The sequence below is a fragment of the Clinocottus analis genome, unplaced genomic scaffold, assembly GCF_023055335.1.
Source record: "Clinocottus analis isolate CAN_PGR_092001 unplaced genomic scaffold, fCliAna1.0.p SCAF_6, whole genome shotgun sequence".
Taxonomy (NCBI): domain Eukaryota; kingdom Metazoa; phylum Chordata; class Actinopteri; order Perciformes; family Cottidae; genus Clinocottus; species Clinocottus analis.
In genome coordinates, this window is record NW_027176218.1 from 15,353,595 (window position 1) to 15,637,859 (window position 284,265).

The 284,265-nt window shown below is 42.5% G+C and overlaps 20 protein-coding genes and 1 long non-coding RNA gene across 32 annotated transcripts; 9 read left to right on the forward strand and 12 right to left on the reverse strand.

Annotated features, from left to right (window-relative positions):
• Positions 1-12,993: 12,993 nt before the first annotated feature.
• On the forward strand, positions 12,994-67,020 carry mob2a (MOB kinase activator 2a). Of its 4 annotated transcripts, none has more exons than XM_068603193.1 (5): positions 12,994-13,511; positions 58,631-58,791; positions 60,541-60,634; positions 64,271-64,395; positions 65,110-67,020. In XM_068603193.1, the coding sequence occupies exons 1-5, from the start codon at positions 13,495-13,497 to the stop codon at positions 65,427-65,429; spliced, it is 717 nt and encodes a 238-aa protein (XP_068459294.1). In that variant the 5' UTR covers positions 12,994-13,494; the 3' UTR covers positions 65,430-67,020. The 4 variants fall into 4 exon arrangements, with proteins under 4 accessions (XP_068459294.1, XP_068459292.1, XP_068459293.1 ...); XM_068603191.1 differs by lacking the exon at positions 12,994-13,511 and adding an exon at positions 32,843-33,301; XM_068603192.1 differs by lacking the exon at positions 12,994-13,511 and adding an exon at positions 35,978-36,339.
• Positions 67,021-68,817: 1,797 nt separating this feature from the next.
• On the reverse strand, positions 68,818-70,775 carry kcnj11 (potassium inwardly rectifying channel subfamily J member 11). Its single transcript, XM_068603188.1, has one exon. It carries the CDS (start codon positions 70,274-70,276, stop codon positions 69,098-69,100), a length of 1,179 nt encoding a protein of 392 aa, XP_068459289.1. The 5' UTR covers positions 70,277-70,775; the 3' UTR covers positions 68,818-69,097.
• Positions 70,776-71,337: 562 nt separating this feature from the next.
• On the reverse strand, positions 71,338-115,559 carry abcc8 (ATP-binding cassette, sub-family C (CFTR/MRP), member 8). 2 transcript variants are annotated; one of them, XM_068603187.1, is made up of 38 exons: positions 115,330-115,559; positions 112,901-113,042; positions 111,470-111,591; positions 108,621-108,787; positions 107,272-107,514; positions 104,092-104,280; positions 102,548-102,712; positions 102,291-102,446; positions 100,111-100,245; positions 98,805-98,967; positions 97,824-97,864; positions 97,210-97,355; positions 94,981-95,092; positions 94,616-94,735; positions 93,679-93,751; positions 93,454-93,559; positions 89,629-89,661; positions 88,220-88,258; positions 87,791-87,889; positions 84,940-85,024; positions 84,497-84,577; positions 83,795-83,932; positions 83,354-83,479; positions 83,063-83,159; positions 81,372-81,619; positions 79,653-79,810; positions 78,910-79,137; positions 78,347-78,439; positions 77,342-77,444; positions 76,852-76,965; positions 76,137-76,257; positions 75,207-75,337; positions 75,046-75,124; positions 74,816-74,924; positions 74,121-74,224; positions 72,692-72,825; positions 72,132-72,194; positions 71,338-71,631 (listed from the first exon to the last, which is right to left on the reverse strand). In XM_068603187.1, exons 1-38 carry the CDS (start codon positions 115,475-115,477, stop codon positions 71,494-71,496), a joined length of 4,749 nt encoding a protein of 1,582 aa, XP_068459288.1. In that variant the 5' UTR covers positions 115,478-115,559; the 3' UTR covers positions 71,338-71,493. The 2 variants fall into 2 exon arrangements, with proteins under 2 accessions (XP_068459288.1, XP_068459287.1); XM_068603186.1 differs by having other exon boundaries at positions 94,616-94,792.
• A 3,872-nt stretch (positions 115,560-119,431) lies between these two features.
• Positions 119,432-136,739, reverse strand: ush1c (Usher syndrome 1C). Its single transcript, XM_068603017.1, has 20 exons — positions 136,643-136,739; positions 134,506-134,573; positions 132,869-133,012; positions 132,510-132,648; positions 131,602-131,710; positions 131,475-131,499; positions 131,299-131,356; positions 131,023-131,211; positions 130,875-130,934; positions 130,415-130,471; positions 129,361-129,503; positions 128,515-128,580; positions 128,264-128,412; positions 128,004-128,056; positions 122,545-122,586; positions 121,917-121,970; positions 121,683-121,782; positions 121,298-121,407; positions 120,995-121,050; positions 119,432-119,761 (listed from the first exon to the last, which is right to left on the reverse strand). The coding sequence occupies exons 1-20, from the start codon at positions 136,676-136,678 to the stop codon at positions 119,749-119,751; spliced, it is 1,671 nt and encodes a 556-aa protein (XP_068459118.1). The 5' UTR covers positions 136,679-136,739; the 3' UTR covers positions 119,432-119,748.
• Positions 136,740-137,194: 455 nt separating this feature from the next.
• ccdc77 (coiled-coil domain containing 77) lies at positions 137,195-141,906 on the forward strand. Its single transcript, XM_068603401.1, has 12 exons — positions 137,195-137,257; positions 137,864-137,919; positions 138,194-138,380; positions 138,477-138,619; positions 139,329-139,425; positions 139,870-139,960; positions 140,249-140,337; positions 140,426-140,574; positions 140,671-140,917; positions 141,038-141,163; positions 141,270-141,422; positions 141,627-141,906. The coding sequence occupies exons 2-12, from the start codon at positions 137,885-137,887 to the stop codon at positions 141,771-141,773; spliced, it is 1,464 nt and encodes a 487-aa protein (XP_068459502.1). The 5' UTR covers positions 137,195-137,257; positions 137,864-137,884; the 3' UTR covers positions 141,774-141,906.
• Positions 141,907-143,504: 1,598 nt separating this feature from the next.
• On the forward strand, positions 143,505-147,267 carry hdhd5 (haloacid dehalogenase like hydrolase domain containing 5). Its single transcript, XM_068603419.1, has 8 exons — positions 143,505-143,767; positions 144,203-144,418; positions 144,509-144,621; positions 144,919-145,012; positions 145,096-145,129; positions 145,247-145,421; positions 145,502-145,690; positions 145,828-147,267. Exons 1-8 carry the CDS (start codon positions 143,657-143,659, stop codon positions 146,234-146,236), a joined length of 1,341 nt encoding a protein of 446 aa, XP_068459520.1. The 5' UTR covers positions 143,505-143,656; the 3' UTR covers positions 146,237-147,267.
• rab19 (RAB19, member RAS oncogene family) lies at positions 146,980-150,157 on the reverse strand. The gene is given in 6 exon segments (XM_068603420.1): positions 146,980-147,848; positions 148,239-148,422; positions 148,828-149,016; positions 149,486-149,556; positions 149,559-149,583; positions 150,146-150,157. Coding segments are annotated over 6 exon segments (756 nt in total). The 3' UTR covers positions 146,980-147,573.
• A 307-nt stretch (positions 150,158-150,464) lies between these two features.
• ccdc34 (coiled-coil domain containing 34) lies at positions 150,465-153,020 on the reverse strand. Its single transcript, XM_068603416.1, has 7 exons — positions 152,918-153,020; positions 152,329-152,580; positions 152,055-152,196; positions 151,785-151,892; positions 151,521-151,679; positions 151,287-151,416; positions 150,465-151,090 (listed from the first exon to the last, which is right to left on the reverse strand). Exons 2-7 carry the CDS (start codon positions 152,565-152,567, stop codon positions 150,897-150,899), a joined length of 972 nt encoding a protein of 323 aa, XP_068459517.1. The 5' UTR covers positions 152,568-152,580; positions 152,918-153,020; the 3' UTR covers positions 150,465-150,896.
• Positions 153,021-154,711: 1,691 nt separating this feature from the next.
• On the forward strand, positions 154,712-157,948 carry slc15a5 (solute carrier family 15 member 5). Its single transcript, XM_068603813.1, has 9 exons — positions 154,712-155,063; positions 155,369-155,591; positions 156,086-156,255; positions 156,362-156,582; positions 156,684-156,870; positions 157,026-157,214; positions 157,355-157,486; positions 157,603-157,711; positions 157,807-157,948. The coding sequence occupies exons 1-9, from the start codon at positions 154,712-154,714 to the stop codon at positions 157,946-157,948; spliced, it is 1,725 nt and encodes a 574-aa protein (XP_068459914.1).
• Positions 157,949-158,894: 946 nt separating this feature from the next.
• LOC137804359 (E3 ubiquitin/ISG15 ligase TRIM25-like) lies at positions 158,895-161,698 on the reverse strand. Its single transcript, XM_068603545.1, has 6 exons — positions 161,120-161,698; positions 160,947-161,042; positions 159,944-160,189; positions 159,692-159,845; positions 159,537-159,602; positions 158,895-159,450 (listed from the first exon to the last, which is right to left on the reverse strand). Exons 1-6 carry the CDS (start codon positions 161,696-161,698, stop codon positions 158,921-158,923), a joined length of 1,671 nt encoding a protein of 556 aa, XP_068459646.1. The 3' UTR covers positions 158,895-158,920.
• A 1,275-nt stretch (positions 161,699-162,973) lies between these two features.
• Positions 162,974-164,379, forward strand: tmem17 (transmembrane protein 17). The gene is made up of 5 exons (XM_068603819.1): positions 162,974-163,217; positions 163,324-163,427; positions 163,626-163,739; positions 163,846-163,989; positions 164,118-164,379. Exons 1-5 carry the CDS (start codon positions 163,103-163,105, stop codon positions 164,193-164,195), a joined length of 555 nt encoding a protein of 184 aa, XP_068459920.1. The 5' UTR covers positions 162,974-163,102; the 3' UTR covers positions 164,196-164,379.
• agbl2 (AGBL carboxypeptidase 2) lies at positions 164,313-173,365 on the reverse strand. Of its 3 annotated transcripts, none has more exons than XM_068603816.1 (23): positions 173,241-173,365; positions 172,973-173,132; positions 172,301-172,430; positions 171,674-171,847; positions 171,329-171,436; positions 170,229-170,376; positions 169,842-170,094; positions 169,251-169,655; positions 168,920-169,062; positions 168,075-168,234; positions 167,754-167,880; positions 167,579-167,679; positions 167,303-167,415; positions 167,074-167,152; positions 166,794-166,940; positions 166,636-166,725; positions 166,428-166,526; positions 166,293-166,353; positions 165,921-166,070; positions 165,759-165,789; positions 165,439-165,659; positions 165,180-165,294; positions 164,313-164,984 (listed from the first exon to the last, which is right to left on the reverse strand). In XM_068603816.1, exons 2-23 carry the CDS (start codon positions 173,009-173,011, stop codon positions 164,777-164,779), a joined length of 3,102 nt encoding a protein of 1,033 aa, XP_068459917.1. In that variant the 5' UTR covers positions 173,012-173,132; positions 173,241-173,365; the 3' UTR covers positions 164,313-164,776. The 3 variants fall into 3 exon arrangements, with proteins under 3 accessions (XP_068459917.1, XP_068459919.1, XP_068459916.1); XM_068603818.1 differs by having other exon boundaries at positions 166,636-166,716; positions 172,301-172,433; XM_068603815.1 differs by having other exon boundaries at positions 172,301-172,433.
• A 211-nt stretch (positions 173,366-173,576) lies between these two features.
• fnbp4 (formin binding protein 4) lies at positions 173,577-181,356 on the reverse strand. Of its 2 annotated transcripts, none has more exons than XM_068603120.1 (17): positions 181,115-181,356; positions 180,581-180,658; positions 180,370-180,488; positions 179,903-180,074; positions 179,405-179,552; positions 179,143-179,245; positions 178,701-179,045; positions 178,259-178,451; positions 178,029-178,168; positions 177,839-177,943; positions 177,397-177,530; positions 176,254-176,423; positions 175,825-176,114; positions 175,572-175,689; positions 175,262-175,455; positions 174,249-174,406; positions 173,577-174,101 (listed from the first exon to the last, which is right to left on the reverse strand). In XM_068603120.1, the coding sequence occupies exons 1-17, from the start codon at positions 181,236-181,238 to the stop codon at positions 174,011-174,013; spliced, it is 2,682 nt and encodes an 893-aa protein (XP_068459221.1). In that variant the 5' UTR covers positions 181,239-181,356; the 3' UTR covers positions 173,577-174,010. The 2 variants fall into 2 exon arrangements, with proteins under 2 accessions (XP_068459221.1, XP_068459222.1); XM_068603121.1 differs by having other exon boundaries at positions 173,578-174,101; positions 181,235-181,354.
• An 880-nt stretch (positions 181,357-182,236) lies between these two features.
• On the forward strand, positions 182,237-185,152 carry LOC137804656 (seipin-like). Its single transcript, XM_068604018.1, has one exon. The coding sequence runs from the start codon at positions 182,612-182,614 to the stop codon at positions 183,875-183,877; it is 1,266 nt and encodes a 421-aa protein (XP_068460119.1). The 5' UTR covers positions 182,237-182,611; the 3' UTR covers positions 183,878-185,152.
• A 1,728-nt stretch (positions 185,153-186,880) lies between these two features.
• Positions 186,881-187,743, reverse strand: lrrc10 (leucine rich repeat containing 10). The gene has a single exon (XM_068603948.1). It carries the CDS (start codon positions 187,703-187,705, stop codon positions 186,881-186,883), a length of 825 nt encoding a protein of 274 aa, XP_068460049.1. The 5' UTR covers positions 187,706-187,743.
• A 2,087-nt stretch (positions 187,744-189,830) lies between these two features.
• cnot2 (CCR4-NOT transcription complex, subunit 2) lies at positions 189,831-197,898 on the forward strand. Of its 3 annotated transcripts, none has more exons than XM_068603595.1 (15): positions 189,831-189,893; positions 190,965-191,093; positions 191,182-191,278; positions 191,523-191,670; positions 191,806-191,988; positions 192,134-192,213; positions 192,844-192,969; positions 193,214-193,338; positions 193,475-193,592; positions 193,950-194,106; positions 194,855-194,916; positions 195,295-195,344; positions 195,446-195,546; positions 195,809-195,953; positions 196,078-197,898. In XM_068603595.1, the coding sequence occupies exons 2-15, from the start codon at positions 190,977-190,979 to the stop codon at positions 196,162-196,164; spliced, it is 1,596 nt and encodes a 531-aa protein (XP_068459696.1). In that variant the 5' UTR covers positions 189,831-189,893; positions 190,965-190,976; the 3' UTR covers positions 196,165-197,898. The 3 variants fall into 3 exon arrangements, with proteins under 3 accessions (XP_068459696.1, XP_068459697.1, XP_068459698.1); XM_068603596.1 differs by having other exon boundaries at positions 191,203-191,278; positions 196,078-197,897; XM_068603597.1 differs by lacking the exon at positions 192,844-192,969.
• washc4 (WASH complex subunit 4) lies at positions 197,737-209,934 on the reverse strand. Its single transcript, XM_068603600.1, has 33 exons — positions 209,814-209,934; positions 209,060-209,199; positions 208,896-208,949; positions 208,734-208,799; positions 208,222-208,267; positions 208,040-208,107; positions 207,883-207,965; positions 207,658-207,700; positions 207,448-207,551; positions 206,780-206,900; positions 206,490-206,613; positions 206,288-206,415; positions 205,998-206,158; positions 205,777-205,903; positions 205,372-205,497; positions 205,171-205,278; positions 204,896-205,042; positions 204,733-204,812; positions 204,116-204,221; positions 203,744-203,860; positions 203,411-203,579; positions 202,888-203,042; positions 202,702-202,776; positions 202,510-202,614; positions 202,250-202,384; positions 201,815-201,923; positions 201,641-201,707; positions 201,338-201,424; positions 200,381-200,528; positions 200,132-200,228; positions 199,838-200,034; positions 199,197-199,293; positions 197,737-198,788 (listed from the first exon to the last, which is right to left on the reverse strand). Exons 1-33 carry the CDS (start codon positions 209,872-209,874, stop codon positions 198,712-198,714), a joined length of 3,528 nt encoding a protein of 1,175 aa, XP_068459701.1. The 5' UTR covers positions 209,875-209,934; the 3' UTR covers positions 197,737-198,711.
• A 1,708-nt stretch (positions 209,935-211,642) lies between these two features.
• On the forward strand, positions 211,643-218,216 carry slc41a2a (solute carrier family 41 member 2a). Its single transcript, XM_068603599.1, has 10 exons — positions 211,643-212,011; positions 212,295-212,402; positions 214,565-214,636; positions 214,792-214,936; positions 215,739-215,885; positions 216,029-216,176; positions 216,407-216,486; positions 216,991-217,122; positions 217,809-217,957; positions 218,040-218,216. Exons 1-10 carry the CDS (start codon positions 211,643-211,645, stop codon positions 218,214-218,216), a joined length of 1,527 nt encoding a protein of 508 aa, XP_068459700.1.
• Positions 218,217-225,521: 7,305 nt separating this feature from the next.
• LOC137804393 (uncharacterized) lies at positions 225,522-235,228 on the forward strand. The gene is made up of 4 exons (XR_011080128.1): positions 225,522-225,723; positions 228,542-232,613; positions 234,350-234,409; positions 234,492-235,228. It is a non-coding gene; the product is annotated as an uncharacterized lncRNA (long non-coding RNA).
• A 1,391-nt stretch (positions 235,229-236,619) lies between these two features.
• etfbkmt (electron transfer flavoprotein subunit beta lysine methyltransferase) lies at positions 236,620-241,375 on the reverse strand. 2 transcript variants are annotated; one of them, XM_068603153.1, is made up of 4 exons: positions 241,081-241,375; positions 240,895-240,978; positions 240,688-240,818; positions 236,620-237,278 (listed from the first exon to the last, which is right to left on the reverse strand). In XM_068603153.1, the coding sequence occupies exons 1-4, from the start codon at positions 241,176-241,178 to the stop codon at positions 236,929-236,931; spliced, it is 663 nt and encodes a 220-aa protein (XP_068459254.1). In that variant the 5' UTR covers positions 241,179-241,375; the 3' UTR covers positions 236,620-236,928. The 2 variants fall into 2 exon arrangements, with proteins under 2 accessions (XP_068459254.1, XP_068459253.1); XM_068603152.1 differs by having other exon boundaries at positions 240,895-241,375.
• A 28,524-nt stretch (positions 241,376-269,899) lies between these two features.
• On the reverse strand, positions 269,900-277,836 carry si:ch73-62b13.1 (Carbohydrate sulfotransferase 1-like). Of its 2 annotated transcripts, XM_068602941.1 has the most exons (4): positions 277,232-277,836; positions 274,131-274,316; positions 272,249-272,420; positions 269,900-271,408 (listed from the first exon to the last, which is right to left on the reverse strand). In XM_068602941.1, the coding sequence occupies exons 1-4, from the start codon at positions 277,232-277,234 to the stop codon at positions 270,279-270,281; spliced, it is 1,491 nt and encodes a 496-aa protein (XP_068459042.1). In that variant the 5' UTR covers positions 277,235-277,836; the 3' UTR covers positions 269,900-270,278. The 2 variants fall into 2 exon arrangements, with proteins under 2 accessions (XP_068459042.1, XP_068459043.1); XM_068602942.1 differs by lacking the exon at positions 274,131-274,316 and having other exon boundaries at positions 277,232-277,833.
• Between the last annotated feature and the right edge of the window lie 6,429 nt (positions 277,837-284,265).

Here is a 284,265-nt window from a genome sequence, read left to right on the forward strand (position 1 = left end):
CAATGAAGGAACCTCAGCACGTTGCTGCGGAAAAGACTTTTGAAGACTCGTAGTGATGGGCAGTGTTCCCCCCTTAAAGCACAGTGTGTCCTTCCTGACTTTGGGTCCCTTGTTTCCAGTGTTAACAGCGTGATGGGACTGAGGTTTCGGGAGGGTGGCAAGGGTTCGCTTTAATGGCCCATCAGCTCCTTTATAGACCCCCCCTCCAACCCCGTCTCACTGCTCCCAGTCACCATCTACGGTCACCACTGAGCATGCACCAGAAAGGCTGACTACAGACAGAAAAATACTATATATACAATATGAATATATATAGCCATTTTAATGGACTTCTTATGGACTTTTTTTGTTCAGTTATAGTTTTAATTTATTGTATTGGTTCATTCTGGTAATGAGAAATAATATAATGTTTTGTGGATTTTATTTCTTTTTTCTTGTTGAATTATTATTATTTGCTGTATGGTATTTATGAACACAGACTAAAACAAATACATACATTCAACAAAATCAAGCAAGCAATATGTGCTGTTCCTTCTTTGGGGAGAGTGATGTTTGACTTTGAAATGCACTTTTATGCTTTCTGATCACCACGTTCAGTTACTCCCACAGCGACAAGACACAGTACTTCAAAAGCAAAGGCTCGACTGTTGAAGGTACAAATATAGAGCTTCTGTTTTATATTTGGAGGATGGTACAGACATCCCACTCGAACAGGACCATTGTCGTGTGTATTCACCAATTTATCACAACCGAGGGCAAAAACACAGTTTTGTTGCGCAGAGGAACAAAGTAGCTGCACACTCTCCGATCGCTCACACACAGCGAAACGTGTCCAGCCTTGCATAGCAACTATATGCAAACAAATGTGCGCTCTTTCACAAGTTTGATTAAGTGACAGAGCGAGCTTCCTCCCTGAGCCAGCAGCAATTCTTCATCATCATCACACGCCAAAGCCCTAACAACACACAGTTACACACATATTTTCACACATGTAAAAGCATAGGAGGTCCTACACACCCTTTTGTTCATTCTCAGGGGATCTTTCAGTGAGCCAAGCCCAGCACCGGGTACACACATCAGCACAATGCATGTTCGTGAACCTCCTTCGCTTTCTCCCTCTCCTTCTGTCTTTTTTTTTTGCTCTTATTTCTTACTTTCCAAAGCTTTGATAAAGACAACGTTACAAAACAGAAAAGAAAGAAACAAGCGGATCTTCACATCTTGAGATGACAGAAATTCAAATGTGGCTCTCCTGGTGCCAGATAGGTATTTATTTATAATGTAAAATGTGTTCATTCTTTATCCTTGATTAGCTTCTCTCTCTGGTGATCTCTGACCTTTGACCTTGGGCTGCTGCGCTACAGTAAGGTCAGATTGATTCCTCTGTTCCCCCGAAGCTCAAGCATCTTCTCCTCACCCTCCTCCCTATATTTTTAAGAAATGTTATTATAATTATTTATGACATGTAACAAAGATGATGCAGGCTGTCCCATTTGCTAAAATTCTTGTTATCGAAATATTATTATTATTATTATTATTATTGTTATTATGTTGTGTAAATAGCAACTCATCTAAGAACACTGTTGAATATGGATGAGTTTTTAAAAGAAAATCCTGATACCTTAGGCTGCTTGACGCAAAAATACCTCAGGTTCTATTGAAAGGCTTTTCCTTCCCCTGTACATGTTTTGTGAAAATGAGACAAAAATACAGACATGATAAAATACAAACTTCTCTCTGCTTCTTCTTCATCTTGTGTGCTTGCATGGGGCCGATCGGGGCAGGGAGGGAATCCCACCGAACAGACAAACAACTCATTACAACATCCCATACGGGTCTTGGAGCCTTCCTATTGATTTTGTGTTTAACCAGCTCCACTCTGACCACACTGAACACGGCTTCATTGATTATTTTTTCTTTTCCGACTGTGACGCACGCTTCTAAATGCTGATGGGATGATGAATTATTTAATATAGTGGATGTGTTCAAAATAACTTTATAGAGGCACGTCAGTCGTATTATGAAGTTTAGACCAAACAATTGCTGATAAGTATACTAAGTGATAGTGTATTAAGATTGGAAGATGGTTTAACACAAATGTTAACATTACAAGTATTGATACGACACAAATATTCTTACTTACAAGTAAAGCCCTGAAAATCAAACTGAAGTATCATCATGAATGTACTTAAACATGCAGCTACAACCAGGACAAGGTTAGCTAAAAAAAATTTAAAAAAAATAGGGAAACAGCTAGCCTAATTCAAAAGTAACACAATCTGCCTCCCACCATCTCTGAGGCTCAGTAACACATATGTTGTATGTTTATTATGTACAACACTTGGTAGTTGGATTTTATGAGGTATTCGACAAAGCCAGGCTAACTCTTTAAGCTAAGCTAACCTGCTGCTTGCTATAGCTTCATTTTCACCAAACAGATATACAAGTGATGCAAGTCTTCTCATCAGCATATTTCTCCAAAAGACCAATAATTCCCTCTGAAAGGTAATGAAGTACTACATGTCCAAAGTCAAAGTTGAAAAACAATTATCTACTCACTAAAAGAGGAGTTATTTAGGTACCCCGCAGGTTGGCGACTAGTCTGTGCCTCCATCAGTGAAACGCTCCCACTGGAGACAGAGAGGCCCGGCGGCACTTTCACATGTGTAAGAATAAAGATCTGTGTGTGTGTGTGTGTGTGTCTGAGAGAGGCGACCATCAAACACAACATCACGCTGCTGTTCCCCGTCTTCTCTCAGATTGACTCAACGTCTGGTGTTATCCCTCCGCTTCCTCTTCTCATGCCAATCACACTCACACACGTCTGGTACGCAAGTCTTCACCTCCCTCCCCCCAGCTCCACCTCCTCCTTATTCTGTCTGCGGGCAGAGGAGTGGGAGGGCGGCTGGTGAGGGGCCACTGTTTGCCAACGATGTGATGTGTTTGAACAGCGCTTACCTTCGGGGGACGAGCACATGAGATGAGCTAGGAGTGTGTGTGTTTACCCCCAGAGGGCACAGTGGACACCAATGTTATATAAAAAAAAAAAACAGTGTCCAAATCCAGTGGGAAGCCAATTTATCAAGTCCTCCTCGATGGGAAATTGACTCCAAAGGCCGTTTTGGTTTCATGATGTCATGGTGAAATTTCCCCTCCTGCAATCAAACCACATCTCTCCGCCTCTCCCAAAGCCAAAACTATTTGTTTTACTCTCGCCAGAACAACCAGCGCGCTGTTGTGGGGCGAACAAGTAAGTTAATAAGACGCACCGAAGAAGATGGAGCAAATCCTTTCAACACACACACACACACACACACACACACACACACACAGACACACAGCCAGATGGCCCTTGCCCCTTTTTCAGTGAGCACAATACGGCCTTAATGAGCATTTGACTGAATCCAATATGAGACAAGCAGAGGTAATGGCATTACCAGCATCTCCAGCTGAGTCCCTCTGCTCGTCCTTGCGCGCGCGCGCTTGTCTTTATTTTATTGCCATCATGGGAATTCCCCATCGGTAATGGAATACATAATAAATCACACTTTCAGTCTCTCTGACATGAGCGGTCTGCCCGGTATGTTGGTGTCAGTACTTATCACCTGGATCATAATGGATGATCCTGTGTGTGTGTGCGTGTGTGTGTGTGTGTGTGTGTGTGTGTGTGTGTGTGTGTGTGTGTGTGTGTGTGTGTGTGTGTGTGTGTGTGTGTGTGTGTGTGTGTGTGTGTGTGTGTGTGTGTCAAGGTGCCCTGAGCTCGTATCATATAGATCTGCATCTCGGGTGTCCTGCCCGCCAACACGCTCCCCTCTGCTGTGCTGAAGCTGCACTTCCGTGCAGGTTTCTTGTTGCCAGTGTACTGTAAACTACTTCAGTGGGCTGAAATAGATTTCTGATGCAATTTTCCAAAGTGATGACTTTTGTTTAGTTTTCATTCATGTCTTACTTTCCTCTTTACTTCTTGTGTTGTTTAAGCACTAAAACAAACGCATAGGAGTGTTAACGTCAGACAGTCAGCACAAACAAATACACATGTATGTGTGTGTGCACGTGTGTGTGTGGATAGATATGGGATGCATGTCTGTGTGCATTTATTGACAGCATATATTTGCATGTGTATTTCTCATGCATGCATACGAGATGTTCACATGGAAGTGTCAAATGCATTTGTGTGTACATGAATGTTTGATGCATTGATATAATGATGAACGTGCAGATTATTTACTCAACCGATATGTTCTGTGTCTTGCATTCCAAAACCCAAACATGATTTAATATACAATGACAAAAAAACAGAGAAACACATCAAATCATCACACTGGACAGTGTTTTGTCTCTTAACGTTTCACTTCAGCAATTCTTGTTTCAGTTACATTCTTTGTTTTTATTCCATTAATTTGTGACTTATCTTTATGTGCATGTTTGCACAAATGTATTGTTTGCTTCTTGACCTCATGTTAAGTGTGTATAGATTGGGTATGCATGCATTTATAACCGTATTATACATGAAAAATGTGTGTGTATGTGTGTGTGTGTGTTTAGGAATGTGTGTGTATGTAAATTAATGTCCATGTTTTGCGGCAGTGGAATTCATGTAAATTTCACTTAAAGTGTGACGCATTGGAGTGTGCACGGGTGTGTGCAGCCAGTGTGTGAGTGTGCTTGTGTGAGTGTCTGAGTGTGTGTACTCCCTCTCACATGCGCTGATGGGTACCAGACGTATCCACTCTGAGGGGCTGCCTGGCGCCTGGTCCCAGGCCTTCTATATGGAAACAGTTAGGAACTGTTACGTCACTCTCTCTCTCTCTCTCTCTCTCTCTCTCTCTCTCTCTCTCTCTCTCTCTCTCTCTCTCCACTTTTCCACTCGCACACATGTGCACACACAAAGTGTACTTACGCACGCGCACACATTTTCACCGAACATGCCCAGTTTCTCCGGCTTCTCTTTCTTCTCTGCTCCTTCTCGTACACTTTCATCTCAAACACACTCATTGCACACGATCGCTGCTCGAACATTGCGTCAGCACAGCATTCCACACTTTTCCACGCATCACTAAGGATGACTGACTCCAAACAGCATTTCTTGCCCTTTTTTTTCCATGGAAAACTCCTGTCCTTATATAACCCTGTGTTTTGGCAGCCTGCTTGTCCTAGTATTTCTCTGTGTCTGTCTCCCTCTCTCTAACCTCTCTCTCGTCCCGTCCATCTCTCACGCAAGCGGGCAAAAGACTTGAGCTCTGTGGGCCGTGGAGGCCGGGCAGCCCGTGGTAGTTCCTCTCTCCTCTGTGCCAGGACGTCAACAAGCCTCCGTACAAACATATGTGTCCAATATTCTTCTCCTGCTTCTGCCCGCGTGCCGTCATGAGGACAATTCATGTGTCTGTCTACATTTCAACATGACTTCCAACTCACCGCAGTGAAATGAGCTGAATAGATGAAGGCAGGCAGATCATTAGTGCATTTTCTGCAGCGGCGTGTGTGAGGCCTGTGGTGAGGAGGAAACCCCGACTGGCTCTGAGGCTCAGAGGGCCTCAGGTAATCCAATTTAATGCAGTTAGTGCTGTCATGGCCACCTGCTCATTACACACTGCAGCGTTACAGCAAGATGAGAGGGGGGTGTCTAGACTGGCAAATCACTGGAAGACAAAGAACGGCTGCAAGGAAGTCATTGTGCTGTTTGGAGCCTTCATATGAACAACAACTAAAGTGCTCACAGAAATTGGGTACAGTCATAATCAGGGATCCATCTTGTTGATTTGACGGTCACTATCATTTCTCTTGATGGAGGTGATGGAGTAGAAAGGGACTTGATTTGTGCACAGACACCAGAAAGTAGACAGACAGTCATTGTAATGACTCAGGCAGCTGTTGTGTAACTGACTGCTGCCACCTACTGCTGGCTCCCAGTCAAACTGAGCAGCTTCCGGTGCCCTGACAGGACGGTAAGAGGCAATCAATACTTTTGTTCTATCAGTCAAACCAGCAGCAGGATGAATGTGCATCAGTCTGCCAGTGCTCGGGTTTCGCCGAGCTTCTGTTTTCAGCAACGAAACAAAATGAATGGACAAAGATAAAGAGAGAAAGAAGAGAGACAGCAGCCACATTTCCTAGCTGTGTTCTGTATGTAACAGTGAGGCACTCCCTCTGCACTGCCAGTGTGTGTGTGTGTGTGTGTGTGTGTGTGTGTGTGTGTGTGTGTGTGTGTGTGTGTGTGTGTGTGTGTGTGTGTTTTCAAAGTGCTGACTAAAGCAGCTGGTGGTGCTGACATCTGTCTCTGTCTTTCTAATGGTGGAACAAACTGCAACTCTCTTCCAACATCAGCCCCATCAGCACTCTCTGCTCAGGTCCGAACCCCATCAATGCATCGGCTCACGCACACACGCACGCACACGCACACGCGCACACACTGCTTCTGCTATTGTAGTCGGCAAAACACAGCATATCCCATATCTCAGTGTCTGCACTTCCAACACCACATCCCGGACAACACCGAAGAAAACGGTACTTCAGGTAGATGTGGCACAGCGGGCACAAGGTCAGACGCTGCCTCATCTCTCTGAGGGATCAAGGCCAGTATGAAAACTATAATCACCGGATAGACTTCAACCATTGGAGTTAATATTTTTCCCCAACGTAGCAAAAGGGACTTACTACTCAAAGACAAAGCTAGTTAAGTACTGTAACTGCCAAGTTTCAGTGCATTAACATACAAGTGTTTTCTTTGTAAAGACAGACTGGAGTAATGTCTACTCTAGCAGAGAATGAAGTCCCGATCCTTCTGTGAGTGTTTTATTTTTAGCTTCTCTTTGCTTTGTTGACATAGGAAGTCTTACACATATTTGTATACAGCTATTGGAACACTTTATTAAATCTCTTTTATCTTTCAATCTTATTCATTATAGTACAATGTAATGATATAACATTAATACATGAGATCAGATTGGATGCACCATGCCCATCGTTTGGTCATAAGGTAAAAATATAAGTTTATCCCCCACTAATATCAAACATTATGTTGATTTGTGAAAATTGGTTTGATGTTTCTGTTGATTGGAATATCGCATGAATCTTTAGAAATTACAGACACAAAATACTTTAAATTGGCCCTATTTGTAAAGAAAATCAATCTGTAAAGACACGTCCATAATTAGATCTGGTGTTAGAGGAGGACTGGTTTAACCAGCACAAAGACACGCTGACTTTTATGTTGCTAAAACAAAGACTGAACCTCACTCACAGCCCTGCTGACACTCGAGTCTGCGGCTGCCGCTCTGTTATCATGTCTCCTCTCTCTGCCCATGACCTCAGAGCCACACGCAAGCTATTTCTGTTGAGTTGCTTCTGGCAAAAAGTGACTTCATGTCTGATTAGCTTGAAACAAAGAGAGGGCGGAGGGGTGGGGTGTATCACTCTGTGCATGGGAAATGCAATGCATTAAAACAGGAAGCTTTGACTGACTACTCTACTCTACTACTACTAGTTGGTTTAGGTTTGATGCACAGGAAACACAACTGTGCATGCGTCCCTTCTCTTACTTCCTTTTTTTGTCGACTTCTCTGCATTTCTTAAAAATGTTCTCCTCAGTTAAAAATCTGTCCTCTTCTTTCCTCCATTTCCCGCCTCCTTTCTAGGACGGGAGCTCTGGAGCCAGGTAGGTCTGCAGACATGAGTAATGTGGCTGAGACTGACTCATACACCAAGACATCAGCCGTCAGCGTGGAGCCAGCAATGACACAAGCTCAAGAACAAACACTCACACATTACATAGTGAATCGACACAGACTTGGCGGTGCCGACAATACGAAACCCAGTCATGCAAGTGGCCATTATCATCACCTTATATTATGTGATCATCGTTGAGAAACTGAAAAATGAATCCATCAGTGATGAGATCAGACTGCTGACAGTAAACATGTCTGAGACACAACACACACACACCAATCTGCCTGTGTCCATGAAGCCACTTAGGTTAATGCCCGTTTTACTTCTGAAAGACATAATATCACATCATAATCACACACTTATTCAGGTAACATGCAGATCTAGAGCGCCTTTTTCTTACATTCAAATCATAGTTTTTGCGGAGGACAGACATGTCTTTGGAAACTAGTTGCTGTGTAATTTATGTAAACACACAAACACACATGCGCACATACTCCTCATTGCATCTATTAAACATTCATTATTCATGCAAGAGTAATGTGAGGTGTCTCCGTTTTAATGCCTCCTAATGGCTTTTTGAGTTACCACTGGCAACCATGGATAAATCATATCAGTCACGGGGCGGCCAGTTCCTCACTCACCCTGATCTATAGGTATGTGGTGTGTTTGGTTTTCACAGATTGTTTCAGATTTTATAAAAGGTCAGGGTTGTTCTTATGTTGACAAGAAATGTTTAATGTGTGTGTGTATTAGGAGCGTGTGTGCTACAGGGAGCACCACGCTGCAAACACACAGCAGCACGTTGTAAACTTGCACTATAGAAACACAGAAGCTCATGTGAGAAATAGTGCAGATAACATCTCCACTGTTCTACAGACTTGTCATAAAAGCACTAATGTGAAGGGGCAGGTACGCATAATACTGGGAGAGCAAGTAAAGATGGAAGAGAAAAGGAAATAATGATTTTATTCACCCAAAGCATTTACAAAAATGAAGATGGGGTACACGATCAAGCAAGTGACAAATTAGAATGATCATATGACCTTCACATAACTGCTCTGGAGCATACACACAACTTAGACAGAACTTAGTTTAGACCAACTTGATGCGCGCTCTTCTGAACAAGAGCCGCTGCTTCCCCATGACCTGATGGCATGATTGTATACTATTTTGGCCAGTCCATAGTTGACTGCAGGGGATTCAGTGGCGCGTACCTCCTGAGGACACCCCTCTGTAGGAGAATGGAACAGTCCATTTGTCCAGGCTACTCTACTTAGGCAGGTGTGACACAGCAAAGCAGTCTTTTGACAGATGGATGAGGCCACTGACAGGAAAGTTGTTCCCACTTTTATTAACCGTAACTTAATTTTACTTGGTAGCGTGCACTCAATCTAAAAACTAAAGTGGGCCAAATGAGTGTCGTTATGTATCGTAACATAATGATGTACAAAAGAACCGTGAGACAGCACCCTCACTGTGTTTGGTTGATGGATAGTTGCAGCTGTTTCATTAGCAACAGGTGCACAGGTTTAATTAACGATCTAACAATAGCTCACATGGACACTTGACTGGACCGCAGGTGTTAATGTCATTAACACCTGTTTTTCTACAGTGATGGGTCAAACAAACCTTTCATAGATGCTTGCATGTCTTTTTTTTTTTTTTAACAACCTTGTTGTGAGAATACAATACATTGATAATTACAATTTAATAATAAATATTACAATTAATTTAGTTTCAGTTAAATGGGGCTGTTACCCAATTAAGCTACTGTTAAGGTAATTGGTTACACCTGTGTTTTGAGAAGGGCAGATTATCGTATTTAATGCAGCGTTGTTGGGTTGCATTGTAAAGTTTATATATTTAAGGGGCGGCTGTAGCTCGGGGGGGATGAGTGGTCGTCCCGTCACCACAAGGTAGCCGGTTTGATCCCCAGTCCCTTCACAGTTCACACGTCAAAGTGTCTCTGAGCATGACACTTAACCCCTCGCTGCTCCCCGGGCAGCCCACTGCTCCTTAAACAAGGATGGGTCAAATGCAGAGAAGAATTTCCCCAAGGGGATTAATAAGTGTATGTTTCTTTATATTGAACATATCTTCAGATTAGGCGGAGTATTGGACGAGCTGACGTCGATTTCTCTCTCTCTCTCATGCACTGTACCGACTGTGATGTGGAATGGGAGCATATCGACCCCTGGATGGCTCAGTATTGACGAGTGGATGGATTTCAGGAAGTGACCTTGGCTAGCTCAGACGAGCCCCTAAAAGAACCCGGCTCATTTTCCCACAGAGTAGATGTCTGGCACCAGCCAGCCCAATGAAAACATCCTGGTGAGAGGTAAACAGTTTGCTGGACTCGTCTCAGGTCATTGCAGACTGAGCTTAGGTCAGTGAAGTCCCACTGCTATGCTGTTGTGAATTAGTGAATTGTTAATGGAGAGAGTTTTGGAGACTGTAACTGCTCAGAGCAATAGGCTGTTACAAAGGCTCTGCTCTATCCCCAGTAAACCATTATGTTGTGCCAGTGAATCAGCATGCACAATGCCAGGACCCTGCAACTGAAGCAGTTGAATAGGAGTCAGCCATCATTATTAAATTCCTTGCACGTGTACTGTTCCTGATGCGATCTGTTCTGGGGGGAAAGGGCTACAAGAGAGAACATATAGGCTCGAATTTGCTTTTGGTAAATGGCTATGAAGGTACGATTAGCTGTTCGTGAGTGAGGCACAGACTATAGTGATGCACAGATACAAGATAACAGGATTATTAGTGCCACAACGGATTATGATCATTAATCAGATATGTGCAATATATTAATTTACATAAAGTGTTAAATTATTTTTAATTTATTATTACATTATTTATTATCAGGTTTTAAGATATCAGTGCGATTTCTGCATCCAGCCTCTAATTTTTAATATTTAGGCCTAATTGTGTAAATGTTTTTAATAGTTTCCATATGAATTTTGAAATACACTGTCTCTTTCTGTATGTAGTTCTGATGACAACCATTCACAGGAGCTCTGCTACTTAACAAAGATTAAAAAAAAATATGACTACTGATTTGATATTTTTCATAAATGTTCTTTGTTCTGCAGGTCGAGTGTCAATAAACATCCCACACCGCCCCCGTGTGGCTTTACATCTGTTTAAGCTTTCCACCACTTCCTGTCAATCTTCGCTGTAACGCCGCCTCTCGTTGACTCGATTGGACGCAGCTGGAGTGTCAAAGAGCCAATCATGTGGCTCTGCCTCCTGTTAACAGGGCTCTTCCACAATGCCCTCTATGTCACCTGTGTCCTCCTGTTATTTTTAGAAGCCTGAGGATGCTGAGGAGAAATGGAGAGGGTAAGACCGAAAAAGAAGAAAGGAAGGAGTGTTAGGACTATGATGACAATCAAATGTCTCGCTCTAATGGCCTCTCGGAGAGGGAGGCTGACAGGAAGAGATGAGACAAGTCTCTTTTTTTTTAGGGCAATGTACATATTGTCTTTTTTTTTAGGGCAATGTACATATTGACCCCATCTATGCAAACGGCATCTGGTTTTCTTACGGGGCAGAATGGAAGGACGGGAATGGAAAACTGTAAAAATCTCTCTCTCTCTCTCGCTCTCGCTCTCTCTATTCCTGTACCAGAATATTAATTGAAAAAAGGCAAATAAAGACCACAATGTCACTAATTTCCATTTATCATGTAAAAAGAACATGCTTCTCTCTAACAATTACTTTCATAACTGAGTATTCTGTGAATAATTATTGTGACTCCTCGCTTAATAAATAAGTTGTCATAAAATGGTGGCCCCAATTATTCAGGGCTTTGACATTTTCAATTCAATTATAAACAACTCGGAAAAGCAGCAAACCCTCACTTTTGATAAGAACAGGCACGGTTTTGTCTTTTTTTGGGAGGGTACATTTTTTGAAAAAGATTAATCAATTATCAAAGTAGTTGGACATTTTTTTATCTTGCTTAATCAAGGTTTTCAGCAGTGTGAATACAGAGTAGCTAATAAAACATCAGAAACCAGTTGGCCCTTTAGACTTTGGGAATATGAATATACCGCCTCAATCTCATGTTATAATAATGTTATCTTGCCTGACTAAATGAAGAACTACCGTAAGACTCGGTCAACTTAAACCGTCTGTGTCGGAGAGGACATAAATAAGAGTCCCCTCTGGACAGTCGGTGTAACTGATGGTATAAAACAATTCAGCCAGTGATACTTGTAACTGCCATACCTGCGCAGGTTCACAGTGAGGGCTCGGTGTACATGAAGTCTGCCTTGTTGAGATTTAAAAGCCCCCAATGACATTTCACTGGCCTTTGTTTGGAGAGTCCATCTGTTCTATATGTTATAATGATGGACCTGGAGGCTCACAAAAGGACATAACTAGTGGGTCGTGGTGCAAAACTTTGCTGACTCTAACCGACAGTACCTCCCTTTGTGCACTGTCATCTCAGATTCCTATCCAGTACAGTGGCACTCAGCAGAATGCACATGGCAGCTTCATGATATGTTCACGTAGTCTGAGACCTACCAGTAGTTTAGTGTGTCATTTAGTTTAATAAAGAGACTGGTGACAACTTTATTTAGAGATGTGCAGTAATACAAACAATTTTTATATGTGTTATTGTAGCACACCTGCCCTCGCTGATATTGTACTTGTGTGGTGTAAATAACAAATTCACAGTAAATCAAATTACCAAAACATATTGACATTTGTGGCCCCTATGGATCTGTGGCTCCATACAGAATTAGTTACACCAGTGTTTGTCATATCAGCTTTAACCACATGTGCACCTCCACATATCAGCTATAACCAGATGGAAAAGGATAATAGTAGATTTTCATAAAAAATAAAAAAAGGTGGTTTCCGAATCACTGAAATAAAGCAATGTCTTTTTTGTAAACCCTCATCACACGTTGGTTTTGTGAGCAGAGATTTTTTTCCTTCTTGGATTTGTCTCATTTTACTTTTTTTCCCATTAATTTTTTTAAATCCCTGCAATCATCTGGATTGAACCTTTCTATTTTGGGACCATTTGCGGTTTCCGACCCCGAGGTTGTGCACCACTGCCCTAGAATAAGATGACAACTAATGTGTTATACCAATTAAACTCAATGACAGCAGACGTGAGTGTCCTCCCATCAAAGTGATAAAGCCTAGATATCTACATTTGCTTAACATTTCCTTTTATTTGACTCGCTCACTACGCATCCTACTGCGTCCATGTTCATACAGCACTGCGTGACACGCATTTTACGCACAGGAGAGACGGAGTGGGTCGGCACTGTGTTTACTTCCGGACTCCGATTTAGACTTCGCTCAGAAAGCAGCAGCGGCTCCAGTGGAGGTTCAGGCTGTCAGCTAGCACGGTGGCCATACAAGGCTTTCATGACAGAGGTTACCGAGTTGACCGGCGGCATCCCAACAGGCAAGCTCTCGGCGCCACCGCGACTCCAGGCGGACCCCAAACCCGCGGTCCTGCTCTCCTCCGCTTCCTGCTCAAAGTCACTCAATGCTGCGCTCCCGCTACCAGCTAACAGACTGATCCGACCGTGTCACCGCCGCTTCATGATCCGAGCCAGCTGAGGGATCAAAACAAGGACAATCGCTCAAAGTTTACGCGGCGTTTTTGTGCTCGACCGACCAGGACCCGGCAGCTGGGAGAGACACGAGCACACCGGGGGGAGAGCGACGGGACTCGCGGGCCAGGCAGCCAGGGCAGCGAGGGTGGTGGCCGGATAAACTCGGGGGTCGCCTCCAGCTCCTGGTGGATTCATCCCCTGCTCGCTAACGTTAGCTGAGCTAGCTCCAAGCAGCGCCATGGATTGGTTAATGGGGTGAGTGCCGACCGCTAACGTGCCTAGCCAGCTTACCCTCCTCTTGTCAGGGCAACTGCGCAGTCTTTCTAACGCCGGCTACAAATGCACCGCCCGGTGGCTGACACCACCGGAGCGAACAGCAGACAGGTGCACTGTCGTCCCTGACGCTGTTACATGTCCATTTGAACGCATTGGTGAAGCCGCAAGCGGGTAGCATGTCGCCTAGCTTAGGTTAGCTCCGCGATGCTAGCTTTGGTAGCAACGCTGGTAACGGTCTCATCACCCAGCCGAGCGTCACCCAGCCGAGCGTCACCCGAGGGCAGGCGGTGGTCCGGGGTCGGCTCGGTGGCCTTTAGACATCCAGCCGCCCGTGACAGTGCCCACATTAGGTCGTGAGAATATTTGTGTGGCGGCCAGTTTGGTGCACAGGGAGTCTATTTATAGGAATGATTAACACAGAAAGGGGCTAACGTTAGCACCGTGCAAGGTGCGGGACCCACTCACAAGTCAACGGTGCCTTATGGGCTACTTTTGGGGACTCAACAGAAGGTTTTGGGGTGACGAGCTCATTGATGGAGGATGTAGTTCTCCGACACTTGTGAAGTGGTTAGCTTGGAGAAAGATAAATACACATGGGGAGGTCTGTTGATGGCAGTGAGTATATTCACTGAAACACAATATGTAGATAGTTGTCATTCAGGCGAGGTGCACATTACAGTAACTTAAGGTGGTGTGTTTATTTTTACATTGATGGTGCAGGTGGCACCTGACACAAGTTGATAGTGCTTTTTTGTCATCGGTTTAATACTGAGCGAGATGCACCTGCCTCAGTCTTACACTGTACAGCCAACGTCGAGGCCAAGGTCACTGTATTCAGGATCACCGTGCGGCATCAGCGTATGAGGACCAGTGTTGCATTTACTTATGCATTTGCTATGCAAACTTACAAGTCACCAGATTGTCTGGTCAGAACCTAGCCCATGTTCACCTGTATGTAAAGAAGGGAATCAATTAAACTCGCATGCCAAAGTGGGTTACTTTTCTACATTAGCACATTTTCATGCTCATGGATTTGGTTTATACCTATAATGTTTAATTCGGGAACACAGTCCACTGCAAGATCGGATATCTTTCTAAAAAAGGATAACATCCGGACTTGCACAACGAGGTGTGTCGCTGTGAGATTTTCCTTTTCGCTGACTGGTTATCAGTATGGCTGGTTGACTGTCTGACTGCAGCACTTCACGAGTAGATTGGGGCCGATGAAGGGTGGAGGCATGTTATCATGGGTGTTTCTTCACATAACATTTTGGCTGAGGGATAACGGTGCTTCCCGTCTGTATCCCTAACCAGAGTACCGTGTTAACTATTACCTCTGGTTCAACGGCTGGTCTGTCTGCTAGTTAGCAGGATATCTGAGTAAAGCAAGACACCAACTCATTTAATAACCTGTAACATTCTCAGTTATAACTCCTGAACTGAGAGGCATGAGCTAAAATACTTTCCCTGGAACTGCTCGGTTCTCATGTATCCATCTATCTATCTTTGACCTGCTCATATTTGCCCAACACAAAATCTCCACCATTTTTTTCTCTCTCCAAAATGTTCTCTCTTTTTAGGGCGGATACACATTTTACCCAATCTTGGGAGACGGCCTGTGTGAAATTTGCCATGCACAAAAATAACCAAAACACATGATAACTTTTCTGAGGGTTATTCAAAGTACTGACATAATATTGCATTGTGCAGTTACAACCCAAAATAATTGGTTCTCTATAAAAGCGTTTTTCTTTCAAATTTATCTCCAGTTATGTCTTCCTCCTGACACTGGTTTTCCTGGTTTTGATAACTGGTTCTTGCATGGACTTGTTGCAACAATTCTCTCAGTTGTAGATGTGGTTTATTGGTCTTAACCTTCTCTTCCTCCCCCCCCCAGTCACACCCATGAAATAATTATATTTTTGCCCAAACGCTTGGTGCTGCCAGACCAAACTGGTTTGCTGAGTGATCTTTTAGGAATTCAAAAGCAACACCCAGTTTTGTCTTTTTGAAAGAGGTGAGGAAAGAGAACCACATACAGTATGTAAACGAGAGGGCCAATGTCTTCTGGTGTTTGCTAACAATTAAGTATTTTAATTTGAATGTCACCAAATGTAGTATTCATTCACACTGACTCTCAATCTAAGATGAATCTTTAAAAAAAAATGTAATTGTCGTCACTCCGAAAATTTAAACTACAATGTATTTATTCATGACAAATTAAGTATGGTGTCTACAATATGGTATCGGTGTCAGCTGCCTATGTATTACCTTTCCCCCCACTGACTGACTGGCATTTCTGCAGGCTGAGAATGTGTTTACTTTCATTCTAAACCTGCTCCTTGTCTACTGTATTGATGCGAGTAAGACGACTATCTGAGCTGAATGCATCAGAAGCGAGCGAGCGGGCGTGCGTCCAGCGTGCGTCACTGACGGAGTGGAGTCCATGAATGAGTTAACCAAGCGTGTAATCATTCTGAATTTCAAACCCAGGGTGAAGGACGCCACAGCAAGTACCGATGGATGGAGGAAGGAAGAGAGGAAGGAGGGAGGGGGAGGATGATGGAAGAAAGAGAGATGGTTGTAAAAGCAGCTGATTTGGGGAGAAATGTGAAGGAGAGAAAAGAAAAGGGGGAAAAAGCGTGATGAATGAAATGGGAGAGACTGATGAGGGGAAAGGCAGGAGTGATAAAGGGATAGAGGAGTGGGAGACGGCAGGTTTGTGACCGATGGAGGAAGGGGATATGAATGCTTTTGATGGAGTGGTTGATTAGCGAGGAAAATAGACAAAATTAGCAGGTGGGGGAAGGGGTGGAGTAGTTGATGGGAAGGATAAAGCTCCACAGGGAATCAAATGGAGGTCTCCAGCAGATGACGGCCTACTAATGACATTATTTCTCCGTGGCCTCTGTGGAAGGCTCTACATAACACCTTAACAATGGTGTGTATCATTCATGTGCATGCATTAATATGTTAGCGACGATGCGTCTGCAAACTAAATTCAGGGTGTACCCATGTATTTATTTTGAACAGACACATTATTTCAGAGCCGAATGACCTCATCCGTCCTGAATCAGTCAGACGGGACGTTAAATCACTGGAGAGATGCACGATGCCTCGATGTGTCTTTTACTGCTGGGTAGGAGGGGCTGGCTTTGACAGATGTTTAATCCCCTCGCTCTTGAGTGATGGATTGGTAATGCTCAACGAAGAGCGAGAGAATGGAAACTACAGCAGCTAAGCGCAGCGCCACTTCAGACTGCCTGACCTGCGCAAGAGTCAGATTTAATGTAGGCGGACACACTTACTGTCGCTCTCTCGGCGTCACCTGTGACTTAATGGTGCATCGGCATCATTATCCTGTATCGGCATCATTATCCTGCATCGTTGGAGTAATGCGAGTCGTAGTATGAAAGAGTCGCGTAATAATGATAATAACGGCCCGCTTGCTGTGTCCTCTCATTCTGTGTGTCATTCGAGGTAGGATGTCTATCGTTTGGTTGGGCTCTTGTATTTGAGAAGCCAGTGTTTGTTTTGATCACGTTCCTCTGCAAGAACAAAAATTCAATATTATGATTCATGTCAGATGAATAGTTTTGTGCATTTCCGTTTTTAATCTGTTATGGCGAGACAATATTAAACACTGATATGTTTTAGAAAGTGTATCTTCCCCCAAAATAAGGAATATAAATAAAAACATTTGAGTCATCGTATATATCGACACCAGTATCAAAACATCTAAAACATCACCAAGTGTAACTTCAGTCAGATGACATTTTGTCTCAAGAACTATGAGGTCTGTTCTGGAAAATGTCTAAACGTCTTTGAACCAGGCGCTGCTGCAGTTGATGCTGAGGTAGTGAGAGAGAAAGAGAAGTGGAATTCACGAGACCCACTTATAGACTGAACTTCCTCTTCAGCTGACGATGTCGGTCTAGTTCACTGTGGCTCATGCCTAAGAAAGATCTGTGACTAGTACAGGATGCGGTTCCTGATCACAGCAACAAACTCTTTTGAATTCATACGTGTTTGTCAGGTTGGTGCCAATGAGGTTCCAGGCTATTGTCGTATTTAGTGGCACTCAACATACCAAACCATTGAGCCTGTCGTAACCCATTAAATGTCAATTTGCAGTGAAGAAAAACACTTTGCTCCTCAATATCTGTTGGAAAGTACGGTGACTCTGCAATGTATCTCCATATACGCACGGTGCTGGACTCAAGCATGAGAAACTCTGTGATAGTGTTTAGGGTGGTGGTGGTTGTAGTTTACTTCTGGCCTGCATGTTAGAGAAATATTGTCATACTTGCTCTGTGTGTATATGTAGAAGTTCCTAATGTGGATTTTGCACATTGCAACCCTGTCCTCGAGCGACCCCACTGCCTTCTTTCCATCTCCAACACACACCGCGGAAACGTACACACACGTACGTCTGACTCTGCACGTACACTGTTTGCTCTCAGCCCAGGTGGCTGTTTCCGCTGGTTAATGATGTGCTGCGAAAGATGAGCAGACATCTCAAAGCAGTCGCCTGCCCGAGGATAGCAGCTATCCAACGTTGTCACAGGGTCGCGTGCGTCTCGACGGGGATGGAGTCAGACTTTGCTGTATTTATTTCTGAAGTGTTTCTCTGGTACGCTGTTCTGTGGTTAGGGCTGACCTGAGGGCAGCGTAGAGCTCAGCAGCGTCCCCCTGGGTCGCAGCCTTTGACTTGTCACAGTGAAGACCTCTTCACTCGGCTCTCCGGGCGTCAGATCCCGCAGTCGGCATCGCTTTCTATTAAGAATCGATTCATTGCGTCTGGCTATGAAGTTGCTTTACGACTTCACACCCAAGGGAGCCCAGGCCAAGACTTTTTAAGACCACGTAAGCCAGCCAATCCTTTAGTGACATTGTTGTTTTACAAAGTGGACTCGTGTTGCAGGTGGCAGTTAGCCCAGTATCTCGACACACATCGGCTGCTCACAGCACCGAACCCTGATGGAAAAATTACACCCATGTTTCACGTCGGTTGTTTTGTAAAAGTGACTTTGACTGATGGTGTTGTGGCATGACTTATTCAGACACAGTTTTAAGTTTCACCTGTCAATACTGAAGTCGAGCGGTCGTTTCGGGCGGAGCTGTTATCCTTCATTAGAGCCCAAGTTTCCCAAAAAAGGTTATATTACTCAGTGATAAGTAAAATATAAAAACAAATTGAAGGACGTTCGACCGGTGTTGACTCCATTTCCACCTCTATTTACTTACAAGGGGGAGAAAATATTAGAAATTAGCACTAAATATTGCGCCTTAAACATTTCTATACGGTTGGTTCAACAGCAAAAAAAAAAAAGTTTCAATCCATATTTGACATTTCTCTCCACATTGGTTTATGTGCCTCCATTTCCAATCAAAGTTGCTCACCATTCCCCCGCTGTGAGGGAGGCGGACCCGGGGCCTAGCCGCATGCTTCGGGCTCGTCCACCACAACATGCTGCCCTGCTGAGGGATTGGCTGCATGACAAGAGCACTAGATGGTTTGTTTACTCCCCAGAAAGGGCATCTTAGTCACTTTCAACCCACCAACTCACTCTGCCGTTCACTCCCTGACTCTCTCTCTCCTTCCCTCCCCCCCTTTTTCCCTCGCGGGACGCTGATGTGCAGAGACGCTTGCGTGCTTGACTGCTGCCCAAGCTGGAGAGAGCAAGGCAGCGCTGGCAAGCAGGCCCAGGGCAGCCGCAGCCCTCCCCGAGAAATGTTTAACAACGAAAGCCAGCCGGGGGTGTTATCTGTATTGGGAGCTGAGCATGTAGGTGGAGGATAGTCTATATGCAGGGTAATATTGTACACGCTGTAGCGTGTGGTTTTGGGAAGGAAGAAAAACGATGGGAAGCAGACCTGGAGGAGGCAGAGTCTAAACAAACACGCCCGCAGCTCCCATCTCTGACATCAGCCCCCCTTTTTTTTGACATGTGTTATTTTGGGGCAACGGTAGCAGATTCCTCTTCTTCCCCAGTAGCACATCAGAGTAACCCCCCCCCCCCCCCTCACACACACATACACACACACACACAAGTGCACTGCGGGGTCGTCACCACGCCGTTAAAGCTCAGCTGTCATAGTGCAGAGGTGTCGATGACTTCAGGTTTCACAGGAAGGTGACACCGAGAGCAAATGGTTGAACCACCACGACTAGCAGCTCCAGCTCAGCAGAGAGGAGTGCAGCAACACGGAAGGAACTGCTGTTTGCTTCCCTTCACTGACGTGCAGCTGTTTGAGTCCGTTAGTTGGTTATAATGTATCAAACATTGCACAATCATGTTGCAGAGCGCTTTTTCAACTAGCAGGCGTCTGCAGAAAAGTTCTGAATACCTTTTTTTTTTTTTTTTTTTTTTTTATATAAAAGTGAGGCATCTCCAGGCAAGAATACACAGGGCTGTATCATGGAGTGCAGATATAAAGGCCCTATTGGAGGCCTTTTTGAGGAGGCAAATAGCCTCGGTACAAGAACACACACATGCTTCCAAATGCACTCCTGTGTAAATACTGCCGCTGCGCTGTCTCTGGTTTGTCTCTCGAGATGCCGCTCTACTTCTTTGTGTTCCCCTTCGCTTTCCCAGAGGCAGCGACACGGAGAGGCCCAGAAATGAATGCGAAACCAGAATGACTCGGCAGTTTGCTTTGCCCTGAATATTCATAAGTGGATAGTTTGAAGAATCCAAACGCAAGCACGGCTGCATTGAGCACTTTTGCGAGCTCTTGAGGTGTAAACTCTGCTGCGTTTTTCCCCCCGTTTTTTTTTCACCTTTTATGTCTGGTATGTTTTGAGCAACGTGTGAGGACGGTGCAGCTTCCTGATGGATGAAGAAGCTGCAAATGCAAACCAACTTCATACCTGACGGCTGGCTGTGCTTGTGAAGCTTCTCCGCCCACGCCAATGGGCCCTGACCTGTTCAAAAGCTTCAACAGGCTGTATTTCACAATGTTCCTTGATCTGCAGATTTTGTTTATGATTTTCTTTCACTTTGCTCATTTCGGCCACACTGCTGTGTTGCTCCTTGAATGGCCTGGGTCATCCATCCCTCTCTGTCTCTGTCTGTCTGTCTGTCTGTCCGTGTGCTTCAGTTGGCAGGAGAGAGACACCATGCTGTGTTTACTGCTGTGTCATAACGCTCTGGGCAAACAACTGGCACTGCCATCAAATGGACAGACGGGTGGGGGGGGAAGACAGAGGGCAGGAACAGTCGTGACCAATCGGCTGCTCTCACTCCTCCATGTAGCTCTTGTTGTGGGTGAGAACTGGACTCTCGGTAGCAGTACCGGCCGCCACAGGCCTGGGTGCAGCTACTGTTCTGTCAGAGAGTATCATAGTCATGGAGCGCTGCCAGCTAGAGCTGTCTTAAGATCAGCTATAAAAAGTGAACCCCCTGCAGCAGCAGGAGGGTGGTTGTGTCCTCCCACGAGGGACACGCTGCAGAAAAGTCGGTTGCATTTATTTCAGCCCTGGTTGCAATCTTTCAGAACCAGTTCTGGCTATAAATTATTTTTAATCCTGCCTTTTTAAAAAAAAAAATATATATATTTTTTCGGTAGATAATCAATTAATTTACACTCCTTTTTTTCGAGTTATCAAAGTGTGAGATTTCTGTGCCCTTATATTTCACCATGAGATGGCAATGAATCAGAATTGTTTGTTGGCCAAGTACTCTGCACACAAAATTAATTTGACTAGGAAAAAAAAGTGAAGAACAATAGAACAAAACGTAGACATGGGATTAAAACAATGTAAGATAATAAAAACAATAAACATAGCCACATTGGTAGATAATGCCCTAATAAAGTGGCACGGTATCAGCAGGTACACATATAATTCTTGTCCGTAAACTGGCTTCATCCCACAAAGACACAATGTGGCCTACACACTTTTGATCGTCCCACAGTTTTGTGAATCGACAAATCTGCTTGTTAATCTATCTCCATAAAAGCACAATTATTTCTCCTGAGAGTCTTCTGAATCTAATCGCTTCATGTGTCATTCCACCAGATTTCATTGAAATCCGAGCAGAGGTTTTTCAGTCTTCTGCCAAAGGAGCAGACAAACATAACCTCTCTGTCCGAGGCAGGATGGGATGTTTCGAGAGAAAAAAAGGGAAGATGGGGTAATGGAGAAGTGCAAATTTCGGAGAGAAAGAGCACCGGAGAGAGAGAGAACGGAGAAAGCGAGGAGGAGGCAGCTGATAAGGATGAGAGCAGCAGGAGGATATAGAGAGTGCGGGTATAAGAGCGATGGAAGGAGGGAAACGATAGTGGCGCGAGGCGATAGGTGAGATATGGAGATAAATGCGAAGAGGCGATGTGGGTCAGAGAGCTCGATTAGAAACGGCGGAGAGGCCGCAATAGAGGACATAGAGTGAGATTTACCAGCCGGGCGACAGAGAGAGAAATGGAGTTTGGAGGGAAGGCCAACAGAAGGAGAGACATATAACATGCATCAGAGTCCTTCTATTCATTGGTCCGGTTCCCAGCTGGCCAGTATTTCCCTGTTCAACCAGTGAGATAAGAGACCTAATCAGTGAGATAAGAGGCCCAATTTGTCTTGGAGGAGAAAGCATTTAATTCTGGTTTTATTTATTTTCCACTAGGATGTGGTCAGCGCCCTTGGCCGAGGCTCCGGCTGAGCAGTGAGCCGCTAAATCTGTGCAGAAGCCGGTGGGCTGCCAGCGTCGGTGTAAGCTAGCTTGGTTTGTCCTTGGTGGCTGAGGCTAGGCCGCCAGGCTGGTCTGGACCGTAATTGGATTAGAGATCTCTGCGTTGCATCAGGCGAGGCAAGCAGAGTACACACATACTTTAAAAGCACTCGCGCCTCGAGGAGCCGAGTTCATCTCGGTACTCTGGGCTGTGCTCCTCCTCATTTTATTTCCTCTCAAACTTTCTTTTTTTTTCTGCGTCCCGCTATTTTCTTTATCCCCTTTTTAATCAACAACCCTCCCCTTTCCCCCCTGGCTGTTACCCATGTGTGTACATGTGTGCACTCTTTGCATTTTTGTGTATAAGCACGTGGGTGTTTGTGTGCATGTCTGTGAATCAGCCCCGTGCTGTGGATACCCTTGCTCTAAATGAGATTACAGGAGTTGCAACGGAGCCCATGCTGAGAACATCCGGGGGGGGAAAAGGACAGGAGGAGGAGAAAACAAGTGTAGATAAAGACGTGAACCCTCATACTGAACGCGATAGATGTGATAATGAAGACATCCTACTGTATTCAATGAGAGGGCGCTGCTCTTGACCTTTTTCCATTGTGAACTTCCTGTGTAGCAGCTCTGGACAGGAAGTAAAAATTATGTCATGCATGGTGTACATCCTGATTGCCTCATTTACCCTTTTTCACATGCTGGTGTGCAAAGGCCTAATCTGTGAAGAGTGGGAGTGGAGGGGGGACTGGAATGAAGCTCATGAGTTGTACTAATTTATTTAAACTGGGTTATAGACCTTTACTGGGCACAGTGTGTCTCCATTTCTAACCGTTTATTTTCTTCTGTCTTCTGTCTCATTCATGTGATTTAAGTTTCCTTGACAGATCGTTTTGTAGTGAAGCTAATGCTCCTGCTTTTGAGAGATTAGCAATGAATGCATGTGTGTTGTCTTTAAGGTTTGTAGGACGGGTTTAAACAAGAGATTAGTGAAGAGAAGGCATGCAAATAAGAGACGGAGTTTGAGCCACCCACTCAACACAAAAATGCTGTCTGTCTGTCTGTCTGTCTGTCTGTCTGTCTGTACATGCATATGTTTGCTAATAGTCACGTAGCACATTTGGTTGAGGTGAGAAATTAAACCATGTCAATGCAGGCAGTAAAATTAGATGGAGAAGGCTGGATACAGGAGGCTTAATAGCTGACAGGCTGGGACCAGCAGACATATGCTTCATATGTGTCGGCCGTATGTCTCGGATCGGCCCATGTGACCTGTACATCTCCCCAACTTCCCGCCACCATGACAGACAGGCGAGAGAGGAAGGGGGAGGACAGCATGTGAACAGAGATGCAGGGAGCGGAGCAGGCTGTAGGACGGTGTGATGTGGGAGGATCTTAAAAGGAAGGGGACACACACTGTGATTGATGCAAATCCCCCAGAGCCACACCCAGCTGACATCACTTGGTATGAGGCTTCAAACCTGCGCCGCCTATCAGCAGGGAAAAAAAACCACAGAAGTTTAGAACGACAGATCTAGTAGACGGGGTGAATTCAGTCACACGATTTTCCTTTTGTGTTTTAATGCAGCCAATAATTCAAGTCAAAGTTTTGTTAAGAGGTTATCTATTCCCACTGAACAAATGATCACTTCCACCGCTGCATCAAATAGGAATTTAATTTCATCATTCACGAATCAGCCATTATTTGTTCATATTTCCTCAATAAATTTCAATTAATACCCATGTGTTTTTTTTAGAGCTCACATATGTGGCTTCAAATGTCTTGTTTTGTCCGATCAACAGTCTGACGGTTAACACTGCACCAGCTGATGCCTCACATAAAAAAAAGGAAGTGGGTGAGGAGAGAGATGCTTTTAACGGAAAAGGAAAGAGTCATCTGATTTCTGCTTGAGGTCATTGTATGGGACCTGCTTGACTGGGGAATACGTTCAGTACAGTCCTCTACACGCACACGTACGCACCGTACTTCATTAAAACGCAGTCAAGGCCTTGCGCACACAGCTGTCTGGCCTGGTGTCACAACACTGGCCTTTTCTCGAAGAACTGCTAAATGTGACCTTTCTAAAAAAGCCTTTGAAATCGCCGGTGGTCTCTGGGCCGGCTGGCTGGCTTGTGGTAAACACGAAGACCGAGCCAAACAGCCTGGTAAGCATTAGGAGTTTCGTTAAAAAGCCAGCAGCTCGTAAGAGTAGCCGTACACACGTAGTATTATGAGGAGTGAAGGCGTGGGAGCAAGGCAGCAGTTTAATCCAGGAAGCCTGAGGAAGGGAGGAGGGCCTTCTTCTCACCACCATGCGATCAGAGCTTCATTGAAACATAATTCCAAGTAATAATGTGAGAGGCATACTGTATCGCTCTGTTTAGTGTCAGCAGATATCATTCGTATCTCCAAAATGTTATGTATTCCCCTTCCTGTCTTCTGCTTGCTGTCTGACCCCGTACTCCCAACTGAGTAGCTGCATTGCACTGGAAGCTCGAGTGGACTGAGTCGTATATCAGGGGCGCAGAGCAGGCTACTACGGATTAGAGGTGAGCAGAGTGTGCTGCTGATTTATTACCAGCCGTTCGCTGGTTAAATGAGGCTAAGTGAGCCGGCCAAGCTTGGGGAGGTGAGATGGAAGAGATTAGCCTCCATGAAGAGCGATGGAGGGAGAAGATCTGCGAAGCCAACGGTGACTCCTGACCTCCTGTTTTTTGCAAACTGTTTCTCTTTATCGTCTCCCTGGCCCCTCCTCTCCCTCCTCTGCCACTCTGACCTTCTCTACATCCTTGGGTCCATCTCATGCCGCCTCTGCAGAGCAGTGCTGGTTATGTCTGCCTTTTTGACAAGCGGCCCACTACATTGTCCAATTTGAAATGCAGTAAGTCAGTGCTCGTCATTGTCTCTGATAGTGTTGTGTGTTCTTTGTGCAGCATTGCAGCCCTGAGCTTGACTTGGTCAGTGCAGTTGAAATGGCTTTAATATTCCCCTCTGGATTTTGAAGTGACTGTGGGTAGGCACTACATGCTGAGAGGGAATACTGGTTCGGAGGCATATTTTGAGCCTCCACAAAGATTCACAAGAGACCTTCAACAATTCGTTGATTAATCGGCAACTGTTGAGTTCTCCTGATTTCACTCCCCAGTCAGCATCGAGCCGTAAACATGCTGGCTCCTACATTTCCTGTAATGCAATTCATTGCATCTTTCATTGCACTTGTCTTGTCTTTCAAAAAAACACACCCCAGGTATATGAACGCAGGCTGTGTGGTCTGAAAGCCACTTTAATCATCCCGTTTCCTCTAACCCACTCTACACAAAGTCATTTTGACCTCCCTGACTCCACTTCAAAAGCCAGGGTTTGTCATGGGGTGCAGATAGAAATAGCAAAGGTCTACGTATGGCTCTGGATGAGGCTATATGTGCCCAAACGGGTGTGCTGGATATCCGCTCTGTAAGCTATTCTGTCCTCGACCCTTTTAGATGTGTCTGTTTGCTTCGTGCGCAGAGTGAGAAACAATGAGAACCGAGACACATTCCCCACATCCGTTTCCTCTCATAGAGGAACAGTAGGTCAGGGGTTTTGGTCCGCTCTGTTGAGTTCATGTGTCGCTCAGGGCCGGAGCAGGGGGGGGGGGGGGGGGTGCAGGAATACAGTGCATGCAGATGGCTCGCCTCTCATAATCCCTGGGGTTTGCATGTAACCACTGTGAGGTAGTAGGGGCTCTTTCATGTTAAGAAATGTTTAGCCTTGCTGCACTGTTTTGTTGTTTTTGAGCGAGGTTTGGGGCAATCTGTTGCTGCTTGAGTGAAGTAAGCTGACATCCTGGTGATCACAAGGGCTCTTTATTTGGCTCTGTGCTTCCTCGTTTCCTCATGTTGTGCCTGCTGTTGTTGCAGTCATCTGTGCTTGCTTGTTTGGCCTGGGTGTGTGTGTCCTCACGTACACTTGTATCCGTGTGTGTGTGTGTGTGTGTGTGTGTGTGTGTGTGTGTGTGTGTGTGTGTGTGTGTGTGTGTGTGTGTGTGTGTGTGTGTGTGTGTGTGTGTCACCTTGGGTGTAACGTGCCCTCCTTTTTTTATTTATTTTTAATTGTTCTGCCTCTACCAGGCCATGAGCTCGTAGGAAGTCTGCGTCACTCAATGCTCTGAAAAGCAAACGGTGAGATGCACAAACACAGGAAGTGCTGCCTTCCTCGTGCGGGCTCCAGACGGCCGTCTGTCACTCTGCTCGCTATTTCGGAGAGCTCCGTCTCTAACCGCACGTGTTTCGTCTCTGACTTTTGGTCTCCTGTGTCTCGCTGTTGACGTGTCCCGCCCGCTGCCTGTGACAACCGCTCTGGCTGTGTGCAGCTGCACTGCCTGCCTGAATACGGGTAGTTAGCATGTGTGCCATATTCCATATTTGTTAATTCGACAGTTTTTTCAAGTGGCCTCTGGGAAATGTATGCAGTGCTCAAAATAATGGTCAAACTAGGAGAATGTATAAAACATATCAGTACATTTCCAGTTTCCTTATTCTATCCATCCCAGAAACTTAAAACAAACGCATACATTATTTATTGTTGTTTTTCTCTACTTTACTCCTCACAGCTGACAATGCCAGATGACTTCCTCTCGCACCGTATTACAGCTCGACTTTAAGTGGAGCTGGTTATCTATCTGAAGTGCATCCCTAGCTGAAAGATGAGCAGCTGTGGTCAAAGGTCATTAGAGGTCACTGGTTGCTTCAGAGAGACTGAAAGTCTACGTTATCCACCCTCTGCACAAACGCACACCACTGCACATACCAGCTGGAGTAACCGCTGGCAGCTGCGAGGCGCACACTCATGAGCGTATGCATGGGATTAAAAAAACCTTTCCAGAATGGGCATTAGCTACCTGGCAAGACCTTTTTCTAGCATCGGAGCAGTTTGGAGATAACTGTTCATTACAGTTTAAAATGACCAAAAGGGTGTGTTTCATCATTTAATTTAGGGGTTGTGACTGCAGAGTGTAAAACTCACTTTCTTTTAGGATGTTTTAGTCACAGTAAAGCTGTTGATTTTTTTTAAAATATAAATCTGCACATTGTTGTAGTCTGAGTCTTTTTCTTTAGTTTAGGTGCTTTAAAGGGGTTAAATACTACCACCTGGGGAAATGATGTTGCGTTTTGTTAAGATAAGAGAAAATCTATACAAAATCGATTACTGTCTCAATCTGATGCAATCGGTCTCCGTACATTCCAGCTTTATTCGCTGATTTTCACTGTACTGATATTTGTGTTCCCACAGGCTTCAGAAAGACTGATTGTCATAAAAAAACTTTTCTTAAAAACGAATAAACTATCCAGGAAACTAATTCAGGAAGATTATCAAACTACTTTAATCTCATTAAATGTGTTAATATGCCTTCACCAAACAACCTCTGACAGAGCTCTGCATTGATTCAGCCATAATTGTAACAATGAGTAAAACAATCAGGCCTCTGCGGTTGCTTCACATCTCCAAATAAGACTTTAGAAGTTGTGATGTGAGATTGGACCCCAGTAACGATGGCCTCGATTTAGAGGAAGCCAATAGTCACTAATAGATAAAATGACCTTGACAATTATTTAAATGTCCTTAAGCTTATTATCCTGATGTGCTTTTGCACCTTGTGAACACAAAAGAGGACCAGGTTCCTGGTTGTTGTTTTTTCTCTAAATGTTCACTCCAGTGGTTAGTTACATGAGCTGGTCTGGTTTGACCGGCTTGGCAGTTTCTATTGTTCACTCTTTCATCTATTTTTGAGGATGTCTTTTTTTTATCACCGCAATAGTAGGTGAGTCTTGTTTGTCTGCAGTTAGCTGTGGGTTGCACTTGTAGCTTGTTTTTTAGGAGAACTGGTCATTTGCTTTAACTGGATTTGGCTGTAGTGTCTTTTCTTTACCACAAGATGGCAGCACATGTAAAGTTTCCATAGTCTGTATGTCTGAAAAGAAAATGATAAGCAAAAATAATCACAAAGGAAAATATGTATTTGCCACCACCAAATAACAGTTGGTGGTGGCATGAAGAGAAAACATGTAGATACAAGTGAAAATAATATGGAAGAAGAGAAAGAGGACGAATGAGAGAGAGCGAGAAAGATCAAATGAGCATGAAATCAGATCTCGTTGTTGCATAATCATGGCTTACAGGCCTTCCCTGTGTGCACCGGGCTCTGCTGGCTCTTTCCAGTCCACTATCACATGACTGTATCAAGCGGCTGCAGCAATACGAGTCCACCACCAGCTAGAGGCAGACACGGAGATCAATAGTTCCGTTCTTCTCTGTGCTGAGGCACAGTCCCTTTTTTATTTTATTTCCTTGAATACTTTTTATTTAAGGGGGACATTTGGATATCTATCAGTGGTTGCACACTGCAGTCATTCAATGCTAAAGAATCACTGGTGGCGTATGTCTCCAATGTTAAACCTCTCCAAGGTTTAGGTGCTCAACAACTCACCCTCTTTGTTTTGTTACCGGCCTTGCTTCTCCTCGTCTTCCTCCATTTATTAAACGCTCTGAATGTCTTTCACATACCGGCAATACCAGACGTCACTGAGGCATCAGCGTCGCTTTCATCATCCTTTCTTCCCATGTCTTTTTATCTTCCATTCTCACCTCCTCCCTCCCATCTCAGGTGCAAAGCCTTTATTCACATGCCAGCAATACCAGGCTGCATACCAGTCGACAGGACATCAGTGAATGCCTGCTGCCTCTCTCTCATCGCTGCTCCTCGCGCCCAGCGCGACTCACACAGCACATCAGCCCAGAGAGAGAATGAGACAGTGGGGATGCTTATTTTTTGGCTGGCAGTAGGTGGCGTCATTGTCTCGCCGTTCGAGCCGTTTCCGATATTAGCGCTTCACTAAGCAGGGCAGGATGCTCTGCAGACCTGTGAACCCACAATACATACATTTACCATGTTTAGGTGATTCATATTTGATTCTTTATGCAAATTTCTTCATATGTTTTAACTGTCTAATCCACACTATCAGGAATTATATAATAGTCGGGAAATACTGAACAATTTAATTCATTCAATTATTTTGCTGACCAGTAGTAGCCTAACTTAAGTATATTAAGGTTAAAAAAATACTCTAATCAGCCAAGAAAATAGCCACTTTATTTTAGTTTTTCAAGGTATACTGTCCTCAGAAGAGTGTGAATTGTCTTCTTTTTTTTTTTTTTTTACTTTTTCAGCTTTTTTTCAATGCTACTGCTGAGCTTTACATTCTCAAAATGACAACGTAATGTTCAGTGCAGGGTTACGGTTGCATTTAATTTCCCGGAATTTGAATAGAAACCAAAGCTGTCTGGATGTGGAAAGATAAAACCGATTGGGTGCATGGCCCGGACACTCCCAAACTTAAGATACACATTCGCCTTTGGAGCCGTCCAGGAGACGCTTTGAGAAAATGTCAACATCACTGTCATTTGGCCCGGTCTTTTACACGCAACGCTCATGATTGTCAATTTGAAAGACCGGTGAGAGACCAGTATCGGACTATATTATTGGAGTTTTCCTCAGCTTTGTGGTGATGGATGGTCAGATAGAGATGAGTGAACTGTTGGGCAGACAGACAGACCCACAGGGGAAACTATAAAAGGTGAATTACTAGTGGTCTACCCTCATTACGGGCCAGACAGACTGACCAACTCCTGGCGTCGCCCAGCTGTGTGTGGCTGTGTGTGTCTGTGTGTGTGTGTGTGCTTGTGCGTGCGTGCGTGTCCTTTCATACTGCGGCCCCAGCTCGCATACCTCTAACTGCTCAGTGTTTGTTTGTGGGGGCTAAAACATATTTAGGGTGTCTTGGTGAGAGAAACAGTATATTCTTGGTACTCGGCAGCAAGACCCTACTTGCATTAAGTTGTGTAATACACACATGTTTACCGTTTCATAAGATTCATCTTTTTTTTTTGTTGCCATTACAGCAGGGAGGTGTGTGTGTGTGTGTGTGTGTGTGTGTGTGTGTGTGTGTGTGTGTGTGTGTGTGTGTGTGTGTGTAGGCTCTCGGTCAGTACTCCTCTGTGCTGGGGAACTTGCAGTGACATGGGGTTTCTCTGAAGCTCTCCTCTCATACATGCACTCAAGTTGCTGGAGCCACAGTTGCGTGTGCACTGCGGTCCAGTGTGTAGTTGTGCAATGTATTCCTGGAAAGCCTGTGGAGGGGATCAGGGCTGTACCAGAGCTGCACAACAGCCAGCGACGACTGCTTTCTGGAAGCTTCTCTCTGTCACTTCGTATGTGGCCGACGAAAGAGACGAGTTGATGAACATTTGAGTTTTTCCTTAATATAAACACCTTCAGAGAAAATCTGGGAAAAACGTGTAGCCATTGTGCTCCGACTGGCATCTTTAACAGCATTTGTATGCATAGACACAAACTTAAGGGTCTCATCATTCTTACGCAACCCGGGAGATGAATGTGGGGAGGGATTGAGTTCCATGGACATAAAGGAGGGAGGGAGGAAGGAAAGAGGGAAGAAAGAAACAAAGGAAGAAAGGAAAAAAAGAGAGAGGGGTGTGGAAAAGAGGCCTGGATGAGGATCGCAAAAGAAGAAAGCTCAAATTAGCTTAATGAAGGGAGCAAAAGGAGCAGTAAAATCTATGGAAGTTGAGGTGCAGCTGATGAATGAGTGCAGAAAGGAGGAAAGGATTGAGCCTGAATAGGAGGAAGGAGAGAGAGAGGGGAGGGGGGGGGGGGATTGTTTTGAACTGCATCAATTAATCTCAAGCTAATTGTGCCTTTTGTATTCGACAGTGTTCGCCCGCTTTTCCTTCCACCATCCTCCTTTTTTTATTTTGGACTCCAAACCTTCTCTGTCCTCTCATTCTCTTGTTAATCATCTTCCTCCCAGAGTCATCTTCCTCCTCCAGCCTCCTCCTCCGCCTCTCCTCCCTCCAGTGGCTGTTGTGTAACTCTGCAGTGACTGCCTGAGCAGCAGTGATGCGATTGATCAGCAGTTCTGGTGCCAGGCTGCTCTTATTGTAATAAACGAGCTTGGAGCAGCTGAAACCGACCCTGAGTGCTTTTGCAGAAGACAACCACACACACACCTCCTATGACGCAATGCCGAATAGACCAGAATGCTCTTAAACTCACCGCATGTCTATATTCACCGTGTTGGACTGTAATCCTTCCAGACCTATGCAAAAGTTGGACACCATTTGTTTTAGTTGGCACGGTGCTCAGGGTTCTTTGAACCGAATGTTTGCTCTTAGATTATTTGTCTTTTTTGTTCATATCTGTTGTTTTTATCATGGCGATGATTTACAGTTTTGAGGTTTTCAGCTGAAAATAGCTCCTGTCTTTACGTCACTTTCAGAAAGCTTCATAAAAGTTATGATAACACAATTTTCTGGGCTTTGTGCAAGTACTAAAGCACATTACATTTGAATCCAGTTCGAGACCCTTGTTTGCACGTCTCTGCCCCCCTTCTTAATGCTTCCTCAACTGGCTGCAAGAACAACACATCTGGTCTTTCCATTTGTCAGTCTTTGTGGTCTGGCCCTCTGCTCAACATATTCCCTCTCTCCAGTTTTCCCCACCCATCCATCTTTTCTATTTTCCAACTTCTCTGTACCAACTTTTTTTTTCCAATGTATTACCATATACATCTGAACTTGACAAAACAAGAGCGCTCACCCGAGCTGTGTCCAGTGTACACACACTCTCAGAGGCGTAAAGAGCAGGCAGCTAGCTTCCCTGAGGGCACACTTGAGGCGTCAGACATCTGGGCGCAGCACTAAAGACCAGACCGAAGTGACACTGGAGCTTTTCTGCCTGTCATTTTGTAAAAGTCCTGCAGCTCATTTTATTTGAGCCAGTCGATGATTATGGCATCATTGTTATGGGTCATTTGTTCATTGTCCTCGCTGCAGGCCCTAGTGTGAGGTCAAGAGTTTGTCGCTGGGGTCGTGGGCAGATTAAGTAGGTTAACTCATCATTACAGGCAAATTACCACCTGCACACTACATTCTAGTACATGTATAATTTCCAGGAATCCACCGTTTTTTCTTTATTAAACCACAATCTCTTATCTACTCTACTTTAAATCCAGTAGAATGTGTTGTACTTTATAAAATAAAAGCCCTGGTATCCTTCATGTTTACCAGCATCCTGGATCACAGACGGTCCATTAGAAAGAGACACACGCTTGCACTTGGAAGGGTTTAAATGGCATTAATGGATCCTCAGGCCTATTCTTAGCCTTAAATCTTTCTCACTCTTCAGGCGTCGACGGGAGCTGCGTTGGGGTGGTGGAGTCTGGTTTGTGTTCATCATATGGAGGAATATATATGTGTGTTTGTGCATGTGTGTGCATGTGCATCTCCTCCGATAGCACTCGCTGTTAACGCTGCTTCCCCAGGATTGTGAGAGAAGAGAAGAATGAAGCTGGCTCGAATCGATGACCATTTTTCATAAACATCTCGTTTGCTTGTCAATGTCAATTTAGTGTATTTTTTTTACGTATGCTTAGTTCGGTTGTATGCGGCCGAATGAAGCGGTAGGAGTGGCTCAATATGTGGACTTTATGAAAGAAAGGTTTCAAGTTTTTATCTGGTGTTTTTCGGGAGTAAAAGCGCGGTGGCTTGCGTCAGCGGAGGCTGTGCACACAAAGCCGACCCAGCCTCCACCAGACTCCGTGTTAAAATCACGGGATTTCTCCTCTCTCTGAACTTGCATCGCTCTGGACCGCACGCGCGCTACCGACACTCACGAGCTCTTATTGTTTTAATCGAAACTCCTGCAGTCTGAGGAGTCGTTAACCCTGCCCCACGGAAACTACACCGAGGAAGAGGGAGGAGGAAGAGGGAGGTCTGGGAAGAAACGATAGAGAGAAAAAGGTGCTGGAGGAGGGAGAGAGGACCGCAAAGAGCAACTCTGTATTGTTCCGCGTTTTGTTTGTTCCGTGGCAGTCCAGAGAAAACAGGGAGAGAAGGATAGAGAGAGAGAGAGAAAGACGCGGCGGGGTCTTTTTTTCTTTCGGGGTGCGACAAAAAGCTGCAACACCGTCAACTCTGGATTTCATAATCCGCTTCCTGTCGTCCAGGATGAGGTTCAAGAGGAACGGGTCCTATACGCTGAATAGGTAAGAGACTGATGTCATGTTCGCGCCGGTAACTCGCTAACGCGTTATCCATATGGAGAGGAGGAAGAGGAGGAGGAAGAGGAGGAGGAGGGAGGGGGACAGCACGTTTTGTTATGTGCTTGAGCTCATACATCAGTTTACTCCCCCCTGTGATATTTCCATGGAGGCTACAGTGGTGTCCATTGTGTCTTTATTGCACTTTCTGTAGCTTCTTCAATATCCGACCACAACTCTTCAATAGTGCTATGCAGCATTATGCACTTCAGCGTTCTTCCTTATTGGGATCTACATTGAGGTCTTTTGAGGCTACACCTGAAGGAAAATCACTCTGCAGCTTATACTTACTGTATATGTATAGTTGTAAAATGCGTTGCCCCCAGTTTTGTTTTGATAACAGGCTGCAAACAAAATGACAATCATCCGATCGTGCCAGTTCCTCTTAAGGGTCCCTTGATTTTCCTTCAATGTGGCACCCACATGTGTTTCAGTATGTGAGGATCAGGAGGAACCTGTCTGTCTTGGTGTGTGTGTGTGTGTGTGTGTGTGTGTGTGTTTGTGTGTGTCTGAGGGAGGGGGGGGGGTCCCTTTGTTTCCTCAATTTCACAATGGAAAAGAGCAAAATTATCTGTTCTCCCTCCCTCTTTCTCTCTTTCTCCTTCCCTTTCACCCCCCTCTTGCTGTCTCATCACCTAGCAACTTTGCATGTGTTTGTTTAAAAGTGTGAATGTTGTGAGTCTGCCTCTTTCCCACTAACCCACTTTCCTTCTACATGATTGCAACGGCCTGTATTCATATCCTGGCGTTTCTAAACCCAGTCACGAGTCGGGTCTTTCCCCTGCCCAGTGGTTCGGTCTCTCTCTCCCTCCCTCCTCATTGTGTTATCTCTCCAAGTCACAAGTTTATAAGAAAGTCTCTTTGTCTGTCTGCCATCCGGACGGATGTCTTGCTTTTATAGTTTGTCTGGATTTTATGATAAGGCCCAGATGTTTGAGGACGTACACACACAAGGCGACCCACGAGAACTTGCTCATATTGTTAAAAGTGACAGTTAATTTAATGGCAGTTTCACTTCTTTCACTTCCCGTCTGGCACTCCTTTTCCCCTTGGCCTTGTCACAGGGCGTACGGCCTTCCGCTTGACACACACTAACCCACATCCCGCCTTTCAGGTACTGAAACACAATGAGTGTTGAAAACCCACTTTATCAAACAATCCAAAAAGCGAGTAGGATCTTATTGCTGTATACCCCTCCGCCATTCATTATGCAAGACCCCACTCTCTCTCTCTCTCTCTCTCTCTCTCTCTCTCTCTCTCTCTCTCTCTCTCTCTCTCTCTCTCTCTCTCTCTCTTTCTTTCTGCATAATTGTATAAGCAATGGTCTCACGTATGTTGCAAGTGTGTGTTCCCATGCGTGTGTGTGCAGGTGAGAGGGATGAGGTAATTAAACGGTGAAAGAGGAGGCCTGTCGGCTCCTGGTGACAGGCCTCCAGGGAGGAGGGGGAGCTGCTGGAGGAGGGATGACGTCATGGGATGTAAAAGTGCTTTGCAGAGCTTCTGCGGCCCTTCATCTTTTTTTTTCTTTTTCTTCTCGTCTCAAAGAGAACCATAGCAGAGAGCATCAGCAGAGGGAGGACAAACGATGTTGTCCTGCGGTGTTGGTTGAAAATATTTACAAGCACTGGCTACTGTTAAATCCGTCTCACTGTCACTTATCAAAGAACTCCTGAACGGACTCGAAGCAGAAGCGCCCCCCTCTGGTCGCTACATAACTGTGGAGGGGAGCTGTCGTCTCTGCCTGTCGTCTTTCGGTCGTTTTCTCGGCGGGCTGTTTGACATTGAGCGTCAGGGTGCCGCTGTGTCGGCTGCCTTCGTCGTGGTTTGGCTAATCCTGTGCCGTGTCCGACTGCAGCCTTTGGTTACAGCATCACGCACCTGACCGGCTGTTGAAGTGTTTGTGTGTGTTTCAGATGTGTAAAGAAGCAAGTGAACAGCAGAGGGCAAAAGAAAGTGATTACTCTCATTAAATGATGTGAGAGGAAAGGGATGTAACGAGGCCCGCGATTCACCCTCGTGTCCTTCACCCTGTTTGACCGCAGCACAAGTTCTCCGCAGTGATTGGCTCGCTTCCTGGGGGCTTGTCTGCGCACTAGCCCCTCCCATCCCGTACCGCTGCATCATTTGTGTGAATGAAGAGTCACGGTTATACGTGTGCATCCCGTGCTGCATGTTTATTCATTCACGTGGGCCGTCGCGCCTCAGTGTTGACTCAGTGGTTGACAATTAACCATTAACACAAACGCATGAAGTGGTTGTCAACATGCTGCATGTATTAACTGTTCAGAGAGGTTTGACAGGATTTTGAACCTTACGCAGATTCAGCAAAAGACGTATGTGTGTTCGGTCTGTGTGAGCGATGGGTGGAGATAGGATGTATACAGATGGTTGAGATTGCTCTCTCTCTCACTCTCGTTGTGTCTCTCTCCCCTGCAGTCCACCCTGTGCTGTCCGGCAGTCAGCATTTTGTTTATGGGACGCTGTTTGCCAAGCTAATCTTCCCGCCTTCCAAGTGGGAGCCAGCAAGTGAATGAGAGAGGGAGGTAGAGAGGGAGAGGGATGTAGAGAGAGAGGGGGAGTAGAGGGAGAGAGAGAGAGAGAGAGAGGGAGGCAGTGTGAAAGGGAGGTAGGCAGTTGCAGTAGTTGGAAAGAAGCAAGAGAAAGAGGAACATGCTCGGAGAAGTCTGTCTGGTTTTGTGAATGTTTTTTGTTTGTTTTGAAAGCGTATCGGCCTGCGTGCATCCGTCCGTCCGTCCAGCCGTTCGTCCTGCGTTGAAGCCAGAGCCCGCCACGATAGCTGTTTGCTTACAAAAGTGGGCAACGCTGGAGCTGCTGCACCTGTAGACGAGTTTGCAAGAGAGGAGCGGAGACGGGGAAGGTGACGGGAAGGAAGGGTGCTGTGGGTCGGAGCCTCGTCACCCACGGCTCTGCTTCACCGCTGACTCGATGGGGGTTCTGGTGTGCTGCGACTGCTTCTTCTACCGGTAGTTGACAAAGACAGTCTTTTTCCCTTCTTGACCTTACATTCCCCTCTACTGTTGTTGTTGATTGTTATTGTTGTTAGGTCTGTCATGCGTGCCTTTTCAGCATTCTTTAACTTACGTTGTCAGAGCCGCCTCCCCCCTCCCTTTATGCTTTGTTATGCTGCTGCGGTTTTAGTAGGAGACGTTTGAGGACAGTGCTGCTGTAGCAGGCAGAGATTCTGCTGTAGTCGGACACAAGAGGTATCTCGACTTGTGAGAGGAGGAGGAGGAGGAGGAGGGAGTTGAGGTACAGAGATGGCACATAGCCATCCTCTTATAGCTGATTGAAGGGGAGGTGTGTTCAATGCTGGTTACAGGGTTTGTTAGGAGGCTAGTTTATGACTAGTCGGGAATGAAATGGCATGAAGTCAGAAGCCGGCTAGTTATTCAGACTTGCAACTTTTCCTCTCATCCTTCTGTGTGCCCTTTTGGCTATGCAGCACTGTTTGTTTGGACACAGTGTTCCCTTACAAGGGGGCAGGGAGGTGCTTTTCTTTCTTTTTTTTTCAGTTTCTTTTTGTTTGCAGAACATTGACCTAACGGGCAGTGCTCTTTTTCTTTTCTGGTCATTACCAGCAGAATTGACCTTCTCTTTGGTTCCCTACCTGAAAAGGCTATCATGTGTTTGAGCCTGTGCCGTGCACTCGTTTAGCTTGGTTGTTGTGCTTGAGAAATGATTTAAGTTGGACTCTCTGGCAGTCGGAGCAGAAATATACTAGTTCCCCTCTCTTGCGGTTGTGGGGCTAGCTGGCCAGAGCCTGCCTTGACTGCTGTATAAAGTCTAAATATAACTTTCCAGTACTCTGAGGAGCGTTTTGATGGTGAGGGTAAAATTGTAGCTTTAAAACACACACACACACACACACACACACACACACACACACACACACACACACACACACACACACACAGCTGGATCCGATTAGGCCTCGCCGTGATTCAGAACTTTGTTTACACTTCACTGCTACTCTTAGTTTGAATAACAGCCGGCCGTTTATGTGTGTATCTGTGAGGCTACATGCGTGTTACACAAACAGTAGGCTCCGGTGAAATACACACAGAAGCCTTGTGAAGGCAGGGGCTTGTGCCAGGAATAGACCTACTTATGTTCTTTTCTCCCTCAGTCATGATCAAGACAGGGTTGGAAACCTGGACAGTGCACTGATGTCTCGTGGGCTCATTAAGACAAAATGGGCCATCATGTCTATTTTTGGCATTTCCTCTCCCTTCTCCGTCAGCCAATCGAGCGACTTGGCGGTGATGTCATATGGCTTGATTGATGTGGGCATTTGGAGGCACACCCATCGAAACAGGTCCTCGTTGACCTCGGCGCTGGCGAGCCCTCCGTCCCCCGGCCTCCAGTGTTCACCTTTCAACAGGAGCATTGTGTGGAGTAGAAACCGCCTGCCAGCACTCAACTCTAATGTTGATCATCCTGTTTTAAAATGGAGCAATTCAACAGTCTGTCATCGTGTGACATGAAGTAAAAACTATAGAATTTGCTTAGAATTTTAAAATATATTCCAGGAACAAAGGCTTAATTTACTGTATTATACTCTGCAAATTTAACAACAACTTCACTCTAAAATATCATTAATATAATAGGATGATATCTTATTTTAATTTAGATTTTTAATTGAATTAACCTATTTTTTTGGAATATGCTATTTTGCTTTCTCGCCAAGATTTAGATAAAAAAAATAAAAATACTCATACCTTCAATTAGTGGCACTGTAAAGTCTGTGTATTTACAGCCAGTTAGCTTAGCACAAAGACTGGATGATGGAGGAATGGCTAACACATAATTTACATTTTATAGCTCAACACCTTGAGATGTTACTGGGTTTTACATTTTAATCTCATACGCCCCATGCGTTTGCTGTCTGTTGACATTTAAGTGTCAGTGGCCCAATATTAAGACTGGAGAGAAAAACTGTGTTGTTACAGTTACTATTTAATGATTTATAGCACTATATGTATTGTTTTTTATCTGAACCCTCGGCACCAATGTGTGAGCGAGCAGAAAAACAATTCATTGAAGTGTATCTGTAGCCAAGTTTTTCAATTTTGAGCTTTGATTTGTGCTGTCGGCCTTGTGAAATTACCATTTATAGCCGCTCCTACAATGAAGTCAAAAGTTTATGTGGTGGCCACCATTGTACACAATTGCAGCGTTAAAAACAAAATCCCACTTTCCTCTCCACTCTGGGGTTTAATGTTTCTGTACCCGTATTAAGTGTTGCTGCTGACGTGTCACTGGAAAGCAGGAACGTGCAGACATCGAGGCTCCGTCACAAGAGCTTGTGTGTGTTTGTTCTCTCTGGATCGGTTGCTAAATGTTATAGTGTGCGGTGCAGTACAATAGTTCTGACTGTATCATCATACTGTGTGTGTTGTATTAGCAGAGCAGGCCGTACTGTTTTCCATGTGTCTCTCATTAGGCTATCTTTGGCAAGCCTGGCTGCCTCCACAGAGCTGGGGCGTGCAGCTTAACAAGGGCGCCATTCTCCACCCTCAAACCCCACACTTGTTCCCCTCAGCCCAGCAGACTCCCTCCTCGCATTGCTGCCCGTCTCTCAGATGGGGCTGAATTGAATCGAGCTGAAATGCTTTAGCTTTTGAGGAAAGTTGGGCCGCTTAGCTGGCTAAGTAATTATCTATTAAAAGCTTTGCCTCGAGGACATGAATGGCATTATTCCCTGTGGCTGTTGCAGTGTATAATCAAGCTGTTTTGTCATTCTGCCACACCAAAATAAATGGGGCATGCAGTCATCATTAAGCCAATCAAATGAGCACAGGTCAGAAAAACGTGCATCAGTAAGGTTTAGTTTCGTACTTAACGTGTAGGGTTTTGATTTTTGGCTTTGGAATAAAGCTTGAATGCCGTCTGTACTCTAATCCTCAACAAATAAACCTTTCCCAAGGTCTCTTTAGCGGATTGATCCTGTCAGGACAGTGTGTTACATTAGACTCCTATGAGGGGACACTGACTGGCATAGGGAGAGGCAGTATAGAAGTCTTGACCCGACTGACTGTCCTTCTCTACTTTCACCTGCCCTCCAGTCACTGCGGAGTGCAGGCCTCACACACGGTTGCATAACAAAGTGTGTGCGTGTTCATTCAGGGGCAGCCTCGTCCTGCTGGCTCAGGAGATGGAGAAAGAGATGGCCTTGCACTAACCTCACCTCTGCATTTAGATTTACACAGTCAGCCCACACGCACACGCAGTCATGCACTTGCTCAGGTAAAAAAGCGCTGGACGTCTTAATTCAGATTAACATATTAAAAAACAACAATTTAAATGGGAACGCATTACATGTAGAGTGGAAGTTGTCTGTGTGAGGCAGCAGGTGCCCCGTATAAGGCAGGGGGAAACTTCACAGCTGTTTGGTGTCCCAATTGGCAAGTGGAGAAGGGCTTCATTGTGTTTGGCTCACTTTGGAGTTTGGTCAAGTGGAAGGAAAAGGGTTAGACACAATTCAGTATCAGAACAAAGGCCTGAAAGGTTTGTATGTGCTGTAAAGGTGGCAGGGAATTTGTTTGTAGCAGTTGTTTCAGCAGCAGCAGGCCATGGCTTCTCTGTGCTGCCTCTTGGGAACAAGAGGCCCATTTTAAAGGGAGACAGGAAGTGCCTTGGCGCCTCACTTCCTGTTTGTTGAGTTTGTCCTAGGCGGGAGTGTAAGGGAGGGGGGGTGTGGTGAAGCCCAATTGAATGAAGAAGGTGGCAGACACACACTCCCTCGCCTGCTGCATAGCTGTGTAATTGCCTCAGTGCTGCAGTGGCTTTTGCAGCCGTGCCCCCTCGTTTGTTTCAATTATCTACCACCTGACATGGCACTGTTACCAAGGATAGACGCGAGAGGAAGAAAGAAAAAAGCAGACGACGAAAGTTTTAAGTTGCCTCAAGAAATGCATCTTTATCATTATTATATTTCATACCTAAAAAAAAAAAATTCCAGCTGGATCCCACCTACGTCATGTTCATGAGACTCGTGACAAACGCGTTCACCTCCCTCCTTGCGAAACTATATTTAATCAGGGAGTATCTGTGGCGAAGAGGCCGCTCTGCAGAGTGCTGACTCCAGCATGTTCTGATGTGACGTCCGTAACATTTATTACTTTCACTTACAGGACTCGGAGGCTGCTGGCCAAACAAGAAATGACCTTAATTACCCTTTTGTACCGCTGGAGATCTGATTTCTACCAGTGTGTTATGGAATTTGTTATTTATTTAGTCTTTTGTGTTGCAGACAGATGTGCACAATGCACGAGCAACCCTCCCATCCCCCTCTAGGATAGATGATGTCACTGCATAAGCTCATCTTCCCAGGTGGGAGCCAGTTATACCTCTAAGCCAATCAGAGGCTTGTTTACACCTGAATCTCCTGGCAAGGAGACACACACACACACACACACACACACACACACACTCTCAACCTAATAGTGGTCAGGGCCGCTGAGCTCTTGCAAAAGGGTCATATTAGATTTTTCTCGTCACAGCTCATGGTTTACCGTAGGAAGTGATCCATCAGTGGAGGGCAGAGGAAAATGTGAACGTCATTGCTCGTCAATGAGCTGAGATTGTGCGGCAGTCCCTGTTCTCGCCGCTGCCAAGGACATCTATTGATTTGACCTCTCTCGTGTCTCCTTTCAGTCCTTCTCTCTTTAATTTTTTGCCGATAGCAGCTGCCTACACCCACTTCCCTCCCTCGCTCATTGATGCACCATCTGGAGACGACAGTGGTATCGTTTTCCTCGTACATATGTCTTTTTTTTTTTCCTCTCAGCAGACCGACAGAGGACATGCTCTTGATATTTCCTCCTGACAAAGGGTAGAGCCTGCCCTTTATCTTTAATAAATATATATAATATTTGAAGCTGCTTCCTTTTGTCTCCGAGCTTCCTTACTCCCAGGTACACCCTTTCCTCTCCTCTGTTGTGGCCTAGACACACAAATGCATGACGTCAAACACGTACACAGTTTTTTCTTCCTCTCTTGATTAGCCCTCAGGGATTGATATTTACTGACATTCAAACATGATATTCTTTCGTGGCTAATGACTGAAAAAAATAGTCTTTGGGTGGAGCACATCTTCCATTAAAAAGATTTTTTTTAAAAATCTCAGCCCACAACTCGTGTGTTGTCTGAGGGGCACTTGCTTTGGGCTATGCAACACAACCTCCTTGTTTTTGTGCTGCAGTTGTTTGGTGGCAGTGTTGTTGTTATGAGTGGATCACGCCCGTCTGCCTTCCAAGTATCTTAATTGGTGCTGACGTATTAGACGGCATACATAACAATACACACACACACACAATAACACACAGCAATTATTCATCTTAAAGTGACCGAGTGATAAAAGTCCTGAGTGGATTGTTCTTCCACTGGCATGTAGTCCATTAAAACATCACAACAGAGCACGATACGTAACAATCTATACCTACATGTGCATTAAGATAAGTGATTGTGTTGATTGCAGAAGGTCGGACGAAGAAGCCTTGATTCTTGGCAGAGGGTTAGGGTCAGGGCACTGGCTCGCTCATATTTTCCACCAGCTTGGTTTTTGGGTTGTTAATCTGTTGGCCTCCTTCAGTCACATGCTTCTCTTCACTTCTATGCCAAATCCTGGGTGTTACCACTTCCTACGCTTTCATCCACTCACTGTTAATCAAATTCACACAATGGACCAGAGTTTCCTGTGTTATCAGATTGTGGCGAGATCTCGTCTAGTCCTCGGGGTAGAGGGGGTTAGTTTTCCTTTTTTTTTCTTCGGATTTTTGGGGGCGAAACTAACAGATGTTTTTGTTTTCTTCACATCAAAAACTGTGTTTTTGCTTGTTCTATGCCTACGAATGTGCCTGAGTCATCACTAAGTTAAGAACAGGGAGCAGAATGCACCATGGACATGTCTTTTAAAATTGGTTTAAAGGCAAAATATGAGCGCGTTGGACTTGAATTGAGCACCTTGTAAGCTGCGGTTCTCAGAGAAAATGTGTAAGCTGCGCTAATGAATTGTGCGTGCTTGCGTGGGGAGGCTCTGGCTGTGCTCTTCTTTTGAAAAACGTCCTTGTTTTCTCTGCCTGTGTGGTTGTTGTGATGAGCGCAGCAGCAGATGTGAGTCGGCTGTTCTGAAATCCTCTGCTGCCGTGACGACTCGAGCGACGCTCTCCCGAGATGACGGCTACTGTACGTGATGTACTCGCTGATGGACGCGTCGTGTTCGCGCACTCACATCTGTGGCGAGCGGTGTTAATGAAACGGGACTCGGACGTGTGCGTTTTTCTCAGAAGCCCACGTCATTCACTGAGATGAGAGATTGTAAGGAAATGTTGACAATGGAGGAAGGCCAACACAGGAGATGAGAAATAAATTAGATTTCATCGTTGAGGAAATGACAAGGGTTGAACGTATTGACTCATAAAAATGCTTCGAGTGTCTCTACAGCAGTACAATATGGCAAGCTGACCTAAATCATATATGCAATAAATTATAGTGATCCACTTTTGTTTGTGGAAAATGTTAAACTGTTTCGTCATTTTAGAGGATGTAGTTTGGTACTGTTGAACTGTATTGTGTATACAGAGAGGTTTCAGTGTTATTTAGCCGGCCTCGTTGATATTTTTCTCATATTTTCCTCCTGTGAAAAAGTGTTCCACTATATCTCACAAAGAAAACTTACTTAAGGAATGATTGTTATTTGTATGTAACCAAAACCTTTCAACTTTGTAGAATCCACCAGACCAGTTTCCTACAATTAAAATGTCAACAAAATATTTAAATTATTGTAATAATCTACTTCACAAAAGAAATAATGAAGATGTGAACTCTCCGTTTATTTTAATTCAAAGATATAGATTTGTACAACTTGTTTACTGTTTGTTCATCAGTCGCTCCAGCTCGGCTCTTGTCCGTTGGTTCAGTGATCTCGGGGTTAAAGAGCAAACGGCGCATTGGAGGGGGCGAAATAACAACTCCAACGCCGCTGATCGCTCCCATGCCAGACAGTCTGCTGCAGCTGTATTGTCTGCTGATGAAGGAAATGGAGACCTTGCTTCTGGGAAAGGGGTCCCATAAACCTCTCATCTCATCTCCCTCTTTTTCTTTGTAATTGTTTGCGTCTCGTGGGCCGAGAGTCACAGTCACTGCACACGTTATGTAATGTACCTATTGCTGGTGCTAAGAAGCACACTAATGGGATTTGACTTGTGCTCTTTAGGCGCATGTTGATCTTATCAGCTGTTTTTTAAAATCATTAGTGTTTCTGCTGACGTGATGGTTTCTTTGAATTTAGATTTGGGGCCCTACAGCAGTGCTGTGCCATACCAGTCTTTTATGTAATGTAGATTTTAAACGTTGTTCACATAGTTGCCTCGCTTCATTTTTCACGCCCCGTTTGAGCCAGAGAGTGATTCGTAGAATATCTCGACACGGTCTGTCGAGCAGAGACGAACTTTGTCTGCTCGACATCAATCAGTCACTCATTCCCCACTGTAGTGAAGTTTGGTTTCTCAGGCCGTCAGCAGCAATTACTCAACCGGACATTAAAGGAACATTCTGTACATTTCAGTCTGTGTGTGACTGTGAGCATGACTTTGTTCTGGGAAGCACTATAAGTTACATCCACATTCCCCTCGGTAGGAAATCTGTGACTAAATGCCCTCATTTGGGAGTTAATGAGCTGGATCAGGGCGGGCATACACAGCCTTTGCACAAAAGACAGAAAGCCACCCGAACTGTGCATGAAGCCCACACCCTCCTCCTTACGTCTGCACCATTTGCTTTTAGGACTCACTAACAGTCCCGACGGTGCTGACTTTGCGGCCTCTGGTTCCTCCAGAGCTCCTCGTAGACTTTGCAGCTTGGATCTTTTGTCGTAATGTAAAGGCTGACGCACCAGACCAACGAACAGACCATCGAAGTAATTGTACGTTGCTGATTCTTGTTGTTCTGAGTTTGTACTCACGGTTGAAAGCACTTATTGTAAGTCGCTTTGGATAAAAGCGTCGGCTAAATAAAATGTAATGTGATCAACCATCAGTGAGTCTCTCTTCACCTGACCTCAATCCTCAGGATGAATGTTGTATACATGTTGGTTAGATGGACAGATAGCAGACCCTGCTATCAGGGTGGGAATAGGTGATTGATGACGAGTACTGTTAAAGAGCTTTCAGTGGTCGGAAGACGAGAAAAGCGCTCCGCACGTACAGTCCATTTACCATTCCCCTCAAGACAGATGTGTAAATCCACGCTAGCATTGCTTTCTGGATGTTGTTGTTTTTTGGGAGGGGGTGGCATGAAAAGAAAGCTCTGTTCACCTCGTACACACATAAGCCGCCCACACACACATCCTGTGCAAACATGGGTGCTACCCCAATCCTTTTCCCGCCACCTCCTCTTGGCTTCCGCCATCTTTCCTTGTATTCCATGACGATCGTTCTCCTCCACCTTATTCACCACACACACACACACACACACACACACACACACACACACACACACACACACACACACACACACACACACACACACACAGACTACCTCTTGTGCTCCTGAGCATACAGTAGCATTTGACCATGGCTCCCTTCACACCCCTTTTTACATCAATTGCTTCAGTATTGCATCATGCATATTTTGATGTTTGTCACTTTGCTTTCTCTCGTGTTGTTTGTATTACTCAGCCACACCAGTAGTGGAAAGTAACTCATTAAGTTTTACAGCCTTCAAAGGATGATGGCGTCTAGCGTCATCGTAGTGTTGGTTTGGTTTCAAGTGTCAAAAAAAACACGCACACACTCACGGGGCATCGACGTCCTTATTATACAACCTGGAAAGGAAAAGTGGAATGGTCAGTCTAGCTGAGGTTGTGTACATTTTAGACAATGTCTGCAGTGAGAGGCCTTTTCCAAAGTGGTTACTGTCCTCAGCACTCTTATTTCTTTAATGCAAAAATATTATAATCGTTTTTAACGTCTCAGGAGTCAGGTTGCTGCACGTTAGGTATAAAAATATGTTTTACTTTCCTTACTGGTCACGTAAACTGTGCACACCTACATGTTTTACCAGCAGGTGGCACCGTTGTTGTTGGTGTGTGTGTGTGTGTGTGTGTGTATGTGTGTGTGTGTGAGTGTGAGTGAGTGTGAGTGTGAGTTTCTCTCTCAGCGTTACACTGGACCCATAATCTGTTAATGTTGTGGTTTGGTTCAGTGTGTGTGTCCTAACCTCAGTGCCAAGGTTATCATATTCTTCCCAGGAAAAACCACATTCTTTTCCTTTTTTTGAGGTCTGTTTGAGTTCTGGGAAGACGTGTGGCCTTCAGTAACCTTTTCTGTTTCCTCCATCAGTGCACGAGGCATAACACATGCAGTACCTACAGTTGTGTAATAACTCAAATGTCACGAGAGCCATCAGTTTGAACACAACACTGACCTTAAAGTGCACTGAAAAAAGGAAATATGAACACCTACAATTCCATGACAACCAAGCAAAACTCCTCCACGGATAACGATGATTTGGTTTGATCAAAAGCTCCAGTGCAGCTAGTAAATGGACCATGTGGAAGGATTGTTTTCTCTAATCCTGTTTCCAAAGTCAAGAATGAACTTGGATGAAAAGAACCTCAACAGTAAGCACGGCTGAAGTGGCACGTGCATCATGTGCAGTCAGTGCTCCTCCGTTTACAAGCTATACGTCGTTATATAAGTGCACGGTACACCATCCAGCAGTCTCCCCTCTGTCATGTGATTCATCTCATGACTTTGGAGTGACCCTAGTAGGGAAAGGGAGCCTCATTAGCATTCCCTTCGCCTGCAGGCAGTCACATTCTGGCCATGAACACCTGTGTGGTGCGGGCTCTTAAACTTGACACAGGCAGGTGTTTGGCTGGCAAGGTGGCAAATTATGGGATGGACTCTCTCCTGCTCAGGAATGTCGGGAGGAGGAGTACAGTGATCCGCCAGGACATGCTGTGACAACCTCCCACATTGAACCAAACTCTTTCACTCCTCTCGTCCTGACTTCTGTTACTCTCTTTATTTCCTTTTACTCTTCCGTTCCTGCCTTCCTTTCACCCCTCTCACTTAATTAATCTCAACTGCTCCCCCTTTCTCACTTCCTTCCTCTTCATCTGTTGCTTTCTCCCATTCTCCTCCTCCATTTTCTCCCCTTCATATTCCATTCTGGCCCATTCCCACTGATAAGATACCGGTTTATCTCAGCGGTATCCATGGAAATGGTCATTTATTAAAAGTCTGGACACAAGTCTGGTATTTCTCATCTCCTGTCTTCCATCTTGCTAAAGCCCTCTTTTCCTTTCGTCTTAAACCAGTCATAACATGGCCTCCTGTCTTTCGAACATACTGGGCTGCTCCTCTTTTTTTTTTTTTAAATTGGCTCCAGAAAATATGCAGAAATAGTTTTGACTTAATTGGATTATAAGTGCAGGGACAATTAGGCAGTAGAGTAATCAGCCTTTGTGCCATTGCTACTGTTAAAATGGAGCATGGTTGACCCAAAGATATATTTGCTCATGCATGCATCCCGAAACAAGAAAAGCCAAGTCAAACCAAACTTCTTGGATCTTCCGCAGCTCTCGACCTCCTTTCGTTCCCTCTTTGTGTTGCTCTTCTTCCTCGGCTCTCCTCTTCGCTCCTTTTGTTTCTGCAGGCTGCGTGTGCAGAGAGAGCGGCGACATGTCTTAGCATGCAGCCCTTCCCCTCCAGGAATGCAGAGCACAGGAGAGATGAAGCCACTGAAGCAAGGGGCACACATCCAAAGAGAGAAAGTGGACTTCAGTTCCTGAAGGGTAGAAGGGAAGAACATAGGTCAAATACAAAGTGATTGAGAAAGGCACTCCTAAGCGATTAAGTACAGAGGTAGACTCCTGCATTAAACTTCATGCCAACTTTAAGGCAGCATATTTTTTTTGTCTTCACTTTCTGCATTCTTCCTCAGTATTTCATGCAGTGTGCACGGTCAAGCACTTAAATGAAAGGTTAAGGCAAAAAAAAAAAACTTTTGTTTTTGTCTGATGGCGCAATCTGATTTACTTGCAATTTTCTTTATTCTATTTGACAAAGCACGGATGGAGGAGTCACAAAAAGTTGCACCATTGTGTTACAATTTTGTTGGGCGGTGAGGCCCGAACATTGTTCTTCCTCCAAAGTGGGGGGGCGACAGAAGAAGTTTAAGAAACCACTGGCTTAAGGGCTAAAGTTGATTTAGCCCTTGGATTTGGCTGATTTGCCTTTTCTAGGATCGGTTCCTTAATTTTTTTGGAGGAGATAGTGGCCGACCGTTTTTGTACTTTTGCTAAAATATCTTTTTTTATAGCTGTGGCAGCAGAAACGTCTCTTTTGTCTCATTGCAGTGGTTGGTATTGCTCGTTGGGTCGCTGGGTTCAGTCTGCCCAGTGTCTCCTGGCCCTGCTGACCTTGTTATCTGGGCCTATAGAAACCCCCTCGGCACTGAAGGCCTTCAGCCTGCAGTGTTTTCAGTGGTTAAGACCTTACCTAAACACACTGCACCACTCCCACACACCCAGGACGCAACGCCAACTGAAGGTCTTACACAGCAACTTGGAACGGCTCAGATTTTTTTTGTATTTATTCATTTCGGTGTCAACGCAGTTGGCTGCCTGAAACGTCTGTCATTTGGATCCCGGCTATGATTGGCTGGAGATGTGCTCTGGAGGGGCAGGGACGGAGCTGTTGCCAGGCCCCAAGGCGCATCTGCTGCGGTTGTGACTCACCTCCTGTTGGCCAGGAATCAGTGTTTTCTTTGTCTCAAATAGGTGGAATGTCCGCTGACTTTCAAACCCAACCTGTTGAGCCATCCATCTCTCTCGGTTGTAAGGGAGCGCTGCAGGCAAAAATGTCTTTTTAATGCTTTTAAGTTTTTTATGTGGGTGGTGTTGTAGTTTTAACAGTCCCATGTCTCTTTCCTGCATCAGCAAATTGCTAAAAGTGGCAGTTTAGCCCTGTTTTTTTTAACATGCCTCTTAACTGGTGCACTGTAACGTCAACACAGTAATGACTTGCCTTTTTCTCCACCCCAGTGTTTATTTTCCTGGTGTTATCTGTTGATCTGATTGGTTACTGCTGTAGTTATCGTACGTATAGTTATTTTTTCCCTCATCAGATTGAGGCATAACACATCCATCAGTCAGCCAGTGACGTCGCAGTGTTTCCACAAACTGCTTTTATTTCTTTTATCTTTCTAATGAGTGACATGTAATTAAATCTTGGCTCCTCTGTGTCTCCCGGGTGGTTGTCGTTTAAGGGCAACACTCTTGAAACAGCTTGTTATTACTGATAAAAGTAATTTAGTTATGTAACCCCTTAAGTGTTTAACATAACCCCGAGTATGCCATAAAGAAAGAAGTAATCAGAAGTTGGCATTTTAAACTTTTATCTGTGCCGCTAGTGCTCCCCGTGAAGGCTTTAGGCATACGTACAGGCGGTAAACATCTGGTTTGGTGAGCGCAGGTGGCACATGAGTGATGCCATGTCTTGTCTGCATAGGGGAAGGGAATGTGTCTGTGACGTTAGCGGAGAAGAAAGAGTAGACCTCTGTCCTCCAGACGTTGGTATGTGGCTCGTTGGTTTCCATTCACGTCAGACGTTGCTTAAGAAGGTCCACCATGTGCAGCTCAATGGCACCGTCTCTGTCTCCATCTGCTCCGTTCGCCTGCAGATCACATAACGCAACGAACTACAGGTACGACCACATATTACCTGTTCAGCCAAAGAAAAGAGGCCTAGAGGCAGAGCCCCCGTGGTCTTGAATGGATGTCTTTTATTTTCAGTAACGACACAGATCCGATACTTCAAAGCAAATTGATGGAAAGTTCCCTCTGTACGGGATTTCCAACACACAACTTTTCTCTTGGGTGGTCACAAGTTGCACTTCATGTATCAACTGTAACAACAATTTTACACTGTAATATATCACATGACTCTTTATAAACAGTACGCTATAGTATATGTACTGTATTTATAGTAGCTGTACAAGAACTTTCCTGAGATACATCGTTTGACTTTTGGTAAAGTTTTGATTGAATAGAGGACCAGTTTTCAATACTCGGTGCTGCGGACACATTTTAGTTGCGATAAAAGAAAGAACTGACCATTTATACTCGTACTAAACTAATTTAACACAACAACCCAGGTCCCGACCACAAACCACTGCCATGTCCCGTATCACCAGCTCGGTCTCTCACCTGCTTGCACAGTCACTGATTTGTGAACACACACACATATGGCATGACCCCCCCTCCCCCCTCCTTCACACTCTTTGCACTGTTCTCTGTATTCTTTACGGGTCAGGCCAGGCAGGCCAATGCTATTTTTAGCTGCGGGGGAAAAGTCAGTGCCCCGTTCTGGTCTCCCTCCCCTTAGCTCCTGCTCCTCACTGGGACCCCATGATCACTCAACTCTGATGCAGAGAGGTGCCTGTCAGAGACATCAATCATTTAAATTATTTCAGATAAATTCTTTGGATCATATTCAAACAAGCATGTCTATACACACACACACACACACACACACACACACACACACACACACACACACACACAGTTTCATACTCCCATATATACACGCACAGTCCGCACAAACGACACCCTCGTCCTCACACTTTTGTCTTCCTCACTCAGCGACTTGCATCCACCCTCAGAGGAGTGCACATGGCTCCACAGATCCCATAGATTAGTGTGTCTTTGTGTGTGTCCATGCTACAGCAGCCAGCTGGTCCAGTATTTCTCACATCTGGACAAGTCTTGTCTTAGGAGACGGAGAGGCGGAACAGACTTGTTGAAGAAGAAAGGGAGACAATGAGAGAGAGGGGAGTTAAACAAACCAAGAAAGGGAGGAGAAATGTGTGAAGAGAGCAATAGAGGGGAAAATAAGAGAGGACGATTGAGAGGCAATAATTACAGGGAAGAAGGATTGATGGCTCCGTAACACTAGTTATGATCTTCTTGTGCGTCACTCGACTTCCATTGTTCATTTCCTCATATTCATATTGTACTTGAGGGCTATTGGCTCAGGTCGCTGTTGACTATTCAATTTTATTTCACATTGCACACTTGAAACTTTAAAGAAAATCATCGCAAACTATCACCTCCCCACGGACACATTCCTGTAGAGCTCTCTTTGGCTCTCAAACAGGCCGAGTTTGATTCCCTCACAGGTTCCTCAGCTTTGACATGTTTGAACACAACATGACCGCTGGCGGCCTGACATGCGTAGTTGGACTCGAGTGAAGTTCAGAATCATCGCGAGGAACGTCGCCCCACAGTCCCTGTGTGCACTTTTTTTAAAAAAAAAGGTTGTGCATTCGCTGCATTGTAGAGAAAACAACTGTCATTTTTGATTAGTTGAGCCTGCTTTTTTTTTCTTTTCTTTTTATATATATATATATATTTGTTTGTAGTTTAAATGGCTGCTCTGATGCCAGAATTTTCTCAAAAATAATTTTAGCAATATCCACTTACTCGCTTTTTCAGGAGCTTTCAACCACACTTCACTTTTCATAATGTGCATTTATAGTGACAAAACAATTGCGTTAGCCAATGAGTTATTTAAGAAACCCACTTTGGGGCAAAGCTGTATTATGGGGCATTAGGTTCTTTGGAGGAGATACAAGCTCTTCTGTGGATTTTTATAAATATTCACATTTTTTCGTCCTGTAAAAGTCCTGCTTTTGTGAACGTGAACGAAGCAAATGCAATGGAGTAACCCCTTTTTATTCCATTGTGGTCGCTGTTACTGGCGGATCACCTGTTGCTACACTTTAAACTTTAACTACATCTAGAGGAGAGGCACCGACCACGTCCACATGGGCAGACTGTAACGTCACGATGCCCCGCCCACCGAGCGCTCTCCTGTTCGCTGATTGGACGACAGCGGGCAGAGGGGGAGGCCCTTCTGTAAACTTGACAAAGTTTTCTCTCTCTGCCGTGCAGTATGTCAAGTTGGAGCAGACTGACGTTACACCTGAATACTCTGCGGAGATCGTCTGATTCTGTGTTGTCGTGTTTTAAACTATGGTCGGAGATTATTGCTCATTTTCCGGAGACAAAGCTGACATGCACTCTCAGAGAAACTCCAAAAACGGACTAAGTTGCAAGATGGTGCTTCAGGCTGTCGGAAAAGTACTAAGGTAAAAAGTCCGTGCTTATTTTCTCTTGGCAAAGTGGTGTCTGCTAATAACCGGAGTCGAGCCGGAACTGTGAATGTGACATTATACAAATATGTTTTTATGAATGCTTTGAGGGACCGAGAGAGCCGTACTGTCAAAAACGATCCCGAGTTTCCTTTGGGATGTCGTGTAATGCTGCTTTATCCTCATATGACGGAAACATTGTAGACTGTTCGTGTCAAGTGTTTTATTCCTTCTTTTTTTTTCCTGTGTAATTACAATGTTACAGCGGTCCTATGCCTCTGTTACTCAGCCTGAATGATAAAACAAGCAGTCTCCTCTTTAATCACTGAATTATTAGGATGCTCTGGTTTCCGGGGTCACGGCGATCTGCCCGTCGGGGTGTTGGGGGACGTGTACCCTGAACGCCTCATTCCTCTTCCTGCAGCTCTCGCTCCTAACAAGACTCGACAAGAGAAACGCGAGCCTGTCTCCTCATCGAGTCTCCTGCATTATTTAAGTAACCTAACTAACGTTTTAGCTTAAACAATGTCAACAGGACGTTATTTTTATACCAGGGCTTTAAACGTTTTGGTTTTAAATTGGAAATGAAAAAGGAGCCCACTGTGTGTCGAGTTGAGCGAGCCTATAAATACAAATTGAATGCTATTTACACTGTTGGCTACATCAGAATCTAAAAACTGGAGTTGAACACATACTGTAGGTACACATACTTTGTTTTCTCTTGATGGAAATATATTTTTTTCAACCTATATTTTAACGTATACATAAATGCCATGTACATTCATTATTTGTCTATTCTAAACGCCACATGGTGACAGCTGACACAGGACTTAAAAATGCATGACCCAAATAGGAGCGTTAACATCGTGTTTGTGTGTTAAACAAAGTAACACAAACAATAACCACAGTCAGAATGTAATCCCCATGGAGACCCAATGCAATTCAAGAGGTTACATCCACGTCACAGCAGTTATGAACGAGGCAAATATTTAACCCAGTTTGTGTGTGTATTCACCCTCTGGGTGTCATGTGAAGAAGACATGAAGTCATTATGAACGTGTTCCTCCAGGGGCCGACCGTTAACGCTTTAGTGAAGCTTCCTCTTACCTTGCAGGTATGGGGACAGGTGTGTTTTCAAGCTGCCGCCCAAAGGGCACATACCTCAAAACCCATTGACGTATGTGGAGATGTGGAGAGTGATAGCGAGGAGAAAATCCACCATCTTAGGATCTCTTCAGAGATTGTAAGCGGGATGTAATGGACGCGCAGCAGAGAGGGTTATTGTACAGTTTGTTATGTCTGTTGCAAGACCTGCAACAAGTTAAGACAAGTTCTGCCCCTTTTATTTTACTGGGAACTCAACCGCCTTAAGACATCTGCTGGTTAACCAGGAAATTCACATTTGAGCTATTTGCCGGGAAGGCACAAAAGTTTTTTTCCCCACAAATTTGACGTCTTGAGGAAAAAACGAACAAAAATACGTCATCGAAGTGAACAAGGTTGCATAGTTTGGGTTTTTTTATGAGAGGGTGGGGGTGCTGGCAACCTGTTTATAGCTCCACTTTAACCAGTTTCCTCCTCCACTGAATGGTTGAATACTGTTGGCTTGGATGCAGGTATGAATACTACACTGGAAAAAAATAGCATATGATAGCTTTTAACAGTCCAGTCAGTCCCTTGAGAGCTAATATGTAGTTTGGTATACTCTAAACACTTTTCCAGAATTGTCTGGTTATTGCTCATCTTGAATGTGGGGAACAAATCCACGCACTCCCTCTTCGTTGTGATGCAGCAACCACTCTGATGGACTGATTGGATCGAACAGTGTCGAGAAATGTCCTTCGGCCCACGTCATCTCTGTAAATCGCTTCCTATTGTACCAAATCAATGTCTCCGCTAACCTCCTTATACCAAGTGCTTAACCAGAGGCTCGGCCTTATCTCCTTTCCCGAACCCTATTTCCTGTCACACATGTGCGTTGTGATGTTGATGAGGCGCCATTATAGAGCAGGCAGGGGGTCATCACATACTCTGCAGGCCTGAGGGCCACTGAAGGGGATTTAGCAGAAGATGGCGTGTGTGTGTGTGTGTGTGCGTGTGCGTGTGCGTGTGTGTGTGCGCGCGCATAGGTGCATGTTTAGACCTCCACCTTGGCTTCAATTCTCATTTACTGATTTACAGTGCTGCTGACGCCCCCGGTGATGCTACTGATTAAGTGGTGGCAGCTGTGCATTCTTTAGTTTTTAATCTCCTTCCTCACTTCAGAACTAAAACAGACTGTTACTGACTTAATTACTGACTGTATTTGGGAGTCAGTACACTTTTTACAAATACAAAATTACTTCAGGAGCAACTTTGACAGAGCAGTCGCTCTGAAGGCTTTAGCACGGCAGGGCACAACCTCTTGGTTAGTCCGTCCTGAACTCGGTCTCTTTTTAGCCCCGTAATGGCTGCTGTGGTTTAGCTTTGGTGGGCTCAGACTGCCTGCGCTCCTCTGGCTGTGGTTTTTCGAGGAAAAGAGCCATTGACTCTATTCAATTTGAATCCTGAAATAGATTAGGAGGCCAGGCTTGGAGAAAACTGATCCTCCTCACTGAAGCGGCTCTTTTTGCAAAAATGGCAGAGTTCATTCACTCGGCTCTGGTGTTATCGGCTGAGATTGGAGCGATATCTTGTTGGTATTGATGTTTTATTGGAGTTTTTGGAAACCCTGAATACTGTGAATCCCACAATCAGTTGACGAAGGAAGGAGCAACTTCCTGACATGTTATCGATTCTGTCTCTGACCCATCAGGCATTTGCTTAAAGGTCAGTCAGAAGTGTTTTCTGTGGTGCTCCTGGGAAGAAGACTTCTGATTGTTTGTGGTGCTTTGTTATCGCTCATATCCTTGGTACACACATAGGCTGTTGTATAGTTGCAAAATAGTAGTTCAGTATTTGGGCTATGTTCTTGTTGCTTGTTTCAAAAGCTGAAAAGGAAATTCTTCTCTGAAGTGAAGAGTTTAGATATCGGACAAGTCAAAAGCCAATCCCTCAGGTCACGAGCTGTCTTAGAGAAGATGGTAGACGACTTTGTTGTCAGTGCTGGGTGGTTGTACTTGAATGAGCTGCATCCATATGCCAATAGATTCAAAAGGCCAATTCAAGCAACAGTTGTGCAATATCAGGTTTGGCTTTTGAATGAGTGGCAGACTTTAGGGGAAAGTCATTCCAAGGGTTTCGTTAAACAGGTTTCATAGTCAAGCTGTTTTCAATCACAAAGTGCACCAATCAAAACACAAAACCCAACGCTTCTGGTATTAAAGTCGTAGCATGAGTACACATGTTTTTATGGATGCATGTTTTTGTGTTTAATTTATAACCATGTATGAAAATATTTAAGCGTTGGTGCGTGTGCGTAGAGAGAATAGGGAGCTCTATAGTTGTGACTTGTAGTATTTTAGAGGAAGCGCTTAAACTAATTCTTCAGCATAGCTGTGTAATGTGGCCTCGAGTAATTCCAGGGTTAATTGCAACCAGGTTGTGGTAATGAAACGGGTTTTGTGTACCTGCCAGAGGGCTGCTCCTCTTTACACAAAGTCTATTTTGGAACCAAGTTTATTCCTTGTTCTGCAGGCACACATCCGGCAGCAGATGTATGCACCAGTGTGAAGCCAAAGAGATATAGATTTGACACATTGAACCAAGACTGCAAGAACACACTGGCCGGACACACGTGCTCGCACAAACGCACTCTCCCAGACCAGACAGGACTCGCTTCTTCTGGACTTTCTCGAGGTCTCTGGTGACGCAGCTGTTGTGACCAGCTGGGTCGGCTCGTGAAAAAGGAGTGGGGGCTACAGCCAGACACGTGTGTTGATGTGTCTGTTCAAGAAGTCGTAGTTGGGAACTGGTGCCGTGTGGTGGAAGGGAGTGAAGACGGCAGAGGGGTGGGGAGGTGGATTTGCTGGGAAAAGTGAAAGGGATAGGAGAGTGCTGCTAACGGACAGAGTTGAACAGCTGTCAGGTCAGTCACTCCTCAGCACTGACCTCCGGGTCACGATACTATACAACCCCGTTTCCTTATTGTTCCTTCTCTGGAAGATAAACACCAACATGTCCGTCTTCCCCCACCTCTACTTGAAAACTTTAAAACGCATCTCTTTTTGCGTCTTTTCTCATATCCCTTTGTAGACTTGTGTTATTTCACCAAGCCTAACCCGGTTTTCTGGATTGTGAGTCCCTATCAGAGACTGGTCCCTGTTGGTGCCAGGCTGGCTGTGGCCGTACCCCCGGCTCGGAGACATGTGCCTGCAGGCCCGTGTCTCACTTCCCCTCCACTCCTGCCTTGATCTGGCGAGGGAGAGAGAGAGGCATCTGCTGCCTTTTATGGCAAAGACTAGCCTGAAAGAACTTCACCAGAACAGAAAAAGCTGTGTGTGTATTTGTGCTGCTAAAACAGACTATGTACGTATGAGGGGAGGAGTGCTGGCAGAGAGGAAGTTTTCTTTATCCTAAAATAAACTAATGGCTCCAGAATTTCACCTCCCCTTACCACGCAAATGTTCGTAAGAGGTGGAGGAGGCGTTTGATGGAAAATTATGAAATTGCTGAGGGAAAGAGACGGGAAATAGCTTGGTGAAACAAAATGTTTTTGAAAGGAAAGAAAAGGGAGGGGGGGGGATCTTTTTTCAGAAGTCGAACATTTTTTTCTTCTGAAGGGTTTAGCAGAGCTGACGTATCTGTAGATGAAGCTCCATCCTTGAGTAAAGCTCTTTCACATGATGGAACATGTAGCTCACGGTGCAAAACCACACACACCACATGAATCTGTCTGTACCCTCATGAGCAGGAAGACGGGCTTTGTCTGTTTTGAGGGGGAGAAGGAAGCAGGCAGAGATGAGGAGAAATGAAACCAGTGGTAACGACAAGCATGGAAAGGAACCTTTAGTATAAAAACAAAACTTTAATTAAAATGTGAGTTAGAGGAGAGGTCAAGGACTGAGGAAATGGGAAACTGATGGTACAGGATAATAGTTGGTAGCAGAAAGGAAAAGGGAGGGAGGACGAGGTTAGCGCTGCGAGGTCTGAAGGATTTTAACAATGAACAAATAGCTGGTTGGACCTAAAGGAAGATAGTATATTGTAAAAAAAAAAGGAAATAAAGAAGAGGGGCAGAACTGAACTAAAGAGCACGGTAAGAGGAGGAGAAGAGAGGTGAAACAGAAAGTGTCCACTCATTAATAATTAGCTAGCAGTCTAATCTGCAGTGTCCTTGGTTTTTAAATGAGGCCAAAACGTGCTCAGGAGCTGCATGTTAGGAAGATCCAAATACCTTGATGAATCATTAGCCAGCAAATGAGAACCCGAGCGCTGTCGTGTGTCTGTGAGCGTGATGGTGCAAGCGTTGGTCCTTCAGATCTCAGCGATTTCACAGGAGGCCCGAAGGCAGCTCACAGCTAAGAATATCGCCTGACAGCTAAATTAGACAACATTGAAACACATAAAGGGGGAAACTTAAACATTTACAAAGTAAACGCTTGCCGGCTCCTAAAGCATCCACATGTTGACATGCCTTCCCTTGTTTGCTGAGCTGGAAAACAGGGCGACGCTTCCTGGAGAGGGGAATTAAATGGAGGTTTGAACACTGTGCTTTGGCAAAGAGGCCTTGTTCTCCACCGTTCTGTCATGTTTTGTAAGTGTTTGCTAGTTCCCATGGATATCAGCTGGGCCTCTGTCGATCTACCTCCTCTCCTCATTCCTTCCTCCCTCTCGTCTGTTCTCCGTCCTGTCTATCTGAATCTATTTCTAATGTCTCTGGCTGAATGTTGACCGGTCGTTGCTTCTTTCTAGGAAAGTCCGGTGGTGGTCGCAGCAGAGCGTGATTGAACGTGAGAAGGGTTTTGACTGCAGTCTGTTTTGACTGAAAACAGTGTTCATGATGCCTCTTCATTAGTGCTGTTGGAACAGCTCTCCTCAGTCCAGGAGCCGGAGTCTTCTGGGAGTGTGACTGGGAAGGAAATGGGGAAAAGCGAGAGCCAAGAACACATCACTCGACCATTGTGTTTGGACAGAGGGTGTGCAGAGAGGAGGGATGAGAACTGGAGATTGGGAGGGGGGGGTGATCGCAAGACCAACGGAAATGAGGTTCAACAAAAACACAATAAATTCAGGGAGCGAACTGAAATTCCCTCGTCCTTAGGCAAACCCAAACAGGAGTAGCAGAGCCAAGATGGAGCAAGATCTTGGGGACGGAAATAGTCATCAGAGTATGAGAAAAGCCTTGAAGAGAGGGACTTGATTACATTAGTCTCAGATTGTCCCAGACCACTGAGCCTCTGTTTATTTGTCTCACTTATGTATCAAGGCTTCTCAACCTTTAACCCCAGATTGCACTGATGCAGACGGGGAGCAGGGGCCGGGGGAGAAGAGGTTACAGCCCAGGAAGTGCAGGAAGAGTGTGATGTGACATCCCTGTGCTAAAACTAGCAATGGAAGTACAAGGCGCTGGGGACGGACGTCTGTGCGGAAGCTATAGACCTGACTTTAGGTCAGAGATCAGATTTAGGGTCAGGCACAGCAACTGAGAGCCTGTTGTCTGGTCTCTTCAGCTTGCTGCAAGGCAGTTTTGGGAATGTCACAGAAAGTTTGTTTTGATACGTATTTTCTGTCATTTTTGTTGGAAGTTAAATGATTCGGTTGTCGATGCTTTGCTCTGTGCCCGAGCTTATGGTATTGTCTTTATGCAACGTTCTGTCTGTCAGTAGTTTATTTTTCCATTTACTGTGCATTTAATGCAAAACGATTAACCTTCACTAACGTCACAGTTCACAAGTGGAGTTTTACTGCAGAACCAACGTGCTGATTTTTCCTCCCCACTTACTGTTAGCTCAGCAGTTACTTACCTGAATTTCATCTGACTTATTGTAGACCTTTCTGGAAAAAGTCCAATAAAGACCTCGCATGTTTTTCCCATTCTATACATTATGTATTTTAACAGAAAAAGTACCATTTGCATCACTGCGGAGCACGTTTTAATGTCCCTTTTTGTAATTTCCTTCATCTTTTAGTCCTTTGCAGCTCCTTAACCTGTCCCTGTTTTTTCTTCTGCAGGAAGTCAAAGACGAAGCCAAATGGAAAGAAGCCTCCCCCAGAAGAGAAGAAGCAGTACCTGGAGCTTGAGTACACAAAAATCCGTGTGGTGGATTTTGACCTCAAAGAGCTTGTGGTGCTGCCCAGAGAGATAGACCTCAACGAATGGCTCGCCAGCAACAGTGAGTAACCAGAGTGGTGGTCAATGATGGAATGAATATGTGTGCGACACAGAGTAGCTCAAACATTGTGTCCTGTAGAAACCACTGCTGTAGTTACTGAGCCTGGATTCAACACGAACATTATTCAAATATGAATATTTTTTCTTAATATGAAATATTTACTTTGACAGACCCTGAACATGATCCAGGCCTGGCATAGCACCGAGCCGGTTCCCAGTAACGCCTCATGCCGCTTCTCTAAACACCGTTCTTTACTGCCAGCCTCAGTGCCGTGTTTTAACTCTTGAAATTTATAGTTGTCATTATTATATTGTAAACTCCCTGTGGCCTGGCTGCTTGATCGATCTTTAAGAGATCCTTTCTGTGACACTATGTTCTGTCTCCCTGATTTTGTTTTGGTTACGTATCCAAACAGAAAAGGAGAAACTAGCATTCTTTCCTTTTTTATTTAAGACCGATAAAGCGTAGTTATAGAAAACAGATGGGGAAGTTATGCAAGTTTCAACACAAACAAAAGGGTCTGAGCAGTGTTTTGATTAAATAGTTTGTTTAACCAAATCAATAATCACTGGAATCCTTTAACACGTATAAACCAACAGAACTTTTAATGGATATTTTCTGACTTCTGGTTACTTTGTTTAGCCACAGCGGAGGGGGGGTGTCCTGTGGGCTTTCCTCCAGACGGTGCAACTTTTTAAATTGTGTCCTTTGGCTCCTTTTGTTCCATATGGAAGGAGAAATCAGCATAATATAAGCTTATCTGCTCAACATGACAGAAAATCATAGAGCCGTTTTCACAAAGTGGAGCCAGATCAATGGAGCCTGAGCTTCAGTGCAGAAGCACAAATGATTTCTGAAATGATTATTTAGGGGTTGCCTACTTTGTTCTTGCCCTCCAGCTTTCTGCTGAATATGCTGTGTAGCAGCTACTGAACATGAGAAATTACCTTTGGGACAAAATTAACAGTAAATCAAGTCACTAAAACAAGTGAACATGTAGAGGAACACAAAGTCGGCCATTGCTTCTTCAGTTTTAAGATTTGTTTAAAACATGTTTTAGCCTCATAAGCTGAGAATGCGTCTCTCACCAGTGTATGACGCTCATCATTATGCTCATCATTCATGTAATTGTAATATAATCATCAAACTGTTTTATTGAATGGCTTATTAATGAATTAAATCATTTCAATTAGTTATGGACGATTATGTTGACAAGAAAACACAATGTTTTCTGCCCAAATTAAACAGATAACTATTTTCTCTTTGTTGATTTTTAATTACATGAACTGCCTTCAAAGAAAGATATTCAGTTCTGAGAGTCACCACCCAGGAAAGATCTCACAAGTCTGCACACGTCTAACATACGGAACAAATATTTTTGACTGGGAGATGCATAACTTCTCACTGATTACACCCCATTTCTTCCTGATGCCTTGCTTTTGCGGCACAACGGGTTGTGTAGGACGTTCCCTTGTGGCAGAAATACCTCTTTCGGTTTTCAGTGACGTCTTAAATACTTGCAAACGGTTCAGCCACCTCCCATTATTTCCATTTTTCTGAAGTTCACACGCTGTTGAGGGAAGTGACGGAGTGGCATGTGACTGTGCCACTGATCACATGACACACACGGCCCTCTTTTATCTTCTGGAAGCATTTTAGTTATTCACATCATCTCGTTTATTTGCTCCTGTGCAGCACATGTCAGACATCGATCAACTGAATTAAATCCCTCTGTTTTCTTTGCCACAGCGACAACTTTCTTCAATCTTATCAACCTGCAGTACAGCACCATCTCAGAGTTCTGCACTGGGGAAACCTGTCAATCCATGACAGCCTGCAACACGTAAGTTATCTCCGCCGCTTTTGGTTTATTCATCGTTCGCCGTCCGCGGCCCATTGGTTTATTTATCAGAAATTGGTTAATTCATCAAGTGATGCGTCCCCGTTGCAGGTCTTTTAACTACCCGCGTCCTCCGTCTTGGAATGTGCAGAATGCAACTTCGACGTACTGCAGCAAGCGGCTTATTTACATTGAGTTTGGCACCTTTGTGTCTCCATGCTTGCTGTGTCTGAGCTGAAGCACTGCTTAGTCAAAGCATTGGTTCACTGGTTTTCCACGTCTTAAAACTGTACTCCACTATAAGGCTTCAGCAGTCTGAGTTAGATCAATCCAGTGGGTCTTTTTTAAAAGTCTAATCCTCTCCTCTTTTTTTTTTTTACAATCTCTTGCCACACACAGATTTTAGTAAAACTCACTTCATTATTTGTTGAATTTTGTGCCACAAAACCTTTTAAAAAAGTTTACTGGTCAGGAAATTGCTGATGCCACTGTACCTTCTCAGTGACAACATTAGTATCGACTAAGATCCACAGATTTTCAGTCGGACCAAAAAGCAAACTTTTGGTTGATTTTCATCTACAGAAATGGGCTGGTTTCTTTGGCTCGTCGCCTCCAAATAGTTTCAGACGCATCCAGTGCAGCTGCTTTCGGCTTAGTCTGAGTTCTGGTAGCAGAGCCGTGAGAGACTGGAGACGTACTGGATGAAGACCCGGTGCCGCTTCACCTTTCATCCCCTGCAGTCCAGCCTGTGTTTCTTGCTGCATAGATGCAGTGATGTGATCTAACACTTGACAAAGGAGTCTGCCTGCAACTCGTTCTCTCTGAAGTCATCAGACAGAAAAAAACAATGCCTGTGATGATGCTGGAGGGTTAATTGAATAATAATTAACGGTGGTTTTATTGCTACTGTGTGCAGTAAAGTAGGGCATACCTCTGGAGTAGTTCATGTAAAAGCATATTTATGCCATGTTAACAGAAGGGGTGGTGAAAGACTGTAAGCATTTATCTAACTAGTTTGTCCTGTCAGGGCGGGGTGTTGTCTTTGTGTGTGAGTCCTTGTCTTCGGAGAGCGGCCCCTGTGTATACTGAAGTCTGGAAAAACCAGATTATCAACACTTTGAGAAACAGCGACACTCACTCCACTGCTCCTGACTAATTACAATGCAACTCCAAGTGCCCGCGCTCACCCACTTATTCACCCTGGTTTAAAAATATGCCGGTGACAAACAACACAACCATTGAGAAATAGACACACGTGACAGTTGCTTTGAAAGACATCTTGTCACGAGTTAACCTCCCGGTCAACGGTGGATTTTTCCACCTGAAGCTCATCCACAGCCTGAGAACTGCAGCAAGAAGCAAACGTGCTCCGCCTGCGGTGTTTGAATAGAGTAGTGCAGATTGACATGTTTTTGTTTGTACTGTCTATTGACCGGTGGAACAACAGAGCCAATTACTTAAAAACACACTACGCAGTTTTAGTTTCTCACGGCTCAAACCCGGATTCAGCGAAAATGTTCAATGCATTTTTTTGTTTGACTTCAACTCGTACTGTTAAAACTGTGTTTCTAAAGAAGAAGCCCACCATTTATGATGGGGCCTCCCCCCCCCCGCTGCCCGGCACCCCACCCTTTCCTGCCCGGGCAGGACCTGGCACCCGCACCCCTCTGTGGTGAAAACTGACTGAGCCGCAGTCACAGCAGCGTCAGTACCCCTGCCCGAAGGCACAGCTCAGCACTATTTTTGGAAGAAAATGTTTCCATAAGCTATGAGGGAACGGAACCATTTGGTAGCTATTTAGACACACGTGTGTGTGTGTGTGTGTGTGTGTGTGTGCGTGCGTGTGCGTGTCTTTTCTTTCGCGATGGGTTCTTTCATTTTGGATTTGGTTTAATTTCCTATTTTTAAGTGTGCAAAACATTCAAGTATTAATTTAGCTCGATAGCGAACATTGAATCTGTCACCGTGAATTCTCGTCTTTGGTGAGTCGGTCAGTCTTGAAGTTAGAGTTGTTGTTGTGTTGCTTTTATTCCACCATTTAAACATACATTCTCTGCTTGTGCGACCAGATATCAAACAGCCACATATCAACGTGCCTAAAGTACAACAAAAATATTGGAGTTTAAATAAAATGTAGAATGAATTAATAAAAACAATACATGAAAAGGGGAGAAAGAGAACCAAGTTATTGCATCGCAAATCAATTGTGACAAACAGGATTTTATTTTTATAGATTTTGTTTTCTATCAAGCCCCAACGTGTGAGTTGGTCGTCCCTCCTGTGTAGCTTTTCCCTGCTAATGGCAGTAGCTTCATGTGTGGGTGTGTTCAGTCGGTGTCTCGCCCACACACACACACACACACACACACACACACACACACCGTCTAACCCAGAGTGAGTAGGTTTATTGGGAGTTTTGTCCTGGTGGTCAGTGGGTCCTCCGCAGGGTCAGTTATGTGGACGCTTTACATTCCTTAGGATTTGTACTCTCTGCCCCACTGCCTCCCAGACCCGCACTGCTAACAGCAACACCTACATGCACCCTTTTTTTAAACGGACCTTTCCAGCTTGCTGATCCGTCAGCTTGTCTTTCGTCTTTGCGGTTAACAGTTCTGGTTTACTTCCTCCTCCTCGGTTAGCTCAATTATCTGCTCCGACGTTGCTCATCTGCTGATCTACTGTTAGCGAGAACTCCAATCCGCCTCAATTCAGCTATCTGGGTCACCCCCTCCGGAAACCTTTGATGAGCAGCGGGACTGGGAGACGAGGGCCGGGGGGTCAGAGTGCTGTTAACTCCGGTAACAGCGGGGAATTTGGCCCAATCAAGAAATTAAAGCTCTGGGGAGTTCATGAAGACAACTGGAATGAACGCGTGGTTTGAGACAGTTCAGCTTTTTACACGATGTCGTCTTAGCTCAAGGCGAAGGACAGACCTGAGTGACCTTGGGATAACTTGACCCCTTTCCCAACACACCTTGTGAACTCTGTGTTAACATGGACCCACAGCTATACGAGTCACTGTGCACCTCTACTAGCCCTGGGTTAGACGTCTGTTGGAACTCGTGACTAATATTGACAGAGAGCACAACAAACACATGACACAGTTTGCTTTGTTTACTTTAGCCTTGTTTCTCACTGGGACCTTTTACGTGGATAAACGTTTCAGGTGATGAAACCTCACATTCAAACTTGACTCGAGGTTTGGCCCCTTAAGAATGAGCAGGATTGACCCTCAGCTCCACGCACCAGGGCTGTCCGCCTGGGGAAAAGTACTATTTTGTCGTGTAACAGGACCGAATCTTCTTTGTGAACAGCGTCAATCAGAAAGCGAGACGTCACATTGGAGTATGGGTTTTCCCCAAATGAGGAAATGGGGCCAGGTGATGCTTCGAAGGCCAATTATGTCTCACAACTCTTGTTGATGTTGTTTTTCTTCATGCTTGAATGAATCATTCGTGCACCAGGAAATACTTCTTTGTGTCTCAACCGCAACCACCAGCACGCTTTGGAAAGCATTCGTTATGATGAACTCAAACTCAGTTACGCAATAGTATCCTGTTGCTCCTTGATATTTCTGAAATGCTATTTTGTAAGATGTGCGTGACGACTGCAATGTTTTCTTTGTCTCTCTCTTTCTAGAATATACTACTGGTATGACGAGAGGGGGAAGAAGACAAAGTGCACTGCTCCACAATACGTCGACTTTGTAATGAGTCTTTGTCAGAAACTGGTCACAGATGAGGAAATCTTCCCTACGAAATATGGTGAGTTTCCCTGTGAAGGTTTCCTAGAAGGAGCTGATGTTGTACTGCTGCCCCCTGCTGCTTCACATGCACGAATGAGTAAATGGTTGTGTTATTATTTAGGGCTGCATCTTACAGTCGTTTTCACAATCAATCTGCTGATTGACTTCTTAATTCACGTATTAATCATTGTTTTTTATTAACATTTATATATTTATACTTTTTTCAATAAGGAAACAAACTATTTCTCAGAGCACAAGTTGACATATTGTTATTGTTTGAGTAACTTATCAATTAACTCAGCTTTTGAATTCAAACTTTTAGTTATTATATATATAAATTAATATTAACAAATCCCCATGAAAAGACAAGCGATGAAATGTTTTATTATACTGTGTCATGGATCTCCATTGATGTAAATTATTTTAAAATATGAAAATATTACAGTCAATATGACTACTTTTGAATTTGTGGCTGGAAATAGTCCCAAATTGAGTAATGTTTTCATAACACTTCAGAGTGTTTCAAGTGTACGTCTTTATTAGTAACACACCTGCATGTGGGTAAGTGTAGTATTGTACACAAAGTCTTCAGAGACTAACTGACGCATCACTGATTTTTGTTGCTAATGTAAAAAAAATGAAAGAACTAAACATGCCTTTGTCCCCTCGTGGTGATTCCTGTGCCTAACCCAGTCTCTCCTGTCTGGTTTTGTTTCCTTCTCTCTCCCTCCAGGCAAAGAGTTCCCCAACTCCTTCGAGTCCTTGGTAAAGAAGATCTGCCGGTACCTGTTCCACGTGCTGGCTCACCTCTACTGGGCGCACTTTAAAGAGACAGTGGCTCTGGAGCTGCAGGGCCACTTGAACACTCTGTATGCACATTTCATCGTTTTCGTAAGGGAGTTTAACCTGGTTGACCCCAAGGAGACCTGTATCATGGACGACCTGTCCGAAGTTCTCTGCACCCCCGCCCCGCCGCCCGCACCCACCCCGGCCCCTTCCTCCCCAGCCTCAGCGCCCTCCCCTTCTTCACAAAACCACGTGACGGAGAGATGAGCGGGGGCGGCCGTGAGACAGCAGCCCCGGGGGTGATTGAAGATAAGATAGAGGAGAGAAGGAAAGACAGCCTGGCCCCCTTCCTTGGTGCCAGCAGGACTTAAAGACCTTCCACTACCCTTATATTTCGCTATGACACCAACCGACCAGCCGGAAGGAAGGGGGGGAGGGTTTTTGAGGGGTTTGGGGTAGCGGGGAGGGGTTTGTCACGCCAGCAGGAATTGGCGTGAGCATTCCTCCCAGGGGCAAATCCCTCCCATCTTCTCTGCAATTTAAACTAGGAACAAAAAAGTATGTTTATGTTTTATTTTTATTTTTTGGTTTAATTTCACTTTTATTTTTTGTTGGAAGTTTGATTCAGTTTTTTTTTTTGTTTTTTTTTTTGCTGTGGGGAGCGGTGCAGCGTGGCCCTCCACCTCCCTCTGTCCTCTGCCTAACATCCAGTACAGGAAGGGGTTTCTGCTTCGCTTGGACCTTCTATCGTACAGTGTTGTTCACGTGAGGAGAAGAGGCGACTCTCCTCGCCTGCAGGCTTGTCCTCACCTCCTCCTGCAGCAGCGCGAGGCAGCCTGCAGGGGCGCGGCCGCCACGCTGGCCGGTCGGGAGCCTCGTCACTGCCTGACGGGGCGATACTAGCCAATCACTGTTTGGGTTGTTTATGTGGGGGATGATTGAAGCGCTTCCGACTCAGGACCTAAGAGAATATGTCACTGCTGCCAGAGAGAAGTTAGTCTCTTTTTTTAATTCTTTTCCTTTTCATTCTCTGTTCCTTGTTCACCAGACTGCTCACTCCGTTTATACGGCAGATATTGATCGTGTTTAGCTACGGTATAGTCACATAATCACCTGGTGTACCCCTAACAGGCATGCCCCAGAGCCCACCTGTAGAGGGCAGCAAACATAATGAGACGGCAACAGAAACGGGGAGATGGAAAATATAAAGATTGTATGATAGATATTTAATCTGATCAGAGAGTCGAGACAGCCTGGTGCCAATACGAGGCTGAATCAGAGTTGTGTACCGTTGCTGAGCACAGCAGCGGCCACATGAACCACCACCGACACCCACTTCAGCTGCACAGAAGGACAAAGACATGATGTAATGTCTGCAGGCCCAGAGAGGCACTGACGGAGACGGAGGGAAGGGTGGGAGTAGATGATGTGGAGCTGCTCTGCTGTTTAACAGTCAGCAGTCCTCCCAGTGCAAAACTAAAAAGTCTCCACTCCTGGTTTATTATTTCTACCTGTCCTGTTTAAAATTTGCTTTTTTAAAAAGATTATCAGAGGAAAATTAGTTCAGAAATAATAACAATAATGGTATCATTACACATGTATAGAAAATGCACAGTCTGCTTGGACTTTACTGTACAAAGAATCGCAAGCGGGTTCTCTCAGACATAGCCTTTGTATGGAGGAGAATTGGGTTTATAGTTCTCCTTTTTTATTTATTTAATTTTTTTTTTTTTTTTTTTTTTGCAGGGTTCTTCAGTTCTGGCTCTCGTTTTTATGTATTTTAATTATTAACTAAGTTAAAAGCAATTTAATATTTTAAGCTCTGCGGATTATAATCTAATAAAAGAGAGAAATGCCCCTTTGCCTCAGTCTTTTGTTTTAATGTGTTTGTGACAATTATGGAAAACATGTTGTGGTTAACTAAAATAGATACTGTTACAATTTAAGATGTTACACATATTTCTTCCCTTCAGTTTTTATGTTATTCTCATTTCCACACTTGTTTCCGTTCGCGACAATTTATGAGCGGAAGATTAAATATGATGCAAACCACATTCCCACTTTCACATCTTCATACTCAGACGCTTCATGTTGGTTTCAGAATCACTGGTCCCCGTTTTTAATAATACATGTATGACCTCAACACCTTATTGCATCATCAAAGTGAATGTGTAGTGTTCGATAAGTGGTTAAAAAGCTAATACAAATATTGTACTAGATTATTCCAAAGAAATGTAATACATATTCTAGTATAGTATGACATAAAAGAGTTATTGGAAATGTCATAAAATAGCTGTCAGTTATATTCATAATATCAAGTATACCATAATAATGGCAGTATGATATTAAAGCATAATATGTTTTAGAAATGTCATAAAATAAAACCTTTCGTAGTATAGTAAGCCATAATAGTCCTCAAATAGTATTTTATTAAAAAAGTCACAGTATAGTTGGACCAAAATGCCGTAACAAATTAATCATGTTGTATGGGATGAAAAGAAAATAATTTTATAACCATGTCTGAAAAATATCTTGATTATAGCTTGCCATAAGCTTTAATAAAAGTATGCCGTAATGCATAACACAATGTAATAAAAAATGTCGTCAGAGAAACTTGAAAAATGTCCTAGTATATTTATAGTATGACAAGAAAGATCATCACAAGTTTTAGCATAATATGCATTTTAAAAAGTCAGCAAATATCGTAGTATAATAGAAATATCATCGTAGTTTTCCTCAAAGTTTAGAGATCACCTTTCAGCGTCGACGTGAAAGTGGGAGAGAAGAGGGAGGCGTCCTCTGACGTCTTCTTGCTTCTCTTCTCGAGGAAATCATGATATAATCTATTCAAATGTAAATATTTAATATTGTATGCCTCAAGAGTCATAACGTAGTTTGCAATAAAAAGCTATGTTATTAATATAAAATATAGTCTAATTAAAAAAGTCCTGGTCATGACATAAACTCTGTTAGTTGGTGCAGAAATATGATTATATAATATAACAAAATTGTATAGTAAACAAATGTAGAGAATGAGAAAGTATAGTAAGCCATTAACAAAATATTAATGTTAAAGCCATCGTACATTGTGCCAATAAAAAGCCATACTAAAAGTTAGTGTACCACAAACATATAATTGTGATAACATTACATTAATATATTCGATATGCAGGTGAATTCCTATTTGAAAGCAATACAGACAGAGCCTGACTGCACTTATATTGCATTATTCATTTCATATTTTGAATCAGTACCTGCCGCCTGAATTTATTTTTTCTCTACATGAATACAGACTCTTCATATCATATGTTTGCTCATGAAAATTTCCCAGGAAATTATGTTTGAACCTCAAACTTGTTGAGTATTGTTGGACACAATGTCACAGCATATTATGACAGCAAAAAAAAGTAATTAACGCACTCATATTATCTGAAAGATTTCTTGCACATCTTGTTCTCAATTCTTAAATAACTTATCAAAATGCTTGCTGGATCAATACTTAAGTTTTCCAAACTCGCAAACATCAATATTGACCTCAAAGCTCCAGCATTGACCCGGCTCTGCTTGTGAAACCACAACTTCATGGAAGTGCAACACTAAATCACTGTGTCCCTTCTAAAGGATAGCATTTGGTTTCTCCACCCACAGAAACACGTTTCATGAAGGATTCTCCTTTATTGCTTTCAGATACATGACCACACGAATAATTGTTTGTTTGTTTTTAAACACCGCAAACTGCACTGTTCCTTTCTGTGACCCTGAGTGAAAAGCGTGATGACGTGCGCGCAGACATCTGACTGCATACAGACGTCTGACGTGAATTATTGACTAGAGTTACTCCATAACATACATACATTCATTATACAATACATATTAACTTAACTATCCTCAAACCTAAATGATCACCCCTAAAATGAAATGCTGGCAGACATAGTTTATGGATTATCACTTTGCTCGGGCTCCATCCGGGACTTCCGGACCACCGCGGAGCGCCGCCGCTTCTTCACAGTCGCCCGCAAGGTGACGCCCTCGTTCACTTTGAACCGCGCGATGCCGCCGATCTCGTCCAGTTTCATGGCGCTGCAGTACGGCGTCGGGACCTTCATCGTGTTCCCGAACTTGGAGTAGTCCACCGCGTACATGCCGTCCTCCTCGGACACCGTGGGCACGAAGCGCTGACCCCACAGGATCTCCTCCGACACGTAGGACGTCCTGGCTTGGGTGGTGATGCCCGTGGTCTCCACCACCCCCTCCAGGACCGCGATCACCTCCACGTCATCGTGCTGCAGGTCAAACGCGGACAGCTCATACAGGGGGCTGTCCTTGTCGATCACGTGACAGATGATGAGCGGGGACACCAGGAAGACGCCGTTGGTGCCCACCGGGTTATCCATGTGGATGTCGATCTGGTCCAGAGGCACCACCTCGCCCTCCTTGGTGGTGCTTCTCCTGACCACCTGCAGCCGCACGGTGGCGCTGATGATCATGCTTTTCCTCAGATCCCCGATGCGGATCATGAAGCACAGCTTGTTGTTTCGGACGGAGATGACGGCGTGCTTGCTGAAAATGAGCGTCTCTGCGCGCCGATTGGCCTGCGCTGTTTTCATGAAGATGCAGCCGAGCATGATGGCGTTGATGAGCAGTCCGACTATGTTCTGCACGATCAGGACGATGATGGCGGACACGCACTCCTCCGTGACCATCCGGCCCCCGAAGCCGATGGTCACCTGCACCTCTATGGAGAAGAGGAACGCGGAGGAGAAGGAGTGAATGTCCGTTACGCACGGGACAAAGCCGTCTTCTCCCTGGTCCAAGTCGCCATGCGCGAATGCAATGAGCCACCAGATCATCCCGAACAGGAGCCAGCTGCACAGAAAGGACATGGTGAAAATGATGAGCGTGTGGAGCCATTTTAAATCCACAAGGGTGGTGAAGACGTCCTGCAGGAATCGACCCTGTTCTCGGATGTTGGTGTGCGCTACATTGCAGGTGCCGTTTTTGGCCACGAACCGTGCTTTCCTCGGTTTGGCCTTATAGAACTTTGGCTGCAGGACACCCTCAGCCAGACGCGTGAGCAGGTAATCATCAGGAATGAGTCCTTTCCTGGACAACATAGCGCTCCCATGCTATGAACCCACAGCCGTTTGGCTTTGAGGGATTCGCCTCTGCCCGGCTGAAGATGAATTATTCCCCCTGTTCTCCGGTGTCCTTTCTTCCAGCTCCTCGGCTGTCGAGCGCAGTAGATTCTTGTTGTCCGTTTTCTGGAGGTATGCGCGCTCCTCACGTTGCCTCCAGATCAGGCGCTCCACAACCGCGGAGTCCCGAGGGGAAATTCTTCTTCCAGCTCCTCAGCTGCCGCCGTCACTCCCGCCACCCACAGACAGGGCAGAGATGCGCCACACCTCCCAGTCCCAGTTCAGCATCGACCCAGCGTGCACTCCGCCGTTGAAATTCAATCAGACGTCAAAAGGTTGATGCTGGAGCAGAATGGGCCTCCGGGTTGAGTTTTATCATCCTTGGAATGATCAGAAGGTTGGCTTTAGCACTGACTCCGCCACCTGACTGTAGCTTGGTAACGCGAGATGGCTGTGAGGTAAAGTAGGCCTCTACCGTCCCTCCGCCATCTCTGAGCTGCCCTTTCTTTGATTTTCAATGAGAATGCAGGAGTGGGCCCATCAAGTTAAAGGCCACAGGCAGCTCTGGATATATAATGGGTTAAATATAGAGCACTCTCGTGAATCATCTTCAGGCTGTTTGCTATTAACTTTGCTTTTCGTGAATAGAAAGTTGTCTGTTCACCGACAGGACGTTTTTCATACATCCAGGGTTATAAATCCTCTGGGCTCTCGCTCCTTTCCATCCCACCTATGGGCCCTTTAAATTACAGGCGGCTGTGCTCCTTTCTAACTTTCTAATGTCCGTCCTGCAGCAGAGGCAGCTGCTGTGACGCCCCCGAGTGTATGAGGATGATCAACACCTTCCTGTGTTCCTGGCTGGACAGCGCAGTGTATTCCTCGGCTCATGTTAAACCTGCGAGCTGCTGACTCATTTACTTCGTACGTGGCATCAAGTTTCTCTCACACAAGCACAAAAAAACGTTTGAAATCAGCCAAGTCCTTTTCCTGACACCCTCCCACCACCCTCCCCACACACGTATACACACGCACAAACACACACACAAAACACACATGAGTGATAATTTATGTTTTATTAAGAAAGAATTAACTTTTTATGTACAAATATTATACAACATGATTATAAAAGGAATATATCTTCCATGGGACAATTGCACTTTGAATGTCTTCTACTTAATGCTTCCTCTCTTCTTGTGCTACTTGTCTGCTCGCACGAAGGAGGTGAAGACGCTGTCCTCCCGGTCCAGCAGCGCCTGAGGCCTGTCGTACTCCAGGATGATGCCCCGCTTCATCACAATCACCAGGTCGGCGTTAAGGATGGTGTGGACGCGATGCTGCGCGGCGCAGGGGGAAGAAAACCAGTCACTATTGACACTAAATGAATCTTTTGAAACACAAATCAATGCTTTGTCACACAATTTCATTTCTACAGATAAGTGCAACTCCAATGAAACTGTCTGTTAAAGTTAAAGTATGAGATAAAATAAGAGGTTCTGGTTCAGAAAAATGTTCCTCCACAGTAACTTAAATATGCTCTTTAAGGTGAAGAGTTATGACGGTTTAATATTCATGGGTGATTTTTTTAAGTTTTACTTTATCATAAAATAACCTTCAGAGGTAAAAATTGCCCCGAAAGTCTAGCATCTGCTCTGATTTCCCCTTGTCCTTTTACAGCAAATCCCCCATAATTAGTTCAGAATATCTATTTTTTGTCCACTGTGCATCTGTTCGCTTTGTATCGCTTCACAGGAGCTGCATCGGCAGTGCAGGACGAAGGTCAGCGCTCTCAGGGCGAAAGAGAGGAGCTGCATGCTCGTGTGGAGGAGATACTCACTGCTATAGTAACTACTGTTCGGTCAGCAAAAGCAGTCATCACCACTTTCTGCAGGATGCTCTCCTGTGAGGACAGAGGCAGAGAGAGAAGGCTGATTTACTTTCATGTTGACGGAGAGTCAAGGACAAAAACACAGAAAAATAAAGAGCAATTGCTCCTTCCTGTTTCTTTGTAGTGTTCAACCCTGTTAAAGCTTATTTTTCAAACTGTCACTTCTCTTCTTCCTTGTCTTAGTGTCCTCGATGAAACGCTCGACCGCGTTTCCTCGAGGGCAGTGCAGCTGCGTTATAGTAAGCTTGAAATGTCGCTCTTTGTGGCCGATCGTTCTGGAACAAGTCTGAAGTATAAAAACACTGATCCCCCCCACTATTTTCCCTTCGTTTATTTCGTTCCACTCCGGCTTAAACCCTTCACCCGACACTGATAAGAACGTCTGTCACTTCCATAATGAGACATCTTTAAATAAAGGGACTGAGCGCTAACAACAACTGAACCTCAATCGTGATGTCATATGTTTAACATATGATCACAGTGCGCTCTTGTACCCAAAACACACTGACCGTTGCCATGTCTATGGACGCCGTGGCCTCGTCCATGATGAGGATGCTGCTCTTCCTCACGAAGGCTCGGGCCAGACAGAACAGCTGTCTCTGACCCTGGCTGAAATTTTCTCCTCCCTCTGTCACCATGGCATCTGAATAAAAGGAATACATAAATCCATGTATGTCCATTCACATTGAGTTTACAGATACACATATTTTAAATCAGAGACTGCTTTAAACGTAACATCGGCACTGCGCTATTATTTCAGCGAAAAGAGAGGAAAAAGTCAATGAGCCATCAAACTCTTACAGATCAGTAATTTATTGATTTCCCATTCAGTTCCTTGTGCTACGAATGAGGATGAGTCTTAAAATAATGCTTAAAATGAATTGCTCTACAGTGATCCATCAGTTTGTAGTTGTTCTTATTTATCTTTAATATGCAGTTAAATATTAAAGAGATAGACAAGAACTAAGAGAGAGAGAGAGAGAGAGAGAGAGAGAGAGAGAGAGAGAGAGAGAGAGAGAGAGAGAGAGAAAGAGAGAGAGAGAGAGAGAGAGAGAGAGAGAGTGGTGAATATTTCAAAATATATCAAACTAAATTCTGTAAAAGAAAACACCAATCGATATTTGGTGTTTTAAAGTTAACTGTATAGTGAAACAAAACATAAACATCTTTTGTGAAACACAAACCTAATCTCTGCAGTGATGAAGACTTCACTTCAAAACTGCTGTGTGCTTTTCATGCAACACGAGACTCAACATGAACACTAAACTGTTACTTTAACTGAATTAATCCTTAACCCCTGGGTACAGATCAATATCGTAGAAAACATTTGACTCCAGTTCACTAAAGCAGCGTCGTTTCAACATGCCGCACACCGACACACACACATTTGTTAGTGTCACATCGATTGCAGCGAGCGACTCGAGCAGCAGCAGTCTATTATTCCACCAGAGCAGTGAGTGCGTGCTCTGCTGTTTTACTGTGGAAAGGGCGATAAACTTCAAACCAACAGCAGCTAAAGTAAGACACCTCGCAGAGCCGAGGCCCCATGCGCCAGCATGCCAAGCATGTATCACGTATGCAGACCAAGAGGAGCAGCGCTCATCTGATCTGATGGGGAGACTGCTGCAGCCTGAAACCGTCAGCACCAGGACCTGAAGTCAGCTCAGAATAATGTGCCTTTGAAACTTCACAAATAATACAGAGCAGACTGGTGTTTAGAAGATGAATGCTCATGTGTTATCTGATAGAGCAGCCTGCGCTTTGTGGAGAGCAACTGGGGAAGTCACAAGCTCACCTCAGAGCCACGGTCTTCACCCTCAGACCTTGGCTTGGATTGAAAAGGAAGAAACCCCAAGGAGATGAACAAATTAGCTTACACAAACACAAACACACACACACACACACACACACACACTCAAACAGCCACACACTTCTCACCCAGGCCTCCAGGGAGGGATTTGACAACAGGCTTCAGCTGAGCGATCTCTAGAGCTTCCCAAAGCATCTCATCGGTCGCCTTCATCTCTGGGTCCAGGTTGAACCTACACACACACACACACACACAAACACACATGCACACATATTAATAGACTTGTGGAGTCTTAATTAGCGACATAATGCATCCTTAACTAAACCCCGTCCCTTCATTCAACACTCACATTAACATCCGAGAGGCGACAATGCCATCGATCTAATTGAAGTAGCTCATCACTCCCTAATCTCTCTCTAAAGTGTGCACAACAACGGGCTTTTACGTTAATCGACTTACTAAACTATCAAAAACTACAGTCTGACAGCACCACACGGCTTCCTTCAATGTCGGCTCATCTGTTCTCCTCCAACATGACAAAGCTTTTATGGGCCCTGTCCATATTGTCTCTCTCTCTCTCGCTCTATCCGGCTTTTATCACACAGTCTAAAAATAACCGGTGAAGTTTTCAGAGGAATGTCCTCTTATCTCCAAGCTCAGCTCTACCCGTGCTTCAGAAGTGTGCGTGTCTTTATAGTGTGTCACAGTTCGCCAGCTGGCTCTAGTTGCTGGCGCTTCTCAAAACTCGATTATCACCAAAAATAAACCTCTGTGGCGAGTCGCCCCGCCCGTAAAATTAGGTGTGAAGTGAAGTTCATCGTACCGGATGGCGCCGCTGAACAGGAAGGGGTCTTGAAGGATGATGGACAAGCGAGACCTAAGCATCTGCAGAGGCAGCTTGGCAATGTCAATGCCATCGATAATAATCTTCCCTGTGAAGAGAAAGAGAAAAAAAAACACACTAAACACAGGCAAATACATCACACATGTTTTTGACCAGGTCATTCAATGCATCACAAGGAGTTCAGCGGAAGCGTTGATGTTTCGCTGTACCCTCAAACATGTCCACCATGCGGAAGAAGGCCAAGGAGAACGAAGATTTGCCGCTGCCGGTTCTGCCACAGATTCCCACCTGAAAACAAACAAGTCCAAACCGTCGTCATCAACACTCAATCCTGGATATTTTGGTCCACAGGTTTCCTCAGATTGGATACCTTCTGCCCAGGGTTGATGTTTGCGTTGACGTTTTTGAGCACTGGCTTCAGCGTGGCGTCGTATCGGACACTCAAATTCTGGATCTTGATCTCTCCCTCTCTGGGCCAGCCGTCAGGGACCTGAGACACAGCTGAGACAGACGCAGAAATATCCGTGGATTTCAGCTTTCCACCTTTTTATGCATTGTTCAAAACTAAACTATATAAAATAGACAAAATAAATAAAAGTCACAAACTATACGTTTACTCTGAGGAAAACGCTTTAGGATTCCCAAACTGCGCCATGCGGCGACTCATCAAAGGCGTTGAAAAAAGAGGATGTGATTGAAAAAAGCCTCCTAGAGCCAACCCATAATTATGCAGTTTTACTGATCCCATCTTGTGCCAAAGTGCTCCACAGGTGCATCAAGTAAGCCTGGCATTAAAATTACAAAAAGTGTGTTTACGTCCCGATGCACTTGGCATCTGACTGCAATCTGCCCTTTGAAGCTGAGCTCAAACATAAAGCCTGTGAGGAGAAACTAACTACGTGGAGGTAAAATACTAAAAACAAGGAGCGCCGAGAATGTAACACTGCTGAAGACAGACTGGATGAACATCTGCAACACGAGGCCTTGATCACCACACAGGAAGCACGATGAGCTCATCAGTTTCAGATTTGTGAATATCCTCGGTCACGTAAAATGTTCATGGTTCAGGTTAAAAAAGTGATGAAAAGCAACAACAACTACATTGAGGTTGATTGATCACGGCGGTATAAATAAAACACTTCATTTTGATCGTGGCTAACGTTGTAATTCCATCACTCAGTCAGTGATTGACTTTGGCTTTGTACTACTGGCCTCGCCCTGCTGCAGCCAAACACCTCAGGCATGAAACCCCGAATGTGCACCGGTTGAATTGTTTTAAGGGGTGTGTTGCTGCACTCACTGAGCAGTCCCTCGTAATTCTCCGGTTCAGTTCTGAGCAGGCCGTTAATTCTCTTGACTGAGCCAAGCTGTACTTCCATGTCTGCCAGGTTACGCACCATCCAGTTCATGTAGTTGGATACCTGATACATGGAAGAGGAGGAAGAGGAGGGGGAGGAGGAGTTGTTGGTTAAATGTCACTGTCGGCACACACTTCATTGCATTTGTCAAGGAGTCCAGTGGTTTATGAAACGTTTCATTATTCAGTTCGTCTAAAAAAGTGAAAAATTACCAAATTTGGAAACACGTGGACAGAAACAATATATAGAGAAAGAACTCAATTTTATCCTCAACTATCTGTTTCAACAGATTTTACATTATGACACTTTTTAAAGTTACATTTTTTGCTGCAAAAAAATGCAATTAGTCCCTGACTATGCATCTGAAGTTGTTTTCTTTATAAATCTCTCCACACGTATCACACCAAGTAGAGAAAAACAAGAAATAATTAAAAGAATAAAGAAAATACTGTTGTTTTGTCCATATTCAATAAAATCTTCCTCATAATCAAAACCCAAAGTAATGAGTGAGGAAAACAAAAATGTAATAAAAAAAAAATAAGAGCAAAAATGTATTAGCAAAGTAATATAAAAAGTTTGGTAATAATGTTGCATAATGCACCTGTAATGTCACACACACACAGACACACACACGCACACACACACACACAGCCTCACCAGCAGTGCGTATGTCAGTCCCAGCCCCACCAGACCAGGAGACAGCTGGTTGTAGAGAGAGTTAGAGATGGAGGTGACGGCTGCCACCAACACAACACAGGCTCCAATATACTCCTGCAAAGAGAGACAATGCCAACTTCACAGAAGGAAGATAATGCATCGCTGCATAATTCAAAAAAAACATATCCACATCGATCAGTTTATTGTCTACACACACAAAAAAAAAGCCCTGTTTGTTTTCTTTTTGCATCTCCGCACATGAATCCATTAACACCTGACGGCTATCTCCTCTTTCAAACTGTGAAACACAAGAAGCCAAACGAGCGGCAAGCCGCCTGCAGCCGATACATAAAACATCACATGGAGAGCACAGAATGATGAACAATTCAGTTTCAACACAGGGAGCCAGCAACGTCAACAGCTGCTGTCGGACAAACCGCGAACAGGTTGAGCTGAATGTGGTGGCACTGAGGAGAGGACAGGTCATTACCATGCGGACCTCCAGCCAGCGGTTGGCTGCCGTGAGGAAGAGAGAGGCGATGTTGTTGGCGTCCGTGAACTGCAGTAACCTCTGTCTGAACCTGGGCTCATACCTGCCGATGACAAACACACATTTCTGTTTGTTTCCGAGTCTATCTGCCTGACGGCAACAAGCAATTAACTAATGTAGTGAATGATCTGAATTACTAATAGATATCATCCTCATCACAGGAAGTTCAACAGGAAAAATGACACGGTTACAACATTTAAGAAGAACGTTTGTAAATTGCAGTGAACATATAATGTTCTGAATGTAGAGACAACATATTAAACATATCAAACTTTTGTTGGAAGGCAAAAACAAAAGTAATAATAACTTATGCATTTATATTTCCCCCTTTCACAAAAAAGTTAACTTCTATGCCTTCTACATTATTGAAACAATTTGTGAATTTGCAAAAACAACTTTTAACTGCTGGACACATTGGGTGATCCCAAGTCCCTTAACGGCTTAAATTATCGTATAATGTATTCAGTTGAATTAACATACTACTTATACTCATAAAGACACGGTTATCATCACCGTCAGAGTGGATACGTTTTCTCTGTAGTCTGTCACCTGTTAAACAAACTGCATTGAGTATTTATATACGTGTGTGGTATTTATGTGTGTGGTATTTATATACGTGTGTGGTATTTATATACGTGTGTGGTATTTATACTCGTGTGTGGTATTTATATACGTGTGTGGTATTTATACTCGTGTGTGGTATTTATATACGTGTGTGGTATGTATAGTGTGTTCTGTGTCCTGCTTATACACACAAATCTACCGGCAGAATGCGTTTGTCTTATTTATTTTTTTTATTTCGAAAGAGAAACGTTTCCCGTTCAAGAGAGGAATGTGAGAACAAATGTGCTTCTTACCGTTACAAGAAGCACATGTTTAAGTTTGTATCCCTCTTCAACAATGTTGGACAATGACATCATTGCTCATTCAGCCGATGATAATCACCTGAGGGCCCTGATTGTAGTGAGACCTTCCACTGTCTCAGAGAAGTGGCAGAGGAGAGGGAGTTGGGTGCTGTCCTCCAGCTGCTGCAGGTCTCTGACCAGAAGACAGAGGACACATTGAAGGGGGAAATATCAACTGACGAAGAGTTCAAATAATACCGAAGGTTGTAAGGTTGGAGTGGAAAGAACAGCATAAGTGCATGGTTAAGTAGAGGAATCAAATAAAACGTTATTTTACTGGCTTCACTGTGACATACAGTACAGCCACTCGCATTAGATGTCTATTATAGGAAATCTCAGCGCCAATCTCACATCCTGTTTTGACTAAATAATCGAATTAATTTGCCCCAAAAGTCTGTGCCTTGTAGGAAATCTATTTTCAAGCAGAAAAAGTCCATTTTAAACAAGTAAAGTAAAAAACAAAAACAAAAAAAAAACAGAACGAGCATTTAAAACCGTATCTCGTGCTATTTGCGTGTAATTGTAGAGATTACACACGTTAAATGAAAACACGCGGCGAACGACACGTCAGTGATCTCTGTCCCTCCGTCCCATACGACTCACCTGGAGGCCACGCGGAAGTATTTCTGGATGAAGTAGCAGGTGATGGCCAGCGGCAGGAGTGCAAAGAGAAAGACGGGGGTCACGTAGCAGATGACGCCCAGAGCGGACACACACAGCAGGGTGGAGCGGGAGAGGCACTCCAGGGTGGTGGGGATGTGCTGGTCGATTGTGTTTGTGTCTGTGGAAAACCTGTTGAGGATGCTGCCGAGCGGGGTCGTCTCAAACAGCCTGGATGGGCGGAAACATTGAAATAACCCTTTATCCATTTAATAATGTAATCTCACAACAGTTGTTTTTTCTCCAGATTGCATTCTTCCTATAAACCGAGGGACCATAATCATATTTCCACATATCTACAATAAGACAAACATGCATCAACGAGCTGTGCAGACAGCTTGTTGAATTAGTTATTGTATGTGAAATGCATCTGTTTATTCAGCTGTGTCTGTGATTGTACATACAGTACACGCGAGTGTGTTGTGTGCATGTCAGCGTCTAATGTAAGTAGTGTCTTCAAGGTTGTGTGTGAGGAAAGCAGATGGCGCTTTGTAGCTTTGATTAATGGAGGGAAAGAAAATACGCTTTTAAACATTGTTTTTCTGTTGAAATGATCTGTTTCAGCAAACACACAGTATCCGTATCAGTGAGCTCACATGGCTTTCAAACATGGGGAGGCCGAGCTGCAGCCCACACGCACGCACGCACGCACACACACACACACACACACACACTGAGCGCCGAACCTCATTGGGGCCAGGATGATCTTGTTGAGCAGGTCGTGGTGCAGCTCTTTGGCCACTTTGAGGCCGGTCCACTCCACGGCCACGGAGGTGACCAGGCACAGGACGATGCCCAGGCAGCACAGCACGCTGAACACTGACAGATACCACGAGTGAAAGCCCTACACACACACACACAGAGAGAGAGAGAGAGAGAGAGAGAGAGAGTGAAAGTGACAGAGTTACGGGGTTGGCTTTAAAAGCTGATATGGCTTTAAAAGCTGATCTGGCAACATTTCAGCTTTTTGTTTAGAGATGTTGTTCTCACTTGAGCTTCTTCATTTTCTCCTAAACTGTACCACCTATATGTCGTTTTTTTGTGATTTCATTGAGTTTTAATCTAACCTGTCTATCTGCATTTAGTATTCACACGCCCCGTGCTGAGTGCATTTTACTCTTTGTACAATACACTCTTTGTTAGATCGCAACCTGGCAGTTACACGCAGTGTCAGTAATGTGCCAGAAGTTGTATTTGATAGCAGAACAGGACTTCAGAGGGTCCCCTTGTGGATTTGTCTCCAGCACGTCACCGCAGATTAGATAAACCTGGCAACTACTGCTTTGTTTGTATATGACAGGAGGACACAGTGCACTTCATACTCCCCAAATCCCAGACTGTCTATACCCTCTGCATGACTGTGAGATGTGACTTAGCATTGCAATTCACACACACACACACACACACACACACACACACACACACACACACACACACACACACACACACACACACACACACACACACACACTGTTAATAATAGAGCTGCTTCACCAGTCCTGGAACATGATAAGCTGCCAACAGCTGGTGTGACCCCGACGTGTGAACGAAGCAGGTTAACCTTTGCCAGGACTCTATGTGTTGTGTGTGTGTCTGTGTGTGTCTGTGTGTGTGTGCGTGTGTGTGTCTTTCACTCACATGCACACTTCATTCTGTTGTTTCTAAATTAAGAAAAGGATTTATTCAAGGTCGTATCTGTTGTGACTAAAAGATTTGCAGGTATTTCGACCACTTCACTTAATGTTTACATTTCCCAGCAGATCTTTCTCTGAGTTTATGTATTATTCTTGTCTTCCAATGAAAAAAAGAGACTCTCTGAGTCTCCATCAATGCATTATTGCTTCTCTAACATGCAGCTGAGTCTGCGCTGCAGTTGCTTGAGGGTGCATTAGCGACGCTCCGTCTGAAGCTGGCAGAGTCTGTGTTCGTGTTTTAGGCCAGCGCAGCTCAACTGAGATTCACGGGGGAATTAGTGTGAGAATTGTGATGTAATTTCACTCCAGCGTGGTCTAAATATAGGTCTGCAACCATTATGTTCATTGTTGAATAAAGTGCAAAAAAGCCTAAAGATATCCAGTGTACTATCACATAAGACAATGTTACAGTGTCAGAAGTCTATATATCACAAGTTTAGACTTTTTCAAATCATCTAATTTTGATATATTTTGAAGGCTCAAATGTCCCAAACTACAATGTTTGACAGGAAATGGAAAGATTGGTGCTACGATTGTATTAGCAGTTGAGAATCTACAACAGGAGCATACAGGCCTTTTTGAGGAAAATAATAATAAAACGATTGAAACACATCCCCTTAAAGAGAGACAAGTAGGAAAAGACTTCTCGACTCCAGACTGCTGAACAACACAAACGCAAAGAGCATTTTTTTCAACAAGAAATAATCTCACCTGAACAGCGGTGCTGTTGCGAGCGGTCGCTGCGGTCTTGGCCGTGATGACGTTTGACGTCCAGTGTGCCAGCCAGTAGTCGATGGCGACCATGAGGGTGTGTTTGAGGAGCTGAGACAGGAGGAGCAGGGTGAGCAGGAGCACCCCGGCGGAGGACAGGTAGGTGCCACAGGAGCGCCAGGGGATGGTGGCCCGCTGGCGCATGGCCTGCGACAGGTCGTCGTCATCGTCACTCTCAAGTGATTCCTCTGGGATCGAGACGGGGACAAGTTCAAATGTTCAAGAGTCGGTTTTAGTTATTTTGAAAGTGAGTTACGGATAGATTTGAGTCGGAAATGATTGTAATTTATATAACATGAATGTGAAATACGTGTTCTTTACATAAAATACTGGTTTTAACTGTAGTCTCCTCTGCTTTGACTCACTGCTCATATGCTCCCTGACCTTTCTGACGTTCCTCCCCTCTTTAATTGTCTTGGTTTTCTCCATCTATCTTTTCTGACACATTTCTCTGATTTCTCTGAAGAACATCGACTGACACAGGACAGGAAGAGGAGAAGAAAAGGGAAAGCGGGTCAAATGAGAGGAGCAACCACAGAGAAACCAAGTTAATGGCTTAAGCATCTATTGTCATGTTCTTGAACACCAAACAAATGCTTATTCACATGAACGCCATGTTTTTCAAGGGCAACGGAGCAGTCACGACTGACTGGGGTTGAGGAGCTGGTTAATGACCTCCAGCCTCCTCCCCACCCTGGAAGTAAATATCATATCAATTCATGCAGCAAGCTGAGGAGCATGAGGCTGCACGTGGGAGTCTACGCAGGAGAGTGGAGGAGAAAAGAAAGAGGGAGGATGACTAGCGGGCTAAAGAGTCTTTAGCTACCATCCTCTACTGTGCAATCATGCCAACATTAAGTAGGTCTTGCAGAGCAGGAGTGACAAATGTTTGGCGGAAAAAGAAAATGATGCGTGATGAGAGTCTAAGATGGTGCAAGAAGCTGACACAGCTGTGGGTTGCTTGCAGCGTCACAATGCCACAGACTTGGTTTTCAGTCCATGCTTTCTGGCCACACCTGCTCGATCGAACATGAGCGCAGCACTTGGTGCCGGAGCCATCGCACAAGTCCACTCAGGGGTGCCACCAGCACACGGGAGACAACACAGAATACAGATAAAGAGTACAGCCACTGCACCTTAGCACCTTCCACTACAGCTGCACATTCAACAGCAGAGACACACACAGATAAAGGATCAGACTCAGTGTTCAGCCACAGCAGGAGGCTGCAACAGAGAAGGTGGCGTCATATCTGGTTGCTGCTGAAAGTCTAAAGAGAAGCCAAGTCATGACACACCAGACCCAGAAGACAGTCTGGAGCATTTGGCACCCGTGTCATGTTTTCTTTTACATAGACAGGATATAATAAATAGAGAACAAGAGATGGGAATGGTAGTCAGGGGATTTGGAATCATTCAAATTATTGCAGCAGTTGTTACATAAAAGATAAGCTGTTCAGCTTAAACTTTAATGTAATATAAGAGGTGCTGCTCCTCAGCAAATACACACAGCAGGAGAAGGGAAATGATACTCCACGTTAACTATTATCATCAGTACACACACACGTATAATAATCAAATGACTGCAGTCATACAAACATGAAATCAAGCCGTTGTGTCCTGTGACCTCTCACCTTCCTCGTCCTCTTCCGTCCTGGCAGCATCTCTGGAGTACATGGCCCTCCGAAGGTTTTTCCTCTCCAGATCTGTCATACTCGCTGCCTCTGTCTCCTAGAGGAGATGTAAAGAAAAGACGACAATCTGGTGAGACATTAAGCAAACATCCAGGTAATCAAACTGTCATTACAAGCAGCTCTGGATCGTATGCAACTCTTATGAATCTAAGAACTATCAAATCAACAAAAAGCAAAGATTCAGAGTCATCAAGGATTCATCAGCACTTTGAATGTCTGGTAATGAATTACCGTCTCAAACTCCTGGTCCTGTCTGTGCATCAGGGTTTTCCACTGCTCAAAGAGTTCAGGCTCAGACTTCTGGATGTTTTTCAGAGTCCCTTCAGTCTGGATAGTGCCATCTTTCATTGCAATGATCTATTAAAAACATATACAGGAAATGCAATATTTAGTATGAGCTGACATTGGGAATCGATCGTTACGTCCTCTGCAGTCTTTCAGAGATAAACTGTCTGCATCACCAATGTAATATTTAAATCCTGAATAAAACAACAGCATCCAGAATGCACAATCGTATCATTTTGTGTGACTATTACAAAGTAAAAGAGTCTGTAAATATACCGTGTATTCAGTTAGGTAAGATAATAGCTGCAAATCTGTTCTCACAGACACACACACACACACACACACACACACACACACACGCACACACACACACACACACACGCTCACCCAGTCTGCTTGTGGTAGGTACTGAAGTTTGTGTGTGACCAACACCACCGTCCTCTTCTCCTCCTTCAGCAGCTTGAGGATGCCGTCCTGCATCAGATGGTCACTCAGGTGGATGTCTAAGGCAGAGAATGGATCATCCTAAAGAAATGCATGAAGACAACATCGATTAAACAGATACCGGGTCCGACTGACTAATTACTTTGCTTGATCAGTTTAGTCATCTTTCAAGCAAAGATGACAGTAAATTGAGACTCTTATGACTTTTGACTGAAATCAGAAAAAAACAAGCAAATTGACGACATCATTGTGACCTCTGAGAAATGTTTAATGCCATTTAGTTTTTCATTTCATAGACGAAAAAATGTATCGAGAAATTAATCTGCGGATCAATCAACTATGAAGCCATGGTTACAAACATGTCACACAAAGTGAATATTAATAACTGAGAGGCAATACAATCCACCAGGAAGTGACATTTTCCAGCTGTCAGTTGAAAGTTGCATTGAGCTTCTCAGCCCTGTAGCTGAGCTTAAGAGAGCGTGTTGCTATTTTGGTCACGTAGGAAAGGCTTCAGAAATAGTTTCACAGACTTTAGGTAAAGCTCCACAATGTTTCACTGTGAATACCAAATAGACTGTCTGTCTACTAACAAGGTTAGTTAAGTGCAATCCCACAACTGTGTGTGTAAGGACAAAGACTCACCAGAAATACCACGTGGGTTTGTTGGTACAAGGCTCGGGCGACGCTGATGCGCTGTTTCTGTCCCCCTGACAGGATGATACCCTGCACACGAAGAAAGAAAACTATATTACAAGATTTCACAACAAAGAGGATTTAGCAGCAATCTGTAAATCTGTGTGTCAGTTGCCCCCAGAGTAAGAAAGGAGTCCACAGCTTATTTCCCGCATTACTGGTGCATGACGAAATCAAACACGACAGTGCTTTGGTTGAACAAGGTCAGTCCAGCTCCCTGCACGCATTCATCACATCCTGGTTGCACAGTAATGATGACAAATAGATTCTGCAATACAGGGAGCCACAGTGGGAGCTATATGTCCAGATCAAGAGTTGTCTGTTTGTTTGTTGAGATCTGTGACATAATAAGACCACAGAGGAATTCAAAGAAAAGCATTAACTTTACTGACCCGCTCACCGATCTCTGTCAGGTCCCCCTGTGGTAGGATGTCGATGTCAGGCTGGAGAGAGCAGGCCTCTATGACGGCTTTGTACCTGACAGGCCGGAACAAAGACAGAATACAAATGAGGACAAAGAGCAGCTGCTAATACCAGCCAGAAGGGAACCATGGGCCTGCTCATTATCAACCTCTAGAAGTATTTTGAATGATACCAATCTTGTATATAATTTGTTGACATCCATGCATACAAAAAGTTAAACTGAGCCACAACCACTGAAAACAAAACAAGAAACCAGATTCAGCAGCCAACGGGGTTGAACTTTAAAGATTTTGATCTGAGCATTCAATCAGACAGGATGAACAGACACAGAAAGAGAAGAGAGACAGATTCAGAGAGCACACAATGGGAACAAAATGCATTGCCACATCAGTCATTCTTTCAGGTTCATCGCCATCTCTGTATCATTCATTTGGATCTCCCCCCCATGGTCTTAAAAATGCAGCAGACACAAAGCCACCCTCAGTTGAATCCATTCTCATTACAGCTTGACAGTTCTGTAATTGCCAAAGCTTTGACAACATTGTGACCTAAAATATGGGGTCACAGGCGTGACTAGGTTGATTTATATTCATTAATGAGATGTGTCTTCATCAGCTGGATGATCGTAGTCTGAATCTCACAAAACACAACGATCCCGGCACCAGACAGATCTCTTGCAGCGCAGTGCTTGAGCAAATACTCCTCCAGGTGCATGGCTACAGTAATGCATGGACGTTGCAAGGCACACCTCAAGTCAAAACTCTGCACTGTAAAAGGACAAGTTCTTTGTACCATGTTCAGACTAAGAGCCATGCTGGCAGCACTTAGCCACAGCGGTGCTTTAATCTATACATAAGCATAGAAGCATGCTCACAGTGACAATGCTAACATGTTGATGTTTAGCAGCATCTTAGTTAAACGTGTTTGCAAGTGGACTGGATCTAGCTAATTGGCTGAGAAATAAAGAAAAACAAAGAACAGCTAAGTTATGAACATGGTCACACAGATAGGCAGCGTTTTTCCTCCTGAGCCAGAAATGATGCATCACGGCAGGTGCAGACAAAATATTAATGATCAACTTCTACATTTTTGAAATAATTGTATGGAACAGAACCTCAGTGTCATTGGGAACAACTGTGTCTAGTATTTAATGTCACAGTTGCTGTGACAAAAGTCTCTTACGACAGCCTTGAACCTGCAGCATCTTTGTTTTAAAATAAGAGATGCCGCTGCCCTTAGCTTCTCTAAAGTCTACCATTAAATACACCGACAGCAGGAAGGGAAAGGGGAGAACAGAGAGAAAGAGAGAAAGAGATGTGTGAAAAGAAAGACAAAGGAGACAGCGCTGAGAGGCAGCGCAGGTTGAGCAAACATCTCCACAGTAACAAAGCAAAGCGGTCCATTAGATGTATTTTATGAAAACAGTCCATTAGGCCGGCCATAACCATAAATCCAAGCAACTAACCTTTCAAAAAGACCATTTGTTGTGAGGATGAACATTGTGAACGTGAGTAATTGCGTTTGAGTGTAAGTCATTAAAAGAAAAATGTGTGTGTTTTTGATTGTGCTCACGCAGGCGAAAACAGCATGTTATTGAGGCCAGGAGAGAGTAAGCTAGAGGAACTGCTTAAGGAAAAGACGTCAGCCAACACAAATCCTGGCTCGGGTTGTCTCAGTGTCAAAACAGGTTGTTTGGGAAGGCACACTTTGTTCACTGGACACAACGTGTCGACTTAATCAGGCATCAACAAGTCCAATTTACCACAATGGCCTGAGGGAGCGAGACGATTATTGACTCTCGTTTGGCTTAACAGATTAAACTGACAACTCATTAATTACTGTCTTATAACTAGCAACTCTAAAGGTCAAAGTAGTTCAAAAGGTGAAAATTAAACACCAAAGTATGGTTTACATTTTGTACTACCGTGTCATTTGCAAGTGCCTGCATCATTTGTTGTGCGTTGTTCTGGTAAAAAAAAAAAAAAAAAAGTTTTTTCTGCACATTCACAAATGTAGAATTCAAGAGAAACTAAAACGATGAAAATCAGGACGTTGGAATGAAATCTTGACAAATCAACAAACTGCGACACTCAAGTTGCCAGTTTATCAGGTACATGGAGCTAAAAGTAATGTGCTCTAATACATCAGTCGGAAAATAAATCTGTCCTTCTATTTGTTTCCCTTATTGCACTCCATCACACTCATTTGTGTGAGGTGAAATACATGTATTTCTGGTTGTTGTGCCCTGGTGGCGTCTGTGTTTACAGAGATCCTATTGGATCTGCCAGATGAATATTGTTCTAACTCACACCGGCTCCGCCCTGTAAATAGACTCTATGTGGAGGAGACCATCCCACTGTGCATGTGCACACTCTACGCGCTGCTAGGCATTCATGGCAGCTTTGTTCAATGGGGGGAGAGTCGAGGAGACATGTATGGCCACGTCGTGGTCGACCCTCGGGGTGTGTGTCGATTGTGCTGCACTTGACCGCCCTTTGGGCGTGCACGTTCCCATTCTCCTCAACCCGAGGCATATGGTGTGAGGGAGCAATTAAGCAGTAAACAAGCAGTTTATAAGCAGTAAACACACTTGTTTACTGCTTGTCCGTTGACCCCTGCAAGTTCAGGCCATGGCTATGCCCAGTTGCGTACTGACGGGGTTGGTCAGTGGAGGGGAAACGTTTCGTCTAACCTCTCGCTGGTCAGGCTCAGTGTGGTTGAGTCGATATTATGTCGTGGCAGAGCGTGCATTCATCAGGCTCCACCCACTATACGCAGCATCATTTTTAGCCACTGGTTGGGTGCAGTATGACGTCTCACCTCGGTTTGATCATGGGCATCTCAAAGGTGATGTTCTCCACCAGGGTCGCATTCAACAGCCAGGGCTTCTGGGACGCGTAGGCCACAGCACCTCTCTTCCTACCAGCGGTGTTGAAAGACATGAAAAAGTGTCGTACGATCAATAATCTGTTCTTCATGAGCTGCTTAACCGCTGGACCTCAGGTCCAGAAGCCGGAGGTGCATGAACACAACTCCAGTCCACAAAGAGATCCTTTTAGACTGAGAACTCAATAGACACCTGCGGGTCGGTGGAGTAAATATGTGAGCGGAGGAAATATCTATCTTTTTCTCTTTTATTGTCTGTAGGTTTCTAGATAAGCGCGAGGATTGCTTTTCCTCTCGGCTGATAATGGTGATGCGTCTCCATGGAGACCGCCTGGTGTGTTGCATAGTGTTGTCTGAACTCACCTGATTTCTCCGTCACCTGCTGCATCTCTGTCAGTGGGGCTGCAGAGAAGCACACACACACACACACACACACACACACACACACACACACACACACACAAAACCTGAAATAAGAAATACTGTTCCCTCTGAAATAAACAGATTATTGACTCAACCTTTGTCATGAAATGATTAATAGACACACCCACACACACATACACACACACCCACACACACACACACACACACACACACACACACACACACTGCAGTTGCTCAGCAGGCAAACACAAACAGCCCATCAACTGCCCTATATGAACACATCTATCATTAGCCGTGATCTTATCCTCCCTAAAAATAACGCCGCCGTCCCCTTACAATTTTTCTTACGGTAATTTGCTGATATGCAAATCAGCAAAAATGCGTTAGGATTCTGACGCACTCAGTTCTCAGAGGATCTGATTCCTCATGCTGAGATTAGTACATCAACACGAGGCCTGTGGCTGACGGATGTTTGGAGCTATTTGCTGGTATCCTGTTCATCTCGCGTCTCTCTCTGCAAGCTGCGCTAGAGCTGTGAAGGCACAGTGCTTGAGAGATGATAGAAGGGTTTGAGCACACTTGCTCAAACCCTGAATACAAATTGAACTTTTAAAACAAATTATGAATGTATTGCTATTTTTAGTAACTTGAGTTCAAATAACCAGAAACAGTGATCTCATTTTTAGTTTTGTTACTGGGACCATGTGGTTTATGATCAAAGGGACTGCTGAGGACATCGTATACCATATTATTCATTTGATCAGTCCAGGAAAAGCCCTGTTTACAAAAGTGTGATCATGTAATAATAAACAATATTAAAGTCTGAAATGGTCTTGAGCCACTGCGCCCAAAGACACCAGCTGTCAAATGCTCATTTGAAATACTATAGCCAAACGTAGAGAAACATGGATGCCTCAGTGTGTGTGTGTGTGTGTGTGTGTGTGTGTGTGTGTGTGTGTGTGTGTGTGTGTGTGTGTGTGTGTGTGTGTGATTTTAGAGTGAAAAAAAGAATGGCAGGGCCAGGAGAAGTCAAAATACAAACAAGGATGCCACAATAAATCCATTGTGGTTAAATGATTACTCTTAGCATTATCTAAACTAGTGATAATTATGAACCGTCAAGAGAGCTTTTTTAAATAGCCATTCAGAGTGTACAGTCTATTATTGTTTATGAGCAACAGCTGAACAAAATATTTCTCGTGTCATCAAAAATAGTGCACTGCAGAGTGTTGGCAATATCCTGTAATCCTGGCTGACAATATTTTGTTCGCAGACATGCATGCAGGTTTAAAATGGTCTTTTAAGCACAATACAACATTTAAAAAAAACATAACCAATGGCACTGATTGATTTGGATGTTTTCTTTTCTTCATTTTTCTCCAACTAACCTTTCATCTCCCTCGGACTCCAGGTTTGGCAGGCTGCAGAAAATAAAGGAAGAACATTTATAAATGGAAAAGTATCTAACAATACTGCATTTGTTCCACATCAAAAGTCCAGTTATGTAATACAAAGATGGCTCGAAACTTAAAACAAAACAAAAAATTAAATATGTACACAGATACAGTACACACACACACACACACACACACGCACACACACACACACACACACACACACACACACACACACACACACACACACACACACACACACACACACACACACACACACACACCTTCAGACTTGTAAGACCTAAATTCATTAACGTCTGATTGGCTGTTATGGGCGTTGCACATGCTCAGTAAACTGCGGTGTATTTTTAGGTTTCCCAAGTGGACGCCTCTCCCGTCCGGAGAAGGTGACTCTCGGAGAGCGAGCGTTAATTTACAACAGTAAACTGCAGCAGCTTTATGATCACAGCTGTTAGGAAGAGAACTGGTGACTGATATTTAAGAAGCTGTAACATGCCACAAACATACATGTAAACGTTGTATGACATATGATTAAAAAAAAGACACTGAAGTGAATGGTGACGGCAACTCTTAACAGGAGGTGTTAAACTGAATTAAAAACAAACAGAATGTGTGTAACATTAAAACAAAATGCATATGTTTGTATTTAGCTTTATAGATATGATTATTTTCATGTATTTATTGTTTTTTCTATATGTAATTGTTTTGTTATTTGTTTCGAATAACTGAGTTGTTGATTTCCAGTTGAATTAGTTTCAGGCAATTCAGTACTTTGACGCTTAATTAAAAAACATATTGTATAATTGTGGTTCCCGAGAGATGAAATCCAGAAACAGATTTTGCTGCGAACACGCAGACTCACAAGCCTGCGTGTTGTCGTGGATAGAAAACGTCCGTTGAATTCAAAAGGAAAACAAGAGATTCACAAAATACAAACAACAACACAAGTACCGCTTGAGAACGACCTCATCACCTTGAAGGACACTGAAGCCTGATTGTAATGCTGATTGCCTCTCTATCCTGCAATCATGGTAAAAAAAACTGGTAATCATGCTAACAACTTTCAGCTGGACTGAAGTGGAAGACAATGACGTGGAGCGCTAATTCCCCAAATCAGCACCTCAAAGTTACGCTATGAAGGAGCAAAAAAACCTCCAGTCTCATCATCGGAGTCAAGCTGAGGAACGTCCCACAGTTTCTAACCGTCTTTAATTAACTCAAACGTCCATGTAGATGGAGTAATGGTGCATGTTCATTGTGATAATCACTGCCCTATCTGTCAACAACCATTCATTTTACTCTCTTAACAAAGGCCTTTTCGTGTCCTTTTAGCTCAACAACTGAAACACAACGCTTGTTTCACCCTCTACTTTGGGACAAGAGCCCAGTCAGTTGATGTGATGCAGTATAAAACTTCAGCAGGTACAGTTTGGGGTCACAAACTCGCCATACAACTGGCTCTGCTGCCCCGTTTGGAGACTGTGGACCGAACTGTAAACAAGGTATCCAACCTGCGCTGCCTTAACTGGATACTGAGGCTCAAGCTACAAATAGTCATCAGGAGAAGTCCCAGAGGATCCCTGCTCTGTGCCATATTTGGAGCGGGAGAGCAGAGTGGTGACGGGAGCAGGTGGGAGCAGGTGGGTGAGAAAGGGTGGTGGGCGGCTCATACCGATGGAGATACCGCGCAGAATGATCTGACATTTGATTGCCTAACAGGTTTTATTCAATCAAAAATGAATCAGACTTTATCAAAAGCAAGCGATTAATACAGCAAATAGAGACACTAAAAGCAGCAATGTTACATACTGCCCTGAAGCTCAGTACAAAGCAACGAAAAAAGGTGATATTATAATGAACGGTGAGAGAAAATAAGATAAGAAGTCTTTGGAAGTAGTGAAAAAATTGGAGTGCATGAAATCTGGGCACAATTCCTGAGGAAGAGCATGTGATGCGTGTCATGTAACTGAAACAGTTCATGTTACTTGATTATATAAACACATGGAGCATGATGAGCTCAGGCAAAGCACTGAAGATGTGAACGATCTCCGCTGATCCGTCACAGTTGATCCTCAGAGCCATCAGTCTGTGTCAAACGAGTCAATGAGCCGATCTTTACGAATCTGAAAAGTTTGCACACACATCCTTCAACTTAGAGATGCAGTTTAATCCTGTCAGGCACGCGCTGCACTTATTCATCTTCTTATCGCCTTATGAGCATTTCTTATCTCAGCGGTTTGAATCTGCTGGCTTTCACAGACCCTTACCGTCCCAGATGAGACGTTGCCTCCACAAATGTTCACGATTGAAACAAAATGCAACAATAACAACAACAAACATGGTGGAAACATGAGGACACACTGCTCTTAATCTGTCTGCATGCTTCAGGAGGGCAAAGTCTAAATAAAAGCTCCTGAGTTTATCCCTGGCTACATGATAATGACGAGGGTATAACGATCCAATGTGATGTCAGAGAGAGTGCCAACCCGGCCCTGGCATCTGGCAGAAGGAGGATCTGTGTGAGTGTTAATGTGACTGCCAGGGACACCGTGACAATCAAGTAGGGGAAACTGAACTTTGGCGACAAATGGAGACTTATGGCGGCGCTATCCTGGGAAGGTGACGAGAAACTCAGAGGCAGGAGATAGAGTCTAATGACATTAGGTGGGATATGAGTATTCTGTTTCAGATGAGCTATTTCAAACATGCTCTGCTTTTAATATATATATATTGAAACTAATTCATTCCAAGTCAATGCTATTAATAAAAATACAATATAATATAATGATTAATACAATTATTAAATGTAGTAAACTAGTGTCCACACATATGACTGTTTTACCCACTGAGCTAAAGAAACATGCTGGTTATGGGCAAAAGCTCTGAAAAAACTGACCTTTAAGATGCAAAGACACTTTGGTCCAAAGTGACTTCCAATGGAGATTTTTTATTTAAAGGAGATGAGCGGTTTATAGTTACCGTGGTGTTTGTTGTTGTCGTCTGTTTAAAGGCGTTTCTCGCCTGCAGACACACAAGTCTGTTGGGATGTTTCCTTATCTGCATTATTGACTAATTTTGGGTCAGTGGTGCATGAAAGGATCCTCACAGTCCTCTACACTTAATCAGCCATAAAAGCTGCAATATCAACTCTATTTCACTGACCTACAACTCCATTTATGTGATATTGCCATATCATTGAGTAAGAGAGACCAATTACCAGAGAGGTTTAAGAAGTATGAGCTTGAGTTCAACACAGGATGAGAATGGGGAAGAAAACATGGAGATGATATCGACTGAAGTGGTCCGGGTCTCGATGAGAAGCAATTCTCTTCAAATTAACCTTTCACCTGGATTAGATTTCATTACCATAGATCACTGCGTACCAAACAGTTCATGAGTTTCCCTGAGGACACATTATTGCTTTTACATTTATTGCTTTTACATTTATGGGGCTATGGTTGATGTACTGGGATGACTGTTACTGTTTTCAGACCAGTCTTTACTTATGAAAGGAGAACCTTCATACCGCATCATTTAATTTAGACTTAGGAGACACTTAATCACAATAAATATCAGATAATCAGGACAAAAATGATCAGCATCAAGGTCTTGCACCCATCCAGAAATGTTAAGTTTAAGGGATTGTCGCGGTTGTTATTTTCACAGAGGACGTTGTTTTTTTTCCCAATGAACTCAACTCTTTCATCCAAACTCATTCATTCAAATCTGAAATTGAAACGTTTTAACTGAAGTATCCGAGTTGATTGACAGACAGAAAACAGTGAACTTGTAACCGACCTGTTCCAGGACACTGCTCCTGATATTCGCTGCATTTCTCCCAGCGCTGCCAGCAACAGGGATGATTTCCCACAACCCACCTGGCCCACAATCATCGTCAGCTTACCTGAGAGGTTTGAGAGGCAATGAAGCAAACGGCTAAGAGACAGAAGGAAACTGGGTACAGGAACAAGTGAGGAGAGGAATCAAGGAGGCAGATTGTACATCACACTGCCCGACACTCACCGAAAGGGATCTTGATGTCCACATTAGAAAGTGTTGGTGGTCCATCAGTCCAGGTGAAATAGCCGCTAGTTATCTGAGGAGAGCATAGCACACACTCATCCAGATGTCAAGCTAACTCGGTCTTTAGTAAATAAACAGTAAACATGCCAACCATCCAAATTTATGCTGAGTAATGCAATAAGAGGGAAATGTGATTTCATTTAATTCACTTAATGCAGGATACTGGAGCTGTTCACTTGCACATACAGAAAGTGAATTATTCGGTTCAAAACTTTCCACAGCTGGAGCTAGATTTGTATCAAACTCCAATCAACAGCATCCTAGATATGATAACAAATGACAATAGTGCACATGAGCGCATTTTTTAAACCGATATTACGTTGATATTGATAGTGTGCATAGTTTAATTGTAATTTGCTGTCTTTAAGTGCCAGAAAAAGATTAATTGGTTAATGGTTTTGCTTTTTATTTGATTGTGTCTTGTGTGCACTTTAAATGAATATCTTATCTTATATTCAATCTTATATTCAATATTCTTAATTATCCAATTTACCTGAAGCTCTTTTTTATTTTTCACAGCATCACCACTTATCAACACACAGCTTTGACTCTCTGTTCCTCCGTCTCTGTCTCGGTTTCCAGGCCAGCTTTTGATTTAAATCATTCACAATGACGGTTTCAATCCTTAACTCCTTTTGTATTTTGTCCCTAATGCAAAGAAATCTCTAAAGGTCATAACAAAACCTGGATAGAAAGGCTATTTGCCCCATTACAGCGAGGCAGTATAATCTAAAAAAGACTGACCTTTAACTAAAGTTTAAATGGTCTGAATTGTGAAGGCCACTCTAACTGCTACATCGACCTGGAGGAATAGTGTACCTTGTTTCTGACCAGAGGACATGTAGTGGAGGATGACACACTGTCCTATGTTTCTAACCTTGATACAGATGTCTTGGTCCATGTCCTGGTAGGTCCCGTCCCCTTCATGGTCACCTGGAGAGCTGTAGTTTTTCCAGTCGTCCCTCGGGGGGCGCTTCCGGTTCACCACCTTCAAGGGCTGGTGGTGACGGGACAAAGAGGAGGAGGAGGATGAAGGGAGAGGTTTAGAGGATGACTGGAGGAGGGTAGAGTAACATCAGACACAAAGGAGAACAAGTTAAATGGTGATATCAATAGGAAGACAATAAGGTGGAGGAAGAAAACAACATTCACAGCAAAGTGAGACAGCCTGGACGCAGCAGCTGGGGAGATAGTCAGAAACAAATCTTGTTTCACAAAATCAATGCGTGTACATGTACTTACCACGGCCTGGTATCTGTTTTGGTTGTGATTGCTAGAGCCAGAGGTTATCACTCTGGGCTCTTGCTCATCTCCAATCTCTTCACTTGAGAAAAATTCGCTGAGCTTCTGAACACTGCAGATTAAACAGAGAGAAATAAAGTCACCACGCATACAATTTGTTATGAATCTATGGAATAAATCTGTAAAACATGTTCAAAACATACTCATAGATGAGTCGTACTGTATTGAACTCGTAAAGCAGACAGGAACAAGCAACATAGACTTTGAATGAACTCACTTATTCATGCAAATAAAACAGCATCCACATTGTTCACTGTCATCTTTCATTCAGTGAAACAGAAACAGGAAAATTAATGGAACAAGCATTCACTCTCTTCCTCTGACATACACACTCACATATCTCCATCTCTGGGCTAATCACATATCTTCTACTTCATTAGATTTCATCTCAATCTGTGCTGAATGTCAGATGTGAAAATGGGACTCATTTCCTTCAGTTAACTCGTCGTTGTATCCATATGTCTTATAGATAAATAATTCAGTATAGAGAGAAGTACAGATAACATGCCACAGTGTGCTAGTATATACACTGCAGCAGCGACACCAGTGTGAGAAGTGTCATCCACAGCAAGATGAAATGAGAATGACACTTGAACAATTAAGTTTCAGTCCACAGGAAGATTAAATGATGTATTATTCAGCACCAAATGTCAACCTAAAAAAGGAATCTAATGAAATATATTTAAAATTGCACAATGACTTTGCATTGACCATATTAGCTTTTTTTTCCCTACAAAGAGACATTTTCTTATGTTGAGGTGTGGAGATAAACAGAATCTAAACTGTAAGTTTAGATTTTTTTTGTATTCCTGGTGTCTGACAAAATGTGTCAGATCACACAGCCCCAAAATAGACATCTCAAAGGATCGCAAGCAGCTCCCACTTTCAAAAAAGAAAAGCCACTCCATTTAAAATAAGGTGCTTACACCAGCACAGTTGTGTCAGCTGGCCTCTTTATGGCCCGTATAGGAAATGTTTCACCATCCCCTGTAATCCCTTTCATTACAAGAAGCTGAGATGATAACTGACACGCGCTCATTGCCTGAACAGTCTCAAGGAAAAGAGTTCATCTCATTGACTTTACACCCATAGGGGACAGTAAATTCATCATTATCTCCGCCAGGAGAGTCATGTGATTCCTCGAGTGTGTGTGTGTATGCGTGTGCGTGTCCGTGCGTGCGTGTGTGTGCGTGCATTAGGGAGTAGCTCTGTCTAATCTCACATTCTGCTGCAGCAAACTGCAAACCGCTTTGGTTGGCCAGCTATGGCCCGATTCTCAAGGAACTCTTGTGGTTTCGGTGATTCACACTTTCTCAAAACACTTTTTATTGCTCGTTTTATACTGTGCTTGACCGCCTGTTGAAAATTATATTTGATTGGCTCATTTCACCATCCACGTACTGTGTGGAAAGTAAATACCTACATTTATTTGCACATGTATACTCTCATAGCTCAAGAGAAATGTGTTCCCCTTCATTATTGATCTTATAATCATCTCATAGTACATAGATTAATTATTTATTTTTCAGAACACCCAACCTTTGTAAGTACCAAAAGTTTATCTTAGAAAATGAATTCTGCGGTTTCCTGTAGCCGTCATTCTCAAGTGCTCTTACTTCATGACAAGTTATTGTTGTTTTCTACCTAAAGTGTATCAAGACATATTATGCAGTTTGGCACTCATCTCTGCAGATATAAGCTTGTTGGGTTAATATCCATTGCATCCTAATTGTATTACATGCTGTAAGTCTGTAATACAAGACGTGCACCTACATCATCTTCATCCCATGGTGGGTCATTGACCATTAATACATGGGGGAGAGATCTATAACTCACTACATGTGCAGCTAAATGCTGAAAATAAATAAGCACAACATTCGTCTGCCAGAGACAAATGTGCTAAAACAACAAAGAAATGACACGAACAAAAGCTGATCCAATATTGACTGCAGGTCAAACATTTCATCTCATGATTTTGCTTTTGAATGCTCGGTTTATTGTCAGCGCTTCTTCTCTTTGCAGTTAACAACTCCGCAGGACTATTTTCAGACATTTCTAAACAAAAATGTACTCAAAGTCAAACGAGTATTTCCTCGTTTATCTTGCGATTAGGAAGACGACAAATCTGACATTGTGCTTCATTGTGAAACTTATATTTTAGTATCTCACCTAACAAGAGCCTTTACGGTGGAGCGCACCACGCTGGAGAGCAGGAAGAGGGGGGTGACCAGGATGTGAAAGAGGGACAGAGAGGCAAAGGCCACAGCTGGGGAAAGATCAGCGTCCTCGGAGATGTGAACATGAACCACAAACGTCTGCAGGATGAGAGGAAGGACAAAATGGTTGAGGTTAGTCTCAGCAGCATGGATTTAGACATTTAAACCCTTGAACTGCTTGACTGGCTGATGTGACACCAAAGGTCTGTTCAAGGTGAAAACCCAGCAAAGAAAAACAGAAGTTATTCTCCGGTTGTCGACATGAAGTTGCTGTTGAACTTGAGTTGTCCTGTTAAAGTTCGAGGAGCCTGATAAAATGAAAGAAGAATCACTTGTCTACGTCTGTTGTATGTAATCATCCCTCTCCTTGGTATCGGTCGGCCTTTTCTAATATGTCACCACTCAAGTCTACAAGCATGAAAGACTTCTATAAATACAGGCAGGATTTAGTGTCGGAGAGCCCCCCGCTATGTCACTGTGAAATGTCACTAGACACTGTTTCTACTCTGTCATTCACACGGGGGGAAGTTAACAGGAATTAATGATAGAGCTGGAATTCAAACTCACCGTCAATACAGCTGCGATGGGAATAGCTGCATTCATGAAGACTGGAGAAAAGAAACAAACAGGATGTAAAGGCGTTTTCCGAGACTTAGCCCCAGTGAAAACAAACAAGATTTATCAAAACAGAGAAGAGAATTTAAAAAAAGCCGATTGCATCCTGACACTCTCACAAAAAGGCAATCATTTGTAATTCGTCAATCAACTCACAGTTATTCCGTTAAAATGTTGTCAATTTCATAGAAACTTTTTTGAAACCAATTAGACAGACTCACAAATACACAACTTATCTCATTAGATCATCTGCTCGAGCGTACCAGGTAATAACATCCTGTGTAAAGACATCTGTTGCACGTCATCCCCTTTTTTATAATGCCCATTATTTTCTACTAGGCAGTAAATTCAAACGTATTATCTAAAACATGAATGGATGTTAAGATAAAAACAAGGTTGTTACTGCAGTGACAGAGTGGTCTCAGCTCTGCACTAATGGTGATTTAATCTTGGTTTCTATTGCTGTCATAAAATGGTTCCTCTCTCTCTCGTCAGGGACAAAATTATGATCGCTCACTCCTCTTCAATACGTAATCATTGATTTTAGGTTTCAACCGCCTAATGCAGCCACTATTCACCTGGAAGAAGATCAACAAAACAAATATGTTTTGTGTGACCAAATTGTGCAGCGATTTCTTAGGTACTGTCTATAGGGACTGAGGGGAAGTACAGTAATCCATGGTCGCCATGCTTCAAATATGAATTACCTTTACATCCACTTATTTTTACACTTACGTGTTGAAATATAGATATTGACTGGAAATTGCGGGGTTCAATAAAGTTGCAACTACAATAGCCGTGCAAAGCTTTGTGCATCTCTGTGAATGTTGTTTTGTTCTGAGGAAGAAATCCTTAATTCTTTAAACCCAATTCCAAAAGATCAAATGAAAGAGAGCAAAGTTCAGTGTGTGGCGATGGCACAAAGTGCTTTACTGGATATGGATGTGTAAAGAGCGAAGGCCTGCAGGCTGGTGAGCTCTTTGCTCCTCGTCCCCTCCACACTGTTACAGAAGATGTGTTCCCAGGCGTAAAGCTTCAGCAGTTTGATGCCACGCAGCAGCTCGTTGGTCTTCTTTAGACGTTCATTGGAATATTCCTGCAAGGGGGAAAGGGAGATTTTTTTAATAAACAACCCCAGAAAGGCTTTGGGGGAATAAATCTGGTGTGAAATTGTTGTTATTGTTTCTTTTCTTCAAATAAAACAATAGTTTTTTCTCCAAGGAAATTAATGTTTTGAGGTGTCCAGAAATATGTGTGTGTGTTTGTGTGTGTGTGTATCTGTGCGAGAGAAGCATGTAATGTCATGATTCAACACTTCATCACCCGTTATAATGTGGATGAGCCAATATTGACCAACTATGTTTGCAAAGTTCTGTATGAGCTGCAGCTCAGAGCATCGAAGACATTGTTGCCATTACGATTCAACATATGAATATATTGCTAGTTATCAGACACTGGAAAAAACTTGCCACAACTTTTAGTTTCTCCATGACGCACTGGAATGATTTTAACATATTATAACAAAACGAAGCCAGCAGAGGCCTTAATGCTCATTGCGAAGTAAACCAGATTTGACCTGATGATGATGCGAGATGACAAGTCAGGGGAAAGTCGATAAAGACCATGTATGTCTGCAGCAAATGGCATGGTTTTCTATCTAATATAGATTTAACTTTGAAAAATAAATGTCATCCTCATGTTGGTATTAAATGAAACGTCGGAAGATCACCAAAATGTGTCAAAACAAATACATTCAGTTCACTTTTATTTGTATAGTCCAATATCACAAGCTTGCCTTCTCGGGCTTTATCATCTGAACAGAATATGACATCCTCCTTCTACGTTGAAAAAGCAAGAAGGAAGCTATGGAAGAGAAAGGATCTCTCTCCCAGAATGAGTTCAATAGATATAGTGAAATTACATTGTATGACAGAAATCATACATGTCATGAGAGTATTAACAGCATTAGTAGCAACAATAATCTGATCAGTTGTAATAATATAACTAATAGTACTACTACTAATAACAGCAGCAGTGGATGCCATTGAATGATTATGTCAATAAAAGCATGAATAGCAGGATCCTAGAGTTATTGAGATATTTCAGTCTAGACCAAAGTGGTGGAATGACCACTTAACCGCGCGCCCCCACCAAAAGACATCTAGCTATCATGGCTAAACATAGATCATAATAGCCCCATACAGGGCTGCATCGCTGAACAGCCTATAAAAATCCTCACCAGGGTGCTCTTTTGGGTCTGGGACAGCTTGGTGGCCACAAAGTATTGTACAGGAGCTAACACAGCGATGACGGTCGCTCCAATCAAGGCACTGATTCCCAAGAGGTAGTAGAGCAGGATCACTCCCACAATAATCTGACGGTAAAAGATACAGAGAAGGAAAGAAAGCACATATATGTTAACCTTGTGGGGACAAAAATGAGGACGAAACACTTCCAAATAGGCAATCTTCCATCACACAAGGCTCCCCATTGACTGCTTAAAGAAAAGGTAACACCACAGTGCACTGCTTTGTGAGCAGCAGCGATAAATGTCAAGCAAGTGACATACATGTTTGGTAGCAGCCATCATTATTGAACTGGATGTATACCATGACATTCATAAATGCATGTTCACAAGTGAAGGAACACGCAACGCTGCACATCTCAGCTCTGGGTTTCATATACGACTCGTTACGCCAGCATCAAGTCAGTAAATTGAACAATTAATTCAAACTTATCCAAATTAAACATTGATAGAAGGATTTTTTTTCATATTTAGCATATAGCATCTCTCTCTCCCCTTCCCCCTCCGTGTCTCTCTCTCTCTTCCCCTCCTCCTCTCTCTTCCTTCCCCTCCCCCTCTCTCTTTCTCTCTCCACAACAGAGATGACAGTGGATCATGTTTCCACCTGTCCTTGGTTGCTTTCTGGCATCACAATACACACATGGCTGATTCAGGGATCCCAGGACACTCAGAATCAGAGGGGGATGGATGTGACATTTCACCTCCCCCATCTGTCACGTAATGTGTGCCACTGGGTTCAGGTGTGTGAATGGAAAAACACAGCGAGTCACAATTTTAGTTGCCTTAAAAAACATCTTTTCACAGCGGTTGCCTTCTCGGTCGTCTGTAACCATGGCATTAAGCATGTAATGCTGAAGCCACCAACCCCCACACAGTTTCTGTCAGCTTCTCACATGAATCCCACTTGCGATGTGAACTGCTTCACACTGCTTGGTATTATCATTCCCTCTCATTTGACAGACCACTTTCTCTCAGCACCTCAAGACACTGACCTTTTGGGAGGTTGTCCCAATGACTTTACCAACCATCAAACGAGACGTTGAGTCTACAGCCATGCTAGCAGCTACATTCAGTACCTTCTAAAATTGTCTTGATGATGGTGCTGTTATAATCTTTGCTATAATATAACTTCACCAAATTGATTACAGTTTATCCTGATGGGAAAAGGAACGTCAGCACCAAATATTATGGTGTATGAATATAATTGGTATTCAAAAGACGTCATAATCCTCCACGCCATCTTTGCCACAGCCATGATTATGGTCCTTCTGAGTTATGAGAGCAATATTTTGTTTCCCAGAGCTTTAATTTCCCTGCACCTTCCCTGGGCATGGTGTTAATAAATGAACAGCAGCAGCAGGTAAATGAAAATGTGGCAATGAGTCTGTTATTTTTTACATTTGTCTCAAATGGAAGAGGCCAAAGCGAAGAAAGAAACAGCAGATAAATATGACAAGAACATATCTTGATCTAAATGGTAACCAATTATTTGTATGATTTACCATGATGTTTGGATTCTACTTTCTCCTGAGGTCTTAATAACAACATTAACTATAGAATACTGAGTTATGACTTATGCATCCATCTATTCTATAGGACATCATTACAAAACATGAAGGTCACAGGCTTGAAATTGACTGCACAGATTTACAGTGAATTTTTTTCTGATTCTCACAGGAGCTCTAACACCTGATGCTCCTCTCAGCCGTCACATCTTTGTATACAACCACGTATTCCCCACATGATCGTAACGCACGGTTTGCCCTACATGCCATGAGCCTGATGAGAAAAGACAACGCACGGCACAATAAAAAAAAACCTGAAGAGTAGTGTAACAAGCGAAGTTAACACAAATGCAATTGTGCAATAATGCACGACATGAAACAAAAGACAAATGCAAAAACGGACAGGCACCTTAATGGCAAAAATTAAACGAAATTGCACATTTCATTGAGACACAACGTATAACCTGAGTTAAGGGGTTGTGGCGCAGCGATGGCTCTTACAAATGTAGCTGACAGAGACTAGACAAGTGGAGGCCACGGCACTTACAGAGATAACACATGAAAACTAAACAAGTCATTAATTAATAGAGTAGAAAATACATTTCCTACCTGTATTGGCATGGCCCACAGATTAGGACAGAGGAAGAAGAACCACATGAGCTGGTTGGTATCTATAGCCACCAGGTTACAGATCTGAGCAACAGTTAACTCGCCCATGGACATGTTGGAGGTGCACAGACGCATGATCTTGTTGTAGATTTTTGTCTAGGGGAAAGAAAACCACATTCACATCCATGTGGACAAAACGTGGAACCTTGAATAATCTGTTTTGGCAGTCAATGCCTTAAATGTAATATTTCCTGTACCTGTATGGCCCCGCGCAGGTTGATGCCTGTTTCAATGGCCACATAGTAGGAGGCCTGGAGAAAGGTCCTCTGCAGGAGCAAGGCGAAGAAGAGCAGCACAGCCAGAACATATGCATTCTCTAAAAACTCCTTGGAGGAAATGAAATAGATTCCCAGCAACCTCATCTGGAAACACGGACAGGTAGAGAGAGGGGGAGATAGAGATATCGACCCATTTATCATTGGTAGACAGGCAGGCCCCTCGGCAAGGTCAATCGCACACGCTGAACTCTACAGGATTGGATTCAACTCTGTCATTGAGGACTTTCAACGAGTATTGTTCCTGCTCGTCCCTTCAGAAGACAAAGGTTACCATACCTATTTCAAATGTATCATTTTGAGTTCACAGCGGGCTACAACGCTGCATGTGAAACTCCACCAAACTGAAATGAAGAGGAGCCGTCAGAGTCCGCACAGCAGGTACAATATGTGCAGTTTGAGCTGGAAACTGAGTAAGAGTACGGCTCAGCTGCAAGAGACGGATATGACCTCTTCCTTTAAAAATAAATTAATTCTGTATCAGGTATACAGGTCAATCGCTGAGGTGGAACTACAAATTATTGATTAGAAATGTGGCTCCACTCCATATCCAATCATCCTTGAAATGTATCCCCCTTCATTCTCTTCCCACTGCCAATAACATTTCTGACCTAGTCCCAGAAACGCTATCCTGCTACAGTCATTGGCTCTTTGCCACTATTTCACAAACAAGCCTATTTTCAGTCTTCTCTTCAAAATGACACACCACCAAGAGGTTTTACTCTGAGTGCTTGGCAAGTCTTTTAACCATGTCCAACCAACTTTTGGATGTGACAACGCACGGGACAAATAGTTTTGAACAAATAGTTGAAGAGTTATTCTTACAGAAAGATGCCTGATAGGTTTCTAAGAAACCAAGACAGCTCCGCCAGCAATAGGTCTCATTAATATTTGATGAGAATGAAATTAGTACGCCACCAGGACAGGAGAGAGGGCATCATCAAAATGTAACAGTGACCTTGGAGAGGTAGGAAGAAGGCTTGTGACGTGTGTCGCCTGAAGCTGTGTTTGTCTGTTATGAGTTCTTGAGCTCTCAATATGATAGAACTAAGGATTACTTTTTCCCAAACCTCTGCTAGTTTAAAAAGGACGAGGTAGTGTAATACAAAAAATACATTAGTTGGCAATAAGTGGTCAATGGAAGAGATGTCAAAAAAGGAAAACACAAGAGCTGAGAAAATACCTTTGACAAGCATGTGAAACTGGTTTGTTTGTGCAACAAAAAGCATTATAGAGTCTAACATTTCAGTTTCCATTTTCCTTTTCCAACAAAGAAAAACTGATGCCATCAAAACATTTATGCAATCCTATAATCATGTAAAAAGTTATGTTTGGAAAGTAAAGTAAGTAAGGGTTATATTAGGTAAGGTAAATGAAGTAAATTCAGGTACAGTTAGGTTAATTTAGGCTAGGTTAGGCTACATTACGCTACTATTGCGGGCATGGCATTATGGTTGACTCCTCACCGGCCGCTGAATGGTGTGGTTGTCCTTGCTGATGTGATGGACGATGCCAGAGATACAGAGAGGTCCGGCGAAGCCCAACAAGTCGGCCATGAAGCGAAATGTGATGCTGAGGATGAGAGGTCTGCCGAATGCTTTCCTGAAGGCCTGCCAGATCAACGCTGGGCCCTGTGGAGTTGTGTTCTGAGGCCGCTAAGGGAAGATAAAAAAAAAGGGGATCAGAGTAGGTAATATATTAGCATGATGATTGAATATGAGGTGAAATAAATGACGATGAACAACAATTTTGACAACATTATTTTAAAGGATTTGGATTATTAAAATATCAATCATCATTTATTAAAAGCTTCATGTTGTTTCATTAGTGAAATGACGAATGCTGCTGTTGAAGCCGGGCGCAAATTGTTTTGTTATTGCTTTGCACCAAACATCCTACACAGCCATTTGTCTGTAGGGCCGTACACCATCAACTCAAAAGATGCTCCACCACTGCAACACAAACCAGTAAAATCAGGTCAAGTTCGGAGCTCACATCCTGCACGGTGCAGCTGCTGCTGCATCATGGGATGTGATGATTAATGATGATTTTCAAAGTGGAGATCAGCCAGTTATGTTTGACTGCCCTTAAACTAATGATGCTATGAAACAGTGACGCAGAGGATGAAAATTAAACAGCATGCAAAAACAGGCAGATGGTTTTCAAAAGATAAACTAAAATCTTAAGTCATTAAAAATCCCTTTGAGAACTGAATCGATTTGTTTCGAAAGGCAGACAGAAGGAGCTACTGATCTTTATTTAAATCAATTTACTTAAAGTTCAGTTTGTAAGCAATGATCAGAGGAAAACATCTGGACTGTCACGGTGCTGTAAACACTCCCAGAGCATTGTGTGTGTGGTTGTGCATCTCTATGAGCTTGACTTTATCATTCACAGAACTGTGAGAACAGACGTGCCTAATAACATGTGTCTCTATCTTTCCATATGAGTTCATAGTGGACCTCAGCCTTCACCCGGAACCTGTGTCACAGTGCACGTCACACACAAATAAACACGCACACACATCCTTTCTTTCTACCTTGGGTTCAAACGACAAGGAAGAAGGACGTTTCTTCTCACACATGCAGAGTGGTTCTCGCTTCCCATGAAGTACAGTGCTTTCACCCCCACAGGGGTCGAGATGTCGCCTCGTTCACAGTAGAATAGCAATGATACGCCGCCTCTGGGTTCTCCTCTAGATGCCCCACCCCCCACCTCTCCACTGGGATCTCTCAGTCCTCTCATCCCTTGCTTCTACCGGAAGGAAAGGGGGTTGTGTTCACATCGGACACATACATGCAGCAGTGACGAATCTCTGTGACCTTCTAAACACTGGAAAACAATGACCTGTACAGGAGGCCCCTCACCTCTGACCGCTGACACGCAAAAAGTGAGACCGAGAGGAAAGAAGGAGGCATGATATGTAAAAGTCAATATTTCAATTAATAGGAAGAAGTGCCATTTGATTTTCAAAATACCAACTATTACATTTTGAAACAACAGTCTTCTTTTATAAATAGGTGTCAGTAAACAAAACTTTTTAAAAGCCTTTTTCAGTGTGTTGCACAGTCCAAAGTGACAGAGAGTTTGTTTCATTTCAACAAACCAGCAAATCTTTGGTGTTGTTGTATTAAACAGCATTCCTCCATTAGCCCACCCACTTTCTATACCAGCTTAAGGTCATAGGGTGCTCAAGTGTTCCAGGATGCAAGGGCTGAGAGCAAATGGCCCTCTGAAGACAAGAGAGTCAATCACACGTTACAGTTTCCAGTTCACTGAATCTGCATGTCTTATGACTGCAAGAGGAAACCCACAAAGATGAAAGGAGAAGATAAAAAACGTCGCACTGAGCCAGCCGGCAGTTTTAAACCTTATAAATTAGAAATGCTTAACGCTGACTTCCTATGTTACGAGAGAAGTTTAGTTCTCTTTACCTTCATTACATACATGGCGGACAAAAACATTAGAAACACCTCAAAGTACAGTGGAAGACGAAACACCGCTAACAGCAGAGTTAAAAAAAAGGCAACTAAGACACAACACCCACAAAGATGTTTCACTAAAGAAGTTCTGACGGTATAAAGCGGAGGAACCACATTTCATTTTGTAAGGTGGAAATTCATTTTTCCAAATAAAAGACGTCTTAATAGGACCGAGATAGAAAGAATAAGCTTGAGCCTGTGTGCATGTGTGCACATTTCAGTGTTTACACTATTGACTAATCATCTCTGTGACGTCTGACGACAGTTTGATGGTCCCAGTTCAGCCGCGGATGAGTCATCACAGGACAGAGATCGCCGTCTTTAATAGAAACAGCTGCTTACATTCATTTTTTTAATCACAAAAATCTTGTAATATTCCCAGATCTCTTCATGCGCTTGTTAGATTGACCAACCAACAGCATTTCAACATAACAAACATAAGATTAATTAAGACAGTTAAACAACAAATGGGCTCAAAGTGAGGCAAGGTGGGGCCATAAAGAGCAAAACAAGCAGCACTCTAAGCTCGTACATAAATACTTATATTCTCATTTGAGGAAGTTGATTTCTTCAAGAATCTCCACGTTCAGAAAGAGATAGCAGTTTTCTCCTATTCCATGATCTAGTTTGCCAGATTATGTTGGCTTAAAATAAGATAGAAACCCTTCACATGCAGACATTTGCTGTGTTATTTGTGGAAAAATATCTTCAATATTTCTCTTCTGACATGCGTTAGAAGTCATGGGGGACTCAGCCCAACAAAGAGATTTTCTTTCTAACATATCTTCTTCTGTTACTTTCAGATGGCATCTGCAACAGCGCTTGATACATCCGGAATTATTTATTCAGCACCAATGACGCAAGATGCAGTGCTTTTGCTTTGTTTCACCACATCAGTTTCAAGACCTCAGATCTAGAAATCAAACACATCTCCCACAAAGATCTGCTGAAAATGTCCAATATCGGTAACTTTTTTTGAAGCGAAGAGCATCCCTCTAATTTCTTTAGAAATGCACATGGTAGAAAATGACACAGCATTAACTCATGTAACATTTATTTATGCAACGGTCTATGGGCTAACTTGATTCCAGCACCAGGCGGCAATCCCATGTTTTCCAGAAAGAAGTAAAGATCAACACGAAACCATTCAGTCGGTGCACTAACCTTCTGGTCTTCGAAGGCCTTCCGTAGCTTTATGTAGTTGGTGAGGGCTCTCATGGCAATGGGCAGTTTGCCGATGACCTTAAGGTCGATGGGCCGTTTGTGAGCGGCGGTAATGAAGGTGTTCATCCACCAGTAGGTGGCTTTGGACAACAGGTTGACGAAGGGCTGCAGGAAACGAACACCTAGGTCCTGGAGGTCCTCGGGGGGCTTCACCTCTGTGGGGTCAGCGAAACACATGTAGCGCTGTGAGAGAAAAAAAGGACAGAAAGAAAGTCTGTTTTATTCTTGGACTATCAAGAGTGAATGTAAAAACAACTGATGATGAGACATTGATGAACTCATAATTATAAGTTCCTCCATACTGCATATCAGAGCGAGAACGCAATCAACATTACAGTTGAAAACACTTTTATTAGTGGGATTTATGATAGCTGCTGAAGAATAAATTGTCTCTATTGTTTACTAATTATAGGATGTCTGATGTCACCATGGCAATTGCCCAATCTCTTTCACAACCATTCCACTGAATTGCATAAAAGAAATTGAAACTAGTAGAAGTGGTGCAGTGAAATTTAGCCTCACAATATAATATGAAGACAGTTAAAATGAGTCAATGTGTATGTTTAAGCTTTTTGGAAACTCAGTGACTGGCAGATGAAGTAGGACTACATCTAAACACAAACACAAATCACATTATTTCACTAATATGCAAGTTTTCTGTCATTCACCAACTGTGTTTTGCAAATGCATCTTTAATTATATATTAATTTGTTGAATTTTATAGAACAATCACAAGGGTTGCCGTTGTTTGATGATGGAAGCCATTCAGACACAGCCAAGAAAGGATTATTGAAAATGTGATTACTGAAAAATACCTTAATAGTCAGCGACATTTAATCATAAACATGCATTTAGAAATGTTTTTGACTGTTTCAACAATTGAATTCATGTAAAAGAGCATGTTAAAAACCTGATAAATGCTGCTAAAACACAGCTGTGATCCAAAAAATGTGACAACAACTGGTTAATGCTGAGCGTGCGCTTTAACAGACTGAGTGCAGTTGGAAGAGACTCTTATCGTCGATTTAAAAAAGATCTGGTTTAAACTTGTCCTTGCTTTGATGATTCTAGGTGTGTTTCTATTTTTTTCTGCATTTTTCATTACTTTTTCAAAAACAAACATGCAGCATCCAAACTATTTTTATCTAAAAAGGGGACGCTTTAATGATCGCTGATCACTGGAGCCATTTGGATTATCAACTGAAAGGAAAAGTGAATGGAACTAAAAATAGGTCAACACAAGCTGCCGACACACAACTTCACATACAAGACAACACACACAGACTCACCCGTCCCAGGATCACATTGATCTCCACAGCTAGCAGGAGTCCATACAGCAGCACCAGCAGTCCGGTGATGCAGTAGCGTAGCTGACTGGGGCAGATGCCATGCTCAGTGTACTTGGCAAACTTGATAGTCTTTGTGATAAAGGCGAGCACCCAGTAGATCAGCAGGGCTGAGGAGATTTACAACGGATCAGGAAAAAGACAGCAAATCATTGGGCGAGCCAAAAGGATAAATAACTCCAATGCAGACATGCAGACATGCAGACAGGCTATATCACAGCTGGAGTTTATCCGTCAATGCTTTGTCGGTTTGTATGGAACTAGATTGGTTGGATTTGTAGAAAAAAGCCACAAGTAGTCATCCTCAATAAATACACAATGACCCAAGTAATCCATACATACAAAGAAAACCAAACAAATAAATTCAGAAATTAAGTTACGTGTAAAATGGAATCACACAATGGAAAACGTGTCGTGTCTATTTGATACTTGGTACAAAAGCCTTTGTTGGTTCAAGACGCCGCCTGTGAGAAACTCGTCTCAAGCATTGCTCAAGTGTGACTTTGGCAGTCTTGAAATCTTATAGTTTCCGTGGGAACTCTGATCTTTAGATCTTTCCACAGATGTTGAATTGGATTCAGTTTATTGTTGCAAACATAGTGATGCATTGGTCACAAAAGTGTTTCTAAACCTCCGAATGTTCCAGTGAGCATTGTTGGGGGCCATAATCCGGAAGTGAAAAGAACATAATTTCACCATAAACCGGCTACGACTAGGTGCTTCTCGCAAGATTTCTGACAGAGGAGTAAAAATAATTAGAAGAGTTGTCTAAGAGCCAAGAAATACTTGGGAGAGCTTGAAAAATACCTGGAATTAGCAGGTACAATTGTTTCTGAGAAAACAATAAGTAATGCATCAACCTCATGGCCAGCATGCCCGCTCACCACCAAGACTCTATTGCTTAAGAAAAAGCATGTTGAAGCTTGTTTAAAGTTCGCCGCACAACATTTAGACAAACCTGTGAAATACTGGGAGAATATAGTTTGGTCAGATGAGACCTAAATGGAAGTCGCACATCACCCCCAAAACACCAGACCAACAGTGAAGCTTGGAGCTGGACCGTTATGGTGTGAGGCTGCTGCTCAGCATACGGCTCTGGCAAGCTTTATATCATTGGAGGAAGGATGAATGGAAAAATGTACCGAGACATTCTTGATAAATATCTGCTCGCATCTTCCAGGATGATGAAGATTAAACAAAGTGGACTTATCAGCAACACAATGATCCCATGCACACAGCCAAGGAAACTCTCAACTAGTTTCAAATAAGAAAATAAAGCTTCTTGAATGGCCCATGAAACGCATAATAGTCAAGCTTATGAATGAAGAATTTAACATTTATAACTGTGTTTCTGAATGGCAGCGTGCGGGACAGTGGTAGAGTCTCAATATGAGAGATGCATTTCTGTTCAAGCAATGATGAACTCAGCACCGCGCCATCACTTTCCTTAAGAGACTGACTGTGATATAGAGATTTTAAAGTCGAAGGTGGATGATCGACATGATGAGAGTAGCTAGTAAGGCATTAAGAGATGAACACAGATGAGTTAATGATGCATGAGGAGGAGGAGAAGCACACAGAGTGATCATTACAGGAGCAAACATGAGGCCAAAACTAATGGACTGAAGGGTAATATTGACGCAAAATGAAGTTAATTAATGTATTTCAAATGGGCGACATAATGATCAATGAAGAGATATAGTACTGGTTGACAGCCAACTAAAAAAAACGGTGTACGTCTTATATCTCATTTACCTTGAAGGAATAGTTAATCTAGCAGTACTATTAGACTGCATGAGATTATCCTCAATCCTTTTCTTGTCCTTTTTGAATGTAATGACCAATTATCAGTAAATGGTTGCACTGATTCAGTTCATAATTATATCATCATGAAGAGCTCATACAGTTTGAACCTGCTGTTCTTCTGACATTAAGAGTTAAACCACATAAAAGGGTCAGTTTTTTATACATTATTTGTATTCGTATAGTTCAAAGCGTCAATGCTTAATTCATAAAGTTGACGTTCAAATTCTTAACATTCTCAACATTCAAATGCTGCACAGCTTCTCTTTCACAAGTCTTTTTATTCCGTTTAAACCCGCAGTTGCAGATAAAGATTCTGATGCACTAATATCAGTATTTCATTATTTGTAGAAATACATTCCTGTGGTTGCTGCGTAGGATTGTTTGCCACTTTTGGGCTCCATCCAAACATTTCCAAGAACTCCAGAGCGTTATAAATTCACAACAGATTTATATCAAACAAAATATACTGCCGTAATCCATTTTTGTGGCATTAACCCTTTCATAAACCACATTTTCCCTGTTCGCTCCCCTGCTTGCTGCACACAAAGGGAGGCAAGCACCTGTACTAAAGAGCTCGTCTACAATCCAACAGCACCATAAATCACATGTAACCACAATCACAACAAATATTTACTTAAATTAAGGTAATGACATCATAAAATATGATGGACATTTCAAGCTTCTTTCAAAATTCTCAGTATAAGTTTTGAATGTAAAGACAACATTTGGTATGGAACTTTTGTTTCATTCATCCAGGTTTTACAAGACCTAATCAATTTTCAGCAATGTTTTAAAATATGTAATCAAATTTTGACACAAGAAAAGAACAAAAGCTCTGGGCTCTTGTTTGAAACCGTGACTGGGTGTTCAGTGGAGCTCCTCAGACACCACCAGCAAAAGACTGGTAAAAGTAATGCAAAAAAAAGAGACTCAATTGTGTTCAGTAAACCTTTCCCCTGTAATTAAATAATTTAAGAATACTGTACCTATTAGTAGTTTGGGAAAGTTGGAGGTCTCGATGTTATGATAGTAGATAATAGAGGTGATGCCAGCCATGAAGGCCAGAGCTGCAGGCATGTATAAGTGAAGATGGGGGGATTTGCTGAACCTACAAATGAAAGAGGAAAAAGCTTACAGTAAGGACACAATTTTTCTAACAGATGCAGAAAAGAGTTGAGCACAGCTCCTTTATTCACGTCAAGGTCACTACAATCATTGTAGTAACCTGTAGTAATCCTGAGTGTTTACTGGGTCCTGTTATGCGTGGGCAGAGAAAAGGATGCATATGACCCAAGCAGAGAAAAGGAGACGATAACAGATGACAAGAAGATCGGGGGTTTAAAGGGAGAAAGGACAGAGATGGGTTCTCTTCTTAACCGTGTCTCTGCTAGTGTTTCTGACAATTACCTCCTTAGCAAGAGGTTTAAAAACTGTTGCTGCGTTTAAAGGTAGAGAAGGACAAAAGTTATTAGAAATAAAGGCCAACCTATTGATTGCAGCACATTTTTAATGGCTATATGTTGTGTGGTGAAGAAGCTCAGTGGCAGTGCTAACTAGTCTAAATTAACATCTATGCTAGCCACTGATTTTAGCAGCCAACAACACTTACCTATTTAAATCTTCTTTTTAACCTCTAATGCTGGTTATGTAATGTTTTTTTCCGCTTCATGCGAGAACAAATTATTGATTTGTGAGCATGCAATGAATTTAAATAGCAACACCGCTGGACAATAGCTAGCAGGTTGGTGAATGCTAACTAAATTCTCATCCTATAGTTTCAGGAGTAACATTTAAAAAAACAGCTGCTCAAAAATCACAAACCAATACAGCACATTTCCATTTAGTGTATGAATATGGAAGAAAAGACATTGTAATATTATAACCCATGGACTACATCACAAAAACAGCTTCTTTTCAGATGTCTGCCAATTTAGCATGCTAACATCTCAGAAAGCAAGCTTGTGATTTTACGCTAGCTACTTAACGTATAACGTATAACTTAAATACACAACTTTGTGAATGTTTGCTGCAGGATAATGTGTTGGATGAGGGACTCATGAGCTGTTAGTCCTGTTTACATTTAGTTAATCTGAAGAGCTTGGTTAGTGTTGTATAATAGGCAGCATTATTTGTTATATGATGATGAAATTAATAAATAATGAAGTCTTAAATTCAGCTAAGTCCTTCAATGCCTTCTGGCTGAACCACCAATACTCTGTTTACCATAAATACACGACTGTCTCAAAGCTAGTTATTGTAAAAAATGTATTAAGACACAAAACTAAATTAATAATAATAATAATTGAAATAATTATTGCTGAAACCTAATAGTCACATCATGAGTGTCAGGAGTTCATGGCAAAGACATCACTTCCACTAAGTTAGATTCGATATTTAGATGAATTAGTCAAACATACCCATCGGAGACAATGCCCTCTGCAATCTCACAGACGAGTATGAAGAGCAGGACAAAGGTGAGGAGCCAGCGCAGGTTGTGACCAGGGAAGTGAAGCCAGGTGCTGTGGTGGATGTGGACCTTTGAACTCTGGCTGCCCCAGCCTCAACGACAAGACAGGAAATACAGTGTGTTACTTTCAGTTCACAGCTAGACAAAATGCTTTCATAACAGCAAAGCTGGAAGACAGGTAAACTAAAAGGAAAGGTCTGCTGGGGTAATGACTGCCTACAAGTTACATTTTACGAGGTCGAGAAAGTTGTATTATTATCACTTTCAGTCCATCGTTTGATACTTGGCACATGGCCAGATGGCTGCTGGCCTTAAACCCTCAAGTTCATTATTTTAAATTATTGTGTCTAGAGCTTTGTACAGGGTCCTTAGTCCCTTAGCTTAGCCAGGTGTTTGTTTCAACTCAGACTTTAATGTAACAATGATTCAGTCATTAGAGTGTAATTCATGTCAGTAATGTAAGTCACCGCTGTCATAAAACACATCTCTGCAGACCGGATTATGTTAATGTATCCTCTGTTGTTGGCACCTCAGCTGTTGGACAGTTTATCTTGCTGAGAAGTGTTGGCACAAGCTAACGATCACAAATACACACACACAGACACAGACACACACACCCACAGTGCATTCCAATCACACATTTTCTGACACTTTATAGGCTGAATAATCAATTGATTATTTGAAAGTAACAACATCAGCCCTAACTGAATAATCCTCCTCTCTGACTGCTGGTCTTATACAACTGTTGGGGTTCATGTTCCCACACAACATTCCCATTTAATGGTAACTTTGACGTGACTATAACTCATGAGCCAGTGCTCGAAAGAGCAACACGCTACAGTGCATAGCTGCAGAGCAGAACACACTTTATAAAGGCGGACAGAAAAGCTTTCACACCCCTGAGGTTTTTCTTTGGTGACAAAGTTGTTAGTGTAGTCAGTATAGCTCAAGGTGACAGAGCAGACTGAGGAATCGCAGCTTCCAGTTTAAGCTAGGTTCTTCTGCACGACAGCCTCACAGGACTGTCACTGAGTGTGTTTGCCTCTCCACTTTTGGTCTAATAATTAGCATAATAATGTTGGTGGTGTTTTTTGGCTTCTTTTAAAGAAGGACTTCTTTTTTTCATGAGAAACAAAACTTTTATGAGCCCAACCTTCAACAGAATTTTTGTAAGACTAATAGTTTACACTCAGCCATGCTAGCGGCTTTGTGGGACAATGCTAATATGCTGATGGTTAGCAGGTGTCATACACCGTAGGCACAGCTACAGGGGCATTTTGGGGATCAGTGTCTTGCCGAAGGACACAACGACATGGGCTAGCAGAGCCGGGGATCGAACCGCCGTTCCGCTGTGGAGATGTGGTGTGAAGGACGACCCTGCTTAACACTGAGCCACAGTCGCCCATAAACCAAAGAATTGAACACGTTTCAATTTTGACTTGATGACAGGATTAAAAGAAAAGGAATCACCAAAGTTGTTACAATTCAGGCTGATGAGAGCATGAACGTTTGGAGAAAAATATTCATGGCAATCGATCAAATATTTAAATGTAGACCAAAATTGTAGTCGGACAGACAGGGAGACGGACAGATGACGTTGAAAACTGAAGGATCGGAGGATAGCCTACTATAAAAACATACAAACATATAACAATAATGTTTGTATGTAATAAACACACATTTTTAAATGTGGTAGTACGAGAAAGCATCTATGCCTGCAGCACAAAGACACAATGGGACGAGCTGGGAGTGTAATGTGTCACAGAGGCAGTTAATGTTTGAATCTGATTATTGAATGTCCAGTAAACAACAGGAACACAGAGCCTTGTAGGAAGCAACAATATGTTGTCCTGTTTAAAAAGAAAAGCTCCACATGTTGGACACACACACTGACACGCGAGGGCAGACAATGAAGCCGAAGCATGTGACTGTGTCAACGACGCAGAGCTGTTACACACCAATGATGATACTAATGGTCAGGAGCAATGGAGGTGTAACCTAATGCCAGCACTATGGCATCTGTTTGCATCTCTACATTCATCAGCGGAGTCACATTTGCTTGCAGCTCAAGAAATATGTGCTTACCTCCTTCTACCACAGGGAGACTCATATTTTTGATGTTGGCTGTGGGACAGCCAACACCCAGAGAGGGCGTTTTAAAATCAGGGAATGAAAGTGTATGAAAAGTGATTCATTAGACTTTATACAACAATAAGCACTCGATAGTTCACTAATCTCATGTAAAAGTAAACATGGGGATAGAGCAAGAACTGAGAAGCCCATCAATCTTTGTGTCATCTGTGTGTGTGTGTGTGTGTGGTCTGTGCAGAGAGATGTGGTGTGAAGAAGCTGAGGATCTCACCTCCCAGTGACACTCACCGATGAAGAGGATGGGGAAGGTGATGAAGAGGAGAAAGACATGTGGCACCACATTGAGCGCATCCAGGAAACAGCCGTTATTCAGAACCCCGCTGTCCACGTTGTAGGCCATCGAGTTATTCTCGTTCCCACAGAACGCCAAAGACATGGTGGAACCGGGACTCTGCTGGGAACCCGCCAGAAGAAGAGGAAGAGGAGGAAGAGGAGGATGGGAGGACCAGAAACAGCGGAGAGGCAGAGATTTTAAATAGAGCCTCTCAGAGCATGACGTCTTTTCAAAGGGAACACTGGGGGCTTCTTCAGCAGATAATTCCCAAAGTGACCTCCTTCCAGCTCCCTCTCGAATGCAGCTCCCAAATATCGGACCTGATGAAAAAGAGGAGACAGGCGGGGAGTCGGAAGGAGGGAGATGAGGGTCAGCGGCAGTCACAGTCCAGAGCAGCAGCTCTCGCTCCTTTCCAGCAGACTAAGCTGCTTTCCCGGCCATGCTGGTAAGAAACATCTGTATCCCGTCTGCCCGCAGTCTCCAGACATCCTCTAAAAGTGAAGCTTCACTTTGCGCTGCACCGCTCCAAGCAAATGCAGTCAGATCGGCATGCTCCCATACACACACACACACATAGCGGGAGCAGCGGTGGCATTCTGCAGTGCACCTGCTATTCTGGTCTCGCTGCAAACCAATGCTCAAAGTCGACCTTGGAAGACGAGAGCAGAGTGGGTAAGACTGTGCGCTACAGAGCCACTGAAGGTAGAGAGGAGCAGTAACTGATGAAGAGAGAGAGGAGGGAGAGGAACAAGGAGAGGGCTACAGCTGCTGAGTGAGCAGCGCAAGCGTTGTATACACATATGAAGCGTGAGCAAGCGCTCTAATCTAAATCCCAATGCCACGTTTTCAGGAATTACATAACTCTACCCCTCAGTCATGTATTACTTTAGTTCACGTTATATCTCTCAGAGCACTAAAAAAAGAAAGGACACAACAGGGATTGAATACATATGCTGTATACATAGAATATGAATGAATTCCTGTGATGGATGCATTGTGCGTCCAGTCCCGCCGTGAGAGCTCTCGCTGCAGCCAATGGCAGCCGACTTGCTCAGAGGGATCAGCAAAAAGCCACGTGTGGGCAGATTTTGATAATCCATGAATCCACAGGACAGACCTTTTCTTACTGGTTAAAGTGATTTATGATTAATATAATCCACGCCATTGTGACCTTCACATTACAACAGGAAGATTATATGTAATGAGCAGTTTACACACAAAGATATGTGCCGAGGTGCATTTAGGTAACCAATTATTCATAATGTAATTCCTAAATTGTTATATAAATATGGTTCTGTGCTTGAAATACCATTAGCTAGATGGAAACCCAGATTCATGAAAGCAAAACTAAAATACTTGTGCTCTTGATACACTTGAAAGAGGCTGTTTTTTTTAAACTTAACTCATTAGATGTTGTTGTCCATTAAATGTCACTGAACTGTTACTAAAGTATAACATTATGTTATGTATGTCTACTGCATTTTGTTGATGACTTGAGATTCTTTTTACTTTTCCAATGTGCATTGTTATAGCAGCATTTAAGAAGCTGTTGTATGGAAACTACGCAGTTCTGAAATAAATTGAAGGTCATCGAAGATGAACAGTTCATAGCAACCGCAGCCACGTCCTGTATCTTCTTCCTGTCATGCATTAATTATCTCCTTATTATGATGACCAGACTTACACCAGCTGTCCATAAACAGTGAAGCGATACATGAGGGTTTAAATTAAGTCAAGGAGAGGAGTATTTTCACTAACAACTGTAATCTGTTAATTAAAATGGCACAGCAGACCAACCAGATGTCATGTCAGCGTGGGTTTCACCAAGTAAATGAGACTAGATCTTGGACAATAAAGTCTTGGAATATACTGTCAGCATCGATGCCTCAAAGTAACAGTTGTATCAGGCACTGTGTCTGTATTAGGATTTTTTTTTCACAGCTAGGACAACTGGCAGAGCTACAGTTCTTTGGTGGCCTAGATCTGAGATAGACACTTTCTATCACGAGATTGCCCGGGGAGAGTTGAAGCTTCAGTGTGTGTAGAAAGGATAAGAATATGTAGAAGAGGCAAGGCCATTCATAAAGACACCCAGAAAGAAAAGAAGGGTTAGTTGCTGCGGCGGCTGACAGCAAAGATAAAGAACAAGGCATTCCTAAAATCATTTAATATATTACAGCCCCAAATATTACCTCATTATGTCTGTTACTGTCATATCTGTACAGATACAGATGCCAAATAAATATATAACATATGACTGTGTGTGTGTGTGTGTGTGTGTGTGTGTGTCATGCACAGTGATGATTTCATCTGTGGGAGTAAAGTGGGGTTGAGAGGTGAATGAGGAATCATGCCTTGATCTCTACATCTATCTTGTCGGTCTCTCTGGCTCACTCAAATGAGGAGAATGACAGAGAAGAAGGAGTAGGAAGAGGAGGAGGAGGAGGTGTGGGTTGCCCTCAAACTCATCTTTGAGAAAATGTTAACCATCTGGCTGTGACAGCGTGTGAATACCACAATGTAACAGCCCAGCCGCAAAAAAACATACATATTATTTCACACTCCCACATAATTAGACTCTATGGATAACTCCCAGTAATTTATTACTCCATTACAGCAGACGCGTGGTTTATTTCACTATAACTGTGATCACTAACACAATTAGATAAGCCAGCCCTTCTGTAAAATGCAATGTAAACATGTGTAAGTCGGTGTGGATAGTTGTTTTTTTTTCCGCCCATGTGTAATTGAGATCCACTTCATGATGTCAATACAAACAACCCTCTAATGCTATGCTATCCCGTGCATGACATGCTAACAAAGCAGTGCAGCCTACCGTTGAAAGTGAGAGTGCAGCGGTGAGACCAGGTGACACAACCACCAGCACTTACCGGTTTGTATCGTGAGATCATTGCGTTTCACCAAACACTCTTCAATACCGCCACATCAGTCGCGTGGAATTCAATAAAGAAAAAAAGGTTTTAAAAAGAAAAAATACTCTCTCTCTCTCTCTCATGTGTTCAGAGAGTGCGTCCGACGTCTCGCTGTCCCACTTTGTGTTTGAACCGTCCAACCGCAGGCGGCGGGTTAAGAGCGGAGGCCAGGAGCTGTCCACGGTGCTGAACCCGGGTACCGAGGAGGAGGAAGAGGAGGAGCAGCTTGGGGAGAAGAAGGCAGGTCCTCCACCCAAGACCACCTTTGGTCTCAGTCATGAACCGTCGACGGTCGGGTGACGGTGACAGTTGGCGCTCCACAAAACACACAACTGCGGTCGATGCGACGCTGAAACGCGCAGCAGACAGCAGTCACGTATGACATGCTGCGGAGTGGAGCACTGCGCGCAGGGCTTACGCAACAATGGAGCGGGATGCTGCACAGCGATGCACGCACACACGTATAACATTGCATGATGCCTGTCTCTGCATTTGTGTTGTTGTTTTCAGATAACCTAAAGTGTACATTCACCGGAATACACTCGCGCAAACTAATTTAAAAACAGAATTAAGCCTATCTGATGGTGTCCGGGTTTATTCAAATCCGAAACACAAACACAGCTGGGATTCCCTCACTCGGCGGGTTGCTTGACATTCAAGAAGGCGCACCATTGCCCCCTGTGGAAATTTAATTAAAAAACGGTATGGCTCCCCAAGCTCAAAGTTAATCGATAGAGAGGCGGTGAAAACGGCCGATAGGGAAGGGAAAGGAGGTGATCAAAGAAAGCTAAAGTTCAAGTTTCTTGTAAATTAGTTGCATATTGTTACACTTTTAAAACGACAAAAAAAAAAAAATCATATCTTAATAGCTAAGAAACTTTTTTCAGGGAGTCAATTGCGGACATAAAATCATGAGTTGGCTTAAAATAGATTATATTACAATAGACAACACCCACCTGGTAACGTGAGGATGAAAAACTCGTAGAGGGAGCAGACAATCTGTATGCAACACAAAATCAATTCTCTGATAACGAGCAGTTGGGCTTTGAAAATAACGATGTTGAGTGCTGATACTGACTACAGTCGGCCTGTTTTAATGTGCTCTTTATTGTTATACAGACAAATGAAACACACATCTGAAAGAAACAATCAGCATGTCTGTGTGAGCTCAACAATGTACAGGCTTGACAGAGTAGAGGAAAATTACTGGAGACGACTGATTATTGACTGGATCATCTTTGAACAAATCAAGACAGTGAGGATGCTTATTTACTGCATGGTGTCAATCTCTTCATACATGACACAAGGCTTAAAAAGATACTATAGTAATGCTAAGTATAACAAAACACCATCTTTAGCTTGACGGTGAATTCTGAAGGAATTATCGACGATGAAAAACTTCTTCATCAGCGTGATTTTCTTGGCCGTCTGGTGATGAGACTAGAAGAATGTTCTGCAGGGGGAAGAAAGAGGAATTAACATGTGAAATAAGAATGACAGTAAACCGGCTGTACTTTGTTAACCAGAAAGGTTTCATGAGGAAAACTGTGCTTGGTTTAAATCACTACACAGTAAACACAACAGACCAACACACATGCAGGTGAGTTTTATAATGAAAAATAAATAATGAGAACTTTGACAAAACCAAAGTTGTCTTGTGTTTTCTTGAAAATTAAAACTGCAAACCCCACTTCTTGTTAATCTTCATCATTTCAACCGAAAACATAACCCTGATCAAACCCTGTGAACAGTTGTACTGTAACAGAGGAGGAAACCCCGCTACAGTATCAACCGGTGCCACTTGAAGTGTCTATGGATGTCAGAACATGTAACAGTCCCGGGGAACAACATCAATCCGAACAACTGCTGAAGGCTGACAGGATGCCTGAGCTCCTTTTATGAGTCGACCATGACCTGACAAGGCAATACCACAGAGGCCACTAATGTACACACGGGTTTATGAATGGCTCACTGAGGCGAGATTTGGCAGATATATGGTGGGATGGGTCACTGATTGCATTAGTTGTTGTCAATTCACTCAAACAGCACAGCTGTATCGTGGAGCACGTTTCAGAAATAAAGAAACATCGCCCTGAGGCATTCTTCAAATAGAAAAACTGCATACTAGTATACGCTGTATACATTCACTGTCACGCTAGCGTTCCTTTCGAATAGCCAATCTGTGACAGCAGTACACACATCTGATCGTTTGACAACGACGAGGGGGAAACAAATACCAAAATGCTCTGCTTGTTTCTTCTGATTGACAGGGAGACTGTCACATGTGCTCAAGAACAAAATAGGGGGCCAAACAAGAACAAATGTCACACCAAACATCCCATCTGCAGAGAAGAGGAGGTTTAAAGACTAAGTCGATTACCAGGACGAGGGTGAGGTGGGAGGGCTAGTGCTGAAGGAGGTAGCCGTGTCTGTACAGTGTTGCACTGCCTTCAAACACCTTTCTGTTCGCAGTGGGACTGAATGATGCTGACTTAGGGCTGCTTACACGTGCACACATAGACAGACACACAAGCCACACTGTCATTAACTGTAAACTACTGGGCCCGTTCCATTAGATTATGGCCTAAATTATAACATAAATATGCCAGATGTGCTTTTGAATAATAGACATATGATGCAAAAATGTATTATACATGAACATAAGTAATTTATCAGGTATGCTTACACTTCATCTTCATATTCTTTCGGAGGGGAAACAGCAATCACAACATCAATCCAGTCCTAAAAAAGGTAAAAATATTTATTTATTTTTTTCACTCGACTGGATCAATAGAAAATATGACGGCTGAAAATGTTCAAAAGTGTGTGAAAACAACGAGCATAAACATAAACCCAGGTTGAAGTGATTTTTGTCAAATCAATAAAACACCTTGTTGTCGCTGCGAGGGTAAACTGGAGATTTCTTTAAAAAAAATAAAAATAAAAAAGGCAAGCATGGTATTTAATTTGACTTTAATCCGAGTCCTACCCCTCCACTATTCCAGGCCCGAGCCAGAGAGTTTTGTCCCTCAGTCAATGTGGCATCGATCAGGATCTTCCCATTGACAGCCATAAGTTCATCTCCGGGTACAACACCACCTACAAAGAGAGACATTGGAGATGTCGAAACATGTTGATTCACAACAGTGACACACAGAGAGTGAGTGCCAGGACCAGCTGCAGAGATAAATATAGTCTGCGTGAAGAGACGCTCACAAACTTGAATTGATTTCAGTAAACAAGTAAACCATTAACTTGTTGTCCCCCACAGAGCAGCGTGTGTTGTAGGAGGAGCACATTTATAGATTGCATCTTAACCATATGCCCACGGGTACGTCAGCAAGTTCATATCTGAACATATAAAATGAACTGACCGTGCTGATCTGCAGCGCCACCTTCATACACAGAAGATAACACCAACTTTCCCAACGGAGAGTCTGCGCCTCCCTCCAGAGCAATGTCGAGCTGTCCAGTCTGAGGCACAGTGAACAAAAGCATCACCACCGCCAGTCACGTTTCAGAATATCTCACTTCAAATGTGATTTGCAGGATTTGCTCATCAATAAAGTGAGTTATCTGAAGTGAAGGCGGAAGATGCAGCGCAGTACCTTCTTGATTCTCAGGAGTCTCACATCTCGCCCGTCTATCTGGTCCGAGGAGAACTAGCAACAGAGAATGGATGGAAGACGGTAAAAGCAGAAAACAACATTGCAGTTGCATAAATAAATGGAGACGCCAACATGAAGAACGGCGTTCTTCTCTGAATCGGTGTAGAGCAATGTTAAGTAAAAACAAGAGACTTAGAATACCCTTTGGGAGTTATTAACCACGTATTGTATAAGTTATGAGAGAATTGTTCACTTCAGGAAAATGATTGTTTGAATTAAACAAGCAGTTTTTTGTGTGAATATGAGATATTTCCAATTACAAAAAGTCTAATCGACTATATCTGCCTCCCTAGGAGTTAGCTTATTTAGACTTTTCGATAACTTGATTCAAATAACGTAAAGTTACGTATTATTATTCATTTTTCAACTTGTTGATGTTGTTGTTGTTGTAGTTCTAAGGTGACTTTGGTATAACATCATTCACAATGCTTGCCATGGGAATACAAAATGGTATAAGCTAATCTAATATGATGGTAAATTGATCCTAGCGACGCAAAAGTTTTACATTTCTAGTTAGAGCTGAAAACGCTTTCATTTTAAACTGCAAACGATATCAAGCATACAATACCATGGAGTACGGATCAAAGCCTTCCTCGTATTTCTGAAATCCCTGAAAGAGAATTAACATGTAAAGTTTTTCATTAAAATGGATCGACATGTTAATGAGGGTTTAACAAACCAGACGAAATGACAGAATATAAGAAACTAAGAACTCTCAGTAAAGGTCAGCTGGTCAGATTTCCTTTGACAACCACTTTTATATTCAAACTTGATTACCATCCTGATCAATGCAAACCACGAAGACACAGAGTCGCTTTCAAAGTCTCCCACTTATGTTCAATAATGACAAGCATAGTAACGGGAACACTGAGCACACGGAGAGTAATTCCTAATCATTCCTCCCAAAGACGGCAGCAAATTAACTTAAAGGAAGGAAACAGAACAAAGGGCATCACATTAATCTACGAGCCATTCCTCTCTTTGAAGAATATTCATTTCCTGTTTTGACACAAACATAAAGCATGTCATTTTAATTTGTACTTGTTGTGGCTGGAGAAAGCAGTTGAAATCAAGCCAAACAATTTATCTGATGTGGCATTTGGAATAATAGATACGATTCATCTAATGAGACGGATGCTCTCTGTCTCTGAGCAAAGTGGACAAGAAAAGGTTAAACAACCACGTTTCATTCTTCCCGCGTTGCACACTGGACCACCCAATGTAAAAAAGACAGATTACAACCACATGAAGGACAGCCATGGACGTACAAAACCAATAACAGCAGTAAGACTGTGACACACACTCCCACACTGCATGTTCACAATGCTATTGTGTGCTCCAAATGAATAGACATGCTCTCATGTACAAGCTACACAAATGGACCTTAAGGCAGTGATGCAGCCTAAAAAGAGAGGACGAAATAAAAGACGACATGAGAGATGCACGAGGAAACCAGATGTGCTGAGCATGTGCAGAAAGGAATGAAGAAAATGAATAGAGGTGGTGTATATGAATTACTTGTCGTTTGCTGTTTGATTTAAAAGAAGAGTTGAAAGGCACCATCCGTTTCAGCATTTCCGGAGGCTGAAACACAAGAACAGGTATCAGCTTAAGCCAAACATATAAAAACAAACACATCCCTCACTGCGATGCTGGAATCGTGTTTGCTGCTCCGCCACACCCGGAAACAGTTTAGTGCGGTTCACTAGTGTGTACCGTTGACCTGCTGTAACCACACTACAACATGATATCACGGTGTACTGACACACCATAGAGGACACTGCTACACCACAAGGTGAGGAGGTAAACCCCTGGAGGGAGAGTCAACCATGCTACACAACTCTCGGGATAAGCAAAAACACGAAGATAAGTGTCGTGACTCAGACCGGCTGCTTTATTTATATGATTCTCAACACACCCCATGAAAAGATCAAAAGCAAAATTAGACTAGACTTCCCTTTCATGTCTGTGGCACTGATCCCCTCTCCCTTTTGTTCCTACTAAAGATGCAATTAAAAAAAAAAAACGTAAACTGACGTATCAATCAGGTTGTTTTTTTTATTATGAAACAGCTGGCCAGGCTTGTTAGTGGATCAGTTCAATGCCAATTTGGTATTTTCATGGCATTTGTTAACAATAAGAGAAATCCAGACTGTTGAGACCCTCATCCAGAACATTTACATTATTTGGCCCTTTTTCTCCAGGCCGATGAAGCCCTGTGACCAACAGGAATCCTGTTAATATTACAGCATATGGTGCGCCACAGTCCTTTGGTATATAATACGGTACACAATAATCAGTACAGTTGTGTGCTGCGACAGTGTAGACTACTCGCCCGACGATTGTGGTGAATCTTATCAGGGGAAAGTGATGATGATTCAAGGCGAGCTTTTTGACAGTTAGGAGAGATAGTCTAATAACCTCAGATTGGCTTTCCGTGAAACAGCTGTGAGAGCCTGGAAAACTCACCCCGGACTCGGAAAAGAGGGAGAGAGGAATCTCTCGCCCAGATGATGGTAAGCTGCGTCTGATGTCTGAATGTTTAATGACCCTATTTCATTGACTCAGAAAAGGTATGTGGTGGGAGCAAAGTATTGTCGTGAGCTGTGTTTCCTACCAGGCCATCAGAACGGAGCGCAGGTCTGAGTGGATCTGGTCGGTGGGTTTGGGACTGTGGCAGCATGACGGGTTTGGACATGACGGGGACCATCTGACGCCTTTGGTTGGGGGGACTAGGAGCTAGTTGCTATTGGGGAGAGACCATGTTTCCATGTTTGGATTCTACCAGTATGTTCATTTTACAAAAAACCATCTTGTTTTGGGAGGATTTGTCAAATGTATAAAAGGTCATGGGGTTGCAAAACTTCAATCGGATTTTTACAGAAGGTTACTCACCAAGGGTGTGCTTGAATTGGAAATGCGACTGGCATGGGAGGTTTTTCTCATTACCTGAACCACAGTAAAATAAAATAAATGTCTTACCCCCTCTGGCACAGACAGAGCGCTGCAGCAATATCAATGCGACACACCTCATGAGATCGAACAGCATGGCTGCGGTTTCAAAATCATTCAATGCGTGACCCATTGGATGACATGCAAATGTCCAAACAAACGCCAGCACACACATTCAAATAATAAATAAAAATCAGCTCCTCTCACGAGCAATAACATGCTACTTTCATCACCTCCACACACCATGCAACACTCCACTCGATAGATCAAATCCACACAGCAATGCAATGAATCTCCGAATGCCTTTCTCTCCACGAGAAGTAAATTGAAAATCAATGACTTCACAATCCAGTCAGGCTAATACGGTGCATCACTCTCTCTTCATGCATAAAACATCCCGGTACAGAAAACGGAGGGAGCGCATGGACCTTTTAATTAAAGAGAATTGAGTCCTGCAGCCTTGAAAATGCATTAACTACGTGTGCCCCCTCATATTTCTTTCAAAGACTGATGCAACTTTTCACAGATGAAGAAAAATAATCCATGCTATCAATCAGTTCAACAAAGCAACACATACATCATCTCTCTCACACGAGAATGTCTAACCTTTGGACTAGAGGGGTAAGACATTTCACTGGTGTTGGACGAGTAAATCCCTCCTCTTGGCAGATAGCCACCTGCCTCCCACTCGCTCCTGCGCTCTGGAGGACTGGGAGGGTGTTGGATGTGATGATGCTGGCGGTAACCGCCGTGGCTTCCTACTCGTTCTTCTAAGTGTTGTGGTGGTGGAGGTGGTGGTGGTGGAGGTGGTGGAGGGGGAGGAGGAGGAGGAGGAGGGAGTGGCGGATGAGGCTGTGGAGTAGGCTGAGGGGAGGATGGAGGCCATGAGGACTGAGACTGAGGAGGAAAGTGGGAGGATGGTGGGTGAGGGGCTGGGGGAGGCTGAGGCCTGCGCCCCCTGGTGTTCAAGGTAGACGGGGCAGGGGGAGGCTTTCTAGCGCTGGGAGGAGAAGGAGGCCGCCGCTGTGGGGACGCTCCAGACGAGGGAGGGGAGTAGTTGGGTATTGTTGGGTTCAGCTTGGGTGAGAGTGGAGGGAGAGGCAAGGGATGGGGCGGCTGGCCAGTGCCGGCCTGGGTGGGGGCCAGCCTCTTCAGAGGGCCCCTCAGGCTCTGATCCACATCGTCCAGGTTAATGTCATCCAGATCTGTGGTGGCCAGGTGGAGGCCGCCAGGGAAACGCTTCACCTTGGGCATCGTCGTAGGAGAGAGCGGCGGGGAGAGCTTGAAGTCACAATGACATGAAAAATCTTGTGTCAATGCTCTCCTGTTGACCTGAAACACACGTCTAGAAATGCTCTGCAGCAGACGGTTGACTCATTCTCTGTTCTTCTTTTATTCGACATGAACATGTTGACGTTTGAAGGGAAATGACCAATTTGTGCCAAAACATTGCCATGTCCATGTAGAAATAAAAAAAAAAATGGGAATGAGATAATGAATAATAATCATTTTCACACACCTCCTGTACTTTCCTACCAATTTAATTGGTGGTATGAGCAGGTGAATATAAACTCTCCCATGGCAAGCTCCACCGAATGCATCATATAAATCATTTTATTTAAAAATGAAACTGAAAGAAGGGACAAATGGCACACAGTAATGTAAGCCCCACACTCCCTGAAGTGTCCTTTCCTACGTCATTTCACTCCATCACCAACTAAACATGGCAGGAAGGAGGCTCTTCAGCGATGCTTTGCTACTGTATTGGAGCTCAACATATGTAAAACAAGAAAACAATGTTGAGGAGCTCTGAGCACAGAGAGGTTTTGACAGAGGAGGTCTCACTCTGTACCTCTGGGGATTCATTCTCCACACAGGATATCTGCTCCAACCGAGTCTGGCAAAGACGCTCCACCCAGTGTTGCACTTTCTCTGACTCCTCAAGGTCTTCTCTCTCTGTCTCTGAAACCTGGTACAAAGGGACGGCATCGGACAATAGGAATCAGGCCTGTCCACACACATTCACAGGCTCAGCTTTAAAACCGCCTTCATGAATCATAAAACAAACAACATGGTTGCATTTAGTTAAAACCCTGAGAGTAAACGGTGCCATAAATGACGTCATACATATTAAATGGTGTAATCAACATTATTACTTTGTTCGGTATCTATTTGGTACGCCCTCCTTTTCGTACCTCCTGAACCAGACGATTGATCTTAAGTTGCTTCTCTCGTTCATGCATTTCTTCCTTCTCCTTGGCCAGTTTCAGCTCAAACTCCATCTCCTTCTTGTTCTTTCTCTGCTCCTGCAGTGTGTCCGTGTTGGACACTTTCTTCTTTCTCTTCTTCTTTTCTCCTTTCTGAGGTGTCATCAGTTAAAAAAGCAAAGGACCGACAAGTCTGCCACTCCAAACCACGCAGCACGACATGCAGAGACAGCTCGAGGCACCACACAATGTTCGACGGATAAAAGCCCAACAAACAACATTTTGTCTTAGAAATGTTTCGAAAAACAAAAGCTCTGATCTTAAATATGTAACAGCCACTTGTCATGATAACATGAGAACTATTTTTCTTTCACCACACACAAGTCAGGCAGCTGACCGTACCTTGCGGAGTGACGGCAGTTTTCCCTCGTATCGATAAAACCAGCCAAACGCTAAGAACAGAGGTGAACACAGGTCACTCTGTTAAATTACATAGAAGGTGAAAACACAGACTCAGCATACTCCAAGCAGTGCATCTATTACAACGACAACATGACACTAAAGAACCACAACACCCCAAGAGAAAAAGAGACAAAAAGATTAAGCCCACTCCATTAAGGCACTCTGAATAATTACATGGACAAATGCATTGAAGTGATGGAAAATAAAGACAGCTTTCAACAGCTAGACTGGTTGTGTGTCATCATTATTAAGCAGCTTCCAGCAAAAAAAAATGCAATTGGTGGAAATGATACTGAAAACTCTCCCATGGTTATATTCTGGTTGTCAAAGGAAATCTAGCACCAGTCTCAAAAAAAACATCCTCCGACAACAGCTGTGACCATGACAGCTGAGGCTCCAGACTCACTTGTCTGTCCTGATCTTCCTCCTTGTCCTCTGGGAAGGAGCTGGCTTCATCGGCTTAGAGGAGAGGCCATAAAAGCAACAAAGCACACAGGAGTGACAGGAAGAGACAGAGAGCGTGCGTAAGAAAGGAGGAGGGGAGATGTTGTGAAACCCAGGCAAGAGTAACTTCTACAAATCTAATGTTTAGAAGAAAAGTAAATATGTAGGCTGAGGAGTAAATAGAGGATTCATGCACTTCAGGGCTGGTTCAGGTGTCCTTACGAGAACTCTTGGACTTGGTGGTTTTTGACTCGTGCGGTGCTGGTGATGGGCTCTTTGGAGTTCGGGGGCTCTTTGGACTTTTGGGCCTCTCTTTGGCTCCCCAGTCCTCCTCCCACTCTCGGCTGTGCTTATTCTCCACAGCCTCAAGCCTACAAAGGATGGCAAAACAAGTGACAGTTGTAAGATATTAACATAATAATACTGAATCGGCACTTCAAGGACATAAAAAAAACACAATATCAGTTGTATACTTCTCCATCTCCATTTTATAGCGCTCCTCTTCCTCTGCAGCTTTCTGAGAGATCTCCATCTTCCTCCTGTCAAAACACATGACAGATTTTCTCGATAAAACTGTCCACATAACCTGCGATAGCACATAGGCTATAAATACAGAAAATATGACCTTAATTCAGTTTATAGCGGCTATTGAGAATGTCAGCCTTCAACATGTGAGTCACATTATTTATCCTCAGATATTGCTGGCATCAAAGCGCTGAGAAAACTGAGCGTGTCCTCTGAATTTCCAAACGCATGGAAAAGATGTGCAAAATAATTTAATAACATAAACATGAATCAATATAGTGATGTAACAACAGAGAAATAAAATGTCCTCGGTTAGATGGAAAATCAATGTAGGTTCTGTTTACTTTCTGTGCACCCGATATATTAAGATGCATGTTTGTGAAGCAGACGCCTATTTGACAGGCACATTGTCTTTGTTCACACATACAGAGGACTCTGTTTCGCTGTTGTGTTAAGATGGAAGTAATGTCAGTCAGTGCTCTATTGGATTATGACTTTCAGTCGCAGATTAACAATATGTTGGTATTTCCCAAGCTAATTAGACAATCAGAGCACTCCAGCTGGAGGAGGATTTTTGTTTAAGCCATTTCAAAATGTCAGAAAGAACGCTTTTTATGTTTTCTTTAAATCAGTTACTGATCTCATCTTCAGGGTGAGCGCGTAGAGTCTCTGCACGTTTCAAGATTTCAAACTATATACCTCCCACACGTCACAATAGAGACACGACAACGTCAAGACAACTGTTGTGTTTCTACCATGCAACAACGGGGTAAAGGTTTTGGCTGTTGGCTCACTGCTTCTCCTTCTCCTGCTGCTCCTTCAGGATTTTGTTGGTTTCCAGCGCCACTCTCTTCTGGTGCATCAGCTCCTGCCTATCCAGCTCCCTGCGGGCCTCCACTGCCAGACGCTCCTCATCTGTCATGAACAGCTCTCTGCCCTGAGAGGCGATAACAGCCAGAAACAAGGATCAGGGAAAGTTAGTGGAAAGCAAGCATCGTCAAACATTTTGGGTTCTGGAGAACAGGCAGAGAAACAGTCTCCCTGACCAGGGTGAGAGAAGAAATGACCTTGAAGCCTCACTCAAAACTAAGACACAAGCTATGAAGCATTGACTTACAGTGTGTTAGCAATTTCTATTTAGTATACAATGACTATTTATGTGCCAGAACAAATGTGTATTAAATATGTACAAGAAATGCTGTACTGATACATTCCCAAATGTTTACTGTGGCAGGGTTCCCTGTTTATGCAGATGAAATAAGTAAATGCATTATAGAGGCATCAATGAAAACCATAAATAAGAGGAGACGACTTGTCTCGCCGTCACCGAGTCCCGAGGCAAACAACCTGCCAAGTGACTTTGCCGATGATAAATGTTGCTCCTGCAGACAGCTGGGCTGAGGCAATGTGGTAATGTGATGTCTCCTAAACAGACTGGCAGATTACTCTGTGTGGTGCAGGAATGCAAAGGGGATAGGGAAGTGTGTGTTCCCACAATGTATAAAAGATAATCCCTTACTCTCTGAGAGATCTGATTATCCTACATGTTATGATGTGATATCCAACACAATACAAACAATTCATATGCACCATTTAGTTTGGCTATCGCCTCGGTGTCGTCTAGAAACATGGATTCTCTGGGTATCCCTTTGCATGTAAATGATCTGGATGTAATACAAACACTGCCTAAGTGTCACTTTATCTCAGATAATTTTGAAAGGGTTGAGTCCAATAATACTCACAATAGTTATATGTGAAAGAAATTGAGTTAAAAACAGACACCATTTTATTAAATGGTTATAAAATGATCATTTATGGTTGTATTAAAAGGTAATGCCTTGTACTTACAGCTCCTGTCAGGACAGTAATAGTCAAACTCCTGCTGCTCTTCAGGACCCTCACAGCCTGGGAATATAATAACAGAGAACTTCAAATAATGCCCTTTATTTTTAAGATGTATTTAATTAAATCAATGTAGAGTAATACATTAACAGTCACTCTCTGTTAAATACTGGCAAAGAAAACCTCACAAAGGACTTTTTTTTGTCCTGCAAAACCATTTTTTCAGGTAAAATACTTATTTGGCTGTGAATCCAGAGTTCAATGAGCCTCAGCCAAATTAGGGTTTCACAGCCAAAATGGTTTGGCAGTTGAAAAAAAACCTCACAGTTGAAGAGCGTTGAACAAACACTGACAGTCACACAAGTATCGTTAAAGGATTAAAAGGGAAAAAATGTACACAATTGTAAATTATGCTCCAGCTGCCATTATTGGAAGTGGACAAATAATTCAATTATGCTAAATTCACCTCTTTGTGGTCGGCATTGGTGAAATCCACCCCGTTTACCTCTACAATCTGGTCTCCAATCTATATTTTAGGATAAGACAGATGCAGTCAGCAGTAGTAGGTATACACTTATCACAGTAATATTGAATAATTAAATTTGAGCATTCACCTCAAGACCGACTTCGGCAGAAAGGGAGCCTGGCTTCACATTACTGATGTAGATACCAGGTTTCTGGGTTGGACCACTGGAGATGCTGATGCCCATACCCTTGGTACCCACAAGGCTGAGAAAAACCTTCTTCTCCTTGATCTCTTTGCCACCAATAGATGTCAAGCCTGCAATGCTGCTTTTTTTCTCCTGGGGCAGTTACAGAAAGTCCATTAGCTGTCTGCTTATGTGATCAATATGAAGCACCACTAAGCAAAATCTAAATATGCCTCCTACCCCAGACTCAGACACAAACTGGTCGACAAACTGCCACTTGAGGGGTTCATCTGATGAGCTGGAGAAATTTAAAAAAAGGTGAACAAGAACAAAGCAATGTCATTCTGGCACATTAACTCTCCATTTCCCCATTCCAACAGCAGATAGAAACTGTTTCATCAAATTCAGTATCTTACCTTTTCACTGGTATCATCCCCACATCTGCACGGAGGGAAATGAAATCAAATGAATTGAGGCCATTAATATTAAACAATATTCATCAATCATGCGAATGTTGTTTGAAAATGAGTTTGTTTGACGTACGTCTGACTTTGAGTGACACGATCTTCTTTGTCTTGATGAGACTGATAACCTCCTCGTGGATACAGGAGGAGATGGAATATCCATTGATGCGCACAATCTCATCTCCAACCTGTAAATCAAGACTGGATTGGATGCTACGACACCTTCACTTTCAAGACATCAAACACACACACAGTCACTGCTACTCCAAGATTTTACATCCCTGTCTCTTGAATATTTCAGCCACGATATTCTATTCGATAGTCTTATTGATCCTATATGTGTCATACATTTACATTTAGATGTTTTATTCATTGCTATAAAACATTTATGTCAATGTCGACACTGTCATGTGCGACCCTACACACATAAACAAATGCATTATATGGTTATCTGTTTTGCCTCTGTTGTATTGGATACAGAAATAATAACTAACAGTATATGTTTTTAAGTTGAGCATGCAACCTATCTTTAATAATACATACGATAATATTCCTTTGAATGCAGAATAATATGGATGTTAATAATTATTTCTTACCGAACATTTCCATCATACCAGGAGTAATGTTGCCATGACTACCTTCACCTTGAATGGTATGATAAACTATGACTCACAGCAGGTTATTTATTGTATTTAATGTCCATCGGGGTGAAACTGGACCAGTAATGGCAGACATGCAAGCTCTGTAAGAGTTTAAAAAACAAGGTGCTTGCCCCACCTAGTGGATCCTGGTGTTTATTTGATTGACTCGACAGAGACAACAATGGGTCACTTACCTAATCTTCACATTCAAAAATATATTGATCAATGGCACATTATCTACAAAAATACACTAATAAAATACTAATAAAATAGTTGTTATTCATGGAGATGCCATTTAATTGAATAGTATGACAAAAACAAACAGTAACAACACACATGTGCATACCTGAAGACCGACATTCCCGGCCTGACCGTCTTTGACCATCTGTGATATATAGAGACCACTGCCAAACTCCAGCCCCCCTCGGACACTCAGACCCAGCCCATCACGATGAGTCCGATCCAAACGCACCTCTTTCAGCTTCCTACACAATCAGGAGAGAGAAGAAGGTGCAAAACAGGATGTATGAGCCACGGAGGGCGGTTTCAGTTGGAAAACGAGGAGAATACAGATGCTGTGAGCGTGCTCAAGTTATTGTGGTGGGAAATGGTCTTTGTAGGTTGTCATTGCGTAGGCACCGACATTTGCAAAACATACCAGATTTTATACACCAGTACCAGGACATGAGACCATGCTGTGCTCACCGTGACCTCTTTGGGGTGAGCAGGTCGTACTCCACCTGGTGTTTGAGTGGGATAAGAGGTCGGATGGCATCAAACAAGGGCAAGCGCTTTGGTTCATTGATGACCAGCTTCAGGTCACCCACCAATACTGCCAAATCCATTGACCTGAAAGAGGAGGGGAATACAGACCACATTTTATAGTTTAAGGGTTTTTTTTATACACAATTACCTCTGCCAAGTTACAATACAGTACATGAGTACTAGTATTACTAAGGTTCGAAGTAGAAATACAGTGTAAACTACCAAAATGTTTGGTATCTGGCAATAAATGCCAATATGATGCACATTTCAGTGACATCGGCTACATTAAAAACATAATTGATATAAATTAAAGGAAAAAAACTGAAAATATAATAAAATCTGATAAAAACAACAATGTAAATTACACATCAAAACCAAATTGTTTGCTTGTTTTATTAATTTGTCTGTTTCAATCTGAGATATATATATATATATATATATATATATATATATATATATATATATATATATATATATATATTCATTCCTCCACAGAGAACTATACTGCAGAGTTGTCGGTTCCCCATGGTGCTGTTTCAGAGACGTTTGTATCCTGATGAGAATGTAAGTCTGGAGGAAACCTTTACCACTTGTATTGTCATTAGTATCCACATGGCCAGCTTTATAATGCTGAATGGTCAGATTTAGAGATACTGAATAGGACATTGGCTTTAGTCAAAAGTACAAGTAATTCTAACTGACCTCTGATGATCTTATCAGACACAATATTAATAAAGTCCTTTTGTCCCACTTCACATTATATAACTCTTTATCATATATGCAGTAGCATATCCCGTTTTATTACATTTTAAACAACAGTAGAAGTAGATGACTATATAGTGGCCAATGCAAAAACATCCGATTAGCTTACCCAATTCAAAGGAAGCCTAAAGACAACTACAACAGCAATTAAAGCAACAAAGTAAAAGCTACTGTGTAAAATCTGTCCACCTGGCCTCCTCTTTAAATTATTAATAAGTGTCATTTCAGTCCTGCTTGGAGGATGAACATAAAAAGAGCTTTTGTGAATAACTGGCCAGGCTTGTCGGAGCACAGTGGAAACTGATCAGAGGCGGTGGGGCCACAGAGCTCTGGCTCTTTTCAAAGATTAAATGAAACCTAGACCTGAAGCCCCCCCAACCTCGACCCTCTGAGAACAGGCTGTTATTGGAAAGCCTGATGAAGCACACCATTTAATCTGAGGTCTGTGTGCATTATAAATGTGTGTGACAGTATGAAGAGCTTTTAAAAACTAAACAGGCAAAGTTGGTAAGAAGTTAGTAGAAGTTAAGGCACTTGAGCATAATTTGTCCTGCAGCTATCATAGAACAAGAAGAAACTACAGCATCTGAGAACAAATGTAGTCTTTTATCTATTGTCTTTTTGAATGTTTAAAATGCCACATGTATACAGTAGTGTTTTAAGGACACACAGCCATCAATAATGTATTCATGTAGGTATATAGAGGTGGAACTATACAGATGTGTGAGTGACGGAGACAAAACAAAAAAGTAAATGCAATGCTCTCACAGACACGCACACTAAGGCCATGCTGAGAAGTGACAGATGGTACTCACTGGTGATACATGCGAAGGACATCATACAGGTAATCATTCTCAGCTTCATTTTCAATCAGCAACTCCACCTGCAAGGAGAGAAAAACATCTGGTGCCTTCCGTCGTCTCATTGCTGAATCAGAGAAAATGTCAACCCACAGATACACACTGTCCTCTCTCCTGTGGTCCTGTCAACACTACGAGGGGGTGAGCCGACAGTGTGTGCGTCCCGTGTGTGCGTTGTGTGGTTGTCTGTATGTGTAGGAGTCATACAAACCTGATGGCGGCTCAACTGCAGCAGGATAGTTTTGAGGAAACGCTTCGGCCAATCAGTGATACAACACATTTCACTTCTCCCCTCTGACTAAACTACAAGCTGCAGGCTTCAAACCCAACTGGAGTCGATTTTTTTTTTGAGTGGTAGTTCAAACTGGGCTTTAAGAACGACGAGGCTTCTTGGACTAGAGCAGGTGTAATGAACAGCCCTTCTCTGACCATCAAACCCCTGGGAGGGAATAATGGCAGTCGAGGTGAGGAAAGGCTCCAGTAGGAAGGTCAGCCGTGTCATCTTACATCTCAAATACAAACAGAGGTGAACATTCACACCCAACATTCACACGCATCTCATCTTGAGCAGCGTGTACTCAAACAGTATACGATGTGTTCAAGAGAGAGAGATAGAGAGAGAAAAAACATACAGACATTCAGGCATCTTTATGTGTAAGAATTACAGCATTGTGACTCACTAAAGACCTTTTCAAACCTGACAACTACATCATTTGTAGTTCCTGTTACAATGTTTATTCACTCAAGTAGCTGACAGCAAGTAAACTTGGACCAAAGCTGTAGTCCTAGCAACATAATGGTAATAAAAAGATCTATGGTAATCATAAATGTAAGACTGCACTGCATGGACCATGCTTTGAGGTCGCGGGGGTGTGCGACATAGTCTTTATGACTGTAATAAATTTTGCTCAGCCACTCCTGTAGCCCGAACTGCATGCAGACTTTGGCACCATAAACCAAAGTGCCTGGCACTTTTAAATCAGCATACGAGATAATAATGCAATTCTTCACAAATGTACAGTGAAATTCTGTACACTCCCAACCAGAGAGACACACAGAGACTATGATAATGCCGCAAAAGAAAACAAAGCCTGATTGTGCCATGCTGGTCCCTCAGCCTCTAATTAAACCCGTAAATTGTCCCATCTCTTCCGCTCAGCTGCTCTTCTCTGGACACAATCTACATTATCTAATGCTTGGATGCCCTTTGTGAAGAGCCTGCAATATGTGACACTGCCAGCACAGTTGGCTGTGTGATCGTCTCACACGCTCTGGGGCTGAAAATGCCCTAAACATATCATGTTTCTTTCCTCTGTTATTTTGTTTTCATACTTACCTTTTTAGGCTGTTATGTCCCAACACCAGCCACAAAACACAGTACAATGTGTGCTAAATATATGGAGCCACATGATCTTTTTATTTATTTATCTTGGACCTTAGCTGTATGTTTCCCAGAATACATTTAAGCTTTAAAGGAAAATATATCTACTGCAGCCCAAATCATCTGCATAACTAACAAGAGATCAGAACAGTTGCTGGTATTGTAAGAGCATGACCCTATGATAATAATTTCATCCTGGACAGTCCATGGAAATAAGGGATTTCAGTTGAAATGAGAACCAATTTGTCTTTTAGCACCTCTAGTTTTGTTTATGATGTCTTTATGAGTTTTAAGTTTGGGAACACTATTTTATTTTAACATGAAAATGTGTTATTTAAGTTGAAATTAAAGACCATTAGTCTATTAGCACCTTTAGTTTTGTTTATTATGTCTGTGGGCTTTAAGTTAGGGATCACTATTATATTTTAAGCCTAAGCTATTACCACACAATTTAAAATATGTGTTTGACTCATATGCATTCTTTTAGTTTTACTCTCAGAAAAGCATCCTATTTAAAATACATTTGAATTATTTTAACTGTTGTATTTTTTTGTGCGGCTGTCGGCCAGGCCTGTGTCTGCGTAACATCCCACCGAAAGAGACACCTGAGCCAGCGAGGTGACAGCCAGGTGAGGAAAAGGCTTTTTGAGTACAAACGGTATTTGAGTGAAATGTAATCAATATCGCGACAGGACGATGGTTGAAACTTACCTTGTGCCGAAATTCCCGAGCAACTTTACGCTCCATCGCTGCGAGGAGGCAACTAACAGACCGACGAGAGGTCCCGGTTGGCAGGAGTGGACCGGGGTCAGTGCGTCAAGCTCCTCATTGGAAACTACAGCTTCCGGTGAAGATTTTCACGGTAAGACAAAAATAACGAGGATACAATAGTTGTGGGTCGTGAATACGATCAATGAGACTATTTATTAAAAATATGTTATTTAGTAACGAGGCCTATCGTCTTTGTGTTACTTCTAGCTCTTCATACATATCCAATTCAGGCCTTTATTATGAAGGGATCAACGTTTACTTTCTGTATTTCAGCAAACGTAAAAGAAACCATCGACAATCTCTGTGTTGTTATTTGGACAATTTAGAGTTAACCATCATTTATCGTGATAAAACCAAGTCTAACATCCCTTAAATGCCTCGTAAGAGACATTAAATTGGTGTGGTTGTTTTATTATTCTTTTGGCTGTCTACCGCTAATTATTCGACGAAGAAGACAAGGGGGCGTTAACTTCCGGGTTTCAAAAGCTTGATCGCAACGAACAACGCCGAACAAACGGTCGAAGGACGGAGGGTCTGTGAAACGTGTTATTAACGGTATTGTGTTAGGCTAACACGCCGATATACATTTATTATATTATAGTGTTGTACTGTTATGTGCATACTTTATTTTCGCTGTTTCTGAAGTTTCACTGGTAAACATTTCATGAATTAAAGGCGTTGCAGCATGAATGTTTACTTTGCAACAGACGTGAATTATTACAACTTCAGTCTGTCCTCCTGAGTCTAGTTGTGTTATATCTGAATGCGTGTTACAATGTAATGTGTAAGCTATACTTTTAAGAATCTCGTTAGTAGACATTGCATTCAAATGTCCCGCTCCCTCTGGTGCCCCAACTGAAAGACACGGTACCCTTTCCTCCGATCAAATGTACTGTGAACTTGTATTCTGACGCCTCCTCGTAATCATTTCCGTATGGAAAGATGGCAAATAGTTTTGGACAGAGATTTTGCTGTAAATAATTCACATACTGCTCACTTTGGCTCCCCAAGCTGACACCTCTGTGTTATGTATTAACATGCATTTTGCAACTCTTACTCCATTTGTAACGCTTTGTCTGTGTGGCCTCTTTTTGCAGAATTACTTGTAGAAAGTATCAACAAACCATTTTTGCTCTTTTGATAATCGTGTTTTCACTTCAGTTTTCAGTGTTGTGTGCTGAGATGGCTTCGCCAGCTAAAGATGCAACACCACACAGGTAAACTCACACAGTCAACTGGAGGACAGACACTTGTGTGGTCTCTCAGCAAAAGAAAGATGTAATGTTTTTAACTGTAATCTCCCTTATCCAGAGACTTATTGTGTCAATCTGGTGCCCCACTGTCACAGTCCTAAGTATTATCACGTAATCATGGATTTAGTCTCACTCCTTAAGTGGGTTTAAGTGCCTGGTAATCATTCGTTTTAATTTCTTGCCATGTATATGTGCCGCAGAAATGTACTGACCTTTTCTCTCTTTTTTTTACTCCCAGAGCCAACATTCGTACTCCTGGTCGAGAACCTGACTCCCCACTTCCCCCCATTCATGAGCGGCTAGCGTACCTGCGTCCTTCCAGGGAGCTACTCGAGTTCTACCGAGAGAAGATTGCCCAGTTTGACGGAGAACACGAGGACCTACTGCAGATGCTGGTCAAGTACAAAGGCATCACAGAAGACCAGGTAAGACACAGCGAGGAGTCATATATGATGCTGTTTTTTCAGGTGTACTAGAGTATGTTTGAACTGATCCTCTCCCCTACCTGGATGTGCTCTCAGCATAAATTGCAGTGGGAAATACGACAGCGTGAGGGAGAGACTGCAGAGCTGCAAAACGCTCTGAGTGACATGCAGGTCTACCTGTTCCAAGAGAGAGAACAGTCTCTTCGGCTTTATGCAGAAAATGACAGACTAAAGATCAGGTTGGTGCAAAGTTGATGATGAACCCAGATATGTAGACATGTGATGGCAGGAAAAGTACAGGTGTAATTAATACCATAAATAGGGTCTTCTTTCCATCTGTGTGTTCCAGATCCATGACCCTGCTATTGTGCATAAGTGACACACTTGAATAGAAGAAAGCCATCATTCATCTTAGTTATTAGTGTTTCCAGCGAAGTTCAGCTTGGAAATTTAAAATCATCTTTTTTAAATAGTCAACTTATTGGGCGAACTGCACTGTAGCTTGTTTTACTGATACATATACACTTATTAAGGTCTCTTAATTATTGTCATTCCATATGCATAGTAAATGCAGCGTAAGCAAATAACCCCTATAATTCTATTTCCCAGTTGTTTCTTATTAATTCTCATTAAGTTCCATAAAGTTTCCACGATGAATATTATTGCAACCCTAATAGTTACACCTGGGCCTTTCCTCATATGACAAATATATATATATTATTTATTTTCTTGCTTGGACATAGTGCTGCATAATATTACATATTAGTTCAGGCCTGTACACACCCATGGTACATCCATACATGTGTTTTCTTTATAAGACTGTGTAGCGATGTACAGAAGGTGTAATCAGGAGGAAAGGAAGAAAAACACTTTGTGTGTGTGTCCAGTGCCTTTATTATATCTATCTTTTGTACATACAACCATCTTACCCAAGCTATTGTTGGACAGAGAATTGGAGGACAGGAAGAAAATCCAGCACCTTCTTGCCCTGGTGGGTACTGATACAGGAGAGGTCACTTATTTCCACCGGGAGCCTCCTCACAAGGTACATGTTTTCTTCAACATAGACCTTCCTCACAGCAGACGTCTTGACTTGTCAAACACAGAGGCAATTAATCACCTTAATAAATGCTGCATTGCCTGGCACACTTAAATGCAACAGAGGCATTGACGATAGCTCATCGCTTGTTCCAACCAAAAATAACTGTTGCTGTAAAAAGGCATTAAAATTGTGATATTGTGTCGCTGCTTTCTCGACTGTATGACCTCACTATCCAAGCTGCAACAGTGACTCAAGATGTCCTCACAAACCTTTGCATGCATATTTGAAGGACTCAATTCATTTTAAATAAAAAAGACAAAAGTATTTTTTTTCAGGGACTAACAAACATGTGTTTCTTTTAATGTTATTTCATTCTGTGTCATCCAAAAGGTCAAAAACAAAAAAAAAAGTTTTAAAGACTGCAATAATGTGATGTCTATATTTCAGGTCACTGTCACACAGAAGAACACAGAGTCCAGATTGGAGGAAAATCTCAACCTAAGGCCAACAATGTTGAGACATGCTGCGACCAGGAAAGGTTTGCAAATGCTTTTTCTATAGTTAATATTTCTATTTGGTCTAACGATTTAAGAAAGATTTTAACATGATTAATCTTTTGTTGTGCTAAAAAAAGTATCATTAATTTACCAACTTTGTTTTTAACATTGTCTGTATCTGATCTGGTAATGTTTTCTGTTTCGTGAAACTCAAACATAGGAAACAATGTATCTTGTGAAATTTGGGAAGTGAACCCTTGGTAGACAAGCAAAATGATGAATAATTGCAGATGGACTGTGCCCCCCTGATTTTATGTCTGCTTAAGCAGAGAGTAGCAGGAGAACAAAATCAGCAGACGGGTTAAATGGAGAGAACATGGAGCAATACAGGAATGATAACCAGACGTTGTTACTACAGGTAACACTTTTGCCGCTTTTCCTCTCTAGTCTCAACTGCTTTTGTGATGAGTGTACCAAGCTATTGTTTTTGTGGCTCATGTTTCCAGGTGGAAGCTCTGCAGGCTCAGATGGAGGAACAAACCCGTCTGGCTAAAGAGCAGGTCGAGTCTCTGCTGGAGGATCGACAGATCCAAACGGAGGAGGCACTGGCACAACGGCAGAGAGATCAGGAACGATTCACAGCTATAACTGACAAGTGGGTCTACTTGGTGTGTTTTTGGAATAATGCTCCTTCAACTCGCTTAACCTCTCGATGTATAACTCACACATCCTCTCACATTTGACACTTCAGGCTCCAGCGAACCCAGAACCTGTTGCATGAGAGCACCAAAGATTTCTTACAGCTAAAGTTTGAGACACGGGCTCATGAGAAGAGCTGGATGGTGGAGAAGGACCGGTTGCTGAGGGAGCTGGACTCCTGCCACAACCGTCTAAGGAAGACTGGGCCAGAGTCTGGCCGAATGTGGCAACCCAGCACCAGCACTGCCCTGTTCCTCCCTCAGCCAGAGTTACAGCAGATACACAAAGAGGAGCTTAAAGTAATATTTCTTCTAAAAATTAAAATCTTATCTCACTTATCCATCTTGTAAATTTCAAAGCTCTTTTTGTTTTGGGTTGGGAGTTTTTTAATTTATGTTATTTAAATGAATCATCATCAGGAGATAAAGGAGGAGCTGAAGCAAGCCCACCGACTGGCAGAGATGTACAGGGAGCAGTGCATTACACTGGAGACAGATCTGTCCCAGATCAGAGAAAAAGGGGATGTGGGCCGGGAAATATTTAAGGTAACATAGTTGGACAGATGCTTATGTCTGTAAAAGCCTCATATTTAATGGAGAGCCCCAAGTTTATTACTGATATTTTTTTCTCACTAAATCTGAATGTGTGCAGGAGCGTTCGGACAAAATGGCCAACCGTCTTCAGCTGATGACTCAGCGCTATGAGGCGCTGGAGAAGAGAAGAGCTATGGAGGTGGAGGGCTTCAAGACGGATCTAAAGCACCTCAGACAGAAATTCAAAGATGTGGAAAAACAACTCCTCAAGGTAAATAGATTAGTATCTTAATCTTTTCTTCCATTTATCTGCCCTGATCATGAGGAAATTATTTTGTGATTTCAACACGTGTGGTTTGAGCCATTTAAAGTTATTTAAAGAAAACAAAATGAGAAATGATTTTATCATTGTGTCCTCCATATTATGATATCATAGTAAACATTTAACATGGTGTTTATGTGTGCACTGTTTCAGGTGACTCTTAATATCGCGCCCAACCAGGACTTAGCCATTCTGCATGAGGTACGTCAGACCAACGGCAGGACAAAGAAGGTTCAGAGTGAGCTGATGGCGCTGAAGGCTAAGATCTATGGACTGGAAAACCAGCTGAGATTTAGCTGAGGACTGGACTGTGCCGTCTGCATATTGACAACAATCAATTTGAGGTTTATCACAGTAGAGTATGTTTGTGCCACTGTGTAGATTACTGAAACTATTTTGTACATTAGACTAATAAAGATGTTTTTCTACAATGCTTCATTTTTCATCTTTCCACTCAGAAATGTAACAAACCTGTTTCTCTCTGGAAAAACTGAACATAAAACCTGTTGTGATTAGCAGTTATGATATGGAAGGGTATTATTCCCTTGATTTCTGTACCTCAAACATTACTTTAAGTGGACGATAGAAAGGTAATACTTAAAGTACCTCATCTCACTTTTTTCAACAAACGTGTTCTAAAATAGTGTTTTTAGTAAAAAAAGATTTAAATATATACGAACAATATGTTTCCTATAGTTTGTGCTATTAGTATGTGTGTATGTGTGGTTTCAGCAAAAAGAAAACAATAGAAACAGGCTTTGTAAGGAACTCAGTGATGTGCCGCTGTACATAGCACTGCCACAAGGGAGAGCCATAAGACTGCAATGCTACCAGCTACACAACATTATTTCATAAAGTGAATCAAGATAACTAAAGTTAGTTATAAATCCAACAAGTTGGATACCATGACCTCAGTTGTGAATATCACAAATGCTAATGGAAGGTCATATTACCTGATAACCTATAGAAAATGAGTTCCTTTCTTTAAAGCTCTCTTTGCCAACTTGTCTGCCCTTTCATTCCCACTCACTCCTATATGTGCTGGAACTCACAATAATTTAACCTGACCTTCCTGGCTGGGTACTTGTGTGACCGACTGTAGGACTTATAAAGTATAATGTCTTGACGACTATAAACAAAAAGTTGTTAAGCTTCCTAGAACTGAAGCTGCATCAGAGCATTTTAATACCTTTTCCTATCCTGTCTTTTCCACCCATCGTAATCCCAGCAGCACTGCCACCATCTCCACTGTGTAGACCCCTAGACTGTCAGATGTTCTCCTCCTGATCCCTACTCCTTTGTCTCATATTGCTGCCCCAAATACTGTCACTCCTGTCTCTCTTAGCACCACCCATAAACATTTTAGTATATTCACTGTATAGTTTCATTACTAGATATTCAAACGCACTTCACAAATCCCCCGTACCTTTTCCTTTTATTTTAACGTCTAACAGATACCAATCTACTTCAGGCCACACAAGTGTCCATTGAGGCCTTTACTACACATGGGCCAGACCTGTGAAGGTGGAACATACCACTCTGTACCTCAGGGGTACAGAGTGGTATAGGGAGATGGAAGAATCCAGGTGGTGCTGGACTTGTCCATCAAAGCATAATTCCATGTTGTCATAATCCAAGAGTAAAACCAGTTTGAATTTAAGTTACAGTCAAATTGTATGAAAAGAAATCTAAATGAATAATGAAGTCAATAAAGGAAATAAAAAAGTAAATAGAGTAATTAATTAAACAATTAACTAGAGGCACATTGAATTATGTGTTCACAAACATCACTTTCTTTTAAATACAAAATATAGGTAGTCTTTGTTATTTATTAATATCACCACATTGCTTTACAGTCGTCAATCTCGCTTTTAATTTGTTAAAATAAAATGTGAGTTTCAGTTCATTGATTCACTTTCATTTCTGCCAAAACTCCATCCAGACTGAAACCTGCGGAGTTTCCGGTACATTACCGGCTCTGCGCATGCGCAGTCGCTGTCGTTGAAGGTCGCTATTGAACGATGGCAGCTACACATGCGGCGACATCGCAGAGTTTAATAGAGGCTCTTTCTGCTTGAGATACCATGACAACTTCCTCCCGTCGTCAGTAGACCGTCGCCGATAGCTCAGCTCAGCTCGCTCCGCGTGTCTCGTCTCTTGTTTACGCGCTTGTGCCTCTGAACATGCAGAGGATAAAGCCGCTGAGAACTGGTTGGCAGCTGCTGAAATCAAGGCGTCAGGGGGCTGCAAAACAAGTCAACACCTCGCCTTCGACCTCTCGATATTATAGCCATGTAAGTAGATTGTTATTTTCAAACTTTGTTCAATTTAAGTTCAGGTCAGAAAGACAAAGTCAAGAGAACGACACGCACTGTGACTTTTTTTTTTAAATATTTAGTTGTTTCCAACTTGTTAAACAGCATGTTTATTAATAAACATAATTAAAGCTCATCCCAGCACACACATGAGAAGGGTTAACTACACGGTGGCGCACACCACGCATTTACGACCTCAGTTATTACTATCTTGTTCATCCGGGTCGCTCATCAATGAGTTATCTGATCCAATAAAGAGTGCGCCGTGTGTAATGGATACAGTGTGGGAACAAAGTCTCCCGCGGTTCGCTGTGTCTGAAATGAGGAGATTGTGAGCAGTGCTCGACCTGTATGTGGTATCGCAGCCAGTTAATGAACAACCGCACATGCCATCTGCACCATTCTCTGGCCCAGCTCCCCCCGCAGGGCTGCGGCTCCTTCGGGCTCCTCTTCGACATTGACGGGGTGCTGGTCCGGGGCCGGACGCTGATCCCCGCAGCCAAGCAGTGCTTCAGGAGCCTGGTGGACAGCAATGGGAAATACAAGGTGCCGGTGGTGTTCGTCACCAATGCAGGGAACTGCATGAGGCAGGCCAAAGCCGAGCATCTGTCCGATTTGCTTGAGGTGGAGGTAAATGTCAATTTCAAATTTGATCTTCATCTTGTTTTGTGTTCATTTCGTTTCTCTGAAATCAATCTTTTTTTCGTGTGTGTGTCTCAGGTGTCTCCAGACCAGGTGGTTCTGTCCCACAGTCCTTTGCGAATGTTCACCCAGTTCCACAAGATGCGTGTGCTGGTGTCGGGGCAGGGCCCCGTCGAGGAGGTCGCACACAAGTATCCTGTCTTAAATCGGGGAGTCTGCTTTTTCTGCACTCCCTCTGGATGTTGACCTCAAAGTGTGTGTGTTCTGTTTATTTAGTGTCATTTTGTTCAGGCTCTATTTTGTTATCAGTATTTAATCTTTGTACCCTTTATTGTCTGACCGTCTCATCGAGGCCCCTTCCACAGATTTCTAGGTTATACCTCAGGAAACATAGAATGAAAAAAATCAAATCAAAAGACAGTGGTATTCATCACTCTTTTGTGAGTGTTTCCTTCATCTGTGTTTGACTTTAACCCACCAAACTTCAGCCTTGGCTTTCAGGATATTGTTACCATCGATATGCTTCGAGAGGCATATTCTCTTCTAGATGTCGTAGATCACAGCCGAAGGCCCAAAGACAATGTGAGGAGCATTAATGTTGACGCCAATTTATGTTCACGTCTGGATGAGTGAGACATCTCATCAGTTGGTATAATGTCTTCCAGATTCCCCCATCCAAAGGTTTACCACCAATACACGGTATATTTCCACACAGTCAACAGGTGTAATGTGTAATAATTGACAGAACAATTTAGAAAGAACACAGGTATGACTGCCTTTTATGTTGTTTCTTTCTTTGCCGGTTTGTTCCTTCAGCTGTCATATTATTTGGTGAGCCAATCAGATGGGAGACCAACCTCCAGCTTATCGTTGACGTGCTCCAGACAAACGGGAACCCAGACGACACCTGGAATTCCACGCGGTACCCTCACATCCCGGTCCTGGCCTGCAACATGGACCTGCTGTGGATGGCCGAGGCGAAGAATCCCAGGTACTGTGCGTGTGCGTGAAAAATACACACACTGGAACGTCATTGAAAGTTGTATTCTACTAAATGTCCCCGTCTCTTAGGTTTGGTCACGGCATGTTCCTGGTGTGCTTAGAAAGCCTGTACAAGAAGGTGACAGGCTACGATCTGAAGTACGAGGCTCTGATAGGTAAACCCAGCGTGGTGACTTATAACTACGCTGAGCTGCTGGTCAGTCAGCAGGCTGAGAAACTCGGCTGGACCACGCCTGTGAAGAGGCTGTACGCAATAGGGTGAGTGAATAGTCGTCTCTTGGCTCGAGGCACACATTTGACACTTCAGAATTTTTCCTTTTTGTCTCGACACAAAACCGTTGATTTGACGAAAGAGCTCCTTTTTAATTGTGTTGTCCTTCCATCTCTTTTTAAAGCGATAACCCCATGTCGGACATTTATGGCGCCAACCTCTACAACCACTACCTTCAGGATTCCCAGCGCACCAAGACCAAGGTGCAGACTCAGAGTGGCGGAGGTCCTTCGGCAGAAACTGTTGACTCTGCCCCAAAAATGACATCGGCAGAACTCGGCGGCTCGTCGGCCAAGTTCGGGCCGGTGGAGGACCTCCCGGAGGGGTGCAGCTCCATCCTGGTGTGCACAGGAGTGTACAGCAGAGACCAGCAGGAGCTTCACGCGGAGCACACTGTCACGGAGCAGCGCATCTTCCACGGGCACCGGGACTTCCGCTTTGACCCCAACCTCACGCAGCCGTCCTTTGTGGTGGAGGACGTGAAGGAGGCGGTGGAGCTGGTGTTTGAGCAAGAAGGCTGGCCTCTGGAGTAGGACGTCTTACTCATCCATGGCCCTGGTTATCACAGGGCAGATGTAGCCATTTTAGTGGCTTGTTCTTTGAGATTTTCACAAAGTGCCATAGAGTCAGCAGCAAAAAGCAGCAATATTCAGTTTTTCACTAAATATAGGAATATTACACCTATTTTTAGTCTGTCAGGCTGTGTAATATGACACAGACTGCTGCACTATGATTATTACCACCCATATAACTGTATGTTAAAAACTCAAGTTTATCAAGAGGGACATTATGTCTTTTCTTGCCTTTTGTACAACACAATGAATTTGCACATGGATGTTGAAAAAGTCCAGATGTTGAGTTATATGTATTTTTACTACAATTAGACTTTTATGTACAATTTGTCAGTTCATGGACAAAGTTCATATTATGGTTTGTCGTCTGTGACTCTACATGTTCTCTTAAGAAATAGATTTTTATTATTTGCACAACCGTCTACCTAACTGGGTCATCTTGCCTTTTCAACCCCCCCCCCCCCCCCACACACACACACACACACACACACACACACACTCAGCAGGCCTTCACTAGACCAGTCCTGCTGTTTGTTTTTACTGGTGTCATATTTCAGCTTGATTCGTTTTTAAGATTGGGCGAGTGCATAACCACTAATGCTGATAAGATTAAGTTGCCAGGTTTCAGTTTGGATTCAAGCCTTAATCAAGAGTACGGTAATTTGAATTTCATTTTAATTTGTCAAATAGAAAAAGAACCACAGTTACAGCAAAATTAAAAACGGTGCTATTTTTCTGTGAAATGATTAAAAGTAATACAAATAGGATGAATGGTTAATGTGAAATGTTTGTAATTGAAGACTTGTTTGAAGAAAAATGTACTTCCAGTTATGGCACAAGTGAACGGTTCATGATGCTGGTTTCTTCTATTTTAACTGACAAGTATACCGTAATAACAATATAGGTTTTGTAGGTGACTTGAATTGTATTATAAAACTGCTAATGTACTGAAAACAAACATACTGAATAAAAGAACAATTAAAAAGCATAAAAGATGCAAAAACTTGTCAAGTGAAAATATTCTGTATATTGCAGTACAATCTTAGTAAAGAGTCCTCCAGCAGAGGTGTGTTTGTAATGCTGGCGTCACTATCACATTCAGCAGCTGTTATCCTCAGGAGAATATCACAAAATACATCTGATAAGCAACCGCCATTTAAAAACTTTTACTGAGTCTATAAACTGTATAAATATTAAGTCAAAATATGTACAAAACTTTCACACACAATTCAACATTATGTAGTTTCTCCTAAACTGCAGATGCTAGTCTTTAACAACGTGATCCGGCTTCAGTCCGCTCAGCACCCGCACTTTTTATCAGAAGACGCGGTGCCGTGGATCGCGTGGGAGCTGTTACTCAACATGAAATGGGGCGAGTCTTGGGAAGTCTCATCCATGATGGACATGCCGTTGCGCGCCAACAGCTCCCGGGCCATGAGGATGAAGGCCGCCTCCACGTTCTGGGCCTCCTTGGCCGAAGTTTCTAGAGCAGCCAGCACACCGTTGTTTTCTGCCAGAGTGCACGCATCCTCAAACAACACCTGCCTCTGAGCATGAAGGTCGGACTTATTACCTACGAGGATAAACGGAACAGGACATGCACAAAGTCATCAATCAAAACCATAAAAATCCGACACTTCATGAATTAATCTTGATCCAAATGATTGAGTTCACTATTAGGACAAAGCATAAAATCCTCATATTTGAGAAGCTGGAACCTACTGTTGAGCATTTATGCTTAAAAAATGACTACAAGGACTAATTGATTATCAAAAAAGTGTAAATATTTGTGTCGTTAATCCAGGCCATAATCAATTTATTTAGTCCACTGATTGCTTTAGCTCAACTGATCAATTACAATTGCGGTGAAAGATAATACAAACATTTGGGAACCATTGGTGTATTGTGTCCCAGGATTTATTTACTTACCGAAAAGGAACCAAGTTACTTTCTCTCTGCTTACCAATGAGAATCAGTACCACGCTGGCGGCTCCAAACTGCTCCACCTCCCTGATCCAGAGGGGGACAGATTCAAATGTGTTGCGGCGTGTGATGTCATAGGTCACCATGGCCCCGTGAGCACTGCGGTAGTAGCTCTGAGTTATGGTGCGAAAGCGCTCCTGTCCCGCTGTGTCCCACACCTGCATCTGCAATAGCAACACAAAACAACCTAAATAGGGCTTGAATGGTTGCAATGTATGCGTGACGTATACGCTGTTTGAGGCCTGCTGTGAAGGTGATCCGTCCTTTATAAACCGTGCTTATCTGTACTGAACTCCAAAGTAATTACCATAACAACACATCCAAGCAGTGAACAAATTAACACACCCAGAAAGCTAACACACAGATGATGTCAACGAGACGCAGTCTCGTTCTCGAAAGGCAAAAAAGGCTGATCAACTGAAACAAGAAAGAGGAGTATATACTTTAGGAGACGGGAAAGTGCACCACCGAAAATCACACTTTTGTTAACATATAGAAAACAAAACCATGATTAAGCCAAATGATCCCTACTATATGTGGATTGTAAGAGCAGAGTGCATGTCACCTACCTTCACCTTCTTGCCATCGATGTCCAGGGTACGAACAGTAAAATCCACACCGATGGTGTTTTGCTGCTTCTCGATGAATATGCCAGATTTGAAGCTCTGAACCACACAAGTCTTCCCCACATCCGAGTCCCCGACCAGGATGATTTTAAAAAGAAAGTCAAAAGAGTCCTCAATCTCCGGCCCTGCAGTCTGCATGGTGGAAGGAGGGATGTGTATACACAAAAAACACACACAGAGGCTGAAACACTAGATCCAAGACCTCTGTGTGTCTATGCAACAACAGAACTGGTTTCTTCTAAGTTGTGTCAATAAAAAACAGAGAATCAGCATCCTATACAGAGAAAGGGGGCTGATCAGGTTTACAGCAGCTGTACTATAACAGTTTATGTCGCTCAGCAAACGACATAAAACTTTAAAATCCACTTCATTATCCCATAGCAGAGGATTTAAATCCCCTTTTTCTGGAAGAAAAAGTCAGCATCCAAACAGTAGTTTCTTCCTCCTGTGCTTGTTTCCATGTCAACGCAACACTTTCGGACACAAAAAAAGCTTCAAGTCTTAAACTTAAGTTCCTCACCGCTGCCCTGTAGACTGTCACTCTTTCTGCCCTCTACACGTCTCACTTTCTCTCTAAGGTAATTATAGACACGCCCCTTACCTGTCTTTGTAGGCGTGATCTCCAACTGCCGGCCCACCTGCACCACTGCATCTTGGGATATGGGTTTTCTATTCAGGCTTCGTGATAGGACACAACACCTAAAAGAAGGCAGAATTAAAAGTCAATGACCTGAAACATTGTTCATTACCGAAGTTACCGGCGCAGGAATGTAGCCGTGATAGGGTGAGATTAATTTAGACATTCTGCCCCAGTTGATTTTATGACTTACCATTTTAGTTAGACCTCTAACTCTACCAGTTCAGAGTTAGAGGTTCAGACAGCCACGGTGCTGGAGGTTGACTTTGAACAGTTTCGTAGATCTTCATGACGACAGGTTTTGCTTACAAGACTCAGTGTTCAAACACTCCCGAGCAAACAGCTTAAACTGCTTGGGGAAATTAACTTCTCCTGACAGAATGTAAACACTTGACATGTGTCTTAACAGCTGTCCTTTGGACCCCAGAATGTTATTTGTACATTTAAAAATGCCCTTCGCCATTAACCCCTCGCTGACTACTGTCAGCTCACACATTCCACAGCACTCAACAACAAAAAGGAGTTGAGCGTAGCGTAAGCACGGGTGAAACCAGACAGACACAGTGAAAGAGTCTAGTTAAAGTTATTATAATAAAACATTAAGTGTAACTGAAATCATTTTACCTCAGGCTGCATACATTGGTATCACAGTGTGATGTGAACACAGAATGAGCGTACAGCGCTGATGCTGAATCAGTCTCTCTCTCTCTCTCGCTCTTTCCCACCCCCTCACTTGTTCTGTCGTCATCTCAGCCCACAGAAGAACAAGGCACAGCTGGACACAGAACAATGTGCGAGTGTGAGGGGCACTTGACCAAGCTGGGTCTATCTTTGGTCATAACCACCAGCCACCTTCTTCCTGGTGTGTGAGTGTTTATGCCTTATTAAATACAATGAAATGTGGTTTTCTTGACCATTTATAGTGATATTACAAATGGGACAAGCACAACAGGGGACAATTACTTTGATATCCAAATAGAAAATTGATTCAATTAACAGAATAAAACTAAATAAACTCCAGGCTTTTTAATGTCTTGCCATGACAATATGTATGCTCTACATTATGGTGGCATGAAAGCAGACTTCATAAACATAAATCGTCTTTGTAAACTCATGTACAAAATCAGACATCCTTACATACAAACTAATTTGAGCTCTTGCATCATTACAAAATCGCTCCAGTCTACAACAATATAGCAAAACAAAATATATTTATGGTAGCTAAATTACAACATTCACATTAGAGTACAGAAATATTTCTGTGATTCAACAGAGTCTCAACTCGGGAGCTGTGGTGGAGTGGATGAGTACCGATGAAATCATCTTTGAGCCATAACTAAGCTACTGTATCAGTCACAGACGTCTGTCTGCTGTGTCATCTTCTCTGTGCTGCACTGGCACAGTTCCTCAGTCTTAAAGCGGTGCTGGGGCTTTGTTGGCATTTTTTTTGTTTCTGAGGTTTCTTCACAGATGCCTTATTCAGTGTTATTTCCTGAGGGGGGACATGAATCGGCTTCCAGGGGATTGGATTGTAGAAGCTGGGTGATGAGTAGGATTTGTCATAGGGATCTGGAAGAAATCAAAGAAATAGAATACTGAGACATAACAAATATCAGCTGGGCAAATTAAATTAAGAAACTGCCTTGACATCTGAAGTCAACATTAAATGGTTATATTGCTACTATTGTTTCAATTACATAGTATGAGTTAGTCCAATTTTGTTAAAGCCATGTTAATAATTCCAAAATTACTTATGTTACTTTACTTGTTGGGTAGCAACGTGATTTGGAACTTGCTCTGCTTTTTTCATTGGCTTTCGCCAGCCAGTGCTTAAACTTCTCCTCTGCCCTCTTGTGGCGCTCTTCCTCCTGCTTCTCCTTCAAGGCAGTTGCCTCCTGTCAAGATGAAAGGATCTATCAGAATCTGTTCATTTCTGCTCGTCAAAAACAACATTTCAATTTAAAATATTTTGATTAAAAGAGGAATAACTCCACATTACGTTGTCCTTCTTCTCCAATTCTAGTTTTTCTTGGTTCTTCTTCTGCAGCCAGACTTTGTACTTTTGTTGCGCTTTCTGTTCAGCCTCCCTCTGTTTCTCCTGCTGTCTCTGCATCTCCTCCTCCTCCTTGCTCAGTTTTATGAGTTGCTCCTGCTTCTCCTGGGATTGCATGAAGAAAAGAAATGACAATGTCAGCATTTGATAGTGTAGCATTACTGTGTAATCAAACACAATCTCACAGACTTTAAAGTAGCAGGAGCATACCTGTTCCATTTTCATCTTTAGCCATCCTTGGATCTTCTCTTCCATGACAATCTTTTTCTGCTTCTGCTCGCGTTCTTGTTGTTCTTTTTTTTCCTTCCGTAACTGCTCCTAATTTGAAAATAAAAAGGATAGAATAACAACAATAATATATTTGATAAGAGGGAGAAACAAAACTATGGATAGCCGAATAAAAACCATAAACATACAAAAACCTAAGGGATGTAAGGAAAGTAACAATTACTACAGTGATATAAATGGTAATTAACTTACCTCCTCTGCTTGTTTTTCCAATTTGAAACGGTCTTCTTTGGCTTTGTTCACCAGCCACTTCTCCCATGCACTGAGAGAAGTTGAACCGGCCGGCTTAACAGCATCCAACATCTGCACTGAAGGTGTTCTTGGTAGCTCGCATCTATAACCAAAACAGATTTCAATTTATACACATTGAACTGTGTATACTTGCATTTTATCTGCATAAATGGTACACTCTTTGGCCTTGAACATGTTTCGTAAAGTATCTTTAGCTTGAATGAGCCAGAAGCACCTGACTGGTGAAACGCTGAGCCTGGAGTCGTCGCTATGGCTGGGCTCAAAGTCTTCATCGCTGTCAAAACTGTCGTGATAGATGGGAGAAAGCAGAGAGAATGTGTCTTCGTCGTCGGATAGGACGCCGTCGTCCAAGGCCTTAGATGTGAAGTCTTTTCCCTGGCTGGTTTTGACAGGGGTCGAGCAGAAGCCCTTGGACACAGAGGCAGGACCGCTCGGCATCCTCCCTCCAGACATGGCCAGCCGTTCTCTGAACACAAGGTGGAGACATGAGAACGTTTTACATACGTTATGCGTGCGTTTTATTCTGTTACTTAACCTCAAACACGCCGAGGTAACGTTTGAGTAACACAAACTACACAAACCTAACTTCCTAATGTTCAGAAGCTTGTTTTAACGATTCGCAAAGTGGGGGCTAGCCCTTAAAGGAAACTATCAGCTAGCTTTGGTTAGCAAACTTAGCTTGAACAGTATATCTAACGTGCTACGAAGGTTTAACACTCAGTATTGTGCAAGCTAGCTCCACGATGCATGTCGGCGGGGTTTGTTGCTATACCCGAAAGAACTGTGAACATTTCGTAACTCACCTTTTAGCGTAGGATATATGAGAAATGAGAAAAGAAAAGTCTCGCTCTTGTGTTCGTTTTTTTCGCTAACACTGGGAACTAATTCACAAACAGCTTATTTCCCATGATGCACCACGGCCCAAACGCTGCCTCTGTAGCCACGGTAACACTTGACGCTTACAGACATACGTTATTTTCTTTTTCTTTTTTTTACGTAGATAGCGTGAGAGTGAATACGTCTGCACGTCGTCTACGTCTAAAAAGTATTTCAAAATCATGTAGTAAAATCGGGAGGGTATTTTTATGACTGGCATAATGTAAAAAATAAAATAATTTAAGGGGATAAATGTATACAATTGGATGATTGGTACTTTCATTGTTTTATTATTATTATTATTATTATTATTATTATTATTATTGTTATTATTGTATCTGAATGGCGCTTGATTGGAGGTGACATGTTGTTGTCCAAACATTTACATTAAAGCTCAAGGTTGTTTGATGAATTTTGACCTCTAATTAGAAATTCTATCATTTCTAAGTTTCAACACTTTAAAAAAAATCATTCAGGCCTGCAGAAAACAATCTACAATCCATGAGCAAGCCCACTGATTCCTATTGTCATACAAGCTTGTAACATCCTCAGTTAACTGCAGCTCATGTCTGTTCATGAAAGAAAGCTTAAGGATAATCATAAGATAAACAAGCTTCTTTTTTTTTTTACAGAGGTCATAGGTGCTACAATCATATTCAGATAGCGAATAATATTTCTAGAATTTTATTTTGGTGATGGATTCTGAGTGAAATTTTAGATTTTCATCCCGTGGTTTTTGCGATCACTGTTTTGTTCCACTGTTATTCTGTTCAGTCCTTGCTTCTTTTTTTGTGTGCTTCAGACAACGAATTCACTCCAATAACAACAGTTATTCCTTATCTAGCAGCTCTGATCCAGTTTGAATTGACCTGCTCGTGTACTCTGTCTCACTCCTACTCAACATTATCAGTTTAATTACCAGCTGGTGTTCTATTTTGAGCTTGCACACTGAAGGGCTGCTTTCACAAAGACATGTGGCATTTTGTGTGTGTTTGTAATTACTTGCAGCACTAAATGAACGTGTTGTCTAGTTTATTGTCTCTTAATACTAATGCCAACTACATAAACAACATCGTGCAGTTTCCCTAGGTTGTTGATTATCAATTAAACTCAATTATTTAGTTTCAGATTTTTTTTATTAAAGTTTCAAATCACGTTCCAGCAGTAACTCTATCAGTGGTGGATGAAGCACTTTGAAAGAAAAGGTCCATAGAAGTATCAAAAGTAAAAGTACTAGTAGTATTATAATGTCATGATTTAATTGCGGATTACATTTATATTAAACCTGAATATTTGTACCTAAGTACAATACTTATGTTCTTTGATACCTTCCGCAACTGCCCTGAAAAAGTAATTAAAGAAAAAGCAAAATTAACCACACATCTGTATCTTGTTAGTAATCATAGAAATATTTCGGGGGCGCTCTCTAAATCTCTCCCATCCATCACTCCTTCTGGATACAATTTTGTTTCATGTGTCAGTTCCCTGTGAGGCGTCCACAGTTCTGCGTAAGATCCCGACACAGGAGATTAATCACATGCAGAAGGCAGGTAGGTGTGTCCGATCCAACGTGTCTCCAGAGTCACACCAGGGTGAAGGATTCCAGCGCTGGCCTCCTCTCCTCGAAGGGCAGGAGTTCTCATCCAGAGCTTTACACGGTCCTTACCTGACTGCATCCAGCCAACCCAGCAGCCCAGCAGCCAGCTCACTGGCCAGGTGGTATGGTGGCAGGGGACCTTCAGATACTGCCAGAGCGCAGAGGCCGACTGCGTCGTCTTTCTCAGACCCCTCGTCCAGACTCTGGACCACGGAGGAAGTCCCGAAAGAAGCTCCAAGTTATCATCTGTGTACTGCTTGTGGAGCTGTGTGAGAGATTCACTTTCTTTGGCATTGTATGCAACACGATTCTCTTCTGCACTGTGAAGCTGGGCTATGATAACTACCTGGCTGCGACAGTCAACCTGTGCTTCATAGGAGCCAGCACCCTGACCCCTGTTCTGGTTGGGTGGTTTGCAGAGACCTGCCTGGGAAGAAGCAAGGTGCTCTACGTGTGTGCTTTACTTCATTTCTTCGGTAAGACGCAGTTAATGGTTAATTCATGTTGTCTGGTGTGATGACATTTGTGCTAAAACTATAGTTTATTTCTGTGATAAGATTAGATGTGTTGCAATGTAATGAAGCTCAAATCTGTCACTTTTAAAGACAAGATATTTATCTGTCACATGAACAAGAAAAGTTGCTCAAATATCTGAGCTCATTCCGCGAGCGTTAGTAATTCTATTAAGGTGCTTAGTCATGGATCTGCTTCTGTGAAGTCACACTCCGGCTTGAAAATCTAGATTAAACCACGTGCCGTGAATGTTACTTGTGCTCTCCAGGCACAGCCATGCTGCCCGTGGTGGCATTCCCCTTTGAAGACTTCTACATTGACACTCATCACATGACGCACCAGCTGGAACCTCGGGACCAGCAAATCTTGTTCTACACCGGCCTCCTGGCTGCTGCACTGGGCATCGGCGGTATCCGGGCCATCCTCTGTCCCATGGGAGCCTACAGCCTGCAGTGCTACAATCAGCACCAGCTCCTGTCCTTCTTCAACTGGTGAGTGGTGTTGCCGTCTGACTATCAGACACCAAACAGTCCATTGATGTTGTTACTATGGTCCGTTTCATCATCACATGAGGTTCTTTAAAGTTTAGATATTCTGCATTGAGACAAGAAACAAGAGCACCTTGCCAATTATGGGTTTATTTTTGGAGTCAAGCAAGAACCTTGATGTGTTAATTTGACAGTAATTAGACAATAAAAATGACCTAATGATGGTGCTTGACAAAAGGTCAAGGGATCATCTCAGTTAATACAAATCATCCTGAGGGAACATGAATGAATGTTTGAACCAAATTGAGAACCCATTCAATAGAGGTAAAGTTAAACCATCAGCAAAGCCATTGGGGTTCATCTTCTGGTGACCATGAACACCTGTAGATAGTTTCACAGCACTTACATGGCTAAAAAAATGATGTGTCGACTTGTGAGTAGATGTAAACAGTTTGTTAATGCGAAGTGAGAGTGATATTTGTTTTATTTATGTTTAGGTTCTACTGGCTGGTCAACCTGAATTCCACTGTTGTGTTTTTGGGTATTGCTTACATTCAGCAGTCTGTGGCCAAAAACCTGGGCTTCCTCATCCCCTTCACCTCTGTGCTGCTGGCTCTAATCGCCATACACATGATGCGGAATAAACTCATCTATAAACCAAATAAAGGTAACGTACATGAAGAGAAAAAAAAAAAAAAACGGCTATACAGGTACACTGCATACAGTGCCAGACACAATTCATTAAGTATTTGTGTATGTCTGTCACACTGTAGGTGGATCACTGTTGACCACATTGGGAGTTTTCTTGAACTCTTTTAAGATGTGCTGCCTGCACTATCGTCACCTGAGTGGAGACGTGGGATCTTGGCTGGACCGGGCCAAAGAGAACAATGGCGGGCGTTACAGCGAAACACATGTCGAAAACGTCAAAGTCCTGGCCAAGCTCTTCCCTCTTTATGGCCTTCAGCTGCTTTACAAAGCCTGCATCACACAGGCAGGTCACTGGGAATAGTATGGGTCTTGATGAAAAGCATGAAAAAGGATGATGTGCATGTTCTATCACACGCAGGAAGGCTAAGAATATGTTTTCTACAGATTCCCTCAGGTTACTACATACAGACAATGAACTCAAACCTTCACCTCCGCAACCTCCTGTTGCCCATCGGCGCCATGAATGTGATCAGTATCCTTCCTCTGCTGCTCTTAGCGCCACTGATCGAATGTGTGACCACTTGCTACCTCTCCAAAGAAAAAACTCCTCTGGCCCCTGCAAAAGTCATCAGTGAGTATCTCTATGTGCACACGTGCACACCCACACTAACACACACATAATTCTAATGTCTCTCTCGCTCTTCTGCCTCTTTCGTCCTTCCTATTTCCTCCCGTGATTATTCTGCAGCCCTTATCAACCCCTCCCTGTTCCTCCTCCCCTTCCAGCTCTTGGCCATGCATGTGCCACCCTGTCGGTCCTGGTGGCAGGTTTGTCTGAGCTGTGGAGGAAGGCGTACCCTGTGGTGGAGCAGACCCTGTCTGGAAAAGTTCTACAAGTGTCGTCCATGGCATGTTTCCAGCTGGCTCCTCAGTACATCCTGCTCGGTCTCGCCGAGGCTCTCGTCACTCCTGCATGTATGTGATAGATGTGGCACATCTTGCCCCAAAACATCTGATTCACCATTGGACTTCCCCCCGGTTAGAAATGCAGCCCTGTATGTCACAAACACAGGAAAGATGATAAGACGTTTCTTCCGCCACTTCCTCTCTGGCAGGTTCCCTCATATCTTTCCAGCTGACCCCGAGCCACATCAGAGGGATCTCCCTGCACTTCCTCACTCTGTCTTACGGAGGAGGCTGCTTTCTGGGAGCCTTCCTCATTCAGCTGGTGTTCTTTCTTTCTGGAGGTAAAACGAGCACTAAAACGGTTTCCTTCGAATAACAAAATCACAGTCACACTGGAATTTGTTTGGAAAAGTGATGCTACTGATGCTGATGTGACCACGTTGATGCTTGTCTACAGGTAACTTCTACCCAAACATATTGCATGATGGGAATCTGGAGAGGTTCTTCTTCCTCCTGGCCACACTGATGGCTGTAAACACGGTTGTGTTTTGGAGCGTATCTAACAGGTAGCCCTACAGCTCAAACATGTGGAATACAAGTCACAATGAGATAATTAACTTGCATCACAAACAGTCCTTCTCATCTCACTGATGCTATCCAGGTACAAAGACCTGACTGTGCAGGGGAAAGCCCTGACCATCAGCCCTGTGACTGAGAAGCTGCTGCATTACAAGGCCTGTCTGCGGTTCTACGACACTATGGATTGCTCCTACACAAACAAATCTATTGAATCTATTTTATGACTGTCTTCATTATTAGTCCTACTGCTAGTGGCGCTGGCGCCGCATGTTACTATGCCAAGGTCTGCGACTTGGAGAATTGTGAACTATATAAAATGGAGTATTTGAAATGAACAATCATAATGTAATAGCAGAATGTATGTTTTTAATTGAACAGGTCCCCAGATTGCAATTGGGGACTGTTATTTGACTTTTGTGAAAATGGCCTGTAAATGAGTGAATTATATTGAGATACTTTTGCAAATCATATTTAGAACATTGAATGTAAATATTAGCGCATTAAATAAAATAAATGATAGACATGTCATTGGCATAGCCCTTTATTTCAGTCTGTAAAAATAGAGCAAATACATCCTGCTAGATTTACTCGTTTGCTTTGTTTGATAAGTAAAAATATAGAATAAGCGTCAAGAATTAAAACAACAAACCTGAAATGGCTTATTTACATTGTGGTTCTCCAACATACAAAACAAAGACAAAACATACTATTTGTGCCAAGATATTTTCAGAACATAAATCTGGCTACAAGTTACTGAGGAACGCCTTTTTGAAGATGTGCTCTGACTTGATCCATTTAGGCTTTAATGAACATTATTCCATTGAAAGAGAAAAAAAAAAACAGAATTAATACAATTGGGTTTATCTATCTTAAGTCTTACATTAAAACAATTGAAAGGTTGTTTAACGACCTCATAAAATAGTTCAGTCTTTTATCAGTGATAAAAAAAAACAATTGAACAAAGTCTGATAATGTTTTTAGGAACATTTGAGAGTATATATATATATATATATATATATATGAATATATATATATATATATATATATATATGAATATATATATATATATATATATATATATATATATATATATATATATATATATATATATATATATATATATATATTAGCCTTTCATGATGTATTTCATGAATGTCAGAAGTTCCTGTGGTTAACATGTTTTTATATAAACTGGCTTAGGTGTTGCATATTTTCAGCGTTGAACCTAAATCAACAGAAAACCCAGGAAAGAGAGGTTCAGTGAAGGCGATCTGGATTTGGTGCAGCCGTGTCAAAGTGTCAGAGGAGGAAACACTGTAGAAGACCAGCGTTCCTGCTTCACAATCAAGGTGAATGCCCACTCTGCGAGAGAGAACCGGAGGTATCTGGCTTTTGCGAAGATTATTGTGCCAAAATGTGCAGCCGGACGGAGAGCAGGTTAATTTCCAGGAGAGCTCATTGTGGCCGAAACAGCTCTCTCTGCCTGAACCCTTTCTCTGAATGCCTTTGTAAGACACGGCCAGGTCGACAATGCCACCATCCCACTCCACCTCCCAGTAGTGGCTGCCCTTAAGGCCGGCATTGCACAGCGCCTGGTGGTAGAAGGTGAACCTGTCGGTGTGATCCGGATGAGCCTGGTCCCCGTCACCCCACGATATCTCTCTGTTCCTGTCGGAGAGACAAAGACATGCAGCCACCGTGTTGGGATCCACCTCCAATGTGGAGTCTGCGGGGAAAGATGAAACATTCCTTTGACTGAGTGAAGCTTTTCATGTTGGATATTTGTGCAAAGTGATTTAGCAATGTACTTACTCCCAAATCTGATCAAAAGGCCTCTCCTTGATGTTCTTTCCTCAAGCAACCGTGGCAGTTTTGTCACTGATGAAACAAAAAAAAAAAACTGATGTCAGGAAAAATACAGATCAGACTTAATTATGAGGTTTAAGATCTGAACTGGTCCTACTCACGCAGATTTTCTTCAGAGTGACTGAATAATTCTTTTATTTCTTTGCTGCAGATATTTTTCAGTTTATCCGTTTGAGCGGAGGTAAACTCTGTCAGCTTGTCAAGTCCTTCATGTGAGGCTGTGAACCCAGGGACGCCACCCAGAGCATGGAAACCCTGCACAGGGCAACACATACATTTTGAATTAAAGGGAAAAAAAATGATATACAAATTGGTATATACTTTCTTGGACTCAAAGAGTGTCATCTCATCACCTGCAGAAACTGAATGGGGTCTTCTGTCAGTGAGAGCCGGTCGAGTTCACCCTCCCTCCTCCTCAGCTCTAACACTTCACGCTCCAGTTGGCCGAGATGACTGTTGGTCCAGTCCACTGCGGCTTTCTCTGCTTCTCCAACCTTCTCTCTCATCTCAGAGCGCTTCCTCTCCACAGAGCGGACGAATATACGGATGCGTTCAACAAACAGTCGCTCAAAGTCATTGCACGCCTCCCATGCAGCATCCTTGTAGGAAACATGCATAATTACAGTGTATTTAAAAAAAAGTCCTGGGCTACTTTAACATACATTTTAAAAGTATGAGTTTAAAATGTATTTATCATATGTTGCTTAAAATATTATGCAACATATGGTAAATAACTGAAAACCTGAAATGTTTGTATGGCTTGTAATAGAGGTCTAGGTATACTTCAATGAGACATACCACCTCATCATGACATGGAAACTTGCCCTTTGACCCTCTTACTTATATATCCACTGCACAAAGGATTGTGGGTCAGAATAGACAGAAAAGCATGCTGGCTTAGGACATCCAGGTATTTTTGGTAAACTACATTTGACATACTATGAACAAGGCGATACTAAATCCATTTTCTGGTCAACTAAATAATATGATATATGGTAGTAATGAACTGTAAATATACTGTATGCATGCACCATGCCTATTTGTATTCATTTCATTTTCAGTCTTTTCAGGCTAAATATCTTCTGCATTCTTCGCTGTCAAACACTTCATGTGCACAGAGAGAAGTGAAGTTCCACTATTGCCCACAGTCTATACCCTTTTTCCTATTTTCTTTATCTGTCAATTAAACAGCTAATTGCAGCTAATTATACAGCGCGCTACAGCAATGCAACGCAGTACACCTGAGTGGGAAAGAGGATACTTTGGAGTTGCCGATCTAGTATCAGAAGTTTGAAAGTAAAGAAACACATTAATGAATAGATAATGATAGTAGAAGTACTTTGTGTTAGCACTCACTCGTATGGAGTCTGCAGCCTGCCGCAACTCTGTTATTTTCCTCTCCGAGTTTAGCACTCTGTCGGAAACTTCCTGTTTACCTCGCTCCAGTTGACTCTGTTGAAACACGAAGCTTTTCAGAACATCCGGGGTGACATTAAAACACACTTGAGCATGGGGACGAACTAAGTTACCTGAATTTCACACTTTTCTGTCGCTACTGTCACCGTGTCATGGCCTATGTGCAGCTCCTCCATAACGCACATTACGCACGCGAACTGCTGATCGGAGCGGCAGTAGATCTCCAGGAGTTTTCCGTGAAGGCCACACAGGCTGTCTTTGGCCCTGGCAGAGGCTTGAATCAGATTGTGTTTTTGCAATGGTGGCAACTCAAAGTGAGGCTTCAGATGAGTCTCACAGTAAGACGCCACACACACGAGACAGAACATCCACGCTTTTCTTTTTCTCCCCGTGCAGGCGTCACATTGCACATCACCGGGCGCAGCGTAGGTGTCAGCAGCAGCGTTTGGACTTGTCGTGCGCTCGTGCTCCTCGAGCACGGCCGCCAGCAGCGTGTTCCTCTTCAGGACAGGCCTCGAGGAGAAGGTCTGCCTGCACTGAGGGCAGCTGTAACCCTTTCTGCGGGTATTACGTACATCCCAGAAGGCATTGATGCACCGCAGACAGTAACTGTGTCCGCAGGCCGTCGTCACAGGATCATCCAGGACCTGTAAACAGATGGAGCAGTCGAACAACTCCTGACTGTAAGCCATCGCTCTCCAGCTCAAACTGACGGAGTCTCTTTCACTTTCGCTGTTTAAACTCACATCAAACTAACGCAAAAGTGGGAGTAATTGGCAACTCATGCTGGTCCCTCCCTCCCTTCCTATGACTTTTTTACTGACGCACGTGCGTGTTTACGTGAGGGAGTGAGAGTTGTCCATCATCGTGTGTGTGTGTGTTTTATATCTATATCTATCTATCTATCTATCTATCTATCTATCTATCTATCTATCTATCTATATATATATATATATATATATATATATATATATATATATATATATATATATATATATATATATATAGAGAGAGAGAGAGAGAGAGAGAGAGAGAGATATATATACATATACATATATATATATATATATATATATATATATATATATATATATATATATATATATATATATCATTTCGATATAACATTTATGAATTGGCAACGTTATAGGTAAGTTGTGCTCAATCAATTAGTGAATTATAAGAAAATGATTATTCAACTTGAACTAGTGAATTATAATATCAACTTTATCTTTTAAAAAAAAACAACAACGTTTGATATCGGATTTGAAAAGGGGAAAACGATGACTAGGAAAAACGTATATGACGTGTTAGACGTGCCAAGTTACATCTAACACGGTCTAACACCGCGGTGCCTGGATTAGTGCAGCATCCCTCACACAGAGCCCCCTCCTATTGAACTGAGTGTATGCTAACAGACTCTACTGAAGCGCCACAAACACACCCTGAGGGGGGGCGTCCAGTCGAGTTCAGACAACACTCAGTGGCGATCACTGGGTCCAGGCCCAGGCTCGAACCCGGGGCTCTCGTGTGGCGGGCGAACACCATACCCATCGCACTACAGTATTAGACAAAGTGTACAGGTACATGGTCATATTTATAGGCTAATCACGTGGACTCTAAACCTGGCCGTTCGCTGCACGTTGTGTCATAACTAAACGTTTGGATGTTTAACATTTTAACTTCTTACGACGGAATAATAAACCAAAAAAAGACAACGTGGATTAAACCTGGGTCTTTCAAATGTGCATTTTGTTGTAATTGACTAAACCACTTGAACATTCAATCAAAGTGATGCAATTGTATATGTTCAAATGGTTTGTGTGGAAGGCCTCAAATGTAAAACACAATCGGTTATTCGGTCAGATTTAAAGAAAATAGTTCGTTTGTTGCACGTTGTCATAAATAAACCTTTAGGGGCAGGACACGAAGGAACGGGCAGATAAAACGAGAGTACACTTTTCCTGCGAGATTTCAGCGGAGTGCGAGATTTCGTTGGTGTCCAAGGAGACGACGGGAGTGTTTTCAGTGAGGAAAAGGCGGCGTGTGTTTGGTCCTCTGCTGATGTTTGAGTTCAGCAGAGAGCATTGTTCACGATGGACCTGCCGGAGGCGCTCAGGAGACGCCTGGAAGACTTTTCTCGGACCGTGTTGTTCGACCAGCGCGGGACTCGGCCGTCCACGAGAGAGAATGACGCGTTGGTGCCACAAGGTAACACACGAGTGGAGCTTTGTCGACGAGTCAGCCTCGAGGTGACCGGGTCGCCACCCTGGTAGTTTATCAGCAGACGTCGCTTCTGTTGTCGCTTTGCTTTCAGACAAGCGGGTGCTGTCTAGTCTCCACCTCCAGATGTCTCTGTACTTCAACATGTGGTTCTTCCCCTTGTGGTGGATCAGTGAAACTGTGATGCTGCACCTCAAGGTAAAGCCAGATGCAGAGAAAGTGAGACAGGACTGGTGATGTTACATTAGCCTAACAATTGATATGTACGATATTTCTACTAGCCTGTAAAAAAAATAAATAGGTGATTTCTACCATTTTGTAACTTCATAAAAGCCTATTTGAATGAATCACATTCACTGTAATTCCGTTCAGTGACGTATTTGTTATTCCTGCCAGTATCCTGCCCTGCCAGACTACTACAAGTTCATCCTCGTCACCATTCTCATCCTGATGACTCTAATAGAGGCCATTCGACTCTTCCTCGGTTATGCGGGGAACCTGCAGGAAAAGGTTAGGCATCACTCACAGAAACACAAAAATATACAATGTGTGTCCACACGACACATGAAAGACCTCACAAGAGATTATAGTTAAATGTGATAATTGTGTCTGTAAGGTCCCGGAGTTGGCTGGATTTTGGCTGCTGAGCATCCTGCTGCAGTTTCCACTCATCATGTTTCAGCTCTTCAATGAAGCCATCCTCATACAACCTCTGGAGAGAGGTGTTCACATTGTACTCTCCATGTTCATACTCTCACAGGTATGAGAACACTGCTTTTAAAAAACATTGCTAATCTATATTTATAATGTATGTTAATGTTGTGTATGTTTTATCCTTTGGTGATTGTCATTGATTTAATGTAATATTTTCTTTCTGAAATGATCCAGGCCCTCTCCGGTTTTGTGGCTCTCCGGGACATGGTCAGATACACAGGGAGACAATTTCATCTCCGACAGTTTGACTGAAATCTGAAGCTCCGACATCCCCGCCATGCACACACTGATGACACAAATTGTGTAACTTTTTGTATACTTTTTTTCCACAGTAAAAAAAAAAATGTATTTCTTTCACACAAATGAAAATATTGTGAACATATTTATTTTTATGTTTTAGTCACATATTCCATGATTGTATGTTTTTGTAGCATTGCAATAAATGGAGTCTATGAAACACATCGTATCCAAGAGGTCTAAAGGTTTGTCACTAATACATCTTGTACATACCTTTATCAACACTGGATTAGCGTTGCTTTGACTATTGTGCAAAAATATACATTTTTATCAAAATCAAAAAGGGACATTGTAATTATTTTAGATTTTAATAGGGTTTCACTTTGACACACATTTGACCAGCATCATGACATCTGTGTGAAAGAGATAATAAACAAAGTCATTTTATCCCTGCATATCTATTGTTTACTGTAACTGATGAAGTTCTATCAAAACTCATGGTCCCGCGGATCCATCAGAGGACATTCACATCACTGGCCAGAGAATAGATAGAATAACCTCAACCTGTAGTTCCCAGGTTAAATGAATATTGTGGCCTACAGTGGGGCAGACTGTGATGATTTTGTAACCACTGCTGTACCCATTTGGCCTTCGCTTCCAGAGCAATAGTGCCTGGCGTCCTTAACCTGAAGCCTCCCAAGGGTGTCCCTCTGTGGACGTTCCATCTTCGTGAGGCTTAAGGGCATCGACACTGGGGATAAAACACCCGGGTGCCTTCTGTCCTTACAACTCTCTTTGAATTGTCTGAGGAAATTGAAAAAGGATAGAAAACATTTGAAAGACTAAAGAAAAAAGTGTTAAAAAGTATAATGATTTTCTTATAACCATTGCACAAATATCAGGGATTATTTCCTAATTGTTGAAATACAACAGCAACCTGAGCAGAGAGATAATGACTGACAAAGTGAGCATGCTCAAGAGGATTAAAAGTGGATTTACCGTTTCCCGCTCAGTTCTGTGGCCCTCGGAGCAGGCACAAATACATTCCTGCGTGATTCAGCTTCTCTCTGGTTCTGTTCCCCAAGTGGCATACTTCTCAACAGTGACAAACTCTCTGAATAGTCAACAAGATCAGATAATAAAGAGGAAGAAGTGTGAGTAGAGAAAAAACTTAATTGCCACAATAAATGATGTCATTGTAATTGTTTCAGTTTCATATATCAGTACAATATGTACATAATGCACATGTGAATGAAACCTGAGGAATCTTCTTCTTCATGTTTCTCATTCTGCTGTTTGGTCTTGGTCATGTCCGCGTGTGAGGTCGAGGAATCCTCCGGCACACCGAAAGGTTCTGAGACCCGCGTGGCGTTTCTGTCTCTAAACATACGAGGGTTGAACTTGTCAGAGGAGAAACTTGACAGCAAGCGCTTTGGAGTCACGTCTGGAACCATCGTGAGGTACATGGATGAGGGAGACCTGACAAAGAAGAGACGCAACTCTTGGTTAATCTAAATGTACCTCAAGATACAAACCCACTGTCTATTGATGAAAACACAAAGTCTCTGTGAGGCTTACCTGTGAGGCACTGTAAGGGACGGTAGCAGCGCTGGAAGAGAAAGACAGGTTTTACTACAAAGGAGCTACAATTTGTTACAGCCTTGAACTGACTGAGAAATGACAATACTTAAAAAAAATAAAAAATAGTTCCAACTTTAACTTCTGTGCACGTGGACAAACCTCTGTGGACTTTATAGGAGGCAAAGGTTTGTCCGGTGGAGCGACGATGTTGCCGGTTGGTCTGTATAAAATTGGATAAAGGTGGAAGGAGAGCACTGAGGTGGAGCAGTTGGGAGGAGCATCTCCACTGTGCTTTATAAATCAGGTCATCTGTGAAAACAAGCCAGGCATAATGTTCACTGCTACACATCAACATACTGTCGAAGCATTCTTAAAATATACTTCATGAGTTTGCCAAAATTGCCTTCATATTTGGACTTCAAAAGATAACATTATTAACCATAAACTACATGGGAAATACACTCCTGAATTGACACTATTATTAGTGAATTAGACACTGAAAAAGGCTGAGCCTTCAAAATAAAATGTTACCTGATGTGTTGACATGTGGACATGCTGTTTCCCTGTATGCAGGTTTCATCTTTCTGTCATCCTTAAACACAGAATGGAGCCAATGAATAACATAGCTCAAAGTCAAAATTGCAGATCAATCCGGGTCGTCTTTACCTTGACAGTCTTGCGGCCATCCCACAGAACCTCCTGACTGATCTCCCTAGCGGGAGTGGCGGGAGGAGGGATCACAGTTGTTCTTATCAGACCATTTACCTACACAAAGAAAGAGACATTCAAATAAGACAAGTCGGGACATTTTCTGTGCTCCCTCCCTCCCTGTCTGTCTCTGTCTCGTAAACTCATTCTCTCTCACAGTTCATACCAGCCATTTCTTTCTGTGTCTTTCAACAGGCCTCTCTTGGATGATCTTTTTAACTGCGTTCTCACTGGGCAGCTTAGACTCCTGCAAAGACTGCTCACCAATTAGACTGGAAACCAGACAACTGTGTGCACTAATTAATGGGTCATTCAATCTCTTACAATGTCTTGTGTGCTGCTTTGCAGGACCTTTGGCTGTGTGTTGTTCTTCACTCTCTCTGGTCGCAGCTTGTTCCTCTGTTTACGACTCCTCAAGCGCTTCTTTTTCTTCTTCACTGGAGTTTGCTGTGTTGGACGGCATGAGGTACACTGATACAAGAGAAGACGTGATTCAAAACAGATTTTTACAAAGTGATCCTAATGTGATGTTAACATTCCGAGTATAATAAACCACTCGGGTAAAAACACTATTCCACTGGAGAGTAAATTTATGTCAGTGTACCTCTGGAGGCCCAGTTTGTGGCTGGTTCAGTAAATGAGCTGGGAGTTCGTCAGAATCGGAGCTATTTGAACCACTGGTGCTGTGAAAGCAAAGAAGATATATTCACTTACAAGTTGGATGAGAGTGCATTTTATACATATGCAATATTGACTAAGTCTGGTTTGCATGTGTGTTTATAGAAATAAATGCTTTACTATAATATCAATATAATAGTACATAACTATATCACCTGGTTTCTAGGTCAGACACAGACAAGTTGCAGTCGGAGCCCAAATCTTTGCCCAGCCTCTCTCTGGCCTTCTTTGTCAACAAAGCCGTCAGCTCTGTCAGACAGTGGGTGGTCTGAAATGAAAGCACACAGGAACGAACACGCAGACAAAACCCAAATTACTAAATTAAATCTTTTAAAAAACAGTCTCTGTGTATATCATGATGCATACAATAGATCTTTTCTTCAATCAAAGGATTTCTAGATAAATTGTAGATGTGCTTCTTTATCTCCCACCTTTGTTGGATCCGGGTCACAGTAGTCCAGCAGGGTGTCACAGAAGTAAAAACCAAGAGACTTCAGATCCCGCGTGGTAAAATGTGTTCCTCTTCTGTCTCCTAACATTCAAACATGTGATCTTAATACAAGAGACATACACACACAAAGACATATTTGGAAAGTCTAAACTCACCCAGAGTGGAACCTCCAAAGGTGGCCTCCATTGTGTAGCTGTTCTTGATGCCAAGCCTCCACATGGTGATTCGTCCTGTTCCCTCTTTGCTCCTCTGAACCCGAAACTTACAACTCTTAAAGGAGAACTAACGCAGAGTGATTTAGATGTAGGAGTTGAAATGTTGAGTATGCACAAGTGAATGTGATATGAAGTGTTTCATACATTGTTAAGGGGGGGTGCTGTGTGACAGATTGGTGACTGCTGATTGGTGCGGCGTCGAAATGTAAATGGAAGTACAGCCTCATTATAAATAAAGTTTTTCAAAAGCAGTGTCTTTACCTTATTCCTAGCATTCTTGCTCATCATTAGTGGAAAGACTCTCTCGTAAAGCTTCATTGAAGCATTGCTTCCATTGTTGCAACCGTACATGAAGACATTGTTTTTACGATTGTGGCCATGAAAGTCACAGTAAAAAAATACATCCGTCTCAGCCATAAGCCTGGGGGAAATAAACACATGCACATTGTATGTATCAAAGACCCTGGTTCCATCATCAGTTGACATGTATTGCATCTCTTCCTCTCTCTTTCAATTGACTTCTACCAAGTGATGGTATCATAATAATCTTTCTGGTATCCATCCATTTTTTAACTTGCTTGTACTGGCCTACCATTTGATCTGAAGGAAATGTGTCTGTTGGACAGATAAAGTCCAGTGGAAGTGCAATTAAGCAATTCAACATCTGGACTGCGTTCTGCCATAAAATTAGGGAGTAAATCCAAACGAAATAACACAATCTGTGTTCATTGCAGGAAGCATGCATGCAATGAGTTTTTTGTCGTTTTTTTTTTAATTCTAAAATGTTCACCCATGACCCAGTGTGCCAGAAGCTACAAAAGACAACTGGCAGCTCGCTGACACAAAGTGGAAGAACTGATTATTTTGGATTATACGTATGCTTTAAATGAACAATTAAACTAAACTTAAATTGTGTAGCTTCTAAATCGGCCTATGGATAAAAAGACACTAATGTTTATCTACATTTAAGGAGAGCAAGACTAATTTAAAAACTGTATTGCTGAATTTTCTATTAAATGCAGAATGTACATTAGATTCAAGTTCTTTGAAATGTAGTAACTGTTGTATTTTCTTCTTTTTTTTTTAAAACATGTGTACCGTCTTACCTTTCCACCATGTTTCGAGTGTGCCACACACAGGGGAAGGAATCCCTGAGCGATGTCTTGTAATTCCTGTTGAGATCCCTGCCTGCCAGAGAGCAGCGGTAATTACCCACTATGACACCATCTGGGTTCAGCATAGGCACCACCTGCAGGCCCATAAATCCAAATGAGACAGAGAGAAATACCGTGTTTGATCGCAGTATATAGCATTATAACATATAAATGGCAACACAGCCTCATCCTTCTACTCAAACATATCACAAATAACTGTAGTAATGAACTAATGATCGTGATAATGAGACAGATGTGAAACTCTAAGCTCGGGGTCCCACACCTTGAAGACAAAAGTGTCCCTCAGAAGCTGAGCGTCTTCTGAGTCCCCGAGCAGGAAGTCCAGGAACCCCTCCATCATCCAAGACCCATTGGTTTCTCCAGGGTGCACTCGGGCCGTCACCACCACAGCCTTTTTGGTCCTCCCCGCCACCCTACTGCCGCCTCGGGATGTTATCGTCACCACGTACACGGCGTTCCCAGCAAGGCTGTGGCACAGCACCCGCAGTGTACAGTAGGACGCAACTGCGGAGTTGGAAGAAATGCGCCTAAGGTAGCGTTGCAGGTGAGTATAGGTGTAGGGGTAGCAGTGGGCCAGGTAGCAGGTGTCTGAGTCATGAGGAAACTGGAGAGTCCACGTGAGTGAGTACAAGGTGATTGCGTCACTGTTGTTGTCGTCCTTTGTGTTCTAAATAGAAACAGAAATTATGTTTTTTAAGTGAGGTACTGCTTTGTCAATTATTTTAATTTTGTGAAGTCTTGTGTGCTTTTTTCAAATTTTTCTGGAAAAATATAAAGTGGGCTTTACCGCTCTTACTGACAAAAGGTAAGACACCATTTCTGAATTTTCAAGCATGTCAGAGAGTTCACTCACCTGATTGCAGTTGCGGTAGTATCTGATATTGGAGCCGGTCCGTTGCCATCCAACACCTTCATTGCTGGCCCTCTCAGAGTAGAGGAGTGGTCTCATACCATGAGAGTACAGGCTGCTGCTTTTCATCAAGTTGATGATCGTGAAGCGGTAGGTCACTCCAGCCTTCATGTTCCTGACCCTGAAATAAAACCACTGCGTGTGCTTTCTGGTGTACATGTCTGAGCGCAGGGTCAGCTCATAGTCGTAAACACCCCTGAACAGGGAAGAGAAATGGGAGGCGAGAGAGAAACTTTACCGAAAGCCATAGTAAGAACTAACAGGGATAACATGTACACAAATGGTTGAAAAGCTGCTGCAACTAATCAGTACGTTCTGCTGCAAACTCACACTTGAACCGCCTTCTGAAGGTTCCCACTCTCAAAGCGTGACTCAAACTTAAGGGTGAAGTCTGTCTGGTTTTCATAAAGAGTGGCGCTCTTAATAGGCCCTCTGCTTCCTCTGACACGGGAGCAGGTGAAATAGGGACGCGTCGTGGCTTAAAAGGAGAGAGAACAACATGACAAGAGTAAATATCAACAGTCTAATTTGTTGAAGCTCTCAGTAAACATGGAATTACATTTTTTATTTTTTTAGAGAGCAGTGGTGTATATGATGATTATCTAGAAAATGAGTAATTGTTAATATCTAGAATAACACTGACATTTCAACTACATGTTGACCCACCAACATTCCTGATATTGTATATTAAGACTTGTATATTGTTATATAAAGGCACTTACATTGTAACACCAATATGAAATACAGATCTTGAAGCATTTAGGAGTTAGGATAGGATTCTCCTCACCATCATACACATTTGTAACTTAGAGTAATAGGTTCCTATCATTATCTCATGTTCAGAAGAATTTGTCCACCACTCTGTGATGATATAATGCTGCTGTATATTGAGTAATGGAAAAAATACTACATGTTATAATTGTTGCCGGTTTGAATATCCTATTATATTTCATGTAGATGCACAACAAGTTGTCCTTATGTTGGCAATAGGCTTTTTGGGCTGAAACTATTTGAGTTAACACTTTTACAGTCTGCCTTCTTTTGATACATCAACATGGGGTCATGCGTGTTGGAGCCTTCGGCTTGTGAATCTGCTACTGGGACCCAGAACTTGTAGCCTCCCTAATGAGAAGATATTGTTCTCTCCACAATGGTCATATTACAGTGAATTCACCTCTCCATTCATCCTTATACACTCCCCATCTGTTTATGTTCCTGTGGTAACCAACCCGTTAGAAGGGTATAACTGAGCCCAAAAAACAATGTGGATTTGTACTTCTGTGCTATTCTTGCAGACTCGATCCTTCTTGCAGATATGAATACTCAGAAGCTTTAAGGTTGTTTGTTGGATCTCATTACTTTAAGCATCTCAACCAAAGCTTGTCAACAGGAGTTACAAATACTTCCACCACAATGGTGTCATACGTTACCATGGTCAATGCAGTACACTACTTTTGCTTTCTCCTCTCCTGCTGGCATGGGTGTCATCTCGTGTCCCGTGAGCTGATAAAAAGGCTCTGGCTCTGGGGGGTCCCACTCTACAACAAACGCTCTCTTAGTGTCAATACATGTCGACAGTAACTGCAAAATGGCCGCTATGTTTAACACAACCTAATTAATTTGTTGATATTGTGTTACTTGTTTACCCAAGATCGGAGCATATGATCCCACTTTTGAGTCTGCTTACTCTTGGGCTGATTTATACCATACATGAATCGTTAAGCATATCAGTAACATACTCTTAACATAATTGGTTCAGTAAATTGTGTGATTACCTATGTGATTTACGTCGTCACTGATGACCTCACACTCTATTGGCCAACGTGGGCAGGATGTAGATGGGAAGTTAACCAGGTCCAGTGGAGCCCTGAGACTCAAAATAGGTCGGTCACCATCAAAGTCTACAAGAAGCTGCCTGGTCCGCAGAGCCTGATTTAGGTTTAGAGACACTGAGAGGAGACATAAATCATTAGTGACTACTCTTACATGCCTGTTCGTTCAGTGGTGCCCTATACATTTTTCATCAAGTACGCCACCTTACCTCACCTTGACCAAACAAGCTTGTTCATTGAAGGGATAATGCTGCAACTTGATTGCTTCAATTATCCGATTCACAAAAGAACCCTGATTAATATATAATGATGTAGCATGAGGGAGGAGACGCCATGAATCCAAGTTTTGACCATGTCTCATTCAAAACAGAAAACTCAAGCCTGTAGTCAATAGTAGGATTTTCATTCCATGTCAAACATGAGACAGTGGTGCCAGATTAGCTTGAACAGCAACAAGTTGTCTGTTTCCGGTGAAGTTACATTAACAATTTAAAATTTACATTTCAACAAGTAAGCCTTTCAGAAGGCTTCACATGCATGTGTTAGCCAGATGCAGTGAAAACAGCTTACACTGCCTCCTTCCTGCCAATTCCTTCTCGTCGTCCACCGTGTTGAAGTCATTGCTGTACGATTTGTCCATCAGATGGATGTTCCACCAATTCTTCATAGAAGAGACAGCCATGGTTTGTGTTTTCTCTGCCTGCTTTGGAAAATGTAAGTCATCAATGTTGTTTTCATAATTACCAAGCAGAGTCAAAGGTGTATTGGCTTGGCCCTTATCTTATATCAACCAAGATTTGTAATCAGATAATGCAAAGATGAATTGTTGTACTATCAATGTTATCATGAACCCATATAGACGTGAAGCTAATTCCATGAAGGTATTTTTGTAACAGAATATCAGATTTAGAACAAATTGCAGTCTTCTTACAAGTTATATTCAGCTGATAAATGAGGCTATGAAGACATGTTTATCATATGGTAGGAAACCTTTGCAGTAAGGTTGGAAATACTATAACGTTAGTCGTTATATAAACTAATGATCAAACAAACCAACGATGAGCACATACATTGTCTGACTGGCCAATGACGGCATGTATCTGTAGCTCAAGGTAAATCATTAACCATCTGAGACTTTGAAAAAAGAATAAATAAAATCCCTGCGGATGGCAACTTTGGCTCGCGAGTTCGAAGATAATAATAATTAAATAATTAGGTTGATATTCTGAGTGGAAAACTCACGGGTGAGCTGTTGAGAGCGGACTTTCCCACAGGCATCATGCTGCCTTTCTGCTTCAAGTGAAAGAGCAGACTGCCTTCCTCCAGCCGAGCAGGGTTCACTTTCTCGGGAGCCACCTCGACCAGCTTGTCTTCAGCAGCTGCGCATGTCTGCTGTAATCAGCTGTATGAATGGAGACTAATCACACTTTGAGCTCCTGGCGGTTTTTTTTCCCGCCGCTCTCCGTTGGTAGGAGACGACGTCACATATGAATGTCTGACAGACACTTACCGTGCTCTTATTTAAAGTCCATCACACTAACTCATTCACAAACATCAGAGCGAGACGTGAACTGCGACGAAGCGACGACTTCTCCAAAGTACACGATGTTGTCTTAACGCCAGCACAGTTGCTAGGCGACGCTTTCCCCTCGAGGACAGACAGCCCCTCCCATTCACTCTCGAGACACCTCCATGTCCATCAACGTCTCTATGGAGGGTCGTGTGATTAATGAGTGACTTTAAAATCAAATTAAAAGTGATTAGTTTAGAGTAACTTATTGCCTTAAAGCCATACTATAGAATACGACAAAAAAAAGAACCTGAAAAAACTGTTTATTAACTTTTTACAAAATGTACAAGTTTTGCGACACTCCCTCCCACCCCTTCCAAAACATGGCGTATCCCATGAAACATTATTTGAACACAGTTATAAAAATCCTCAATAAAATAGACAATGCCTCCAAACAAACTGTGCCAATCATCTATGACATGAAGCTCTTCAAAATGGTGGTGAAGCATTTGAGACGAACCCAAGACTTTTGGCACAATTACAATATTGTGGCTATAAAAACAAGAAAAGGACATTCAAGCCCATCTGGTGAATGGCCAGCCATGTAAAGACCTTAAATGGCTCCATTGTTAACAAGTAACATGGTAAAGAAAGCCCATTAATCATTAAATACAACTTTAATCTGGAGTAGGAATATTTTATACATTGAAACAGAGTAAAAAAAAAAAGAAAAAAAAGGTGACTGGGCTATGTGTGACCCAGGTTGAATGTTACGTCTTATTCGTTGTCTTCCGTTTCTTCAGTCGGTCCCGCCAGTTATCGGGCAGTAGCTCAAAGTTGGCATTCTTTGAAGCTTTTCCTCTGTAGAATTAAAAAAATAATTCATGAAGAGTCATCAAGATGGAAAAACATAAGAAATTCAAAAGAACTCAATGGAACAGTGTTGCGACATCCTTATACAGTCATCATAACCATTACAAATGTTACTCTATTCAAACAGGAACATACGTTGTGAGTTGCTGTTTCCTCCAGTCCTCGATATTCTTCTTGTTTATTTGATCTCTGTCCTCGTCACTGGAGCTGGTTTTCTCCTCTTCGTCCAACTCCTTTTGGATGCTCTGCCACTTCTTCACCAGAGATGGCATTTGGATCTTACTCTTCTTTGACTATCGAGACATAGGAAGAGAACAATTACAATGCAGGTTCTTCTTATGAGATATTAGCATTGGATTGCAATCAACCATGCGGTTTAAAATCATTGTCTGGAGTTATAGCTGCAGCATCATAGTAACTTTATTCAACTGTTTGCAAAGTTAGGGGACACAATGGGAATGTTTCTATGATGACTATGTCACAAGTGTTGTACCAAGCTGTAAAGAAGCGCTCTTAAATGTGTGTGAATTCTATCTTACTGCCATGGCCACTAGACTGCAAGAGTCAAATAGAGCAACATGGCCTCATGTTTGGGCTGAGCAATAGTACAAGACAAGAGGGTATTTTGACCCAAGATACCAAATAGAATGCCAGAAAGAGTGATGTCATAGTCTGTATGAGTAAAGAAGACAAATGTTTAAAATGTCTTGATTTTGAAGTGTTTGTAAGAAGGTGTATTATCTTGAACTTTTATACTACACAACAAATGACTGATGATAAAAGTGCTGCATGATGTATGCACAAGGAAACATTGTCATATGCAAGTTTCATGTATGCACAGACAGAGTGAAAAGGTTTCTGTTCAAAGCATATTGTCCAAATGTTGTGGACAAACTACAGAGTAGCAAGCTCACCAAGAAAATGTTTGCTGCTGCAGGAGCCAATACTTCAGAAGCTGTTTTAAGAAATCTCATGTCCAATTATATCTGCTTGCTCAATGACTGATAACAAATTCCTCTTGGGCTTATGTAACATGAGGTACATGAAGTACTACAAACTTCTTTCGTATGTAATGTGTACAAAAAAAAATAAACATAGCTACTGCCCTCCTTTGACAATTGATGCAAACTGTTAACGCCAAAACTGACCTTATCCTTTTTCACTTTCTTGGTCTTCTCTGTGGGAAAAACTTTGGCTGCGGGGGGTTCAAAGGGTGGCTGGGATGGTGGCAGTGGTGGCTGAGGAGGCAGGGCCGGAACAGGTGGGACAGGAGGTTCACAAGGGACCATGGGAGTGGGGATAGCTGGCACACCCCAGTAAGCAGTTGCAGACATGAGAGGAGCTGCACAAAGAGAAACCTTCAGTGAGCAAACATGGCTCTAGTCTTGTTTCAGGGGATGTATAATAATGCGCAATACATATTTTAACAACAGATGTTGTGTTGAGATCGTTTTTTACCTGCACTAAAAGCAGGCTGGGTGTAGAGAATAGGATTGCTGCCAATAGTTATGGCTTTACTCAGCTGGCTCGCTTTACGTTTCAGAGCCTTCCCTAAAGGGGCTGACGTCTCCAAAATCTGTGCAAGACAAAATATAATAAAAGTTAAAAGCAAATGTCCTCTTTTATTCTGAATACACACATATAGCATTCCCATGCACGATATTAACTGGAGTTCACAACAAAAAACAAAACAACCTAATGACTCCCATACCTTCACGCTAGGTAAAGGAGGCCTCCCAGAGCCATCTTCCTCCGTTCCAGGAGCAGGAGGCTCACTGTCAATATCATCATCCATTTCCATCTCTACCTCCATGATCTCTCCATCACTGTCAGGAGGAGGAGGAGGTGGAGGTGGTGAGCCTGGGGGGAGAGGTGGAGGCGGTGGGTAATTGGAAGGTGGAGGTGGGCTAGCAGGAAGGGGAGGTTGAGGTGGGGACCAGATAGACGATGCACTGGGCGCAGGAGGTGCTGGTGGGGCGGCGGGGGGTGACGCAAAAGATCCTGTTTGAAAAAAAATAATAAAAATACAATTAGGCACTCAAACATCCAGGCATATGTTTATTAAGAAAAACACACAATGTATTTTTCTAACACTTAGCTGGCATGTCTAAAGGAGCAGCAAAAGCAGTAAAGGACTGACCTGTGACCCCTCCAGCAGACACAGACAATGTTTTGATGTCCCCTGGACTGGAAGTTTGTGTCTGGGCACCTTGGCTGTTTTTCGGATCTTCCTCCTTGTCATCCTCGTTTGGAAAATCCCACTGGGAGGTGCTGGTCCGGTCGTTCACATAGAAATACCGCCTGTGCTCTCTAAAGAGTGGGACAACAGAGATAGAAGACAAGAGTCTCAACGACTGTCCTAGCAACTGGATGAGTGGCATGATACCCTGGGACAGTGGGACAAGGAAGTGGACATAATGGCCACAGTAAGGGGCAGGAGTGTTGGTATGGACAGCCACTTTAGCTGTCCAAAAAGAGAGTCCAATTAGGGTTGGGTTATGGATGTGGATAGGGAACCCACCTTGCTCTCAAATTGAAAGAAAGCAAAACAAATCATCTCTAGGTCCTGAAAGTAGCATTCAGCAGCTTACACCATGGTTGTCACATTTGTTCCGTTTTAGACAACCATTCCCTCCCAGACACAGGAAGACGCCAGAGAGGAAACGCCATCATGATCATCAACAAGCAATGGTCAAAAATTGCAAGCACACACTCATTTTACATCAGAAAGAAAAAAATCAAAACAGGAAGACATATGAAATAGAGTAGGTCTGACCTGCTGGGTTCCCGTCATTGCTCCATCTTCACCTTTTATTTGATGCGTGACACTCCTCGCTTCCTGGGCATCACTGTCTGCATTGCATTCTGGGTGTTGTAGTCCTGTAAAGTGCAAATCTCTCCCACGCAACCAACCTTCTTACCATACCCCCCTCCCAAATTTTCCACTGACTGGACCCAAAATCAGTCTACAAATGCCCTGACAACAAAGGGCTTAAGAGTCTGTGTTATGGGGACAGGGAGTTTTTGGTGGCAGGAATATTTAACAGGAAGCAGGCTGGCCCACAGTGGATGCTCCCTTATCAGTATGTGCAAGGCAGAGTGCCAGGATTGCATCACAGAAACCTGCAGAGTCTGGTTCTGGCAAGTATTCTGATCCTCTCACTCGATAAGTTTCTCCTCAAGTCATGATACAAAGTCTGCAACCTCGGCACTGAGAAGGGTGTAGTCACACGGTTTTTGGGGACGAGGGAGTTTAGAGATGTGAAAGGTAAGGAGCGCGTACCTGTCCCAGTGGCAGGACCAGCCTTTAGGGGTGGCGTTAAGTTCGTAATATTTTATGTGTTCGGCAGCTTCCTGAAGCCTGCGACGAAGATAGACCCCATTCAGTGCGCCCTCTCTCCAGTCAGCAATCCGAGTCTAGCGGGCAAAAGAGAAGGAGGGAGACTTGAGTGAGATAAAGCCCAGAAAGTAGAAGGGATACAGAGACATAAAGACAAAAGAGCCAAAAGATAGATGTGAAACATGGAAAAGTAATTACATTAAGTTTCCAAATGACACCCCTATGATGGATTATTATGAGAATTTTAAATATTAAGTACTACCACATGGCTGTGTGCAAAATTATATATAACGAAATTAAGCGTTAAATATTTTAGATGTCACACTTGGATTTCTACATCTGGAAGCAAGGATACATTGCTTAGAAACTGAACTATTTTCCTCACCTCAGTTTGTAACAGAAGAAACTGAAAGTTTGAGATCGCCTTTTTGTTTATCCCCAGAAACTCCATCTTGCTGGTTAACGTGTTGGCCAGTTGTCCAATCTGAAACTACATTTTCTTCAGCATTAAAAACATGTCCCACAAAAAAGATTGTCACAGTTAATATGGTTAGTAATGGTAACATTGTTTTTACCTTGAGCTCGGGCGTTTCTACTTTGAACTCCGGTGTTTCCACCTCTTCTTTTACCGGAGGATTTGTAACTGCTTTCTCCTCTGAATTATCCGCTTCTTTGTCCTCTTCTTCCTTAACACTCTCTTGGACTTTAGAAAGTGCTACAAGACACAAAAGAGGCATTTACATATGCAGTAACTTTACACTGAAAACAAGTGGAATATTCATTTTCACCCACTCCTGCTACTCACTCATCTCTGTGCTGTCCGGTAGGTCTGAGCTTATGCTGTTTGAGTCGGGGCTGGGAGCACTAGGGAAGGCCGTCTTCCAACGTTTTTTCTTCAGTAGAATGCCTTGAGAACCAGCGGCTTCTTGGCTCGTCTCAGAACAAGGACTGGAGTTCCCGGCACTCGCGTCACCCTCCTCCAACGCCCGGAGCTCAGCCTAAGAGTCAGATGGCCGGTTAGGAAAAGGCCACTGAAAACATTTGAAAAAACCACTGCGGCACACTAAAACCCTAAAAATGCCTTGTGGCTGTATGCCTCGGCCAGCCAGTCCAGTTGCTGTTTACACTCACGTTGTGTGAAACTGTCATAATTAATTATGTGAGGATTGACCTCCTAAATCTAATTAGTTGATCCTACCCCCCACCCGCCCCCTGCCCAAAAAAACACTATTAGACCAAAGACACACCTTTTTCCTCTCAAGGGCCAGTTCCAGCTCCATTGTGTCTTCCTCCGTCTCCTCCTCTGCATCAGAGTTGTCATCAGACTGCTTCTTGGTACAAAGATCTTTCTGTACAGTGGGGATAGGGTCAGGCTCCAACGGAGGCGTAGAAGGGGATCCTGCATTGCGAACACCTTCCTCATCAGAATCTAAATTGTTCTCAGTCTCATCCAAGCCTTTATTTAGTTTTTTTCTCCATTTTTCTTCTGATTCTTTGACTTCAGAAGGGATCAGAGGACCAAGCAGAGATGCCGCAACTCCACGGAGCTCCTCTTCTTCACTTGTGAGGCCTACAACACTCTCAATTACCTCCTGTAAGACAAAACATGAGCGTGACATATTAAAGCTCAGAATAAATGTCTTCAAACAACACAGAGTCAAATTAATTAATGTTGGACTTAAAACTTGCCTTCACTTTGGTCTCTTTCACAGGTGGGGCTGCAACAAATGCAGCAGTATTTTCCTTGGTGTGAAAGGCGACATGCGTAGTGCCGTTGCCGTTGACAATGGCGCTAGAAAGAAAAATAAATCATACACATCTGAATTTCTGTACTTGAGAGAAAACCAAGAAGTGTGAAAAAACAATTCTACTTGAGATTCAATTGGCACAGTGGCTTCCAGGATTAAGCTGCTGTTCACAAAGTTGTGATCTCTCTGTCAGTTCCTCCCACCTGTTAGTGTTCTGCTCCAGGCATTTCACCTGATCAGCTAGATAGTGGGGCAGCTCCCAGGACACCTCATTGGTATGAGTGTTCCAGTAGTAGTGGCAGCCAGAGTTATCGTCCCACACCTCCTGCCAGTTTCCCATCTCTACATCCACTGGAAAAAAAAAACAATCATGAGATGCTTTGAAGCAAATCCAAGCATATTTTAGGTACTACATTGCATGCCATTCTTATGTTCTTAAAATCAAACAATGTTCATCCACATAGAGCAATTTGGAAGGCAGACACTAAATAACATCAGAATTCTGCTATACCAAAAAGGTAATATCAAGGCAGTTCATTTGTCAAACAAATGTGTAACCCAGTATTAATGAGTTGTATTCCAAAGAATAATTGATTATTATTAAATACTGCTTCATTCAGTTGTGAAAAAAACCTGGGTGATGATATTGCTCCGTTCTGAACATGGCCACTTCATCTTTAATACAGCACATAGACGGTTACCTCCAGCAAGTGAGTACTGAGTATTGTACTCAAACTCTGCGCTTTGTTGGTTCTGGTCTGCACCAGCAGCTGGCTGCTGAGTATCAACCGCCGGTCTGGGTGGGGTGGTGTTTGGGGCTGAAGGTTGAGATGTATCATCTGAATTTGGCTGGGTGGTGATTGCGTCAATTTCCTGTGGTAGGGGGGGAAATGGCAAAATTAAATAAAACATGTTTTTACAAGCTTTACTTTTAGGCCTTTGAACAAACCACACTCTTCTAAACATGTGTCTGTAGAAAAACTTTGATTATGTTATGCAGTAACATTCATGTATGTATGGTTTACAAAGCCTCATCTGTACCACTAACAGGGAGAAGACAAGTAAACCTCTTTCTTTAAGTTATACATCTTATTAGAAAACATACACAAGCGGTTCAGATCCCAGTAATCAAAACAGAGGATTAAGATATGCAGCAAATTATACTCACAGCCATGAAATTGGCCAATGTACTGTCGATGTCGGTTGACTTTGCAGTTGAATGCGGAAGAGAGTCTCCAGCATCCTCTTCATCACTATCCTCATAGGCTCCGAGCAAGGACAAGCCTTCTACAGGAGGAGACACATCAACGAGTTCAATCATCAGGGGTAAAAAAAGAAGAAGAAACAAACAGCTTTCCGGATATACACTGTCACTCTACCTGTGGCCTTTGCAGCTGAAATCTTCATGTTTGTGAGTCTCTCTTTAGCGAATCGGAATCCATCAGCATCCTGTTCGTCTGCGAAAAAACATGTCAGCCAAGAGGTTAGCCTTGAGCTTCAACAGTTGCTGCAGCAAAGCTAACGTTATTCTCCCACACGGCCCTCACACTGAGATGAAAACAGTCAAATGTAATGGTAACGTCATTGGTGTGAAGTTCATTACGTTTAGAGTTAGCTGGATCAGTCATTAGTCGCCAGACTATGTTGGCATACTCACAAAAGCGACTACCGCTAGCTTAGCATGCTACAATAGCTGCTATTAGCTTAACGTAAACAACGGGTTCGTATCACGAGCTAACGTTAACTGCAGTCACTTAACGTCAGCGTTAGCTGTGTTTGGTCATGAAGCATCTTCACACTCATTGTTAAAGTCATTCGGCAGCTTCATTTTGTAAAGTTAATCTAAAGATAGCCACATGCTTCACACCTCCAGCATTCAGCTAACAAGCCACTGAGATAACATTCAAAAATACCATCGGATCCCGAGGGGGCTTCTTCCCTCTCTCCGACATCCCCACCGCGGAGCCCAGGAGGTGAAAGCTGAAGGATTGTTCTCCGACCGACCGCTCCTCCTGTGAGGCGATTTTTCTTACCCATCGATGTATGTCGGTCTGGGGGCCTTCACCCTTCCCTGGCGTCGTTATTGCTGCTCAGCTCTGCACTGCTGCTTCCAAGTAGCACAAAAGATCATCAACTTCCGGTTCACGAGGGCACGCCTCTAACAGCGAAGATGTGCCTAAACGCCCGCTATGTTGTTAACGAGTTTAGACGGAAAGGGGCAGCGAGACAAACGTTCACTGGACCAGAAAAACGAGCTAGATATTTTTGCTTTGGTTTGCATGAACTGGTTTGTGACTGGACTCAGGAAGTAGATGAGAAGGAGGATGATGGTGATGTGGATTGTGATGGCCGGACTCCAGTGTCCTGTAGGGGAAGAGGGCGAAAGAGGGGAGAGAAGTTTGAATGGGAGTGTCAACAATAGGAGAGGTTGGAATGGAAGGCAAAAAGAGTATTAGCAAATAGTTTAAAGGATTTTTTAAAACAATAAACCAGAAATCATATGGGTTCAGGAAACCTGGCTTATTTGACTTTAGTATTCGCAGAGATAGAGTGGGGATTTCTTATTGAAATCCCACAATATATATATATATATATATATATATATATATATATATATATATATATATATATATATATATATATATATATATATATATGGCATATATTGGTGTAAAAGGAAAAAAGGAAATTAAATGGTAGATAAAGCTGCAAAAGAGCCTCACCCTCCACAAAAAAAAGTTCAGTAACTCAGAAGCAAAAAGTATGATTAAACAAAGGTTGAAGGGGAGGTTGCAGAAGCAGTGGAAGGAAGACAGAAAGGACAATGGTTTTACCGAGTTCAGAGGACAGTTGGAGAAATTAGATACGCAGGAAGGAATAGGGGAGATGAACCAGTCATCAATACTTGGATTTGGACACACTGGTCTTAACAGTGCGACTATTGTGGGCAAATAACTCAAAGCGTAAGTGGTATCTATTTCAGTATCTTAGACAAACTAATACCAATTTTATTTGATTTGATTTAAAATGTAAGTACGAGCTAGTCATCCGGATTCACCCTCCTTACCAGTTGGTGGCGACCATGCGCAAATTCGTTGTTTGCCAACCGACAATAATATTGAAAGAAGAAGAAAAGGAACAGGAGGAAGTAGCAGAAGAAGTAGAAGAAGTAGAAGAAGAAGAAGAAGAAGAAGAAGAAGACGACCACAACAACGAGCTTAGACAGGTAGTCCCATCTTTAGAAGCTTTTTTTCGAGCAGGCTTACATCCCGGAAGCTTGTGGGCCGAAACCAGCTCTGACCTCAGCCGCTAGTTAGTTGAATGTGAACTCGCTGAATAGACACTATAACGTCAGTCATGGGAGGGCGAAGATAAACAATTACATAGTTTAGGAGGGGAGCCGCCCACCGATGTATGACCATAAGGATCCAGCTCTGGGACAGCAGCAGCCGAAAGGGGTCGAAGGAGGAACAACTGCTCAAACCAGGACTGGAACAAAGTCCGGATCAGACTCGACACTTGTGAGTACGATGGGAGCTGTTATACACTGGCTCGGCGATGTCGCCGCAGTGACTCTCCTCAAAGCGCGGCGGACTTTATTCCAGGCTGCCATCCTGTTTTTGGTCCTGCTGCTGCTGATGTGGGTGTCCATCTTTCTCTATGGAAGCTTCTACTACTCCTACATGCCCACCGTGAGCTTCTCCACCCCCGTGCACTTCTACTACACCTCTGATTGTGATGCCTCCGAGTCACTGGTCTGCTCCTTCCCCAAGGCCAACATCTCTTTCATGAAGAATGAGAGAGACCAAGTGATGGCTTACGGTCAGCCTTATCGAGTGTCTTTGGAGCTGGAGATGCCAGAGTCTCCGGTGAATGAAAACCTGGGTATGTTCATGGTCAAGATGTCTTGCTACACCAAGGGTGGGAAGACGGTCTCATCGGTGGGCCGATCCACGATGCTGCATTACCGCTCCAGTCTTCTGCAGAGCCTGAGCACGTTGCTGTTCTCTCCTTTCTTTCTGACTGGGATGGCTGAACAGAAGCAGCTCATAGACGTTGAGCTCTTCTCAAACTACAAGACGAATGCTTTTCAGCCCTCCATCGGTGCGGTCATTGAGATCCTGTCAAAACGAGTGCAGATTTACTCTTCCCAGCTCCGTATCCATGCTTACTTCACTGGTATACGATATGTTCTGTACAACTTCCCCCTGACGTCTGCAGTGATCGGCGTAGCCACCAACTTTGCCTTCCTCAGTGTCATTGTGCTGTTCAGCTACCTGCAGTTCATATGGGGCGGGATCTGGCCCCCGAACCAAGTAAGAGTCCGGGTTATGATGGGGGACAACACCCGCATCCAGCAGAGGAGAGAGGAGGCTCGGAAGCGCATGGAGAAGGAAAGCTCGCAGAACGACCTCCGTGCTCCTGAAGTGATTGGTTCTGTGACGGAGGCGTCTGATTTCAAGGGAGATGACGAGGTGGCAGGGCCGTCGTCAAAGAGTCCCTCAGAGACCATATATGCCTCGGGGACTGATGTGCCTGACGCCAAGGAGGACGAGTCTCCTGACTCAAAGAAGCCCGAGGAAGAAGACAGCTCAGACGCGTTGGATGAATGCCAAGAGCCTCAACCGGAGGAGACCACCCTCCGACAGAGACCTGGGCCGTGGATGAGCCTGTGATCGATGCCACGGCACACAGCAAAAGCACTTATAGTATATGCCTACTGTTCGGTCAAATATAATACACGCTTTGTTTTAGCTAACAAACTACTGCGTATTGTCTCGTGTTAAGTCGTTAACCTAAATGTAACTTTGACCTCTTTTCCTGCATATTGTCTACAGCACTTCTCAGTCGTATGTTTCACCATTTTGACAATGGCCATATCAGGAGATACTACATTCCAGCGCTGGCTTCTCCAACAGAATATGGCCTTACCATTCAGGTGTTAGTTAACATTTTAACACACCCTTTGAAAGTCAGTTGACCTGTAATGTTGCATTTTCTCATATCCCGGCCAGCCGTCAATAGCTGAATGCACACATCCTGACATGTCTCCCATGTTAACGCAATGAGGCAGCAACTCGTTATTACTAGTTCATATGTCGGTACAAAGGATGCTGTTTATGAGTGTAGCTGCCAAGTACTTGGAGCAGAATTTGTTGAGTTTTTGTATTTCAAAGAATGTTCCACACCCTTTTTAAAGGATACCAATAAACGAGACTCGTGATACTTTTTTCACAGAGTCTCTTTCAGAGCAATTAGATTTGGAAGATGCGGCCAAAATAGTGTCTTTGTTTTTGACAGCTGGCTGTAACACTTGCGTCCAGCCTGAGGGACACAAGGAACGTGTTACATTTATTTAACTTTTTTAATCAGATACTTCTCTCAGTTCAATAGGTGATTTACCAACTATGGCATAACTGGTTGAAGCTGCAATGCTTTTCTAAATTGCATTCTTTTCTTTTTGGTTTTCATTACATCTTCACTATTCTTTTGTATTCAATGTCTGTTACAGTGCAGCTTAAACACTGTACTTTTTGGTTGGGGAAGTGTTATTTATGTTGTTTAAACAAATGCACCAAGCTATTTTAGATTGGTATTTTAAGTAATATAAGTCTGATAATTAAACACTTTTGTATGCAACTATAAGAAGGAGAAGTGAAGCTACTGTTTTAAAATACTTGTTGTTGAAGCAGGAATTGTTGGATTTAAGCACAGCCCCCATGTATTTAACCGAGACTTTAGGGGAGCCAGGGTTGAAGCCTTAAGTGAGTTGATGTGAGAGTTTGTGCAGGTGACACAGGATTATGTTCCAAAGAGATTGTTAAACATGATGCATTTATAATCTGTCATCTTGTATTCTGTCATGGTAATGTCCTTGCAAATGCTTCTGAAGTTATGTGAGTCGGTGTTATTTATGTCTTGAACAAATAAAAAAAAAACATGCAATGGCACACTTTTCATTTATTATTGTCTCTTGTGTACATATTGGTGAAATTCCTGGATTGAACTCTGGATTTACATATTTCTTTTGTCTATAGATAAATCTCATACTTCTTGCACTTCAAAGAGAGTTTAAGAGAATAATTACATTACAACTTAATGCTTCTGAGTTTTTCATTTTGTGTGTACTGTATGAGATTTCTGGACCCAAACATAATACTTTTTATGTCGGAATGTTTTGTTAAACACAAGGAAAAGATCAATTTGTCTTTATGTGCAAATTTCACATTTGAGGAGGGTTTTTATAGTAGTATTAATAATATTTTATATTACTAAAATATGGGTTATGAATCAAATCAGAAAGCATTGTTAAAACAAATGGCTATTTGATATATGATCATTACAAAAATTTTACCTTTAGAGACAAATACAAACCGTCATCTATTGTCTCAAAAGGATCCTTTCTGAAATGACGTCGACTAAGATGAAGTCATTACTGTTTTAACATTCTACGATGTGTTGAACCTTTTGTATCATTTTGATGATATTCCGATAAAATATGAAAAAGGATTCATGAGTCTTAAACAACAGTGATGTTAAACACACAGGACCAACATCGTTTTGACATTTACTGTGCCCCTTAGGGCATATTGTAAAACAAGCGTGACAGTGTGGTAAAGCGCCCTGTTAGTGAAGTTTAGGGATTTCAGTGTGCGAGTATGATCCAAGATGTTTATCTTTGACGCACACTGTACAGCGTTTGATAGATAAAATAGAATGACGTCTGTATATATTCGTAGAATCTCTGAGAGTTACATAAACGCACAATGAAGTTAGTCTTTTTAATACAGTAGTTCAGTGTGTTCACGATCATCACATTTCCAGTTAAAAGATGGGTATGCAGATATTTGAAATCCTTTGCCTACGCTTTGCCAAAAAGGATTACAAATTCCTCAAAAGATACATTGTGGAATAACATTGTAACTTGTTTACAGAACATTTTCCTGGAATGCGGAGGAATTGGAAAACTGCATTTACGATCCGTTTCGGATGCAAACCTTACGGCGATGATATTAAGGCGCATTAGCAGCCTCTATTCAAAGCCACAGCCCCAATCTATCTGATGAATTATGCATTGGTCTGGATAAGGAGTGCACTAATTGACTTAAACCATCCATCACATGTATTAAAAACCTCACCGTACTTAGCCTCAGCAGGTACAGATATTATCTCCGACTCTGCTTGAACACAAATCTGTGTCATGAATCCTTTTTGTTTCCTGGGTCTCTGCTATACTGACCAACTCCATAGCTTACACACCAGAAATACATGCAATATTTTCATTTCCCAGATGTCCCACAACCTGTAATAATGTGTAAAGATAGTTTATGATTGTCCCAAAAGATAATCATTGAATCTGATGTTGACTTTTTAACAATTTATAACCTTATTGTTGTTGCAGCTATTATTTGAAGTAGTTTATAGAGTTTTACTAATTCAAATAAGACACTAACATACAGTGTAAATATCCCATCATGTTCAACACTTTATTTCTGGATTCAAATTCCCCTTTTACACACGTTTTTGTCTAGCATGTCCAACAACTTGGTATTACCGTATATGGACCAAATGCCATACGCCTGATGTACAACACTCCGCTCGGCTTTAAGTGTTCCACTTGAACGTCATCCTGTCCTGCCGGGCCTCTCCAAAGCTGAAGGTCACTTTGTTCCTTGACCCTAAACATTGTGCTCCTCCTCGGCGCGTACCTCTGGGACCTCCGCCACAGTCTCACTCGCTGCTTTTGACCCATTATCTTCCGGCAAATCATCGGGGCTTTCCGCCCACCGTCCGACTCTTCTGACTCCCTCGCCCACCACGGGGGCATTAAAACAGGGGTTGTGGTCATAGATGACAAGTTTCAACCCTTGCATGTGAGACAGAGCTGGGAAGACACGTATTTTGTTCCGATCCACATCAATGACCGCTAAAAGGTGCATTTCCAGCAACACTGGTGGGAACGCAGCCAGCTGGTTCCCAGCAAGCCAGATACTTCGAAGCTCTTCCAGCCCTCTTAGCTCTGTTGGTAAACTCTCTATCTGGTTATAACCGAGGTGCAGGGTCTTTAGATTAGGGAGCTCACAAACCACCTGTGGGAAAACAGTGAAGCAATTAGTCTCCAGCCACAGAGTATTCAGTTCCTTGAGCTCTCTTAGTTCTCTGGGGAGGCTGTAAAGCTTGTTGTTACCCAGGTAAAGGATGCTGAGCTGTGGCAATCTGCAAACAGCTGCAGGTAGCTCTTCGAAGCAGTTAAAGTCTAGGGCTAAGAGCTGCAGCTTCTTCAGGCCCTGCAGCTCAGCCGGTAAGCTGCTGAGGTTGTTGTCACTCAGGTAGAGCTTCACCAGCTCATCGAAGACACAGGCAGCAACTGGCAACCGACGCAACTGCCGGCTGCTCAGGTCCAGGGTCCGATCAAGTGGCATTTCCTTGAGGTCCCCCACGAGAAAGCGTTGACAGCGTTCTGAGGGAATGAAGGCAACCACGCCTCGCATGGCATTACCCATCTTGCTGCAGTGTCTGACGCACCACTGGTCCTCCACATCAATTGCAGGGTAAACAAGGGTTGCACTGAAGTAGGCTGTTGGCGCCTTCAAGTCATTTTCATGGCATCCCATTAATGCTCCATCACGGCCCCATTGGAGTTATTGATCTTGAGACAAAAAAACAAGTTTGCAACAATGTAATGCACCTTTGAAATACTGCATCAGTTTATAAAGCCGCATGTAGCAGCAATTACAGGATTATGGGGCTGAATTACACCGTTTCGTTGGATAAACACCGTGAAAACAAGCACCACCACTTGTTAACAAGAAAACAGAAAACATAATAAGCTTAAAATGATCATCTTAATTGAAAATGGAAAACGCACCCACCTTCCATGGTTTTCCTGTTGATGTCAACGACTCTGAGCATCTCCTACAGTAAGCCATTTGTTTATCCAAGTTAATGGGCTGAAAATGTATTGTATTCCCTGGGATGATATTCCCCAGTGCAGTCCTCTCAGCATCGCTCAGTGGCTCTGAGCTTTGCCCTGACTTTCATGGTGAGAGCAACAGCTAGCTACTCTCTCCTCCCTATTTGTGCCTAATGACTTTCCCCTCTTCTTCTCTGAGATGACAGAGGTGGGAGAGAGAGACCGGGAGGGGCAGGGTGGAAAGCTAAAGAAGTGGCTTGTGATGAAGGAGTAACGATGGTCATTTACATCCTGTTTTAATCTGCCCGGACGCAATTCTGGGTCTGTGCCACTGGGCGAGTCAAGTAGGCCTGTCCTGTGGAATAATCTCAAGAATTTCCCCGTGAGCGCAGGGAGACGGAGCTATGTGTTAATAGTTCAGACATAGATTGTGGTAATTAATTTAGTGTTTTTGCAGGGCGGGGAAATTAAGTTACAGGGTGCATGGCTCTGTCGAATTTGTAACTGTGTTAACTGTGTTTCAATCATTGTGGAGACAAGACTTTTGTGCCATAACCACTCTAAAAACACCACAAATGGAGGTTGCTTTTAGTTTTCCATATTGTTTTAAAAACCGAATATCATTTCCTCTTTTTCTTTGTTGGGGGAAAGTTCCCCCGAACTGTCTGAGGTGTGATTTGCCTATACTATCGTGCATACTTTCATTAGGGCTATTTTCCAACTAGATACAACTGAGAAGGAATTTCATTGTCCTTATCAGAAGTATACTGTTTGCCCCTTGTCTGTTTTCACTCACTGACAGACTGTTTTTAGCACTTGTCCTTGTCCTTATCCACTGCTCAGGGGCCTCAAACATGCAACAGTAGGCCTACAACCCCGTGGAACCATGTGAATGCCATTATAGACCCTGCTCATGGCAAACAGTTTGAGATGCGATAGCAGGAAAAGCACAGAAGTAATTAATTGTCCTATTAGGCGATTACTGGAGTACTTACTGTAATGATGTCATCATTAATGCCACCACTAACCTGCTTTTCCTGTCATGACAAGTCAAAATGTCTGCTGTCAAAAGGGTCTCCAAAAGCTTATTATTTCATATAAAAAAATAACTGATATGTCCAAAAATACGAAATAAATAGTATTAAAAGTTATAAAACACAATTTTGATACAGGGCCCCTCCAGATGGCGGGACCTCAAGATCATATTATGTTGTTATGAATGTGTTTTTAATTGTCCCTCCAACATAATTAATTGATCAAAAAAACAGTTGAAAAGGTGAACTGGGAACTTCAAGAGCCCCAGAGCTGTTTGCCGCTTTGCCTGGTTTGGTAAGCTGTAACTGTAAAAACATGACTTTGATGCCAACGTCAGTGTCTTGGGGGTGCCGAGTTAAACATATCTGTACTCTCTGAATAATATTGTGACATTACATTGAAGAGGCCTCCTCTGTAGGGACTGCAGCTACAGACAGTGTTTCCATAATGCAAAGACACCCTGTGATCACAGGAGGGAGGTAGAGGCTTCCTAGTGCTGTGCTTATTATTATTCACTTCAAAATATACATAATGTTTCTTCGTTGCTGTGTTTAAAAAAAAAAAAAATGTTGGTGACTGTTTCGCACCCTGACCGGCGGAGTCCACTTTCTGTTCCTGCATGTTGGGTTTTGTGTACGGAAGTGGTCAGCAGGTTGTAAGGTCAGAGGGTAAAGGCTATTCCTCTTTGATTGAGAATACACACAGCCATCTTGGATCTAACGTAGAGAAGGGAAATTGATGCGGTGAGGCTATTTTACTTGTTTTTCTCTTGTCAAACTAAACCCGTCCGGTTCGCATTTCAGCCCCTCCGGTCAGAGCGGTTTACGGCGCTGCTTTCCTCCGTTTTGGACACGGAGCGAATCGGTTTGCTTTCGCTCCGGCGGATTGTGTCTGCTGCTCTCCGGCTGCTGCTGCAAACGGAGCGTCAACCGAGCCGAGGAAACCGACAGCTGATTCTGGATCTGTGGAGGCAGAGAGGGCCCGGGTCTCTGCCGTGTAGTGGACGCTGCTAGGCAGCTTAGTCGGGTTGCTCTGGAGCGGAAAGGTGTCGGTACTTTGTGACACTCGGCTCCCGGTTGAGGCTCGTGAAGTCAGGCGAGCTAAGCTAACACGGACTGGTTATAAAGCACTTAGCATGCTAGCGTTTGGCTAGTTAGCATGTTAGCTCTGCTGCTGTTCCCTTTCTCAGCAGTGTTAAATTAAATAACTGTTCAGCCTCCAGGATAAAGTAAGTCCCTGTAGTTTATCAGGGAGAACACTAACGGCTAGTCCGGCTGTCACTTTGTTCCTATAACACATGTTATGGACAGGGTAAATAGTTAATTTTGTTATAAAAGTTCAACATGTCTTCCCTTGTGCGGTGCACATCAATACAAAATTGGCACACACTTTAAAAAATAACTTTATTTTAAAACCCCAAGATGCCAAACATGGCAATGTGATTTCCAAAAAAAGAGAATACATGATCACCCAAAAGTTTCCATTCAATGTGAAGGGTGCTGTCATTCACATTCATGTCCTGTATAAAAAGGTGGATTCAATGTTGTGGCTGTTTGGTGTCAGAGGAAGTGCTGGAACAATCACATGCTTAATAAATGCAGTGTTGTGTGTTATATTGTGAAGAGTGGTTGTGCAACATTGAAACCAACTCAAGGTAAAACTTTGACAGATGTAATGTAGATATTTTCAACGAAAATGTTTTGAAGAGATCATAATATTTCTATAAAAAAATGTGATCTTCACTCTGAAATGTGTGTTTTGTGTACGTGCGGTTCCTTACCTCTTTAACGGCAACTCTCTTCTCTCTTCTCCAGGTGACAAAAGGCATGTTTGGTGCTAGAAAGAAATTTGTAGAGTTCGTCGAGGTAGTCGATAATGACTTCACCGATGACAGCATGTACTACAGCCAGCCGTCGATGTTCCCACATCGGTCGGACAAAGATGTGAGTTTTGTCCACAAATCTGCCCACTGCTGTCATTTCTTGAGTCAACACCAGCGGACGCATCTTCTTGTCATCTTACTCTTTCTAGTCCTCAAATGTTTTCCTTCAGATGCTGTCCTCTCCCTCGCCGTCGTCGTCGTCGGGTCAGCTGTCGCAGCTCGGTGCAAGTTTGTACGGTCCACAGAGTAAGTTTTTTTTTTTTTTTAGCAGTTCTCTCATGTGTCGCACATTTGGAGTAGAAGTAAATCCTGCATGTAAATAGTGTGTGCGTGCAAGTTGAGCTTGGCAGGTATTTATAGGAGAACTCTGGCTAATGTCAACGGAAATATACAGAAGGTGTGAATGTGGGACTTTTTTCAGAAGAACTTTCTCTCTGTTGTCTGACGGTATATGCTTTTCTCCCTGTTTTTCTTCTTTGTCTTTCTGTAGGTGCGCTCGGCTTCTCGGTAAGGGGCATGGGGAACAGTACGCCTCAGTTAAATCGAAGTTTAACGCAAGGCACGCAGCTACCAAGTCATATCCCCCCCACAACGGGGGTCCCCACCATGTCCCTCCATACTCCTCCATCACCAAGCAGGTGGGAATGAAGGCAGACTCAGTTAAGACGCATGCTTGTGTGGTTTATAAAAATAACTGGGAATAGAAATGACAGTCGACGTGACAAGAGCAAAGATTTAAATGCATCTAATCGGACCTAATGATGTTTTCACAGGGGGTCATTGCCGATGAACACAAGGAACATGTTGAACCACTCTCAGGTCGGTCAAGGCATTGGCATGAGCGGCAGGACCAACAGTATGGGCAGCTCGGGGCTCGGCAGCCCCAACCGCAGCTCGCCCAGTATCATCTGTATGCCCAAACAGCAGCCAGCACGGCAGCCCTTCACCATAAACAGGTATACGGGTCCTGCAAAACTTACTACTGTAGAGATCTAAAGGTTCTTGGTGTCCTCTGCACTTCCCGACAGAGCTTTTTAAGGAAAAGTAGATTTTTGAAATCCTTCTCCATCTTTTTGTTTTTGTTTTCTTTTTTCTATGCAGCATGTCGGGGTTTGGCATGAATCGCAATCAGGCGTTTGGGATGAACAACTCATTATCAAGCAACATCTTCAATGGCACAGGTTAGTGTGTTTATCTCCGGTGGGTATAACAAGGGATTAGTTGAAAGTTTTATGTAAATGAACACTCCAGTGTTTATATTGAATACAACAAATCAATTCTACGTGTGAGAATTCCATTTCATAAATAAACCTTTGCTAATACTGAGACGACAAGATTACCACGTTCACTGTAAAATGCAGTGAAAAGTGTCTTCCTGAAGCAGGAAGCACAACTGCTTTTCGACCAGGACAACATACGATGTCGACATAGTGTAAATCTGTTTGAACTGACCGCCTCTTTTGAAAAATCCAGGTATTTTTCTGGTCACAATTTGTAAAAAAAATAAATTGTAAACATTATTCTGGAAAAACTGAAAACGTTGTATAATTTTATCTTTGACGGCTGAAACAGACGGTGAGTAACTATTATTCAAATCAGCTGTTGTGTTTGGTCAGCAGACACAACTTATGGGACTTTTACTTAGGGGAGGGACATTTATTCATACAATTACAGGGTAACACAATAATAATAATAATAATAATAATAATAACAATGATAATAACAACAATAATAATTGACACATAACACAGCTAAATTGAGTTGAAGGTGACATTACATATTACAAGTTCCTAACCTTCCTATTACTGCAGATGGGAGTGAAAATGTAACGGGACTGGATCTGTCAGACTTCCCTGCGTTAGCAGACAGGAGTCGGAGAGAAGGGACTGGAAACCCAACACCGGTGCTCAACCCACTGGCTGGACGGGCTCCTTATGGTAGGCCATTAGGCCGTAGAAAGTGTCTCATTTTTACACACATCAAGCTATAGGAAGTAGGTTCCCCTAGGAGAGGAAATCAATATTAGCTTCTTGATTGGGTTCATATTATTAGCCACGGTTTTGTTTGAACAGACAAGAATTGCTTACGATACCCTTTTGTTGTGATGTTATTGCTCATTACACTTTGGGGAATTATAATCTGTACTTCACTATGTTCATCATCATCATCATCATCATCAAGTTGGCATGGTGACGAAGCCATCAACTGAACAGACGCAGGATTTCTCCATCCATAACGAGGACTTCCCTGCACTGCCTGGGCCAAACTATAAGGACCCCACGTTGAACAACGATGAAAGCAAAACTGTAAGTATCAGCCATTAAGGACTCCACGACACAATCTGACAGGATGTCTGTTTTTCTGTGTGTCAGGGGTACTCTTTAAAGATCATTATTCTTGTTATTTTTTCCTTACTATTCAACTGGTTTTCTTTTTTTTCAGAACTTGAACTCCACAAGCAAGAGCACATCCAATGCAGATGGGCCGAAGTTCCCTGGAGACAAGACGACCTCAGCACAGAACAACAACCAGAAGAAAGGGATCCAGGTGTTGCCCGATGGTGAGACCTCTCAGCCAATCGTATCGCTCCAATTCCACTGAGACATCCCTTCTTAATCGCACAACTTGGGTGAGGCAGTTGGGCTCTCTACCCTGCATTTGGGGTTAGATAATTATTGGATGGGCTGCAGTGAGGAAGCCAAAAGAATATGTTAAGTACGATACAGACCATCATCATCTTTCCATTAGTCTGTCTGTGAGCATCACTTGTTAAGAAATAATTGGCTTGGTTTGCTCCAATGCGTGCACAAAGTGTGGGTTAAAATTGTGGAGGTAATGTATTGGCGGTGAGTATTAACTGTAGATCACAGCCCCGTTCCAGCGGTTTGTTGAACTCTGAACTTTCCTGCTGCTGCAGGTCGGGTGACGAACATTCCCTCAGGAATGGTGACGGACCAATTCGGCATGATTGGCCTGCTGACGTTTATCCGGGCAGCAGAGACTGATCCGGGGATGGTCCACCTGGCGCTAGGAAGTGACCTCACAACACTGGGACTCAACTTAAACTCACCAGAGTAAGATGGCTGTTCTACCCAAAATACAGTATCCGTTAGTTTCATTAGGCCGTATGTGAATGTCCATCAGCTGATGATGTGAGCAACAAATCAATAGTCCTGTGTTAAAACTCAGGCGCCCATTTAAATGTTACGTGACCTTTCCTATAATAGGTGTTGCGGGCACAGATGGTTACGATGGTTACTGTTTTCACAGCTCTCCTTTCCGCTGAGTAAATGTGATTCCCACGATGCCCCCTGCCTTCTGTACCAGTATAATGTAAACCTCAGTTTACTGGAAATTTTTACACTGGGACAGATCTGGCTCTTTGCTGACATACATTCTCTGTTCAGGACTCATTGTACCATTTTTACCCCCAGAGAAAAAAGCATATAACATATTGACTTTTTTAGTATATTCAAAATATTTTTAATCCAAAGAACCATACTGTATCCAGATGTCCAGTTTAATATATTTTTCAGTTTTTTTACGCCATGAACGGATCTGTGCCTTCAATAATAAATGAAGCAAAAGATTCCAAACTGTAACAACAAATTGCAAAATATCAATAGCAAACTTTATGAATAACATCTTCCTTTCCCTTAATGCAATTATTTTAAGAGCACTCAAACAAATCACCTCACTCTGGGTTTTGTTAGTTTGTTCTGTTATTTTCAGTTTGATCTAAAATGTGATGAGCAAATGTTCTGTTCTCGCTGTCCGTCGTGCAAATAACTAACAAATAACTGCAACTTTCTTTTCCGACAGAAACTTGTACCCCAAGTTCGCCTCTCCTTGGGCCTCGTCGCCATGTCGACCTCAAGACATTGGTGAGATTTTCACATGAATTATGTGCGGGAGGACGGCTTTTTAATCTTTAGATCAACCTTCATTTAGTGATCCTGAAAAGCCTCCAAGATTTTTGGCTTAGCCAGAGCCAAAACATTTTTATAATGGCAGGCAGGTTGTCGGGAACCAGGGGAATGATGACGGAAGATGATTTGTTAGTGCAAATCCCAAGAGGGGAGCCAACAAATAAGCAACGAGAGTCGATCTTTTAATATCTTCATATCTGGCAGTTTTGACATTGCATCATGATTTCAGAGTGTAAAAAAAACACATTAATCGTCACATCTCTCCATTGGCATGACAGTGAAGTGGGAATAATATGTTTTAGTCACTCCTGCTCGTTCTTGCCTTTTTTTCAGACTTCCACGTTCCGTCTGAATACTTAACAAATATCCACATAAGGGACAAGGTAAGTCGAGCTTCAGAACAGTGTCATGATAAGTGGTCGCAGTCTTCAGGTTTTACATGTAGGAACAAAAGTAATACTCCTCATTCTTTGCTCTCCGGCAGTTGGCAGCAATTAAACTGGCCCGATATGGCGAAGACCTGTTGTTCTACCTGTACTACATGAATGGTGGAGACCTGCTACAGCTTCTGGCAGCAGTAGAACTGTGAGTACCTTTAAAAAAAAACAAAAAAAAACATGTTCTCCACCACAAATAGTTTCCAAGTTTGATCATGCTCCCTTCAACTGGACTTTGTTGACAACTTTTCAAGGCGATTTAAAGTTGTCCAACTGAGCATTTTAGTGTGTGGCAGGCTGCCGGTAATTCCTCCCATCTTTTAGAGTGCAACTTTGATTCCTGTGGTTTTTCGAGGTTCTCGGCTTCTTCCCTTTTTGTCTTATTTCTCGTCCGTAACTTGACTCTCCAGCTTCAACCGGGACTGGCGGTACCACAAAGAGGAGCGGGTTTGGATAACGAGGGCGCCTGGCATGGAGCCGACACTGAAGACCAACACCTACGAGAGGGGAACCTACTACTTTTTTGATTGTCTTAACTGGAGGAAAGTAGCCAAGGTATGAACTACTCTTTCTGTTGCCTTTTTCAACTTTCGCACGCTGGCGAAATAGCAAGACTGACTCTTGTTGTGGTTTTGAGCTTTTCCTAACCTGTTTTTACAATTGGGTTTGCATCTCAAAGGAATTTCATCTGGAGTATGATAAGCTTGAAGAGAGGCCTCACGTGCCAACAACGTTCAACTACAACCCAGCCCAGCAGGCCTTCTAAGGCCCGACCAGTCCAGAGGGCCGTACCGGTTCCTGCACACAACACAGTGGTCCAGGAGGGGCACTGTGGTTGACATGGCTTGGTTTTTATTCCTCGAGGATTTGGCTATCTGACTGTGGGGGTTGCCGTCGCCGCCGCCATCAAAACTGCCCTGCCTTTCCAAAATTACATGCTGCCCAAAACACCAACACTTGTTCAGTTTTTATTCTTTATGTTCCTCCTGTTTTTTTGGTCTTGTTTTGAGCAGGGTCTGTGTTATGTTTACGTCTCTGAATCTGAAGCTTGTTTTCTTTTAGAAAAGAGGACTGACCCTGTGGCACAGGACAGTGACAGTACAAGGTTTACGCCTCACCAAGTGTTAAGAACAGAAAAAAAGGCGAGGGAAGTTAACATCCTCAGACGCAAGTGGAAGGGGTGAAATAAATGCAATGTTTATTGTTGCACTATATTTAGTAATAAAAGAACACAAAATTTGTTTGTGATTTTATTTTTATTTTTTATGAACACTCCCTGATATATATTTTTCCTTTTCTGTTTTATGGGTTGGTGCAACTTTTCCACATGCATCCCTTTTCATCTCACCCTTTTTTCTACCATTCACATTGATTTCAACCTTTTGTATTTGCACCACCAAACAGTTCTCTGTCTCATACTCTGCTTCTCCCTCTGTCCGTCTCTCTCTGTGCGTTCTGTGCCAGTTGAACATGGACACAAATCTGGGAGATTACTTTGGTTTCCACAGATGTGGACAAATCCTCGCAGAGGCTAAACAGCTACACGGCGTTGCTCCAGAGCAAACAAAACAATTTCCAGTCTTTGTTACAATTTTGTAAGAAATGTGTACATTTTTTGTTTCTTTGCATCACATAAATTAGTATATGTATGTACGAATGTGTATATATGATTGCTATATATATATATATATGTATGTATATATATATATGACATCTATTTTGGAAGAAATTTTGCCCTGCCTTTTACCTCGTTTTTATGAGGTGAGCATGGATGCAATATGTGGACGCAACAGGACATTTCTGGATCTGCTGGACAGGGTGTCACATGGCACTGCAGGCACTTACATCAAAATAACACAACATTAAAATGTAAATTAAGGAAAGGCCTGATTCTCAGCCAAAAAAGCAAACAAAAATAAAACAATTTACACAGATTTTCCCCCGAGTTTCGAGTCCGAGGTAAAATAAGGGGTTTATTTCAATTCAAGCTGTTTGAACAGCAGTGAACAGCATTTCATAGGAAACGGAAAATTGTCAAATTGAGGAGAAAAAAAATCCAGACCGATCTTGTATTTTCAGAAGTTCAAAGCTTTTCTTTGTATTAAAGCAGAAAAGGCTTTCCTGAACCACTGTGTGTGTGTTTATTGCTTTGAAGTGAGTGGACTCAGTCAAAATTCCTTTTTTTGCAGCTATTTATAATTATAATGTACAAAACTAAATGTATAGTTAAGTTTTGTATGATACACTAGTTTAATGTTTACAAAAAAAGCATGCAATCTGTGCCTTAAAATCTTTTGTAGTATCTTCAGTTTCAGTGTGAAAGATTTCATTACACCTCTTGATGAAAGTGCAAGTTTAATTTGTCTTCATAGACTTTACAGAAGTTTCTCTTCAAGCAAGTCAATTCATGGAATGTAATTTTGACCAAATACCGGCCTCATTTTCACATGTACCACATGTTGATGGATACAAAATTAAGAGAAAAAAAAATGTAATGATACATCACAAGTGCTGTAGAGAAATAAAGACACTTTTGTACTAAACTACACTTACAGATTAAGAATCTTGTGTTTAGAAGCGTTATTTCTAAATTAAGTAGTTGTCGAAACAGTCTAGAAAGGCACATATACGTAACTTTTACAATGTATAAAACAAAAAATAGCAGTCGACAAATATGGCACATGAACATGAGCGGATTATACATTGAAAACATTCTCAGAGTCGACATAACTGCTATAATGTACACAGGCATTTAAAACACAGCTGCCATTAAAGACCATGGACAATCTGTCAAAATTAGGAAATTAGACAACAAAAAATATGTAGCAATGTATTGATATCAAGACCCAGATGCAAATCGTTCACAGATTGTCTCTGATTAGGACATGCATAGCAGAGGCTTCTACTGTAGAAAACCAGTCCTTTCAGACTAAAAGTACAAGTATTTAAAGGCAGTGTGGCAGAGGAAAGCGTTGACTTTTACATTACACTTGTTACACCACCCTAACCTTTTCAAACTGCAGTCGCTTGCCTACATGCTACGCATTCAAATGTAATTCATAAGATGGGGCAAACGCTTCAAAGAAAGGTTGTGGAGATGTTATGTTTCTGTAGAATGGAAACAAAGAACACACTTCCTGCTGTAGCACTAAGTATCCATCCTCTAGTTAAGATGATTGTTTTGTCGAGGGATGTAAAGAGAAATTAATTTCACTGCAGTCTTTTGCGTTAGATCTTCTCTTCACACTCTTCTAGCGAGGCGCATTCTCCCTCTTTTTACAGTCCTCCAGCTGTGAGCACTGATCTGCTGTTTTCACAGCGAGGGTAACTTTAAGGTCGGTTCAGTGAGGGCTGAGCCATCTAAAGGACCTCCTGCTTTGGTACCGACTTCTGTTGAAAAGAACCAGACAGATTATTATTATTAGCAGGTATGCATGCACATGCAACAAACAAAAAAAAAACACAGTTTTTTTTAAATATTTCTCACAACGTGAGTATACAGAAATAGAAACAGACAAGGACAACATAGCTGGACAGACAAAAAAATAGTGAAAATATGTGTATGTAAGAAAATTTTAAGCACTACTGGAAAACAATGACATAAAGAATATATTGTCTATTATTAACGGCAAGTAAGTTATTTCTGAGATCTAAAAGTGGATAAAGATATCATCCTTCATGAATCACAGACTATCTCTCTATGAGAAATCATCTACAAAAAGTCTGTAGAACAGGTTGGGCATGCCAGTGGTTTTGCATAATTAAAAGACTCCATTAATCATCACAACACCGCCTAACCTTTATCTTTCTTCTCCTGAGTCTCCTCGGCTGCAGTCTTGTCTGCTCTGAAGAAGATCCGCGCGCTGCTTAACGAGAAGTGGAGCAGCTCAAACTCCTGAAGTGAAAGGGAAGACAAAAGAGGTCAGACTGAACTGTTCATTTACGTCAGAGGATGTCAGGCTTGGAGGAAGAGACGCAAGGCAAAGATACCGCTCCAGGTGAAAAGGAAAGGATTCTAAAAACATCACGAAGCTGGTTATTGTAGTCGGGCCTGCTTATTAACACGATCCATAGCTGGAGCAGAAGAAGCATCTGAGACAAAGCCCATGGAGGCAATTAAAGTACTTAAAAATCATGATACTTATTTATTTAGATTAATTTTAATTACTCGTCCAAGGGATATCAGGAGTTTTGTAAAGACAGAACCTGCCTAAGAATCCTCACGTTTTAAGTATGATCAGTCAGTGAGAGTAGTTTCCATGTACATCCATGGCTGCATTTCAAACAGGAACAGACAACAGCTAATTCTGCATACCATTAATGCTGCAAATTCAAAAGTTAGGCTAAAAACTCACTGACTCCATGGCAACATTATACTTCCTGTTAACATCCTTCAGTTACAGGTGTTGAAGGGGATTCCAATCCAACAAGGATTTTACCTGAAGGTAGACATCCAGCCTCTTCTGAGTGAGGTTCATGGTTTGCAGCAACTTTTCATCCTGGCTGGCCGTCTGGACGCTCTGCTCCTTCACCACAGCACTCATCTCTTTCTTGTATTTATCTCTGACGGCCTGAAACCAGTGCAGAGAGTCAAACTCCAGATACTGGTCCAGCAGCTTCAGGATGTACGCCACACCTGTAGGAGTGACCGTGGCACCAGAGTGTGAGTTAGACAAATAGGAAAGCAGCACTAGTGTAGCGCATTAAGAGGAGGTTGTATAGTACATACTCACCCATCGCAAATCCATCATCTGTGAAAGCTGCTCCAGTTTTGTTCTTCTTGTTGAGTTTCTCTTTGCAGCTGATGGAGTGCTCCACAAAATTCACTGTCTGTGGGGGAGATTAGTTGTGCATCAATCACTGAAGGTGCTTCATAGACTGGAAAATGACGCACTGCACGGAGAGGAGTTTAACAAAAAAAAACAAATGCACGGAGAAAAGAGGTTGTAGCATAGAAACGAATGAAAGGTCTTGACACTGACCAGTGGGGGTACAATCATGTAGAAGTTCCTCAGGTGCATATTCTTGGCACTGCGAAACTCAGGCGCAAACACCGCCACCAGCTTCTTGAAGTACTCCGTGCCCTCGGCAGAGTTGCTGGTCAGATCTCCCAACACGGAATCGAGGACACTGGAAATGACGCAACATTTAGGAAGAGCCATGCAAACTACAGGTAATGTTTCCTTTCTTATTTTTCTTTATACTGCAGCTGTGGCGCCCTCTGCAGGAGTAAAATGCAAATACACTGACGATATCTTGACGTCATGTGTAGACTCAACTGAAACAGTTGTTTGTGCGCATGACAGAAACATTGAGCCCAAACTGAATTACAGGGTTAAATTTACTGGAGCTGAAGCTTAACTTCTGTTACGTTGGGATGACCCTGTCTGCTACTGGCCGTTGTCCCTGCAGGTGTGCAGGTGGGCGTGGCAGACAGGGTCGTCAGGAGAGTGGGGACACCTTCGCTTATGAGTGGCAATGAGGTAAAATGCCCTCAGGTTTGAGCGCTCACTCTCTCTGCGCTGAGGCACAGTTGGGTTGGTGTCGGGATCATGGTTTGTTCCGATTTTGTGCAAGTTAATACATTCTTGTTTCTGTTAAAACCGCTCATTGTGAACGTATCCCCCTTCTTTTGTCATGGTCGTGTGGCCCGGTTCGTGACAATTCTGTACATGACATCTATTGTACTTCTGTACATCTGAGGAGAGGGATCCTTCTCTATTGCTCTCCGTTAAAATGTTTTTTGGAGGGACTTTATCCTGAACCGAGGTCAGAGGATGTCATATGTGTACAGATTGTAAGGCCCTCTGAGGCAAGTTAGTAATTTGTGATTTTGGGCAATACAAAATAAATTGAATTACCCCCAAACCCACATCTGCCAAATTAAATTCCCCAAATACAGATTATAATTGTGAAATAAAGTGCAGGTTTTTCCCTACCTAGCAGCTTTCTGGGTCTCCTCGGACAGTCCCTCCTCTTTCACCAGCTCCTCAAAGTTGACTATATCCTCCAGGTCGGGGACGAACCTGGAGATGAAACGGAGACAAACATAGTGAGATGACAGAAAACACTTCAGTGAATGAGTTTTAATTAAATTTAACCTAATCTTTACATTACAAAATAGTTATGTATCAAGTTAATCAAGCATTTCAGAGACTCAGGTGCATTCAGCCCAGGACATTCATATTAACAGTGCCAAGGAGCACACACGTATACAACCAGCAGTCAAACAACTCTTTCACCTGATAGCACTGCTGCAGCAGTGGAGGCCTCCAGAGCGGATCATACGCACATAGCCCATGGCGTTACCTGCAGAAAAGGGTACAATTAGTGTTGGTTTAAATGTGCCTGCACCTGCAGTGACATTTCTAAGATGACGTGCCAAGAACATGTTAGCATTCATGTGTTTTCCTCACCAATCTGGCTGATGAGCTGTCTGAACTGGTCCAGGTAGCTCTGTCCGTCAGGAGTAATGCCCAGCTTCCTGATGCCGCGGTTAAACTTCTCTGCTCGATCAAATGGATACTACGACAAAAACGAGGATCACTACAGCTGAACTAGAGCTTGTAAATAGGCCAAGTGATATGGAATAGCAGTATTTTTAAAAACGGAAACTTCAGGAGGATAAGACAGCTAACAAGTTCCAAAAAGTCTCTGTTCATTTTAAAACCCTTGCAGAGTTCATGAAATCTAAATCACTTGATTCAAGTCACCAGTTGGGGCTCATTAAACTAAAGCACAACCTTTTCTGAAAAGTTCCACCTGGCAATATTCACCATCTGCCCATTGTGCTTTGTTTGTGTGACTGGTGGTGGTAAAATTAAGTTGGACAGGCACCAAGCTTTTCCTACCTTCTGATCGGACTGGTCCTTTGTTTCTCTGAAGAAGCGAATGTCCTTGATGAGTCTGGACTTGATGTGTTCGTCGTACATGAATTGACTGAAGATGTAAAACTTCTTCCGCAGGAACTGGTAGGTGAAATTCACCTGATGAAAAAAGAGAGAAAATGTGCAACGGGTGCAGCAAAACCCTTGATATGCCCAGATCTGAAAGAAAAAGTGCAGATGGACCAGAACTACAGCCTGCATCATTGCCTCCCCAGTAAACTCACCGTGGTGTTCATAATGCCTGTGCCGTGGGTCCGGATGGAGTTTGCGATGTGGCGGATGTTGATGGTGTTCAAGTGCTTGTTGTTACTGGCCTTCTCTACGAAGATCTGTTGGAGAGAAAACACTGTCTATGATGCACAAACAACTGCATGGTTCAAGAGATGAAAGGTGAACATGGATGCGACATGTCTTACCTGGTTGTTGAGGTTATAAAGGTAGCGCGAGACAAAAACGTGAATGTTCCTCATGATCTCCAGAACATCCAGGCCCTGAAGAGGAAACACGACAGGGATCCAGTTACAACAAATCCTCTATCACCTTCACTTCTTTGATCAAAACCTCCACCTCCGTCCTGATGTGTGCAATGCATCCACACAGACCTGCTCCAGAGTCTGGCTGGGCAAGTATGCCTCCGTCATGGTGAGTCCATAGCGCTGTGTGGCGAGGTTTCTCATCTCGCTGTATGTGGCCCAGTCGTGGAGAGCGACAGTGGTTAGGTTGTAGAACGTTTTATCCAGGTAGTGGGTCACATAGGCTGCATAGAAAACCGAGACAAATAGTCTTGTCAGTTACACCTTTAACATCATCTTGCAGTTTTCGAGTAGGTGTCAGCATTTCACAGTATGCCATCTTATAATGACATGAGCCGGCCATACACAGTTTACCGGTGAGATATCACACAGATTAGCAGACTAAACTGTATTTCTGCTGAATAAAAGTCCTTGCAACTAAAAACATAAACAGCACCCAGAGGATGCACACTTCAGGTAATGTTAAATGAATGTTAAATAAATTAAAATGACACATATTGGGACATACTTTGCAGTTATAATAAGTGTGGTGGACGCTATTAGAAAAGACCAATAAAAACCATGTACATGAATGGACACAGTATTTCATCACCTTTGATAAGGATGAAGCGGTTGAAGAATCGGATGGGTTTAAGGGAGAAGAAGTGGGCCAGGTCCTTCATGCCAACTTTGAAAGGGTTCCTGTCGTCCAGCTTCAGGTGGGTGTGGACGGAGAGACGCAGGTCTTTCTCAATCTCCTTACACAGCTTGTCCAGGAGGTGCTACAAGAGTTCATATGAAAACAAGATGCACAAATGCAGATAAAGATTAGGGACGTGACTTCAAAGCTCAAAGTCAAATGTCCCTACTGTTGCCCAGCATCCTTGTTTCTGCGTCTACATTTTACCCTCATTTCATTTGGCTATTCGTTTTCGTCTGTTCTCACCTCGTTGAACACATCCATGATCTCCTTGTCGTAGCTCTCCAGTAGCTGGTCACATGATTCCATGTGTTTGGCGTGCAACATGGAGGGCACACTGTCTCTCAGTGCACTAAACATGTACTGCTCCGGCAAATCACAGAGGCCATTCAGGAAGGCGGAGCACCGGAGCAGCCAATCAGACATAAGCAAATAGGGAAACAGGTAACATTTAAAAGCAAACTTTAAACAAATAGACAGCCACTCATATAAATGAGCACATATTCAGTCTTCCAGGTGTCTGATAAACAGTAAATCAAACATTTCAGCAATGTTAGTTTGTGATCCTCTCAAACAGGGTTCCAGAAAGATTGCGTGTGATCAGTCCAGTCTGCTTACATGTATTCGTGCTGCGTCTACAGCGTTATCGTAAACATCATCTAGGTAGATGGGGAACACAGCTCGGTGCCAGTAAAGGAAACTACAGTCACACTGCAGCTTGACCCTGAGGAATAAAGGAAAACAGTTGCATGCCAGAAGACTCTTAAAGTAGGTCACAGGAAACATCAATTTGCTAACATGAAAAGATTTGTGGCAGAATTTCAACAAAGTTTTGGTCCAACATTAGCATCAAAGTGTCAATTGCAATTAAAAATGTTTGGTTTAACAGGTAAGCGATGACAATCACATGCCCAAGTAATGAATGTGCAGTTGAGATGTCGACATCTTAATGATTTGGTTATTTAAAGAGTTTGGTTTTAGCCAGTTCTCAAAACTACTGCGCAAGCTCTTTGCCTGCGAGACATCACAGCACAACAACTGGCTGTCTATTACAAGAGATATTTAAAGCTGGCTGAAAAGCAACAGCATCTGAAGTTCTACAATTCTTCTTTGCTGCCTCAAGTGTTAATCACTTTGCCAGCTCTCGGCAGACAGAACAAAGGCAGATAGTGTCATGCACTGACTCGCAAATTAGCGCTTTTTGTTCAACAGGATCAAAGGAAGAGAACCCCCACCTCTCACTCAGCTCACTGATGAGATCCAGCTTCTTCAACACGAGCTGCAGTGGAAGCAGTTCCTCATCTTTGAACGTTTTCTACAAGACATCGAGAGATTTTAATGTCAAGCTGAGAAAGCAAACAGAAGTGTTTGTATCCCATCGAACTTCTCCCAACGTACCAGCTGAGTGCCAACACACAGTGCCAGAGACACCACGAGGCGTCGCTCCTTTGTGCTCGGTCCACTCAGAGCATTTTCTGCCAGAACCAAAGACGACAGCACATCCAGCCTCTGCTCGCTATACTTCTTGTCAGAGATCACCCTTTTCTGCAAGGAATAAACACATAGCGTCACAGAAAATTAAGTTAACTTGAAACATATAAATATTCCACTTCTTGTACAACTCCAAAAACTCCTTTTGTAAATACCAATATTCATATTATTTGTGTATTTACCTTGGCAACGCCGATGCCGTTGAGGGCCTGTGACTGCAGCTGCTGAGTGATGTGAGAAACCGAGTCTGCTACAACCATGGACCGCCGATGAAACATGTGCTCCACCGCCTGAGGTGAGAGACACATCACATGAGCTAATTAGTTTTTCTCAAAACAGACAATGCACCGGTGAAAAGTACGAAGACACACACACGTACACACCTTGAGCAACTCAACGAGTCGACATAGAGCTTTGACAGAGGTCTTGGTCATGGGCCGCTGCATCGTCATGTACATGTTCATGGTGGTTTTGATAATGGTGCTGATGCTGTATGCATACAGGATGCCCTGTGAGGAACAGAAAACACAGAGGGAGCCTTTGTGAAGACGTTATACCTTTAACAAACTTGCATGTAAAGGCACAGCACTTGAAAGGTGATGTGGTCAGTTTATCATGAAAAAACTCTTCCAGAAAACTTCCTTGAATAACAATAACAATAATACAGGTATTTGTCTGTTTCTTTTACAGACGTAATGGAAACATGTGAATGCCATGTGATGAGCTGGTCTTTGAAGTCCAATGTGCTGTTCTGTAGTCCGTGAGGAGATAACATTGTCAGCCCTTACCTGTACAAACACATTACACCTGCTGTTCAGGTCTTCTGCCAACTTGTCACCCTTGTGCTCTGTGGACAAGATGGACTCCATCTTCATCATCCAGGAAGTTACAAACACGTAGTAGGATTGCACATCCCTGAAGAGAAGAGACAACGGAAACCATCAGTTTCTACAAATTGAAAATTTAGAATGAAATAAAGTAAACAGGACTGATCTTTGGCCCCACTGACTTTGTTAGTGTCTGTGCTCTTTGCTGTAGGTAGGTGTCTCTATGCCCTCTGATCGCCTGTAGACTCTTCTTATCTATCAGTTTAGCTGCGGCCGGGACCTTAGCAAGGAGGAAAGCATCTGGAAACCAGATGATGTTTGCAGTCAGAGTGACAGCTGGGACCTGGAGGAGAAGGCAGATACAAACCAACAAGAGCGAGACAGTTTCCACAATTGCAAGATGATTTAAAAATGTTTTTAAAAAAGTTGAGGGAGAGCTGTCACTGACAGAGAAAAGCGGGCCGAGAGCTACCTTTTTACAGATGTCAAGCAGTGCCTTGTAGAACTTTTTGTCGACACTCCTGAAGATGTGAAAGTGAAGCACAAATAGACCACAGACTCCGGCATACTTATCCCTCTGGTCAATTTCTGAAGGTTCCCCTGAGAACAACACGGACAATCACTTGAAGTTGCATCAAAGAGCAAACTAGTTGATCACGAGAAGAGAAACTGACCAATTTTGGACTCAACGTTGGTGAATATGGTGCGAATGTTGAAGGCAAATTCCTCGGCAAAGGCACTGTTTTTGGTGACAGCTACTCCTTCCCCAGGATCATCGAATCTCTGATCCACACAGGCCTGTCACACAGTCGTAAACATCATGAGGTGAATGCTGCTCAGAATATATCTAGTCCTAAAATGACGTAATTGATCTCCGCACAAAACTCGGACTTTACAGCAAAACGCTTCGACCTCAGAAAATTAATTCTACAACATAATAAAGACGTGAAAAAACTGGAGTTACCTGCAGTATCATGCCATCCAGCATCTGCCCCTCGAGTTTGAGCAGGAGCTTCTCAAATGGTTTCAGCTTCTCTTCAGGGATGGAAAATTTTCCCGGGTTATGGTGCACAGATTTTAACAACCTACAATCAGAGGATGCGATTATAGACGACTATAGGCTGTACATCGTTTATATATATATATATATATATATATATATATATATATATATATATATATATATATATATATATATATATATATATATATATATATATATTATAACACTTATGTTGGAATAGATCATAAAATAATATCTGGTTTAAAAAGATGAAAGTAGACACAAATGCAAAAAATGTGGATGTTAGTGCAAAATACCTTTCTAGATCAGATTCAGGTACATAATTTTGTTAAGTTAGAAACAACAATTCTGTAGGATTTATAGGCAATGTTTTTTATATAAAAAAAACATGTTTTGACCATCTTTCTTGGTTGTATAATTTCAATCCCCTTTTATAAAACATTCAGAGGTGTCATTCATGGTCATCCAGGTTTTTTATTACTGTCTTCAGTACCAAAGAAAATTTTATTTCTGGATTTTCACCTTTCCTTTATCTTACTGGTTGCAATAGCTGTGTGTGTGTGTGTGTGTGTGTGTGTGTGTGTGTGTGTGTGTGTGTGTGTGTGTACCTTTTATACATCTTCCAGTGATCTTTTAGTGTGCCGTGATTCTCCATTATCTCATCCAGTGTGAGCAGAACCACTAACAACTCCCCGAGGTGTTCGTACACTATCTGCAGAGAGAACACAAAACAGACACAGTAAGAAAAATTTTAGATCGATGAAAAAAATAGATTTGTCTTCAACATGACTGAAATTTACCCAAATATTAAAACTCACCTGGAAATGCACACCTGACGACTCAATGATTTTTGTTGTGCCCCTGAAATACGGGAGGAGAAATGCTTTTGTAAACTTTTTGTTGGGACATGCAATAAGTACTTCAACTAGAAATGAAGTCTGTGAGTTGTTGTTTTGTCTGCTTAAAGAGCACAAGCGCCCCTCTGATAACGTGGGTATTTGAGCCAATCCAACAAGAACAGTGCATTCACTGTGCAATATTACTTGTTGCTGTTGTAGAGGGCAGCCAGCTGGTGAACAATGTTGACCACCACTTCATAACATCTTGACACAAAACAGGACAGTTCCTGCAAAGACAGAAGCTGTTATAGTGATTTCTATAAAATGGAGTGCGTTTCGACAGTAAGTATGCATTGCCTACCTGAAGGAACGAGATAAATCTGCCCATCTGAATCTGGGACTCTCCTTCAACAACGCTGGTGTCAGAGACTGTAACACAAATGCACATTTACGTCTTTATTTCTTATCAGTTGATCGAGAATTACTGTGCACCACTAAGGGCAGACTTAGAATGAGGCTAAGTAGTCATATCTGACAGATTACCTCCCTCTCCATAGTACAATAATCCATTGTAGAACTTGGTTTCTGCCTGCAAGGGAACATACAATTAAACCTCAGAATCAGCACAAGCAAGGGATATCAACATCTCTTGACACTGGAGGGATTAATTTAGACCTACAAGTGATATGTCGCTGTTTTTCTATAAGTTCCTATTTTGTTTAACTTGACAAAGTCCTACCAATGGTGTCACACTATTCCACTTAACAAGTAGCGTCAACACGCCAAGATATGCTGCAATGTGCTAGCAAAGGCAGAAGAGGACTGCAAGCCAGAAAACATTAAAGTAAACAATGCTGGACTTAAAAAACTGGTTAAAATAGTGTTTGAAAGGAAATGCATTTATCACATATGTTAGACCTCAAGGATACACCACAACATCATCTTTCATACTCCACAAAAGACCTATAAGCAAGAGTAGAAAGGTATGACGTAAAACACAAACAAAGCTAACTCACAATAGCACAGACAGAGTATACTATTTTGACCATAGTTACCTCGTACTTGAGTTTCTTCACTTCACTACAGAGAGCAGCATAAACTGTGATGACTTTGTTCAGAACCTGCACACAACACAATATAAAAGTCATTATAAAAAAAGAAAAAACAAGATATGAGACTTGCAAATTACACATTACGTTTGTCTTTAATAAGCCTACCTTGTTGTCTGTTTTAATCAACTCCAATAAGGATGACTGCTCGTATGGGAGAAGCTGAAAGAGAGTAGAAAGTATTGGGAAGGAAGTTGCACAAGTGTATATTGTGTAATAACGATACCAGTCTTTTCAAGGGGATGCTCTGCTGCAAGTGTTTGGTGTTTTACCTTCAGGGCGATGGGGTCAAGGGTGAAGTCCCACACATCTCCGATGGAGTCATCCAGAGCCTCCTCGATACCCCGCAGCTGAGAGGTGTACTCCTCCAGGAACTTGCTGTAGTTCTTCAGTTGAACCTCTGTGTGTATTTCTGCAGAACAGAGGGGTTGATCAAGGACACTTGATCAAAGCAGAAGAAGACTGGCCCTGATGCAAACAACTACTTCACGGTGCCAGGTCCATTCTGTTTTGCAAAACCTGAGCAACAAATGGCCGTACTCTCTTTATCATAAAACACACAAAATCGACGTTAAACCCCATTTAGCTTCTGCTGGCTTCATGGGTATATTAATTACAGGAGACCCGAAACACTATTAACGGCCATTTTATTTGCTTTCATAACAGGAATTTGCTGTTACTCTCTACTACGAGCTTCTGTCAAAACGACCCAAGTGTCAAACTGATCAGCTGTAGCGACGTGAGCGACGTCGGTGATTAACGTCAGCTAACTTTGCTGTCGCCTCACTTCACGAAAGTATGCTTTACGTTACAACTGGACTGCGTGCAGTGGACGAAAATAAAGTGAAATCATGTTTAAATGTGTCTATGTGACGAGGTTTTCTTTTGCAATGAACGGTCAGGTGTGTTCTGTGCCAGCAAGTAGACGGTGCCCGGTAGGAAGGCAGCCCGCTAGCAGCGTAGCATTGGGTGCTAACGTCGTCCAGCACGTCGCTATGTTTCACAGCAGGTCGGGACGGTACTTACTTTGAGAACCGTCGTCAAAACGGTCAAACTCCCAGTCAGGTGCGATGGTTTCTACCGCCATACCGCCAGCATAGGTAAACCAAAACACTGCTGTTAGAGAGTGGGGTTACCCGGTCCCATGACGGGTCTCATGATTTTGTGAGTGATCGCTAGTGCTGATGGGAAATGGAGTTTGTTCGATAGGTGTCTCGCTTGCTGGCCGGACGGATAGATGGATGAATAGATAGATGACAGATGGATGGAAAATACAAACATGTGATACAACAACATGCATACATAACAGCTACACTACAATAAAGGAAGCTTTTGGTCACAGGGCAGAATTGGACTGCTCTTAACAAATATCTGTCAAGTGTCAAGTATGTGTGTGTGTCCTGCTGCCTGTCGTATACTACTGCCATACTACTGCTACATAGGCTGAATTATATTGGCGTTGACGGAGTTCTATGGTGTGTGTGTGTGTGTGTGTGTGTGTGTGTGTGTGTGTGTGTGTGTGTGTGTGTGTGTGTGTGTGTGTGTATAAGGGGATAATGTCACACCGAAGACTCGGCACACCATTCAGAGGACGACAGAGTCCACAAGGAAGAGTCAAGGTTGGCAGAGGAGTGTAAGAATTAGAAGCCTTCTTCTGCTATGGTTTCACGTTAACGGTAAGGGACTTTTTAAATGTATTCTACTATTCTCCTAACTATCTAACTATCAACAATACGTTTCTCAGACTATCATATATACACATGTACATGTTGACACATTGATTGTAGTCGTATCTGTGTGAGCAGACAGAAACACACATAGACAGAGACACACATAGAGATATTCAGCAAGACAAATTGATTTGGTATGAGAATTAAAACTTTCTTTTAAGTACTTTTTTCATCCTCAACCCTTTGGTCCTGATCTTGGAGATGATTTGTGCCTTAACTGTAGAAATCCCTTCATTTAACAGTGTTTATTTGATGTCACGTGCTTTTCTTTAGTCGTGTGTATCTATAGATCTATATGGGTACAGGACTTCTTGTATATAACATTATTTAGCCTTGAATGTTTTTATATGTTTTTCGATCAAAATAAGTTGATGCTTGTAACAATTTTGACCATATTGATGGTTTTGATGATAAGAACATCCTCTCTTGACTATAAATATTTAACATAATAAACTGATGTATCTCCATAAGAGTTTCTGTTTCTTAACTTCCTAACATATTATATAAACACTGCATTCTTTCGAGCCTCTTCATCCGTATTATTGATGCATTTTGACACACTAATGAAAAGCATTTTTGCTGATATACCAGTTATTTGCTGATTGGGCTAAAGAAGGTAATATATTTTGAACAATGCTTCGCTCACAACTCCATAACCTCAGCTGTTTAGTACCTAGTCATTGCTTAGGAATCCCAAATAAAGAGCATTGTCAATGTCAGACAACACAGGGTCAGTGTTGTTGGTAAACAAGCATGAAGAATGATAATGCAGGCAATCCGTGCTATCAGATGACTCAGCCAAAGCCAAACTCTCTACAACACAAAGTTGAGCACTTGATTTTTCACAAGTAACATAAGTCTTATCATTGAACAATACTTGTTTGCTTCATAACTACATTCTTAGATTTTGACTGCATCCACCATATTTAGAGTCCGAGCACTGACGTAGTGAGAGCGAAGGACCTATTGTTATTCTAATGTTTGTTATTATTATTATGGTAGGGCTTTGCATAGAGAAACGAGGAGGCGCTTGTTCTTTATTGTGTTTCTCATTTTCCTTTTAGGTCAACTATTTGTGACCAGTGTAGGTGCCACCCAGGAATAACATCCTGACAGCTTTTCACCATGGTTGTCCCAGAGTCACAAGATGCACAACTGTCCCCAAGTGGCTCTGTGGGCAGAGAGAGCAGCCAACAGCACATATCCAACCTATCGCCATCTCAAAACTATGGAAGTCCACAACCTTTGAGCTCTAATGGGAATATTTCACCAGCCAACACCAGTCTCCATTATGAGCCACAGGAGACAGACTTTCTGCTCCCAAATCAACTGTATGGTAGGTCGAGGTTCAGTGGATCCACGGGAGCAAGAGCTGCAGGTGGCTCCGGTGCACCTGCTGAGTCAGTCTGTTCTATGGTGCTTCAGATCCTGGTGCCGTTTATGCTGGCCGGGCTCGGGACCGTCTCTGCTGGGATGCTGCTTGAAGTGGTTCAGGTGAGAAAACAATAAAGCCAAGGAGGACGAATAGGTGGTTTACAGTTTAGGTGTCCTTCCAAATCCCTGAAAGCTAAATGAACATCCTCATTGTGCCAGGAAGTAAAGAGAAAATAGAGCAGAAAAATACAATAGAAAACAAATTAGAACTTCAAAGCTGGTGTGTTTCTTTGAAATGAGCATCACCTTGGCTGAGAACAAAGATGGTTTATTGTGTGTTCGTTGTGTTGCTGTTGACTGTTCATCTACTATATTAAGTTTGCGAATGTGTTTTTCGAGGCAGAACTGGGACGTGTTCCAAGAAATCACAGAGATTTTCATCCTGGTCCCTGCAGTGTTAGGCATGAAGGGGAACCTGGAAATGACTCTGGCCTCAAGACTCTCTACTGCTGTGAGTGTGTGCGCTTGTTAACACACAGACACACAGACATGTGCGCACAAGCCAGCAATTCAATCTAATCACACACACATTCCATTATGTACACAAAAAGTGACCCTATGCCGGTAATCTATTTAAAATATAAACACAATTACAAAAGAAATACCATGAGACGTTGCACAAATTATAAAATAACGCTTGACAATGCAGTGAATGCAGTGAAATGAACAGAGATGGGCAACAGAGTTGGAGGGAAAGTGACTAACATGAAAAATTGATTGACTGGACAACGACAACCTCTTTCTTAGAATTGTATTTTTGCCTCCACGCATCATGGGTTTTCTGTCCTCGTGTGAAACTCCTCACAGAGCTGTGAAGACCATGGCGGCAGATAATCTCAAAGCACAATATCGTGCAGAACAAAATTTATGTCAACAATAGTTCAACGATTCAAATAACCTGAATTAATGTTTTCATGGATTAGAAGAGAATATGATGATCAAATATGATTAAAACTGTTGCACTGAGGTATATGTTGTTTCATAATGATAAAAATGGTCATTTCATTTATTTTTGAGTCAATCCTGTTCCTCTGCCGTGTGGCTTCATCTGCGGGTAAAAACAGTCCCATCGAATGCTCTATTCACTTGAAATGCAGTTTAGCATCTGACTGAAGTGCAAAAGAAATCACTAAAAGTGCTGTGTAATGTGCTGGACAAAATACACTGTTTAGACAGTATAAACAGTGAATACAAAATGCAGATATATACAGTCTATTTATTGATCTATCACTGTTGTGCAGAGAGTTAAGGATGTTAACAGTTGAGGGAAAGAAACTGTTCCTGAGCCCGCTGGTCCTGGAATAGAGATTCCTATAGCGCCTCCTAGAGGGGATGAAGGTGTGTGGTGTCCCTGATGATGCTGTGCGCCCTCTGCAGGCAGCGCTTGAGGTGAACGGTTTCGATGGCAGGGAGTGGAGTATCGATGATGCGTTGGTTAGTTTTTTTTTACTTCCCTCTGCAGTGCTTTCGGTTCTGAGACAGAGCAGTTGCCGTACCAAACTGTGATGCAGTTTTTATGTGGGAGTAGAGGAGAGGACTCCCAGCACACCGCCCTGTGGAATGCCAGTGTTTAGGGTGAGGGTAGACGAGGTGTGTTTGCCTGACCTTGGCTAATACTGGGGTCTGTTGGTAAGGAAATCCAGTGTCCAGCTACAGAGGGAGGTGTTGATGCCAAGGTCACGTAGTTTGCCAGATGCACAAAAGTATGTCAAGTTGTTGAAGGTTTGCACATTCAGTGGGAGCCAATGAGCCGGGGGGCTGAGTGCCACAAAGCAGTGATGGGGACGTTAGAAAGTAATGAAGAAGCCACGGCAAAATTGATCTTACTAGCTGTTGAGTCTTTGAAAGCTGAAATAACAAACTTGCAATACAACCAGAACTTGTCTATTTACTCTTGAAAGAAGAGGCACCGCTCCACAGAATTGCAAATAGTCTGTACAAGAGAGCACTGAAGATAAACAGGTCATACTTGGGTTATATAGGGGAGTGAAACAGGAGGGGGGCCTGTGTTGATAAAGCATGCTTCAGGTCATTGAAGAGAAATGCTTAAAACGTGGATAAGAAAACAGGAAACCTGCCTTTAATTTATGACCTTTCCACTTAAGTACTTTATTACCAATGTGGTGGGGGTGTATATGCCAGTACACTTGTCCTGCATGATTTACACAATGCAAGCTTTGATAGTTTGCACTTATCAGATGTGAAATACAACTAAGATTATAAATTTGCTGTTACAGAAGATTAGCACATTCTTGGTGTCTACAAAAAAAGAATAGCATTCCTTAACGTCACTGTTTTTCGAGGTCATTGCTTGGTAGTAAACAGTTTGTTTGGCCGCAAATCATTATGTAAGTTTGCTTTCATTCAAGCGACTTTAGTATTTCTTTTTATTAGAATCATATTTACTTGTTATGTTGGATTCTCCAGGGGGAGTGCTAATTATTCTAAATGATTAATGTTTTTATTAGTGCAAATTGGTGTTGTACCATCATGAACAATATTTATCTGTCGAGGTTCGAAATGAATTCTTGACTTCAGACAAGAAAACAATATCCATCAGCACATTCAGTTCTCCCAGTTTTTAATGTGTTCATCCACATTTGATGTTCTCAGGTGAATGCAGGAAAAATGGAAACTGCCAGAGAAAAGTGGTTGTTGATCGTTGGGAACCTGGCGCTCAAGCAGGTACATTATTTGGGGGAAAAGAAACTTTGTGATTGGTTTGCAACTATTTTATCTTCTAATTAACCCTTTCAGTATCATTAGCAGTATATCTGCAAAATTATATTGCGATATGTCGTGACTTGAGGATCTTTCTCACTACCACCCTCATTTTACAGCTTCAAGCCACAGTGCTCGGCCTGTTAGCCTCTTTGATGGCGACTTTGCTGGGCTGGATGGCCGAAGGAAAGGTTCCCTTGCACCATGTGATGCTCCTGTGTTCAACCAGCATTTCAACCGCCTTCATGGCTTCATTGCTGCAAGGTAACAACACAACCTGTCATCACTTTGAACTGCTGTCCTTAGACAGGTGCATCACATAGACACGTATCGGTTACATCCGTTCAAACATGCTTCCCTCTGGACCTCAAGAATCAATCAAGCTTAAAGGACCAGTCTCTTGCTATTATTTGAGGGCTATTAGCAGAAATGTTGTACAATATTCATAACAATGATTAGTGCATAATCACCTGAAACTAAGAAGGATTTTCTTTATGTTATCTTAGAATGAGCCATTCATATAAATAAAGAGCGGGTCCTCTTCACGGAGTCCGTCATGTTGCACCGTCGTGTTTCTACAGTAGCCCAAGATGGAAAAAAGAACACAAACAAAGACAAAGATGCACTTCTGATGAAACTTGATCAGTAAGCTGGTCTCCATGTTGGAACATATTCCAGAAATAGGAATATGAACAGAGGGACTGTGATAAGAAGCATCTTAAGCATCAGAAGTGATTTACACTTAAATCACTTCTGCTTTGGGTTTATCACTTTTGGTGGAAGATGGCTTCTGATCCGACCACAGTTTCAATTTCAGCACCGAGTGAGTTTGACAACTTCAGCGCAACAGAGACAGATGTGTAGCGAGGTATTATGAAGGGTCACATGAACAAGCCAGTCTTCTCGTCTCCACTTTCCTTTATTTTCTGTCTTTACAGCCATTCTCCGAATCAGGTTGAAATTAAATTAAGTTTATTAGGTATTTCCAACAGATTGAATGCCCTCAGGACTGATTCCACGGCACCTCATAGATTAGGAACATTACCTTGTCTTTAACCCTCTCCAGGTATTATTATGGTGGGAGTGATCATTGGCTCCAAGCGAATGGGACTCAACCCTGACAACGTGGCCACACCGATGGCAGCCAGCTTTGGGGATCTCATTACTCTTGCCTTGTTGGCCTGCTTCAGTCAGTGGTTCTACTCCCTCATAGGTAAAAAGAAACAAGCATATTGGAGTGAGAGGTCATGTTATTCTCCTGTTTGGCCAACAGATGGTACTCTGGAACTAACACAGCCATAAAGATCATGAACCTTGTTGAAAATAAAGATCATATAAAGAGTTTTCTCTTGACAGATCTGTATCCATACGTGTTGTACCTGGTGGACCTGTTTTTTGTGTGCCTGATTCCTCTTTGGGTAGTCATCTCCTCCAAACATCCAGCCAGTCACATCCTGCTCCGCACAGGCTGGGAACCAATCATCACGGCAATGGTCATAAGCAGGTACTCGTCCCGGTCTTCACTGACTTTTTGGAATGCATGCACATTGTATTCAAGACAACTTGAACTGTGTATTTAGGTGGAGGTGCATTTTGAAGTATAAATTGACTGAATTATTGAATGATGCAGACCTTTACTTTTAAGTTAATACACAAATCATCTCACTCCCCTCACTGCTTGTCAAAATACAGGGAGAAATGTATGTTGGTTTCTTTTGGCTGTCTTTCTTTTAGTATTGGAGGACTTATTCTGGACAAGACTGTGTCAAATCCAAACCTTGCAGGAATTATAGTTTATGCTCCAGTCATAAATGGTGAGTTTGAATATTTCAATTCATGGATAAAACCTTAAGCAACACGCGATAGCGTTACACTATTTTACCGATGCCACATACAATACCTGGCCTCACCGTTTGCCACACCACCTCCAGACTCTCCACTAGATTAATTTCAAGACACTTTTTTTTATTGGGGCCATATATTACCTAAAGTTGACTTCAAATAGCTAGTGCCTTCAAAGGCAAATTGATTTGCCTTTTTGGTTCAAAGTTGCTTTGAAACCCCATAGAAAACTATAGTGATCCGATTAGAAACATGCATGTTTGTTCTGTAACTGTGTTGAGAAAAAACAGGGACAGAATGGGCTTAAAACACAATTGTAAAACCTTTATGTGAAAGTTGTAGAAAAGTATAAACCCTGCGATCAATGGAGAACAACTGTAAATGCTGCTCTCACCAATGTACACATCTTGTACTGGTACTTAGCTCTCGCTGTGTAAAGCCTGAGTAATTCCTTTCATCTTATATTTTCTTTTCAGGTATTGGAGGCAACCTTGTTTCCATACAATCTAGTCGTATTTCTACTAATTTGCATTTGAATTACTCACCCGGAGAGGTCCCTGAAGACCGTAAGGGCTGCTACAGCCCTTGCCGCACATTCTTTGGCTCAGGTAAAGATGAAATGATCAAACCCTTAAAATAAGACTAAAACTGCTTCACCTCATATATTACTTGATTTTTATTATGGATTTTTTAAATCTTGTATTTACGTGTGAGCAATGATGCAGTAATCCTGAGGGACTAATAAAAAGGTTTATCTTATCTTATCTCCTCCACCGCCTCCCCCTTCCCCAATCTGATAGAAAAGAAAGTAAAAAAGAAAAAGTAAACAAAAAGAGTTAATAAATGATTAGCATGACAACATGACACTTACCTAAAACATTAGATCACATCACACATGAGTGTTCCTGCATTTTTACAAGAACCTTTAGTGATCTGATGTTAAAGATATCTGTGATAACACTTTAGTTCATAACAGTAGCTGCAAGTATTTTTTTGCTGCTATGGAAATGTAACTTTCAGCACTGAGTAGAGAAACCCTTTGAAAGATTACAATGAATAGAAACAGAGGGACACTGTGACGCATGCGCAATTTGTATTTCTACTAATTTGCATATGAATTACTCACCTGAAGACCGTGAAGGGCTGTTACAGGCCTTCACGCACTTCCTTTGGGTCATGTAAAGCTGAAAGGGTCAAGCCATTCACAAAAAGTATAAAGCCCCTTCGCCTAATTCCCCATGCATGCATGCGTGCACACATGCACGCACACTGATGTTCAGCTTTGTCACGACAGGAGCGAATCATCGATCTGCTCAGGTTCTGCTTCTCTTGGTGATCCCCGGTCAGCTCATCTTCTTACACGTTATCCACCTGGTGAAAGGAGGCCAGACTTTGCCCAGTCCTCTCCTGACTGTCTCCTTCTTGTCTGCTTGCCTGATTCAGGTGAGAGAGACATCTGGTCATTTTTCTTCTGCATACTGTACATCCTCGCTGTCTCACAAAACCACTCGGGTCCGTGTCTTAGGTCTTTTCCCTGCTGTGTGCAGCCGACTGTATGGTCCACTGTCTATGGCGGAGGGGTAAAGACCCCGACAGTTACTCCATTCCCTACCTCACAGCCCTCGGAGACCTACTGGGGACTGCTCTCCTCTCTCTTGCCTTTGTCATGCTGTGGTGCATCGGGGACTCAGGCAGTGTGTAGTTTCACAGCAGGAAAGGTTTGAGGAGGAGCAAATGCAAGAAAACAGTCATAACAATGTCAAAGAAACCGAAAGAAACTTTTCCATCAAAAGCAGTCATCGATTGGTTCTTCGTGTTTTCCTACTTTGCCATCATTATTAAACAGATTGAGCAACCCTAATCTCCTCAGACGAGTCTCCGTCTTTGACAGCTGTACAGTTTTCTGTTTACTAAATCGTTCATTGTGGTTCTGTTTCCTAGCGCTTGTCAAATATGTAGTTGCACACAACGACACAGCTTGAGGCGTGAAAGGTTACAGTAAAGTGCAATTCATTGCAGCACACCTCGCGTTTTTAGGTCCAAGGTGTTGTTGCTTTTTTTACTCATTGCATTTGTTATTTTTACAACACTGGACATAAGACAACAACATGAAAATGTCCCTGTGTTATGTATCTGTTCCATCCTGTGTTACATCCTGTGGGTCTTCCCAGTGTTCCTGATTGTGTATTCCCTTCACCTTGTCCTTGTGCCAGACTCCTCCCTCCTTGTGTGCCTTTTCCCTGTGTAATGCTGAAGCCCCGCCCTCATTGTTTCCAGCGGTGCCTCGTTGTCCGTCTTCCCCTGTGTATTTAGTCTGTGTGATTTTCTTTTTTTTTTTTAGTTAAATAAAGAATGTTTTGGATTTTGCCTTATCTGGACTCCTGTCACCTCCTCTGCACCTGAGTTTATTTCCCACCACACCCCGACGTGACAGTATCTCCGTTTATTTTGTAGTGAGCAAAATCCTATTAAGCGTGTGGCATACCACGCAGAACACATCACTCGGGATAACAAGTGCTGATCAATTCATCACTTCTTGTTATCTTTCAACAAATAAACAACCAAAAAGTCTGTACTGAGTGTGTATGATTAGCACAGGCCATGCAAAATGGTAGGACTTTTATTTTTTAAAATTTATTTTCAATTTGGTTCCTTCCTGCGCAGGAATAAATACTCAGAAGCTTAAAGGTTGTTGTTGGATCTCATTTTTTTTTAAACTTCTCATCTGAAGCTTGTAAATCGGAGTTACAAATAATTCCACCTCACAGTCACAGTACTTTATAGTGTCCCCTCTCGATTATTAAGAAATATAAACATTTTAAAAGACCAGTGTAACAGACATTTTATATTTCACATATATGTTTTATATTATATGTAAACTGTTTCATAACATGTGTGTTGTGCAAACTATCACAAGCTTGCATTATGTAACTGTGATCATTGCAGCAGCTGACTGCCTGCATGCCGTCGCAGAACAAGCACATGTTCTATACTTTACTGTATATATCTGTTGGTCTGATGTTATGCAGAAAAACCACTTATGGTACTCCAACGGCCTGGAGCGAGACGTTTCAGTACACAGTCACTGTTAAAATATCTCTCTGTGACTTTAACTTTGGAGCGTGCACTGCTCCAGCCTCAGTATAACTGTGCCTCTTCTTGCAAGAATAAAACATTTAAAAGTTCTGTTTCAAGATATTCCTAATTTCAGTTTAAAAACACTCAACAGCGGGTAAAATCATTTCCCACCAACCGAGATATGCCACAACAACAATATCCCAAGTCCAATTTCAAAATAGCCGCATCTGTACGATGTGTCATTGCTGCAAGGTGATAAATATGTAATATAACAGCCGGTGACCAGTCCCGTTTTAGAAGTTGCAGTGCTTGAATTCAGACTGTGGTTGACTTTTTGCTGGCTTGATGATGATTAACTTCTCTAATTTCTTACTACCTATACAGTTGAAGCTCTATCGGCTATCTGACTAGTGATGAGACACCACAGGATCTCACTGACAGAATCTCAGTACTTGGTAAACAATCACCACAGAGCACAAGAGAGATTGGATTGTCTTCACTTCGTGTAGATTTATTTGAACAAGCACATGTTTTATGGCTTTTTAGGTAGAGTGTAAATATCTGTAGGTCTGAATAAACAGTATATATTTTGCATTTCAAAAAAGGATGTTGAGTGTGTAATTGCAAGATTTGGGTTCGGTTTAATCCATTTGTTAAAAACCTGTTCCCATTACATTGTTTACACCACATCTGTAACCCATTTGCTTTTGTAGTTTTTACCTGTTTATATTTTGGGAAATAATTCTAAATGGAAAATATGACAATTTTCGTTCATATTCATACATGTCCCTCCACTAATCTGAAAGAAAAGAAATGGAGTTTCCTCCAAGAGTCAATAAAGGATCAACATGATAACACTTACCTAAAACATTAGATCAAAGCACACAGGAGTGTTCCTGCATTTTCACACAAACCTTTAGTGATCTGGTGTTAAATATACTCTGTGAAAACCAGTAGAAGGGGAAAAATCCGTCTACAGGATATTCCTCAAGTTTTCAGGAATTGACAGAACAGGTTATCGTACAATCAAGGTTATTTATTTAGCAATTACTTACATGAAATGCATACCTACAAGGCCTTGGACTCAGCTCCCCTGTCTGTCTGTCACCTCACAGTCAGCGCACATCAGGAAGAGAGAGCGCCGATCGTTGAGAGCAGGGCGTATTTATCTGACTCCAATGCCCCTTCCTTCTTCCTTTTTTGTGCATACTTCTCTTTTCTAATACATATTATTGGGTGAAGAGTCCATAAGCATTTACATAAGTGGGTATGTTCTAAAATGGCAATGCGTACTGAGCATTTACATAAATGAGTGTATCCCAAAATGGTAATGTGGACTTTGTGAAATCCTTTCTTCTGTTTGTGAGAATATGTCACGACAAGATAATAAGTGTGTCTGTAAACAGAAGGAAATATATATAACCCGTAAGATCCTCACTTATTCCCAAGGAGTGTGTCATGACAAGGTAATATGTGTGTGTAGAGCAAAGGTGGTATATACAGCCCGTGTGAGACCCTCTTTATACTGGTTTTCTCTAAACATATGAAAGCAGAAACAGGAACTTATCTTACACTGCATGTTGGCATGAAAAGCTCATCGTACATCTCAAGTTCCTGAAACGTGTCTTATCTTTGAGTAACTGTGTCTAGCACTTAAGCGCAGCGCCTCAGCAATTTGCAGAAGTATGAGCTTTGCAGAAGTATAAACTTGCAGAATCATGATGAACTTTTCCAATCTGTTCTTGTGTACTTTTAACCCTGCAAAGGAACATGATTAAAACTCTTATTTCTCTTCAGTTAGGAAGGTCAGCAACCAATGTGCAGCTGCACATGTTTCTGCCTATGAAATGTCCTGTTCTCAAGGGAACCTCAGTCACACGCCTGCACTGCTCAACACTCACACCTGTTTATCAGTATATTGACATTAGCGCAACAGATTGGCACATTGCACGTCCCTTGCTTTGACAAAAGATGAGAACACAGGCTTCTCCTCCTCTTGACAGGTTAGAGACAATTAAATGTTACTTTGCTTATGATATGTTGATGACAAAAAAAACGTGTATTAAAGGGCCGAACCTCCGGCTATTCGGGGTGTTGTTTTAGACGGTGAACCTGCGCGTTGACTGGACGACTCCCTGCTTTTGCAACTGCAGCGCTTGTAACATTTAATGTGATTGAGGAAATAAATTACGAGAACGAGAGAAGTTGTCGGACTGAATTCTTCTGGAGGCGACACCAAGCTTCCAATAATTGCACATGCTAACACTGTTCTAGTAATAACTCAAAGTCTGAAGAGCAGTATCCCTTTCAGAGGATTGATCACAAAGATAATTGTCACCAAGAACGCCTTTCAGCTTCGTTGACGGAGCGAGGGTTTAGGTGACAGGGAAACATTAACATATCTAAGTCGTTTGATAAATCAAACGTTTTTCCGCAGATGGAAAAACTTCACTCACAGTTCAGATATCATGTTGTTCTTGAACTAGAACTTGTGTCGCTTAATCCTGAACATGCAGACAAGGCCTTCTGTACTCACCAAACCAAACAATAAACGTTATCTCATCAAAGTTATTTCATGTCTGTCTTGCTGTAAGGTCATCCTTTTCTCACCACGTAACTCTCTTCCTTGAGACAGAAGCCACAAGGCCGGGACCTTGGCCTCTAGGATACATATAGGCATTTACCTTTCTTCCAAGTCACTTGATTTAAACACCAATCACATTCCTCCTAAGTTAATGCATTAGGTCTCCTCAAGACGATTTTGGTCATGAACCAATATTTAGCTCATTTAAAACAGCCTTTTCTAATCAACTACTTCTCATTTCTCCAGCCACCTCCATCTGTTTGTCCATCTCTGTACTAGTTACAATCAGAAAGCCATACATTTCTTCCTGATACATGTTGAATCAATGATTACAGGATAAATTACACATTTCTCATTCACATTGCCCTGCGCCTCTTTCAGGAGCATCAAGGTCACCTGAATTTAATATTGACGTCCATTCCTCTGAGCTGTTTGAAGGTTTTAGAGGTGCACAGACTGTGAGAGACTGTGAGAAGCATATCCCGTATGTGGCTGTGAGAAACTCTTATCGTTTCTGTCTCACAGAGATAAGATGTGAAAAGGCAGCCTTTACAGAAATAAAGTAACATCAAACAAGGTGCACACATCCAACAACGTAGAATTGTAGCATTAAGAAAGCCAGTGCATCATTTCAATAGAATAAAGCACTTGTGGAAAGGCATGGGAGGGATTAACCGAGATACTTTGAGACCAAAACTTAGAGGTGTTAGATAAAATACCGAGATGTGACACCAACTGTAAATATAGATCGGAAACAAACTGTTTTGAAGAGTATCTCAGTGAGCTGCTCCATCAACCAGCCCTCTGTTCACTGTATGCTGCCTGCATGCACGTCCTCTTTCCAGCCGTCGCAGAACAAGCACATGTTCTATATCTTACTGTATATATCTGTAGGTCTGATGTTATGCAGAAAAACCACTAATAGGAGGAAGACGTTCCAGTACTCACTGTTAAAATATCTCTCTGTGACTTTAACTTTGCAGCGTGCACTGCTCCAGCCTCAGTATAACTGTGACTCTTCTTGCAAGAATAAATCATTTAAAAGTTCTGTTTCAAGATATTCCTAATTTCAGTTTAAAAACACTCAACAGCGGGTAAAATCATTTCCCACCATTTCCCATATGCCACAACAACAATATCCCAAGTCCAATTTCAAAATAGCCGCATCTGTACGATGTGTCATTGCTGCAAGGTGATAAATATGTAACATAACAGCCGGTGACCAGTCCCGTTTTAGAAGTTGCAGTGCTTGAATTAAGACTGTGGTTGACTTTTTGCTGGCTCCATGATGATTGACTTCTCTAATTTCTTACTACACTTGAATATCTATCGGCTATCTGACTACTGATGAGACGCCACAGGATCTCACCGACAGAATCTCAGTACTTAGTAAACGATCACCACAGAGCACAGGAGAGATTGGATTGTCTTCACTTCATGTTTATTTGCAACAATAACCTTTCTGTGGCCCCTGTTCTCCATCTGATTATAATCATTATCGGTAGACTTTTCGAGAAATCGCATAATTCACCGGCACTCACTTTTGACTGGAAGAACACATTATTTTCTTACCGCCCCCCTATTGCTTTCTTATCTGTCTCCCGTGGCCTTCAGCTTGTGATTCTGCTGCTGAGACCCAGAAACTTGTAACCTCCACCACAATTGCCATAATAGATAGATATGTAGTAGCGTCCCACATTTACAGACATCAACATCAATGGAATAAATTAAACACACAAAATAAGTAATACAATAAAATAAGAGCAGGGATGGCAGATATACACAAAATAAAAATCGAAAATAAATATTGTACCAATGCTCCGCTGACCCTGCAGGAGCTGGTGGAGAGTGTGGTGCGAGTGGTCCAATATGGACAATAGTTTCTTCAGTGTCCTCCTCTCCACCACCTGTTCCACATGCTCCTGCTTGCAGTCGATGATGGAGCCGGCTTTCTTAACCAGTTTGTTAAGTCTGTTGGTGTCGCCGGCTCCAATGCTGCTCCCCCAGCAAACAATGACGAAGTGCAAGACACAACCGACTGATAGACTATCTCCAGCATCTTGCTGCACATGTTGAAGGATCGAAGCTTCCTCAGGAAAAAGAGTCGACTCATCCCCTTCTTGTAGGCAGCGTCGATGTTGGCCTTTCACTCAGTAGCAATGGTTGGATGGTGTTAAATGCACTGGAAAAGTCAAAGAAAGTGAGTTTCAGAGAGACACCGGTTCCATCCAGGTGCGACTGAGCTCATTGCAGCAGGTAGATGATGGGGTCATCCACTCCCACATGGGGCAAAATGGTAATCAAATTGGAGAGGGTCCAGCGATGATTTCACCTGCGGTCTGAGGTGGGCCAAGACCAGCCTCTCCAGCACCTTTATCACATGGGAAGTGAGGGCAACCGGTCGGTAGTCTTTGAGGCCAGATGACATCGACTTCTTTGGGAAAGCGACCAGGCACGACGTCTTCCGCAGCACCGGGACTTCCTCCTGCCTCAGGCTCAGGTTGAAGAGGTGCTGCAGGACACCAGACAGCTCCACCATTGGAAGAGCCCCATTGATGTTGAGGCTCAGTGATTGTGCAGCTCAGCAGGGGGAGGGGCGGAGAGGGGGGGCAGAGAGGGCGGTGTTTAGGAGGTCTAATGTGTGGGGGAGACTGAAGAGGGCCATAAACTGAACCTATTGAAGAAACAGTTTATCTCGTTGGCCCTCTCCAGGGAGCCCCGTGGCTGTCTCCCTCAAAGCTGGTGATTTGTTTCATCACGGTCCACACCTCCCTCATGTTGTTCATCTGGAGTTTGGCCTCCAGCTTCATCCTGTAGGAGTCCTTGCCCTCCCTGAGCTTCACCTTCAGGTTGCGCTGGACTCTCCTGAGCTCATCCCTGTCGCAAAAGACCTGAAAGCAGCTTTCTTCTTGTTAAGGCATAAAATATGCCTCAAATAAAAGAGACGTGGGTTTCTTAATTTTAGCCAGACTTCATCTTCCCCTTGCGGAGTACGTACACACTTCAGTTCGCCTACCGATCTGGCATCAGAATGGATGACGCCATCATCTTCCCGCTAGAAAGATGCCTTTCTCACCTGGAAAAGTACAAATACTTGTGTATTCTGTCTGCATGAATAACAGTGCTATTGTGGATTATTTTACGGTTGTGTACTACTGTTTTCTGCACACGTTTCAGTAACTGCTGCAGGAGGACACTCAGAAATAATCCACTGGCCCTGTCCACCATGGCCTTAGCAGACAGGAAATGTAGCCTGCACGTGCTCATGAGTCTCTGGTGCACGAGAAGAAAGAGGGTCCTCCCCCCTGCAGGCACGTCACACTTGAGTGTCGCGCGGGACTGAGGAGTGAACTGTAGAGTCTCTCCCGACGAGGCTGGGTGTGGTTACGCAGGTAGAAACATAATTGGGAGCAAATTTCTCCATCCGTCGCTCGGCTCGTGGATTTTGCACAAAATGGCATAATGAAAGCGAGAAGAGCGAGAGAGAAGTGTCGCTGCACGGACCTCCAGATGTTACAGACGTCACGGTGGGAGTTGGACCCTAAAAGTAAGTTGGCCAGCAGCTCAGTTGTTCGACATGGTCCCATTGTTTTGGGACCTTTAACAGCGACACGGCACGCTTGTGTTCATGACTTGTGAATGTGTGTGTGTGTGTGTGTGTGTGTGTGTATGTGTGGAGGTGATGTTAATGCTGTGTAGTGACATGTAACGCTATGCTGTATATGGCATCTTACGTTGTTCTGTGACGCAGTTTTGCAAAAAAAAAAATATTAACCATTAAAGTAATTAGCCTACACGTGAGTCAGTGACTCAACCATTTTACAACTTGCGATGACCACCATCACGAGTTAAAGATCTGTGACTTAAGACGATGAGCAGCTTGCCCAGTGTAACCAAAGGCTAGGTAACGAGACCATGAGCCATGCATGTACTTTGCTTTACTGAAGTCGTAGTAGTTACACCAAAACAAGGACTTGAGTGAGAGAACAAAAGGGAAAAATGTGACTAGTTGCTTAATAAACATGTAAAAGAAGAAAACACCCTGGCACAAGTCTTCATCTCGTGATTAGTTAGACAGCTGCGTAAACATCGTAGTCTCAAAATATTACATTTGGTATTATACTACTTCAAAAAGTACACCAATTGATATATTCTATGCTTGTGGACTTAGCAAATGTTGTGCATGTGCATATCCTTTTTATAAATGTATGCATAGTAAATATAAAGAGAGTCATCGTGTAAGTGTCCTTTTTAAAAGTGTGGATCCTTCATCACATCCAGGTTTTACATGAAGACAATAAGATTAGGAAGTGGCCAAATCGCCGCTTATTCCCGTGCAGGCGTGAATGCACCACTCGTCAAGGTGTTACGGTACGGGGCCACGCAGCACGGAGAAGCCCAGCTCAAATGAAATGATGATATTCATATTCAAACGACATATCCTTAGTGAATTCAAATTCCAATGCAGTCTTGTTCAGACTGACCCCTGTTATGTCCATGCGTATGGCCTTGATATTTTACTACAGTTTTGGAGAAAATTGAAATCAAAGTCTGCTTAAATGAACATAATTTCACAATCTTACTATATTTAAACGGCTATAAAAACAGATCCTTAAAAATGAAAAGTAAAATTCCAAGGCAGTTTTGTTCAGGCTTTACTTTACAAGTTTAAGGATCAGCTTTTATAGCTGTTTGAATATTGGGAGATTATGAATATCATTATTTCATTGAAGCTTTCTCCAGAACTGTACAGTAAAATCTCAAGGCCATACACATGTGCATGGCAGAGGTCCCCCTGGACCAGGCTGCATTGTTATTGTACTTTACAAATTTAAGTGTCTGTTTTTGTAGCTATTTTGAATATTTGGAAATTAAGTTTAAATTTATTTTCATGCATGCGGCTCACTCTGCGAATGAGTGCTTGCCCGCAGTTCTTGACCGACTGAGGCTTCAGCCAATGCTGGTTTTAAGGGAGTCGTGCAGGCACATGGCTGCAGGCGGACAACAGAGCGCCAGCAGACCTCAGACCAGCTGAGACCTAAATTTGCTTGTTGTGCAAGTATGAGATCATCATCATACAAATCTGCAGTCATGTGGGACATTTTTCAACAGTCTTCAAAGAACATAACCAGAAGCCACAGAGATGGATACAACCCGTCACACCTGTGTGTGTGTGTGTGTGTGTGTGTGTGTGTGTGTGTGTGTGTGTCATTGTATTCTATACTTTGTTCCTTTTGTCTGCCATCTAAGCTTGTTCTTATTTCTCGTTTAGATAAGTGTTAAATGAATAAGCTTTATTGTGATTACCATCATTATTATCAACCACACAATATGCTTGTTAAGAGACCAAGAATTGATTGCACAATACGGACGGAATAGCATATGAATCTAGCGTTACGTGTTACAATAAACCAGAAAGTTAGTGTTTTCTAATACACATGGCATTTGTTATCAAAACTAAAAGCCAATCTGCCCTTTGGTCGGGTGTCAGCGAGTCTGTTTCCTGGGTTTTGCAGTCGCTGCAGAGCAACTGTAGGCATGGCTTTAGAAACTGCAGCCGGCACTGTTTTTGTGAAGTTATTGGGGCTCTTAAGCACATGACATGATGACAGCACTGTGCAAACATTTACAAAAATATTTGCCTGAGTTATGGGGGCCAGAAGAGGGTTGAACTTGTTTTTTCCCACTTGGGAAGTGCGGCATCTAGGGGGGAGAGAGTAGTACTGAAAATAATGACATGTTTTAAATTTTAATGAATTTGTATTTACACAGACATACAGACAGACAGAGACACACACACACACACACACACACACACACACACACACTACACACACACACGCACACACATTGTCAAGGCAGTGACAGTCATCGCAAAAAATAATTGTGATCTCAATATTTATTTGTGTCGTAACAGTACAGCCCTCGCGCTTGGTACACTTCCATCATGTTTAATTCATGCAGAACGTTCTGTATCACACACATGCTTACCCAGGGATGTTTGTTCATGATTATACTTTTGGTTACTTAAGCTTTGTTTTAATTGGTTTCAATGAGTCATCATTTTCCCTCAACAATTATTGTTAGTTTGGTGTCCGAGTTGCTACATGACACAATGTGAGGAAGGTGAAGAAGACTTTTGATGGGAATAGCATTACATTCTTGCATTATTTGGCCAGATGGTAGCAGAAGGAGCATGCTCACATGATGTCTTTACAAACACATGACCCTTGCAGCTTAAAAACAAGAGACAAGGACAAGGGCTGTATTATGCCGACGATAGATTAATTTTTTTTAGATGTAAGATTGTGTCCTAAACATTTTGCCACAGCTGTTTACAACTCGTACTATTATTTTTTTTTCAGGAAAGTGACCTCCTCAACCTTTAACATCAACAGATGACAAAAATGCAGTCTTTGGCATGGAGGAATGGACAGAATGGACCACTTTCACAATCCCAACAGGCTGCTTTTCAGTTAAGCTATGGCACAATGAGGAATCAGAAAAATGGGACCGCAAAAACGTCAAAACAGTATATGACCACACAAACAGGAGCTCTACCCCCACAAAATGCTCAACTCGTGCATTACTATGGAGCTTTCTTTCAAAGACAGCCATCAAATTGGCAGACAACAGCTGTTCATAATCAGGCCTTTTCAGCTGGAGGGAACAATTATCTGAAACCCTCGCCTGCTAATTTGCAAAGTGGAAACCTTACTTTTCAACAAAATTTTCATTCGAACACTGCACAGAACTTATCGACCCAGCGTCCACCCAACATGACTGTAACAGACATCGCATCCCCACAGAAAGAAATTTCTGCAAATTGCAACCAATCAGTTGTGTCTGGTTGCCAACATTATTGGAATTCGAACAGCAATTTTCACAACTTAAATGGAGAGCCGACTAAACCTGTTTCGCCATACACTACAACAGCGACCTCGCTTCAACATAGAGAGGTGGCTTACAATGGCACAATGGGGCCTGCTGCCAAACACCAGAGACCAACCGCTCGCAGACAAAACAGCACTCGGCATGGTTTCAAGGCACCATGTTATAATGAGGCTATCTCTCAGTCTTTCAGAAACAACATGAAAACAACAAACTCATCAAGTGGACAGAATTTACACGTTTCCAGCACGAGTCCGATTTCTCAACAATACTCAACACACAACAATGGGGGAGAGGCTACCTCCTCCATGAACTTAAAATCCTATAAGAGGCAGTGTGACACCAACCTCTTTTTGTCAAAACCTGAGGCACAGCAGGAAATACTCAAACGTCGCCAATCAATTGCAAGAATTGAGGACTATCTACGTATGCTGTCCACTACTGACTCGGATCAAAATATGCAACCTGTAACATTAACTGTCACTGAAATAAATAACTCAAATGCCTCCCAGGTCATACCACAAAGTTCGAGACATTCATCGCCTAAAGCCTCTTTGCAAAGTTCTGTACCTAATGTCTTTAATGTCTCAGAAACAGGAGATGCAATTGGACATGCAAGTCAGGCAGCATTTTCTCCTGAAAGCAATGTTGGTTCTTTAAGTGGTGCGTCACAACTGGTGCAGTTGCCTGAAGGCATTGAACCACAGATAAATGAAAACCAATCATCTGTCCAAAACAATTGTGAAAGGCATGAAATGCTATCAGTCAAATCAAATGACAGCGCCATTCACTTGTCGCCTGGTCGCACAAGAGCTATTGCTGTTGTGCAACCCCTGTTACATGAAAGCTACCAGGTTGCCAGCAAGCATAACAGTGCTAACACCATCAGTCAGTTGTCTGAGGGAACCGCAACAGATGAATCTTTGAGTAACCCAGAAAAGTTATTTACATCACCAAAAACCAATCCGGTCATGAATCTGAAAGTGGGACATTATCTTCAACTAGAAAACCCAAGCGTGAGCCAAAATGATGATAATGACAAAAGGGAGATGCTAATAGATGCTGAAAGGGTAGAGCTTTCCTCAGTCCCAACAACACCATGGACACCAGTCACATTAACTAAGTTAATACAGGATTTGGAAAACTCTCAGATCCAGTTAAAAGAGTCTACAGTGTTTTCTGTGCACAAAATAATGAGCATGTTTTGGGATGGCAGCGCTAATAACTTGAAAAGTACGCTTAGGTCACAGATATGCAATCATTTATTCACTGAGGTTAGACAATTCTGCAGTGAACATTCGACACGAGAGTCTGCCATTCTGTCACAAGTAAACAGCTGCTTTGAGACACAACTCAAAAACTACCATGTCCTTCAAGATAAGGAGGTTTATTTAGAACTGCCCTACAAGTCTTCATGGTTGAATGTTAATGAGCAGCTTGACGACATTGACAAAGATTTTGACTTCCCTCCATCTTTAAAGTATCTTAATATGCTCAAGAGCGACAGTCAACTAGATACAGAAGATGTCGAGACCGACAACAGCATTGTTGCACAAACTGCAAAAGAGGTGTCAAACAAGATGTTTTCATCAACAGAGCTTGAACAGGTTCACCTAAGTGAAGAAGAACAAGACTCCTCATCAACAGGGGTTGAACAGGAACAAGACTCCTTTGTTGAAGCAACTCCAACACAAACGGCCTCTCCTACTGAAATGGAGAGCGTGGATTCCAATGAGCCCCACCTATACTCCTTTAAAATCCATGTTTTTCCACCAGAAGATGCCAAAGTTATCTTTGAGCAAGCACAAAGCAATCTGCCAGAAAATATGGACATGAACTCTCAGCCTGAAAGAGTCTTGGATATCTCTGTGGAGGAGGAGCTACCTAAGGCTATCAATGGCACATTGAGTGACTCAAAACTGGAGAACAAGACATTTTGTCCAATCGAAGAGGCTTGCTGCATTGAAAGATTGATGGAAACAACTTGGGCGTCAAATGTCACTTCCTTAAGTAAATGCCAGTGCAAGATCCAACAAAGTCAGGAAGATAACACTTCAAAAACCTGTGAAAAGGAAGTGATGGCAGTACAGGAGAAAGATGCGTTTAGGTCCGACGGAAAACTCCACTCTGCTATAGTAAGAGAGAATCAAGAAAATGGTGTGGTGAGCGTCAACAATCAGGCCATGGCATTTCTTTGGCCTCAGATAACCAACGTATGCAGTGAAATCATTGATCTGTCTGAAGTTGACACACCTGACTCTCATTCTGAGTCACAGAACATTGACCATATAAGCATAAATAGTAGCCAGTCAAGCATCTTACTCTTAAGTGATGACGAAGAACATCTGTCCAGCAGTGAAAGTGAAACTCCCAACCAAATACCAAGTAATTCTGAACAAGCTCAGGTGAATTTGAGAAACAGTAGCCAGTCAAACAGTTCAGACAAGAAAGAGACCACTGCAATTTTCAGAAGTTGCACCGAAATTCAGTCCGACCCAGAAGTGGAATATGTACCAGATCAGTTAAAATCTACAGAAAATATGCACTCATGTACTTTGGTCAGAAGTCAGAAAACAACTGAAAATCCCTCTTGTAGTGAAAGTGAAGTTGCCAGCCAGATGACAGATGTTGAAGAAAACTGTGGACAAGCACAATTGACATCAACAAATGTGGAAGAGTCATCATCAGAAACTGAAGAACAACCAACTCAAACTAGTGCGACAGGTACCCCACAGACAACTTGGAGTGGTAAACTAAAGAGACCAAGTAGTCCTAGTCAATTTTTACCCCTCTTGAAGAAATCAAAGAAATGCAAATCCCTTGTTGATTTAGGCTCGCAGCCTGTCCTTGAGGGCGCTTCACAATGTGGGAAAGCTCTTGTTCATGCGACTGACAACGAACCTCCGGCCACTGATGTTCGAACTGTAGAACTGGTTCTGTTTGGCTCAAAGGCATCAGACAAGTGTGTTTTACTTGGCAGTAGAAACAAGCACATCTCATCTCCAGAGGCTGTGTCAGATGTAGTGCCAAGGCCTCCAAAAGTGCTCACTGTGAGGCTCAGTCCCTTGAAGAGAAAGGCAATTAAAACTGTGCTAACATGGAATTATTCAGTCAAACGGCTTTACAAAAGATGGAAGATTAGTTTACCACCAACTAAAATGAGGCACGGAATAAAACTAAAAGCTCGGAAATGTAGTTTTGCCTCTTTACCTGAGTGGAGAATCGTGAAATCTGATACGATTAGCCCTGCTGACACTGAAGAGCTGCCAGTTTCTCCTGAAATGAGCATCTTGAGTGGAAAAACTGAGCCACACCTGAATCTGAGATGGAGAAGGTCTCACTCTGAAGAATTCCCATGTGAGGAGAAGATGGAAAAACACACGGCCATGCTCGAGCAGCCTGCTGATCTGGAGAGCAATAACGCTGGAAATGGAAACCAAGCTGTGTCAACTCTCCAGAACAACAATGCCCTGAAGTTCAGTGTCTTACCGGTTTCCTTTAATTTCGGATCCGATGGGAGAAAGGAAACCAAGGATCCCGTTCCAGGTAAATCATAATTTTGAGATGAAAGAGGGGCAAAAACAATTTTAGTATTTCCCCCCCAAAAAGTCAGGTGTCTTGTGGGAGAATTATATATTCCAAATGTAATGCAGCAGAGGCCACGATTTAGATGTTAGAAAGTGCCAAGAACATTTCCACACTTCCCACAATGCAACTCGATAGTGTCTTTTGCTAGCTGTTGTGGAAATGTATCATGTTTTGTTTTTTTAGATGTGACTTGTATCACTCACTCTGAACATATTGCTAAAGCAGAACTCGCCAAACTAAAATAACTAATGTATATTATGTCTAACTTGCTGTACTCTCTTCCTGATGTCACAAACTAATAACCCTTTCCCGTGGAAAAGAAGGAGCTCTGACCATACAGCGGAATAAGTGTCTGTTTAATAACATACTTAAGACATGTTTTCCTCATTGAGTTTATTTCTCACAGGAAAATTATTTAGATTAATTTATTACCACATACTTTCCTGTCTGGGTCAGACTGACCTTTTGGCAGATCATACAATTTTCCCCACATCACTTTTCAGGTTCAAACTAGTGAGTTCAAAATGGCAGATCCTCTGTAAAATCAGCCCTAAACATTTCCTGACATGAGTTCATATACTTTCATTCAGTCATAGTTGCCTCAGCCAATCAGCATTGAGAAGCTCCGCCCGTTATTACCGCCGTCCTGCTGTTGCTCAAATGAACTGTTGCCGGTCATATCTTCCACAGCAAGTATAAAGCAGAACTAGTGGTTATTTCTTCCATAGTTGATAGTGTTGTGGTTAAAAAGATAGTCCCTTGCAGGCAGAAGTGTCCCAATCGCTCTTACTGCTATACGTCCTGTGTTTTGAATCTGACTTGAGATCCCACAAAATACTCGATCAGATGGCACTTAGTGATTCCACGACGCACTGACCGAGACCAGAGACTGGATGAAGGTGTTCTTTACTCCACGTCAACTTTATTCATAACACCAACAGGTTTACAAATAAAATTGGGTTGGCTCTGGATTCCGCTGACGGCGAGCTAGACCCCTCAAACCGTCAGAACCAACTAACTAGTAAAAACCCCAAAACATTTGGTAATAAACATGTTTTTGTGCACAGACTGAAGGTCCCTCCCTCCTCACATCTGGTCAGTTTCCTGTTGCCCAACTTTATTCAGAGCATCCAAGTGTTTTTCCTTGAGCCTGGGCTTGATTGTCTAATTTCGGGGAACATAACAATGTGACAGTTAGTGCTGACCGGATGTGTGGTGCAATCTTTTATACATATATCAGTGACATCACTCTGGTTATGCAAACGTGATTATAGTAAACATTTTTCTTCCACAGTAGCGGAAAAGATCGCTCTTTTCATTGAGAGAAGCGATGGCGATAAGCCACGCCCCCTTTGGTGTGAACACCCTTTTATTGTCAAGCAAGTAAACTAACACGGTAAACGTTTGGTGTGAACGCAGCATAGGGCCTTTGATTAGAGCAACTGTGCCCAAGGGCCCGGCCCCCAATGGCGTGTGAGCTCCACCCACCATTCATTTTCCACCGTCAGTGAGCAGGAAGTATGCAAAATAAATTGCCAAACTCCACTGCTTTGTCTAGATAAGTAAGACCCCCCCCCCCCCCCAAAAAAAAAGATTCATAAATTTTAAAATATAAAAAGGGGGTTTCTGTCCATAATTTAGATGATTGTGTATTTTTTAATGCTTTGTTTTGAAGAAAGGTCTTTATTTTTCAGAAAAGCCCGATCTTGTTGAAGGAAAGGACAACAACCGCACAAAAACTGTCATGGCAAGAGGTAATGAATAAAACTTGCTTTGCATTTCTTTATTATTTAGATGACAGATTGTTTTAATTATTAAAAATGAACTTCTCCGTAGGTACATGGTATTCAAATGCTGAGAAGAAGACTACATTTTCCCCTCCCGCCCGCTGCAGCCTCTTCCATGTGTTTAAGAAGAAATACATGGAGATGACGCAGGCAAATGTGGAGAAATAACACAACGGATGGAGGTTTTTGGAAAAGGGACAGTAAAATATTGTCTTGTATGTGGGAAATTCTTAATTTGAAAGAGTTGCCTCCAAGATTGTTACAGAAATGTTTTGTTATGTTTTTAAAGGAGCCATTGGAAGTTGCCAGTTTTGCCAATGTCTGTCAAACAAGTTACTAAAGCAAAGGGGTCATGTGTCCTCATCAGTTTGTCAGTATCCAAAAATCTAACTTTTTTAAATGCTGTTTAGTGTAGTTATATATTTACATATTTTTCTACGTTAAGAATACGATTATTTTTCTACAGTATTTTTGTCTTTTCTACAATATTTTTGTCTTTTCTACAATGTTTTTTTCACAAAAGTTGTCTGGATTTGCAGGTTGTACATTAAATACATAAGGTACTGGTTAAGTTAAGCGTGCTAAGTTTAAGGAAAGTGAGTGAATTCAGCAGCGGGTTCCCAGAAAGGTGAAACGTTTGGTGTCTAGTTATATCACCAACTTTAGATACTGTATTCAGAGAGGGCACTTGCAATAAGAAGGGGAAGCACGAACAAGGATTGTAGGATGTTTGACTGAGGCTGGTCCGTTACTTTTAAGACCAACTCATTTTGGATCTGCATTAAATCTTTTCACATCAAATTCTGAAGTCTGTCTTGTCTTTGACGTCTAACTTGTTTTTTTTGATGTCTCTAAAGCAGTGTGGTGCATCAAAATAGACGAGCGCCATGAGGTATATCTAAATAACCCATGGTGCTGCGGCACATTAAATAGGCTGGAGTTTTTTTTCAGCGTGAGAAACACGATGTGTGGCGGGAGGGCGTGATTTAAGAACGAAATGCGTGACAATCACGCTCAATGCGTCACACTTGAGAGCCCTGTGTTAAGGGTAAAGGTCACTTGAACACCAGAAGCAGAAGACTGCCACCACCACTCCCCTCTTGCGTTTTAACAGTTCTATCATAGGCCTAGCTTGTTTTTTTTACTGATGCTTCTTGTTAAGGGCGAAATACACTCTTGTAACTACAACTGTGGCTGGCCACGCAGTCGGATTGACGGACTCGTTTTGATTTTTAGTTCCCCTGCGTTTTCCGTACGCCAGAAGAGTAGGTGGCGCAACGACCGTTTAGAGTCGACTATCCCATGCCCTCTTTGGGCGTGGAAAATAAAACCTGTGCAAGATAGTCATATTGTTTGTTTTCATAGACGCCCGAATGGTGCATCACTTTAAATATTGCAAGAAATTAACTAACCCGAGTGTGAAGGAAAAAATACATTTGAACATTGTTCGATGCTGTGGTTAGCCCACTATCTTTAACCAGCCCAAGAGTACATGGTCTGAAAGCTGCAGCTGGGCATGGCATTGTGCCCAACTGGGGCCCGACAGGGTCCCACAAAACATGAACTTCTTATGAACTGTCAACTTTTGGCTTCTGGGAATGATCGAAAGTCCTTGCATCAGATGAGAAATGTGAATTAACAAAAGCCTGTAGTCACTTATAACAATGCCTGCATTGACTTTCCTGTGTACTATCTCCACTGAACAAGGCCTTATTCATTTAGTGCATTACTATATTTGACTTCGGTTTACATATATTCAATGTAACCACAAATATGGGACACTTTCTCTTTGACAAGTGCCAAATTCAGTCCAAAGGTCACTCCACTCCAGGAAGTTCCCACACAACTTTGCACCGGCGTCGGCTGGACAGAAACCCTGTTTTTAGCCACTGATTAATTGAATTATGTCATGTATGGTCGTAAATCTTGTATACATATGAGGCCCGCAAGGTCATGGATCATTTCTGAAACTTATCATGTAACCAACGTATAAAAACCATGAAGAAGAGACACAGGGCACCGATCTGGTGGCAGTTGCATTTGGCTGTGTGACTGCTCTGACTTCGGTCCTTCTGCACAGAAGCTTTATTAAAATAATCAAGAGAGAAACTCTTCTTTGGTAAAGACTCTTTATTTCAAAGGTATTTCCACCTGAAACTTCCACCACACCTAGGAATTGTGGGGCGGCATTACCTTCTTTCCTTTGGTAAAGGAAGGTCTGGTGTTTCCGATGCTAAAGGAGTCAAGAAAGAAAGCATTGGAGCTCTTTTCCTTGGCATTTAGTGACTTTGAACAGCTCTTGTCATGGCGGCCTCTTAGATACTTCTGGGTCATTTCACTCTGTTAGGAACCTTTGGAAACAAAAAGGACTTTGACTGCAGCCTTAGTCTAGAAGATAACAACATAAATAATCACCCAACACCTCACACAGTCCTCGTACACACACAGTCAGTCCATATTTAAACAAGAAAGCACAGAGGACCCTCTCAGGGTTCTGGGCGATAGCACCAAACACTGCTGCATGTCAGACCATAGTTCTCCTCTCGGACAGACTCGGGCAGCTCAAACTGAGCTAGCCGGTGCAAGAGTCTCCGGATGCAGTGTTCCTCAAACTGGGCTCTTCCAGGATCTCCGATCAGGACTTTGGTGCCGTGGGTGTGGATGCAGTCGTCCAGCCAGCTGTGAAGGCTGGTGGCGAGGGCCTCGTCATAGAACATGTCCCCCAGGAGGATCAGGTCGAAGCCTTTGGGTGGTGAGCCGATCAGGTTGTCGGTCAGACAAACAGGCGGCTCCAGGCCATTCAGCTCACAGTTCATATGGGTCGCAACGGCTGCAACTGTAAGATAAAGCGGTGTTTAATGTTCAAACTTTATCTACATTGAACAGGCTCAGGTATCACTTTACAGTATTTTACTTGCTTAAGGTCAATTTTGACATCAGAGTTTGAATTTGTAAAGTTCTTGACACAAAATACTGTATTCTTAATATATTTTTTTCCCACAAAATTAAAACATTGAATATTGCATGTTTGTTATTGAATTTTAATCATTGGTAATGTTTCTAGACAATGAGAATGTTTCTTTCAAAGAATGTTATTAAACACACGTTTTCTCATCAAAACAGTCTATGACTGTACAAACAGTAACAAGTCAAGGAACAAGACAGTGTTTCAAATTATTAAGAGTAAGATTGACTTTTCAACTTCCGTTTTATTTCTTGATATATGCTGCGTTACTATGTTTAAATATGTCTGACGCCACTTTAAATCCCATATTCATACAAGACAAAATGATGACTTCACTTCAGTTTAATTAAAATGTTCTGCTTTGTACTTATCCTCAACATTTTGACCTCAAGCATTAGGATGACAGGAGTCATCTCAAATTATTTATTTATACACCTACAGGAGGAAGCTGGAGGCCAAACTCCAGAATAACAGCACGAGGGAGGTGTGGACTGGGATGAAGCAAATCACCGGCTTCAAAGTTGGAGGGAGACAGCCAGGAGGCTCCCTGGAGAGGGCCAACAGCTAAACTGTTTCTTCAATAGGTTCAGTTCACAGCCCCCCTCCGTCTCCCCCATTCAACACCCCCCCCCCAACACCTCCCTCTCTGCCCCCTCTCTGCACAATCACTGAGCCCTCAACATCAATGGGCTCTTCCACCATTCCCTTTCCCCTCCCCCCTCTCTGTGACGACTGACCAGGTTAGAAGACAGCTGAGGAAACTCCAACAGCACAAGGCGGAAGGTCCTGATGGTATCAACCCCAGGGTCCTAAAGACCTGCGCCACCCAGTTGTCTGGTGTCCTGCAGCACCTCTTCAACCTGAGCCTGAGGCAGGAGGAAGTCCCGGTGCTGTGGAAGACGTCGTGCCTGGTCCCGGTCCCAAAGAAGTCGATGCCATCTGGCCTCAAGGACTACCGACCAGTTGCCCTCACTTCCCACGTGATGAAGGTGCTGGAGAGGCTGGCTCCCTTCCTGTTCACCCTGTACACAAATGACTTCCAGTACAACACGGGGTCATGCCATCTGCAGAAGTACTCTGATGACTCTGCAGTGGTCGGGTGTATTAAGGATGGACAGGAGGAGGAGTACAGGGCAGTGGTGAGTGACTTTGTGGAGTGGGCCGGCGAGAATCACCTGCTTCTGAACGTGAGCAAGACCAGAGAGATGGTGGTCGACTTCAGGAGGAAGACAACAGCTCCGAGACCTCTGAGCGTCCTGGGAGAGGACGTGGACATGGTGGAGGAGTACAAGTACCTGGTGTGTCTCCATCGACAGCCGACTGAACTGGAAGGCCAACATCGACGCTGCCTACAGGAAGGGGATGAGTCGACTCTTTTTCCTGAGGAAGCTTCGATCCTTCAACGTGTGCAGCAAGATGCTGGAGTTGTTTTATCAGTCGGTTGTGGCCAGCGTCTTGCACTTCGCCATTGTTTGCTAAGGGAGCAGCATTGGAGCCGGCGACACCAACAGACTTAACAAACTGGTTAAGAAAGCCGGCTCCATCATCGGCTGCAAGCAGGAGCATCTGGAACAGGTGGTGGAGAGAAGGACACTGAAGAAACTATTGTCCATATTGGACCACTCGCACCACCCTCTCCACCAGCTCCTGCAGGGTCAGCGGAGCACTTTCTCAAAAAGACTCATCACGCTCCGCTGCGACAAGGACCGCTACAGGAAAGCATTGCTGCCCACGGCAATAAGACTCTACAATAAATCCCTCGGGTCCAGATCCGTGGACTAATTTTCACTGTACAGGTATATAGATAACACTGATGTATATACTTTATGTATGTTGCATACATATATTTTGCATTTTGCACATTGCACTCTGTTTACATTTAATTTAAACCAACCCCCTGAATACACTGCATTTAATTTAATTTCAGTTTGCATTTAATTTGATCTCTGAATACACCGCAGTTTTTGCTTGTTGTGTATATGTTTCTGTACATGTACATGTGTGTATGTGTGTATGTGTATATGTATACATGTGTGTATATATGTATATATATATATGTATATATGTGTATGTATGTGTGTATGTATATGTATGTGTATACGTATGTGTATATGTATGTGTATGTATGTATATGTGTATACGTGTGTGTATGTGTATATGTATATGTGTATGTACGTGTGTATATATATATATGTATATATATATATATATATATATATATATATATGTGTGTATGTATATGTGTACGTATGTGTGTATGTATATATATATATATATATATATATGTATGTATTCATTTCATTTGCTTGCATGCATATATATAATATATATATATATATATATATATATATATATATATATATATATATATATATTTATACTTATTTCTTACTTATGAATATATCTGTTACCCCTGTTCCTGTTATTTATTTTATCTGTGTGTTTAGCTTAGCTTATTTCATTGGATGTCTGTAAGTGTGGGATGCTGCTAGTATGACAAAAAAAATTCTCCTTGGAGATTAATAAAGTACTTTTCATTTCATTTCATTCATATATACTGTATATGAGTTTTTGTTGACAGATTGAGTGTATGCCAATGCCATTTGCTATTATGAAGCAATGCTGTCTTATTAATGGGAAAGTCACAAGTTCTGAGTCTCAACAGCAGATTCATAAGCATTAAGTTACAGGAGAAAAAGGAAGTGCGCTTGCTAAAAAACATATTCAAATAATGAGATACAAGCCTTAAGTTGGAAACAAGAACCAGATAGCAGGTGGTAAGAAAAGAGTCTGTTCCAGTAAGTGCCGATAAGTCATGCGGTTTCTCAGAATAACTAACGATAACGAGAATGAGAAGGTGAAGTAGATAAAGACGACGACGTCACACTTCACCCCATCCTGATGTATTGAAAGAAGGCAGGTGGAAACAGTGTTATATAACTTGGGGAGTTTGAGAAAATAGGTGTTCTCTTGGTGCAGTCGGGCAATTAACTACAATTGTGGTCTGTTGGGTTGTCAAGGGACGAGCTCTGTTTCACGGAACATCGACAGCTGATTTTGGCATTTGTTATATATATATATCAAAATTGATCTTAAACTTTCATTCAAATTCGTTGTCCTTCTTTAGAGGATGAGAACCCCTCAACGGATTTAAGATACAACAGTGGTAAGAGGGGCCCAAGGGCCCGATGACAGTGCAGTGGGGCCGTGTCTCTCCGTGTAGTGGACGTCTGTGTGCATCGATGTAACATTAGATATCAAAATAGATACAGATGCATACCAGTGTCAATGTCATTTGCAACTACATGAGCAGCGCCACATAGTTTCGCAGCGATGGCTGAGGCTCCACAGCCGCTCCCCAGATCCAGGACCGTCTTACCCCGACACACTGCAGGGTTATCCAGGAGGTATCTGCACGGGTGAGCAACGAGGTGAGACTCAACAGCAGCAGCTCACACATTAAACTGTCGTGGGGCTGAACTATTACCTGGAGAGTGCTTGTCCTCCTGGCCAGTATATGGCCCAGTACGGGTCATCAAAAGGCCACAGCTCGGGTTTTTCTCTCCAAAATCTGCATGTCGGGGTGAAAAGCCTCAGTTCAAACTCTGGGGTCAAACTTTGCTTTCCGACTACTTCTGTGTTCTCTGAAATAAATCTGCGGATGTACTCTGACCGGCAGCTGGCTGAGCAACGTCTAGGTCTGTCTGTCTGTCCAAACGCTTTGACAAACGCGTTAACATGTCGAGATCGAGGCGTTAGAAGTCGCAACATGGTCAGACACTGGGAGCACTGGGAGCACTGGGAGCTGCTCAGCCAACGCGCGCTGGTGCCAGTTAAGGTGACCGCATCGCTGCCGATGACACTCGTAACGATCACGTGTCGGTCTCAGGGGACATGAACACTTTAACACTTCACAATAGTGACAGAGGAGAGCTCAGACACCAGACAGCTCAGCGGACTATCGGAGGGTGTTTTCCACACGGAAGATAAATAACGACGGACAGAAGTTCCATCGCCGTCCTGAAAACAGGACGCACGCAATCTACGTTCCGCTTTAAAGACACACGGTTCTTACAGTGACGTCGTGTGATTTGTGTTTATGAAATGGACACAGTGTGTTGTGCGATGCTGCCACTTGCAGCCCGAGACAAAATTTGAGACAATGAAGTATGTTCATTTAACTTTATATGATGATAAATGTTTCTGTTTACAGTCTTTTCAGCTATTCGTATCTTAGATCATGAACAGTATTACACACGCCACACCAGGATACTAGGCATACTGTCGCCATATTAATGTATATTTTAGATTTCCATTAAAAGGAGATGACACAGCCCCTCCTCCTTTATCAGAATCAGAATCAGCTTTAATGGTCATGTAAATTTGCACATACAATTTCACGCCGGTTTCACATTGCTCTTTGAAGTTGTATACAATAAGCAAAAGATAAATATGAAAGAGACAAACAAAAGACATTAAAGAAGACATAAAAACTGTAAACAGTGGTCCAGAAAGTGCAGATAGTGCATGTGGAAGTGTCTGATTAATTGTTCAATTGTTCATCAGACTGACAGCCAGTGGGAAGAAGCTGTTCTTGTGTCTGGTGGTTTTGGCGTACAGGGTTCTGTAGCGTCTACCACACAGTGATGGAAGAGCAGAGGACAGACTGGATGATGACAGAGCAGTGGGACCTGTCAAACAATTGATTTGATCTGATTTTTACATTAACAACTTAATATGTTTGTATGAATATATTAACACACACAAAAAGAAGAAAAACAAACCGAGACACAGATTCAATCCAACATGAGCCCTGCACAAACAAAGAAAGAAAAGCATAAAATGGAAAAAAGTAAAATACACTATAAACAGCGTATTTAGCTGAAGGCACAATGTTTCCATAGTTGTCCTGAGAGGTGATATTGAACATTAATCATACATTTAGGATTGTTAGGTGTGTGTGTGTGTGTGTGTGTGTGTGTGTCTGTGTGTGTGTGTGTGTGCGTGTGCGTGTGCGTGTGTGTTTGTCCAGTGGCATGAGGGACTGGTGCCTGAGGCTGTTACAGCACCTCTTATGTTCTCATCTTGTGTAAAGGTATTGCTTTTTGATGGAGGAGGTGGAGGAGACTTAATGGATAGTTTTCTTCCTGACATTGTAGTAACCCGGAGCTCACCCTGTGGTTGGAACCAACACACTTACAGATCTGCTCAGGGATTGTTTCTATAGATGGCGGCTGTCTTTCAGGGCCAGTGGAGGTAGCAATTTCATATAGGAATTGCAACCTTGAGCCTCCGGTCTTTGAGTCAGTGGGGCCAAAGTAACAATGTGTTCACAGTCTGCAGATGAAGGATATCAGATATACACTGACCTGTGTTTGTTATTATCAAGTTGAAAATCAGGCATCTTTTTTTAGTGTCTCTTATGATTCACTAGTTCCACAGGCCTGACATCTAACACTTTAAAATCAATTTAAAGTTCTGTGCTGCTGAGGAAGATGATTTAGGCTTCATGACTGCTCTTGGAAAAATACAAAATTCGTACATTACATTTTCGGAAAATATGTGTTTATTTTTTCTCATTCAGTCATACAGCGTAGAACGTGAATTTTGAGAAAATCAAGCTAAATAACATGCAAGAAGAAAAAAACAGATCAAATGGCATAAAACAAATAGGAGAACTACCTAGCATAAATTTGTCCTTGTGTGTTTTAATAGACTTCTGTGTAGAAGGGCCGAAACCAAACAGTTTACAATCAAGATGCAACTGCTCAGAGATCAGAGTGCCTCCTCTTCAGGGTCTTTAATAGGCATTAATACAAAAGGATCCATTCAGACATTTTACAATGCATGCAGTTAATTTGAATTACAGGCACTCAGATCGCATGAACAAAGAGCCTTGACCATTTGGAGACACCGGACTTTCTGGAGATGGGGGCACACTGTGATGGTGAATATAGACATTGTGTAAATGAATATAGGCATTGTGTAGTTGATATGCCCAGAGGTGGAAAAAGAGTAAAACATGGGTAAGTCAGTCGAAATTGAATTAAGCCGGTCATTATGTCGTCAGTCTAGCTGCTGTTTGACTGGAGACTGGTTAAATTATGCTCTTCCTCGAGTGAAATAAAATAGTCTATCAGTAGCAATCTTTCCTTTGCATAAACAAAGCCAGAGGTCAACCAGGCACAGTGATCTCTCTCTCTGAATTGGTTACCTCAAATATGTGTCTGTTATGTGAGTCTATATTTATATATTTATCAGTGAATGTAGCCGTGGTGGATGTGTCTCGAACGCTCCTCAGCGGCTGTCGGGGCGGGTCGTCATGAAGCTCGGCCTCGGGCGCTCAGGTGGTTCGATCAAAGAGAATTAAAGGATGCGAAAGCAGGGCTACGGACACGCTGGCTGGATTTGGACTGCGATACAATCAATATTTATTTTAACAAAAGTTAAAAAAGGTGTACAAGTTACAAACACAACTTCAAAAGTACTTGGAAGGAAAACTAAGATTTTAGGAGAATAGAGGCGCTACTGAAAGTGCGGAAAAAGTAAATGACTTAACTACAAATATCGCTACGACGCTTCTCCTAACACGCCAAAACACATCTGCTCTACTCCTATAAAAAATCCCATGGTGTTACAAAGTATGAATGAACATTAGACATCATGAATGTACATATGAATTTAATAAAGACATTCACAATGCTTCTTGTTTCATAATACATTTTGCCAAGCATCGATTATATGAAGAAAGAACACCACTTAAATAAATTATACTCTTACACAAGGTGGATTAAGTTCTCTAATAGACACCTATTACCCCAAAACCTGCACATTACTATGTCATAAAAAAATAAACACGTGCGTAACAAAATTAAACTTTAATAGCAGAATCTCCCAAAAACATTTGCTTCATCTACTTATCTCAATTTCACAACTCTCCTCCGAGATAAAACTGTGCACATCTTACGTCCTGCCAGCTTTCACACAGGAACTGCAGCAGGTTTGACCTTTGTAATGGTAAAATATATTATGATGATAATGTAATAATATAATATGTATTTTAATGTTTCTAATTTGTTAATGTATGTTACAATTGGGCCTTAAAGAGCAAAGACCAGTCCACCTTGAGATGTAGACATGTAGAGGTGGATAATGTAAACAGGAAGGATGACTTCTTTGGCTCTTCGTCTTCTTTACGATGTTACTTGCTTCACTGATTCCTTATTTGGTAATGATATTAGACCTACGCCTTATCTTGTATTCTAATACTTTTGTGGTCAAACCTATATACTAATGTATTCCCTCCTTCTCACTCCGTATGTCCTCACTCCTTATGTGGTATGCAATCAGACCTACAGGCTTCTTCCCTGTGGTCATCTGTGGGCCAATGGGAGGGACGCTTAAGTTCCTATAAAGTACCGTGTCTAACATTTTAACGTCGAAGACTTCTTCACAGCTCACTGGGTTTGGTGTCTGTGAAGCTTTGTTCCCTTGCAATTTTCCACAACACCTTCCTGTCCCACGGGAACTGGAGAAGAGTTGCCCAAATGGTCATATGCCATCTATAGTCCCTTCCCCATGGGTTATTCCGTTTTTAGGTTTTTAGGCCCCCAAAAGTCCGTTACTTCGCTTTTTGTCTCTAAGGTTTTTAGCTGACTTGGCTGGGAGAGATGGTGCTTCTTCCTTCGCCCCCAAAAGGTATTTAGTTTTTCTTACTTTGGAATAAACAGTTAAAAACTTCCTGCGTTAAGGCTGCAGTGAAAGACCAGGGCTCTACGTTGAAGAGACATTCAAGTAAATTAGCAGGTTGTCCAACAAATGTCAAATTTAAGCATTGAAGCTTTTTCTTTTACTGTTCTGAACATGCTAGTTTAGGTTAGTGCATATTGCAATGCTTTTCCCCCCTCTTTCATGATTTTTACATATATTCCTCCTTAGTATTGTAATATCATAATTATAGGGAGAAGTTCACATCGGAGTCACAGCCATGAAGCGTCATATATTCAGAGGGAATCAGTTTTTCTTCAACAATAAGGAATCCCTTGTAAAATGGATCCGATTTGGTCTGCAAATCTAGTTTGTTCCATAAAAAGTAAACCGAAGTATAAACAACAGAAGGAATGATGCTTTATTAATATACTGTATATAGAAGGTGACCTTTAATTTGTAAAATCAAATAAATAAAATGATGGGGACGTGATGCCGCATTTATACCAAAACACAACAAAAATGAACCACAAACATTTTTCACTAGGACCAACTAGTAAGTAAACAAATGCTGTAGCTCCCCCTGTCGGTCAATCTGGTTATTTTTTAATGATGAAGAATAATTTCCTGTTTTATTCAAATGTGTGTGTGTGTGTGTGTGTGTGTGTGTGTGTGTGTGTGTGTGTGTGTGTGTGTGTGTGTGTGTGTGCGCGCGTGTGTTTGTGTGTGTGTGAGAGACAAAGGGAGACAAGAGGAACAAAGTCTTGATTTCAAAAGAAACCTTAGAAAATGGGATAATCTAATTAATCTAATTCTTATCCTCACCTCTTTTCACTTCTGACTTTCATAAATAAAACTTGATGATCAGTTTGTATTCTGAAGAGTTCAAGACAACAACAACAACAACAACATGATGTGTGGTAAAAAAAAAAAAGTCTTCTTAAATTAGACTGAACATAACCTTATGCGTTTGTATCAATAATCCCATAGATTACCAATCACCAATACAAAGTATACATACACTCATGAGTGGTGGTAACCTCTAAGTCATAAGTGAAGAATAGTTCACTCATTGAAAAGACAGAAGCTTAACGGATGAGCACAGAGTTTGCATGAAAGTCAAGGAAGAGCTGCAGTCAGGAAAACAGTGGACAAGGAAGTACAGCATCGTTCTTTTGGGGGAGGGATTGACTGTAGATGGCGTAGCCGAAACAAGAAGCCTGTTTTCATGCAACAGTATCCTAAAATATAGGTGAGATGTCATTCAACTGGTTCTACTGCAACCGAAGCCCTCAGTAAACTATTGTGCACTGAGGCCTGGGTGATGGCAGGATGTGGGTACCCAAGTGGTGAGGCTGAAACTAGGGACAGATGTGTGTATGTGCATTATCTCTCAAACAGGTAAAGATGGTTCCAAGTCAACACGACCTGAGTCGTGAATGGGACGAAAACAGTTGGAAAGCAGACGGGCGATTCATTAGAAACGCAGAGGTTCATCTCGGATGTGGTAGTCTAGAAGCAGACGCGGCAGGAACTCGGCCAGCCCAAAGGTATGGCGAGGTGTGTGTTCAATTAAATTAGTTCATCTTGGGACAACTCTGTGTTCTTGTACTCTGTGTGATGCAATTAAACCTGAAAGTGAATTGAAGTGAAACTCAATCTCATTTGTGGTTTGTGAGTTCCTGGTAGTGAGATCCAGTGGTGTCTCACTGTCAGATTGCAGAAGTTATTAAGTTAAAACAGAGATATTTATCTCGGGCCGGCCCCACGGCAATTGAAGAAGCTGAACATCCAATTTCCAACCACTACAGATGTCTAGCTGAACAGACCCTTCAGACATGTCAGAGGGTCTTTTTTTATCATTAAGAACACAGATACACAAGTCTATTTGTATCCACACAGGGAGAAAGAGGAAACAATTTAAGTCACAGGCCACAAGTTCCCCTAACTCACAGCAGACTATTGTTGCATGAATCAGCACATATGAATATTACCGGTTCCTACTGAGACTTAAACGTAGTAGAGGGAATCAAGTGAGTAACACCTGTGATTTTAACACCTGTGATTTTAACGCCTGTGAGAAGAACAGATTAGTTTTTAGTATTCATGGTGATGTATTTCACTGTTGTAATGTGACAATCATTTCTTATAGATGTGCTGCAGTCAGGTTACACCCAAACTCCAGATATATATATATATATATATATATATATATATATATATGTATATATATATATATATATATATATATATATTTATATATATATATATATATATATATACAGCTATGGAAGGCTTGTATTTTTGTACAAGAACAAAAGACATATTACTAAAGTACTTTAAGTATCAAAGGTAGAAGTCCTTATTAAATACTAACACCTTAGTTTTCATGGAGACGATGGTAACTGTTTTTAATCTATATCTGTACCATTGTGTCAAATATGTTAAGCTTGTTCTTTTAAACAAACCTCTAAGGTTAAATAATCATATTAAACAACTTTTTTTTCTGGGTATCCTGAGCAAAAAGGTATTGAGTAATTGAATAGCTAAGGTAAAAAAACGCACATTGATTTGTTTTCACACTGTACTTTTTATTCTTCTGATAATTGAAGTTTATATGTTTCGTCAGAGCAGTCAGCAGCCTCTTCCCGGCTTATGAGTGAATAATGACAAAACAGCATGGCTCAGAGTTATTCATCATTATGGTCATTATGATCATTATGATAATGGTATCTAACCTCACTGACTGATGCATACGCTCCCTCAGGGACAGCGGGCCGCTTACTGCCTGGATGCCGACTCTGAGCAAAGAGCACTGATTTCTTTTTGGAAAGACGAGTCTGCTGTCATCCTCTCACATCCTCCACTAGAGGATATTCTTTGTCATGTAACCTTAAGCAGATTCACAAGCCCGAGGTTAACTTAACTTATCAACATGTATAAAGCGCATCAAGGTTCTACTTCAATAAACATGTAGGTTCAAATTTCAGACGTATCGACGGGTCCAGGGTCACAATTGTCTTTCTCTTTGGACGGGCTGATTATTATTATAGATGTGAGGTGATGGAAGGAAACATTAGTGAGCACAGAGCCATCACGGTGATGGAAGCCTGAAGATTATGTGTTGGGGTCTTTTCACAGGGCTGTCATTTAATATTTTCCTCTGATGTTATAATAACTATGTACAGATTTAGTCCTCCACACCCACTTCCCTCTAATATGTAAATAGCTTTCATTATTTCAATGTTTCATATATTATTTTTTTAATCAGCAATTTAGTTTAATCTTTATTTTTTCGTACAGTTTAATTCAAATGGAGTATTTGCATGTGCACTTAAATTCCATCTTGTCTCTTTTTTTATCTGTACTTGCTAGATTACACTATATTTCTTTCCAGAAAACTTCCAACAAAGAAAAAAGGAAATGATGGACCACCATCGAAAGTCTAAATGCTGTTTCATATCTCTTTAAACTGCCACGAATACCAGTCTGGTAACGTATTTATGATTCTTTTTTCTAAAAATAGCCACTGTTTTGTCAAAATGTATCAGTTTTGCAAAAATGTACATATTTTTTAAATAATATCCAGAAAAGCTCTACCTGTGACCTCAGTGTCCTCATAGCGTCAGCCCTGGATGATCATGGCAATGTTGCTGGTAACACAATGTTGATTCAGTATGATATCCTGCCAATTTTCTGCTGACTTCACACCAAGCAAGCTGCAGCTTTAATAATACATACACACATCTATACTGATGACACCAAGAAATGCCACATAAGTACATAACATATCATCCTGCACCTACAAAACCTGGTTTTCACACCTGGTTTGAGACAAGCGACTTCTGTTGTTCTCTGAACGTGTCTGGCTCAGCTCACAAATATGCACAGCAGGGTGCCAGCAGAAAACATGCCAGAAAAATCAGAAAGCATCATTTATTTAGAGAGCTTACTGTTTGAATAATACAGATCAAAACAATAAGCTGTACTGAATTGATTTCCTCATTTAATTATGACTGCATATGACCGGTGTAAAATAATCAAACAGTATGCTCGAGTTGGAACTTGTATTCACAGGCGTTGCCACAGCACTGATCATGTTAACAGCACGATATGCTTCACCGTCAAAGGAAAAAGATTAAAAAAACATGACACAATACTATTTTGCCATTCCCATATAACTAACAACTCACTTCCACAGTTATGCAAATACCCTAATTAATATGCTTTGAAGGAATAAAGCTTAATGCAAGAGTGAGCTCAATAATATCCTCAGAAGAACAAGTGGTACTTCATATAAGAGAGAACGAGGAGGGAGAAGGAACTCTCGGTGCATAATGTTTTATCTCATAATTTTGTTGCCAAAGATTCACACAAACAAAGAAAAAAGTACTTCTGATCTTCGCTGAATTCCTCTGCTTCTGTTCCTTTTCTTATTGTGTCTCTTTGAAATGACTTCTACCAGAGTGGAATTAACTACTTTGTTGAAATTGTGAAAATGAGTTATGCTTTATGTGTGAGCGGTGAATGGCTAGGGAACGCGTTTATGAAAGATAGATGATATCCATCTGTGGTGAAATACACGTTTATCTGCTACAAGGTGCAATATGCTATGGTCCCATTGTGTTGTTTAGTTCAGAAGTCCCATTTATTCATCTGCAGGCATATATTTGCAAATAAATGTTCAGGCGGAAAAAAAATCTCATATTTCTTATTTTCAAAATTATATAACTCAATGTCAGCAGCACTTTTTCAATTTCAATTTTCTCAATAGTCACTGATTGTGACTATTGAGGGAAAAAAGCGTGAGAGTTTTGTCTTTCAAAAGATACCAAGACCATGAATTTACTCCAAAGTACAGTGTGCTGCTGTGGAGCTCAGTGTATGGCTCTAAGACACTTCAACATGAAACTATGGGGAGAACAGGGATGAACCGCGACTTTGTGGTTTCAGGACAAACACTATCCCCATGAACGTGACAACCTTACATAGTACAAAAGTTCACGGACGTGAACATACAACGTCATTAATAAATATGTGAAGAAATGCCTTTGCTTCCCTACAAATGTTTATGTTACGCCGTTAACAGGTTACGCTGCACATGCGCGACTCCACGATTCTTGCCGTTTTGCTAAAAGCCTCGGTGAGATCTCCGTGAGGTCTTTTCTGCTGTTGCGTCTCTCAAACAGAAAACAGATCTAAGCTCAACATTGAGCATGAATTGAGAGCGGCCGTATCAAATCTACAACCTCGTTTAAATCATATTTGTAGAGGAAAGCAGCTCACTGCAGCCACTGATACTGATACAACGTGATGCTCACACATCTGTTTTGTTTTGCACAGGTTGAACGTTATTGTTATCTTAAGAATATATTCAGTGCAAAACAGGTTATTTGCAGCCACAAGAGCATTTTTTGCCAAATATTAGTTATTTTTTGCACAATAAAACTTTCTTTGCATTGTTCTAACAAAGTGATTGTGCATGTTATCAGTTTTTGTCTGATGGTGCAATCTGGTTTACTTGAAAGGGATTGCAATTTTCTTCATTCTATTATTTAAAAAACACGGATGAAGGAGTCACAATAAGTTGCACCATTCTGTTAAAATTTTAAGCCCCAAACGTTATTCTTCCTCCAAAGTGGGGTGCGACAGAAAAAGTTTGAGAACCTCTGTTGTCGTGTGTAAGTGAACGTGAGATCAGATGAAATAATCACCAAATCGGCACTAAATGCAATTCAGCTGCAATTGTTTTATCGTGTCCCTTTGTGTTGATTGAAATACCGACATGTGAGAACCCGTACGAAGAGACAGATGATGCCCATTTCATGTCAACAGCTGCCTGAATCAGGAGGTGATCTTTTTAAAGAGGGGAACCATGGGAACAGCACACCATGATCGATATATTCACATGCACACACACACACACACACACACACGCACGCACCCACACACACGTGTAGCTGCATGTGCAGAATCTGAAAGCCCATGTGCTTGTTTGAGTTTGTGTCAGTGCAGCTGCACGTGCACACTGTATAGAAGATTAGCCCAAAGGCAAAGCACAGCATCAAATATTATAATGCACGGGACACAAATCTCATTAAATCAGGTTACACAAGCACTGATTGACAAATGAGCTGCTTCCAAACAGAAATAAAGTCTTCAGCCGATAATGTTCCCTCTCATCTACATCTGTGTGTATAAAGATGCAGAAAGAAAGAAGAAAGTACCACTGATGAGACCCATTATCTGTTTGATTAGCTTTCTTTGTACTGGCAAAGAAATTAGCTGCTCTTCATGTCAAAGTCTTTTTTTTATCACCCAAAATAAATCAATTGAGTCATATTTTACACAAGTACAATTTGTCATATGCTATAATTTCAGAGCGTTGTGCTGACTGTTACAGATGGTGACCAGACATTGTTTGAGTTGTCAGATGAGCTATGTGTATGTGTGGGTGTGTGGGTGTGTGTGTGTGTGTGTCACAGTGACACGCAGTGAAATGGAGAGAAATGAGAGTGATCAGAGTGGAGAGTGACAAGAGGAAAAAAGAGAGAGTTTTAACAGTCATAGAGGTAGACAGAGAGAGAAGGAGAGTGCCTTTACTTCTCATCTGCGATATGAAAACACACCTCTATTTGAAAGTGTCTGGCACAATGCACTGAGCTGAAGCTGCTACTCCCGTGAGAGTTGCACACACATAAAAAGTCACCACGAAAACGAACAAAATAGGCTGTTTCCCCTGAAAAGACTTGTGTTTCAAAGGCAGATGTAAGATGTGATGTAGCAGGAGGCAGCAGGGCTCCCTGGTGGATAACACTTACAGAAGATAACAAGACGGGAAAGATGGAGAGGGGGGAGGGGAGTGGTCTCAGACGGAGTGCAGCAGAGTCATCTCTCTAAATACTCCCTGTGTCAACCGGTTTGAATCACCAGCAGGCGATCATGTTTATCGTCCCATGGGAGCATTTGGAGAGCAGGTCACCGCTCGGCGCGCCGCTTGATCCGATCTGAAAGGATTGTTTGTGCTGAGAGAGAAAATAGACACAGCACGGCGGGGAGGATTCCCAGGTAGTTCAAGGTTAAAGCAAAACTCTAAGCACAGCGGCTCACGCGCAGACGACACGCAGAGACAAGGGATGTGCGCTGCTGAGAAAGTTGGTGTTGAGTGTTGACATTGTGATTACAAACTCATGAGGGAAATTTCCTCCAGTCATTTTGCTCCGTGATTTTAATAAGCTTCTTTTTTTTTTTTTACTGTCGATGGAAGATGACACTTCCCAATGACAGCACTAATCTCCATAATACACATGGGCCTTTATTGAGAATTTAAAGTAAGTTTTCAGCTCTTGTGAGATAACAAAGGGTCGTTGCCACCATGAAACTCTAACAGAGGAGCTATTCACTGTGCATATCAAAGGGTCTAGGCTCTCAGTTAGCGACCTTCATCTGCAGCAAGGCAATATGTTTTATAGCCGTCTTCTGTAGCACCTTTTGAAACACATTTGCTGTGGAGACGCTGGCAGGGGATGATGTTTGCTTTACCTCAGTGAGAACTCTTCCTTTATTACACCTCAGGCACGCTGTGACTCAGGGATTGTCTTTTGCTGGGAGGCAAATAACACAGTATGTATTACGGAATTCTGTCAAATATAGTTATTAAATGTATTAAGCGATTGTGGAAGAAATCCAGAAAACATCAAGCTCAAATTAACGTCTGAGAGTAAATCAAGGCCTGAGGAATGTATGGCTGTGAGGGGGAGTTGCTTGACCTCTGGGTTTCTGTTCCATGGGATATATTTGGTTTAGTTCTTAGTGTGATTACATTTGTATTTGTGTTTGCTTCGCTCTTTATATGAATCAGTAATTTAGAGTTGTAACCTGCACATTTTGTCTACATATTGTTTCTTTGATATCTTTAGGTATTCACAAATAAGTTGAAGTGTGGGCTGAACATGTATAGTTTTGTAAAATCTTGAATCTGTTTTGAGTCGCCATTGAACCTCTCAGGTCCTTTTCTTCTGTGTGTATTGGGTTACAATACTGTACAAGCCAATTAGGGACAGGTATTGTAGCCTACTGGGTCCTAGAAGGAGGGGGGGTAAAAATAACTCAGTTTAATGAGTGCCGAGGAACAGTGAGTACAGGCAATACTTTGCTTCAGAAATCCAAATGTGCTTGAATTGTCTTGTTGTTGTTGTATTAACGTTGTGCTACCACAGACTGAATTCTAAAATCTTATTTTTTTTTCTTCTTTGGAACATTTTAGATGTGTGAATCTCTAAACTAAGAAAGAGTTGTTGCATTAAATCATAATTGTGCTGTAATATTTATTAATTTGTTGATGATGTGAGGAGTGAGGGGGGGGGGGGGGGGTTAAATAGCATCCATTCAAAAATCCTTTAAACATTATATTGAATGAGATATTTATGTTTATAAACTGAATTGTATATTTCCTATAATAAATCAGATACTAATGGCACAGCGCTGTGTATTACATCTATTTTTCAACAGAAAATTATTTTGTGCTGGTTAGGGGGTACATCGCTGAAAAAAGACATAAAATCACCATTTGGCAGCAGAAACAAGCAATACCAACATTATCCACATTTATTAATTTACACATTTAGCAGGTAAGCAGCAACATTAAATGTCTCTGGTCTTGGTCTTCACAAACACCTTTGGAGGGAAAAATCTGGTTATTTAGCTGCTGAATTGCTCAATTACGTTCACCAGCTCGTCTTCCTGGTCAGTCTGCCATTTGTAAGCTGGGCAGGTAGTGGACAGGCTGTTTTTGAAGCCCTTTCACTGAAAACCTTTGCTGCAGCGTGTGTCAACAACGCTGATGAGAGCAGTGAAAAAGAGTCCCAGAAAGCCAAAGCAATGAGCTGAAAGTCAGCCGGGTTCATCACTGCAAGGGGTCGCTTTCACGTTATACACAATTTGGTACCTTGCTGATGTAAAACTGTTTATCAGTGCAGCTTCAAACTTTAGTGTTTAAATGAACTTGTTTCTACTTAAGAAGAAGCACCTGGCTCCTATTACACCACTTGTTTCCCTCCTGCAGAGAGAAATGTTGCCTGAATATATAAATGCTGTGCTGAAAAGATGTGCTGTTCTGAAGCCTCCTGCTCTGCTTCTCGCTTCCATTAATTACACTCGGGGTAAAGAAATTGAGCATTACCATTTTATCTCTCCCCCGGCATAAGCCCACGTGCATGTATACATACATGCATGCACTTATTTTTTTTCAAGGTCAGGTAGTCAGATTATTACTGTGTGGTGTCCTGATGACGATGATGACTGTTGTAAGCATCCTCAGAAGCAGCAGTGCACTTAAAGACAATGAGCAAGCACATTTTACAACCAGCCGGACTCACAAGGGGATCAACTTCCATATTGTGTCAGACAAAGGTCGCTCAAAGAGGTCGAGGAACGGGAGGATTTCAAGGGAGAAGATGAGCTTATTGTGGCGCACTAGGTCTGCGGTACACATTCCCAAAGCCCCCACAAATCCTTATCTCGAAAACAGACCTCCTCCGCTGATCCCAGACTCTAAACAGTCTTTTTAGAGTCCTGCTGCAGATCCTTTGATCACTGAAAGGAATAACCAATTATCCGATCCTATCTTGTCCAGGATCACAGCTCTGGTAACCAGGACTCAGGACGCTCCAACCAAGCTGAACCGCTTACATTTATAGTACAAAAGAAACACTTTCATTGCACTGAAGAAACAGAAGAACCTTATATTCAGTTGAGTGCCGTTGGAAAAATAAACTGTTTAGTCACTTAATATGATAGTGACAAAAATCTTTACATTTCTACCGACTGATTCTAATTTCCTATAAAATGTATAAAGATAATAAGTGAAGACATTGTTTTTATTCTAAAATATAGCCAAATTAGTATACGTTGTTTTTATTTAGTAAGGTGATGAATAGGACTGCTTCAGCATTAATATACTTTCTGAAAGTAATTTATTTTACACATTTGATGCATACATTGGTGCCTTCAATGGGGATGAAAATCCTCGCCCCTCGTCGCTCATCACCACACATTCTCAACACAAGTAAAAAAAAACCTTCATACAAACACATTTTTTTCACCAGCCCCCTTGTAGAGGTGAATATAACTGTGTTTGTGATTCTCAAAGCGCTGAAAATCTTAATTTGAAACACTCACAAGCAGCTTCTTTCCACTTACTTGAATAATCCACAGGCCCCGCTGTCAATGGCTTCAACTCGAACTACTTTCTACCAAAGAAACCATGACATGCATCACACAGCATGGTCCCTTCATCATCCACAAGCTATAATAAAACATGATATGATGGCTCTTCATTTGGACTGATAAAGAACGTGCCTCGTGTCACCACCTCCATCAGGACTTTTCTGCATCGCTTATAGCTCTGGTTCATCTGCATTATTCACTAGTTATCATTCATATATGTCATATGCATCATCCTATAAGTACATACCGCTTCACACAATGCTTCATTAGCTTTATTGCAGCTGTCTAGGTTTTGTAAATGATGTCCATTCAATGCACAGTGATTTGGTGGTGTTTGAGAGTTGGCACTCTCAGATATTTGTGCTTTCATCACCTGATTGCATGCTGATTCATGTCTTCCATTAATTCTGCATGTGAGTCACTTTGATTATTGCTCTTATCATCTTTGCATTTCAGTTCCCGAATGAGGCTGCAGACCTCCCAATAGCCATAAGAATGATGACAAGAAATCCTTGCTGTGACCAATGATTCTCAATAACAGGCTGCTTAAATTAGCCCATTGGAACCTCGCCTGCCCCTTTCTCTCCATACACACACACACACACACATACACACACACACACATACACACACACACACACACACACACACACACACACATGCACACACATTTTAAGTAAGTTATAGGATTGTGGAAGAATAATCCACTTTTATTACTGCCGCTTGGTCACTTCAAGATCTTAAGACGCATGATTGCAGCGTATTGTTGTGTATAATGTTTGTTGTATTATATACCAGTACAAAACTACTTTGGCTCAGTGGTTAGCATTCCAGTCAATCATTCATAAGGTTGATGGCACGAATCCTAGCTCTCCTAATCTATACTGTTTTGTCCTTGTGTAAGACACTTAACCCCAATTGCTGCGTCTACGGAGTGTTGAGCAAAAATGTAAGTTGCTTTGGATAAAAGTGTCACCTAAATGAAGTGTAATAAGTAAGTAAAGAGCTCCTTTGATGTAAAGTACACTACTGATGTTCACAACACTATTGGTTGTGAATGATATTCAGCTCCTGAGTGATCAGATAGCAGAGAAACCATTAGCCATAGACCCGGCAAACCATAAATGTGACATGGTACCATAGCAACAGATTTATATAGCGATGGAGAACTCACACTTATGTTCCCTGGCTGTGGGAAGAATAGCTGTACAGACAGGAGTACTTGGACATTGTGTCTCTAGTGGCTCTCCAGTGGCTTGATGCTTCTTATGTGAACCTATACTACAAGAACAGCAAATTAATACATAAAAAACACCACCATTTTGGTCTGCTGCATCAAGCTTCCTTCCAGTCTGAAGTAGACGACAGCGAGCTTCTGCATCATGAGAGTCCTCTGGTGCCTCGCAGGCGGCCACAGCGACTGGGTGCCTCTTATTGGGGACGAGCAGCGTGGTTCCCGCTCCAGCACAGTCACAGGCTCCCCCGGTGGTCGGTAGCACATTATCATTACCCTCAACAAACCCTGAATGGTGCTAAAAAACTGACAGGCCAATTCGGTCTGCTCGTGATCTGTGTGTAGCAAATGGATCTACGTGCAGTGAAGACAATCCGGTCTCTCTTGTGCTCTGTGGGTGTTTGTTCACTGAGGTCGTGTCGGTGAGATGCTGTTCAGTTGTCCTGCTGCTGAAAGATGGGGATGATTTAAATCTTCCTAAATGCACAAGAAAATACACCAGTTTCTAGTTTAAGGTCATTATGCACAAATTAAAACATAATCATCAATATTATATTCCATTTCTGCCAATGAATCCCCTAAATGATGGCAATTCATTATTAAGTGATCAATCTATGCATTTCTTTTGATGGACATGTGTGTATGTGTACTGTTCTGTGTCTGATCACCCCCTGTGTCTGTGTGTGTGTGTGTGTGTGTGTGTGTGTGTGTGTGTGTGTGTGTGTGTGAGTGGTCGGGTAGTGGCCCTCCCCAACCACTCACACGTATGCACGCACGCACACACGCACGCACGCACGCACGCACGCACGCACACACACCGCCCTCTCTTTTTCATAAAGCATTATTAGAATCACATTATTTCTGCACCAGTTTATTTTCCACAATTTCTGCCTTCCTTAGACTCAGGCTACATCTATTCATAAAAAGATAATATTTTATATACGATTTCACACTATGGCTGTGTAACTCAGAGCCTCACTCTCACCAGTCAGCATGAGCCTCCCATTCAGTCAATTTCTGGTGTTTTTTTTGGTGTTTATCAAAATAATGGAAAGTCTTTCATGTGCTGCGCGGCTGACACGGTCGGTATTCATCTTTCAGGGAGAATGAACTAGAGATTGTTTATGGTTTCATCCATCTTTCTAAAAACCCTCCTTTGCTATGGTAATGGCCGAGGCTGCCAGACCATCCTGGATTCTGTATTGAGTGAATTTATTATTTCCTGATTGAAAAAGCAGCGAATGAACTTCATACTGAATAAAATAAATACATATATTCTATCTATAATACATACATTATTCTTATTCATTTGCCTCTTTTGTTCAAATATGGCTCTGAATATGCGATAAGTATAATCTATCTGAGCTACATCGTTAACATCTGTTTGAAAATCACCCGTGAATAAATTCATGTTTACACCTTTTTGATGGCTGAATCATCCGGTTTTGTTCTTTGTGTTTGCACAGTGAATAGCTTGTTAGATTGTTTCCTGACACCGAGGTCAGTCGATATGACGGAGCGCTTTGTTGGCCTCGCAATCAATGTTGCTTTTCTTACTTTCTCGGCGAGTGAGCTGATTTGATAACTCAAAGATGTTGCATATTACATATAGCTGTTAAATATAGCTGTCAACTTGTCAGAGGGTGAGTGATGATATTTGTGGTTTGGTACTTAGTACATCAACTCTCCTCTTGAATTTATGGACTGATTTGGTGCTCAGTGGAGCACCAGAGGGAAGAACAAAATGTTATTAAACTTCTTTTTTTTTCCTCCATAAAATCTCAATATTTCATTGCTTTTCTATTTTGGGTGCTTTGTATATTCAGACAGTTCAGTCCAGACCAAAGGCAGAGTCGTGTTGAAGCCGAATGCTTTGGATGTGTTAGTTTAGAATATGAGCCTCATGCATTATTGGGCCATTTTAATCTCATTCACCCAAACAAGAATACATTTTTTATTTCAAAATGATTTTTTTCCCCACTTTGTACAGAGCACTGTTTATTTTTCTTTGATGTATGTAATCAAAGGGTTAACAGCCAGTGATGGACTTAACTTGCCAGCAGGAATGGAGCTCAATCATTTTAATGACATTTTCACAAAACCATGTGCTGGAGCCAGCGTTTCTTGGTATCTCTTTTGGAATATGTATTTTCTATTGGCCACAGTGGATTCACACACTCTCCCATTTGAGACAAGGCCATTTTGTTTATCCCATTACAGACAGGGGCTCTGATTCTAAGAGCCTGCTCAAAAACGTGATTTGTCCTGATAAGCCAATAAATGCTCCTTCATCAGTTTAGTGTTCAAATACATTAAAGAAGCACTCTAGTTACCAGAACAGAGGAGAACAACCCATTGATCTGGAGGATCAGAGCTATAAGCTTCTGCATCTCGGCTGAATGACACCGACTGAATCTAAAAAAAAAAATAATAATCTGATTTGTAGTGTTTTTCTTCTGTAAGTTATAGGATATATATAAAAGCAATTTTCAAACAAAATTGTTGTTGTTTTTTCATTTAACTTCAACCAGAGTTGGTGGCTTTGAGTGAGAGCAGGTGATACCCAGTCTTGTGTGGGAAGAGAGCACTAATTCATTCAGTACGGCGTACCCGACGGAGGGAATTGGTTTGGAAACACCTGTAAATCCTAACAACACAGGAGGTCTGGGGGTCTACCAGGCCTAAACTGTCATCAGGGAGGCAGACGGCGAGATGGTTCACAGTAATTAAATCTGCTGTATGTTGGCAAGGCTTTGTGTCCCACAGCGCAGCAGATGCGCCAAACTATCAATTGCTTTGGAGACTAAATCTATTAGGACTTGAACACGAGAGAGCGAGTGAACCCGCTGCTTTGGTCCCCTTCCAAAGGGATCGCTGCATTACTCTATTATTCAAAACTGAAAATAATAAGTAATTGGTGTTTAAAGGTCAAAGGTGTGTCCGTTCTGGATGTTAACGAAACACTTGGTCGCTTTAGGTGGAGCAAAGATCGATTCGTACAAGTTTGTATTTACTGTCTGAAAGAAGTCATTTCCCAATGTTGTGGTTTACAGAATCGTCTTTCGATGGCATCGGGATAGTCCGCATCTCAGCCATCTTCTCCGCTCGGTGCAGCTTGGGAGTGAGATTATCTCGAGCGAGAGCACTATCGTCAAAGGTGATTTGGAGGTCTTTAATGCAATTTATTAGATCGCCGTCTTTCAGAAGCCCTGAAGGCCTGTCACTTTACTCCCTGTTGTGATCAACAGAAGGGAGCTTCACTCGCTGGGCGTCGGCTCACCCTTTTTTTTAAAAGCCAATCATTTCCATGGACGGTCTTGAGCTCCCCTCTTCCCGCACAGGAGGTTCATCTGTAGCGCGCCGTCGTGCGTGTGACGCCATCAGCCGCGTGGTTACTTTTAGTGTGAGCCGTTTACTGTGTGTTTCTAAGGTTATCCTTGTCTCTCTAACGTCTTTTGCCTCTTATTTGTCTTTTGTTTATCCGTTGTCTTTAGTTTCTTATTTGTTTCGTTTCCCTTCATGTAAAAAACCAGCATCTGTGGTTTATTGTGTTTTTTTTGTGTGTTTGTAGGTGCGGCCAGACCAAGGTGACGGGGGTGTGGTGCCTCTGGGTGTTGGGGTCTCCCTTTGTGTGTTGTGTTTTTAAGTTACCTTCGGTGTGGACCCTCACGTGTGTGTTAGTGTGTGTGTGTGTGCGTGTGTGTGTGTGTGTGTGTGTGTGTTATAGGCATACACATGTGATCAGGATGCTTCCTTTTCTTTTTGTGACCCCGCCCGCGCCGGTCTACCTTGCCCGCCACTGGTCAGTCCTCGCCCTACACTCCTTTTTCAGTAACGGCTCCTTTTATTATTATCTTGTATTTACTAATAGTGTTTGAACATTGTGTCTCTAATAAAGATTGTGCATTGTAACTGTAACCACGTCTCCCGCTACCTATGTACAAGGAACCTGAGTTGCTTGTACATAATCTGTGAGACTGTGGGTACAAAACTAATATTACCACATACACATGGAGTTATTTTAAAGTATTCTCAGCAGTGAGTTTATAATTGTGAGTGTAAGGACTCACTGGGCTCTTTTTGTCGATAGCATCCTCATGGAACAAAGCTTGATGGACCTTGGGATCAATAATTCCTCAAACGGCTTCAACAGGGATTAACTATCCCTCTGTAGGAGCTTCTCAGGTCAAAGCTCGGCTCATTTAACAGCTAATTAGTTGCTTTCGGTTGAGCATATGGTTCTTGTGAAGCATCTGTTTCAGCATACAGTTAACGCTGACTCTGCACATGCTGGTCAGTGAGAATACTGTGTCCCCGCTTTGGCTAAGAATGAATGGAGACTATGGCTTTATTCACCGTCAGTGGCTTGAGAGTTTTTTGTTTATATTGGTTTTGATCAATAGCGGCAGATTCCCTGCAGTATATCTGTTTACTTGAGTAATGTCAAATTGTCTAGTGGAGTTTTTAAGCACCATTCCTTTTCAAAGCAGAGCAAATCATCATGACACCGGAGTGAAGCATCAATTGTCCTTCCATTAGCCGACAATCAAGCCAGTGTGCCACTGGCAACTTCCTCTTCCTATTAGATTTCAAGGAAAATGGTGCAGCAGCTGCTGTGTTCATCACTCGTCCATACCAAGCTAATGTCTATCTGTGTTTTGCTGTAATCGTGTTAGCGCTTGTTAATGTGGCTGCAGGCAGTGTGCGCTGTGTGTAGAATAATACACAGGCATGACGCAAAGTAGAGGAGACTACACTACAGGTCCCTTCATAACAGACCCCTCTGATTATATTCATGAAATTCAATTACTCTGACACAGACAGATGGACTTGTTGTCAGTGGGGACGCACGTCATTTGTTAGCATCAGCGGACATGTCAGTTTTGAGGCACTGATGGGGCCGAGGCTGTGACCTGGTGAACCAAAAGAAGGCAGAGCAAGACGGGGAAGAGCAAGAGGAGACCCAGTGATCAAGATTCCCAAGCAGGTCAGCATACTGGAGCCCGAAGAGCATGCTGTCAATTTAAAGAATAGTACTTTCTTTCTAAAAGTGAAATGTAAAGTTTGCTATCAGTATTATGTCTGTGTGTTAATTAACATACTGTCATTCCCAACTTCTCATCATGGAGAGTACTTCTGAGCGGATGAAATTTGCTGCATTGTGTGTGTGTATATATATATATATATATATATATATATATATATATATATATATATATATATATACACACACACTAAATCCTTTTTCTGAATGCTTTTTGTCTATAATCAAGACACTTGAAAGAAAATGGATATCACATGACTATTCACATATGCTGGGCATGTCGGTGCCGGTGTGAACAGGAAGTAGGAGCATTATTGAGCATTGTTGTACTCGTTAATAATAAAAAGTTGTGCTTGATACTTAAGATCTTCTTCTATATTCTTCCCCTATAAACTTTGCTTCTTAGTTCTAATAATTGCTGATCGCTCCAATAACAGCTTGCTTCCTCCACATAGAATTATAAAATGTAACTGCACAACAACTGCTTGTATAGACCACAAGGTCAGCAATGCCTGTAATCCATTATCTGTGTTGAATATCCCTGGTAGTCGATCGATAATCAAGGCCGCTATTGTTTGTCTTCTTCCGCCCGCAGGATGAATCGGGGAAAGCTGAGGCCCAATTAAGTCGTGAACAAGGGCATCCACGTCGCCATTTTCAAAAAGGTCCCTGGGATCCCCGCCAACACGACGACGCAACGCCAGGGTTTTCAAACTAACAAAGCCTTCGTTTTTGGCGTTTTAAAAACTCTTGAGTAGAGTGTACACTATAGACATAACGTTAGCTAAATATATGCTTTTTAAAATGGAGATGTAGTAGTATGGATGTAGCCTAAGTAGTTGCATCGATACTAAAGACACAATAGTCAGGGAAAATTGACTGTTTACAAAAGCGACTCGCCGTCTTAGATCGGCAGCAGCCTCAGGTTATTGAACGGCTCCCAACTATCCATGCTGATGTGTTTGTAGTCAGGGTCCATCTCCCCACTGTCTCCACTCCATCCAGTCTGTTCCTTTTCAACATGTTGAAATTGGATGTCTCATATGCCATTTTGATGAATATGAAATATATTCAAATGAAACCAAAAGGAAAAGATACAGCACTTGGTCCTTTAATCCAGCTGGATGCCGCTCTGTTCGGTGCCCTCTGTTGGAGTGAATTATGGATGAGTCTGAACATTAAAGCTAGTTGGAAATTCATTGAGGAAGTGCTGACAGTGTTGGTATACCTTTATCTACCGTGGGAGCAGTTGGGGAAAGGGGAGAGGAGGGGTAAATGAAAACAGAGAAGGATGATGGTTCAATGCACAGTATGTTAGGTAAGAGCCAGACACAGAATAAGAGAATCTTTGTGGTTCAAACTTGCCCCGAAACCTTGAGCTGCTGCAAGCTGGGATGAGTGGGCTGGAGAAGCTGAGGCCAAACCAAACTCACAGACCAAGGCTGTAAAGCATGACGCGTGATCCGATTCTGAGCCTGCAGGGCTGTTATCACACCTTCTTCCTACTGTCTCTGTGATACCGCGGCCCACGCCTCATACTGCGCTTTAGTCCTCCTCGTACAAAAGACTTCCATCAGAGAAAATTATATGAAAATGTAAAATCCCACAGAAATGTTCACACCTACTGTTTTCTGAAAGCGGAGTTGGGAATGAAAAGAAGAAAGAGATGCCAAACAAGGGAGGAGAGGGGTGTGGGGGAGGGAAAGAGGGGGAAGCGGACCAATACCCATAGCTTAAACATCTGAGTGTTACTCGCTTGAAAAACATTTGGACTGGTTTTACGAAACCTTCCGGGAAGAGAAACTCTCCTCGGGGTAAGATCCTTCAGAGCAGCCTGGCGCCAGCTGCTGAGGGGTGTGATTGAACGCCAGCAGATAAACTGATCTACTGTTTGAGAGCACACCGAGGGTGCCAGAAGGAACTAAACCAGCACTTTTCTCGAGCTATAAATTCACTAAAATGTCTTTCTATTATCTATTTATTGGAAGAGAGCACGGATATTCAATTCAAATTCAACAATGTCCAGTTACAGAAGAGTTCCTCATGAGGTCGAGAACAATAATATTTAACTTGTGCTATATTTTACAGCCATATATATATATATATATATATATATATATATATATATATATATATATATATATATATATATATATATATATATATATATTAAGGCAGCCCTGTAGTTGTGCCAATGTCTATAGTCAACAACTGACTGCCAAATCAAATAGAGAACGTGAAATATTTCAACAATGTTAATAGATTTTACATTTAACTGGATGTTTATTGAATTTTAAACATAAATAGCGTAGACTTTACTCATGAATACATGTTCATCTCATAATTCAAGTTAAATTAGGGATGGATTTAAAAAAAAGATACCTAACAGAAAGCTTTAAAATATGTTTATCTTAAAACATAGTAATTCCTTTTCGAAAAAAAAATGATATTCAGAGTTTTCATGGTTTATATCTGCATTAGTTTCAGCTCGATTCCTTTCTGTTAACATCATTGCTGGGCAGTGAATTCAAGTGTTAGAAATCTAGTTGATTGATCATATTTGGCTCTGAGATTATTTTCTGTGCCTTCATTTCAGATTTGAGTGGGTGCATTTGCTCAAAAGATTTGTGCTTTGTCTCAGAGTGGCGCTTCACATTGCTTTTAATAATGGTCACAGTCTCTTAGGCTACCATATGAGACACTGTGGTTTTGAATTTTCCGTGGGAAGAATGAACATATAAGATTCTGATTAAAGGCTCTCTTTTCGTTCTCCACTTCTTTTTTTTTTTGAACTCACCCGATGAAATGACTTCTCTGACTCTACTTATTCGACTATTCTGTCTCTCGCCTCATCTCTTCCCTGTGTGTGTATTTCTAACTCCAGTCGCGGTCCACCTATTATAGGGACTCATGTACTCAATGTTCCACTGAGTACACCAGCAAGCTTAATGTGTCTGTCAGGTGGAGCCGACTAGAGACCATTGAAGCTGTGGTCTGGTCTGCTGAACAAAGAGCTGAAACTTGCTATAAAGCTATGTAAAAGATACGGGGGTGCTGCATATTTGGGTGAACATTTTTGGAAGGTTCATCACTTTAGGTGACCCTTTTCCCCTCGTCATTTGATTGTTTTAAAAAGAAAAAAATGTTGAAGCGCTCTTACAGACTAGTGCAGAGTAGTTTAGTCCAGGCCCCTCCAGAGCGTCGCATGTTCGTCAAAGAAAAACAAAGTTCTGCAACACAAATTGTTGGATGAGAGTTATTCTAATGAAAGGTTTGGAGGGGATGTGTCTCTTTTGTAACCGCGACCAACTCGTACACATCTAACTCATGGGGGCCACCTCTCGCCGGAGCGGCAGCAGTATTAAACTGAGACTGTTTCATAACCAGTTAAAGGTTCCTCACAGTAACTTTAAGGAGAAGATCTAAATAATTTTTTTCACCACCATTTTTTTTTAAACTGACTTTGAATTTTAGTTAATTAGTTATATATTCATTGAGGAGACACCTCATGTTTGATGCTATTACTCATTTCTTCTCTCTCGCCAGACCTATGACTGCTTCATTGGGCATCGTGGGGGAAAAAAAAAAAATTCAAAATCGCCTAGACATCTTATAAGCTATAAATGCCTTTTAACATAAAACATAAGTCTGCTGCCTATTACCTCAGATTGTAAAATGCCTGATTACCCTTTGCAGTTTTACAGCAGTTAAGCATTCACCATATGCCCTTGTGTAGTGTTTTTTCCCCCCAAAAGGGCAATAAAGGACAAGATCATTTGAGTATTTAATATTGTAAAGATGTAAAGCCATGATTTAGATCCTGCTGACAGTTAAGAGGGGGCTTCGACCTCAATCATACGTGCATATAGTGCGTTAATGTATTGCTGTTGTGGAAGCTTATTCGCTGATGGAATACTTGTTGAGGTTCACTGGTGTCTTTTTAAACTGCGGTGTGTGGGACAATGCTGACGGTGCTAAGTTTGATGGAGCGCCTGCTTGCATTTACCTTGAGGAGCTCTACCCAAGATGCTGCTCCGCCAGCTGTCCTTTTGATGTTCGCTGTGAAAGCCCCTTATTAGGATCAGTCGAAAACAAAATATATGAGCTGAGCGTGAACTTGTGCTGAAAACAAATGCTGGGGAGAGATGTCCTAATGCAATAAAAAAAAAAGAAAGTTAAATTGCTGAGAGAGAGAGTAGAGACAGAGGCATAAAGATGGCCTCAAAAGCGCATATGGAGGAGGGCTTGTGCGTTTATGTGTGTACTGTGCGCATGGGGGAAATAATAGCATTTGAATGATGGGTGTGACAGAGGCTGATGTTCGCTCAGGGCCCGTGTGGCTCCAGTAATAAAGATACTGGGGCTCAAAGTGGTTTCATTCTATCTTAAATGCTCCTTAATCTCTCCATAAAGGACATCTCTGGCTCCCAGTAAGGAGAGTGAAAAATGCAACCTGTTGGTGCCAATGCTGCTGGGATTTTAATGGTTGTGTCAATAGAGGTAAAGCTGCTGAGCTTAAGTTTCAGGATTTTCTCGTCGTTTTTAAGCATTTTTATAGAACACATTCAGACGAGGCTATTATACAACGGATGCGCATAGCTTGTGGAAATTACAGCCAACCAGCAGCTCTCAGCGCTTAAGGGACAGAGAGAAATTAGAAATATTGTTTGCTGTGAGAAGCTATCTTTAAATGCTGATGTAAGTCTGATACAAAATAGGAATAGAAGATATTTCTCTGGTCGTCAACCGGATCACAAGTCATTTTAACTGGATTGTCAATATGTTGCGTGTTCTTCTCTCACCGGGCACTGACCTTTTATTAAATCAATGCTTTCCTATAAGGAGGGTAATTTGTGGAGCGCACACGGCGTAAGAAATTGTCCTCTGCCGCTCGGCTGCTGGATGTCACCTTTGTCATTATGCAGTCATATCTCCATTATACTGCATGAACATACAGGTACACACATGTTTATGTATGCTCATGTGCACATGAGGATGACATTGATTTTGATCAAAGCATACGGTTATGTGTCAGCGTTGACGGCGAGCGAGAGCTCATAATTTGAGGACTTTCTGGCTGCTTGCCCAGATAAGGACCATAAAGAATCGACGATGGGATAATAAACCTGCATGACACACCTACAGCTGGAGGAGCCTCTGCAAGGACGTCTCACAACCTCCGTCGCTCCCACATCTCATCATGAGCAGCGAATGGTTAAGGCGGGTGATTACAGACAGGTGTCGGGGCAGAGCAGAGGGGGGATTGACGCGATAGAGCTTATTTGATTGACACAACAGCGTTGCTGGAAGGTCAAGAAGGTGCTTATCAAAACATCGCTGGTTCATACTGTGTCTGTCCTCCTTGATACCGGTAGCCTGAAGCTCGTAATACTCATTTGTTGTTAATTTTAAGAGCAGGTAAAGTTTTTTTCCATTGGAACCGGCGTTTGTTAAAAAGATGTTTTAACAATTAAATTGTGGGCACCATGTTCCAAAGGAAATAATGAAAACAAATTATGTCTGGTTTCTTGAGTCTAATAAACATGATATTAGTTGCTATATTAATGTGATTCCCAGTTGTTTATACTGTAGATGAGAATACAGCAGTGGAGATTGTTGTCCCCTCAAGCTTTGGACCTCAAGCCTTTCAGCTTGATTGTGATCTTCCTCTTGCTAACAAGCCTTCACCTTCACCTTTCACACAGTTTAATCATGTTGTAATACGATGTTTTTATGTATGGTGCTGTAAGAATGACTTTAAAATGGGCTGTAAAAATACTTTCTTTCTGTTTCCACACATGCAAATCACTCAGTTAATCACCTGCTCTGTCTCCCATAGCTGTCAGCGTGACACAATGTGCCCTGCCACCTCATGACCAGCACCATTTACTTTGTGTGTTTGTATGTTCTGTGCCTCTGACATGGATGCGTTTTAGTGTCTAACTTGTCTCTGGTCTTTAGTCCATTCTAATTTAACATGGTTTTTCCTCATTTTATTTTGCTTTGTGCGTTGAAGTTGTGAGCCTCTGTGTCTCCTGAATGAGGATACTATGTATTTTAATAGTCTCACTTACTCATTGTTTGTGCACACATTTTAAAAGCTTCAACATTTTATAACCTTGTATACTTAATCCCATTTCTGTTTTTAGGTCCTCTTGGCTAACTCTTGCACATTTACTGAAATGTTTATGTTAATGTGCACCGTCCCCTTATCAAATAAACCATTTAAATTGGTTTCTTCCCCTTTAAACATCTTATTCCATAACTCCATTATTGATGTGACCTTGTGAAACTTGTACACAGCCAGTACAATAATAAGTCATTAAGAACACAACATAGGGACTGTTTTTAGAAACAATTCTCAGGGAACTGGAGACAGGCCTGCCAAATCCGTTGTACAATCATGTGACTTGCCAAAGACGTTTATAGACGAGCCAAGAAGTCAACTTGACCTGAATAAGTACGTAGGAACCGTAGGAAAGTAGAAGGTGCGCGAGTAAACAAGTCCAGATGTTTTCCGGTTGACGTGCTAGAATGTGATTGGTGGAAAGTGGTGTGGAGGGAGGTATATAGTTCTGATTTAGGGATTCTGATGTTGAACTTGTTGTCAGATTGTTATCATAAACAGAGTAATATTCAGCTCCCTGCTGGTTGCCTGAAATCTGAATCCCATCTCCATCTCTTCATTTGCCACAACAAGCTCCTCCCATCTACTCTGACCTCTGTTATGTTGTCCAGCTGGGCAGCGTCCATCAGTCAGGAGTTACTTGAGATGTGGAAAGATTGTGGATTAGCTAATACCTCGTTGAAATTACGATTTGAATGAAAAAACTATATGCACATATTGAGTCGGCTGTAACACTGCACATTCAGAGGGTGTGGAAACTACTTAGAAAGCAAACAGATATGTCTAAAACGTTAGGTGAAAGCAGCTGAAGGAAATGAATGAATATGTAGCTTAAAGTGATGGATAATCAGTTACGAGCTGGCTAAAAGTAAAGGATAGGGGTTTAAATGTGTCAATGAAGAGGTGCTTGATTTCATTTGAAAGTGCTTTGGGGTGTGTCTAACAAAATAGTTTAGGAACCACTGGTGGAGATTAACAGCGTGCTATTTTGCATTTCCCAATAGCGACACGCATCTCACATTTGTTACCCATATTGATAAGAGCGAAATTTGTCAGACCAGTTAAGGAGACAGAAAGAGGTTGCTGGTATTGAGTGCAAAGAAATTGGTAATTAGCTGACGGCTGACTCAGGCCACTTGCAGCTTTGTGTGTCAGGGTGGTTATGGAAAAACCGATGAAGCACATCTCCCGGGGTGTCATAAAGCTTTGCTTTATGGCCAGTTTGTGTAGCCTTGCAGATTAAGTTGAAAGAAAGAGGGCCAATCTTTTCTCCATGCGTCTTAAATCCTGTTTCTCCTCAGCTGGATGTGTAGATCAATTCTGCGGTCTGCCTGAGACGTCCCTGGTGTCAGCAGCTATAGGGCAGCTGCAGGAAGGATGTCTAAAAATACATTATTAAAGGGACAATTTCACCTCAAATGTTACGGTACTCACAGAGCAACATGGCCGACACTCTCATGTTAGATACTTTCCTTTGGAGTGGTTTTCTTCGTCTGCATATGCTTTAAAGCTCGTAGCTCCCAGTGGGCTACAATTGCAGCCTCCATAAGAAGGCAAGAAATGATTCATGCAATGAGTTCTTGCTTGGAAACTACTTCCATTTATCTCAAGAGAGCAGCTCTTCATGGACATGAATGGCACACTTCCTTTCTTTGGACACAAAAACAAATTTCAAATGTGGGGACTGGCCGAAAACCTGCAACCAATTTCTAAATATACTATAAACAGCTAGCACTGCTAAACGATCCAGGTAATATTCTGTTTAGGGTTAAAGTTAACTCAATATCAAGCAGCATGTGTTCTCTTGAGTTGGAAACACATTTGTTACTACAGACAGATTGAAATTTGGCTGAAAGACAAGCCAAACACAGAGGGATTACAAGATAAAAGAATGTGCATTGTTCTCTGTTTTCTTACATATGAATAATTTATTTTAAAAAGTCTAGAAAATACAAACCGTAGATATACACTGACAAAAAATGTTCAAACACATCCAGTCATAGCATTAGCAGATAATCAGTATTAACACATATGTTCTCATATTCCCAACATCCTCACATAGAAATCGAGCTGTTGTATATATAGCTGTTGTATATATATATATATATATATATATATATATATATATATATATATATATATATATATATATATATATATACACTCTGTTATTCTATATTGGCACCTGATCTTTCAATAGTATTTTTTCTCATTGGAACCCTGAGATTCTGAGAAAATGGAATAAAAAAACAACGTAATATCTCCATCACATCATGATTCAGAGTTTTGCTGAACAAGTCGAGAAGTGTTTTAAATCAACACAAACAGCAGCATAGACTTTATTCTAGATCGATACCTTTTTCCCGTGTCACAGACTCTTGACATTTGGCACTTAAAAATATTCAACAAAACCATAAAGTGGCATTATTAAAAAAAAAATACGATAAATTATACATGTATTTAATCAGCATCATGACAGACAGAAATATCAGCTGCAATAAATAAGCAGGTTAAAAATAAATCAAATCGAATCTACCATGTGATTGGCTGAAAGGTCCCGTGTTCCACTAAGCTGTGAGACAGGTTTCTGAGTTCAGCTGCAGAGTGGACCTGCTTGTATCCCAGCAGAGCCAGAGTGTCATTGCACAGATTCTGCACAGTCCTCACGATGTCAAAGCCGAGACGAAGCCTCCAGCTCTCTGCTGTCGCTCTGGAGTCTCTCGTGGTGGAGTACCTGTAGTTCCACTCTGAGGGGGACGACCCGTTGCTGTTGGTGTTCTTTTCGATCCACATCCGCACCCTGTCCTCCATCTCAAGCCCCACAAACCTGTAGATCTCGGTGGCCTTGTCTCTCGGATTGAACGCCAGGTCCTCGTAACGCACCAGCAGGTAGCGTCCCCGCAGCCACGCCGGCCTTTGAAGGCCCGTTTCCGCGGACGCCGCCATGTCCTTGCAGGTACTGGTGATCTGCGTCAAGTCCACGTATCGCGGCTGCCGTCCCGTCGCGTTCCATATTTTCCAAGCGCGGAATTGATCGGAGAAGGCCATCATGCGTGAGGCGAGGATGGCTCTGGGGTCTCTCACCAGGTGGACAATCTTCAGGTCCAGACGTGGGTCCTCTGTCAGGATGCGCAGGTCCCCCACCTCAGGGACCCGCACAGTCTTGATGGCTACATGTTCCCTGGACAGACATGACATAGAGGCTTGGGTGAGGTTCAAGGCCCCACATTTCTTGGGACACCAGGTTTCATCAGGCGTAACGGAGGCCGCCACATCCCCTGCATCCAAACACACGGGAGGGGTACAGAGTGCGTGGCTGGAGCTTCGGCGGAAGAAGGAGCCAGTGACGTGGTCCTGGGGCTCCGGACGGATGTAATTCTCCATGAAGTGAAGGTCACAAGTGTACAGATTGAGAAGGAGGTCCCTGTATGCTCCCAGTAGAGCCCGGCGGTCCAGGGTGCGACGCAGCCTGCTGCTGGAGTTGGTGAAGGCCTGCTGGACGTGGTAGAGAGGTTCAAATACATAGAAGACCCCTGGGTGCTGGTTGAGGAGTTGCCCGGTGAAGGAGGAGCCGCTGCGCGTGGTGGCAAACAGCAGGATGTGCTTCCGAGGCGAATCGACCGGCATCCAGCTGTCATCGCACAAGGCTCTCCACCTGGAGTCTAGAGGGAAGAAACAACCAAACCATTTGTTATGTTACCTGTTTAACTCATGTGATGCATCACGAAGTATTACAACAAGCTTATTAACAACTATTCATAACACAACCTGTTTCCTAAAGCCAGTTCTGCTAAAAAAAAAAAAAGAGTAGTTATTCCATTTATTCCAGAAGAGTTACTTCAGCTCATGAACGTGAAAATAGCAGTTTTCATCATAATTCAGTCCTGGAGAAAGTGAACGACTGAATCAAGCCAATAAAGCTTAAATAATTTAGATGGTAAACATGCCTGAGTAAGTTGCTTGTCTGCCGGTGGTTACCGAAGGGGCTTATGAAATGGCGGATCTCTAAATATAGTGCAAATAGCTAACGTGTAATTACTGCTGATGAGGAGTTGATTGCAAAGGGGATGTTACTTTCATACACAGGAGCTGCAGCTACAGCTGCGCTATGAGAGCGGATTAATGGAGATAAATTGGAGGATAATTGTAAAACGGATCACACATATTTCATTTCTCTATCCTCCCCACTTCTTGGGAATTCCCTCGTTTAATGATCTCCTTTCCTTTTTCTTCATTTTTCGGTCATAGCTTTGATTCTGAGCTCTTTACTGAATCCCTTTGCATGAATATTACCAATCAAGCGTGTGTCTGTGTGTCCCCCCCCTTCTAGTGCTGCACAACCGAGTTTTGTAACAATACACATACAATTTAGGTAGTTTCTGTATTTAAGTGCAATACATATCAGCTTATATCTATACACCAACAGCAATAGACACATTTTGCTCTCCTGCAGCGAGGAAGGACAATATGTGGGACAATCTTGACTGCCTATCAAGGCGTACCTCTGTGGTGTCTGCTCTGGCAGCGGTAGGTTCCCTGACAGGGCCCAGACATAGAGTCCCTCAGGGTGCGGATGGCTGTGTACTGGACCCCAAGAGACGCACACACAAGCAGCACCACCGTCTTCCAGGAGCACTCCATCCTGCGCCTCCCTCTGGCTCTACATCCTTCACGCTGACGCCGACAGGGAGGCACAGAGACACGCACAATGAGATTTCATTTTGATGTATTTTCTCAGCTTCATACATGTGCAGCTCCCTCTCCTTCACCCCTGCAGCTTTCCACTGATGGCCAATGAGCAGCTCTTTCTGGAGCGGTTAGGATGCTTGCAGGCAGGAGAAGGTAAAGTAAGTCACATTAACTTTTCCCTTTCAGATTTCCTTTGCCTGTTCAGAATGTGAACGCTTATCCTACTCATTGTGTAACGAGAAACGATTTGTAATACTCTCATGTCTGTACTTATCTTAGCATAAAGACAGAAAATGAGTACATAGTCTGGGCTCTTTCCAAAGGTGACAACATCATACCTTTAAAGCTCTCTTAATAAAATGTGATATTGTGTTAATTGGTGAGCTTTAGAGGTTTTAGTTACACATCGTTACCTTCAGACAGCCAAGATAGCTGTTTTCCCCGGTTTCCAGTCTTTATGCGAAGCTAAGCGAAGAGTATTTACCAAAATGTAAAACAAAATATTCATTACATACATGTGTTTCTTAAGAAATGCCGAATGAAGGATAGTTTACTCTCTCTCTCTCTCTCTCTCTCTCTCTTTATCCCAATGGAGCAAACAGACAGCACCTTTTAGTATTCCTACCAAAGTCGCCTAAGGGCTTCAGGTAAACAGCTTCAGGATTTGCTTCCTAAAGGATCCACAGATTTGTTCTGCAGAAAAACAACACAAAGGTCAGACCTCTACTGCAAAACATTAGCAGTCTTTTCCCTAGCTACAACAGCTCCACTATTCAAGATAGCCTACCCCGCGCACAGTTGCATAATTGCATTTCATATTTGCTTTCCTCTCTTCTGGGTAATTACGCCTTTAAGCCCAGCAGAGAGCTACATACCCAGATAAATATAGCTGTTTTCACATAGACGAGTGGAGAAGTTTCTTTTGTACACTTCTGAGTTTTTCGCCACTGGGCATGAAAGAGCAAAGGGAGATGTGATTTTCCAAATGGATTCAGGGAAAAAAAAAAAAAGAGCTGCCATCTATTTGTCCGTTCGCACCAAACTGATGGTAGGTAATCACACCAGATCCCTGGGTGCAAAGTGTGTCTCCATCACTCACTGAGGCAATCATCATCAAAACCACAGGTATATATATATATATATATATATATATATATATATATATATATATATATATATATATATATATATATATATAAATGTCATATTACTGACAAAAATAAATATTGCCTTCCTGTTTGCTTCTTCACACCCTTTTTCTGTCACTCTGTCTCTCTCCAGTCTGCCGCTCGTTCATTAATGATGTTTATGTGTCCCTGGCAGACTCATATCCTCAGGAATGTATCACACTGAGCTCAGATTGGCTTTTGATGTTCCATTAATCACAAACAGCACAAAGCCAAAGACGTTTACTCTGTGGGTGAGGGGAAGAGAAATTGAGTTGACATCATGAGCCTGTTTGAATACGACAAAAAACAGCAATCGCGGAATGAACACATCAGGGAGAAAAACTTTCGTTGCAGACAGAAAGACAGCGTTAGGGACGCCGTACCGTTTGTCTCTTTTTCCGAACAATTTTAAAACGACACAGTGTGTTTGTGCGTTTGTTGAAAGACAGAAAAGATTGGTGAAAAAGCAGAGAAATCCAAGCATGCATGACTGCAGATAATGAAAAACTTTGACCAAGCTTCTTACCGTCTCTGACACTTGAGAAAAGAGGGGGGAAAATCTGTCAATTTGACAGTCCTGCCATCCATACTCAACATGTACTGCACAGCTGGCTGACCAAGGCACATCATATGATTCCTTCTTCAGGTTTTGTTTTCCTTTCCAGTTGTGATCAGGACTTAGTGCCTCCTCTGCTACACACCCTGCTGCCCTCTGGAGAATGAGGACAGATGCTTCAATGGATTAAAGCAATTTGATCTGCAAGTCCTCCTTTCTCCCTGGCTTATAACTCCTCCTGTACCGAAACTCACACCGGGAATAATAAACACTCTGTCAACAGCTGGAAAGGAACTACGAGCTTCAGATGTCTCAGCTTTTGTTTCCCCCCTCGAACAATAATAGTGCTTACGGGGGATAAAAGCCTCGGGGACAGGATCAACCAGAGATTACGCTGTGCGGTGCACGTTGCTCTGGCAGGTTTGAATTGTAAATTCAGCAGCAGTTGCTGCTGCTACGTTTACATAGCTAGCAGCAAAGGTGTTGGAGGTAATGACATTTGGGCATGGTGCAGGGAAGGCAATTGCCTCTGTGGAAAATAAAGGCAACAAATGAGGTTAGAAGTTAGTGATGAGGATGGGACTGAGGGATATGGGATGCAAGTGATTGAGGGATGTGACAGCGCCAAAGATTTTTCTATTAAGGCACCTCTGTGTGTTCACAGAGCTTCTGAGTGAGGCAGTTTATTGGCAACGATCAATCCTGGGAAACAGAGAGTTGAGCAACAGGATAGCAATGCCAAGAGGAGCTTCAAATCTCCAGTTTGTCTTTCTCCCTCTGTTCACTATCTTTTTACCTTTTCCCTGTCTCTATCTGTCTCTAAAACAACACCACATACACACACGTATACATGCAGTGCCACAGGCGTAAGGCAGAGCAGAGCGGCTCTGACCCCGGGCGACAGAGGAGCTCCTGTGATAGGAGGGAAGATGAATCTTGTCCTACATGATTCCTCCAGCACACACTGAATAAAGGCGCCATACGCAGAAGAAGGAAGAACAGTGCAAACAGTCTGTTTGGGCTGTTTGAGTGTTAATTGAAACATAACTACAATAATAGAGTAAAGTTAAGTGAGGATGAAATTAATTAATAGCATAAGAGACCTGCAGTTTCTTATCTAACCCTGTAACATCAGCACAGTGCCCACTGAGCATGTTTCTGAAGAGACATTTAAAACACTTTTAAACTTAACTGTGGTCAAAAGACCTTCACATTTTTTAAATCTTTTTGATCCTCTTCATTGTACAAATTATAGCATATCTCTGTGTTCTACTCGGTTGTCTTTAATGGATTTTTTTTTTTAACATTTCTAGTCCTAGAAATTTATTACCTCACATATTTTGTTGTTTGTTTTTGTTTGCTCTTGTCTTCACGTTCATGTTCTGTTGCGTCTGTTATTGTCTATTGTGTAATGTGTCTTTGTGTACTATGAAAAGTGCTATATAAGTTGAAACCATTATCATCATTATTTATGTCTGAATGACGAGAGTAATGTATAACCAAATTCTATGTATGTGTACACACATCAATCAAAATGTACAAATAGTTGGTGAAAGAAGTTTCACGTTTTAACGTCTCACACTGTATAATAGCAATTGAATAGCAACACATCATCAGTTTCCCCTTGCAGAACAAAGATCATGTGACACAGGCAACAATTCATTTGTATTTATTATGCAACAATATATATATGTAACATATAACCTACTTTACATACAACTGTAAGTGAAGAGACACACTTCTCTCCCTGTACTTCTTCAATTGTCATTGTTAAAGCCACCCAGGAGCCGGTCTAGCGAGGTCTGCCATACCTTCATTATGGACATCTGTAAATAAAACAAGTATTAGACAATAAAATCACTTTTGAACCAGCTGTTGGACTATAGTAGTTCATTAAGTGTTTTTTCCAACAGAAAGATAATCACTGGGATGTGCAATATCCCAGTCCTAGCATACTATTGTATAATGTTTGTATGTCAACCCTCTTCTTGTTTGTACATCAAGTAAACTAAACTATCACTATAGAATACCACCCACTTCCTGTCTGTATTCTACATGTGAAATGGCCTAAAAACTAAATGTTATAGCACAGGGCTACAGCGACAGCCCATACACACATGTAGCCAACATGAACTGACACGTTTATGTTTACTGTGGGTCCATGTTGATGTCGCTACAAGCCAGCAGCATGAAATTATACTAATAGTGCATATTTCGTTTTGCAATATTGTAATAAAGTAGTTCAAGTACTTACAAAGTATTAGCGTGAAGCCTCACGTACAAGCCTCTGGTCACTCCGGTACCTTTTAAAAGTTGAAGAAGCAGCAGTACCAAGTATGCGCATGCGTATTCCAGCAGTAAACACGCTCGTTCACGTGAAATGAAAGAAAGAATTAAGACATCTGCTCCCGTTACGATGTCCGGGGAAGCTCGTGCATGACAGCATACAGTCTGTAGTTCAATATGCACGACGGTTTGTATGAAACATTAATATCAAATTGTGTTGACCACGTTTCACCGGCCAGTGCAATATATATTAAATACATGACCAATGTCGCTCTTTTTACCGACCACTGAACAGACCATCAACATTTTCAAACAAACTTGTGTTTTGTGACACGTTGATGATGTAAACGCATCTTATACGTTCAGATCGAATATCATCCCGTTTTTAACAAAACAGTTTGACTGTTGCAGTGATGAAGACCTTATTGCACCTGGACATAGTGAACATATATGTTCAAGGATTTATACCAATATGTGCCCAATATAACTTTTTTTTTTTTTTTTTTAAAGTGCAGCAATCGTTGACGAATGAAACAAACACATCTTTACAACATTACGTGGAGCATCACAACAAAGCCGATAAAGTAAGCCCAGGTCACTGGAAACTCTCCGTTAAGTACCGCTGAAACTGTGTGGAGTAGTCTTTACAGTTGTTATTAGCGTCCTATTATCACTATTATAATACTCTTTGTCAGATTAGAGCACATTGTTAGTTAGATAACAGCTGAATCGCTGCGCGTAAAATGCAACAACAGATTTAAAGAGAGAAGAACATGTTGCCTTACCATAGACGCACCCGATCAGATCCAGGACTTCTACGGCCGGTTCCGTCCTGTGCGCTGCATTTGTCAAATTGTGTATATGATTATGTGCGTGCGCGGGTGTGTGTGTGCGTGCATGTGTGCGTGCGTGCGTGTGTGAGTGTGTGAGTGTGTGTGTGTGTGTGTGTGTGTGTGTGTGTGTGTGTGTGTGTGTGTGTGTGTGTGTGTGTGGGTCGAGCGCTGCCGCCGGTGTGTCCAGAGCCGAAGTGGATTCAGAGCTCGAGATGCGCCATGGCTGGAGAGCGGCGCGAGGCAGAGCGATGCGCGTCTCCCCCCTCCAGAGACCACACCGACTACTGGAGCTGAGTCTCTAGATTGGATGCAAGATTGCCTCGCCGTGCATTACGCTTTGATGCCGTAGGGTACGTGTCATTGCGTCTTGGAAATGTATCTTATCTTAACAGGCAGGAGATAGAGCCAACACAGTGAGATCTCAGTCTTGCAATAAAGAAATGGAGAGAAAAAAGAAAAGCTGTTTTTTTTTTTAAGCCATCGTGATTGAATTAGTTTGCAGGTGTCGGAGGATCAGAAATGTCCCATATTTTATGGAGGCAGGTTTCATCAGCTCCAGCTGGGCATCAACAATTATTTCCTACCTGAGTGTCATTCCTCCTTCTCTGTCACTGTCATGCTCTCTACAGGGTTTCTCACTTTACACAGGCACACACACACACACACACACACACACACACACACACACACACACACACACACACACATATCCCACGAGATAGCAGTGCAGTGGCTCAATGACCTCTATTTTTCCTCATTCCAGTGAGGATGACTGCTATCATAACATGTATGCCCCCTTTACTCACTCTGCTGCAGACTCACAGTGTGAAGGGATGGGTGCCATATCATTGCCCCCGGTGGGTTACCGCGGGGTCAGACTTGGCCTTTGACAGCTCCATTACTCCTGGGAATGGGGGTCGATTCTGTTTGCGCTCTTTCAGATTTATACCCTGCTGTGGAAGAGTCACGCTGGCTAAAGTGTGTCTTGACTGAGATGTGGAGACAGATTGGTGAAATAATGTGGCTGTCGTTGCTGCACCTCAGTTCTCACTTGTATCATTTCTATCTGTTGGTTGATTTGAGCCTTCAACCTTCTATCAGTGGGGGATTAATTGTTCCAACTGTTCTGCCCTCTGCATCTCACCAGCGTTTAAACCTTTCAGGCATACACCGAAACAAAGGCAGGAAGAAATAATCTCTGAAACTGAGATTAGAACTGGAGGGCGGGAGGTCTATACGCGGATACAGAGCAGGCTTTTTCTGGCGATGCAGGGCTGAGGCACATCACTAGCCAGAGGTCTTCCCGTACAAGCACACACAAAGTACGACAAGCTGCCAAGAACGCCCAGTGAGTGATACAACAGTGTCCTGTCCTCCGCACCTCTCAGCACCGATCCTTCGCTCTGCCTGCCTACGGCATCGATTCCCCGGCTCGGAGCAGCCGAACGCCCCCACACCTTCTTGGTGAGATTTGAAACAGGCAATAAGAAAAAGTTGAAATTTCTGTGAGCGAAAACTGAATCCTCAGCGGGCCTCCCTGTTTAGCTAAAGCTACCCACACTTGCTCCTCACCACGCACACATGCAAAGAGCTTAAAATCAGATGCACATTAGAGATTTGGAGTGCCTTTCATTTTCCTTTTCCAGAACTGTCAGGCGCTCAACAAATGCCTCGCCAATCTGCACTCTTTCTTCCCAATATCTCTGTGATCCACCGCATATCTGATATTTAACATGACAGCAGTCTTTCATCATAAAGCAGATGGAAATGCAGCTGAAATCTCTTTACTGTTCGGGATAACCTTGTCTCCTTCGCTCACTTTTCGACATCTGGGATGGAAACTTCCACTTTCTCTTAAAGCTGTGATCCGTCAGTCAGATGATCCATACATTTGTCACAAGACAAAGCAGGTGTCACTAAAGTTAGGATTTTTTCCTGTGGAGGAAAGCAACTGTTTCTATGCGCTTTCTCTTATTTGAGAAAGCGGGGGGGGAAAAGTAGGCCCTTTCTCCAGACCTCCTTCTCTATAAGTGCAATAAGCAAAGAAATCTAATTTCACCAAGCATGCCAGCAGAGACAGCTACATTTATTTCAACAAACAGCTCACACTTTCTCTAGTTCCCAGTGGCATTGCACTGTTATCGGACAACTTCTCCAGAGATATTGTGGCTTAAACAGTAGCAACACCATGCACACACTCCTTCATTGCATGCAAACGAAGAGTTTTACATTTTATGAATGTGCTACAGGAGTCAACCCCGAGCCTGATTTAGCCAAAGGCAACAACGTACGAGCCATCACCTCCAAACCTGCTTTCAGACCACACGCTGGTGGGTTCAGACGGGAAGCAAAGCAAACCTTCGCTTAGTGTCATTCGTGCAAATGTGACTGCTGGACCGTTTGTCTAGTCTGTGTTTATTCGTCCCAAACTGCCAAAACACCAACTGTAGAGAAGTTAAACAAGCTATTATCATGTGTGTGTGTGTTTGCGTTCAGCTCAACAGAAGCTTTGGTTCTTATAGTTCCTTATCTCCAGTATTTCTCCCTTATCTTTTCACTTAGGGAATAGCCATGGTGTCTAATGATTTGAATACTTCTTCGATGTGAGCAATAACTTTGTGTTGCCATTTGTTGCTTGGCAACATAACCCTTTGTGAAACAGTGACGTTCAGTTTTTATAATTTGATTTTTGTACAGATTAAACAAATGAGATGTAATGGATTTCTCAAAAATGTCATTGAAAGATATACTGAGTGGGATTCTTAATATGTATCATCATTTCTGCTCAGACACTGACAATGCCTCTATTTGTAATCAGACTTTTTTAACAATAGATATGATGGAGTTTTTCTTTTCTTTTTTACATCCCTGGACCGCTGATGGGAGGTCATGACTGAATTCAATGATGCTGACCGCAATCAGACTTCCATGTAGTGTCTGAGTCTGTTTGATTGCTTGTTATAAAGCCCGCAGAACGTCTGCCTGCGCTCGCTTCAGCTCAGTGTCCAGTCGCCATTTAGGGAGAAGAAGATCTGATGTAAATTAGTTTCGCCCACAGACAATCACATCGCCGGCTGTTTTCTATGAAATCTCCGAAACACAGAAGAAGCGGACCGTCTCTATAAACTGAAGCTTTCAGATAACATTTACCCAGCCGTGGTGCTCCCGCCCTCCTCGCCAATTTTTACAAGGCTTCATTTATTAAATTGAGGCAGGACGGGCTGCAAGTCGAGGTGCTGCGCTGCCGGCAGACTGAGAGAAATCCGTTGAGTGACACACAGGATGATGAGAGGAAGGAGGAATGTGGGACATGAGGGATGAGAGAGCGAGAGAGAGAGAGAGGCAGAGAGAGAGAGAGAGGCTTCAGTGGAGAGGAGGAGAGGAAGAGCAGGAGGGGGAACGAGACAGTTTACACACGCCATCTGTGCATCAAAGGTGTGGCTGTGCCGGCTTGCCTTCGCGGTGCACGTCTGCGTGATTGTTTTTGAGAGATCTCTTGAATATAGATGGTCTCATTTTCACTCCCCCCGCAATTCTTTTTATTTCATCTGCACATGAGTGAGCAAGTCAGCTCTGCAGTTGTGTTGTTGAACCCCGCTGTGCGCAACAACAACATCAACAAATCTGCTTCCAAGCAAAGACTTGTAATTATCTGCCGTATGCATGCGGGTAGCCCAACGCCATGTAATGAAATTAAAACTTTTTTCCTTTCTTTAAAGTTTTCTCCCGGCACCCATCAAGACATTCATAGACAACTCTTTCCCTTCTTACATGCCAGAGGAGCCAATTACATGACTACGCCTTTTCTGGGTTCGCTCCCTTTGCTTGCAAGAAGGCTCTCTTCTCAAAATGTTCCCTCTGATGCTTCACATGAAAAGGTATATAAACTAATTGTCCCTTGTAAACATCACACGATGAGCACCATCATGCCCGGGGATTACGAAAACAGAGTGATTACCTCTGATGCACCTTCTCCTCTCCAACAGTTTCCTCACACAAGGGAGTTAAAGTTTTACAACTTGACGAAGTATCACAGCATCACAGCCCCACAGCCCTACGCCCACAAGTTCCTAAGTTATAGACTTCAAATCAAATCTACCGAAAGCCTTTGAGACTTCCGGAGGGAAGTCAGTTTTATTGAGGGAGTTTGATTGGTCCTGGTCTCGCTTGGATTGCCCCTCTGAAAATAACAGACATAAATTCCTGCGTGGCTGCAATCCAACCAGACACCTCCACATGTCTGATAGCGAGCAGACCGCTATTAGGAAAGAAAAGCCCCTGGTGGCTCGTCTCCCTCCTGCCTCTAACATCACTATTTTGGTTATTTTTCGCAACCCAAAGGCTTCCCACTGCAACTGCCCCCCCCCCCCGGCATTTTTGCTGTGAAACCAGCCCATCAGCAGTGCTCTCTGGTGCATAATTGGTGCCATTAGCGCAACACATTACACACTTTCAGACACTGTGGCAGGACAGAGGCAAAAGCGAGGTACACCGTGCTCTCTCCCGCTCTCTCTCTCTCTCCCTATGTGTCTCTCTCCCCCTCTCTCTTTTGCTGTCCCTCTTTCTTTCACCCTCTCTCCTCCCACCGCTCTCCATCCCACCAACTGTTTCACACTCACAGGGCTCACAGCCATCACATTTGTGGGAGTAATGGGCCTGGCAAATTACAGCAGATCGGGCCTCCGCAGGCTCAGACCGGCAGCGACCAGGGAGCAGCGAGCAGACGTGCTGATTCTACAGAACATAGCTTCCCGATCGGACAGAAAGAGGTGCCCCGGGAGGGGGCAGGAGGAGCCATGCAGCTATCAAGTTCACATCTGCTGCCTGTGATTTTGATTGTTGCACTGGTGTGAACAATGGAGCGTGTATGTGTGTGTGAAAGAAAACCGCCGGCTAATCTTAAAATTTGGAGTCCGGTCACACGTCTCGGTGTGTTTTGCCGAAGTCGTGTGAGCCCAAATGAACACAGGAGACTCTGAGTAACAAGTTGTTGAAACACAATTTCCTGGCTGATTTAATTGATTATTTTTACCTTCAGTTCTGCCCTCCACTGCGATGGCTCGCAGTTTGCTGTTGCTCGAACACACGTGCGGCCCAGATAGAGGCAGACATGCAGCTGAAACACGCCCTCCCACACACACAGATGGTCTGAGAGATGCTTCGACAATTAAGCCGATCCATTTAGGGTCTCTCACTGTAACAAGCCAAAGGAAGCCGGCTGCTGGATCTTGCTGTTTTCTGAAGCGTGCTGATTCCTCGGCGCTCTGTCTGCCTCCCGGGGGCCCTTTCTGTGTGACCGAGCCCTTTTTTAATTACACCTGAGAGCACCGAGCAGCTGCTCCTCTTCCACATCTGTGTCTCCATCAATCAAGTCTGTGAAGGGGTGTATGGAAAGCAAACGGGCAAATATAGAAGACGCCCTCTCTCTCTCTCTCTCCCTCCCTCTCTCTCTCTCTCTCTCTTTCTCTCTCTCTCTCTCTCTCCTTCTCTCTTTTCACTCGTCTTATTGCTCCGTGCTTCTCAAACAGAACCATGTCTGTGAAAGATTTCTGATCAAGTTGTCAGCAACACTTTGACAACTCAAAGTTTTTTCCTCCCCAGCAGACGTTGCTCACCTTGTCCTGTGCATATCCATGATCATGGATGATAGTGAAGATAATTTTAAAAACAAAGCATGACCTGTTGGACAGGAGGTCCAAATTATTCTTTTTACTCATAACCATCTATTGTGGTTCATTAATAGCTCAATTTGACCCTTTTCAAAAAATGTGTTAATTTGATATGATATATTTTTAACCCCCTAAAAATACATCAAATAGAAATGATACCAACAGAACAGCTATTGTCACAAACAGGTAAACAATTGGTTTTGGATCGCCCAGAAGGTTCATCTTTTCACTGCAGGTGCAGTTTCAGATATTGGCAAATTAGAAACAACGATGGAATTAGATTTATTGTTTTATATATAACGGCTGAGCAAATATTTCCAAACAGAAACCATATTTCTTCATTGGATGTATTGGCACTGCTGTGGATCATAAATATTCATCAGGGCTCCAAAAGGTGAAGTGTGTAGGAGTAATGCAATCTGGCTGTTAAAAATATTGCTGAAACACAACATTGTGATGCAAGATGTAAAAGCTTCAAGAACATCGGTGCGGCTTTGCATCACCACAACATCACAACAAAAACTAAGTTTTTTTGGCGCATCGATTTTGCAGCTGGTTGCTGCCTCACTGGCTACGTTTTGCATGTGCAAAAGTGCAGTCTGCAAGTCAAAGATAATCTGGCACTAAAATATAAAAAAAAGTAGTTATATTTTGAAATTGTACCCATGTTTTAAAGGACAATTTGGTATATGCATATACATTTTTGTTGCCAAGAGTTTCTTCTTTGAGAGTATTGATTCTCTCATTTAAGTTTTGGCTTAAAAGCAACTTAGCAAAATTCCCATGATGTCCTTAACTGTTTGCTGAGGTAGTGAGACAGTAAATGTATCCAGATGTGTCCAAATGTATCATATTGTAAATGCAAGTATTTTACAAACCCGTAGTATAACATTAGTATGTCATAAAGATCCATTATTTAAGGTTCAATAAATATACATATTTTACTGCAAACTAAATTCATTCATTAGTTGATCCATCTGCAGAATGGATACAGACACAGATTCACTTTGTATAGAGCATGTCAGAGTGAGAAATACGGTGCTAACACAAAAATAATCTAATGTGTACACTCATGTCTGTTTTTACTGGACAAGTTTCTAAGAATGTATGATACGTTTTACAATATTTTACAACATAAGCTTACTCTAGTCACTCTCGCTTAGAGAAGCAGCAGCTTTCTTGGAGCTTGTTGAGAGGAGAACAGGAGCCTTGCAGGCACAGATGTTCCAGACAACTGGACGGAGAGCACACGTGTTTTATTGGCCGTGCCGCAGAGGAGCTCAGGGTCTACCTTCTGCAGCGAAACAACCTGCGGCT

Coding starts and splice junctions, on each gene's coding strand:
- mob2a (XM_068603190.1), top strand. CDS start 51,420: ATGGTCGGAGATTATTGCTCATTTTCCGGAGACAAAGCTGACATGCAC. Junction 58,792..60,540: donor CGAATGGCTCGCCAGCAACA/GTGAGTAACCAG, acceptor TCTTTGCCACAG/CGACAACTTTCTTCAATCTT. Junction 64,396..65,109: donor AATCTTCCCTACGAAATATG/GTGAGTTTCCCT, acceptor CTCTCCCTCCAG/GCAAAGAGTTCCCCAACTCC.
- kcnj11 (XM_068603188.1), bottom strand. CDS start 70,276: ATGTTGTCCAGGAAAGGACTCATTCCTGATGATTACCTGCTCACGCGT.
- abcc8 (XM_068603186.1), bottom strand. CDS start 115,477: ATGTCTTTGGCGTTCTGTGGGAACGAGAATAACTCGATGGCCTACAAC. Junction 102,713..104,091: donor ACCACACCATTCAGCGGCCG/GTGAGGAGTCAA, acceptor CCGTGTTTCCAG/ATGAGGTTGCTGGGAATCTA. Junction 74,925..75,045: donor CATGGTGGACATGTTTGAGG/GTACAGCGAAAC, acceptor TTCTCTTCACAG/GGAAGATTATTATCGATGGC.
- ush1c (XM_068603017.1), bottom strand. CDS start 136,678: ATGGAGCGTAAAGTTGCTCGGGAATTTCGGCACAAG. Junction 134,574..136,642: donor CTCGGGAATTTCGGCACAAG/GTAAGTTTCAAC, acceptor CTCTCCTTGCAG/GTGGAGTTGCTGATTGAAAA. Junction 132,649..132,868: donor CTCACCCCAAAGAGGTCACG/GTGAGCACAGCA, acceptor CTGATTGTGTAG/GAAGCTGAAAGAGGTGCGTT.
- ccdc77 (XM_068603401.1), top strand. CDS start 137,885: ATGGCTTCGCCAGCTAAAGATGCAACACCACACAG. Junction 139,961..140,248: donor ACATGCTGCGACCAGGAAAG/GTTTGCAAATGC, acceptor CTGCTTAAGCAG/AGAGTAGCAGGAGAACAAAA. Junction 141,423..141,626: donor TGGAAAAACAACTCCTCAAG/GTAAATAGATTA, acceptor GCACTGTTTCAG/GTGACTCTTAATATCGCGCC.
- hdhd5 (XM_068603419.1), top strand. CDS start 143,657: ATGCAGAGGATAAAGCCGCTGAGAACTGGTTGGCAGCTGCTGAAATCA. Junction 143,768..144,202: donor CCTCTCGATATTATAGCCAT/GTAAGTAGATTG, acceptor TCTCTGGCCCAG/CTCCCCCCGCAGGGCTGCGG. Junction 145,691..145,827: donor AAGAGGCTGTACGCAATAGG/GTGAGTGAATAG, acceptor CTCTTTTTAAAG/CGATAACCCCATGTCGGACA.
- ccdc34 (XM_068603416.1), bottom strand. CDS start 152,567: ATGTCTGGAGGGAGGATGCCGAGCGGTCCTGCCTCTGTGTCCAAGGGC. Junction 151,680..151,784: donor TAAAGATGAAAATGGAACAG/GTATGCTCCTGC, acceptor ATGCAATCCCAG/GAGAAGCAGGAGCAACTCAT. Junction 151,091..151,286: donor ATCACGTTGCTACCCAACAA/GTAAAGTAACAT, acceptor GATTTCTTCCAG/ATCCCTATGACAAATCCTAC.
- slc15a5 (XM_068603813.1), top strand. CDS start 154,712: ATGGTGGCAGGGGACCTTCAGATACTGCCAGAGCGCAGAGGCCGACTG. Junction 156,583..156,683: donor ACAAAGCCTGCATCACACAG/GCAGGTCACTGG, acceptor TGTTTTCTACAG/ATTCCCTCAGGTTACTACAT. Junction 156,871..157,025: donor GGCCCCTGCAAAAGTCATCA/GTGAGTATCTCT, acceptor CTCCCCTTCCAG/CTCTTGGCCATGCATGTGCC.
- LOC137804359 (XM_068603545.1), bottom strand. CDS start 161,698: ATGGCTTACAGTCAGGAGTTGTTCGACTGCTCCATCTGTTTACAGGTC. Junction 160,190..160,946: donor AGGCTGCAGACTCCATACGA/GTGAGTGCTAAC, acceptor GTTTCCTACAAG/GATGCTGCATGGGAGGCGTG. Junction 159,846..159,943: donor ACCCCATTCAGTTTCTGCAG/GTGATGAGATGA, acceptor TGCCCTGTGCAG/GGTTTCCATGCTCTGGGTGG.
- tmem17 (XM_068603819.1), top strand. CDS start 163,103: ATGGACCTGCCGGAGGCGCTCAGGAGACGCCTGGAAGACTTTTCTCGG. Junction 163,740..163,845: donor CGGGGAACCTGCAGGAAAAG/GTTAGGCATCAC, acceptor TGTGTCTGTAAG/GTCCCGGAGTTGGCTGGATT. Junction 163,990..164,117: donor CCATGTTCATACTCTCACAG/GTATGAGAACAC, acceptor GAAATGATCCAG/GCCCTCTCCGGTTTTGTGGC.
- agbl2 (XM_068603815.1), bottom strand. CDS start 173,011: ATGATGCCTGTGGGAAAGTCCGCTCTCAACAGCTCACCC. Junction 172,434..172,972: donor CCGCTCTCAACAGCTCACCC/GTGAGTTTTCCA, acceptor CATTTTCCAAAG/CAGGCAGAGAAAACACAAAC. Junction 164,985..165,179: donor ACAGAACTGAGCGGGAAACG/GTAAATCCACTT, acceptor CAATTTCCTCAG/ACAATTCAAAGAGAGTTGTA.
- fnbp4 (XM_068603120.1), bottom strand. CDS start 181,238: ATGGGTAAGAAAAATCGCCTCACAGGAGGAGCGGTCGGTCGGAGAACA. Junction 180,489..180,580: donor TTCAGCTGCAAAGGCCACAG/GTAGAGTGACAG, acceptor CTCCTCCTGTAG/AAGGCTTGTCCTTGCTCGGA. Junction 174,102..174,248: donor AGGAAACAGCAACTCACAAC/GTATGTTCCTGT, acceptor TTAATTCTACAG/AGGAAAAGCTTCAAAGAATG.
- LOC137804656 (XM_068604018.1), top strand. CDS start 182,612: ATGTATGACCATAAGGATCCAGCTCTGGGACAGCAGCAGCCGAAAGGG.
- lrrc10 (XM_068603948.1), bottom strand. CDS start 187,705: ATGGGTAATGCCATGCGAGGCGTGGTTGCCTTCATTCCCTCAGAACGC.
- cnot2 (XM_068603595.1), top strand. CDS start 190,977: ATGTTTGGTGCTAGAAAGAAATTTGTAGAGTTCGTCGAGGTAGTCGAT. Junction 191,671..191,805: donor ACTCCTCCATCACCAAGCAG/GTGGGAATGAAG, acceptor ATGTTTTCACAG/GGGGTCATTGCCGATGAACA. Junction 193,593..193,949: donor GATCCAGGTGTTGCCCGATG/GTGAGACCTCTC, acceptor CTGCTGCTGCAG/GTCGGGTGACGAACATTCCC.
- washc4 (XM_068603600.1), bottom strand. CDS start 209,874: ATGGCGGTAGAAACCATCGCACCTGACTGGGAGTTTGACCGTTTTGAC. Junction 202,385..202,509: donor CAGGCATTATGAACACCACG/GTGAGTTTACTG, acceptor TTTTTTCATCAG/GTGAATTTCACCTACCAGTT. Junction 201,708..201,814: donor ACAGCTCATCAGCCAGATTG/GTGAGGAAAACA, acceptor CCTTTTCTGCAG/GTAACGCCATGGGCTATGTG.
- slc41a2a (XM_068603599.1), top strand. CDS start 211,643: ATGGTTGTCCCAGAGTCACAAGATGCACAACTGTCCCCAAGTGGCTCT. Junction 212,403..214,564: donor CCTCAAGACTCTCTACTGCT/GTGAGTGTGTGC, acceptor TGATGTTCTCAG/GTGAATGCAGGAAAAATGGA. Junction 217,123..217,808: donor CCGCACATTCTTTGGCTCAG/GTAAAGATGAAA, acceptor TTGTCACGACAG/GAGCGAATCATCGATCTGCT.
- etfbkmt (XM_068603152.1), bottom strand. CDS start 241,178: ATGTTGCGACTTCTAACGCCTCGATCTCGACATGTTAACGCGTTTGTC. Junction 240,819..240,894: donor GGAGGACAAGCACTCTCCAG/GTAATAGTTCAG, acceptor TCACCCGTGCAG/ATACCTCCTGGATAACCCTG. Junction 237,279..240,687: donor TGCAAATGACATTGACACTG/GTATGCATCTGT, acceptor TTTATCTTACAG/TTGCAGCCGTTGCGACCCAT.
- si:ch73-62b13.1 (XM_068602941.1), bottom strand. Junction 272,421..274,130: donor TTTCTCAAGTGTCAGAGACG/GTAAGAAGCTTG, acceptor TGTCGGCGTCAG/CGTGAAGGATGTAGAGCCAG. Junction 271,409..272,248: donor CCAGAGCAGACACCACAGAG/GTACGCCTTGAT, acceptor TCTTCCCTCTAG/ACTCCAGGTGGAGAGCCTTG.